The sequence below is a fragment of the Cygnus atratus genome, chromosome 23 (genome assembly GCF_013377495.2).
Source record: "Cygnus atratus isolate AKBS03 ecotype Queensland, Australia chromosome 23, CAtr_DNAZoo_HiC_assembly, whole genome shotgun sequence".
In the NCBI taxonomy this organism is placed as follows: domain Eukaryota; kingdom Metazoa; phylum Chordata; class Aves; order Anseriformes; family Anatidae; genus Cygnus; species Cygnus atratus.
In genome coordinates this window covers 718,021-965,951 of record NC_066384.1, presented here as the reverse complement: position 1 = coordinate 965,951, position 247,931 = coordinate 718,021, and the positions used below count along the sequence as shown (strand labels likewise).

The 247,931-nt window shown below is 58.4% G+C and overlaps 11 protein-coding genes and 3 non-coding genes across 16 annotated transcripts; 5 read left to right on the top strand and 9 right to left on the bottom strand.

Annotated features, from left to right (window-relative positions):
* Positions 1-5,983: 5,983 nt before the first annotated feature.
* Positions 5,984-7,405, top strand: HPCA (hippocalcin). Its single transcript, XM_035562249.1, has 3 exons — positions 5,984-6,361; positions 6,914-7,019; positions 7,308-7,405. Exons 1-3 carry the CDS (start codon positions 5,984-5,986, stop codon positions 7,403-7,405), a joined length of 582 nt encoding a protein of 193 aa, XP_035418142.1.
* Positions 7,406-8,110: 705 nt separating this feature from the next.
* Positions 8,111-9,913, bottom strand: TMEM54 (transmembrane protein 54). Its single transcript, XM_035562000.2, has 5 exons — positions 9,901-9,913; positions 9,165-9,358; positions 8,563-8,751; positions 8,337-8,471; positions 8,111-8,203 (listed from the first exon to the last, which is right to left on the bottom strand). Exons 1-5 carry the CDS (start codon positions 9,911-9,913, stop codon positions 8,111-8,113), a joined length of 624 nt encoding a protein of 207 aa, XP_035417893.2.
* A 927-nt stretch (positions 9,914-10,840) lies between these two features.
* RNF19B (ring finger protein 19B) lies at positions 10,841-22,573 on the bottom strand. The gene is made up of 9 exons (XM_035562200.2): positions 21,975-22,573; positions 16,925-17,130; positions 15,130-15,274; positions 14,539-14,701; positions 13,777-13,891; positions 13,492-13,632; positions 12,988-13,195; positions 12,078-12,209; positions 10,841-11,592 (listed from the first exon to the last, which is right to left on the bottom strand). Exons 1-9 carry the CDS (start codon positions 22,571-22,573, stop codon positions 11,124-11,126), a joined length of 2,178 nt encoding a protein of 725 aa, XP_035418093.1. The 3' UTR covers positions 10,841-11,123.
* Positions 22,574-37,386: 14,813 nt separating this feature from the next.
* Positions 37,387-44,567, bottom strand: AK2 (adenylate kinase 2). Of its 2 annotated transcripts, XM_035562262.2 has the most exons (7): positions 44,421-44,567; positions 43,944-44,069; positions 41,964-42,074; positions 41,767-41,861; positions 41,057-41,129; positions 40,263-40,458; positions 37,387-38,197 (listed from the first exon to the last, which is right to left on the bottom strand). In XM_035562262.2, exons 1-7 carry the CDS (start codon positions 44,538-44,540, stop codon positions 38,190-38,192), a joined length of 729 nt encoding a protein of 242 aa, XP_035418155.1. In that variant the 5' UTR covers positions 44,541-44,567; the 3' UTR covers positions 37,387-38,189. The 2 variants fall into 2 exon arrangements, with proteins under 2 accessions (XP_035418155.1, XP_035418154.1); XM_035562261.2 differs by lacking the exon at positions 37,387-38,197 and having other exon boundaries at positions 40,067-40,458.
* A 3,044-nt stretch (positions 44,568-47,611) lies between these two features.
* On the top strand, positions 47,612-51,188 carry AZIN2 (antizyme inhibitor 2). Its single transcript, XM_035562260.2, has 9 exons — positions 47,612-47,710; positions 47,790-47,963; positions 48,718-48,890; positions 49,014-49,145; positions 49,397-49,562; positions 49,681-49,843; positions 49,912-50,024; positions 50,437-50,648; positions 50,992-51,188. Exons 1-9 carry the CDS (start codon positions 47,612-47,614, stop codon positions 51,131-51,133), a joined length of 1,374 nt encoding a protein of 457 aa, XP_035418153.1. The 3' UTR covers positions 51,134-51,188.
* Positions 51,189-52,478: 1,290 nt separating this feature from the next.
* Positions 52,479-53,549, top strand: NDUFS5 (NADH:ubiquinone oxidoreductase subunit S5). The gene is made up of 2 exons (XM_035562196.2): positions 52,479-52,809; positions 53,243-53,549. The coding sequence occupies exons 1-2, from the start codon at positions 52,594-52,596 to the stop codon at positions 53,345-53,347; spliced, it is 321 nt and encodes a 106-aa protein (XP_035418089.1). The 5' UTR covers positions 52,479-52,593; the 3' UTR covers positions 53,348-53,549.
* Positions 53,550-86,825: 33,276 nt separating this feature from the next.
* On the top strand, positions 86,826-203,970 carry MACF1 (microtubule actin crosslinking factor 1). The gene is made up of 100 exons (XM_050715157.1): positions 86,826-89,358; positions 95,806-95,867; positions 96,935-97,024; positions 97,951-98,055; positions 99,584-99,661; positions 101,340-101,432; positions 107,633-107,799; positions 108,296-108,408; positions 108,500-108,606; positions 109,100-109,219; positions 109,326-109,421; positions 109,679-109,806; positions 109,915-110,008; positions 110,753-110,907; positions 111,057-111,333; positions 111,703-111,831; positions 112,102-112,179; positions 112,379-112,540; positions 113,166-113,270; positions 113,864-113,959; positions 114,369-114,494; positions 116,442-116,594; positions 117,038-117,192; positions 117,674-117,800; positions 118,193-118,376; positions 118,952-119,121; positions 119,388-119,566; positions 119,759-119,897; positions 120,385-120,578; positions 120,739-120,901; positions 121,211-121,294; positions 121,494-121,601; positions 122,236-122,334; positions 122,545-122,700; positions 122,930-123,018; positions 123,472-123,607; positions 126,609-131,888; positions 132,387-132,536; positions 132,945-133,160; positions 133,270-133,419; positions 134,195-134,428; positions 135,898-136,047; positions 136,144-136,377; positions 136,975-137,202; positions 137,639-138,160; positions 138,510-138,686; positions 139,137-139,260; positions 139,603-139,811; positions 140,204-140,521; positions 141,326-141,492; positions 142,498-142,654; positions 143,465-143,582; positions 145,286-145,348; positions 146,147-146,388; positions 146,841-146,970; positions 147,753-147,952; positions 148,640-149,135; positions 149,763-151,234; positions 169,711-169,872; positions 170,016-170,186; positions 171,032-171,198; positions 172,592-172,751; positions 173,229-173,555; positions 174,177-174,261; positions 175,156-175,397; positions 175,829-176,035; positions 176,777-176,896; positions 178,331-178,438; positions 178,796-179,014; positions 179,611-179,814; positions 181,843-182,074; positions 182,660-182,886; positions 183,893-184,015; positions 184,121-184,222; positions 184,663-184,764; positions 184,871-185,044; positions 185,151-185,306; positions 185,462-185,659; positions 186,278-186,406; positions 186,727-186,900; positions 187,737-187,892; positions 188,019-188,225; positions 188,357-188,476; positions 188,702-188,871; positions 189,061-189,220; positions 189,931-190,125; positions 190,875-191,003; positions 191,388-191,531; positions 191,718-191,906; positions 192,282-192,399; positions 192,954-193,117; positions 194,314-194,476; positions 194,636-194,790; positions 195,039-195,113; positions 195,902-195,919; positions 198,119-198,236; positions 199,396-199,607; positions 200,149-200,259; positions 202,029-202,152; positions 202,422-203,970. The coding sequence occupies exons 1-100, from the start codon at positions 89,256-89,258 to the stop codon at positions 202,676-202,678; spliced, it is 22,431 nt and encodes a 7,476-aa protein (XP_050571114.1). The 5' UTR covers positions 86,826-89,255; the 3' UTR covers positions 202,679-203,970.
* Positions 203,971-204,837: 867 nt separating this feature from the next.
* On the top strand, positions 204,838-215,909 carry LOC118255651 (bone morphogenetic protein 8B-like; the record flags this gene model as incomplete). The annotated part of the gene is made up of 7 exons (XM_035561999.2): positions 204,838-205,225; positions 210,650-210,842; positions 211,308-211,456; positions 211,989-212,183; positions 212,764-212,843; positions 213,115-213,225; positions 214,505-215,909. Coding segments are annotated over 7 exons (1,266 nt in total), but the record flags the coding sequence as incomplete, so codon positions are not given.
* A 131-nt stretch (positions 215,910-216,040) lies between these two features.
* Positions 216,041-219,847, bottom strand: PPIE (peptidylprolyl isomerase E). The gene is made up of 9 exons (XM_050715156.1): positions 219,720-219,847; positions 219,528-219,626; positions 219,407-219,450; positions 218,856-218,882; positions 218,431-218,512; positions 217,800-217,900; positions 217,334-217,457; positions 216,422-217,260; positions 216,041-216,337 (listed from the first exon to the last, which is right to left on the bottom strand). Exons 1-8 carry the CDS (start codon positions 219,748-219,750, stop codon positions 217,070-217,072), a joined length of 699 nt encoding a protein of 232 aa, XP_050571113.1. The 5' UTR covers positions 219,751-219,847; the 3' UTR covers positions 216,041-216,337; positions 216,422-217,069.
* Positions 219,848-220,262: 415 nt separating this feature from the next.
* On the bottom strand, positions 220,263-234,662 carry PABPC4 (poly(A) binding protein cytoplasmic 4). 2 transcript variants are annotated; one of them, XM_035561984.2, is made up of 16 exons: positions 234,569-234,662; positions 233,830-234,075; positions 227,521-227,714; positions 227,096-227,211; positions 226,468-226,607; positions 226,106-226,200; positions 225,395-225,532; positions 224,710-224,805; positions 223,947-224,219; positions 223,586-223,673; positions 223,293-223,412; positions 222,602-222,729; positions 221,885-221,978; positions 221,648-221,778; positions 221,463-221,562; positions 220,263-220,607 (listed from the first exon to the last, which is right to left on the bottom strand). In XM_035561984.2, the coding sequence occupies exons 2-15, from the start codon at positions 234,026-234,028 to the stop codon at positions 221,476-221,478; spliced, it is 1,899 nt and encodes a 632-aa protein (XP_035417877.1). In that variant the 5' UTR covers positions 234,029-234,075; positions 234,569-234,662; the 3' UTR covers positions 220,263-220,607; positions 221,463-221,475. The 2 variants fall into 2 exon arrangements, with proteins under 2 accessions (XP_035417877.1, XP_035417879.1); XM_035561986.2 differs by lacking the exon at positions 234,569-234,662 and adding an exon at positions 232,382-232,506 and having other exon boundaries at positions 233,830-233,930.
* LOC118255853 (small nucleolar RNA SNORA55) lies at positions 223,031-223,164 on the bottom strand. The gene has a single exon (XR_004781045.1). It is a non-coding gene; the product is annotated as a small nucleolar RNA SNORA55 (small nucleolar RNA).
* On the bottom strand, positions 224,317-224,445 carry LOC118255855 (small nucleolar RNA SNORA55). Its single transcript, XR_004781047.1, has one exon. It is a non-coding gene; the product is annotated as a small nucleolar RNA SNORA55 (small nucleolar RNA).
* Positions 224,957-225,089, bottom strand: LOC118255854 (small nucleolar RNA SNORA55). The gene has a single exon (XR_004781046.1). It is a non-coding gene; the product is annotated as a small nucleolar RNA SNORA55 (small nucleolar RNA).
* Positions 234,663-237,631: 2,969 nt separating the features above from the next.
* On the bottom strand, positions 237,632-245,952 carry HEYL (hes related family bHLH transcription factor with YRPW motif like). The gene is made up of 5 exons (XM_035561983.1): positions 245,754-245,952; positions 242,558-242,624; positions 242,068-242,151; positions 241,567-241,648; positions 237,632-240,085 (listed from the first exon to the last, which is right to left on the bottom strand). Exons 1-5 carry the CDS (start codon positions 245,831-245,833, stop codon positions 239,418-239,420), a joined length of 981 nt encoding a protein of 326 aa, XP_035417876.1. The 5' UTR covers positions 245,834-245,952; the 3' UTR covers positions 237,632-239,417.
* Between the last annotated feature and the right edge of the window lie 1,979 nt (positions 245,953-247,931).

Genomic DNA, 247,931 nt, shown 5'->3' with positions numbered 1-247,931 from the left:
CTCCCTTTCATCTCCGGGCTGGCAGCAGATTAAAAATTCATCACTTCAGAGGCAGAGAAGGTGCAAGGGAGGAGAAGGAGCGCGGGGCTGGCGGGACTGAGCTCGGCGCCCATTCCAAGCCCAGCCGCACGTGGCCGGGCGGTGTGAGCCCGGCTGATGGAGCCGGTGCTGGGCTCCAGCCTCCCCTGGACCTCCCCTCATTGGGGCATGAGGTTACACGGGCCGGGCAGGAGCAGGACCACAAGTGCTCAGCTCCATGGCAGCCGCAGCCGAGCCGGCTCCAGCTGCCTGCTGCGATGTGAAGCCGGCGCCGAGGCTGCGGCGTGACGCACCGCCACGCTCCGGCATTTCCCTGCCTCCGCACAGGGAGTCCCAAATCCCCCAGCAGCTGCGCCACGGAGGGCTTGTAGCACAAAACCTCCCGGTGGGGGCTGAGGCAGCCGGGGCCACGTTTGGAGGTGAAGGAGCGTGACACGGCCCGGGGAGGCAGGCGAAGGCTGGGCCTCGTGGCCTCACCGGGTTATTTTACTCCCTGGGCATGGCAGTGCCATGGGGACTGGACTCTCCCCGAGCTCAGCCCAACCCCATTTCATCCCCAAGCTCTGAACTCAAATTTGCTGCCTGGAAACACCGCCGGTGCCTCCCAGTCCGCCCCAGAGGAAGGGCCACTGGGGCTGGACCCCATCCAGAGCCCCCGGCCGGTGGCAGAGCCGAGGTTGTGCCCCAGTTGTGCCCCAGTTGTGCCCAGCATGTGCAGGAGGGCTCTTCCCCATCAGGCCGGTACCAGCCAGGCTCCCTCAAGAGCTCTGGTGTGTGCCCTGGTGTTTTCCAGAGGCTGAGACGGTTAAAACCATAATTCCCTGTTTTCTTACCCTTCTCCCCTTTGCCCACACAGGGGGAACGTTTCCTCGTTCCAGCCCTCCAACTTCTGCCGTCCCCGGGGGACTCCCTGGGATGTGGCCCCTGCACAGCCCGCACTGCTCCATCCCGTCCCTGCCCCTCTCCTCTCCCACCCCGGGGGGGCTTTGGGGTGCCCTGGCCCCGCCGCCCCCCAGCTGCTGTTGCCCCCCTGGCCCCGGCACATCGGTGTTCAGGTCACGTCGGGGGGGAGATGCACATCGGGGGTGGGGTGGGGCTGCACATCGGGGGTGTGTGGGGGGCTGCTCATGGGGGGCAGGAGGGGGCTGCACACCGCGGGGGGGGGCAGCAGGGGCTGTGCCGGGCGCCGCCGCGGGCCGCTGCTGCCACCTGCCGGCACCGGGCACGGCCGCACACGGGAGGGGGAACCGCAGCCGAGCCCCCCCCGACCCTCAGGAACCCCCCAGGGAGGGAAGCGCCCCCCCGGCCCCCCCGCCCAGACGCGGCCCCCGGGGTCCTGCCCAGGGCTCGGAGCTCCCGCGAGGGCGGCAGCGGGTGGGGGGCAGCGGGGCCCCTCCGTCTCCGAGCCCCCGGGCACGGCGCCCCCCCTCGAAGCACCCCCCCCGGGAGCTGCCCCGCGGTGTTGCTGCGGGACCGGGGCTCCCCGGACACCCCGCGGCACCGGGCGAGGCGCCGCGAGAGGGAGCCCGAGGCACGCGTGGCGGCGGCACTGGTGGCACTGGTGGCATGGGTGGCACGGGTGGCACTGCTGGCACGGGTAGCACGGGTGGCACTGCTGGCACTGGTGGCAGTGGCGGTGGTGTTTAACCCCTCCAGCCCCTGGAGAGCTGGGGGGAATGGGGCGAATCCAGGTCCGGACGCCTCTTGGTGCGCTCCCCTTGCCCCACAAACCCCGTCCCCCCCTGTGTCCCCTGCCCAGGACAGCGATGTCACCTCCGCAGCTCTCCAGTCCTGCCGTGGGACACAGTGGGGACAAGCTGCAGCCCCAAACCTGGCTCTGGGTGCATCCCAGTCACCTGCAGCGCTGAGCCCCGCGTCCCAGCAAGGAGGAACCGGGGCAGAACCAGGCCAGGGTCCCCTGGGGCACGGGGACAAGCTGCTGGGAAAGCCTTGGGGCTGCACTCCTGCAGGCCCTGCCAGGACAGATGGTGTGGAAAACCAGGCACCGAGCACCTGCAGCTCGCGCGTCCTTCCCCTGCACTTGCTGCAGCCAAATCCCAGGGCCACTGCTACAGCCAGGGGCCTGCGTGTGCCCAGACAGCCCCTAAACACGTCCCAGCCCCGTGTCCCTGCACACCTGAACACGTGTCCCGGTGCCAACACGCGTGTGCCCCATGGGGACTGGCTCAGCCCCGACCTCGGCTGCCCAGGCAAGGTGAGCTGTGCGCGCCTCAGGGCTGCAGCGTGCGGCACCAGGACATGGGGACACGGGGATGTGGGGACATGGGGACGTGGGATGGAGCCCGTTACGAAATGTTCCCGCATCCCCACAGCACTGTCAAGGTTTAGCAAGCAAGCGGCTCCTGATCCAGATGAGATTGGGCATCACAAAGGGCTTTGTATTCCAGGAAGCCTATTAGAGATTTGAATTATACAAATGGGCTTTTTACCAAAGATCCTCATTATCTGGGCATTTTCATTTAATCCTCGGCTATTCCTGCAGCCCCTGCCCTGCGCCCCCGCCACGCTCTGCTTACCTTCACCGCGTCCTCCACAGGCTGTGCAGGACCCAGGGACAAGGACAAGGACAAGCTCCGGGGTCAGCGTGGGCCCATGGGAAGGGGTCTGCGGGGCTTTGGGGAGCCCCTGGTGGGGTTTGCTGATGCTGCCCGGGGGCTGAGCCCCTCTCGCTTTTCCCTCTCCCCTCCCGGCTCATCCCAGCAAGGCTGAGCACCCCGGCAGGCTGAGGGGTGGCGGTGGGGACAGCGCCTGTTTGTGCAGCACTCCTAGGGCACGGTCCCACGTCAGGGAGTTGTGCACCCCTGGGACACGACTGCCCTGTGTCTGTGGGGACATGGGGATGCGCTTGGTGCCCCCAGAGCAGGGCATGCGGCTCCTGCCCGCAGCCCCCTCCCTTCCTGCCCTGCTTCAGCCTCAGGGGCTCCACGGCTGCTGAGGAGGAGGAGGAGGAAGGGGGCATCCCCTCAGCAGCACCCCACGTCTCTCCCCGCTAAGCGAGCACAGAAGTGGGGAATGGGGCTGTGCACCAAGCAAGTGGGAGTCTGGGGAAGGAGGCGTGGGGATGGAGGGGAGGGGATGGGGGTTGTTTGCCCCCCAGCCTGGGGACCCTATAAATAACTGGGGGGTTGGTGGCACAGCAAGGTCCTGCCCGCGCCCCGCATTATCCTCTCCTTCCTGCGATCCATTCCAGCGCGGCGGATTAGGTGGTTTTAGGGCCGGGTTTGAGTCAGAAATGGGACGCTTTCAAATCATCCTGCGTCAGTTGTGCCCTCTGTCACTCATGCAGAGGAGGATTAAAATAGATATGAAGATTATCGAGGGGAAGAGGCACCCCCACCTGTGGGCAGCTCAGCTCCTCCCACCTCACCACCAGCATCCTGCTCCTGGGGGGCACCAGCCCACAGGGCGCCTTCAGCCCCCGTGACACCAGTCTTCCCTACTTCCTCGCCTTTCTGCTCACACCACAGCCCCATTTCCAGTCCCCTTCCCTTAGCCCTTTCCAATCTCCTTTCCTACAGCACAGGGGAGAGGCGCAGCCGCTGTCCCGCTGCTCTCATCGCCATTTCCCTCAGTTTCCAGCCCAGACCCATCCCAAAGCACCCTTGGGCTCGATGCCGGTCCTGTGCCAGACCTGTGCCCAGACTGTGGTTTGGGCAAGTGCTGCTGATGGGCTTTGAAATGCACCCACAGCTTTCAGCTGCTCTATCAGCCAGGTCACCCCGAAGCAGTCCCTGTCTCCTGTCCTGTGTTGGGCTGGCATTTATGCCTGGTGGTGCCAGATCTCCCTTGGTGGAACCTGCATCCCCTCGGCCTCACTGAGCTCAGTACCCAGGAGGTTTTGGTGTGAATTTGCCCCATCCTGGGTCTCTCCAGCAGTCCTCCACCCCCCAGCTCCCTGCTCTGCAGCAACCACCTGCCCCTTCCCCATTCCCCGCAGAATGAGCCGGGGCCGGGGGTTTAATCACTTTATGCATGTTTATTTGTATAATTCAGAGGAGAGTGCCTCTTCCTCCCATCTGCCCCTGCCATCTGCTCCCCATGATATTTCCGAACAATCCCAGGCTTTGCAAATTGATCGAGTGGTGCAGGAACGCAGGGAAACCTGCTGGGGATGTCACCTCCGTATGGGCAGCATCTGGCACCACGGGTGCCTTTTCCCGGTGCAGGCGGCGGCTGCCGGAGGCAGTTTTGCTCCAGCCCCTGTGAGCAGGGAGCATTGAGCTCTGTGTGCCTCTGGGGGCTCGTTGGGGACCCCACCCAAAACATCCCCTTCTCACCCCAAAGCACCTGCCCTGGCACCCCTTGGGCCGGCAGGAAGATGAGGGATGAGCCCGTGCCTGGGATGCCCAACACGGGCTTCCCGTACCCCTCACTTCTTCCACCCTGGGGGGCCTTGGGGCAGCGGCTTCCTTCCGAGGGGACGGGATGGGGACAGGCAGACGTGCTGGCAGGGTGGCACCGGTGGCAAGGAGAGAGGTGCCCCAGGAATGGGCCCTAAAGGGCAGGGTGGGTGTGCATATATGTGTGTGCATGTGTATGAGTCTGCGTGTGTGTGCATGTTTGCGTGCACTTTTGCAGCCCCATCCTGGGCCAGGAACACACCCCACACAAATGATTTTTGTAACAGAGCCCTTGGGACCCTCCCCAGGGCCACTTCAGAGCCCAGAGCATCCTCCTGGGTCTGCAGGCACCTGAGCTGCCGGCCCCACGTGCCTGGTGCGGAGATCTCCCGGTGCTCCCAGTGCTCTGTCAGCTCCCAGCTCCAGCCCGGCTCTTGCAGGTGCACCGAGCCTTTTCTGCCCTCACCCGGGGGGGCGAGCAGGGGCTGCACCCCACTGCCTCGTGGGGCGGTGCCCCGGGCCGGGGAGGGGTGGGTGGGGCCCCCCCCGGGGCGGGCGGGGGCTGCTGCCGGTGCCCCCCCGCGCCGCCCCCCGGTGCCGGTGCCCCCCCGCCGCCCGGCGCTGCGGCGGGCGCTACCGGCGGGCGCTCCCGGGCTGCGCTGGCGCACGGCGGCGGCGGCGGTGGCAGCTCATCCCCGGGCAGGTAGGAGGCGGCGGGACCCGGGGGGACCGGGGAAAACCGGGGGGAAAACCGGGGGCGAGCGGGGGGCGGGGGGCCGGGAGAGCGGCACGGCCCCAGCCCCGCGGGTGCGTGTCCCCCCCCGCCGGCGGCTGCAGAGCCCCCCCCGGCCCGGGGCAGCCCCTGCGGGGGGGGCCGGCACCCCCCGCGCCGTGCTGCACCGTCCCGGGGGTGCCCGCTAAATGTGCCCCCTCACCCCCTCCCGGGGGCATCTTCCCTTGGGGGGGTCCCTGCAGCCCCCTCCTGCGGTGCCCAGTTTTGGGAGGACTCCCCTGTAGTTCCCCCTGCCCCGGGGGCATCTTCCCTGGGGGTGCCCCCCTCAACCTCCCCCCCCCCCCGGCTGCTGCGCCCTGATGCGGGGAGGGGGCTCTGGCTACAAGTGGAGACCCGCGGCCCCCGGCCCTCCCCGGGGCTCCGGAGCCAGGCGGAGGCATCAAATATTAACGGGGGAGGCGGAGGTGCCAAAAATAAGCCCCCGCCAGGGGAGCTGGCCCAGATCTGGACCCAGAGCCCCAGCCAGGGCTGAGTCCGGCCCCTTTCCCTCCTCCAGCCCGCTGCGCCCCCCCCCCCCCCCCCCCCCCGGGGCCGCCAACATCGCCCAATCTATTATGCAAATGACCCCTGAAGGTTTATTACGCAAATGCCAGGGGGCTGCCTCCCCGGGACTGGCCCCGGCGGCTCAGAGGGGACGGCGGCGATGGAGGGGGCCGCATCGGCCTCCGCCTCCGCCCGGGTGCCCGGGGGCTGCCAGGGAGCGCTGCCCCGTCCCTCTCCACTCCTGTAGGGCGCAGGGAGCGGAGCCGGGCCAGGAGCCCCCCACAGCGCAGCGCTCGTCCCCAGCGGCATGGGGAAGCAGAACAGCAAGCTGCGCCCCGAGATGCTCCAGGACCTGCGGGAAAACACCGAGTTCTCCGACCTGGAGCTGCAGGGCTGGTACAAGGGCTTCCTGAAGGACTGTCCCTCGGGCATCCTCAACGTGGAGGAGTTCAAGAAGATCTACGCCAACTTCTTCCCCTACGGCGACGCCTCCAAGTTCGCCGAGCACGTCTTCCGCACCTTCGACACCAACGGCGATGGCACCATCGACTTCCGAGAGTTCATCATCGCCCTGAGCGTCACCTCCCGCGGCAAGCTGGAGCAGAAGCTCATGTGGGCCTTCAGCATGTACGACCTGGACGGCAACGGCTACATCAGCCGGGAGGAGATGCTGGAGATCGTGCAGGTACGCACAGCCCCGCTGCGCCCCGGGATGCGGGCAGGTTTGGGGCAGGTGCCTCGTGTTGCTCCCTGCGCAGGGCTGGACGTCTGCAGGGAGCCGCTGGCTGAGCCCTGCGGCTGTAGGAAGGAGCAGCCCCCCGGGGCAGACCCTGCTTCTTCATGTCCCGGGGCCAGGGCTTCCCCTCAGCACCCTATTCTGGGGCTCTTCCCGCTGCCCATGCGTGTGGCAGCCACCCCGAGGACCTGGTGCAGGCACCCAGGAGCTGCTCCCCTTGCCCAGACCCTGGCCCAGCAGCAGCAGCATTGGGGGGTGACTTGTGAGGCTGTTTCATCAACATCTTGGTGGGCATCTCCCTGCAAGAGCAGCTCCCATCTGCCTTCTGCAATCCAGCTTGCTTCCTTGGGGCAGACACAAGCTGTGCTGGGAGCAAAATCCACCCCCCCAGCCTGGGTACACGGGCAGGGGCTGGTCCCAGTGCAGCGAACCCCAAGCCCTCTGTCCCCCACCCCGGGTTGGTGGCAGGCGCTCACCCTCCTCCCTGTCTCCCTCTCCCAGGCCATCCACAAAATGGTCTCTTCCGTGATGAATATGCCCGAAGATGAATCGACTCCGGAGAAAAGAACGGAAAAAATCTTCCGACAGATGGATACTAATAACGATGGTAAATGAGAGGAGATGGAGGGGATTAAGGGAAAGGTCTCATGGCTAAATCCGGGGGTCTTAGAGGGAGCCGCACGCATGCTGATTAAACGCCTCACGTCCGCTGGGGTGGCCGGGGGGAGCCCCAGCAGCCGAGGGGCTCGGCTGGCTGCAGACTTGGGGGGCTCGCCCCGTGAAAGGGGGTGGACGGGGGGGGGGGGGGGGGTCCCTGGTGCGTGTTGGTCCTGTGTGCCCCTGTGTGTCCGGGATGAGGTTGTGGCCCCCGGGCTGAGCCATGTACCCCCTGCAGGCAAGCTGTCACTGGAGGAGTTCATCAAAGGTGCCAAGAGTGACCCATCCATCGTGCGCCTGCTGCAGTGTGACCCCAGCGGCACCGGGCAGCTCTGAGCCCCCCACAGCCCCCGCAGCCCCCTGCCACCCCTGTCCTGCAGCCGGACACCACCTCCTACCCCTGCCCGTCCCTGCTGTCCCCATCTCCATGCCCTCATGGCAGAAGGAGCCCAGCCGAGGCTGGGGAAGGGAGATCCAGGAGGGACATCCCCACCACTGCAGCAGCTCCTGCACCCACCCGGTAGACAGGAGGGACCCCCCCCAAATGGGGACGGTCCCTCTGCACCAGAGGCATGGAGCAGGGGACAACCCAGCATGGTGGAGCCACCGCTGCTTCTCCAACAGGCACCAGGACCCGGCCTAGGGGACAAAGCCCCGGTTGCTCGCAGCTCCCCCAGCACCCCCAGCATGCACACACTGCACGCCTCGGGGCCGGGCCAGCCCCTTCCCCACGGCTGGCGCACAGGTGGGGGCCATTGGGAGGGGGGGTGCTTCTGGTCTTTTAATACCTGCAAAATAAAGTTTGTGTCAGTGCAGTCAGCAGTGGGGTGGGGGTCATCAATGCTGAGGGGAAAGATCCTCCCCGCAGGGCTCGGATCCAGCACAGAAGCCTCCCTTGCTGCAGCCCCAGGCAGCCCAACACGGCGGGGATGGACTCGTGTCCCAGCTAGCAATGAGCAGCATCCAAGGTCCTGTGTCTGCCCCAGAGCTGGGCTCTGCTGTGGGGTGGGTGCTGGGACAGGGCTGGTTCCCATACCCTGCTCACAGCTGGGCAGTTTCCACGCTGTCCAGGCTCAGCAAGCCCAGGCACAGTCCAGGGTCGGGGCTGTCCGCAGGGGCAGTCTGCAAGGAGACCTGCAAGGCAGAGGGGCTGCTCAGGGCAGGACCAGGGGCCGAGAGCTTCAGGTGGGCAAATCCTGCCTGCCCTGGGGCCCTGAGCCCAGCTGGCTCCATCCCAGCCCTGCACGGGTGCTTAGAGAGGATTCACCTTCTGCCGGCGCACCCTGCGGCAGCAGCAGCTGAGGCGGAGGAGCTCGATGGTGAGCAGGAGGCAGCGGATGCTGAAGACGATCTCCAGTGAGCCCAGCATGAGGGAGATGAACCAGAGGGACAGTGTGGAGCTCTGTGGGGATGAGGGCCGTGAGGTCCCTGTGTGTGCCCCCATCTGCAGTGCAGGCACAGCGCGGGGTGGCCACAGGATCAGCAGGACTCACGTAGACGCGGGTGGGATCGAAGGGGCACTGCCGGGCGAGCGGGGCGAGGGCAGCATCGGTGAGGGCGCAGGGTGCCAGCAGCACCCGGCCCCGGCTGCCCAGCGTGAGCCCGATGGCGACGGCCAGCCCTGGCAGGCAGGACAGCGAGCCCAGGCTGCTGCTGGCGCTCAGGGCCAGAACTGCCCATTTCTGTGGGAGGGGAGAGATGAGGGAGCGCGGTGAGATGGAGCCACATGCAGCCACCCACCTGGGGTGGTGCCCAAGCCGGGGGCTGTGGGATGGATCCTTGGGGGGCTGCAGGGCTGGGGCTGCTTACGAGGGCTGCAGGGGCGAAGTAGCGGGACAGCATGAGGGCAGCTAAGCCACAGCAGATCGTCTGCAAGGAAGCGTGGGGAGGTCATCGACACCAGGGACATTGACATTGTCCCTGAAAGCTCAGCCCCCTCCACCCAGTGACAAGTCCCTGTGGATCTAACCCCCCCCCAGTCCTATGTGAGGAAGGCCTCGTTAGAGCCAGGAAGGGGGGGACGGAGCAGTGTCCACCCTGCATCCCTCTGCATCCACCCTGCATCCATCCTGTGGCCCCCCACCCCCCGTGGTACCAGCAGAGCAGAGATGGCCGAGGCGGTGTTGGAGATGGCGTACTGCAGGGAGATGGCGTCCCGCAGGCTGACCACGAAGCGGAGCACGATGCCGTGGACGAGGGCTCCGGTGATGAAGTTGAGGTGCCCAACGATGAGGAGGATGAGGCCCGTTTTCATGAGGACCCTCTGGTGGCTGCTGGGATCGTGGTGGCCTGGGGAGGAGGAGAGGGGAGGCTGAGCACTGAGACTGCACAGCGCAGGGTGGCTGGCGCAGGGCATCTGGGGACAGCCCCAGAGGAGGTGACACGGCAGTGGGGACAAGGTGGTGGCAGGGTGGCAGTCGCTGGCAGCCCAGATATGCAAACCACTGCCCCAGCCAGCTCCCCTGGGGTCAGAGCCATGGTGCAGGGACAGCAGCTGTGGGAATGGGCGTCCCTGATGGGGACCGGCCGCTTGCCCCAGCACGTCCCGGGAAGGAGTGGGGCTCCCCGGGGCAATAAGGGAGCTGCAGGGAGCAGCCCCCCCATGGACGGCCATCCCAGCGCTGGGCTTGGGCACCGAGCGCTCTAATGAATAGAGGCAGCAGCACAGGGCTGTTCCCCCGTCGGGACTGGGGCTCACCCCAGCTCATGTTGGAGCCGCGCAGAGCTGCCCTCCCTCCGTGCCTCAGTTTCCCCTGCAGGAGGCATAGCTGGAGCCGCAGGCAGGGCTCAGACACCTCCCATCGCAATTACCACACCAGACCCAGACTCACCCACTTGACACATCTTCAGCCGGCCAGGATCAGGCCATCAGAGCCCCTCGGCACCCCCAGGACCTGCCCTGTGCTCAGCCCCTGCACTGGTGGCCAGAGCCATCGGGGTCCCCACACGACCGGGCAGGCCCAGAGCTGGGACGAGGCCACGGAGCCGCTCGCCTGCTGCACCCAGCTGTGGCTCCGCTTCCCGTCAGACCAGCTCCTGGACGAGCAAAGCAATAACTCCACCTTCGCCTGCCTCCGCAGAGGGGAGGCACGGCCCCATCCCCACCCCTGCGCTCCCTTTGCTGCTTTGCACCGCGCTGTGCTGCACCCTGCAGGCCTCCACCCCGTGCCTGGGAGGCTGCTGCCCCATGGGGAGACCCCTCTGGCCACATCCTGCCCAGCAAAGCACCAAGTCCGCCTCAAGTTGCCGTAAGGAAATGTCCAGGGACCTGCACAGCCCCCACGAGGCCCTTCGTGGGTCTCCGTAGGTGCTTGCTGAGCCACGCTCGCTGCACGGCTCATGGCAGACAGGAGGCACCAGCGCTTTAATTACAGGGACAGCAGCACAGCCCATGCCCCGGGAGCTGCCCTGGGGACAGGCAGGGCCTAGGGCAGCCTCCTGGCCTCTCCCTGATGTCCTGACAGAGCCACCAGGTCAGCCCTCGGCCTCCTCAAGCAGCCCTGGGAATTTGGCTCAGTGCATGGTTAGTCCCTGTCCTTCCCCTGTGTACACAGCCCCAGCACATGGCCAGCTGGCCTAGCAGCCGTGCCCTCAGCGCTGCAGGCAGAACAAGGCTGGCACCCCTGCTTTCTGGAGGCAGGAGAGGAGATGCACCCCTTTTCCCCAGGCCTGGGGCTAGGGCGGCATTCACAGACAGTCCAAAGGCAGCCACCAAGGAGAGGATTTCACTGTACACCCGTGGAAAGGATGAGCTGGATGCGAGTCGAATGACATCCAGAGTCTTTATTCAAATAGTCCTTTAGGATGGTTGCAGACATACAGACACATACATATTTACACTCTTACACACCTCACAGAGCCTGAACCAATAAATTAAAACGAAAAGAGGGTGGGGGATTGTTTTTTCCTTTTCTTTTTTGTCACGTAAGAAACGACGACTCCCTGAGGCGAGGCCAGGGAGCCAGCTGAAGAATTGCAAACAGAAGCCAACATGGACACAACCCTGCCCCAAAGATGCAATGACAACGAGTGTGCTTTTCAGCACGAGGCCGCTTCATACTCTGGCTTCGATGCACTCCAGTTTGACTATTTCGTCCAGCCTGCACCCCTCGGCTTGGGCACAGTGGCTCAGGTGGGCACTTGGGCTCTCGGCACCTCTAGCTTTGGGGGTCTGCGGGCAGGCTGCTGCAGTCTGAGAGTGGGGGGAGTCGCACTCGTCCGAGGTAATGTCTGGCACATCGTCCGACTGGCTGTCGGAGCTCTCCAGGTCGCTCCGTATGCTCTCAGGCTGGGCCAGGGTGATGTCCCAGGTTTTGCTGGCAACGCAGTCCTTTTGCTCACAGCTTTGGTGTTTGCACATCTGCTCCTGCTCACCGTCCTCTTCCTCCTCCTCCTCCTCTTCCTCATTCTCTGCCATTTGGGTGTGGACGTGCAGAGAGTCCTCCGTACTGCTGCCGCTGGCCAGCTGGTAGTGACTGGGCTTGGCTTCGATGTCCACCTGGATCTCCATGTTATTGCACTCCCTGCAGAAACAAGCACCCCCGTGTTACTGCACAGTTGCTGGTTTTGGCCGCAGCCTGGGTCACCACCTCACTGGGCCAGGAGGACCACGCTGCCCAGGCAGGAGCAAGATGCTGCTCATCACCCCACGGCATCTGGGACACAACAGCACCCACTGCTCTCCTCGAGTTCCTCCGAATGGCAGCCAAGGTCCCCCCAGGCTGAGAGCCAGGAAATGAAGCAGGGAAGCACTGGAGACCGAGGGCACCAGGAACAGGCCCTGAGAGTCCTGGGCTGCAGATCCCCTCCTCAGCCTCCACAGTGCACAGAGAGGCTGCTCCCAAACACCCCCGGTCCTCCTCCTGCCCGAATAAAAGATCAACCCTCCTGCCAGCTGCGAGAGCTGGAGCACCCACAGCCAGCCTGGCACCCGCAACACCTCGCAGAGCTTGGATTTTTCCAGGACACCCACAACCAACACTCTTCTCACCATCACACGTCCTCCTACCTGTCCTGGGGGTTATAGGAGCTGATGATGGAACCGGCCATGGCCCGAGTGCTGGCGTTGTCACTGATAGCCCCCAAACTGACTGAGTCCTTGGGGAAAATCTCCTTCTGGACATCTGCCTGCACTTCCAGCCTGCAGGAAAAAAAAAAAGAGGATTCCTCAGAAATGCCTCAGAGGGTCCCCGAGTGGCACCAAACAGCCTCTGCCATGAGAAAGCAAGAGGCCCTCTGTGCTGGCCTAGCTTGGCACAAGGGAGCTTAACCCCAAGGGTTCCTCTCAGTCTCATTTTTGGCTCGATTTAGGCAAACCCATTCTGTTTTCCATGACGAAGGTGAAGTTGTGTTTATGTCCATGACTCATGCAATTCCTGCGAAGAACAGATTTCCACAGATCTAGCACAGAGCCATGATTATATGCTGGCTGCCATATCAACACGTGTCTCTAATTACCCTGCAGACTGACTCACAGGCAAGTTTAAGAAGAAAACTGTGGTGTAACCTTCCGACTTGGAAAGCAGCAGCCCTGACTGGAACAGGAGGCTCCCAAACCTCTAGGCTGGGATCAGAGCACCGGAGGATCTTTAAGTGGGCCATGCAGGCACCTCTGCACTCTTCCCAATTAACCCAAAGCATCAGCTCTGCAGTTTCACGGAGCTCAGAAGGGACAGAAACTTGTTTCTCTAGCTTTTGTCCTCCTTGCAAGAACCAGCCTAACAGCAGCGGCAGAAGTAGCCTGGTCTGCTGGGACTGGTTATTCCACCACAGACCAAGAAGTAAAAATACCAGGACATGACTGCCAAGCACACAGAGGGCCACCCAGCCTCAGACGGAGCCCCAAGCTAAGCCTGCTCAGCCAGCACAGGCCCCGGGAGCCTTCACCCCTTTCTTGCCATGCCCACCAGCCCATTTACCTGCTGTACTTGCCCTTGCCTCCCGAGAGGACACCGCCGCTCAGGGTACCGCCTGAGAGGGCGGCGAAGCTGGCCGTCTCGCTGTAGTTGCCCTGCATCACGCTGAGCCCATCCGTGGGGCTCCCGCTGGTGCTGAGCACGCTGGTCAGCCCCTCGATGCTGCTTTCACCAATGCTGGGGTTCTTCAGGGCTCGCCATGCATCAGCCACTGAGGAGGAGAACAGCATGGGAACCGGTCAGCAAGGGCACCAGCCAGATATGATGGTGGTGGCAGGGCTGAAGGTCGGACACCAGGCAGCGTGCTTCTCGCCTCAGCCAGCCTCCGTGCCTCTACCAGGGCAAGGAAGCGCTGAGATTTGGCTTGGAGCTATGCAGCTGATCAGCAAGTAACTCCTAGCCAAACCCAAGATGCTCAGATTTGGGAAATACTAAGCCCCCCACCATTTCATTACAAGAGGCAGTGGCAGGGCCTTTCCTCATTCCCTTCCCCGCTTATCGCAGTACCTGTGATTGGTCCATCGTCTTCATCAAACTCTATTTTCACGCCCTTCCCGTTGGCGGTGCTAACTCCACAGCCACCACCTCGGCACAGCGAGATCGGCACCACCCCGTAGACGTAAGCCAGCATGATGGGGACTCCGATACCTGCACACGAGGATGTGCTGAGTTAAGAGGGGCTTAAGGCCGAGCTGGGCTAGGCAGACAGAAGGGACCTTTGGGGTAGGGACTCTCAGTTGTGTTTATTTACACAGCTTTGCACACCATGGGAAATGGACGGTGCCCACTTACCAACACTGACAGCAGCGATGACTGGAGAGGCAATGACAGACAGTGTGACCCCACCGGTAATGGCCAAATTCCTCTTGTGCTTAGACGTTTTCTTTCCCTCATACCTGCTGTGGATCTGAGGGAAGGAGAAGCACCAGGTGAGAACAGCACCAGGCCACAAGCAACAGCCAGAAGACATCCATAAGCTTGTGCTTTTACAGCTGCATTAGCCCTGAAAGAGCCCCATCGTGACCACAGATCTCGCAGATCAGATCTTGCAGGTGGGTCTGCGTTCAAGAAAAAGAAGAAGCTACAAATCCAGTGCTGACACCATTTCCTCCTTCTCAACGCCTCTTTACCGGCACAGAGGCACAAGAGCACAACATAACATAGGTTGGGGCAGCTGGAGACCCCCAACAGCATCAAAATGCACAGTGACCTATGCCCGCGTGCTGCTCAGAGCCTGTCACTGTCCCACAGAGGCCCCTGCCATAGGAAGTGACAAAAGAAGCCAGGTTTCCCTTCCCCGTTCAGGGTAGAGGCACAACAGCGACACAACACGCGTTGAGAGGACTTCAGCCCGAAGGGCTATCAGCCCCCATCCTCCTCTCGCCACACAAAGCCCAGAAGATAAGGCAGGGTTTAGAAGAGACAGCTGAATTCTGGTTCTACGGGGAGACCCGCCCTTCGTATCAGCTCTCAGTTGCTGGTCGGATGCCCCAAGTCAGAGACCGCCCTGAGCCGTGGATCCCTCAGCTCCAGCCTCACGCTCGCCACATTTACCTTTCTCCCGACGTACACGGGGATGCCAATGACCATAGCTGGAATGGCAATGCCAGCAATGAGGGAAATGCCTACAGGAGCGCCGATCAGCGTGCCCAGCTGCCAGAGAATCTTCTTTTTACGACTCCATGGCTTTTTGCCCCAGAACGTGCAGCCAGAGGGGCTTAATAGAAGGAAAAAAAAATGACGTTAAAACCTCAGCAATTCCTAAGCATCCCTGAGAACCCCAAATTCAACTTCCACATGAACAAAACCCAAAGCTTAGGAAGTAGGTAGACAACACAAAAAAGGATCCCGCGCCCCATCAACATTAATTTGCTCCTCAAGGTGACTATTGCACCACCAGGACTATGTTTAATGTCCACTATGCTAAGAGATCTCAAATGCAACATATCAGGAGCAGATTTATTTATTTATTTATTTTTGGTGAGGAAGAACCTCTCCCTGCTGTAGTGTGGGAAGAAAGCTCACATCTTTGGGTCAGAAAGAAGAGAATTTTGCTGACTGATTGTAGACACAAGAGGACGAGCAGCACGCAGCCAAACGTCTCCTGTCATTGAGAGGAGCCCTGCACCCTGCTCCGGCCCCCACCTGAGGTAATGCAGGTCCGAGATCTCCTTCATGCAGAGCCAGCAGAACTCACAGCCGCACACGGCACAGGTCATATGGTTGCAGCTCCCATCGTTCATCTTGATGATGTAGGCGCTGCAGCGCGGGCACGGCTTGATGTCGTCCGCTGCGGGGAGGAAGCAGGGCACTGAGTCGGGCTCCGCGCTGCCAAGAGCCAACGGGGGGCTCTCGCTGTGTGGGGGAGCCCTTGCTTTCTGCACGGACAGATCGCCCTCGTGCAGCATAAAGCGGGGACGGTACAACCAGCCGGCTGGGCTGTTAGCTTATCGTCAGGGTGAGAAGATAACGCTGATGAGACCAAGCCCACCAAAGTGATCTGCCTGGGCAGCAAGGACTGGGAGCAACAGGAGCTTTAAAAGCTTATTCTTGCCTGGCACAGGATGCACTCCAGGAGATGCTTAAGTGCTGGGAACAAGTCATACCTTTGCTGTGCTAGCCAGGACAACAGTGTAAGTCAGAACCATTATTAAATTGCTCCACTAAGGTGATTCACAGGCCAAGAACAACAGAGCAATCGAGAGAACGAGGCATCAGAAATTCTGAACCTGGCCTTCAACAGCAGGCAGTGCGGAATGGGGCCTGCAGCTGCACGCCAGAGCGGGGCAGATGCTGCGCAGCCCCACTCGGCTCCTGGCAGGGCAGGATGAGGGTCCTTCATCTCCTCCTCAAGTCATGCATCATCTGATCGCGGTTACGCAACGGCTGTCTGCGCAGCGGGTCAGGGCTTTGCTGGCAGCCTCTCTGACACTCAACAATATGAAATCCAGCTGCTGAGACCGGCCCGCACCTTATTAATCACGGCACTGAATCCAGCAAGAATGGGGTGGGGAAAAACCGCTGTCTCAGGAATCTCCCTTTCAGTGGCTAAACGCTAAGCTCTTCCTGGCAGGGATCTCCTTTAGGAGGGCGAAAAAAGCTCAGAAACCAGTTTTTGCTTGCTGGTTTGTACCACAGGCTGTGGTGGTATCTGGGCTGTGGATTGTCAGGGCCCTCTAACTGGGCACGCTGAGCCTTGAGATGCAGCTGAGCCACCTCGAACCGCTCATGGCAGCTCCAGTACGAGCATCAACATTTTAACTCCTGGCACGCAAGACACAGTAGTGTTTTGTCTGAGGGGAGGGAGGGACTTCAAGAAATGGCCTTACTGCCCACTTCCAGAGTCAACACGGTTATTTTTAATGAACACTAACTCAGCGGACGTAGCAGCTCCTACAAGGCAGAGTAGGAGTCTGTGGGCTGGCATTTTTCCCCTGTACGTGACATTATGAGCACCTAACAGTGCACACAGTCAGGCTCCCCACGCAGGGCTAGGCATTAATGCTACTTTTTACTATTGCAATAGGCAAATTTCAAGTTGCAACAGTAAAAAGCACCTATTTGTTCAACATCTAGATCAGCAAGAAGCCAGAACATCCGAGATCAAAACGGCCACAACGTGGCTGGGGCGGAAGAGGGGAGCTGCAGTGCCGAGGAAGGACCCGAGGCATGTCGTCACCTATCCCCGACCCGTTTCATGTTCTAATTTCTTGCAGGAGCCCACCGGGCTCGCTCTAACACCCGGGAGAAGGGGAAGTGGCTCTCGGGTTCACAGCTGTTCTCACCCATGGCTGCCAGGGACCCTCAGCTGCGGCACGCAGCAGCGCTCCCCGCGGGGCACTGCCACCGCCCCGGGGAGGAAGTTCTGCACAACCAGCGGCTTTCTCAGCTTCACAGGCACGACCGCAGCACCCAGTAACCTACAACGCGTGATCCATACCCGGCCCAGACTCCTGTCCGTAGCTGAGGCCCGACGTGTGCTTGGTCCGTACGCGGAGCGTCTGCGCCCTTTGCTGGCGGGCCATGTCGCAGGTCTGGTTGGGGTGCCATATCTGCTTGCAGTGATAGCAGAACTCCGTCTGGCAGCCGTCCCTCTCGCAGGTCAGCTTGGGGCAGCTGGCGCAGCCGTAGGCAATAACCGCGTAGCTGGGGAAGGAAGACACCCGGCGAGTTAGCAAGAGGCAAAGTTATCAAGCGATAGTCCCGTGATCCGGCCAAGTCATCGCGCCCGGGGGTGGCACGGGGGGCTCTCGGTGCCCTTCTCCAACAGGCTGCTGCCGGGCTATGCCGAGCAGCCCCTGCCTTGCCCGGGGGGCACAGCAGCCCCGCTCCAGAGGCAGCCCAGCCCGGGCAGACAGCCCACTGCTGCCAGGTCGGCGTTCCTGGTCGCTGCAGTGCAGCCGCGCTCCAAATTCCTGCTCTCACCAGTCCCGTGCCTTGCACTGCAGGGCCTGGAGTTAAGTAGTGCTAATTAGGTTACTTGGGGCAGATAGCTGGCAATACCGAGTTCTCTCAGTGAGCGGTGGCAGTCCTCACTGTCCACTCGTACGGATCAGAGGTGCCCTGCCCAGCCTGCCTCTTCTGCCACTGCAGGCTCCCAGCACAGGCTCCTGCTGCTCCGTACGCATGGCTGCACACAGGCTGCACACACACACAAACACACACACAAATACACACAACACACCCCCCAGCTCCTCAGGACAGCCAGGCACATGGGTGTATGCACATGGCCCAGAGGAGGCTAGGCAAGCTGAAGCCTCACCGGGCACTTTATCACCTAAAAAAAGTGGAACAAGCGGGGTTTCAACGTGCAGCTATTTCAAGAAGTAAGCCCCTGTAAAAAAGGAAATTCTGTGGAGATCAACAGAGGGCGAAGAACAATGCTCTGCTTCTGGAGTAAACCAAAACTGGAGTAAAACCAAGTGAATGTACACGAGAGGGAAGTCAGGGTACTCAACCAGCTCACTTTTTCTGACAGTAACGTGGTGTTTCCATGAGGAAGCGTGCACACAAAAGCTGAAGCAGCTCCACTACACAGGAGCTGACTTACAGTCAGCGAGGATGAGGCTGCTGCCACTGGAGGGGCTGCACCGAGTAATTCCAGAAGTGCCTTCCGGCTCTGCAACACCAGTATAAATACCAAAGGGTATTTTTGTTGATCATCCTCAGCGTTTTCGTTAGTGGCCGGAGGAGAATAGCTCCTATTTAGGATTATATATTTAGAGCTCACGTAGCTCGAGTCGTATTGCCTCTTCTCAGAGGCAGCAGCGTGAGAACCGCTGAATGTGTCATACCACAATGATTCATATCCCGTGGGAGTTCAAGCAGCTTCACCCTGCCAGGGTACGACACAATCGCCCAAGAAACAACATCTCCGCGTGGAGCGCCGGGCTGGGGGGCGTGACGGCAGGGTCCCCACACACATCAGCGGCCACGCGCCTGCACGTGAGGCCGGAGCGGGTGGAGGGGAGGGATGCAGGCAGCCGGGGGGGCAGCCAACCTGACCCACATCGACTCCTACGCATCTTGGCCAGGGAGAATCCCGCTAAGCATCCGTACCCTGCCACCACAAGGCAGCCACAGAACTACCCCTGGCAAAAAATAAAGCCTCATCAGGCCAGCTGCGTTGTGACACACTGCTATTTCAAACCATAACAGCAGGCTGGGAAAGCTCAGCGCAATATATTAAGCAGCCTCGTGCTCTAGATTAACCCCTCACTAGAGATTTAGGGTTTTTCTAGACACTCAAGCAACTCCCCTATGAGAAAAGAAAATCCTCGCCATTTACATTTCACTGCTAGAACTGAAATGACAAACGTCAAGAACAAGCCCACAGCTGCACGGAGAAAAACAGCTACACGGCTTTCTTCTGCGAGGGAAGGAAGTAACCCAGCTCCAAACCCAAGGACAACTAGAAAGGAGCCATTGAAGCGATGTGCCTGGGGGTGGCCGCTGCAGGATCCGGGCCGCTAACGCGTGCCTCCATCTCCACCTGACCGCTGACGCATCGCTTCGTTCAACGGCCGCTTCCTGGCTCGGCCCCGGCAGAGGTGAAAAGGGAAACTCTGACTTTCCCCCACGCAGCGGCGGCAACGACAGCGAGCGCCTGCCCGAGACCCCAGCGGGCCAAGGGAGGGCAGAGCCCCGCTCCCAGCCCCGGCCTCCAAGGAGCCGGAGCCTCGCCAGTTGCCTCCAGCCTCATTCAGGAGCTCAGCCCACGCAGCCCGGTTCGCTTAAAGCTCCTCTTGTTCTCTCCAGCTTCTAGGGGAGATGCAGCGTGACAAACACCAGAGAGCAACGCCAGCTGATTGCAGCGAGGGAGGGGGGTGGGGGGGGGGGACACCAAAAGCTGCAAATATAGAAAATTATTGGTATTGCGACTGATGGTGCATCAGTTGGCCAGCGTTCCCATGGCAACATGCTCCGGTGTTGTGCCGGTCCTCCTCCTCCTCCTCCCGCAGCAGCACAGCCGAGCTCTTTCCTTTACGAAAGCCTGCAGTAGGTGTGGAAGGCAGAGGATGCCGCGTGCACACGCCACGGCTTCGTCTGCCGCCGCCGCCTCGCAGCTCCCACACCCGGTGGTGGGCGACATCCCCCCAAAACGCCCAGCACCGCCGTGCCCCCAGCCCCACACACGCTGCTGCTGCCGCGGGAAAGCCCGCTGTAAATAATTCGTCTCCTGACTTTACATAAGCACAACGAAACGCACTTGCTAGGAAGAATGAATAGGGCGATTAATTCCTCCTGCCGCCGGAGGGCCGATTCCAACAGCCTTTGTTCGTGTGCTCCCGACACGCCGATGGATGGCACCGGTGGGCAGCGACCCACGAGAGCTGCCGGGTTCCCAGCAGCCGGGGTCACCTCTCGCTTCTGCCGGGCAGCTCACAGGAAGATGCCCGCGTCCCGTGTTCCCAGCGAGGATGTCCTTGTCCACCAGATGAGCTGTAGGTGACGTGGGTCTGCCCAGACCCCCGAAGCGATGGCTGGATGGGGATCAGGCCGGGCTCCTTTCGAAGAGGCAGCGCCCTGCAGGCCGTGCCAGGGCCGGCTCCTTCCAACGAAGCAGCCTCAGCTACGGATGGGGTGCTTACACCTATCCGCAGCCCAGAACGGCATCACAGCAGCCGAAAAGCTGAGGCTGGTGAGCAGGAACGGGGTTTTCTCTACCCAGCTGACGGCGCAGACAGCAGGGGCATTCCCTCTGCGGGCAACACAGCCTGCGCGACGTCCCTGGTCTCGTCCCCAGCGACACCGAAACATCAAGACCTAGCACCTGACTTTGCACCAGAACCCAGCACCGCTGCCTGCTGTTACCACTGCCCTCTGAAGAAACGAGCCTTTATGCAGCAGTGCTCAGGGGCCCCAAAACGGGTAACCTGAGACAGGTTAACTGCTTTGCACAGGAAGGTTATTACAACACTCTGATTAAATTTTCACGATCCTCCCACCACGCTTTCCACTCTGACTACTAGGTCAGACTTTCCTTTCATGTTCACGCTACCCAGAACTGCAACTCACGCTGCCTTCTAGCCAAACTTTGCAGCACTTCTCTAAGTTTCCTGAAAAAAGCCGTTTTCCAGGCAGCTTTGCCTTACACGTAAATAGAAACTAAACAGAGTTCATCCAAAGGAAAAGAGAAGAGAAAATGAAAGCAACACGCAGACGAGTACAGTCATCAAGCCTGGGTGGACCGACTTCTGGACAGACAGACGTTTCCTCACTTAGGCAATGGTAATGAGTCAACATCACTCCTCTGTGCCATGCATTCACATCCCCGCTGGAAAGAAGTGACCGTTCACAGTTCCTTCTTCCCCCCCCCGTGGAAACCGCAGGGTGCCCCGTGCAAGGACTGCTGCAGCTCGCGGTGATACACGCGGCTGGGAAACTCCAGGCTTCCCATTTGTGCAGAAAAAAGCCTTCTTTTAAATCAGGGAAACAATTGCTCAGCTAAAACCCCCTCCAAGTCCCATTACAAGGGCCGTGCTTGTCTGTATTTCCACGCTCCCCAAGGTCAAATCCTGGGATTTTAGTGTGGATGGATGGAGCATTGTTTTGGTACCTTTTGACTATCCCGAACAGGTTGCTGACTGGCAAGCGCAGCAAGCCTGCAATTAGGGATTTTCATTGAACTCCGTGTGAACAGAAGCACACGTTAGTGGCATCGCAGCACCGGGCAGGGGGGGGCTGCCCCTCCCTGGGCCGGGTGGGGACAGGCAGCACCACAGCGGGTCCCACCTCCCCAGGCTGTCCTGGGGTCCCCAGTCAGCACCCTATGGGGACGCAGGGACCCCCCCACCCTGAGCTGTCCCAGCAGAGAGGGGACAGAACCCAGCAGGGACAGCAGACCCCTCCCAGGCTGCCCCACACGGAAGGGGACAGACAGACCCCTATGAGGACAGCAGGCCCCCGGGCTGCCCCAGGGCCGACGGGCAGCCCCCTGTGGGGCAGAGGGACCCCCTCTCCAAGTCACTCACCAGAGAGGGGAGAGCGGGCCCCCCTCCAGGCCGGAAAGGGCAGACCCCTGTGGGAACAGGGACACCAACCCCCCCCCAAACACTCCATCAGCTCCCTGTGGGAACAGGGACCCCCTTGGATGCTTCAGCAGCCCCCTGCAGGGTCAGGACACCCCCCTGATGCCCCAGCACAGAGGGAGGCAACCCCTTGTGGGGTCTGGGACCCCGCTGGACACCCCAGCATGGAGGAGAGCAGCCCCCTGCGGGGTCAAGACCCCCCCCCAGACACCCCAGAAGCCCACTTTGGGGTCAGGGCTCCCCCCCCCCAGACCCCCCGGCAACCCACTTTGAGGTCAGCCCCCACCCCCCCCAGACCCCCCGGCAACCCACTTTGGGGTCAGCCCCCACCCCCCCCAGACCCCCCGGCAACCCACTTTGGGGTCAGCCCCCACCCCCCCCAGACCCCCCGGCAACCCACTTTGGGGTCAGCCCCCACCCCCCCCAGACCCCCCGGCAACCCACCCCCCGGGCACTCACCCGCAGTCGGGGGCCGGGCACCAGCGGCAGTCGGGGTCGGCGGCGAGGCAGCGGCGCAGCATGAACTCCTCGTACTTGGCGACGAGGTGCGGGGAGTCGCGGAGCAGGCGGCGGATGTCGGCGGGGTTGAGGCGCTCGCTGCACTCGGGGCAGCAGATGTTGACGCGGGACTCGGTGATCTCGATCCGCAGGTACTGCCGCAGGCAGGCGCCGCACGACCGGTGCGGGCACGAGAGCAGCCGCGGCGCGTTCTCCGCCGGCTGCCGCACCAGGCACAGCGGGCACTCCAGCTCCTCCTCGCCGCTCCCCTCCGCGCACGCCGGCGGCTCCTCGGGGGGCGGCGGGGGGGGAGGCGGCGGCGGGGGGGGCGGCGGCGGCGGCGGGGCCGGTGGAGCGGCGGGGGGCGGCGGCGGCGGGGCGGCGGCGGCGGGCGGCGGCTCGGCCTTGGCGCGGCGGCGGCCGCCCGCGGCGGAGGCGGCGGCGGCGGAGAAGACGCTCTGGAAGGAGAGGCGGCGGCGGCGGCCGGGCTTCGGGCACTTGGCGGCGGCCGAGTGGATGGAGGAGGAGCGCGGAGACTCGGAGTCCCGCTCGGAGCCCATGGCGGCGGCGGCGGCGGCGGCGGCGGCGGGGCTGCTCCCGGGGCGGCGGTGTCCGGGGGGTTCCGGGGGCTCCGAGGCTCCGCGGGTACCGGGGCCGCGTCCCGCCGGGCGCTGCCTCCGCCGCGCTGCAACGACAGCGGCCCCGCGGCGAGTGGGCGCCGCCCCGCCCCGCCCCGCGCCCGCCCCGCCCACCTCCCGCGTCGCCCCGCCCCGCGCCCCGCCCCTCTCGTGTCGCCGCCGCCGCCATTTCGGTTTTGGGCAGCGCCCCGGGCAGGCCCGAGGCGCGAGTTTCCCCCCCCACCCCGCCACGAGCGCCCCCAGCACCCATGGGTCCCCGGGGGTGCCCAGGCCGGTGGATGGACGGATGGGTGGGCGGGTGGGTGCGTGGAAGGATGGAGGTGCAGATGGAGTAAATCTCCCGCTTAAGAGTGCACAGATGAAGCTTCCTTCCCTCCTAATGCCCCTTCAGCTCTCCTGTTACTTTCCCAGTGCTTTTGTCCATGAGTTCTCTGCCTTCCGTACATCCTCACTGAGTGGTTTCACCAGGCTGCTTGCTGCAACCGAGTCCTTCTCTAGCGCTTACGTTCCCCAGAGATCCGTCAGCTCTCCCCCACCTCTGCTACGCGCTGGCGTTCCTGCCACAGTACGCGTGGCTTTGGCCCAGCTGCAAGCTTTGCACCGCACTTAGGATTGGCCTTGGAGTGTTAAATTCCTGCCTGGGATCAGGAGCCCTGTTATTAGCAAGCTAATTTAGCAGGAGAGCCAAGCAGTTCTGCTCGAAGAGAGGCCACGGTGCTACAGGGGTGTCTGCGGAGCGCTCTGCCCCAGAGCAGCACGAGTTACCGAGCTCCGTCCCTGCTACGCTGCCAGGTCGCATCAGCATGTTGTGTGTGAAAATGCTCAGTGTTTCTGTGACACTTCTGATGTGGAGCCCTGACGTGTGCAAGGATCCTCTCCCCACTTTGCTGGTGGGAAAGGAAGGCCAGAGAAAGAAAGGAGAGGTGTTACATCGGCGTAAATCTAGACAATATTGAAATCACCTACTTCTATCTGAGATAGGCTGGGTATGAGACGTCTTTAAATGGCTGTCGCTACCCATCTGTAGCAGAGACTGTCTTGGTTTGATGATTTCACTAGAAAAATCACACCCCTGACTGAAATAGAGAAACCTGGGCAGGACTTGTGTGTGGGACGGGTCTCCCAGACAGCGCTCTGACAGCTCAGCCCTGCGCCCTTTGCAGCACAAGAGCACAGACTGTAACTAATTGTGGGAAGGTTTCATCTCAAAAGCTAATGTCAGACAGGCCTGAATTACCAGTAGTGCAGACACAAACAGACAGAGAGCAAAACCATCTGGAGTCCCTGGGAAAGGCATCAGCTCGCAACGTGCTGACAGGGCAGAAACGGCTCCTCATTCCCTTATATGAGGAATCGTGACACAAACGGGGCTGGGAGAGGCCAGGGGAGATCTGGGGGGGCTCACACTGACTTCAGTGCCATCCTCTGCCTTCCCTGCTCCTGAGCTGTGCAGATCTTTTGCCAGTCCTTACACGGTTGAGGGAATTCAGTGCTTTTAGGGTGCTGGTGGATATAGGCTCCTGAACGCCCTGCCCCTGCTGTGGTCCTGCTCGAAAACAAGTTCTCTGTGGTTTGAGGTGTTTCTCCGTGGAGTTTCCATAGCCCTGGCCAGGAGCAGAGGCTCCCGCTCAGCGTGTTCGTGACTAAGGAGCAGTTTGAACCTGGTAGTTTGTTTTGATTCAAACCGAAAAAAAACAGGCGGAGCGGGGCTGGGAAGGAGGGCGCGCACGGAAGCAGGCTGCCAGGAAGGAGAAGAGCGGCTGATTGGAAAGGCACCGGGCTGGGAGTGAGATCAGATTAGCCGTTCCCTGGGGCTGCAGGGAAACTGTCACCAGCCTGACTGTTTGACTGAGGGACATTTTAAAAGACAAACAAACAAACAAAAAAAAAAAGTGGGGGGAGAGAATTCAAACGCTCCAGTGAACAAATCCCAGCTCTGATAGGCAAATTTGCTTGTGCTTACGCTGGCAGAAAGCTGGAACACTGCTGACTTCCGACCCTGCTGCTTCAATCAGAGCAGGATTTGGCACAGGCGACTTTTAAAGCTGCCTGAAAACGCCGTGTCTCCCAGGAAGGCTTCCAGCAGCAGTGCGGGGAATGCTTTGTCCAGGCACCGGCTGCAGCCAATGCTCACTGCCCGGTGCCGGTCACTGCCTGGACGGGAGCAGCGGGGAGGCTGAGCAGGGCTGGACCTGCTGTGGGAGGCACGGGGCCGCTTTCCAGAGAACTGCCTCGCCGCCCACAGCCCAAAAGCCCCTGCAAAGCAGAGTGACTGCTCTGCCGCCGGCTTCAGGGAGGAAGAACCCTTGGTGATGTAATGAAAACTCCCCTCTGTAATTCGGAGAGTGAAAGCAGAGGCTGGCTGCCGGGAAGGGATTGTGAAACTCCGCTCTCAGACTGGGAGCATTTGCATGGAGGCAGCGGGGTGCCCTGGCCGGGAAGGTTGCTGTGGTGGGGCCCGGCAGGCAGGCACGCCGGCTTTGGTTTGCAGCCGGTGTAATAGAAACGCCGGCTCCTGCCACGTCCCCTTCGCCAGGCAGCCCCTTTGCTGGTTACCCAGATCTCACAGGGCTGGTAAATACCTGCCCGCTGCTCCTGTCTGCAGGGCACAGAGGGGTCTGAAACAGCTGTTTGAAGGCACACAGAGATTCAAGGTGCCCGAAACCTCCAGGTCATTTTGGCACTGATGTGAGAACCCCTCCCTGCAGCTGACATTTCTCTAGAAGAACACCGGTCTCCTCAGGTTTTCTCCCTCTTTGCCCAAACAGGGACAGGCAGCTATTCACAGGTCGCAGGCCATGTTTCAGAGCAGATGGAGTTTAGAGAAAATCCAGCTCATGTTGCTGCTCTCTGAAATGGCCACATCCAAGATGAGATGGGGAAGGAGGGGAACGGCTTTACACCAGGAGCAGGAACAGAGGAATTCTTCCTTGTTGCTGGACAGGGAATCTCTGGAGTGACTCAGCTCTGGTCTCTGAGCAGGATGAGACCTTCGGCCCTGCTGGGGAGGCACAGCCAGGGCTCTTAAAGGGATCTGGATGCACTGAGGTTCCCCAATGCCAAACTGCAGGTGACGTGTCACGGGGCACAGCCAGGGACGTGCCATGGCACCCTGCAGACAAACCTGAGAGGCTGCCATCGTCTCAGCACTGAGATGAAGGTGAGAGGGACAGACGGACCCATGTCACACAAAAATAGCTTTAGACCTCTCAGCGGTGCAGCGAGGACCTCGTCCCAGCCCCCTGCCCCAAACTGTTTTGCCAGGAGAACAGCGTGGGCCTCCCTTGTCCCAGGTCTCCTGGCATCCCAGGTCTCCAGTGTGCAGAGCAGGGGTGGCAGCCTTGGTCCGTGAGGGGTTCAGTGAGGCTTAACCCAGGGCTTTGAGACCTGCGGGGACGGATGCTTTGCATACACGAGGTAGCAGCTGTGTCCTCGAGAGCTGAGGCTCGTTGGGGTCATTTTCTGCACAGCCCTGGGGAACCACTGGCTTGTAATGACAATGCACTCTGATCATTTCTCAGATGGAGATGTCATTAACGGACATTTATTTCTGTCCAGGGAAGACACCAGTGGCTGGGGAGGGCTCTCCCCAGAGTGCAACTCTGCACACACTTTCTGGATTGATCTAGTTAGTTCATGTTCTGTTTGCCTCTTGTGGTCCCATGGGATGTGTTCACAGAAGGAAGAGATGATTCTACTTGATTCCCTTTGTCCCTGCTGGACTTAACAAGGCCTGACATTCTTTTAAACGAAGAGCAAAAGGCAGGAGACGGGAGCCCTGGGTTCAGAAATTCAAGGTTTTTTCCAGAGGATTGCTCTGGTTTGCTCTGCGGTTGCACCTCATCTCCCCTCCACCTCCCCATCCCACTCTGCTCCCTCGTAACACCCACGTGCAGAGCACAGCCACGTTCTTCTCCCTGCTGTGGCTTTCCGTGGAAGATGCTGTCATGTGAAATCCCGGGAGAGAGTCGCCACATGGAGTGCTGTGAAAGCATCGCGCGTCTCTTGCAGACCAGGCTTGCAGACGGAGGAGCGGCGTGCTCCCCCTCCTCGAAATCCTGAACGCTCTTACGGGTGGAGGGGGGGAGTGGGGAATCATCCTGTGAGCTTGGGAGCCGCCTACGCACGTGGCAAGGCTTGTCAGCAGCTGATAAAAGCGGTGGGAGGTGGGGAGATTGTGAGGGGGAAGAGCTTGGAGGCTCGAGTGCCTGTGTAGCCCACCATCCTGTCCCCTCCAGGGCTCAGCCGGGCAGCTGGGCCATGGGCATGTCCCTGTTCTGGGTGCGCTGCCCTGAAAGGAGAGCCCGAGCAAGGGCACAGAGATAACTCCCGATTACTTCAGCAGTGACGTAAAGGTGGGAGCGTTAAGCAACTGCTTATAATAGTAATCTGACATGCTTTTCACCTCCACAAAAGAAGCATTTCCTTTTGTAATAAAAGCACAGGCTGTTCTGATTTGTTTATATACCTGCCGTCCTGCACACTCACTGCACAGATTCGGGGATGGAAGTGACAATGATCCCTGCTCTCAATTCACTCTTCCTGGTGACCTGCTATCCCTAATGATAAGGGATTTACAGCTGAGAAGGTTTAGCTCAGTAGGGTGCTGCCATCAGGAGAGCGCTGGTCTGATCCCTACAATACAAGGAAGCAGCCAGACTCCCTCCTCACCCGAGCTGTTAAACAGACAATTATGTGTTTGGTGTTGGCATAAACACAGGCAAATTAGTCACTGGAGAAAACCCCAGCGCCTGTGACAGCTGGTTGTGGTTAGGAGAAGGTGGGGGTGACAAGCGCCTCTGGCAGCGGGAGGCAGCTGCCCGTCGGGGCTCACGGTGCCGGTGGCAGTGGCCGGCACTCGGTGGGGACACCGAGGGACACGGCGGGGCAGGAGCCCGGTGCTGGCTCTAGGGGCTCTCCTCTCTCCCCGATGGCAGCTGGTTTTTGGGGTGCTCGGCATCTTGTGGGATGTGAGCAAATCTGGCCACATTAAAGGCAGTGAGAATCAAGGTGAAACCTTCAGGAGGACAATTTGTAGGGGACTGGGGGGGGTTGTTCTGCCCTCAGACAGCAGATGCAGAGAAGTTACAGCGCTGGCACGGGGCTTGACTTCTGCAGTGAGCACAGACTGAGGCATTGGCCTGATTTCCAGGAAAGGAGAACAGTGTGTCACAGAGAAGGCATTGAAAAGACCTGAGGCTTCTGCCTCAGCTTTCTGTCTCGCTCCTGCAGACACGTGGGTGCTCGGGAGTTCAAAAGGCTGAACTGGAGTCTGTCCCCAGCCGGTGCAGGGCAGGAAGCTGTGGGCTTCTCCTGCAGAGTTGTTACCAGTGCACAGACCGCAGATGCTGTCCCTGTCTCTGCTGGGGGTCCCTGCACAGCTCAGCATCTTTCCCCTTACAGCGCTGACCTTTGCAGTGGGAGTGTGGGAACTGGAGCTGGATGGGAAAGCTTGGTACAAGGTGCTGGCTCTAGTGCCCAGACCCCCAAAGAGATGCTGGCAGCCCTTCAGCGGCATCTCAAAACCCCACAGCATCTCTGACATCCTTTCCAGCTGGTGCACCCTACAAACACAGGTAGGGCTGGGCACACCATGTTTCCTCCACCCAACCCACCCATTTCCTATTTTCTGCGGGCACGACAACTAGTGAGTTAATCCTGCAGGCCATAAACTAAGCTGTATTAGCAGACACCATCTGTCCTTTTTCATTTGCTGATGCACGACCTATTTTGCAGCATAGTGGAGCACGCGCTGCAGTTTCAGGGCTCACATGTTACCCTGTCCGTGCTGCCTGGGCATAATCCAGAGCTCACCGTGACCTGCTAACGGGAGAAGGCCCCGGTGCACTGAGCACCAGGGACCTGCTGTCATGGCCGGGTGGTGGCAGAGGCCTGTCTCTAGGGCTGCTTGGCTTCAAAGGAGGTTTGAGCCCCACCAGCTGACATCTGGGAAGAGAAAAGCCTTAGGGGAACTTCCGAGGACGAGGACACGACTCCCATGGACGGGGCCTCTCCTTCCCTGGACCCCTCCAGCAATGCCATGGGAAGGTCGATGTGAAACAGCACTCTCAGAGAGCCCCCCCGCCACCATCACAGCCCTGTGCTGGGGCTTGGGACAGTAAAAGGGAAATAGGAAAAGTAAGGGGACTGTTTTTGTCTTGGCATGGGAAGAGACACATCCACACTCCCTGACTTGCCAGGAGGTTGCTGCCATCATGGGGAGAGACCTGAACCCCCCAGATCTCCTCACGACTGTCTGGGAGAACGAGGCTCAAACCCTGCGTCTGCTGCTGAGGACACAGGTTTGGCGCTTCTTTCCCCCAAATAACAAGAGGAGGCAAAGTTTAGGGTACCCCAAAGTGGGGTTCATGGGAACAGGCCACGCAGTATATTCAGCACTCCAGGACACGCTGCGATGGCCTGGGGTGATTCCTGTGCTTTACAGAAACTGAGCAATGGCAATCACAACAGGACAGGGAAAGACGGGAAGAGAATTCTTCCCTGGTTCCTAAGGGGATCTGATCATGTCTTGAAGCACTCTGGTGACCCTTGTCTGGGTACAGAAGTACAGACATTATTAAAGGTCATAAAATCATCAAGATTATTTTCAAGCCGGTTATACTTGACTCAACAAACTCAAAGCAATTCCAAAGGTTAGCATCTTGCCTAATGAAGCAGCATTTCCTCCTGAATTTACCAACTTTTCATTTAGCTCAACACCGGAGGCAGAAATTTTCCCTGAGCTGTGAAATAAAGAGCGAGGAAATTTTGTCTCTGTGTGCTGTCGGGAGTCAGGAAGGGAAGTGAGCGCAGCGGGGCCTGGTGCTAACCTGCATGCCTTACTCAGAACCAGGGCGTTCGCCTGCTCCGCTCCCAAAATCAGCCTGGGAGTTTTCAGCTTCCTGCCTCACGGCATAACAAAAGTGGAACAGAGAGTGGAAGGACTTACTCAGACTGACCTTGGCATTAGCCAGAAAACTTCTTTCTGAGTTAATGCAGTTGCACCATTTGGGCTTTCTGAGAAACTCTTAACCTGCTGGGTGGGATGGCCCCTTTGTGCAGCTTGCTAAGCATTGGATCTGCACAGCTCCCTTTAGCAGTGACTCCTGCTGTCTCCCTCCTGTCTTCACTAAGTTTTGCCCAGTGCTCCCTTATCCATACGGTGGATACTCACTTAGGCTGTGACAAGAAATACAGAATTACATTAAATAACAAATTTCCAGTCAGATGCTGTGGCAGCATCCCCACCGCTCTGCTGCCAGGTGCGATCTTCCTCACGTGCTGCGGGGAGAGGACAGTGCTAGGGTCAGGAGCAGGAGTCACTTGCAGACTGACGGCTTGTGGAGTAAATCCCTCCAGCAAGACAGATCCCGATGTCTCTGATTTCTTTCCCAGTGCTTTGGGGAGAGAATTGGCCAAGGAATAAACATGGCCCCTTCACAGGCTACAGCTGCGGGCCTCTCCTGTGAGCTTGTGAGGAGAGGGAGCCGGGAAGGGCAGCGCCTTGCTGGGTCCAGAATGTACCCAAATCTGTGACAGTGAAGAGTGGGGAAGAGGAAGAAACAGCCCATGCGGTCAGCCTTGGAAAGGGCAGTTCCTGCCGAGAACTGGCTGGGGAATGTTCCCATTTTCATAACCAGTAACAGCTGTGAGAAGGGGGAAAGGAGCGGTTCTGGTCCCTGCCAGCAGCACCTCCCGTCGGCAGCCAGGGCAGGGCACAGCCCTCTGGTCCCACAGCCAGGAAAACGTGTGTCATTTTCCAGAGGGCTGAGCCAGCACTAACCAGGTGGGAAATGTATGAGCTTCTCACCAAAAATGGCTCGGTCAGGGCCTGTAGCCTGGCTCAGTGCGGAGCTGCTCCCTGCAGCCCCGTGAGCCGTTCTCTGCTGTCGCCCTGCACAGCACGAGGCTGCAGGTTGGCACGTCCCGGTCCTGCCTTCCTGGCCGGCAGGGAAACATGGACGGGGTTTGTCCTGCTGAGGGTTGCCACCAACCCTCCCCTTCCTTCTCCCGGCCTGATGCCATGACCACAAGCCCGTTTTCTCCAACTTCTCTTCAAGCAGGGCCCACGTGGGCTTCACGCGGAGCGCAGCCAGGAAATTCCTCCTCTCCTGCCTCCGCTCCCAGCCCCATCCCTCCACCACCCCCATAAGCCCTCTGCCCTCCAAGGGCTGATCCCAAACATGGGGTGCCCTAGCCAGTGTTCAAGCAGACTGGTCCCCACTCTGCCTGAGGAGGCTGGGCTGTGCACAGCAGAGAAGTGAGCAGGGGGTTCGTGGGGTGGTCAGGGTGCGCCGAGACCTGAGGTGCTCCTCAGGAACAAGGCCCTGCTTTTTGTTGCTCCACAGCATCCTTCTCACAGGGAGGCAGCAGCTATGTCCGGGCCCGGCCTCTCTGATCCAGGCTGCCATCCCAGCTCCCCTGAGCGCTAGGAAAAGCCCAGCGCCTGCCACTGAAGCAGGGGGAGCTGCCAAGCGCCTCCCAGCTGCCTCTGAGTTACAGGATCCCTCTCCAGCACGAGCCCAGCAGTCTCTCGGCGGGCAACTGTTGGCAATAACAGCCCTCTTTAAACAAAGGGGAGGCAGTCTGGCTTTACACGGCCCCCCTTCGCCTTTCCCTGCCCCCCTGCAGTCATGCATACTTGGGGAAAAGCCTCTCAGGGCAGCGCTGACTCCTGCCCTTCCCACCGTGACATTCAGCTCAGCCGCAGCAGCGTGCTGGCGTTCACGTTGCACTGGCTCCTGCCCTGGCTCTTCCCTTCCACCCTCCTTGGGTTTCCTGCAGGGTTCACAGCCGGCACCCAGGGGTGCTGCCCATCCCCAGGCATGTAGGAACAGTGCTGTCAGCATGGGATGAGCACCAAAACTGCAGCTGGAGAACCTGGCAGTGGACGGGGAGCAGAGCCCTGTCTCTGGGCTGCGGACCAAGAACGCCTCTTTCCCATCCGAGAAGCCAAGGCTTTGAGCCCTGCCAAACCCCAGTGTTTGTTCCTGCATCTGGCATGCGAGGGATGGCAACAGAAGCATGTGTGAGGCAGAAAGAGGAGTTCCAGTGAAGAGGGGAAGTGGGTTTCTCTTGGGTCTCTGTGACCTTCTCTGGTTTGCAAATAGTGGAGATATGCAGAGGCACTAACAGTGCACAGCAGAGAAAATCCTGTGGCCTCCTTCAGGCAGAGGAAACTGGAGCCCAGAGCCATGGCCAGGCCTTCTGCCACCTGGGGTGGAACCAGTGGAAATCCAGCTCCAGGGAGCCGCAGCCTTCGCCTGTTTGCAGGGACGGTTTATTTGCAGCAGTGGAGTCTCACTATGGGCACCTTGTCTGCTTGGTCTTGCCCTGCTCTGGTCCTGCCGTGTGATGGGAAGTTTATACTCTGTTGGCAGCAGATGAAGCAAGTCCTCCTGGAGCCTGCGGATTGGGATTTTTTATATCAGCAGTGCTCTCGGCCATGGGAATACTATTGACTCTGTCCTCATCGCCCTCCTTGGAGAAGTAAGCACAGCGAACAGGGCAGAGCCAAAAGAGTGGCTGAGACTGATGGGAGTCAATTGGCTTTGACGATTTCTCTGTGTGCTGCTGGCCCTTCTCAGTCAGTTACACAGACAGAAAATGATGCTGGCAGTAGGAAAGAAAAGGAGAAGGGGAGTCCCGTGCAGGTAGGGTGAAAGTGCACCTAAATTTCCCCTAGAGCTGAGACTGAAGGCCGGCTTTATAACAGAGATAGAAGTGCCGGTCTGGCCAGAAGGATAATATCTCCATTAGGAAACAGGGAACTATCGATTACTCAAGTAACCTCAGCTATTGAACAAATGGCTACCCCAGCAGAGGGAAATTCCAGCCTGGGCTCAGGGAGATGAACACAGGGATGGCAGGGGAGCAGCGGGCACACAGCACCCCGTGCTCTCAGGTGCGGCGGCAGCGCGGCCTGCCCTGTCAGAGGCATCAGGGAAGGATGAAAGCAAACACAAGGCTGGTGCCTCTGAGTGCCTGCGTGTGCCCCTGGCAAAGGAAGTGGAAAACAGTCACTGCAGTGGAGTCCTGGCCAAGAGAGCCTGTGGGACAGGAAGGATTAAAACATCCGATGGGACCTGGCTCAGCTCCCAGGGCCCTCTCTGGACCCTGGCACAAGGGCAGCTCCTCCTGTTGCCCCAGGCCTCTGCGGGCCCACAGCCATCTTTAAACAGAGGGCACGTTGCTGGATGGCAGAGAACAAGCTCCCGGCACATCCATTTATCGTATTCTGGGGAGGTGAGGATACCTGCCCTTCTTCCTCCCAGCCAAAGGGCACAAGAAGCACCACAAAGAGGTCTGGGGCCCAGCAGCCATAGCCCGTGGCAGGGACCAAGCACCCGGGAATGCAGCACAGCTGCGGGAGAGGATCACAAAGGCTCTAGGAGCACGTTGCAGGCACTCGGCTGGTGTGCAGCTGTCAGGCTGTGATGTGCGCGGCCCCCCCCCGTGCAGTGGGGGCAGGTTATAGGGCGAGCAGGAAGGACAGCGGGAAGGCGAAGGGCCGGGAGGGCTGACCGGGACTTTCTGCTCGGAGGGGTTCTGGTGCTGTTCCCTCCACTGCGTTTTGAACATCCTTAACACATCGAGGTGAAGCGTGGCTTAGGAGCAGCCGTAGCGGTGCCCGTGGTTCTGCGTGGCCAGCAGCTACCTCGGGGACCACTGCAGAAAGGCAGGGCTAACCCTTCCCACACCACAACCGTGCCCAGCAGGGTCTCATTTGGGAGCGCTTGGGGCCATCCCGAGCTGGGTCCCCACCCCACAAGCCCTGAGCAGCACTGGAAGCTGCCGGCAGAGCCTCTCCTCCCCTGCCTGCCCACGTCAGAGGCGTGAAACGCAGCCACCGGGGGACAGCCCCGCAGCCTCCCCTCCACCAGCCTGCTGCAAAAGCCTCCAAGCCTCCAACGCCGCGCTGCCACGGACTTCCCACCCAGCAGCACAAGCTGTTGCTTTTTGCAGAGTTACCATAACACAAGCAGCAGCACGGCCACCCCGGGCCACTCCCAAGTGCTCCATACGGACCCCGCATCTGTGCCTTCACGGAGGAGGATCGTGCATCTCACAGCAACAGCCTCCACTAATCGAGGCGTATTTACGCTCCTTGTTACAGTTCTGCTCCCTCGTGTACATTCAGACATTCCCGACCGCATTTCTCCATGGCCCCACTGCTTTCCCCAGCCCTTTAAATGACGCCTTCTTGTGATTCCACAAACATGGGAAGTGAGAGAGTTATTTCCACGAAATGGCTGTGACAGGGGCATCGACTCCTCCCTGCTCCTTGATTTCAAACAAGGTTTCTTCAGCTCCCCCAAGGTGCTGCTCCGTGCCTCCTCCATCGCCGCCCCAGTACTGCTTTCTGACACCCGCAGGGGGTTGCTGGCTCCAGGCTTTTAACCCCAGGTGTACTTTGCTCAGTCAGAGGCACACTGTGGGTCCCGACGGGCAAAGGCCAGCCCAGCCCATCCAGCTTGCAAGGGGTAGAGTCCATACACCCCTCTGCCTCGGAACCAGAGCTGTAAAACCACCGGCTTTCCCAGGCATTAAAGAACAAACCCAGCTTTTGGATTAGAAAGAGATGAAATTCACCCCGGGCCGCGGGCCAGCCCAGCATGCAGGTGCCACTGGGATGCTGCAGGGCACAGAGGTGACTGTCACCCCTCGTTCCCTCTCCTAGCAGATTTCATCCCGTTATGCAACTGTTACGCTGAAAGGCGACACGCCATCCGGAGCGCTTCAAGGACTTTGTTACTTTGCCTTCCAGGTCTGCGGATCCCCGGGATCCACATCCAAAGAGCTCCCAGCAATAAACGCATACCTGGCCGCCTTCCCCAGATCTATTGCTTCCTGCAGAGGCAGGGTAAGCGTCGGGGCTGCTGGAGATGTGTAGTTCAGTGCACAGTACTGGGCTTGGTTCCAGTGCAGCAGCTCTGCTTGCAGCCTCCTGCTAGCTCAATGCAGCTCAAGGAGACTGGGTCTCCAAACTTCTGATTCATTTCATCAGAGATTTCTATTTCAGCCCCAAGAGGGAACGCTGGTCCCCTTCCCCAGAGAGACTAGGGCTGCTCCGCGGTCCCTTTAGCCCACGCTGGGGGTTCACGTACACCCATCTTTTCCCAGCACAGTCTGTAGCGCACACACTGCTGTCCTGGGGGGATGCACTCGCAGCTTCTGCACCAGGCAGCCGGGCTCTGACCGCGTCCCTAAGACCCGAGCCCTGCCGTGCCAGGTTTAGGGCATTGTATAACACCGCCGCTGCCCAAGGGCCACCCCGCACCAGCACAGAGCCAGCAGGATGCCGAGGCAGGCTCGCAGCCCGCAGCCACCCAAGGAGCCCAGCCTGCCCCGCTGCCGTGGGGGTCTCTTACCTCACCTGGAGCCCCCTCCCGCAGCAGCTCCCGTCCCTCCGCAGTCTCCCCGCTCTCCCTCCCGCGCCACCTCCCCGTGATGTCAGCGCAGCCGCCCCAGCACGCCGCCCATCGCACCGCACCGCTCCTGGCACCATGCTGCCCTTCGCAACGGTTGCCACAGCAACAGGAGGGGGAATCCCATCCTCTGGTCCTCCACCTCCCGGGGGGCCCGCTCCGTACCACCCGCTGCAGCCCCCCGGGAGAGCCGGGCACCGTGGAAGGATGGGGCGAGAGCATGAGGTGCGGTGGGCGAAGGGCAGCGGTGCCAGGAGAAGCCGGCTCTCTGCGCCGAGGGGAGGCAGAGCAGAGATGGTCACGGGTGGCAGGCTCAGAGAAACAGGGGGTCCCCTTCTCCCCAGCAGTCACCCTTGTTCCCCAGCGCCCTTCTCCCCAGCAGTTACCCGTATTCCCCTGTGCCATTCTCCCCGGCAGTCACCCTTGTTCTCCATGCAGAGCTGCACAGCTCCATCCCATCCCGCTCCCTTCCCACCTTCCCTGTTCACATTTTGCTCCCCAGCCCCACACTCTTGCTGTAACAGGGCCGTGCACAGGTCCGTGCTGTGCCACCCCCTATGCAGCCCCTGCCCCAGCAGGGATTTGGGCTACTTGCCCATAGCAGGCGCCCTTGCAGGGACTCGTCCTCCCCCCCCAGGTCGAGGCCAGGGACCAGATATCGACCACCGACCTAAGACTGGCTCCAGCCGAGGCCCTCGGGAGCCAAACTCCTTCTTACTAACCACAAACCCACAGCGAAAGGCTTTGCTGCAGTGTCTCTCACAGATAGTTTCATCGGGAAGGGAGAAGGGCAGATAATAGATTTTTAGGACTGCAGCACATCTTTAATGTAAAGAGATGGCCCAGGGCCTCTCCTCCCTTCCCCCACGCGAGATGCTGTTTCTTTTCAGCAGAAATATTGCTGCATTAGAGAACAGGTCACTTCCTCTACCAGCGAGAATTCAGTGTCCTATTTGATGCTGGTCCTTGTGCTATAAATAGGATTTTTCCCCTTTCATAGTTGCTGAATAATTGGCTGTATGAAATATGAACATAGTTTTCAAAAGAGTGCCTGATAAGCAGCTTGCTGGAGTGGAATCGTTGAACAGAAGGAATTTACAGCACCTGCAGCGCATCACACACTGTGGAAAACATTCAAGGTCAGCACGACGGAGCCGGGTCACGGAACAGATCCAGCTACCGAGGACACGGCTCGCGGGAGCTGAGCAGCCTCCCTCCAGCACCCCAACACCGCCTTTTGTGCCTCACATTTGGGTAAGCTGAGGATCAAACAGAAGCAGCCCAGCTCGGAGGAGCCAAGAATTTTCCACAGCACGTACTAGAAAGCCGGGAGGAGCAGGCAGAACAGGTTTCAGAACAGCAGTAGGCAAGCGGGGAGAGGACAGAATCCCAAACAAGGAGGAAGAGCATAGTTAAACATCCATCATCAAAAGCAGTAAGGGAACACCACCACAAATGCCAGAGTCACAAGCTTGCCTTCAAAAGAGGGAAAATGCTAATCAGAGGTAGAGATGTAATAAAACCGCCACGGCATGGGGAGACTGCATGGCGGAGGAGCGAGCACCCAATTACGCTGAAGGAGCCGGCCTCTTCTGGAGGAAGCAGGCGCACACAGCCTGCCTCTGTCTGGCCACAGGGCCTGAATCAAAGCCCCAGACACAAGCAGGGCTCCAGCTGGGGTACCAAGGGCACTGCAGAAATCAAGGACTCTCATCACATCAGAGCCTTCCTCTGGGATACCTCCGAGAACCCACAACAGGGTCAGGGTCTGTACGGAGGCAGGAGACTAGGAAAAGCTTTCAGTCCCCATGAGAGCAGATTTTGTCCTGTGTACCTAGACTGAGGCACTGGTGGAGGGTACGAAAGGCAGAACGCGAGTGAGCAGAAACAGGAGACAATATCTGGCTTGCAGTTACTGCTGAAGAAATAACTCGGCTCATCCCCACACCAGTGGTGAGAAGGGAGGCAGGGGAAAAAGCTAGGAATTACATCGGTTGTAAAAGTACCTGAAAGGAGTGCTGACCAGAAGGGGTCAGGATACACAGGGGCTGTGCTTTCAGCACCATACACGAAGAAACGGGAGACAACCAGCCAGAGACACCATTGCTATGGTGATACAAGGCATTGGAGCACACTCAGCAGGGAAAATAAAAGGAATTACAAGCCGCATTTTTAGCTGCGCAGAAAAACATCCTCAAGATAGGATCAGGCCAGAGGATCCACCCCATCCAATTGTTAGTCAGCTGTCATCTGCTTCCCTTCTTCCACTGTCTGCAGGTCAAAGAGGACGCAGCAACAGATACAAAATGTAAAGAGGTTATTTTATTATTGATTCAGAGGTTAGACAAGGCACCATTTGATCTAGAAAGAAATGCAAAAAAAAAAAAAAACCAATTAAGTGTTATTTATGCAGTCAATTAAGAAAGTCTCTTTTGCATTTCTTCAGCATTATGTGAATTCCAGCTTGGTCAAGATCACAGAAAAGCCACCCCAACGCCAAGTAAGGCAGGCTTGGACTAGAGCCGCAGCCCCTCAGTTCACCAGCAGAAAAACCTCGAGCAGCCTCTGTGCCCCGAGGGTTGAGGAATGCAGCAGAACAAGAAAAACTAAACTTCCAGGAAAAGACCATGGCCTTTTTTTTTTCCCCTTTCTACTTCAGAAATGAGTTGTTTTTTCATTTTGGTCCTCGCTGACAGGAAGCAGCTTTAGAATCACGGCAAACCTTGCGGTGGCTTCCAGCTAAGAGCCGTAAGACAAGCGCAAAAGGTCCCGGAGGAGCCTGGAACAGCATCTAGCCCTCCCCTCCGAACAGACCAAGGACCTGGGTATGGGCTTCAGCACGGATGTTTCTCTCTGTACAATTACTTTGCCTTCTAAACACTGATTTCTAAGGAGAAGGTAATCTCCTCTTCAAAATGATTCTGCTGAGTAAGAAATAGAAACAAATACCAACCAAATCAACCCCCAACCCCCCTGTCCTCCACCTCCTTTTCCCCTCCCATCAATCCCCCCCCCAGCTGCCCTCCCTGCCCCCCCTGCACCAGGGGAGGGCTGCAATGGGTGATGTAGCAGCGCGCAGCGTTTGGCGGTTTCTCATCTGGTTCACGAAGTCACTCAGCTGGAATAAATGGGAACAAAAAAATAGATTTAGGGGAAAAAAAAAACAAAATGAATCACGGTTTATGGCAGAAAAGGGCTGTTGAGCTGGACGCAAAGTAAACACGAAGGGGAAAAGGAGCAGAGTGGAAGCACACATTGTTCTTGCGGTGGGGCAAAACCTCGACCAAGCCCAGGAGCACCACCTGGCCAGGAACCCTTCCTGCCATCACGGCAGCGCGCAGGGTGCCGCAGCTTTCTTTGACTCTCCTGCGATGCCGAGATAAAAGCTGCTCCACTCAGTATCTTTACAGTCACCGAGACGCAGAGGCAGCTCTACCGCACATTTTCCACTACTGCGGAGCGCAGCAGCCCTGCGCTAAGTGCTGCCCCCCCCCTTCCCACACGCGGCCTCCACGCACCGGGGCTGCCCTTTCACAGGAAAGTGAGACAAGAGACAAGGTGACAGCCATCTGTGGAAACTCGGGCTGCTGACGAAACCAGCACCCTTAGCTACTTTCAAATCCCCTGTCCCCACACTCACATGCTTTCAAGAGCAACAAGTCAACTGCTTTCAGTTTCTGGCATCATTTCCAGTTTGCTGAAAGGGAAGAGGGCTGCTTCCCTGGAAAGGACGTACGAGGACAGAGTCATTTGCAGCCAGAAGAGAAGTTACCCAGAAAAACAGCAATGGTTTCCTGAGGGCTGGGCACCTGCTATAGACACACAGCGGCTCGGTGCAGAGGGAGACATGCCATCTCCTCGAAGGGAGCGTGCTCAGTGACACTACATCCTTCAACATACACGAAAGGCCAAAGGACAGTTTTATCTGGCCAGTCTGCATCTATAACAGGGCTGGAATCTCACGAGCAAGGGTTGTCACCAGCCTCGCAAGGCTGCTGTACAGCGGTGGTGTAACAGCCCTGAGAGAGCCCGGGCACTAAGCACAACGCACACGGTGTCCTCAGACGGACAGCCAGAGCGAGCCGCTTGATTTGCTCAAGAAACGAGTACATTTCCATGCTCTCACAACAAAGGGCACTGGCTCAAGGGCACGTGATGCTAGTAGTTAGTAACTGTGCCTCCCAGGCCTTGAAAAAAAAAAAAAAACATTCATTTTGCAATAAGTTTTTATTTAGACTTTGGGATCAGGGGAAGCTAAACGCACCTTCACCTCCTTGGCCAAAGTCAAGGGAAGAGGGCAGTGAGAAAACCAACACCCAAATCCATTTCTTGTCCTCAGGACATGACAAATTGCTACGTGGACTGCCTTAACTCGACCAGAGCCTTCATTAAAAAAAACCCTTCTCACTAATAATCACTATATTGGGGTCCATACCTCAACTGGAAAGGGTTTAGGGTCCACAATGAACCCAGCTCTCACCCGCCCATTTTTTGCCCTACAAACACCGTCAGAACGGGGGAAAAAGTGATCTGTGCTCTCACAGACTGCCGTGTCACACAGAGTAACGCACATTCAACAAGAACAAACCCTCACCCAGCTCTGCACACACTCACAGCCAAGCTCTGCCTCCCGCTGCTGCTCCCCCTGACGACACGCACAGCCCTTCACGCGCTCCCCACAAGCCCATTTCGTTTCCTGCAGCTGACAGAGCATCCCCTATCGGGTACCCTGTGAAAGTCTTTCCCCCCGCTGCTCAGGCCTGATCTCCAATCTCCTGCTCATCCTCCGTGGAGCAGCCGGGGACAGCTGGAGGTGCAGCTGCTTCCCCTGGGGAGCTGCAGCTCTAGGATGAAACAAAAGCCTTTCGACCCTAAGGGGTGCAAGCCCCGCTTCTGGCAGCGGGCAGCTGGTGCTCAGGCTCGCTGCGACCTCTAGGGGCCAAATCGCCCACACGTGCACACAAACTGACACTCGCATGTGCTGAGATAGAGACCGTTAACAGCTCGTTTAATAGAGAATTGGCAAAGCCCTGCCTTGGGCTTCATCATTCCGTCTTCTACTCTGCTTAGCTCTTCACCCTCCCTGGCCCCAAACAGACAGAGAGAGAGAGAGATGGAGAGAGACAGAGAAGGAGAGCTCCGTCCTGGGACAGAGCCCTAAATGAACATAACCAGGTCTTTACATGTTGCTTTCGAGAAGGCTGCCAGGATGCTAGCAAACACCACGTCGGGAGACTGGGAGGCATCGACCGCCGTGTGGATCCCTCGCTTGCTGTAGTAGGAGACCAGGGGGGAGGTCTGCGTGTGATAGGCCTTCAGGCGGGTTTTCAAGGCTGCTTCGTTGTCGTCCGAGCGGCGGATCAGGGGCTCTCCAGTGACCTGGGAGAAGCAAGGGGACAGTCTCCAGCTAGCTGCAGCCTGGCGCGCTCCCCCCTTCTCTGCGCAGCTCTGACAACCCCTGCTCCCCTCCTTCACGGCAGGCTACAAGGCAGAGCTGCAGAGGCGAGTCCCCAGGCGAGCACAGGAGAGCAGGGCGAACCCAGGGCATCGAACCAAGTCCCAGAGCCGTCACCGGAGAGAGGAGGATTCAGCATCAGTCTTTCCCCCACACACCGCTCTGCTTGCTAAAAGGAGCCCAAGGATCCTCAGGACCAAATGCCAGCTACAGTTGCTCCCAGGAGGGAAACCAGTCGCAACCCACTGCGACTTCAGCTATGGACAGAGTCCACCAAGTTGTGACGTGACAGAGCCTGGGCCAGCTCTGCAGAAGGGCCGTGCCCTTCACTCATCCCTCCACGCCTCGCTCCCTGCGGTGCTGTCGGCCGAGGCTGCCCAGGCAGCTCCCCGCGCTCCCCAGAAAGGCAGGGCACAAAGCACAAGAGAAGGAAAAAAAAAAAAAAAATGTTTTTCCAGGGATGCTGCAAAGCATCAGCTAAACCCAAAGCAAGGTAAGCTGCGGCCTCGGGAGCTCACATACATCATCCTTCATGTGCTCTTTGGGCGGTCTGAACTCCTCGTGATACGAGCGGCCACTCGCTGGGTGAATCAGCCTACGACAGAAAGCAAGCGTCAGCAAAGGAGCCCGGTGCCAGGACAGGTCTGATCGTGCCAGTCATCAGCACAAAAACACCCGCGATACGAACACAGTTAGCCTCTCTCTATCAGGAAAATATCTTCTAGTTATTTCTATACCAATGGCCTCTTCAGGTGCTTGGGAAAATAAAAGAGCAGCTGCTTTGTAGTGGGTGGAGAAGGAATGCTTTACCGGGGGAGGGGGGCTAGCTCCCAGGGACACAGGGGGATGGTGTAACAGCAGCAGACGTCTGTCTCCGCACAGCCATGCCTGACCCTGGACAGAACGTTCATCGGTGCCCGAACACGTCTGCAAGGGCTTGCATAAGGGAGAAGTAACAGCACCAGAGAAGCAGGAGCACAAAGACTTCAGCTGTCAGACACCAGGCCTAAAGGCTGAGCTGGCTCACCAGGACCTTGATTCCTATCAGCAACGGGCTCTGCTCAAGGCTGGCCCCGGCGAGGCAGGCTCAAACAGGGCACGAATCTGACACAGACCAGCACCGCAGCCAGCCCTAAGCACCGTGAGAATAACCAAAGCGAACCAAAACAAGGACACTCTCCCTCGGACTGGAAAACCCCACCCCACGCACAGAGCGTTCGGGAGAGAATTACCGTCCGGTGATTCTCCGGATAAGCAAGGAGTCGGGGATGCTGAACTCGACGACGGAGTCCAGCTTCTCCCTCCTCTTCTCCAGGAGCTCATCCAGCTACAAGGGAAAACACCAAGTCAGAGGGGCAGATGCCGAGGGACCCCTGAGGACCCTGAGGAAGGAGACGCCCCCGGTCAGGGACTGCGCTGGCTCACGCACCATCTCAGCCTGCTTCACCGTGCGCGGGAAGCCGTCCAGGAGGAAGCCGTTCTTGCAAGGAGGGGTGTCGAGGTTGTTCTCGATCAGCTCCACCACCATCTCGTCGCTCACCTGCGGAACGGAGATGGGCACGCCCTGATTTCACATACAGCTGCCCCCAGAGCCTCAGTACACATGCCAGTTTTTTTTATTATTATTATTTATTTTAATCGGCCATTCCCGATCCCGGAGGCAGCCGCAGCAGCACAGCGCACTGCCGCAGCAGGGCGAAAGCTGCACGCTCAAACATGCCCACGTCAGGGAAATGCTCCTCGGGATGGGTGTCAACATTGCGACGTGGCTAATGAGACACTTCACGTGGCTAATGAGACACTTCACGTGGCTAATGAGACACTTCACGTGGCTAATGAGACACTTCACGCCACTGTCACCCCAGTGTGAGTTACCCGGTGTGGTAGCTCCCTGCTGCCAAGGTCGCTGTGTTTCAGAAGCGGACGTCAACCTTACGACAAACTCCCTAATGTCTTTTTTTTTTTTTTTTTAAACAATTCACAGCACAGTGATATCAGCGTAACCTTTATTTCCTGTGACTTTGTACCTTCACACACACATCTGAGTAAGCAGGCCTGGCCAGGAAGGGTGAAACACACACACGAGTTCCTTATTGACTCTTGTGAGCTGTGTGTGAAGGTAAACGCCAGAAGAGCCGCTGACAAGCTCGGGCCCCGCTGGGCAGTCTCACCTACATCACGACCTCAGCACGCCCTGGGATTAGTGCCTTTCTGTTCTGCAGCCCCAACAATGGGTGTTTGTTCCTAAACCGTCTCTCCTCACCAGCAGCAGTGCTGCTTTCTCCAGCACACCCCACTGAGACCTAGCAGGATTTGGGACCAGACCGTCACAGCGCATAAACAAGAGCCCTGGCGCAGGAAGCTTGAGAGCGGGGAGGAGTTTGGGGCAAGCAACAAGTCCCTTCTGTCCTCCCCTGATTACCACGTTCAGAGAAGGAGTTCATGGCTCATAATCGAGCGTAAAAACCCACCCCAGGCTCCAGGCTTTGAGATAACTCGAAGCCAGAGCACACCACCAGGACGCACCGGTGGAGCGCCCAGTGCCCGCTGCCACAGACACGTGGCAGATACCAGCAGTCCTGCCAGATAACGTCCCTATCTTTCACAACCAGCTGGGATATTGCAGACTCAGTGTTGCAATGCACGCTTGAAGCAGAAGCTGGAGATAAGCCACATCGCTCCTGGGGCCTGCAGATTCTCCTCTGGGCATTATAAGCCTGTGACAGCCAGCTGTGATGCCCAAGATCTGCTCCACGCTGCTCAGCTTTGGGGCAAGTCACTGCAGTTTGCTGTCCCTCAGGTGTCCCCAAGAGATTTCAGTCATTTCAGAAAGATAATTAAATCCTTGGAAAACAAACTAGGGATCCTAACTCTTGGATCCAAAGTGTCCTTCACACAGCACAGCGACACTCTGAAGTCTATTTTCATCTCACAGTTACAGGCAAGCAGCAGTTACACAAGAGCTGGGACGCAGATGAAACCTCTGAACAGAGTTTTCAGCCCCACAGGGGTCCAGACATCACGGGAAGAGGCAGCAGCTGCAAAGAACGAGCGTAACGTTCTGCAGCTCCGAGGATAAACCCTGACATCAATCAGCGTTCGCAAGGCACAGCCCAGGCAGCGCTCTACAAACATAAAAACTCTGCGACAGAAAGAAACAACCCAGGGCACAGGGGCTGCTGGCAGGCGAGGAGTTTTGATGGGGAAGGATGCGCCTATAGAACACTGCTCCTGCAGGGGGACTGGAACCCCCAGCCCTGCCTGCGCCCTACAGCCTGCCCTTCCTCCACTGCTGCTTCTTCTGCTTACTCCCCTACTAAGGGACGGATTTGTGCTGCTGTGATTGCAGGAGCAGCCAGACCCCCCCCCCCCCCCACACACACACACACAACCCCCCCCCGTTACCCACCAGCTTCCCGGAATCCATCGTCTCCTTCAGCCGCTTGCCCAGCTCGGAGCCCGAGGCCACCATGGCCCGCAGCATGTCCCCGGTGGCCAGGTGGCAGACGCAGTACGCCTCGGCCAGCTTCGGAGCCTGCGGGACAGGAGCAGAGGAGGCGGCTCAGCGCCGCGGCATGGCCCAAGGGACCCCCGGGGGTTGCGACCAGGACCCCCCCGAGCCCCGGGACTCCCCGGGACCCCCGGGACCGAGCCCGGGACCCCCCCGTGGCCCCAGGAACCGCCCCCCCGAGCCCGGGACCCCCCTCCCCGAGCCCCGGGACCGCCCCTCCCCGAGCCCGTCCCCGGCCCCCATGGGGCACCGAGCCCCGCGGCCCGGCCTTTGTCCAGGCCCCGCCGCTAGGCCGCAGGCCCGGGGCCCTGCCGGGGGAAGCGGCCCGACCCGGCCGCACGGTGCCGGGGAGGGAAGGCCCCTTCGTGCCCGCACCTGGGTGCCCTTCCCGGCGCCGGGCGGGCCCAGCAGCACCGCGCGGATCCCGCGGCCCGGGCTCGGGGCCGGGCCCGGGGCCTGCCCGCGGCCTCCCCCCGCCTGCGCGCTCGGAGCCATGGCCGCGACTGCGCCGGGCCGGCCGCGTGCCGCGCGGCCAATGGGCGCCGGGGGCGGGGCCTGGGGGCGGGGGCGGGTCTTAGAGAGGTAGGGGCGTGTCTTAGAGGGTAGGGGCGGAGCTTAGAGGGCGGGGTCTAGAGGGTAGGGGCGGGGTCTAGAAGGTAGGGGGCGGGGTCTAGAGGGTAGGGGGCGGGGTTCCGCAGGCAGTGGGTGAGGGTTCCGCGGGTAGGGGGCGGTGCCAAGAGGGTGGGGGGGCGGGAGCTGTAAATAGAGGGCGTGGTTTAAGGGGCAGGGGCGGGGATTGGCGGGTGGGGGCGTGGCTTATAGCTAAGGGGGCGTGGCCTCCTCCTGGGGCAGCCCGCGGGGCCGATGCTGCGCCCCGGCAGGGTGCTGAGCTCCCCGTGCCCCGGATCCCTTTGCAGCGGGGCTGTGCGCCCTGCGCCCCGCGTGTCTCGTGCGGACGCGAGGGACCTCCGGCACGGGCAGGGACCCCGCTGCGTGCTGCAGGGAGCACGGTGCGAACACAGCCCGCGGGTGGCTTCCGGCCCCTCTGCGCTGGTGAAACGAGGCAGGATCCCACGGGAGGCAGAGCTCCCGCGGCCCTGGCTGCCAGCGGAGTCCACGGCAAAGCCAAGGGCACGGGGTTGGATACAGGGAGCCGGGAGTGGCCACGATAAGTTGGCCCCAGGTCCCCCTCGCCTGCTCCGTGGGGGCGGCTCCCCCCTCCCCCCTCCCCCCCCCCCCCCCGCTCCGTGCACAGAACGTCTCGGTGAGCGGAGAGGGGAAATGGGAAATCAATGAGAAAAAAAATAAAAAATAAAAAATTAATAAATCCCCTGCTCAGCCTGCGGTGTGTGGGATGGAGCAGCACAGCCGTCGCCAAGCGCACGAATGCAGGCGAAGGCAGGATGGATGGACCCCGCAGGGCACCTGCGTGTTTGGTGGAGCTGGGTTGTGCCGCGGGGACCCCGCCGAGGCCGGCAGCAGCAGGGCGAGGGCAGAGGCAGCCCCCGGCGGCTTCCCACCCACCTCCCCCAGCCGCCATCCAGGTGCTGCTCAGCCTTTGTCTGCCCGGAGCCCCGTTTCCCTGGAAGCAGTGTTTCGGAGGTATTTTTGGCACTCTTCCCCCCGAGGATCCCCGCGCACACGATGCACGCGCGGCCACGAGCAGCAGCACGGCAGCGCTGCGCACCGGCAGGCTGGGGACGAGCTGCCGGCTCGTCGGGGACTCGGTGAGGTCCTGGGGTGTCCGGGGGGGCTGCCCCGGTCCCGGGAGGGAGCAGGCGGGGGGCCAGGGGACGGATTCTGCTCTGCCCCGGGAGAGGGATGAAGGATGCTCGGAGGCAGCGCAGCACGGCTGGGCGCTGTTGCCACGGCCACGCTGTGAGGCAGAGCGGGCGGAGAGGAGGGGGCTGGGATTTAGGGGGTGCAGCCGCCCTACATCCCCCCCTCCCGCAGGCTTGGCAGGTCCAGGGTCTGGGTGCTGGCAGGGAGCCGGGGCAGGACAAGCAGCCGCCGCCGAGGCCAGTTCGTTCTGGTGGGGGGGCGTTCGTGGGCACAGCCTGTTAAATGCTGGCTGAGGTAACGGGCTGGGGGGGCTGCGTGGGGCTGCTGGCGTGCCTGGCACGGCGAGGAGGGGGACAGAGGGCAATGCCTGCAGCTGCTGAGTTTGGGGAGTGGTGGGTGGAAGGCATCCCGCCACCAGTGCCTCTCTGCCTTGCACTGCCTCTCGCCAGAGATCTTGGACCCCCGGCAGCAGCTACGCCCTGGGGTGCTGCAGGAGCTCGTCCCTGGGGTGCCGCAGGAGCTCAGCGCTCCTCGGAGGCCCCCCGGCAGCACGGCTTGTCATCCAGCAGGGAGGCCGTGGACCTCGGTAAGGAGGGGGGGTACAAGGGAGCAGGGAGCAGTTTTGTGCAGGGCTGGCAGGATCAGCCCCCTACATTGCTCGTTGTTTGTGTGCCCGAGCAGGGCTGGGGCCGGGGGCTGGTCAGCAATGCCTTTGGGGAGAGAAGGGTAAGGCCAGAGGATTACAAAGCTCTGAGAGCCTCAAAGCCCATTGCCCGTCTCTGGGGTTGCTGGTGGTGCTTGCTCGGTGCGTTGCGGCACACTGCCGCTCTGGGGTCACTGTGCTCCTTCTCCTAGTGCCTATCCGAAATGTAGGTAGGTCTCTGCAGAGGAGGCAGTGTGCAGCTCTGAGAAATGAAACCTCTGCTCACTTCTGATCAGGGGGACCATTTTCCTGAAAAGCCCTGTGGCTGGACCTGGATTACTGGAGAGGAAACGCTTCCTGTGAGCTCATGTTAAGTCTTCAGCTCCCTGGGTTATGGGAAGGGCTGGATCCAAGGGAAGAGATTATTAAAGCTGCTCCACTAAGCGTGCAAGCCAGGAAATGCCACAGAGCTGCCTAACTTGTACCCTTGTTCCATATACTGTGTCACGGGAGAGAAGTGAAACTGGAGCCACAGCGCAGGTCGGACTGTGACCAGTTGGCTGGTGCTAGGGGGTGCCCTGTGCTGCGCTCCTCAGGGGTGCCTCCCTTCTCACGGGGCTTGTGTGTCCAGGAACGTGGGTCAGTGAGCTTTCAGCAGTTTGAAAACCACAGGGAAACTTCTCCCCGTGCAACACAGAGCAGATCTGACGACACGCCAGAGCGTGAAGAAACACGTCCTGGCATATATAGGCCATCAGCTCTACAGCGAAGGTGGCTTTGTTGTGAACAGCATTGGTGCCTGAGCTGCTGCTGTGTACAAAACCAGAGCTCTGCACTGCAGAGAAATGTGCCTCCTCCCCCTGGAGAGTGCTTTAACCCGTGGTGGTGCTCCCAGCTGAGGTGCTGGTTTGGAGGAGAGCAGCAGAGAGCTCTTCCCAGGGACTGCTGCCCTGCACAACCCACGCACAGGGACGGGAGGCACCTCAGGGAGCAGGCAGGAGGAGCAGGCTGTGGGAGTCTCTGGAGCCTTGCCACTAGTATTCCTTTTTTATATTCTTTTTTTTTTTTTCCCAGTGAGTTTCATACTTAGGAACTATACCCTACTCGAGGAGCTTTACACGAGTGCCGTCACACTTTGGCCATGAATGGGTACTTGAACGAATCCAACTTCACGATGGTGGAGGAGGGTTTCACCACCAGGGACCTCCTGGAGAACCTCCTGGTGGGGCTGTGCCCGTTGGTAAGGGTAAGGGCCGGCGGCTCTGCTGCTCCCTGCGGCCGTGGGGCCGCGGCTGCTGCTCACCCCAGCCCTGTCCTAGAGCGCCCAGCAAGCCTTCTTCGTGGCAGACCTCGGGGACATCGTGAAGAAACACCTGCGCTTCCTGAAGGCCTTGCCCCGCGTGAAGCCCTACTTCCCTGTTAAGTGCAACAGCAGCGGAGGAGTGGTTCGGCTGCTGGCTGAGCTGGGGGCAGGCTTCGCCTGTGCCAACAAGGTAGGGCTGGGGGAGGATGGATGGGGATGTGCGTGAGTGAGTGGCAGAGCTCGCCCTCATCTCAAGGTTTCCTCTCTAGCCGACGCCTACAGCAGCAGAGGTCTCCCCCTGCTGTCAAACCCTGCCACACAACCCAGAGATACTTGTCCTGTCTGTCCGGTGACTCAGGCTTGTTCCCTTTGACCAACATTCCTGTGTGTGACCTGTGTCCTGGCTGGCAGGCTTGGCTGGTGGCAGGGTTCATCCCTGGGGTGCCGCTGCTGCAGGCACCCTCTGAGTGGCTGTAGGGCCCAGCACAAAGCTCCCCGGTCCATCCATTTGCTCATAGCCAGGTTCCCAACGAGGACCAAAGTTAAGCCACTTACTTGGATGTAATTAAGCAGGACATGTCACCAGGAGGAGAAAGTGCAAGGATTCATTACAAATCAGACCAGCTCTGCGGCCGTAACCCTCTGGCTGCAGCTCCCGGGGGAGACGTGCCCAAACCCCGTGCCTGCTCACTTGCCCCACTTGTTTTCTCTCCTCCTGGTCTTGTGCTGCTTGTAAACACCTCGCCGCAACCTGCCCCTGCCGAGACAAAGTTCACTGTGATCCCCTTGAGTTCTTGCAGCCATTCCCTGGAAAAGCCCAGGCTGCAGTGCTGGCGGTTTGCCCCTCGCAGTGCCACAGTGGCTGTGGCCCGGAGCCGGCCGTGTCCGAGCGTGGCAGCGCTGGCCCCGGGGACCGGCCCGATACGCGTGCCGTTTCCCTGCAGACAGAGATTGCAGCGGTCCAGAGCATCGGGGTCCCGGCTGACAAGATCTTCTACAGCAGCCCCTGCAAGCAGATTGCCCACATCAAATACGCAGCCAGCCACGGCGTGCGGCTGATGGCCTTTGACAACGAGGTGGAGCTGGGCAAGGTGGCCAGGAGCCACCCTCACGCCAGGTGGGTGCCGGTGCAGGATCCGCTGGCACCAGTGGAGGGGGGGCTGAAGGAGGAGCTGGGGAGGTGGCTGTGGGGTGGTGGAGGGCCCTAAGACCCCTTAACACGGTGCTTTTCGCTATGCAGGATGCTTTTGGGTATTGCTGCTGACTCCAGCCCCTCTGCCCATCCCAGCATGATGTTTGGTGCCACGCTCAAGTCCTGCCGGCGCCTGCTAGAGGCAGCGAAGGCGCAGGCTGTGGAGGTTGTTGGCATCAGGTACGGCACGTTGTCCTTCTTCAGTCGGGGTGCTCAGCCCCCGTTGGGCATCCCGGTGGGGAGCTCTTGTTGGGACCACTTTGGGGCAGGTCGGCCTGCAGAGAGGGGCTCTGCAGGGTGGGTTGGGCAGTCTCACCCTGGATGTTATGTGGGAGGTGCAGGGGTGCCCCGGTGAGGATCGGGGGATCTCCGTGTCCCCTCACTGCCACATAAGACAGGCCAGCCCTGCTCAGTGGGGACTGTGCCCTCAGCTTTCACCTCGGGAGCTGCAGCCTGGAGCCCCAGGGCTTTGCCCAGGCTGTCGCTGAGGCGCAGCTGGCGTTTGACATGGGCGCAGAGCTGGGCTATCAGATGCACCTCCTGGACATCGGAGGGGGATTTCCTGGCACCGAGGACGCCAGAGCTCAGTTCGAGGAGGTACATGGCTCCCAGGGCTGGCTCTGGGCGGGCAGAGAGAGAGGCCGGAGCTGGCTCCCTGCCCTGCGCTGGGTGGTGAGGCTGAACTCGCGGGGACAAACATCTTTTCCCCACCCAGATCGCTGCTGTGATAAACTCTGCCTTGGACACGTATTTCCCGGAGGGCTGCGGGGTGGAGATCGTTGCGAGACCCGGGCGATACTATGTCACCTCGGCCTTCACTCTCGCAGCCAGCATCACCGCCAAGGAAGAGGTTCCCGCGGAGCAGCCGGGCTCTGATGGTACGTGGGGCCGCGGGACCGGCCTGCCCGTGGGACTGTGGCCCCTGAGCCCCTCTCCGTTCCCCCAGGGGAAGAGTCTGGCAGCAAGAAGAGCCTCATCTACCACCTCAGCGACGGCATCTATGGAGCCTTCAGCTGTGTCCTGTTTGACAGCCCCTGCCCGAAGCCTCTGCTGCACAAGGTGAGGACCTGTTCTGGCTTGAGGGCAGCCCAGCAGGTCCCTCAGTGGTGTCAAACGTCCATGGCAAGTGTCTGGGTCTGCCTCCGGGCTTGGCAAGCCAGCGTGGGGTGGTAAGTTAGGCTGTACAGATGCTGTCTGGCCACCTGTGAGACAAAAAACCTTTGGGAAAGGTGAAAACCATCCTTTCAGGCTGGTCTTTAAAGCTGGTGAAAGAACACTGAGACAGACCTGGGTCTGTCACTGGGTGCTTTCCACGGGCATCAAGGCAGACTGGTCCAGGCTCTAGCCACCTGGGTTAATTTTAAGAGCGTGTCTCTTGGTTCGGGGCCAGATTCTCACCCTATATAAAACAGCTCAGCGCTGTGCTGCAGGTGCCCTCATTCCCTGTGGCTGCCCGATCTTTCCCCCGCAGAAGCCTTGCCCAGACCACCTCTTATGCAGCAGCCTCCGGGGTCCGCCGGGGCACTCAGAGGACCGGATTGCCGAAGGCATGGAGCTGCCCGATCTGCAGGACGGCGACTGGCTGATTTTCCAGGACATGGGTGCATACACCATCGCCGCGTCGCCCCTGCTGGGTGGGTGCTCCCAGCCACAGGTCACCTACGCCATGTCGCGCCTGGCCTGGTAAGAGACCGTCCTCGTGAGCAGGGCCGGGGGCTTCCAGAGGGAGGCTCCGAGCAGCGCCCAGACCGGGCTCTCTGCCCAGGGGAGAGGGTCAGATCTGAGGGGGGCAGACCCCGGGGGTTCAGGGTCAAAACCTGGCCACTGGGGTTATTAAATAACGAGCCAGGTTTTAAATCCTGAGCCACTTTTTCACTGGAGAAGCCACAGGCAGCTCAGCGCTGGCTGTGCAGACGGGGCTGGGGCTCTGGAGAAGCAATTCCCCTGAGTTCCCTTTCCCCGGGCCCACGCTGTGACATTTCATGAGTGGGTGCCCTCGCACCCCCCGGGTGTCTCGTGCTTGCAGGAAGGCCGTCCAGCTCTTCCAGGGGAAGCCGCTGCCGGCAGAAGACGACCACGAGAGCGCCTGCACCCCCTTGTCGTGCGGCTGGGAGATGGTGGAGTCGCTCTGCATCCCCCCGGTCTTTGCTCCGGCCGGCATCATCTGAGCAGCACGGGGATGGGGAAGGTGCTGTGCCAGCACCCCTGCGCCCGCACCCCGTCCTGGGACCCACGGGCAGCCCTCAGCGCCCTGCGTGGATCCTGCTCCTCCTGCTCGTGTGGTGCTGTGTGCCTGCTGCAGGGGCTGGGCGGGCGGGCCGACGGGTTTGGGTTCTTTTTTAAAGAGTTATGGAAATAAATGGTTGTTGAGCGTGGCTCAGGTTATGGCTGAGGAGCCCCCGGGCTCTTCCTCCCCTCCCTGTGCCCGAGGTGGCGGAGGAGCCGGCTCCGATAAGCAGGTAGCTGCATAACGAGGCTGCGCTCGTTAGGGAAGCTGGGGCTGCTCACCCAAGCCTTGGGGGCTGTGTTCAGGCACCCGGAGGGACCCCAGGGGCTTGGGGGGGCTTGGAGACAGGGGTGGGCTCTGGGATGCGGGTACAGCTGGGGGGGGAGGCTGGGTGGCACCCTAATGAGCCCCCGTGATGAGCCCTCCTGCCTGCTGTCACAGCACTGTGGTGGGGGGAGGCCACAAAAGCCAAAGAATGGGGACCCTGTGAGACCCTGAAAGCCAGAGATTGGGAGCACTGGGAGCACTGGGGGCACTGTGTGCTGAGAGCACTGGGCACCGGGGTCACTGGGAGCACTATGAGCGCTGGGAACTGGGAACACTGGGAGCACTGGGGACACTGGGGACACTGGGAGCACTGTGCACTGGGGACACTGGGAGTGCTGGGAGCACTGGGATCACTGGGAACACTGGGGATGCTGGGAGCAGTGGGAGCACTTGGAGCGCTGGGAACAGTGGGGGCACTGTGCACTGGGGTCACTGGGATCACTGGGGACACTGGGAGCACTGGGAGTGCTGGGAACACTGGGGGCACTGTGCACTGGGGTCACTAGGGGTGCTGGGAACTGGGAGCACTGGGAGCACTGGTGGCACTGGGATCACTGGGGTCACTGGGAGCACTGGAAGCGCTGGGGACAGTGCACTGGGGTCACTGGGGACACTGGGACCACTGGGATCACTGGGGACACTGGGAGCACGGGGAACACTGGGATCACTGGTGGCACTGGGATCACTGGTGGCACTGGTGGCACTGGTGGCATTGGGATCACTGGGGACACTGGGATCACTGGGATCACTGGGATCACTGGGATCACTGGGAGCACTGGGAGCACTGGGAGCACTGGGAGCACTGGGCCCACTGGCGGCACTGGGAGCACTGGGAGCACTGGGAGCACTGGGCCCACCCCCGGCAGGGGGCGCCGGGGCGCGGCGGGCGCTCCCCCCCTCCACGCCACCAGGGGGCGCTGCCGGGAGGTGCCGCCGTGCCCGTGCCGGTGCCGCCGCCTCGGCCGTAAAGCGCGGCGCGGAGGTCGCGGCAGCGGCCGCGCTTGACGGCGGCGGGCGTCGCGCAAGGGCCGGTGAAGGACGGCGGTGCCGGTGCCGGTGCCCGCGCCCGCCGCCATGCCGTTCCTGGACCTGCAGCGGCAGCTGGGCCTCGACATGGACCGCTGGCTGCTGCGGCAGAGCACGGCGCAGCCCTACGGCAACGTCGGGGCCTGCCACGCCTTCGAGCGGGAGTGGGTGGAGTGCGGGCACGGCCTGGGCCAGACGCGGGCCCGCCGCGAGTGCCAGCCCGAGTACGAGGACTTCATGGAGTGCATGCACCGCACCAAGCTGGTGAGCGGCGCCCGGCCCTGCGCTGCCTCTGGGCCCCTCTGTGCCCGCGGGGGGCCGGCAGAGGGGCTCTGGTAAATGGGGGGGGGGGCGGGGTGCCTGGGGGGAAAAGGGGGATTCGGGGGGAGAAGCGGGGTGCTGGGGGTCGGTCGGGGACTTGTGGGTGGCAGCTTAACTGGAGAGCCGAGGCGCGTGGAGGGTCAGCCCTCGGCTTTCTCAGGAAGCAGAGAGCGTCTCTGACTGAAAACTCGTAATATTTAGTAGTAAAATGTGCCTTAACCGCGTGAGAACGCCCAAGGGAAGGGTTAGTGAGGGTCCTGCGTGCACGCAGCTCCCTCGGGGCTGTGCCAGGGTTCCGCTAGAGGCCGTGTGAGCGCTCGTAAGCGCTGTGGTGCCCGTTACGCGTCCCCGTCAACTCTCCCATCTGCTTCGTCAGGCTGCGCGTCTGAAAAAGATCCTGGAGCAGAGGGACAAGATGATCAAGGAAGGGAAGTACGCCCCGCCTGACTACCACGGGAGCCAGCAAGAGCCCAAGCCTTGACGCGCTGGGACCCCACATCAGTCGTCTGCAGCCGAGGAAGTGAAGCCCCTGGAAGGAAAGCGCCCGGCACGGGTGGGCTCCGCTGCGGCTGGTCCACGCACCGCGGGGTCGGGGCTGCCTGACGGCCTTGCCCTGACTGAAGGGGAATGACACCCGTGTCAGGCATTAATGCTGTGCTAGTAAACGTTTCCTTTGGAACAGCGTTCACCTCTGTCGTGTCTTTCTGAATAAAATATATTTGAGTGTCTCCGTAGCCCTCCTGCCAGGTTAACGCCCTGAGGTGCTGCCCTGGTGCTGGGGACGACCAGGAGCTGTGCCCCTCTGATGAGCCATGGCGAGTTCCTTGGTGCTCGTGTTCCCTCCCTGCCTCACCTGCGGGCAGGGCAGTCAGCCCCAAAAGCGTGTGGGGGTAGACTAAAGGAGTAAAAACCCATCCAAACTTGTCCTGCAAAGCTCCCTGCTAAATGAATGTCCCCGCCTAGCAGAGTTTTACAGGCAGGTTATGTGGCTGGGGCTGCTCCCAGTCGCTTTTCATTTGGACGTGTTGGTGTGTGAGGTGAAAACCTGCTTAAAACACCTCTCTTTCACTAGGATGTAGGGCAGAAACAGCCAGATTTTGTTTCTCTACTGCGGTTTTGGTCTGTGTGTGTTCTTTTTCCCCTGCTCGGGGGCTGGGAGGCTTTGCTCTGAAACCCGGTGCGTCAGCGCGATCCGTTGGGCCTGGCAGCGAGCACCGGGCCCTGCTGATGGCAGCTGCAGCAGCCCTGGCCGCTGTCCCGTGGTCCTGGCCGCTGCAGCTGCCCGTGCCACCGTTCTCCCTTTAAAAGGGAGGATTTTCCACGTTCCTCCCCAAGCCACCGTTCTCCCTGTAAAAGGGAGGGTTTTCCATGTTCCTCCCCAATCCAGCACGGTTTTGTAACAGCGTTAAAGCAGGTGAGTACCTGGAAGTAGAGAGGGGAAGTATCTGTGCTTTAATCCAGGGTTTTAATGCTGGCGATTGTGGGCTTAATGCTTAATCTCTGATACAGGTGGAGCGTGTGAGGTTCCCGATCCTCCCAAAGGAGGATCATCGCCTGTCCTCGGATGAGAACAGGCTGCCTGCTCTTGGGGCTGAAGATGACCGCGACAGGCGCATTCTTCCCCAAAACGTGTTACAAATCATTAATGTAGTGGCAGAACGATTAACGTAGCCGGAGAGAGCGGCCGGTTTCATAACCAGCGTGTGTTCTGGTAGCCTGCTCCTGAAAACTGCGGGGTTGGCATCGCTGTAAGGGGCGAGCTGCACCTCTGCGAGGCACCGCACCGCTGGGTGATGACAAAAAGCTTCCCGTCCCCACCCCCCCCCGCTGCTTGGCTCTGTCTTACAGCTGGGGAGCCCGAACTGCCCCGTGCTTGGCGCCCGCACCCCAGTGGGCACCCGAGTCCCTCCCGGGGAGAGTAGAGGCCAGAACACAGCCCTGGCTCCGTGCTTGGATTTTGCCCTCTGATGCAACGCAGCTGCCTGCTGTGTTCTGGGGCTCTGCAGTCCCTGAGACGCCTGCCCCATCCATGTGACGTGCAGGGAGCTGGACGACGGCAGAGGTTCGTTACCGCGCATGGTCGAGCACACGGGGGAAGACCCTGGGGCGAGGCTGCCGCGTCCTCATCGCTGCTCTGGCCTTGTCAGGGGCCGTCCCGGGGGGGTTTGCCCTTCGCAGGGCTCGTGCTGCCCCTCGCCGCTCCCCCCGGCAGCTCCGTTGCGGCGGGAGGCTGCTCCCTTCCCCCAGCCCCAGATGGAGCCTCGCCGGGCCCAGATGGGTGCCCGCCGCTCGGGCTGATTCATCGCGCGCGGGGGACGGAGCCGCCTTCCTGGCGGAGGCTGGAGGGAGCGGGGGGCAGCCCCGGGAGCCCTGAGAGCCCCGGGACCTGGGTCTGGGTCCGGGAGCTCCGAGCCGGAGGCGCGGCGGAGGTTTGGGATCAACCTCGACGTGAGGAGGCTGCCCCTGCTCAGCCCTGCGCTCACACCGCTGCTCGTGAGTTACCTCTCCTAGGTTATGCCCAAACCAGCACGCTTTTATCAGCAGCTTCAATATTTTTCTCCCGTTTCCTGCCCGTGGCTGGATTGCGGAAAGGGCGACCCTGGTCCTGGATGTGTCCAGGTGTGATTTCTTCTGGAGAGGTGGGGAGGGAATCCGGGCATCGGCCGCCCGAGATCTGAATCGATCCGACGATGCAAATGGGCCGCCAGAGGTGGGGCGGCTGCCTCGCTTTACGTAACGGCCCGATAGTCCTCGGAGATCTCGTTTGGCGCTTTCAGATATGAAAACTGTTCGGTGGCGATTAATTTCAGCAGAGGAAAACTTACATAATGGCGCTGACATTCAGGTGGATTAAAGAGCTCCAGATACAAAGGCAGGCAGAGGGAAGCTCCCCGTGCAGAAGTGAAGGGAAAACATCAGAAAGATGAAAGAGCCGTGTGAAGAAGTGGGCAGAAATATTAATAGTTCCAGGTGCGAGCATCCCGTGAGCCTCCCAGCAGGAGGCTGCCAGCCACCCGCCAGCAGCAGTCGGAGCAGAGAAAACATTAACGGGGAGAAAATGACGGCTGGGGAAAGAAATCCAGGCAGCACCACACGCCCTGGCACTGCCGCGTGCTGTGCGAGGAGCCCGGCACCCGCTGCCCCGCCAGGCTGCGGCGCACCCCCCGTTTACCCAATGTCAGCCCCTGGGTTTCAATACCAAAACCAGGGGAGCGGGGCAGGCCGGCCAGCGGGAGGTTAAATCTGAGCAGCGCCTGCACCCGCTCCACGGCGATCGCTCGCTCAGGACAAGGAGGAATTATTCTCCCCGTGCCCGGAGAGGAGCCGTGCGCTGCGGAGCCACGCGGGGATGTGGGGATGCGTCGCGGGGAGGCAGCAGCTTTCCTGGCCCTGCAGGCGGCTGTTCTGTGGCAGCTCGACTGCGACAGTCGTTAAATTGGCTGCCTTAACGAACCCCTCGCAAGCAGGCTGCGCACGGTGACGGCATCTCGGAGCCGAGCCGCGGCGGCGCAGGCTGGCGTGCGCCTGATAATTGCTGCTCTGCAAAAAAGCGCAGGGCCGGGCTGGGAACGGGGAGAGTTCCATTTCCAGGGAGAGAAGAAAAGGGCTCAGCAAAAAGGCAGCAACTTGCTGGTGTCGAGCGTGACTCATCTAATCGAGTTGTCCAGATGTCGGAGGAAATATCGAAATCTATCTAAACGCTCCTGCCTCCCAAGTGGCTCTTTAGACCAATCCAAAATCTAATTGTTCTGGCAATAGATGTTAACACAGCCAAGGGCAAGTGGTGAAATAGCGGGGACTGAGAGGAGCTGATGAATTTGTCAGAGTTAAATGCCGTATTAGAAATTTCGGCTGATAAGGAAAATAACCAAAGACCTGATGAAAACTGTTGAGATCAAGCAGAGAGAGAGAGAAATCCACCTCCTGCCCGTGCCACCCGGTGAGAGGAGCCCATCGCTGCGTGTCCGGCCCAGGCAGCACCGTGAGGGCCTTACAGGGCAACGGGCCCGGTCCTCCTCGAGTTCCTGCAGCAAAAGGGACCTGCAGCACCCGCAGCTCAGCACCGAGCCCTGAGTGTGATTTATTTCCAGTGTGTACTGGGTACAGGTCTGTGTTTTGGTGCCTGCTTTCTTGTCACTTTGGTGTGGAAGCAAAGCTGCGTCCCAGCTGGGATGGAGGCAGCAAGGCTGGGATGGGGCTGGAGGTGGGAGCCCGGGGAGCCTCTTGGTGCCGGCCCAGCCACGGCTCCTGTCACTCACCGGCTGCTTTCCCAAAGCCTTCCTCCCCTGGGGTCCTGCTCCCTCTTCCCCAGAATCCGAAGCCTGCGGGAAGCAGGTGCTGGGGCTGGGTGAGCCATCGCCTCCCTGCAGCTCCCGCAGCCCCGTGTGTACCGGGAGCCTCCAGCAGCTTCTCCAGCTCATCTGTGCCTTGGAGAGGAAATAAACAACTCTCAGAATATGAATAATTTATAAAAACTCAAGGGAAAAGGCAGGTTTGATCTGCGGGCTTTGGCGAAGGTTTTAACGAGGGACTGGGGGACAGACCTGGGGCAGAGCTGCCCGCCAGCTGATTTTGCAGGGGCGCAGCCACGGCCGGGGGCTTGGCTGGGAGGGATCTGCCCATGTCCCTGCAGCACCGAGCGGGACCCTGCGGCTGTCAGGGAGGGGTCTCCATCCATGGACACATTTTATAGCACAGAAATGGGGGGATGAAGTGATTCAGGGAGGATGCGTGCAGTCAGCGCTGTGCTGGAGAGCAGGACCCCGCCCCAGCCCCTGCCTCCCCCCTGTCCTGAAGTAATGCCTCCCCTTCCCCATCTGGGCAAAACAACGCACGAACTTAACCCAGATTCACAGCACAACGAATCCAGATCAGCAACGTGCTGCAAGGGATTTTTGGAAATGCGTTTTGGGTGTGAAATGCATGCAGGTTGGAACAGGCAACGTTTCCTGGCTGCCTTCCCTCGTTTATTCGGGGTTTAATACGGCGCAAATTCGCCCGGTTTGCTCCGAGGGCTTCTCAAGGAAGGGGCCAGATGCCGCCGGCTGGTGGCACCACGCAGAGGTGATGAGGGGACGCGTCCCTTAGGGCCACGGCTGGGGCACGTGGTTCCCCGTGGTCGGCAGCTCGGCTCAGCCTCGCGTGTGCCCGCGCTTGGCCCCGGCTGCCCGCGGTCCCCGCTGATTCCTGCAGCTTCACCACCCAGGCACGGCGCCGTGCTGGCAGCAACAGTGACTCCTGCCCCAGCAGCAAACGGTGCCGGCCACAGCGGGCAGGAGCAGGAGCACGGCCAGGGCACGGGGATGTTCTGCGGGCTGGGAAAGTGCCAGCAATCTGGCCGGGTGCAGCGGGGGGCAGCCAGGCACCCCATGGCACTGGCAGGACGTGGCTGAGCCACCCAACCTGTCCAGGAGCCGCGTGTCTGACCCCGGGTGCTTTCCTCTTCCAAATGTGTTTGAGGCCACTGGCTCCAGCAGTGCCAGCCATCCTGCCCCGTGGTGCTCACCAGTTTCGCGGTCGCTGTCCCCAGCTGTGCCATCCACCCGTGCCTGGTATGGGCAGTGCCAGGACAGCAGGGCTGGGGCTGGCCCACGAGGATGCTGTTTGCAGCACCCCCTTTACTCTGCCCCCGGTGCCCGAGCACCGCTCCAGCCCGGCTGCAGCATGATGGGGCTCCCAGGGAGCTCAGCCCTTGTTTGCAGCCCACGTTTGTGTCCGAGAGGCCTCGGCTGCTGCCACAGCTCCAGCGCCGCATCTGTGGGCCCGGAGCCTCCCCGTGGTGCTCCAGCACCCGGGCGGGTTCCAGCCGAGCGCCTTCTGCGCTGCTCTCGACCAAGGCGGGTGCAGGGAACCGCGTGGTTCCCACAGCTGTTTCTGAGCACCCATCCCTCGTGGGGTGCTCAGCGTCACCGCGCCCTGTGCCACCGCGTCCCCCCTTGCCGGAGGTACTCAGGAAATAACCGCGGGGAAGGGGAGGAATGGATTCGGATGAGATCTGAAAGCTGGTGGGGGAGAAGCGCCCCGGGCTGCACTGAGATCCCGGGGCACCGAGGCGATGGGGCTGGCCCGGCCTCGTGCAGCACCACGGGAGCCCGGGGCCGTGGCACCGTGCTGCTTGCCGGTGCTGAGCGTCTGGATCTGCCGTCAGCCGGAGCGGTTTGTCCTGCTTCGCCGCTGCGGAGCGGCCGGGGCTGTCCTGCTCCAGCTCAGCCCCCGCTTCGGGCTGCCGCTGCTGTCCCTGCCTGTGCCACGGCTGCTCCCTGCATGGGCTCGGGGATGCCTCGAGGCCTCGCAGGGAGGCCCTGGGCAGCATGCGGCGTGGCTCCAGCCTGCTCTGAGCCTGTCCCCGCTCCCTGCACCCTGCCCCTGGCCCCCTGCTCCCTGCACCCTGCAGCACGCCCCCTGTACCCGGCGCCCTGCACCCCGCTCCCAGCCCCGCTGTGCTCCCACCACGGCTGCAATCGATGTGCTGCTGCAATTAGCCTGGGCCCGGGGGGAGGCAGAGGACGCGGCGGGGAGGCTGCTGGGGACGGGGGTGCCCGGGGAGGCCGTGCAGGCTGGGGGAGGGAGGCTGCTGGAGGCCCCGGGGAGCCTCCCGTGAGCACCGGGGTTGGTGCACAGGGTGGGGGCCGGGGGTAGGCACGGGCAGCTGCGTGCCCCGGGGGGGTCCCCGGGGGCTCGTACGGCTGGGGAGGGGAGAGCAGGGTGCAGGGGAGCCCCGGGGCGCTGCCCGTGGGGGTGCCCGGGCTGGCGCAGGGGCGGCACCGGGGCCGGTCCCCGGAGCCGCGCGGGGCGGGAGGCGGCCGGGACCCCCCCCGCCGCTCGGTGCCGCCCCGGTGGGCAGGACCGGGCCGGGCCGGGGGGAGGCGCCGCGGCGGCGGGAGCGGCGGGGAGCGCACGGCGGGGCCGGCGGCGGCCGGACCGGGAGCGCACGGCGGGGCCGGGAGCCGCGGGGCCGGGGGCGGCCGCACCGGGAGCGCAGCGGCAGCGCCGCGCCCTGCCCGCGCCGAGCCGGGCCGAGCCGAGCCGAGCCGAGCCGCCGGGGTCGGAGCCGGGGCGCGCCGGGGGTGAGCGGGGCCGCGGCTGCGGGCGGGGGGCGGCCACGGGCAGGGCGAGGTGGGGACGGAGCGGGCGGGGGGCGGCGGTGCCGCGGGATGGAGCGGGGATGGAGCGGGGAGGGAGCGGGGAGGGAGCGGGGAGGGAGGGCGGCGGATGCGGCCCCGCTGCCTCCGCACCTGCTGCCCCCCCCCTTCCCCAAACGGCGCTGCCCGAACGGCCCCGGGCCCCCCCTCGGCGCGGCCGCGCCCCCCCCCCCTGCGCGCCGAGCCCCAGCTGCCCCCGCACCGCCCCCCCGCGCCCCAAAAAGGGGCGAGCGCCGCGGCCCCCCCCCCGGGGGCAGGCGCGGGGGCTGCCCGCAGCCGCGGCTCGGGGGGGGGGCGTTCGGTTTTTTTCCGCAGCTTTTCGGTGGGGGGCGAATGACTCATGCGGGCCGCGCTCCCTCTGGCCGGTTTTGGGGGGGTCTCTTTGTTCGTGCCTCGCCGAGCACACGGGGGGGGGGCGAGGAAGGGCTCGGCTCCATGGAGGCGCCTCCTCTGCCGCCGCGCATCGGCTGCGGGGCTCGGGCGCTTCGCGTGCGTTTTTCCTGGTCGAGCTAGAGGATACAATGCGAATGGTTTCAAATATGTCTCACGCAAGGTGCTTATTTGCCCAGCGTGCGTACGCTGCACAGCTCACCCCCCCGGCTCGCCGCAGAAAGCCCTACCATTTTCTCCTAACGTGATTAATAGGATTTTTAAAGCTGCTCCCACTCAGAGGGGAAAAAACCCAGGTACAAAGGGCAGGGCAGCTCCCATGGCTTCTTCATGCGCCGAGCACAAAGAAACCGAACCCCAAAGGCTGGGCTCTGCTTTGTGGCAGTGAGACGGTGCCGGGGATGCCGGTGTGACCTTTGCTGGCAGAGGGGTGGCCGTGCTGCTGGCCCCGTTCCTAGGGTCCCGGCCACCAGACCGGCACTGGGGACACTGAGGCAGCGCTCAGGAGCTCGGGGGGGGGGACTGATATACCCAACAGGAGGGTGCCCGGGCATAGGTGCGAGGGCAGACAGCCGCGGTGGGATGGTCGCCCCTCCATCACCCCGTGGTGGGGAGGGAGCGGCGGCCGGGGGCCCGGCGTCACGCGCTGTTCGCTCCTTCTGCAGGCTGCTGCCCGCGGGGACGTCCTGCCCGCGCCGGGGCCATGTCGTCCTCCGACGAGGAGACCCTCAGCGAGAGGTCGTGCCGGAGCGAGCGGTCATGCCGGAGCGAGCGGTCGTACCGCAGCGAGCGCTCGGGCAGCCTCTCCCCCTGCCCCCCTGGGGACACCCTGCCCTGGAACTTGCCCCTCCACGAGCAGAAGAAGCGGAAGAGCCAGGACTCGGTGCTGGACCCGGCCGAGAGGGCTGTCGTCAGGGTCGCAGGTAAGGCGGCGCCCGCTGCTCGGCCGTGCTGCAGGGCCCCAGGTTGGGGGGCTCACCCTGCGGTGGCCGAGGTGGTGTCAGGGGCTGTCCCCATCCCCCCCCGAGCTGCGGTGCAGGACACCCACGTTCAGACCTCCATGGTGCCACGGGGAGCGTGGCCAGGGTGGCCCTGGCGTGGTGGCCCTTGGCTGCCGGCTGGGCATGGGTCGGGGTGGGTGGAAGCCCCTCGTCGGGTGTGTTTGTGCCCAGTGATTTTCCAGGGGCTGGGAACGGTGCTCACGAGCAAGGCAGGACGGAGGCTGGCGGGGGACGGCCTCGCGCTGGGGCAGGGAGGACACGGCCTTTAGTGGTGGTGTTTTGGCTCAGTGGCGGCTTTGGGCAGGGCTCGCTGTGGTTTGGTTCCTGCTCTCGGCACGCTGTGCTCAGACGATGACTGGGCACCTTGGAGGCTCCGCTGGGTGACATGAAGGTGCCTTATTACGGGCTAAATGGGCTAAATGGCTCCCCGGTGGAACAATGCCCCGGGCCAGACTGGGGCAGGAATTTGCCCCGGGAGGTTTTTGGTTTCCTCCCGGCTGCTGGCAGGGTTTGGCTGAGAGCTGCGCCTGCTCCTTCACCACGGTGCCCATCGGCAGCCCCGGCGCCGCGGCCACAGGGACACCCGATGTCGTGGGACCCCTGCACTGGGGATGAGGACACCGGGAGCCTCGCCTGGGACACTGGCAGCACCCGGCCCCCTCCAGGGAGCCCTGGCTGGGCCCTTCCCGGCTGTCGCCCCAAGGAAACCCCAGGGCCCAGCTTTGATCTGCCTGTGGAGGAGCACAAGAAGGGGCGAGCACCCCCCAACCCCCCCCAACGAGTGGCCCCAGCACTGGGCTCCCCGTCACGGGACGCTCGCTGCCTGCCCGGCGCGGACACGGCCGTGTGCGTGCACACGTGTGCGGGTGGCCCCGGCCGTGCCGCCGGTGCTGCTCAGGCTCCCGCCGCGCGGCTCCGGGCAGGAAGAACCAGTTGATTCAAATGAGGGCTCCCGAACGCGCCGTCTGGGGATGGGGGGAAGCAAATGCGCAGGGTGCGGCCAGGCCCTGCCCCAAACGCCAGCGCTGCCGGCACCGAGCACCCGCAGCACCCGCAGTGCCCGAACCGGCACCATTCCCGCACGGGCGCTGCCCACGCCGGGGTCCTGCTCCCCCAAAGGCCCCGTCCTGCCGGGGCTCAGCACCCTCAGGGTGCTGCGGGCGCAGCCGAGCTCGCCGCCGGGCTGCCCAGGATGCCGAGCGCTTGTCGTCACGCTGGGTCGATCCAGCCTGTGATTAAAAGCGAGGGGATGTCACAAAACCCGGTCTCACGCGGATTTCCCATTAAAAATAACTCGGGAGGTGCAGCCAGACAGCGCTGAGCCGGGGAAGAAAGAGTTGGAGACAGTTTTGTGTCACCGGGTTTGCAAACGAGCCGAAATATTGATTCGGATCCCTGCATTATTCAGTGGGACGCCCGCGGCGCAGCGCTGCGCTCGCCCCAGCACCTGTGCCCCCAGGGGGCTCTGGCCCCCCTTTGGGGACACGCGGGAGCAGGGCTGGGGACAGCGGCTGGCCCCGGCCGCTGGGTGACCTGCGGAGGGCACGTGGAAAGGACAGCGGGGACACAGCAGCAGGGACGGACCCCAGGCTGCCCCCTCTGTCCCGCTGGCTCCTCCCGTCCGTGTCCTCGGGGACCCCCGGGCAGTGCTGGGGACACGCTGTGACAATTCGCTTCTCGCGGGCTCCGGGCTGGCTGCGGTGACACCACCTGTGTGTGCCCTGGGGGACGTGTGGTGGCACCGCCGCTGCCCGTCCTGCTGGCCTCTTCGCCAACGGGGGGGCCGGGTGCTCACAGCGTCCCCTCTGGCAGCGGGGCCGAGGAATTGGGGACGCAGCCGTGCCCCGGGGAGGGGGCGGCCAGCGGGGGCTGCCAGGGGCTGGGGCGGGGCTGGGGGCGCCTGTCCGTGTGTCCTTCCTGGGGGGGGGACGTTGGGGAGGGGGCTGCGTGTCAAGGAAACGGCGCTGCCGTCCTAAATGTGTTTGCCCTTGGTCCTGCCGGGGGTCGTGTTCTGCTTGTGGGTTTGCTTGTGTGAGTCTGGAGTGGTGCTGGGTGATACTGGGTGATACTGGGTGCTACTGGGCTGTGCTGGGTGCTGCTGGGTGATACTGGGCCGTGCTGGGTGATACTGGGTGATACTGGGTGCTACTGGGCCGTGCTGGGTGCTGCTGGGTGCTACTGGGCCGTGCCGGGTGATACTGGGCGATGCCGGGTGCAGTTGGGTGCTGCTGGGCGATGCTGGGTGCTGCTGGGGGCGAGCAGTCAGACGAGCGGGCGATGGCAGCGGCACTGCGGGCGCTCGCTGCTCCGTCCAGGCCCAGGAGGGCGTTTGGAGAGGCTCCTCTGAGCCCTTGGTCGCTCGGGGGCGTCCCTGGAGCCCGACGGCGGCCGTGCCAGCACGTGCAGCGCCTCGGCTTCGCGAGGGGAAACGTCCGTGGGCGTTGGCACGGGGTGCTCGGGGGTGCGGGAACGTTCCCCGCCGGGGGGACCGGGAGGGACAGGAGCAGCGGTGCCCGCTGCCCCGCTGAGGCCGTGCCCGTCCCCGTCCCCGGTTCCAGGACAGGCGGATGCCACCCGCGGGGACGTTCCCATTCGGCCGGGGCCCGGCCGTGCGTCGCCCCGAGCCGCTGCCCCGCGTGCTGCCCACGGGCGTTTTGCACCACGGGGCGGGCCGAGGCAGCCCCGCCACCAGGGTTTGGGGCCCGCTCCCCACGGCGGCAGTGCCCGGTGCCGGGCGCACCGCTAATTGCCCCCGCTAACGAGAGCGCCGCGGCGACGGCCGCGTTTCGCCAGCGCTCGGAGCCGCCGCCGTGCCCGTTTGGGAGCGGGGCGGGGACGCCGCCATCCCCTGGGGACGGACGGGGAGGATGGCACGGGGGGGGTACAGCCCCAGGGGACCCCCCCCCCCGGACCTGGGGGCAGCTGGTGGGGTTTGGCCCCACTGGGGCTGAGGTTTTGGCAGCCAGGGCCGGGGGGGACGCTGGTGGCCGGCGCTGCGGTGCCGGCCCCATAGAGATGTGGGGTGCGGACCCTCGGCACCCAGGGGTGCCGCCGGGGGTCCTGGGGGTGCCTGGGCGGTGGCGGGGACCCGCGGTGATGTCAGGGCTGTGGGAAGGGGCTTTTCTCGTCGCCGTGGTTACCCAGCTGGCTGCTGCACCGGTTGCCATGGGAACAGCGCAGCCAGGGCGAAAAAGCAACATCTTGCGGCGGCCAAAAAAGGCCGGGATTTGCCCCAGCAGGCTGGGGGGGGGGGAGGTGGGGGGGCAGGGCTGCCGGGGGGCCGGATCCGGCCTCGTGGTGAGGGCGGTGGCGGTGCCTGGCGGCCTGAGCGGGGCTGGGGGCGCCGGGGGGGCTGGGGGTGCCCATGGAACGCCCCGAGCACGGGGCCTGGCTGCGGGGTGTGCCCTGGGGGCATGGGGGGCACTGGGGGGCACTGGGATGCAGTGCTGTTGGTGTACTGGGAGGCACTGGGAGACAGGGCTCCGGGAGGTACTGGAACACAGTGCCTTTGGTGCACGGGGATGCGTCACTCCTGGTTCACTGGGAGGCACTGGGACGCATTGCTCTGGGTGCACTGGGAGGCACTGGGAGACACCGGGTGCGGTGCACCCTTGGTGCACTGGGAGGCACTGGGAGGCACTGGGACGCATCACTCTGAGTGCACTGGGAGACGCTAAGACAGTGCCCTTGGTGCTCTGGGAGCACTGGGTGGTGCTGGGAGGCACTGGGATGCATTGCACTGGGAGGCACTGGGCGCGGTGCCCTTGGTGCACTGGGAGGCACTGGGACCCACTGCACGGGGAGCACTGGGAGGCACTGGGCGCGGTGCCCTTGGTGCACTGGGAGGCACTGGGAGGCGCTGGGACGCATTGCGCTGGGAGCACTGGGAGCACTGGGGGGAGGCGCCGGGCGCGGTGCCCCGTGGGGGGCGCTGCCGGATGCCCGGTGCGGCCGCCAGGGGGCGCGGCGGTGCCGGTACCGGCGCCGCCACCGGCGGGGCGGGACGGGAGGGGCGTGGCCACCCAGGCGATGGGCGTGGCCAGACGAGGGGCGTGGCCTGTCTGGCGGGGCGTGGCCGCGGCGCTGGGGGCGTGGCCTCGGCGGCGGGGCGGGGCGCGACGGCGGCGCGGGGCGGAAGCGGGGCCGGGCAGAGCGGCGGCGGCCGCGGCGCCGGGAGCTGCTCGGGGGGCGGCGGCACAAAGGCCGCCATGGCCGGGGCCGGCTACGTGCCGGGGCTGCTCCCGGCCAACCGCAGCCAGGAGAAGGAGTTCGAGCAGGCCTACGAGGACGTGCTGGAGCGCTACAAAGGTGCGGCCCCGGCGGGCGGCGGCGGCGGGCGGCCCGGACACGGGCCCGCGGCGGGGGCAGAACCGGACCGGGGCGGCCACGGTGCCCGGCCGGGCTGCGGGGGGATGCGGCGACGGGGTGCTCCGGGGGGGGGCCGAACCCCTGCGGACCCCCCCGTCCCACTCGGTGCCCCCGGTTCGTGCCCGGTGGGAGCAGCCCCGGGGCTCCGTGCTCCCGCGTGGGCTGCCCGTGGGTCCCGGGCCCCGCTCGTGGGGCTCCCCGCGTGGGGTGCGGTGCTGGGGGCCCCGTGCCCTGCGAGCGGAGCACGGGGTCCAACCCCCCTCCGGTCCCCCCGGGGGTACCGGGACCCCTCCCCCCGGGGCACAGGGACCCCCCCCCAGTGTCCCCGGGTCCCACTCGTGGGGGTGCGGGGGGCGCGGGGCCGGCCGGTGCGGGCGGTGAGTGTGCACTTTTGGCGGCTGCGGGGAGCTGCGGGCGCTCTCCTTGGCGGCAGCGCTGCTTCTGCCCTGGTCGTGCAGGGGGCTGCTCGGGGGGGGCCGGCTCCCAGCGCCCCGCTCGGCGCCGTTCTGCTCCAAGGGGAGTAGCCGGGGCTCCTAAAGCGCCATCCCCGAGGACCGGGTGCTCGCTGCGTGCCTTTCCTTTTCCTTCTTGCACGCAGAGAAAGGGGAGTGAGGGACTCCCCCGGTTTGGGGGGTGCCACTGAAACGTCCCTGGGTGGGCGCAGTGTGGGGTCTCCGCTTCCATGGGGAGCGGGGAATGAAAGAAAGCCCCTTGTGGTGTCTGGGATTGGGAAGGCGCTGGGTGACGTGACCTGGCCTGTCCAGGTGCGTTATGAACCTGTGTTCAGAAAAAAAACCCCTGTGGGGTGGCCAGGCACCGCGTGGAGCCGCTGAGGGCAGCGCAGAGAGCTGGGGCTCTGGTGGGAAGGGTGCGCTGACGCCCTGGGCTCTGCTCCACATCACTCCTCGCATCGCTTCTCCCGAGTTCCAAAAGAGAAAACGAAATCGCAGCACCGTGCGCCCTGGGCCAGCTGCAGCACCAGGGGCTGGCAGTGCTGTGTCCCTGCTCGCCGTCCCCCAGCGCCACACCTTGCTCCGGCCGTCGGTGGCCGCACTCAGCAGCGATGCTCCCGTGGCAAGGGGAGAACCTTCTCCAGGCTGCTGCGGTCGCTGTGCTGGCTGTAGGAAGCCGGTAGTCGCCTGGAAATGCCCTGCTGGTATTGCTTGTGGTCTTGTTTATGGAGCCCATTCAGCGCAGGGAAGTGAGTGTTTATGCTGGATGAAAGCTGTCCTCTGCCCCTTCCCAGCTCCCGGCTCTCCCGGGACATCCCGCGCTCGCTGTGGGGCTGGCCGGGAGCATTGGGGCTGTTGGCTCCGGGCTGCTGGAGGCGCTGCCTCTTCCCCGCTCCCCCACCGCAGTCCTGTGAGGGGTTCAGTTTTTCCTGCCCAGAACAAGCTTTCCACTGGCTCGTCCTCCCGTCCTGCTAATCCCGCAGGAACGGAGAGCAGGCGCTGAAACGGGCCGGGCATGGAGGGCCACCATGCACAGGACCCGGTGCTGCCAGCACTGACCCTTGGGGTGGGAGCACGGGGAAGATGTGTGGCCTTGCTCAAGCTGGGAGCTGCAGTGAGAGCCGCTGAAATGTGCAGGGGTCACCTCTGTGAGTGGAGCTGTTTGGTTAAAAACCAGCTTTAAAAATGAATCTGAGCAGTGGGGCCTCTGCTTAGAGCCAGACCGGGGAGGGTCCCAGAGCTGGTGCGGTGGGCGCTGGTTTCCTGGCTACAGAGCTCGTCTCGAGCTGAAGAGCAGGGGTTAACCAGATGGCAGATCCCCGCGATTTCTTTCTTTATCAGACTCCCACTGTAGGCAGACGAGATGCTGAGCGTGATTTGGGTGTCAGGTAGGTGTTCTGCTTCAGCGCCGCTGCTCGCAGCCGGACCGCTCCCGCGCAGGTTGGTGGAAGAGGCTGGCATCAGCAGCGTGGGCGCTGCGCGGGGGCACGGCTCCGTGCTGCTGCGGGGGGCTCTGCCCGCCCTGGTGGTGCCCCAGTCCCCGGCGGGGGCGGATGGAACGGGGCCGGGAAGCAGAGCAGGAGCCGGGGGCTGCGTGGGCTCGGGTGCCTCCTCGCAGTGCGCTGCGAAGCCTTGGCACCCTGGGGTGCGCCGCGTCCTCGGGGAGAGCACACCGCCTGAGCTGTGCTGTCCTGCACGGATCCAGGCACCTGTAGCTGAAAAAGCCGAGCTTCCTGGGGCTCACACGGGACACCTCTGGGACCTGGGGCTCTGCCGAGAGCCAGCGGTGAGCGTCCCAGCGCGGCGGGGCCGCACCCTGGAGGCTCGGCGTGGCGCGGCTCCCAGCCCCGCTTGCCTCATCGCCGGATGGTGATGCTGTGGCACATGCCAGGACGTGCAGCGGCGCTGCTGACGGTGCCCGTGAGAACGGTGCAGGCGGCGGCGGCTGCGGTGCAGCACTCCCAGCGTCGCGCCTCCCAGCTGAAGCAGGGAGTGGTGGCGGAGGTTTTGGGGACGGGTCAGTCCCTGGGATGCTGCCGCGGTGGCGGAGCAGGTCGAGGGCTCCGAGCAGGAGGGAAAGCCCTGGCCCGTCTCCCCGCAGGTGCCCGGCATGTCGTTTGGCTCGGTGTCCAGGCTTGGCCTCTGTTCCCAGCACACGCCACGTCCCCGTGTTTGGCAGGAGAGTGCAGGCACGCCGCGTCCCTGCAGGAAATCGTGAGGCCGAGCGCGGCCCCATGGGCAACAGCCCCAGAGCCTGCCAGCAGCACAGGCTGCGGGCGGTGCTGCCAGCCCCATGCAGGTATGGGTCGTGCTTTCAGTGCTCAGAGCACTTTAACCATTAACTAATCAACCCTGGTGAGATCCTTTCTTCCAAATAATTAACTGATTTGGGGGGTCGGAGGTAGAGGTTTGCAGTTAGCATCAGGGAATCCCCTTCCCACCCGTCTTTGCCTTCTCTTCCATCTCCACGGTGCCACACGTGTGGCCCGACGTGTTTGCACGGGGGCAGCAGTGGTGGCGTGTCAGCACGTCCGTGTGAGCTCACTTGGTGCGAGGGAGGGGACGTCTGCCCCGGGGCTGGAGGAGAGCAGGGGCAGGACCGTGGCGTGGATGAAGCAGAGCGCGTTGGAGCCCTCCTTGTGGCAGGCAGCCCGGCTGCTCCGGGCCATCTCCAAAGCAGCTTTTTTTTTCCCCAGTAGTCTTATCTTCTGCTACATGAAACGTAACTGAAGGTCGTATGTCCAGGTCTTGCCTACCCACCAGTGTGGGGGTCTCGGGCCGGAGGCAGTGCTCCTGGCAGCGGGGATCAGCACCACGACCACCTGCGTCGCTGTGCGGGGCTGCATCCTGCCGCGGGGCGGCTGCCGTTGCGATGCCGTTGTGCTAAGATAAACATCATTCCTTGGTGGTGATGAGCGGGTTGCACGAGGTCTCCGCAGCCTGCCAGCGCCCCGGCGGGACGGGTGGCGTGGCGGTGAGTCCTCGCTGCGGGAGGAAGCCCTTCTTCTTCCTCTCCATCGCCCGGGAGGGGGAGGTTGGGCGCTGCCGCCCGGCTGAGGGTGCTGCTGTGGGCAGCTCCGTTGTGTGCTGTCCGCGTGTCCTCCTGTGCTGCTTCCCTGGGCCCTTCCCGAAGTGCTCCGGCTGCCCTGGGCCCATTCGATTTCCACCACTGGACCCGATGACTCTGTTTTGGGAGGCACAGGGAGGTGCCGGCCCCCCTGGTGCTGAGGGGGGCCGGACACCCAGGGGGTCTCAGGGAGGTGGCGCGGTGCCTGGGCTGCTGCCGGGCTGGCTGGAGCCGCCTGCCCGCGCGGTTCGTGTCTGTGGCTGAGGTGGAACCCGGGCTCGTGGTGCAAGATGCTGTTTTGCTCGCGTTTGTTTTGGACAACAGGGAAATGAAGCTGGTGGTTTTTCTGGTGGCAGGACCCACCCTGCCTTGCCTGGCCAGGTTTCTGCTGCCTTTGCAGTGGAGTCACCGTCATCGCCGGCACGTGACGGCGCCTCCCGAGCTCCTCTCCCGTGCCTGGCGGAGGCTCGCTTGGCCGGGAGGCTCGTGGCCTCCCTCCTGCGGCCGGCCCCCGGCCCCAGAGCCTGTTCCACGCGGATGGCAGCGATTGAAATTGTGTCAATTCATGTCGCCCTGCTCAGAAGCCGCGGCCGTGGCTCTGCGAGCCGGGCTGAGCGCTGCCGTGGGGCATGGGGGGGGCTGCCGGCTGCTCCTCGCTGCTTCTCTGCCGTTTTCCAGGGGAACTGCTGCTGGTCCGGGGAGAAACACCCCGGGGAGCCCGGGGCCGTCACCGCCAGCATGGGGCGGCAGCGCTGCGGTCACCGCTGCGGTCACCTCCGGCACGGGCGCCGCTGGGGGCGAGGACGTGCCGCGCCGGTACCTGGCGCAGGGAGCCTTTGCTCTCATTTCAGCAGCAGGTTGGAGGGACTGCGGAGGCCGGGGCGCTCAGAGAGCAGCCCAAAGTGTTTTCTTGCTCCTTTTTTAGGTGTCGTGGCACCGTTTGTGTCAGTTTGCCTTGGAGCCTTTTCCTCCTCGGCTCGGCTTCGGTAAGGCTGAGATCTCCGACCTCCGTCTGCTGGTCTGCAGCCAAGCTCCTTCCCAGGCTGGTCTCGTTCGTGTCAACTAAGTTTAGACTGCAATGGACATACCAGGGCTGATGCCAGCAGGAAGAAACCGCTCCGGTCTCCCAGGGAGAAGCATAAAAAGAGGATTTTTTTTTCTCTGCTCATTCCTGGAAGTGTTCTAACAGCATTGTTTGAATACCGGGGTGATTGATCCCTTTGTACGCACCTAAAACAGATAAAATCCGCCCTGTGGAGATGCTGGGGGAGGTCGGTTCCCAGTCCCTCCTGGCTCTGCGGGAGCACTCCAGCTCCTCCTGAGCCGTGGGGCTCTGCTCAGTGCTGCGGTGGTGGTGGGGTGAGCTGAAGCCCCTGGTCTGAGCCCTGGGCAGGGGCTGTGACCGCCGGCACCGCGGTTCGGTGGGGATGACCGGGGCGCTGTCGGCTTGCACCCATCGCATCCCGAGGAAGGAGCAAAACGCATCCTCGTTAATATTCCCCGGGGGCTGTTTCTGCCAGCAGCCCCTGCCGCGTGCCCGTGGCGGGGAGCACGAGGGCAGGGCCGGCTGATGCCTGGTGCCGGCTCCGTGCCTCTCGGCGGGTCTTTAAAATGGTGCGGGGGTTGCGGGGCTCACGGCGCCCAGCGCCTCGTGGGGATCCGCGGCAGGGCCGGATCCTGGCAGCTCGGCTCTGTTTTGCAGGGCAGGTGAGGCAAGAGCTGCCCGCGGGGCGAGGAGGGGCGGCGGCGGTGGGTGTGATGGCTGGGGAGTGGTGGGAGCCGTAATTACGGGGCTGGGCGTCCCGTCCCCTGCGCTGCGTGTCCCTGCCCAGCGCGGCCGTGCACAGCGGGGCTCCGCGGGCAGGATGTGTGCACCGGCTCCCCTCCTTGCCGCGTGCTGCTGGGCGAGCAGGAGCGTGCTGCCCTTGCTCTGTGCGCTCGGCGGTCCTGATCCCTGCACCCCCGTCCCCGAGGGCACCTGGTCCCTGCCCGGTGCTGCCCTGGAGGTCCACGTCCCACGTCCCCAGCAGCTGGGCTTGCAGCGTGTGCAGAGTGCTGGCCTCCAGCTCCTCTTCCTTCCTTCCTTCCTTCCTTCCTTCCTCCAGCCTTGCTGGAAGCCCCAGATTTGATGTCTCAGCACTGCCCTGGCTTGTCTGGGGGGACCGGGCCTGCAGCCAGGGCTTGGGGATGTGCAAACGGCTCCAGGCTGGGGGGGGGAAGCCCTGTTGGGGAGCGCTCCCTCCAGAAGGCAGCGTGTGCAGAGGATGTTTGTGTTAACGAGCTGGGAAGTTTCACTTCCAAGCCCACGTCGTGGGGTTTTCTGCGTGCGGATGAATCCCATCCGGCTCGGGGGCCGGGGCGGGGGATCTCCAGCGCAGGCTTCCTGCGGGCGAGGCGGCGACCTGGGGTCTGGGCCCCCAGATTTGGTGTGTCCCCGGCCGGGACCGTGCCGAGGTGAGCCCTCGGATGTGGTCCGAGGTGTCCCCTGCCTCTGGGGCAGATAAGCCCCGCGGTTCCTGGAAGGGGCGGCGTGGGGAAGCTGCTGGGCAAGGTGGCCCCCGAGATCTCGGGCGAGGAGCGGGGTGCTGCTTGCGGAGTGGGGGGGGGCTGGTGCCCTCTCACCGTCAGGGAGAGGTGTGAGCAGGGAACCAGCCACGGCGATGGGGCAGCCTGCAGCTTCAGGGGATGTGTGTCTTGGGACGAGGAGCTTGTGCACGCTGGGTCCCTGCAGGCGCAGCGTTGCAGCGCCAGGAGTTCCCACCTGCCCCTTAATTTCCCCTGTTTTATCAGCAACCCAGATCAGTCGGTTCTGGGCTGCTGGCTGGGGCTCTGCGAGGGCACAATGACTGTTCCTTGTTGTTTCCCGGTGAATTAAACCTGGCTGCCTCTTTTTCTCATTTCCCGTTTGCTCCCGCTGCCCTGCGGTGCGCTCACAGTCCCCTGCCCGGGGCCACGGGGCCGCGTGCGCTGCCTGCCCCGCTCGTGGCACGGGCAGGAGCTGTCCCTTGTTGTGGTGGGGCCCTGGTCCTGCTTCCATCCCTGGGCACGTCTCCTCTCCTCCCTGTGCCTCGTTTTTCCCCAGCTCAGGCCTTGAGGACGGTGGCCGATGGAGCGTTTTTCAGGGTGGGAAGCTCTGCCGGCCTCCCACTGGCAGAGGATGCTGTTTCGCTCCGTGTCCCCTGCACCACCTCGTTCCCTCCTCTCCTGGCCGTTCTCTCGCTTGCCCAGGACACAGACCCTGAACCCGTTTGTTCGCGGGGGCAGAAGGGCAAAGTCCCCCTCTGCCACGTCCCTCCCCTGTGCCTCTCTCCAGCTCAGTTAGGGTACAACTCCTGCCTTTTCTTATCAATAGCGGTAAAACGTCCGCAGCAGGTTGCCGTTCTGGCCCTCCAGAAATGCCTTTGCCAGCAGCTTATTTTTCCCTGCGGGAAGCTGGATACGAGGGCTCCTGCGCCAGCGGAGCTTGCGCTGACCTTGGGCAGTTCTGCTACCAGAGGCGTCCGTGCAGCGACCCAGAGGGAGCTCCTCCCGTTCGTGCCGGCCAGGCCAGGCCCTGGCTGTCGGCTGCGCTGCCCCGGCCGGGCACAGCGGTGCTGCTCAGGTGGGCTGCGGGCAGGCGAGCGGTGCCGTAGCACCTTGACACACCTCCTCACCACGCTCGTGGCCACAGCCAGCCTGTGTTCCTGGTTTGGAGGCCGTCTGGTCGATGTGACGGTCGTGCAGTGATGGCCACGTTCCTGCTGCAGGAAAACAAACGTGCCCCGGGCTTGTTCCCATCACTGCAGCGGGTCGTGCGTCTGTGCCCTGGCTCTGGCGGCGTCCTTGGCCCGGTGTGAGCCGCTCTGCCCCGCAGCAGGTCCCTGTCCCGCGTGCAGGCGGCTCGTGAGCGCCTCGGGGAGAAACTGCGCCGGGCACTGCGGCGGGAGCACGGCTGGCAGTGACGGCCAGCACGCAAAGGTCTCAATGCGGGCGGCTCCAGACGCTGCACGTGGAGACATTTCATCCTCTCCGGCTGCTTGGGATGCTTGGGATTCTTGCTGCGAGGGGCAGTTGTTGGGCTGGAGAGGTTGGGATTCCGCGGCCAGGCAGGCAGCTGGGGCACGGCGGCCGTCCCGGGAGCTGCGGGCTCCCTCCGTGCTCCGTCCCCGCCGGCTCTCCTGTGCCGGCCGTGCAGCTCCGGGCCAGCTGGAGCGATCCGCCACGGGCCGGGGATTCCTGGCGTTCCCGGCAGGGAGAGGAGCCGGGATGCTGGAAACGGATCTGGCAGGCGTCAGATCTGCTCCTCCTTAACGCCATCGGGGCGGGAGGAGAGGGACTCGGCGTTCCTCCTCTTGCAAGCCCCATGGGGTCAGGATGCAGGCACTAGGGTTGGCTGCCACGGCTCACCCCTACTTTTATCTCCCCAGAAGGACAAAAAAAGGTGTCGGGGCTGGGGACGCAGCCACGGGTGCTGGCAGGAGCCAGGGCATCAACAGCAGTGGCCAAGCCCGCTGCGTCCCCTCCTGTGCCTGGGGTTTGTGTTCCCTTGGAGCGGCAGCCTGCCTGCTGGGCCTGGTGTCCGATCTCTCCCCTTTCCCAGGAAGGAATGAAAATAAATGAAAATAAATGAAACGGGGCCGCTCAGCAGCTGGTCTGGCAGCATCGCCTGCTGCCTCTCGCTGGGCTTTGTTCCCCGCTTCAGCGCTTGGCACGGGGGTGATGGAGGGAAGGTGGCTGAGCGCTGGCGCGGCTTTGTGCCGCTGCTGGGGGGCGTTCGCGCAGCCTGCAGGGGATGGGGTCCCCCTGTGGCAGCAGGGGCTCTGCGGGGTGGCTGGGGACAGCGGGGCCCTGGAGGAGGCTGCACCCCTGCTTTCTGCCCCGTGTTCCTGGTTCCCTTCTCGCAGCCCCTTTGTTAGCAAGAAGCAGCTTTTTTTTTGTTTGTTTTTCTTTTTTTTTTTTTTTCCCCCAGAGGAAAATTCCATTGTGCTATTTTTAGTGGTGACAGCTCGGCTTCTTGCAGCAACTTTACTCTGCTCCTTGCTCCGCCTGAAGGCAGCCGGGGGGTCCCTGGGTGTGGGGGTTGCAGAGGGCCGTGGTGTGCGTGCAGGTGGAGGCTGTGTCGAGGCACGGTGCCGATGAAGCGCTTCTGGCTCCAGCTGTGCGTGGAGATCCTTGGCAGAGCCCGGCACGGCCGTGCATGGGCTGTTCCCCGTGGCTGCACACCGGCGGTCAGGTCTGCTTCCTCTCGCCAGGATGAATGAGCTCCTGTCCCAACTGCAGGTCAATAAATCCCCTGGGCTCCCCCAAAATCGGCATCACCCCTGCCCTGGCTGTGCCGAGCTGGCGGTGGGGGGCCGTGGGTGCAGGTTGTGCCGAGGGGGAGAGGTGTAATCCAAGCCCTCCATCTTCCACGGCCGCCGTCCCCCTCGGAGAGCCGGGAGCAATTTTGGTTCTTGTGTTCCTGGACAAACAGCTGTCGGGAGCAAAAGTGGCAACTGGCCTTCGGAGCTTGCTTGGTTGGGAGGGGAAACCGATACGCCCGGGTGCGCGTCCGTCTGCGGCGCTGCGAGGAGCGGGGCCGCCGGCACAGCGGGTCCCCGCGTCCTGCTCGCGGTCGCCTGGCTGGGCAAACTGCTTCCATGGACGGGTGTGGGTGACGTGGGGATCGGCGCAGGGTGCTGCTCGCTCTGGGGATGGGCACCCGCGCTGTCCCCGACCATCGGGCTGTGGCTGGCGGGGAGCCGGGATTTGGCACAGGGGCGCCCGCGGTGGGTGTGGGCCCTGCCGGGAGGTGCCGGCCCTGGCAAACCTCAGCCGGGCAGATCCTACAAGGGCTGTGCGGTGGGTCTTGCTCAACCCGCTGAAATCTCTTTGGACAGGTGATAGCAGAACAACGCAATCCGCCACCGCGAGGGCTGCGTTTCACCACCACTCCCTCCCGTGTCGCGCACCCGCCGCTCGCTTTGCAGAGCCAGCACTGCTGCTGGTGGACGCCAAGATGTGGTGGTGTCAACTCCCCAAGCAAAGGCACATCCAAAAGCACTGCCCGTGCTTGGATGGGGCTCCCCAGCACGGCTTCTCGTCAAATTAGTGGTCCTTAATTTGCCAGAAGAGCAGTGCCGTTCCCGGTGGAGGCCCCTTCCGCCACGGGGCAGGCACCGTGTGCGGCCGCCTTGCTGTTGGATCACGCTGGGCTGGTTAGTGCTGCCAGCACAACTTTTAAAACAAGTAAATCTCCTCTGGGGTTTTGTAACCGCGTCGCGGGTGGCACGCGGCTCCTTGTGGCACGTGGAGAGCCGGGGCTGGGTGTGAGCAAAGCATCGAGGCCAAAGGCCTCGGGGAGCCCAGCGCCGTGGGGGCTTCGTGGGGCACCTGGTTTTGGGGCAGCCCAGGTGGCGTTTGTGGTTCGCTGGGTGTTTTCCTGTCTGCTGCTGTCCTGCCTGCAAGTCTTGCAGGGCTTTTTTGTTCCCCTCCCAGCGCTCTCGCCGCGCTGAGCTCCTTGCCCGAAATACCGGCAGGACACACAATCCCCGGGACCCCCAGCCCGGGGGGCAGGTGGTGGGAGCCGGCTGCGGGGTGCCCGCCGGGAGCTGCCGGCTCATTTGCAAAAAGGGGGGTGGCTTCGGCCGGGGGAGGTTTGAGCAGAGATCATCGAATAAGGAGAGGCAGGGCTGGGCCACGGGTGGCCAAAGGGCAGCGGCGGCGGGGCGAGCGCGGGTGGCTGCAGGGTGCCGTCGCCCCGATGCCTCCCAGCTGAGCAGCGGGGCAGCCCGGCAGGACGATGAACGTGGACAAGTACAAGAAGTTCCTGGATGGCCTCAGCACCCTGAAAGGTATGCCAGCACCCCTCGGACTGGGGGGCAGAGCTGCTACCGAGCTGCATCCGTGCTTCGTGGTGGGGTGGGGAGCTGCCTGTGGGGGTCCCGGCGCTGCCCGTGGGGGTCCCGGCTGCTCCCCTGCCCTTCCTCAGGCTCCGGCACAGCCCTGCTTGTTGCATCCTCCGGGGACTTTGAGCTGTACCCAGCTCCCGTGGAGACAGACGTGGCCTTTCTGCGGACAGGCGCCTGGGAGAGGCCGTGCTTTCCGTGGCTCAGCTTCACTTCCCTGTTTTGTCTTTGCTTTGGGCATTTAGCAGCGTATCTGGGCACAAAGCAAGCCGTGATGGCTAGCCTAGCACTGTACTGAGCACAGGAAGTGGAAGCTGATTTGCAAACAACAATAGAAAAAGAAATTGAGCTCAAAATCAGCCCTTTGAGGGGAGGGACCTGACTGCAGCTCTTGTGGCTTGGGTGCAGGTGCTCGTCTCCGCAGCGCCTGGCCGTGGGTGCGTGGTGGCACCGTGCTGCGGGTAGGGGCTGGCAGCACCGCGTGCAGACCTGTCTGTTTTTCCTTTTTCCCCCCCTTTTCTTCCATTCCCAAACCCTTTTCCCTGCCGCTCTGCTTTCCCCTGCCTCTCCCCGGGGAGCTGGTTGCAACACCTGATCGCGCGGCTGGCGGCTGGCAGGGCGGCCGGGCCGGCAGCGAGCCCTGGCTGCGGGCAGGCTGAGGGCAGGAGGGCGGCTCGGTGTCGCTGCGGGCTCTGCTGCGGCACGGCAGGAGCCTGAATCTGCCGGGGGTTTGGGGTGGATCCGGTGGCTTTCGTCTTGGTGCAGCTCCTCCACCCAGAGCACCTTGCTCTCTGCTGGCAATGTTACCTTCCCTGGTGCCTCTGCCTCCAGTGGTCTGCTCCTGGCGGCTCTTAAGAGCCTTTTTTTTTTTTTTTTTTTTTTTATTTCCCCCCTTTTCTCGGAGCAGCTTTTTGCTCAGGGACTCGCAGCTGGCCTCGTCCTGCTGCAGGCAGGTATTGGGAATCGCCTGCTGGAAGGGCGGCGCCGTGGGAGGGGAAAGGAGAAAGCAGCTGGGATGGCGTCACCTGTCATCTACCAACACTTAGTGACCTGCTGCTCCTTACAGCGCTGCCTCGGTGCAGCTGGGCTCTACCAGCTGATCCTGCCGCACGACAGAGGTGAATCGATTCGATGTTTAATTTAGCAGGGAGCCAAGGGAGTTGTCACCCGGCTGCCTGGCGGCCTCCCCACCCTCCTGCCGGCGACGCCGAGCGGGGCTGGTGCGGGGGGTTAATCCCGGTGCTCCCGGGCTGCTCCGTGCCTGACAGCTGCCCTGAGCTATCGTGTCCGGGAGTAATATAATTCACTTTCTTACGCTGGCGCAGCGTCCGTCATACATTTTTCGTGAGCCTTGCTGCAGCTGGCACGGGGAATCAATGTAAAAGGAGCTGGTGTCGCTGTGCGCCGTGCCGGGGAGGCGGCTGGCTCCGTCCCCTGGCCACGTTTGTCCCCGTGTCTTCAGTGCTGGAGCAGCCTCATCCTCAATCCCCTCGGCTGCTCCCTTTACCCACCGCCCGCGGTCTGCCCCTCGCTGCTGGCTTAATTCTGGGTTGGCTTTTGCTCGGGGTCTGGGCTTGGCTGCGATGGAGGGGAAGACATGGTTGGCCAGAATCTGCTCCGTGCTTTGGGTGCCCGCGGTGTCCCCAGGGTGTCCCCATGAGGCAGCCCCGGTGTCAGCGAGCTCCCGCCCTCGGTCTGGGGCTGTGGAGGTTTTGTGCCCGGTCTCCAGCTGCAGCTCTGCGACTTTCCCTCCTGTCTGCGAGCGTTGCGTGCCGAGCAGCCGAGATGACATTGTTAATAGTCATTGCGAGGCTGCTGGAGCTGATGTGGCAGCTCGTCCCTACCCAGGTGCTGCCCAAAGTCCTGCCTGCATCTCACCAGTGTCTGCTGGGCTCTCCGGGGCGATGCCGGCACGCTTTCTCTCACCAACCACACCTACCGCAGCCCTCTGCAGCTTTTAATTCAGGAGCTGGGAGAGGGGAGGGAGCCCCTTTGTGCGCAGGGGCGGGGGGGGCGTCAGGGTCCTCGGGGGGCGAGGAGGCTCCGAGTGGCACAGGCAGCCCCTGGCGCTGGCTGAGCGCTTCCCCAAGCGCCCGAGCGTGGACGAGGCTTTGTGCAGACGCCGGGTGCGGTTAGGGCTCGGCTCTGCTGGTGTGGAGATGGCTGCGGCGTGCCCGTCGCGGCGATGCTTTGGCGCTGGCTGCGGCTGAGCGCGCTCCTCAGCTCCGAAAGCGGCCGCAGGCGGGCTCCCCTCGAGCTGCGGGCTTGGACAAAGCTGGTGGAAAGCAAGGTTTTATTGCCGGAGAGGATTCTTAGCCCCTGCCTCCCCCCGTCTCTATTCAGCTCCCCAGGGAGGTGCAGGCAGCAGCGGATATTGGAGCTGGGGCCGTTTCATATGTAAATGCTGGGTGTGCAAGTGCAGTGCCCTGACCCCCGGCAGAGTGCCAGCAGCCGTGCCACGGCCCGGGGGGGCCTTGGAGGGCGTCCCGTCCCCCCCGTGCCCACGGGGACCGTGCGGTGCTGCCCCCCTTCCCCTGGGCCGGGGACAAAGGATGCTGCTGGGGGCTGCCCCCGGGGCTCGGCCCTGGGTGGAAGGGAAACGGGCTTCTCCTCGGCTGCGCTTCGTGCTCTCGAGCCGGGGTCATTTTGGGGAGTGGATGAGATAAAGTGGGTCACCCCGCCTGGCCTCAGAGCTTCCTGGCTCGGGTTTCCCTGGGCAGCAGGCGGTCACGGCCCCAAGGCGACGAGAGCCTTGGGCTCGGCTCAGGAAACCCATTTGATTACAAATTTATTGCTGGGTTAATTTTATCCGTGGCATGACGACGGCTGGTTTCGCTTTCTCAGAAGTTTGTTGTTTACTTGGCAGCCAGATAAAATCCAGCATCTTCTTGGCCTTCTCCGTGCGCTCGGGCTAATCTCCCTGCTTCATCTGACCTTGCCGTTGGCACGCGCTTTCCCCAGGGGAACCGAGCTCAGATTTTCCCCGTGGCAGGGCATCCTCGAGTGGACCTCTGCTCCTTCCCATACCGGCGTGTGTGTGAGCTGTGCCTGCAGGGCTGCTCCTGCCAGCAGCCAAGGGACCCGGAGATGGCAGTGCTGGGTCTGGGGGCTGCGGTCCAGCCGGAGCTGCTCTTGGTGCTTTCTCACCTGCCTGGAAGGGAGCAGCTCTCCGGCAGAAACCTTCTCGTGCCCTTCAGTGTCTGCAGCTGCTGCTGGAGCTGCCTGCAGGTGCCCGGCTGGAGCTGGAGGCCCTGCACCATGCGGGACTTGGCATGCTGGGAGCAGGGGCTGCGGGGGATGCTCCTGCTGTGTTTAACAGAGTACCCACAAAATAGCAGTGCTGCTTCTGCTGCTGAGCTCCTAAACCCCCGGACGCGTTCCCAGCTCCGCTGGCTGCCTTCGTAGTGGTGACACCCCTGGTTGTGTGCCACACGGCCGTGGCAGTGGCTCTGAGGGGTTCTGCCTGTCCCAGCTGCGTGCAAACACAGCAGTAGCATGGTGGGTGAGGCATGGGGTGTAGGAATGAGCCCCCTGCAAGCTTTTGGAGTGCAGGAGAGGGGGAATCCATCCCTCCTGCTGCTCCTGCACTGACTGGTGAGGGGTCGTCTGGGACCTTTCTGCTGGGGGACAGAGGCCCAGGCTGACCTGGTGGGTTTCTGCCATAAAAACCAGGGATTTGTAGATGTAAGGAGGTGGCCCTGCTGGCAGGAGGGAGGCACAGGGTATTGGAGCAGGCAGCACGAGCCGAGCCCTGCCCTGGTGCCGGCGTGGTGCCCGCGGCTGTCCCCGCGCGTTGCCGTTTGCCTTCGTCCCCTCACGTGATGGTTTCCCCGCGCTGGGGCCGCCCAAGGTGGCCGGGGGTGATAAGGGTGCTGGGGCCACCATCTGCTCTCGGCACCGCGGGCGGGGGCCTGAGCGGGTTTCAGTTCCCTGTGCTGGGGATGTCCCTGCCGAGCGGGGACAAGGGGTGAAGTGTCCGGGTGGCGATGGCATTCAGGGTGTTTGTCAGAGCAGGGATGAAATCCAGGGTGCGAGTGGCGTGGGCGCGCGGGGAGCGCTCGTGCGCGTCCCCTGCCGGGGCTGGCAGGCGGCCGCGGGCCCTGGTGGCAGCGGGGACAGTCCTGGGAGCTGGGCCCTGGGGCTCTGTAGTGCTCCCAGCACATCCAGCGGAGCCAGAGATGGCTTTTTGCTCCTGGAAGGTCCAGCTGAGCCCTCTTAAAAGCATCTTAAGGGCTTGGGCTGAGCTGGTGGGATCCAGCGGCCATCTCTGATGCCTGGTGCCGTGCTGGTGCTTTATCAAAGCAGGCAGAGAAATGCTAGGAACTGGATTATTTCACACGGTTTTTAGTGGGGATTAAATTTCTCCGTGGGAGAGAGCGGGTCTCTAGGGAACGGGGGTCCTGGGCCCCTGCCTGCCCCTGTTCTTCTAATCCCAAATTCCTCTCTGCGGCTGCACTTCAAGGCCTGGTTCGTTACGGGGCTGCCTGCATCAGCTGGAGCTGAAACCATTTCTGTGGCATGGCCGCGTCCAGCCCTGGCCGGGTGCTCAGGTGCCGCGCACGGCAGGAGCAGGGCTCCAGTGCCGGAGCACGGCCGTGGCCGGTCCTGCTGCTCTCTCCTGGGGCACTCAGGGGTTGTTGGCCTTCCTCTGGTTCCAACGTTCCTCCTTCCTCTGTCACAACGTCCTGTGACAGCCACGGGGTGGCCGGGCAGGATGCAGGGTGGGGCTGCCCTGGCTGCGGGGTGGGAGCTCTGCGTGTCCTGGTCCCATCCTCAGCACCCTGGGTGCTGGGACCCCCCGTGGCTCCGCCGGAGGTACGGGCACAGCACCACGCTCCCACCCGCCGCCTCCCTGCCGGCGCTAATCCTGTTCCACGCCGTGTAGTTGGGAGATCTGATGAGATCAAGGTTGTCTGCCTGCCCTCTATTTATAGACGAAAAGGAGCGAATCCGCCGCTTGGCTCTCTTTGACCTCAATTTTAAGACGGGGCTTTGCACACCTCGTGTCCCACGAGCTGCCGTAGTTCCTACTTGTGCCCCGGTGCCGGTCAAGCCCTGTGCATGGGGCGGCTTCGCGGTGCACGGTTGGTGCAGGTTCCCCCCGTTCCCCACCTTGCAGCACCGCTCGCGGGCAAACGGGGGTCGGTGTGGGGCTGGGGGCGGCCCCGCAGGGCCCGGCTGCTGCGTGGAGCCCTGTGTAAACGCGCCGCGGGCCCCCGCGCCCAGCACAAAGCGCGGATAGTTCCCGCTAGCCCAACGTTTTCGTATTTCCCCTGCTGCCAAGAAGCCTTCGGTTCGCGTTAGAATAACAAGCCTGTTTGCGGAGACACCAGGCCTTTTGTTAAGCCGGCAGAAAAGGGGTTTTGATTCAGGCGGCCTCTCCCCCCGCTGGCTTTCCTGCTTCCTAAGCTGCTGTGGGAAGCGCAGAGCTTGGCCTTGAGCGGCCCTGAGCCGGCGGCTGGGGCTCGCTGCGTCCTGCCGGGGTTTGTCTGTCCCGCCGGGGGCTGTCTGTCTGTCCTGGGCACCGCATCCAGCCCTGAGCCGTGCCTCGTGCGTCCCGCAGGGGTGACGAGCGGGGCTGGGGCTTCAACAGGGGGGTTCCTCCAGGAGCGGGTGCAGGATGCGGCCCCGGCCCAGGCTGCTCGCTGCCACCACGGCCTCGGCCCCGTGCTGTGGGTTCGGTCCCCGTGTCGCACCCCACGGATAGCGGGGCGTGCTGGGAAGCACCGAGCCGGTGTTTACCCAGCGCGCGGACGGCGGCTCTGCGGAGGTGTGCTGTCCCCGTGGCCGCAGGGCTGGGGAGGGACCCGGAGATGGCATCGGCTTCCTCGTCCTCCCCCGTCCCGGGAACAGAGCCACCTCGCCGTGTCAGCACAAGCCCCTGGGAAAGCGTGGAAGCGTGCGTCCCGTGGGCGTGCGGGCGAGCCACGGCTGCAGCTGAACGCGGGGCAGAGCAGTGGGGCCGTGGTGCTGGCGGGACCTTGGGGCTGCTTCGTGCCCCCCGCCCGGAGAAAGCCCCCGGCAGCGGTCTCCCCGTCCCCGTGCTTCGCCCAGCAGTAGACCTGGCTCCCTCCCACCCTGTGCCACTGCCGTGCTGCTGGTGCACCAGGCTTGGTGCTCCCCCGCTGCCCGCCTGAGTGAGCGGCCGCGAGGTTCCCGGCACTGTTTGATGAGCAAGCCCAGCGCGGCTCCCTGCCAGCGCCCTCGCAGGGGTGACAAACCCGGGGAGGCTTCTCAGAAGTGGGAAGCGATGAGACAGTGCCTGAACCGCTGCGTCAGCAGCAGGCCGACGGCCTCGGCGGTAATCTGGGAATGCTGGCAGGCGGTGAGTGGATGGAGGCTGTTAACACGGGGAGAGGAGCAGTGAGATCACCCTCAGCACCTATGCTGCGTGACGTTCCTGGTTTCCTGCCACGGGGAGGGTTGGGAAGCAGCATTTGAGGGGTTCCAGAGGTCCATCCTAGCACCATGGGATGCTGCATTGCATGCGTCCAGCTTGTGCAGCCGGTGGCTTTGCCAAAGGGGACCTCCTAAGGTCCATGTCAGGCACCCTGCTGCTGGAGAGGGGCTCTTGTGTCACGGGGGGCTGCTGGAGGGGAGGGTGCAGTGCTGGCAGCTAATGGCCCCCGTGGAAAGCTGCAGAATCTGGGTCACCAAAAAGTGAGTTTCACCAAGAAAAGGAGGCTGGGGTTCTGTGCCGGTGCCTCTGGGGACGCCGGCTGCTCTTGTTCCTGCTCTGGTTTAGGAGCTGCAGGAGGCCGGGAGCAGCTCTCCTGCCGGCCCCGCTGGGATGGGCTCGCTGCAGATGCAAAGGGAAACAAACGCTCTCCTCCCGAGGTGTTTCAGTCCCTTGAGGCCTCAGGCTGGAGGTGCCAGCCCAAGGGTTAACGGCGAGCCTTGCTCCTGGGGAATGATTAAGCCGTGAGCAGGTGGCAGCTCAGCTCCGCTGTTTGCTTTGCAGAATGAGAGCCAGCAGCCGTAATATTTGCTTCCAGCTTCTCTCTGCCCTCCCATCCACTGCTCGCAGGGGCAGTGTCGGGGCCGTCCCCCCTGCAGCCCGTGCCCACCTCTCCGCTGCTCCCGGTCCTGGCTCAGCACCCCCAGACCGGGGCAGTGGCAGTCACAGGGCCCATCAGCACAGGCAGGTCTGTGTTGGGAAGGGAAGTCTTTTTTGCGATGTAATTACTATTTTGGTGCCCAGACGTCTGCTGGAAAGGGGAACATCTCCGTTGTTATCACCGGCACTTCCTTTTCCGAGTTCCTCGGAGCTCAGATTTTGCTGCCGACAGTGTGGCGGGGCCGGAGGCTTCCCGGTGCGGCTCCCTTATCGCAGCCGTGCCGCGTCCAGCGGGGCCCCTCTGCAGAGGTGGTTGTGGTTAAACATTCACGTGGGATGTCCTCTCTGTGCAGCTGCAGGTTGGAGGCCTCAGTCTAGGGCTGGTGCTGAGCAGCCCTGGGCTGAGCCGGGCTTCCCGTTATCTGTGGGTCCAGCCCAGCTCGCAGCTCTCTGGCTCCCTTGGAGAGCCGTGCAGTGACAGGAGGTGACGGTGGGGCACCTGAAGCCTCGGTCCTTGCACGGGCAGCTTTCCCAGGACAAAACCCTTGCTTGATGCCCACCAGGACTTGTGGGGTTGGCTCTTACAGAAGCGTTGCTGCCAGGGAAGTTTTCCGGTCCCGTCCTCTGAGACCTTTTGCAGCCCCGAGTTCGGCTCAGGGGACGGCGCAGGCTCATCCCCGTCCCTCCCGGCTCAGCCCGGTGCCACGTGAGGGCTCCCGGGTGATGAAAGCACGAAGGAAACGCTTAGCACGGGGAATGCTCCCGCTGCCGCCCGGCACGTTTGGGGAACCGGAGGCTTTGCCCGCACAGGCCGGAGCCGGTGATTCACCTGCAGCGGGAGCAGCGTTCAAAGCGGAGGCAGTGCTGGGGAGGAGCCGGTCCTGCGAGGCCACGCTGGGCAGCGCCGGGAGCCACCACCTGCCCGTTCCGCCTTGTTTTTCACAGCCCAGATCAGAAGAAACGTCATCTTTGTTCTGGCTTCCCTCTCTCAGGGCTCCGGCGCCGAGGGCAGGGTGGAGCGAGCCCTGCGCCTGCCGGGGCCCTGCCTGTGCTTGCCGCCGCGGGTGCGCCCGGCCGGAGCTCGCCGCGAGCACGCGCCCTGCGCGCAGCGGCCAGCACCGCGTCTCGCTGGGCTGCCTGCCTGGTGCGCCCGTGTTCGCCGCACTTTCCAAGGACGGCTGCGCTGACGGCGTGATGCCGTGGGTCTGGCTGCCCCCCGGGAGAAGCTGCCCGTGGCGTGGGGAGACGTGGAGCCTGGCTGAGCCTGCTCTGAGCAGCATTTGCTCCCACCCGCTGCGCTGCTGGGAGCGGAGGGGTGCAGCCGTGCAGAGCATAGCAGATATATTTTGGAGTTTCTCGTGTGTGAGAGGAGATGTGATGCACTGGTGTGGTTTGGGCGCAGCGGCTCCTCCTGGGCTTTGCTCGGTTGGTGCCTCGGCAAGGCTGGAGCTGCGGCCCCGTGCTCCTCGCTGCTGCCTTGGAGCAGGCCGTGCCAGGAGGGCCCAGCTGTGATTCGCCTTGGGATCCCTGATCCAGAACTCCTGGATCTCAGAGGAGTTTTTTGCTCCTTTCCAATTTCAAGTTGCTGCTGTAAATGACCAGGATTTGTTCTTGGAACTCCCAGAAAACAGGAAAAAAACAACAGAAAGGAAAAAGCATCACAGAGGAAGCACAGCAGGAAGCGTGGGTCTTGTACCAGGGTCATGCGTTTGGGCGTGCTCAGCACCGCCATCAGCCGGCCCCTCCATCCTCTGCCTGCCGTGGGCTGACCCCGCACGCCGTGCACCCCTTCGCCTCCCTGTTCAGAGCACAGAAACCCCTTTGGAAAACCCACGCAGCATTGTCGCCACCTTCCTGGCAGGTTCCCAGAGCTCCCTGTTGAGCCTGCAGCCCCTGTCCTGTCCAGCGTTGCTTGCTGTAGGAGATGGAGGGGATTTTTGTGGGCTTGGCTGGTCGGGAGCACCACAAAGGGCTGATGGCTCCCTGGGGTGCGGACAAGCTGACGTGAAGCTTTGGGGCCCTGGGAGGGGCTCAGCGGGGTGCTGCCCCCCAGCCCTATGGGGCCCTGGGTGCTTCCCATGCCCAGTGCCAGCAGCTTTTGGGCCAGCTCTGGTCTCGTTGCTGTCGGAGCCGAGCACTTCGGCGTTTCCACAGTGCCACCTGGCTGCCACCTCCCCGAGGCTGGGACACGCCGCTGGACACGCACCCCTGGCCGGAGGCAGCCTGGCCTCCGCTGCCTCCCGGGAGGCTGCAGTGCCCGGGGGACGGAGGAGCATCCCCACGGCATCGCCTGCCCTGGTGCCGGGGTGCGGTGCCCCGAGCGGCGCGGGACGCGGAGGTGCCGCTGCCCGGCGACTTCCCCAGTCATATAAGGAGATGCCGGAGCCGGCAGCCGCCGCGGCGCAGCATTACTCACCGGGGAGGCGCTCGGCCCCCTGCGTGATGCCTCTGCCCTGAGCCAGCCGTGACTCAGCTCCGGGCCCTGCTGCGGCCAGGGCATGGCCGTGGGGATGGGGGACGGGGTGCGTGGGGTGGTTTCGCCCCTCTCTGGGCTCAGCATTTGGGCGGGTCTGTGCCCCCCCGGGAGGGCAGGATGGGACCCGCCTCGCAGCATCCCCATGAAGACGTTTTTATGTTCAAACAGGGCGGGGGGTGTCATCTTATTTTTAGACTTCTGGCGATGCTTTGCAGATGTCTGGGATGGGAGCGCGGGAGGAAAGCCAGTAGCTGTGGGATCCGGCGCGCCAGGCTGCGTGGTGCTCGGGGGAGTGAGAGGGGAATAACGCGTGGGGCTGTGGGATGAGGCACGGGCACCTCCCTGAAGCACGGGGGTGTCTTTGGGGCGGGGAGCGCAGGGCACGGCCCCCCCGGCCCAGATTCCTGGGGCCGGGAGATGCGCGCTCTCCCCACCCGTTTCCTTTTCGGGCCGAGGCGACAGTCGTAACTGGAAGAGCCGCCTTGCAAGGAACTAAAATTAGCCGCGGGTGTTTTGTGTGTGCAGGGCCGTTTCCATGGCTGGGGGTGGCCTTGTGCCGCTGCCCCTGGCCGAGCGCAGGGTGCGGTGCCTGCTGGGGGCTTCTGGGGCCCCCCGAGCCCCCCCGGTCTGCCCCAAAACCATCGCAGCAGCCGCCCGCTCCCCGCATCTCCCACCCCCTGCAGCCGGGTGAATTACAGCCGCTATCGGTTTCCTGCCGCAGCAAGAAATAGCTTCAAGGGATTGCTCATGCCAAGAGCAGGCCATTAAAAGGAGCATTAAAAGGAAAAGGGGGAAACCGGCATTAAATCGAGTGGAATGAAGCGCGATCCTGTCCTCAGCCGGCCGCGGGGCTGACGGTGCCCCCGGGTCCTGGTGCTGGGGGGGTCCCTGGGCACAGCTCCCCCCGGGCATGGCCGAGCTCTGGTGCTGGCTTCTCTTTGTGTGGCCTTGTCCCTGGCCGTGGGAGCTGCCACTTGCTGCACCCCTAAAGCGCTGCTCCCCCAGCAGCCACCCCCTCCCGCATCCCCTCCGCCTGCCCCTGCGCTCCCAGCAGGTCCCTGTGCTGGTGCTGTTATAGCTGCAGGTCTGCTGAAGCGCCCCCCCTAACCTCTGTCTTCCTAAAACAAAATACATAAATTTGAATAGCTTTATTTGCCAGAGGGCTCGTCCAGCTGCATCCCCTCCTTGAGGGGGGTGTGTGGGGCTGCCGCAGCTGGAAGCGCTCGGTGCGTGTTGTGGGGCGCTTGGAGAGGGGCAGGGTGCGACCCCGTGGATGGGGCGAGGAGGAAGGGGAAAACCAGCTCCTGCCTCAGGGCCTTTCCCCGCGAGCCTCGGACACGTCACGGCCCTGCCACCAGCAGCAGCAGCAGCAGACGCTGGCCTCGCAGGGCGCGAGCTGCCCCGTGCCTGCTGCTTGCTATTTATGGTGGCCTCGCGCCGTCGGGAACGGCCGCTGCAGGCGAGCGCTGCCGGGCAGCTCACGGCTCCTGCGGCGCTTCCCCAGCCTTAACAGAAAGCAGATTGCTTTAGATGAAAGCTATGCTGGAATGTTTTTAAGTCGGGCAGGGCCAGAGCTGTGGAAAACACGTTGCCACAGCGCTGAGCCCTGGGGTAATCCTCTTTATTCCCCCTTGCCCCTCTTATTAGCCCGCGTGGCCGCAGGGAGCTGCAGGTACCTGGTGCAGGACGTCCCCGCTCCACGGCCGCAGCTGAGATTTCCCCGGGGCAGCGGAGAGCTTGCGGTGGGCTTGGTTTTAGCAAAGCCGCATGTTTGGGTCTATCACAGTTTACTCGTGACATTTTTCTCCGTGGGCCTGGCCGTGCTTGTGGCTGTGCGGCTGGGGGAGCGGCTCTGGGTGTGTACATGCGCCAAAAATCTCTGCGGGTGTCTGGGCGGAGCGGGAGCCGTGGCCCTGCTGGGTGCTCGTAGGGTGCCCCCAACCTGCTGGGGTTTCGGGGTCTGGTGCAGCTGGGGCAGTGCTGGCCCTGCACAAACCCATCGCCGAGCTCCTGCCCCAGCTGATGCCTGAGCCAGGCTGCGGTTTCGCAGCTTTCCGGGGCGCGGCTGTCGTGCATCGGAAGCGGGGCTTTCCCCTCCACTGCAAGGAGCCTTCAGCGGGGCAAGGTGCTCTTAGCTCGGTGCTTCTTGGAAGCCGCGGCGAAGGCAGAAACCCAGCGTCAAATTCTGAGTAACTCTCCACCCACCCAAGAAGCGAGGCAAACCACTGGGGGCTGGTGGAGGGACTGGTGCACGAGGAGCTCCGAGAGCGAAACCGAGCCTTGGGCCAGGGCCCCCCCGCCTGCTCAGCACGGTCGCAGCGCCGAGGGGCCGGGCCATAACGGCTGTGTGGCAGCAGGGCGTGCGGCTCTGTGGGTGAAACCACCAGAACAACGCCTGTGCAGGCGGTGCGGCCCTACGGGGCCGTTAATTAGCCCCGTCAGACTGGAAAGTGTCGCCATGCAGCGCTGGTGGCCCCCCGGGACTCGCCCGAATGCTGGCTGCAAGAATAACGGGGTGCGGGGAGGGACGGGGAGCGGGGTGAGCCTGCGGGTGGGGGAGAGCCTGGGCAGGGGCCTCTCGGTCACCCCCAGTTAAAGCAGGAGCTGTGGCACCGCCGACACCAGCCCTGCAGCAGCTGGGGGCCTCAGCCTCAGGAGGCATGGGGGAAACCTTTGTCTTTAGAGAGCCTTCTGCTGGCGTTTCCCCATAGACATGCAAAAAGCCCTTCCTGCCCCTGGCCCATCGGCTGCAGAGGAGTCCCGGAAATTAATTTCTCCTAAAAAAGAAAAGGAAGCGTTGCCATGCTGTTGCAGTGCGTTTCCAGGCCTTTTGCCCTGCTCCCTCTGTAACGAGAAATGGCTCGAGGAGTGGGAAAAGCCAACGAGCTTTTGTTAAACTTCCAGTAACAGTGAAGAAACACACAAAGCCTAAATCTGGCTTCGTTCGCTTTCACCTTTGCTGCCGGGGAGAGGATCTCCTACGGCTGGACTGGTGCTCCCTGGGGACGTGCTGGCACTGTCGGCGTGCAGCTGGGTGCCCCGAGCTGTCGGCGCGCCGCCCGAACGCCACCCGCGAGCCCCGGGTCTCCCAGCCCCGTGTTTGGGGCCGGGTGTTTCGGTGTGGCCGTCCCACGGAGAGCCCCCTGCTCCGCGGAGCCGCAGCCGGCCTTCCAGCGGGGCTGGGAATGGAAATTCAGGAGATGACGTCTCTCCCCTTGGAAGGAGGAGGGGAGGGGGGGGCGAAGTTTGACCGCGTGAACACACAGGAAAGATGTTCGTGTCGGCCTGCCGCTCGCTTTCTCCTCTACCCCCACCCTGAGCTCCAAAATCTCCACGGGCCGGCGCTGGCCGTCCCCGCGCTCTGCCAGCTCCGGGGCCGCGGCCAGCTGGAGCGGAGGTGCCGGCGCGGCGCGGGCAGGAAGTTTTGCAGCGTGTGCCGGCAGCGGCTCTGCCTCCCCTCGTTCCCCGCCGGCAATGCCGAGCTCGCGCCGCAGCCGCCTCTGGAGCAAGAAGTTTGGGGACAGGCGTGCAGCGACAGGACGGAGGCCGGCGGGCAGGGAGTAGGGGACGATGCCGCTTTCAGAGAGCTCCTATCTGCCGCCCGCCGCTTTCATCCTCAGCCACGTCCTGGGCATCGCCGGCGTCCTGTACTGGAGGAGCCGGAGCGGGGCAGGTAGGGGACAGGCGCTAAGATGGCTGGCGTGGGGCAGGGTCGGGGCCCGGCGCGGGAGGGACGGACGGACGGACGTGGCTGCCGGGAGGAGGGAGGAGGCCCCGGGGAGGGCAGGGTTAGCGGTGCCTAAACTTGGTGTTTCCCCTCCCGGTGTAAGCGCTGCCGGGCCCCGGGGGGGGAGGATCTCGGTGCAGGGGCCTCGCTGGGGATGAGGCTGCTTTTTGTCTCGGCGCGAGCCCAGCGCACGTGGTGCTGGTTGTGTCGCCAGGCCGTCCTCTCCCCGGGCCAACGTCACCGCGACCGCTTGCAGCGACAACAGCATGTCGCTTACCCGCAGAAACCCACAGAAACCTGCAGTGGCAGCGAGGGCTGTGGCCGAGACGCCGCCTGGAGCTGCTCGGGCCTTGGCAGCGGCTCGCGGAGCAGCTGGAGTGACCCTGCCTCAGTTTCCCAAAATAGGGATTGTGTGTGACCGCATCACGAGGACCGCGAGGGTTCGTTACGGGGCAGGCCGTAGCTTCAGGGCTGGACAAGGACTAACCAGCGCCTTCTGCGTCCTGACGTCTCCCTCCTGGGATCCGTTTGTTTGCCTGGCTCCCCCTGTGCCCCTGTGCAGGGCTGGGTTCCCCCCTCCTTTCGCTTTTCCCGCGTGCAGGAGCGGGACGGATGAGCCTGGGCAGCTGGCAGGGATCTGCTGGGCCTTTTCCCCAGATAACACTGGTGGCAGGCGATCCTTCCTTCCTCCCCCAGCGCTGCCAGGACAGATCTGTTGAGGCCTCCCCAAGCGCAGCCGAATTGCACAAGCGGGCTGCGGGGCAGCAACGTGCCCTGCTACCCACCCAGCGCTGCCCCCGTCTGCTTCGTCTTGGTGCCAGGGCCACCTCGGGCAGTGAGGTGAGCGCTGTGCTCATCTCTGCTCTGTCTCAGGATCTTCTGGCCCCTTTGCAGAGCTGCCATCCCCTCCTGGCCCCTCGTCCCCCCGTACTGCGCTGACCCCGCTGCTTTGCAGGACAAAACCCCGTCCCTTTGGCAAGCAGGTGTCGGGAGCAGCGAAACCCCTCGATCCGCACTTTCCTTCCTCGCTCCTCTCTCGGCAGGGTGAGGTGGCACCCGCCCTGCAGGCACTGCCTCAACCTCTCCCGACATCCCAGAGGACGGGGCTCGTCCCGCGGCAGCTTTCGGCACACGTAACTGCTGCGTGCTCGGCCGGCTGCGCCGTGCAGCCGCGGGCAGCCTCGGCTCTCCGCTGCGTCACCGCTGCTCGGGTGTCGGCCTCGTTAAATATCCGGGTGCTGGATGGTGCCGGCTGGTTTTCCACCGCAGGTATCTGCTGCGTTCCTCCGGGCTGAGTCACGTGCTGTCTCCGCTCCCACTTTCGAAAGGCTCTGTAGATCCTGTCCAATTAGCTCTGCTGTCATGATGGATTATGTCAGCTCTCGAGTTGGCAGCAAGCACATTTTAAATACCTCATGTTCCCGAGCCAGCCAGGTTTTCTGCATATTCCCCATCTTGAAAGTACCATGTTAAAAGAGAAACAAAAAAAAAGTGCATTCCTTTTCTTTTTTCGCCTTGAAGGAGTTTGAAGCGAAAGCGATTTGCTTTGAAACTTTCAAGTTTGTTTCTAAACACTGGTATGGAACAAAAAGCTCCTTCACCCCACCCCTGGATGGGTGATTTAATGCTGTGATGTAGAGATGTCCCCAGGACCTCTGCGAGCTCATCCAGCACAGGACCCGGTCTGGTGCGTCCTGTGCTCCTTGGCTTTAGCAGGGAACAGCAAGCGGGGCAGAAAGCCGGGAGCTGAATAAATAAAGCATTCCCAGGCTTTATTTGAGCAGAATCTGAGGAGCCCGTGCAGGATGTGGAAGGCCCCGCAGGCCCTCACCTTCCTCCCGTGCTGGACCCCTCTGCCCTGCCCTGCCCGGGCTGGGACGGGGCTTTGCCACGGCCCGAGCGCGGAGGCAGCAGACGGTGATGGCACCCGACAGGCGCGCAGGGCCGCAGCGCTGGAGGCGAGGCGGGGGAGCGGCAGCGCCGGCCGGGCACGTCGGGAGCTGTGCGGACAGGCGGGCTGCCAGGACGGGGCTGCCAGGACGGGGCTGCCACGGGCAAACGGGGGGAAATGCCTGCACGGGGCGGCGGTGCCACGGTGAGGGGTCTGCCAAAGGGATGCCGAGTGGAAGTTTTCCTCCCCAAACTCAGCTGGTGCCCTGTTTTGGGCTGCCTGTGGCCAGGTGTGGGGCAGGGTGGCTTTGCGCATTGCCCAGCTCTCGCTGCTTTGTTCAGGGAACTGACAGAGATGTGAAAACCCCTTGGGTGCATGGCTCCATTCCTTGGCTGCCTCTACCCCCCGGCGAGGGCTCGCGCTGCCCTGGGTGCAGCAGCCAAGGTGCTCAGCCTCGCAGTGGGAGCAGCTGCTGGGAAGCACGGCGCTGAGGCTCGGCTGGGCCGTGGCCGGGCTCGCCACGTGGTTGTCTCTTTGCAAGCCTCGCCTGTCTCGGGAAGGCAGCAACATGAAAGCACATCGCAGCTGAACGCGTCTGTGCAGCTCCGAAGGCATCAGACGTGCTGAGAACCATCAAATGGAAGTGGCATGGGCACGTGTGATTACGGATTTCGGTTCTTGCCAGTGCCTGATGGCAGCTGCAGCAGCAGCAGGGGCACCGTTTGCTGGAGCTGTTCCCTGTACCACTGACACCCGGCCATGCTCCATGCGCTGCACGCAGGGGTGGGAGCCCCATGGTGCCAGGGTCAGCCTCGTCACCTGGGCACTGCCCGCGTCCCCTGCGTGGTCCCAGGCAGGGCTGGTGCTGGGGGGTCCTGGTGCTGGGGGTTCCTGGTGGCCAGGGCCAGGGCCACTGGGGCCAGCAGCCCCCTGCAAGATGGCACAGGACGGAGGGAAGCGGGGGGGGTTGCAACAGGTTGCTTATCAGGGTGACTCTGGAAAGATTAGCCGGCGAGAGATAAGCTCGCAGCGCCTTAATGCTGTTAGCGAGCAGTAGCTGTGCATTATTATTAGCTCGGACGACAGCGCGGTGTGGGGTGTGCGTAACCTAGTTAGAGCCCAGGAACCACCTGGAGGGGGGGAGACGGGGCAAAAAAAGGGAGAAAATGTCAGTTATGTGCCAGATGGGAAGGGCGAGCGTGCCGAGGTGCCGCAGGCCCACGGGCTCCTCCTGGCCTGCCCCAGACTTTCTGCACGGGGCTCGGTGACGCGTCCCCGTCCCCGTGTGCCCCCTGCCATGCACAGGGGTGCTGCGCGCCTGCCTTCCCCTGGCCGCGAGCTGGCTCCTCTCGCCTCCCCGGCCAGGGCGGTGGGGCTTGGACCAGGAGGTCTGCGGCGGGATTATATTTAGAAGAAAAGGAAGAGAGGTGGCGATAAAGGAGGCCCCCGTTATCTCCCTGCATGCCGAGCAGGACTGCAGCCTGCAGCCGGAGCATTTGGGACCCAGCTCCGGTACTTCGGACCCAGGGAATTATTTGTGGAGAAGCTTCTGGCTGGCAGGCGTGAGCGAGGAAAAAAGCCTGTCATTGTCCGTCCCGGCCCCGGCCCCGCGGCTGGTGCAATTAACTGGAAAACAAGAGGGAGAGAAACAAGCCCGGAGCCTGTCTGCGGGGCCGTGCCCAGCTCCGCGGGCGCGCCTGGCGTGGCTCCGACCCGTGCCCCAGCACTTCTGCTGCCCCGTGTCGCCGCCGGGAGCTGCGCCGCGCTCTGCAACGCCTCCTGCTCCTGGCTGGAGCCGCTGGTGGGGGAACTGCCCTTCCTTCCCCATCGCTTCGTGGGGAGCGGCTGAAATCTGCAGGGAGCCTTCAGCAAAGCTCTGCGAGCATCGGGCGGCTGTCAGGACTGCGGACCCTCGGGGACACGCAGTGCCACTGTGCCGGGCGAGCTCACCCCCTCCTCTGGAGGCAAACTCCTCTCCCTGGCGCCTGTGGCCGCTCGGCTGGCTACGTCCGGAGAGGCGCACGGCCCCGTGGGGCACGACGACCGGAGGAAGCACAAGGCGGCCGCTGGCATCGCAGGGGGTTCGCGGCGATGCCCTGGAGGAAGGGCGGCCGGGCCCCGAGCGGGGGGCAGAGGCTGTAGGAAGTGGTGCTGTGGGAGGAGCTGCGGCCGAGCCGTCACCCACCGCGCTGCCTCGGCCGGCGGGGCAGGAGGTGCCGCCAGAAGACCCTTCCCCACCCGTCCCTTGGAGCAGGGAGGTGGTCGCCATTCTGCCGGGACCCAGCGCCCCCCAGCCCGGGCACAGGAGATGGAAACGCAGCGCCTGTATGGGGAGGAGAGGTGGCTGAGCGCGCGCATGGTGTGCCGGATGTGCTGCATGGGTTAGTACCTGCCAGGCGCTTCCCAGCTCAGTGGCCGGCGTCGTGCCGCGGGCTCTGCGTCACGGTTAGAGCCGGCTCGAGCCTCATCTGCCCCGAATTAACAGCGGGGTCAGGAAGAGACCCAGCGCCATGGCTCTGGGGGACGGGTGGAGGAGAAGTCCCCGCAGACGCGTGGCGGTGACGTGGCTTCCCACTGCAGGCGAAGTGCAGCGGTGCCAGGCGGCAGCGCCGTGGCGTGGCCGCCCCTCGGGGGAACCCTGCCCAGGCGAGAGCCTGGTGGGGTGCGGAGCGAGGGGATGGGTTTTGGCACCTGGATCCTCGCCTTGGCCAGGGGATGGTGCATGGTGAAGGGGAGGTGTGGACGGCTTCGCCTGCGACGTGCCTGCGACGTGCCACGGGTTCTGCTGTGTGCTTTGGGTGGGGGAAGCCGCGGGGTGGTGGTTAGGTGGGAACACCGGGGTGTGCCTTCACCTGCGTGCGGGGTGAGACGTGGCCAGGTTTTCCCAGGGCTGTGAGAGGCCCCAGGAGCGGGGCCGTGGCTCCTCCCGGGGCGCAGGCACCGCCGGCGGGATGGGGACGTGGGGCGGTGCAGCAGCACGTGCAGCACGGCAAGGGAGCCTGGGCTGGTGCCCGGGGGATCTGAGCGAGCAAGGTGCTGGTTCTCTCCCCTCTCTTGAGTCTCTTCTTTGTTTTTAAAACAGAAGCAAGGGGTCCTTCTGTGTGGGGAACCATGCTGTCAGAGGGATGTCTTGCGTTGCGTCCTTTGCCACTTTCTCCGTGGTACAGCCTGCATCTGGACAGGGCAGGGCTCCAGGAGCTTGGGCTGGGCTCAGGAACGCCCCTTGGCTGGGGGAGAAAGGAATTTCACCGCCCTTGGCTTTGCTGTGCCGGGCTGGACCAGACTGGTGCAGAGCGATGGGAGCGGTGCGTTTCCCTGCCCGGAGCTCCAGCTGATGCCCAGCAGAGCGCAGAGCCCCTCAGCAGATGTGATCGCCTTCCCAGGGATCCGGGATGGGCTTTTGCCAAAATCCAGCACCCGGCTGCTGCCCGAGCGCATCCCTGTGCCCCGAGGGCTGCGGGGGGATGCTCCGGGGCAGCCCCCACATTCTGCACCACGGGATCCTGCTCCGGCACACCGCAGCGCCGGCTCAGCACCAGGGCGCCGTCTCTCCTCTGAGATTATGTTGTTAAAAGCAGGCAATCCCATTTGGTGCGGGGCTGGCTGTGGGATTACGCTGAGCCCCGCAGCTGCCTGGGCACAGGGAGGAGGCGGTGGGTGCTGCGCAGCCCCAGGGCAGCCCTGCCCCGTGCCCTCTCCTTTTGCCTCATTTGCTTTGTCTCTTGCGTTGTTTTTTTCACCGAGAACGGGCAGGACAAAGCCTGCTGGCAGCTCCCCAGAGCTGTTCGGTGTCAGCACAAATCTCCTGTCCCATCCCCTGCGGGAAGAGCCCTGGGGGTTTGGGGGCTGCATGGGACTTCCAGGGACGGTGCCCCCCTGTCCCCCTGTCCTGTGGGGCCGGGTGACCCGGACGGGCAGAGCTCGGCTGAGCTGTGGGACTGAAATAAACGTTAAATCCTGGCAATCCAATGAACCAAAAATACGGCGGAAGAATAAGCTGCTAATTGCACTTGTTGTCAGTGGCCTTTTAAGGGATATCTGTGGGTTTTATGTAATGTGTCAAAGCCTTCCAGGGGCACGTAGAGGAGGGGGACACCTACCCCAATGCGCAGGGGGTCGGCGAGCCTCCTCTTCCTCCTGGCGCTGCCCCCTCGGGGAAGAAAGGGAGGCACAGGGGTCCCCTCTGTAATGCTCTGTGCTGCTTTTATTTAAACAAACTGTTTTCCCCCGAATCTAAAGCATTAATTGTGGGGTGACCAGGCACAGGCGCAGCCCCGGGCCGTTTTCTGTTCCTCTGCTGGAGCCAGGCTGTGGTGCCAGGCGAGCGGCCCCATCCACGTACCCCACGAATAAGCAGCCTCTGTTCCCGGCACGGGGGCAGGATCCGTCCGGCAGTCCTGGCACCGGCAGCGATTGCTCTGTCTCTTCCCCTCATTTGAAAGTCATTTGAGTTTGTGCACGAAAAATACTGACCGAGAGCTGCCTTTGTGTTCTTTCAACAGATGAACGGGACAGAGTCCAAAAGAAAACCTTCACTAAATGGGTCAATAAACACTTGATGAAGGTAAGAGTCGCGTGTTTTATTGTCACACGGGTTAAATGTCTGTCTGTCTGTCCATCCATCCTGGCTCAGGACAGGCAGGTAAAAGCCTGGTTTTTAGTCTGGGAATTTTTGCGCTGGTGTTGAGCGTTCAAAACGTGTCTGTACTCGGAGCAGAGCGGGTTGCGATGGACGTGTGTAGGTGCCTTTGGAGGGCACTGTAACATCGTAGTGCAACCTTTTTGGTACGTTCGCCTCCTGTGCTCGCAGCCCTCGCTGTAACTCGAGGCTCGTGCGCTGCTCGTCCTGCTGCTCCCGGTCCTGTTCTGCTCGGCTCTGCTGCGCCTGTGTCCCAGCCTCCCCCTGGCAGCTGGGGCGGGAGGGAGATGCTCGCTGCTGAGCAGGTTTAACGTTGTGCTGCAAGGCACTTTGCTTGGCTAACCGCCAAATTTATTCTCTATTTGCAAAAAAAAATAATAAAAAAAAGTAGTTTGGGCATTAGAGGTGTCACAGGCTTACTTTTCAGCCAGCTTTGTGAACGTGTGTCAGCCTTTCAGCTGCTTTCTAAATCTCACAGATGAAGGGCGGGGGGAAAATTGGGGCCACCTGCTTTAGGCTGCGGTGTGGAAACATCTGGGACTTCTCAGCTGTGCAAAGCACCAGGGCGAGGTCTGGGTTTGCTGGGGGGCGAGCAGGTCCAGAGGCTTGGTGTTTCCAGCCTGGCCTGTGCCAGAAGCTGCTCGCGCTCCGCAGCCGTGCTCCCCCCGAAAACATCCGCAGTCCTTCACTGGAGCCGCGTGCCCTGGGAGACACCCCGGGACTCGTGCGATACTACGGGACTGCCTGGAGTGAGAATGGTTTAACAGGGATCTGTTCATGCATCTGAAATTGGCAGCAGCTCCTGCCAGGTCATTTTGGAAAGCGGAGGCTGGTTACCTTAGCGATTATTTTGGAATAACCGATTTAAACACATGCGTCTTGTTGAGAGATGTCTGCTTGCAAACTCCGCTGCCCTCCTCCTCCACTGCCGCAAGTCCAGCGGCCGGCGAGCGGAGCCCTGAGCGTGTCCCTTCCCTCCCTGCCTCTCGCAGGTGCGCAAGCACATCAACGACCTGTACGAAGACCTGCGGGACGGCCACAACCTCATCTCGCTGCTGGAGGTGCTGTCGGGCGTGAAGCTGGTAAGTCTGTGCCGTGGGGCGCCGGAGCTGCTGCCCAGCCCCGCTCCGCTCCCTCCATCCGCCCTCCTGCTCCAGCACAGCCGCAGCAGTCAGCAGTCATTTCTTCTGCCATAGTTTTGTTTTGAAATGTGTGTCATATTGTTATTTATTTCATTTATTTTCACTCGAACCCATGTTCCTCGTGCTGGTTTCCTGGATACCACCAAAGCGTGTGATTATTTAAAGCCGCTGGGTTGTGGTGCCTTGGGCAGAGCCCTCTTTTTGGGAGGGCTTGTACATGCCTTCCCTTTTCAGATTTCACTACGTCTTTAAATACTGGATAATAATGGATTTGACTAAAACTGCTTCTGTGACAGCGTGTCCAGCACTTTTGCCCAGAGTTGGTAGAAGCCACATTGCCCTCCCCTGCCCCACGATCTGGGTTTGCAGCTCCCAGGAGCTGTCTGATGTGCAGACCTCTTTTCTTGCATCTTGAGCATCGTAGAATCCCCCTTCCTTCTCCTCCTTCGCAGACTGTCACATTTACTGCGAGTTATTGGTGCAACAGCGTAGCACAGCAGGAACTGTTTTAGTCTTCCCCTAAAATAGGATCTGGGCAGAGATCTGTTAACTCACTCCGTTACCCTCCTGAGACGCCAAATTAGATGCTGTGGGGGCTGAAGAATTGGATGGAGCTGCCTGGGATCCAGACAGCCTCTTTCTCGTCATTTTGGCTTCAAAGCCACGGGGAAGTTTCCCTGCCTGAACCCCCTGGGCAGCACACGAGGCTGCGGCAGAGCCCGTGGTGTCCAGGAGAGCCAGCGAGGAGCCTCGCCAGGACACGTGTTTCTCTTTGGTTTTCCTTTACCTGGGTCTTGCATTTTGGTTTCCGTTCTGTCTCCCTGTGTGTCACCCTCCCATTGTGCCGTCCGTGCCGTGCTCGTTAGCAAATAGAGCCGCCAGCTCAGAGGAGCCTTCGCCTGGTGAAAGCGCCGGCCTGGTGCCGTGCAAGCAGTGAAGAGCGGGAGGAGGAGGAAGATGATGATGAAGAAGTAGGTCGGGTCCACCCAGGACGCAGCAAACCCCCGGCTGACACCGGCGTGCCGGCAGATAGTCCAGTGCAACCCAGCGGGGCTCCGACCTTCCCCTCACCTGGGCACTAGCGGGGTTTTTGATCAATCCCCGCTGCTCTTTGCCAATGCTCGGTCCGGGCGGTCGCCTGTCTGTGAGCTCGAGCAAGTAGAGCTGTGCCAGGCCTGCGGACCCGATGGGCCTCACGGAGCTGTGCTAGCGTTGCCTGGATTATCTGCGCGTGCATGGCGGTGCCGGCTCACAGTCAGGGCACACCACCCGCTCGGTGTGAGAGCATGAGTCCTACTGACAGCCAGGGGGATGGGTCCTGCACGCGCCTGTGGGCACCGCAGGCCCCAGCCGGGGCCCTGCCCGCTCGACCCGCAGCGTGCCGTGATGTCTGCTAACCCCTGCACTGCATGGAGACACGCTGGGCACTGGCACCGTCGCGCCTCGGCTGTGAGGAGCGGGCTGGGGCGATGGTGGGGTCCGGGTCGTGACCGGCGGCCCCGTGCATGCGAGTGGAGATGAGAACGAAGCCAAGGGTTTTGCCCTAAAGGGGCTCGACTGGGCCTGCAGTGGATGGGCAGGCCCCATCACCTCACCGAGGCGGAAGAGAAGACGGATTTTCTGCCCCCGTGCTCTGGGTGGTGGTTTCCTGGTGCAGTGTCCCCTGCTGCTCCTCGGGAGCTGGGCAGGAGCTGGGGGTGCAGCACCTTCCTGCCCAGCCCCTGGTCCTCCACAGCCCCCAAGGTGTTCCTCTCGCAGGGACAGTTCTTCCCCTGCCACTGGGGACGAAAGGACGCTTGTGGTGTCCTCGCTGCTCGGAGCAGCCTGGGGACACCTCTTGGTGAGGCCCAGCTCAGGGTTAGGGCATCGATCCCCCCTTCTGCTGCTTCGGGGCAGCCCCAGCGCCCATCCTAGCTGCCCAGGCTCACACAGGGAGGTCCGAGCCGCACACCCAGCCCTGCTCCGCTCCCTCCTGGGCCAGAACTCGGCAGCTGAGGGCACTGCATTTCTTCCCAGCAGTTCAAAGGCAGCATCTGGAGCAGCAGCGCCTGCTGGGCTGGGGTCTCTGCCCTCAGGTGGGGACCCGCAGCCAGTCCCTGCCATGAAGCCTCTGAGGCTGAGCTGGTCGTGCCTGGTGCTGGCAGCAGCCCAGAGCTTTGGCGCAGGGACTTGGGGTCTTGGGGGGACTCATTGTTCTCCCCAAGGACAGCAAGGGTTCAGGGCCTTCCCAGCTCCATGCCCCACCGTGGGCTTTTTCCCTCCTGCAGCAGGATCTTGTGTAGCGATGACTTTTTTTCTCCTGCAGAACAAGGAAAGGGAGCAGTGTGTTTGAGTGCACGGGGTCACAGGAGCACGCTGAGCGTGGGGTGGCCGCGGGCTCACGGGGTCGGGTCCGCAGCGCATGTGGGGTGTGCAGAGTGGGGCCGTGCCCGCGGGGTGCTGCGTCCCAGCCCCGCCGCCCGGCCAGCCCGCTCTGCAGCCGCTGCTTCTGTTTTGCAGCCACGAGAGAAGGGCCGGATGCGTTTCCACAGGCTGCAGAACGTGCAGATCGCCCTGGATTTCCTGAAGCAACGGCAGGTAAGGGCTGCGCGGGAGCACGATGGTTACCTGGTGATTTAAGCTGTTGCAGGAGCAGAGCGGGATGGTCGGGGACTCCCTCTCCTGGCTGTGGCTCAGGAAGGCTGTGGAAGCAGCATCTGCCAGTGCTGGGTGTGCACGTCCCGGAGGTGCTGGCTGATGACAGCTCCGTAGAGGGACTTTCCCTTGCAGGTGTTACAGAACTGTGTGTGCAGTGCAAAATAATGAGTTTCAAACTGAGAAATGGGGCTGCCCTTCTGGACAGGGTTTTGCAGATGCCCCAGCATCACCTCTGCACCCCCTGAGTCTCACCTGCAGCTCCCCAGCAGGTCCCTGCAGCGGGGATGTGCAGCTGGGGCATCTCCCACCGGTGTCAGGGGCACGTCTGTGGGCAGCTGCCTCCTGCTCAGACCCCGGTGCCGCCGTGTGGTGCTGCCCCTGCACGGCCACGCGGACGTGGTGTCCTGCCCTGGGGCAGCTCCATCGGCCAGGCTCCGGGAGGTGTTGGTCCCGGAGCGCCCGCGGGACACCGCAGAGCCTCCCGGGCAGGTCTCGCAGCGGGCACATCCCCAGACTTGTTCCTTCTGCATGCGAAGCCCCCGCAGCCCCCGGGGCCGGCTCTCTTGTTCTGCCTGTTCCGTCAGGTTCCTCGCACGATGTTCCCCAGCTACGTGGAGGCGATGATAAATTGTACCAATTCGTGCTGAAGCAGAGGTTTTTCCCTCTGCTGGCCCGAGGGCACCGAATAAATTTGCGCACAAGCCCTGCTCCAGGGAGGCTGAGGCGCTTCCAGCCCCCACCCTCCTCCCCAGCCCCTTGATAGAGACATTTTGCCGGGGGCTCCGGGGAGCTTGTTTCTCCACTTGGATTAAACACTTTTTCTTTGAAGCCCTATGGCCTGGCAGCCGAGGGCTTGCAGGGATGCCTCACCCTGGCCAGTGCTGCCAGCGGTCGTGGCCAGGGTGGGCAACGGGGGCACCGTGCCCTGGGGACGGACGAGGAGCCTGAGGCAGGCAGCAGCAGGACAGGGACAGCACTGCAGCTGGTCCCTGGGAGTGCCGGGGCTCGTGCACCCAGTGCCGCAGCGATCTCTGTGCTGCCTAGGGACTGCCCAATATAAAACACCCCGGGAGCAAAGCAGCCGGGAAGGAGCAGCTCCAGGGCCGTGCGGTCTGGAGCCTGCCAGGACGTGGACCTTCAGTGGATCCTGGTGAGGGCAGAGCCGGGTTATCTGCCTTTGTTAGGACGGGTTGATTAGCAGCTTGGTTTTGAACCCAAGAGGGAGTTAATAAAGCCTGGCTGTCCTCTTTTAACCATGCTTTGTGGTCTAGCTATTAAATTATGCACTAGTGCTCAGGGCTCTGGGGACGAGGCACTTCTCCACGTGAACTGAAATAAAGCGTTAAGTGCTGGTAAAGCACTTCTGGCTGCCCGACCAGAGCGAGCGAGGGCCGTGAAAAATCCTTCCTTCTGCTGCTGGTGGAGCAGAGGCACCGAGTGGCCTCGTTTTCTTGCTCCTCTGCCCCTTCGGCCAGCCTGGGGACAGAGCAGGGCCGGGGGGGCTGTGCCCCTCTGAGCGCCCGGGGTGGCGGGGCCTGGGGGTCTGGGGGCAGCCTGGTCGGGGAAGGTCCCACCGGGGTGGCTGACGGGGGGTTTGACCATTTTGCTTCTCTTTCAGGTGAAATTGGTGAACATCCGCAATGACGACATTACAGATGGCAACCCCAAGCTCACCCTGGGGCTCATATGGACGATTATCCTCCACTTCCAGGTAGGCCGTGAGTGCTTTCTGCTGGAGGACGTGGGGCTGAAGGGGGGGCATGCTGTGTCCCTGGGGCCCTGGTGTCTGTCTGTCCGGACACACGTGGTGTCTGTCCTTACATGCGTTTTCCGTGGCGACGCCTGCACACCGATCAGGGTGGGGGACTCGTGTACATGGCAGCGTCGCAGAGACCAGTGCTGGAGAACAGCAGCTCCCTTTTCTCATCATTTCCATAATTAAATCATTAATGATGGGCCGTGTGCTGCGGGCTCCTGCTTGGCACCGAGGGGGCTGGCAGGAGCTGTTTGCTCAGCTGAAGCCTCCGGAGAAGAGCAAGCTCGGGGGGGGGTTGGTGGGGACAGGACGAGCTCGTGGCCATGCAGGGGCTCTCACCCCGCATCAGTGCAGGGATGGGAGAAACTGCCTGACCCTTCCAGGGACCATCTCCAGCAACTGGCTGTTACGGATGGTCTCACAAAACAGTCTTTTGTGTCTTCAATAGCCTCAAATTCTCCAGGTGGAGCTGGCTAATTACCCACGTGTTGCAGGCACATCCCGGGACTCGCTGCGTGCGGTGGTGACTGAGGAGTGGGGCTGGGGCTGTGGGAGGAGGGTGACGGCCGCACGCTGGTGCCCAGTTGCCCCCTGTGGGCTCCTACCTGCGGAGCAGGGGCTGCTGGCGCCCTGCTCCCCCCGTGGGGCTCACTCGTGGTGTGCCGGGAGGCGGCGAGGCACGGGACCGGGACTGCACAAGCGGGCCTCAGGAGCCGCTGCGTCCCGGCTGCCTGACGTGTCCTCGCTGGCATCTCCCAGGCGAGACTAGTGCTGGCTTTGAGACCTCTTAAGGAAGCTTTTCATTTTCAGAGGATGAGTGTGCAGTCCGCCGGGGAGCTGCTGCCTTGGCTGGGCCGCCAGTACTGGTTGTTACTTCCAAAAACGCGGCGGCTTTTGGCTTTTTGGAGTGAGGGCACGTTTGGCTGTTGCGGAGGGTCAGGGCTGGTGCGCTCACAGGACGTGGCTGTCATCGGGTGCCTTTTCTGATGATGGAGCATTTCTGGTGGACGGCAGCGTCCCTGCTAGCAGGGAGGAGCTGGGGACAGCTGCCCGCATTGTGGCCCCCAGAAGGAGCAGGGTCGTGGTGCTGATGAGTCCCGGTCACGTCTGCTGGGGGTGTGGAGCCCTCCCTTCCCCACCACCTTCTGGGCAGCCGTGCCCTGGTCTGTGATGCCCTGAGGGTGTGTGGGAGAGCGGGACCAAAGCAGGAGCTGCCCAGGTCCCCGTGTGGGTCAGCCCCCGGGTCCCCTCCTTGCCCCACCGGGAGGGGACACTGCCACCAGGGTGACGGGGGAGCTGGCGGCAGCGAGCCTGCGCATCCGGGCACGTCCCCCCGCCTGCGCTAGCCGGATTTTTTCTAGGGCTGCAGCTCCATTGTGAACCTCTTAATCTCCCATATCCCAGTGCCGCAGCCGGCAGAGCGAGCAGAGCCCTGGGGGGCGGTTTGGGGTGGGACGGTGCCAGCGCGGAGCTGCCCCCGTGTCACGGGGCTCTCGGTGTCTGCGGGTCCCTCCTTGTTGAGGCTGACCCCGGAGGTGGCTGACGTCAGGTTTGGTCCCCACGTCTTTATCTCCTGCCTGTTTGCTGTCTCATCCCTGCTGCTGGCACGTGTTTCTCTGCTCCTAGGGTGCTGCCTGCTCCTTGCGCTGGAGCCCTGCCCTGGGGGGGCTCCAGTGCCCCGTTGGGGTGTGGGCTGCTCTCGTAGCCTGTTGGTACCAGAGCCCGCCGCTCCCCGAAGCGCAGCCGGGTCCCCAGGGCACCCTGACACGTGTCCTCCCGCGCTGCCCCTCGGTGCCTGGAGGGAGGGGAGCCTGGCCGGGGGGGTGGGCACGTGAGGCGGTCTCTTGGGGCTCTTGGGATTTAGGAATTAGGGAGCGATCGCAGCTGGTGCGAGCATGCCCTCGGAAACGCCCCACGGGAGCTGGCGGGGTTCGGTGCCGGTGGGCTCCGCATCCCCGTCCCCATCCGCGTGCACGCAGAGCTGCTCTGGCTCCTCCCTGCTTTTTTCCTATTTCTCTCCCACCCCTTCCTTTATGCTACCTTTGCCAACCTTCCCGTTTTCTTGTTGTTTTTTTCTTTTTTTTTCCCTTCTCTCCCCACCCCTCCCAGCCTCTCCCTCCCCTTTCCCCGTTTTTCCGTCTGGTTCCTGCTCTCTGTTTGTGTTGGCGAGGGCAGTGCTCCAATTACCTCATATTTGGAGAGAGAGAGCTGCAGCCAATCCGGTCCCCGTCTGCTTTTAGGTCAAGTGATTTCTGAACTGCAGTGAGATGCTTTGAATTTGTCTTGTTGCAGCTCCCAGGCTGTAAGATGGCTGTCTGGAGCGGCGGCGGGGCTGGCGGGCGGGCGCGGATGCGAGGGGCAGCGCGCAGCGCTGCGCGGTGCAAGACGTGCGGCTGAGCCGATGAAGCCGAGACCGGGATTTATGCGGGAGCAGCCGGCAGCCAGCCTCGCTGCGTTATTGCCGGCGCTTTCTGCACCGAGGAGATGGGGAATTCTCTGGGCTGCGTTAAAGAGCCGAAAGAAAAGGCTGCCGGAAAGGCTCCCCTGCCCCCCAAAAAACGGGTCCGCTTCAAACGGAGGCGGAGGGGGAAGAAGAGAGCGGTGCCAGCGGTGGCCCCGGAGGGGGAGCAGCCGGCCGTGGAGGTGGCCGCGGACGACGAGGCTCTGAAGTTGGAGGCAGCCCCGCGGCAGGAGGGCGGAGAGGACCCCGCCGGGAGCTGGCACCGAGGGGCTCTGCTGCCGGGGGGGGACCCCGGCCCCGGGCGCATCGTGCAGGTGAAGGAGAGGTTTCAGGGGGAAGTGCGGAAAGCTCACCTGGTGCTGGAGCCGCGGCGGCTGGGCGCGGAGGTGGAGGGGGATTCCCCGGAGGAGGGCACGACCGTCATCGCCCGGCTGCTGGAGAACCCCGCCGAGCAGGGCTGCGAGAAGGCGGTGAGCCGCCTGGTCCAGCTGCAGCGCAGCGGCACGGGCAGCAGCAGGGCCGTGCTCCTGCCTCTGCGACAGGGCACCGACGGCCTCTGGAGCCGCGCGGAGGGGCTGCTGTCCCCAGCAAGCTCCGTGTCCGGAGGGGAGCCAGCGGAGAGCCGGGAGCTGGGAGCCAGCGGCACCCCGGGGACCTGGGGGAGAGGAGACAGCGGCGAGCAAAGTTCAAGCGCTGCATGGACATGCACCTCCGCTGCGGAGCCAGGCACCATTTCGGAGCTGTCTACGCCGTCCCCCATGGTGGATCAGCTGGAAAACCCCAGCGCGGGGAAGGCACCGGGGCTGCTGTCGGACTGGGCCGGGCAGGGCGATGGGCGCGGGCTGCCGGCCTCCCGCAGCGAGTCCTCCTTCGGCGGCACGGCGCGCTGCTCCTCGGGGTACGGCAGCGACCCGGCCAAGAGCGCCGGAGCCGGTGGGACCCTGGCATCTCCTCCTGAAGGCAGACACGTGCCCGCGGCCCAGGGCCGGGCTCAGATGGGGAGCTCAAGGATGGACAGAGGAATGGTCAGTGTCTGCGGTTACCATTGCCTCCTTTTTTGGGGTGTGTGGGGGGGTCCGGCTCAGCAGACCCCAGGTCCTTGCGGTCCCTGGGGGTGGTGACCTCTGCAGGGGGCCCTGAGCCGTGCGCCACGAGGTGCAGCCTCATGCTGGGGTTGGGTGGGGTGAAGCTGCTGCAGGGAGCGCTCAGCAGAGCCTCTCCGTCTCCGAGCATCTCTGCTGGGTCTCGTTTGCACGGAGCCTGGAGATGCTGGGCAAGGGGAGCAGGGGGCACCCCGGGGACCAGCCCGTGCCATCCTCTGCTCCCACCATGGGCAGCCGGAGCCGGTGGGTGCGGGGCAGCGTGTGCTTGGGCTCTTGGTGCCTTTCCTTTTGCCGTGGGCGATCTGCTCGCTGGAGCTCGCTGCTCTCAGGGCTGCTCGCTCGGACGTGAGGCAGGGCTGTCACCTGCCCTTACCCCACGCTGGCTTTGGGTGGCAGCGGGTGACGAGAGGCTCCTGGAGAGCCTGCCTGCGGTCAGCGTGGCTGGGGAGGGACCGTGCCGGGGCTGGGGAACATGAGACGTGTCCCCCGGGTTCATACTTGCTCTGTGCCCTGGCAGAGGTGCAGCAGAAGCCGGCAGGAGTGGCTGGGAGCGGGTCGAGCTCTCCAGGTGGGACCCTGCTGGGTCCAGCACCATGCTGCTGGCAGGATGAGCCCCTTCTGTGCTCAGGGACAGGGTGCTGGGGGCTGCTTCGAAGATGCTTTTAGAGAGACAGGTGAAAGGTAGCAGAGTTGGCTTGGAAAGGAAGATGGATTATTTGCCTGTTCTGAGGAGGGTACCCAAGAGGAGGAGCTGGTGCTGTGCTTGTTTTTGGTCTGTTCTTGCTGTTGGAGGTTGCTCTTTAGGGGGTCACAGGGCTGGGTGAATCTGCGCTTGGGTTGGGCCAAGTTCGTCCCACCCCGGGGACAAGTGAGCGTTTGGGAGGGCCAGGAAGGGGCCGTGAGCCCCAGTACCTTGGCCGTGTTCAGACCGGTGTCGCAGCCACGCTTTGGACCTCAGCTGCCGGCCACCAGTTGCGGGATGAAGGAGGCTGAGGCTGGAAAGGTTGAGGAGGAGCTGGCCGCAGGTCCCAGGTGTTACCTGTCCCTCCTCGCTGCTGCCTCCCTAAATCTTTGTCCTGACACAGCCGTGATGGGAAGAAAGGAGGGTGGAGCTGGTGCCGCATCCTGCGCCTCCGTAAGCAGCTCCAGGAGGGTCTCCGGCAAGGACACCCTCGGGGGAAGGCAGGGCAGCCGGATAACCTTGCTGCTGAGGGACTGAGATAAGGAATTGCTTGAGCTGGTGCAGCCAGGAGCCTCCCTGGTGGACAGCAGAGCAGGCGAGCCCATGCGGAGCACGCGGATGGTCGGGTTCGCGGAGGGCCGGCGGGGAGCGGTGGGTGCCTGCCGCGGGCACGCGTGGGGGCCCCGGCACGTCGCCCACCTCCAGCCCCGCGGTGCTGTCCTCGGGGAGCCCCGCCTGGGTCTGGAAGAGTTAACGGCGGCGCTGGCGGCGCTGACAAAGAGCGGTTCTGTGTGTGACAGCGGAGCAGGCTCGGAGGGAGGTGAGCTGCAGCATACCAATTACAGCGGGCGGGCGGGAGGAGCGTTGGGCTGTGCTCCTGCGGGACGCGGCCGAGGTTTTCCCCAGCTCGTGTCTTGGGGGAACTGAGCAAAGGGATGTTTTGGGGATGGAGGGAGAGGGGCTCGGAGGGGCTTGGAGGGACCCGGTGAGGCTGCGGATGGGGCTGGGTCCTGCTGCTCGCGGCAGAGCTGGGAGAAGGAACCCAGCGAGCGAGCAGCCGGTCATGGTTCCACAGCACCCTGAAAGTATGTGCGGCTCACCCCCCCGCTTTGTCTGCCCCGCAATTAAGGCGAGGTAATTCTGCTAATTGGGCAGCTGGGGGGATGGGCAAGGAAAAAGCCGTGTCAATCAGAAATATTCCGGCATGCGGGGACACGTGCGTTTCGTCACGTGCGAGTCTGGGGTTCGCAGCCAGTGCTGTGCTTCTGGAAGGAGTCTGTGACGATCGGTCCCTTTTGTTGGGAAAGTGTGTCATGGTACCCCAAAAGTGGGCCCCGGTATCCCAAAAGTGGGTCCCAGTACCCCGGCACCTGTGACTCCAGCCATGGCGAGGCAGAGCAGGGACACGGCAGCCTTCGCCCTTCTTCCCTTTGCCCCCGGGCTCGAGCTGGTGGCCGTGCCCTGAGCAGCTCCGCTGGCTGCAGGAGGCGGCGGCAGACCTGTGCTGCCCGGTTCTCCTCCAGCACCCCGAGCGCTGGGTCCTGCTCCTTGGCAGTGGGCTCTGGGTGGAGGAGCAGCACCGGTGAGCTTGGTGGCACCGGTGGGCAGCCAGGGTTTGGTGCCAGGGACCAAATCTGCACCTTGTCCCCTGCCAAACCCGGCGGCTGTGCCTCCCTGGTGCCGGGGGCTCCGCTCTGCCCGAACCACGCAGCGCCCCGGCGTGTTCCTGTGGCTCTGGCAGTCCCTCGCCGAGTCCGCCAGCTCCAGGCCCCTCTCCCACGTGGCGACCAAGAGTTTTGTCCTGGTTTTCCTGGCAGCTGCCGGGTCTGGCTGCAGCCCCTAGGAGCTGGAGGCGCCTGGTGGAGCCTTCCCTCCTCCCACATCGCCCCACGGCTCTGCCTCCTTGCAGATCTCCGACATCTACATCAGCGGGGAGTCAGGGGACATGTCGGCCAAGGAGAAGCTGCTCCTGTGGACGCAGAAGGTGACCGCAGGGTACATTGGCGTGAAGTGCACCAACTTCTCCTCGTGCTGGAGCGACGGGAAGATGTTCAACGCGCTCATCCACAGATACAGGTGGGCAGAGAGGAGCGGTGGAGAGGAGGGTGGGAGGTGGGGGCCTCCCGAGGATCCCTGCCCACCGCTGCGTTTGGTGGTGGTCTGGGACACTTGAGATGTAGGTGAGACCTACCAGGGTCTCTTTTACCTTGAAATCGTCTCCTCTGCGAGGGAGCTGAGAGTTGGGCGCTCAGAAAACGCAACAAATACATCAGGTTGCAAGAAAAGCCATCTTCAACGTGGCTGGAGAAGGAGGCAAAAAAAGCTTTTAAACCAGAGTAGGGAGTGCGGCAGTGTTTTACATGAGAAAGCATCTTCTGGTAGCTGGAGGTAGCGCTGCCTTCCTGTGCCACTCTGCTCTGCTTCCCGTGGGGGTGGGCTGGGGGTGCTGCAGCCCAGCGCCCCTTGGGGAGCCACCGGCTGGGACAGGGACCTGGTGTCAGCCCCTTGGGGCTGCCGTGCCTGTCCGGGGTGCTCTGCCCTGGGCGTCAGGACCCCGCTGTGTGTTTTGCAGGCCAGATCTGGTGGACATGGAGCGGGTGCAGATCCAGAGTAACCGGGAGAACCTGGAGCAAGCCTTTGAGATCGCAGAGCGGCTGGGGGTGACGCGGCTGCTGGATGCTGAAGGTGAGCGGCTGGCGAGAGCGGCTGGGGTGGGGAGAGCAGAGCCCTCTGCCTGCTCCTGTCTCTCATAGCACTTCTGCTTCCCCTTTGCCAGACGTGGACGTCGAGTCTCCAGATGAGAAGTCTGTGATAACTTACGTGTCTTCAATCTACGATGCCTTTCCCAAAGTCCCCGAGGGAGGAGAAGGGATCAGCGCTGTCGTAAGTGATGCTGCTCTGCTCCTGGCCACGAGGCTGCCCTGCAGCCAGCTGGGATGCTGCGTCGCTGCGGGTTGGGAGGTTTCCCCTTCAGCCACAACAGGCTGGGAACAAGCTCAGGGGGAGGAAGGAGCTTCCCCATCAGCGTGTCTGCCCTCCTGAGCTGCTGGTGGGCCTCAGGGCCGTGCCACTCTCTATATCATGCAGATTATCCCCCAAGTTTTGAGCTCTTGAGGAAGCCGTGGGCAGCTTGGGGAAGCTGAGCTGGCTTCCAGGGAGCAGCTCGCCAGAAGAGGCCTCCTCCTCCCTCCTGTGCCCGGGTGGCCTCCCAGGAGGGAGGCACAGGCTGCTGGTCTGCGCTGCAACTGTGGTCACACCGCCTGGGTTCTCTCCTTGCTGCGGCCGGGGATGCGCTGGTCCAGAGGGGCTGGGCTCTGCCCCGCGGTGTCCTACCCGCTGGCAGTGCTTGAGCTGAGCAGGGTGCTCTACCTCGCAGGAGGTCGATTCGAGGTGGCTGGAGTACCAGACCCGCGTGGAGTCCCTCATCTCCTGGATCAAGCAGCACACGATACTTATGTCAGATAAATCCTTCCCCCAGAACCCCGTAGAGCTAAAGGTAGGTCCTGGGCAAGGTCCCTCTGCAGAACCCTGTGTCCTTGGCACCAAGAGCCAAGTGGTGGCATTCGCCGGGGTGGTTTCTGATGCAACCTTTCTCATCCCAGGCACTTTATAACCAATACATACACTTCAAAGAAACTGAAATCCCAGCGAGAGAGCAGGAAAAAGGAAGGATAGAGGAGCTCTACAAACTGTTAGAGGTAAGATTTGTCATAGCTACCCAGAGGTTTGTAGGTGGGAGTGTTGTGCTTTTAGCAAGACTAAAGTGTGCTCACTCCAGGTTTATTTTGGATTAGAGAAGTGGAAATAACCCTCAGGGCAAATTATTTAGCAAGTAGCACTCAGCAGGAGCGGAGGCAGAGCTGTTGCCTCGTAGCCCCACTTTCTTTGCTGGAGTCTGTCTCTGGCCAGCTCAAGAAGGAGGAATGAAATGCCATTCTGTTGGTGTTTTCTCCAGGTATGGATTGAATTTGGGCGCATCAAGTTGCCCCAGGGGTACCACCCCAACGATGTGGAGGAGGAGTGGGGCAAGCTGATCATAGAGATGCTGGAGCGCGAGAAGCTTCTGCGGCCAGCGGTGGAGAGGTCGGTGCTGCGCCTGCTGCGGGCAGAGCCCTGCGGGGACATCCCCCGCGCCCCTGCCTGGAGGGGTGTCCCAAAGCCGTTCTCATTCTCTTCCCTCTGTCGTCACAGGCTGGAGTTGCTGCTACAAATCGCGAACAAAATCCAGAATGGTGCTCTGAGCTGTGAAGAAAAACTCACTCTCGCGAAGAACACGCTGCAAGCTGTGAGTGGGGGGTGTTATTTTCCTCCCGGTGTTTTTTCTTTTGCCTCTTCTTTTATGCCCATCTCTGTTCCTCTCTTCTGCGTGGGGCTGAGGGTTCCTCGGGCAGCTTTCTTTGCCTGTGATGTTGAGCCCCTCGCAGCAGGACTGTAGGTGCACAGGTGGATACCCGGTGGTCTGTAGCACAAGGATCCTGGGGACAGACAGGCTGCTGCTGGTGGTGCAGCTAGCGAGGCTGGACCTCTGCAAAGCTGCTGGCTTGGAAGAGAACTACAGTTCTGGGAAAGCTTGTGGTAACATATGGCTTAAAAAAACCCACAGAAATATGCTTTTTTTTTTCTCTGAAAGAGTGGCAGAAAAGACTGGGTTGCAGACTGTAGCTACCTGGGTGTGGAGTACATTTCAGAAGAGTGTTTTGTTCTGGGACAAAGAGGTGCAGCGAGGAGCAAGGGATGGGTGCAGCTGGTTGAACCCAAGCAAGAAATGAAGTACCCATTTAACAGCAGTCACTAACTGCAGGGAGCCTCCATCACGAACAATTTTCAGTTCATCTGCAGAAGCTGTTCTAAAGGGGACGTCCTGGGTGCTGTGTGAGTTAGGAGTGGATGTTCCTCCACTCGGGTCAAGCTTGAGGATGAAAAGCTCCTTTCAGTCTTGAAGTCAGTGCTGGGTTTCCACCCCGTTCTCTCTGCCCGTGTGCCTGGGCTGGAGGGGACCCAGCCCTCAGGCTCCCCCGTCTCGGTGCAGGACGCCGCTCACCTGGAGTCCGGCCAGCCAGTGCAGTACGAGTCCGACGTGGTCGTGTACCTGCAGGAGTGCGAGGGGCTCATCCGCCAGCTGCAGGTGGATGTGCAGATCCTCCGGGATGAGAACTACTACCAGCTGGAGGAGCTGGTGTTCAGGTGAGAGGAGCTGTGGCTCACACAGCCTGCGCCTGGAGCAGCGTGCTCAGGCTCTTCTGCACCGCTGCGGGGAGGGAGGGCGCGTACGTGCCAGGAGGCAGCGCAGCACCAGCCCCGTCTGCTCACACGTGCCTTGTTTGCTCCACCAGGATCATGCGGCTGCAAGACGAGCTGGTGACACTGAGGCTCGAGTGCACCAACCTGTACAGGAAGGGCCACTTCTCCACCCTGGAGCTGGCGCCCGCTTCCACGCTGAGCACCACGCACGTGAAGGGCGAGCCCCTGACCAAAGGGCTGCACACCTCCTCTGCCTCCTGGTTCCGGAAGCCCATGACCAGGACAGAGCTCGTGGCCATCTCCTCTTCCGAAGATGAAGGCAGCCTCCGCTTCGTGTACGAGCTGCTGGCCTGGGTCGAGGAAATGCAGGTGAGAGCCGCCTCTGCCTCTCTGGACCAGACTGAAGATGGCCTGGTGTTGCTTTTTTTCCTGCCTTTATCTGCAAATAGTAATTGTTTTGATGGTTCAGAGTTTCTGGAGAGCACTGATGCTTTTGTCTTGAGTTTCGCCTCGTGTGATCCCATTCTTCAGCAGATATTGGAAAATTCTTTAAAGCTGCATGCAAATCTGTCATGATGCAGTCAGTCCTTTGGTCTTCCGTAGGCCTGAGACCTACAAGGACTGGTGGGATATTTGTTGCCTCTTCAGTGACCTAGGAGTTTTCTTTGCCCTCGTGTCTGTTTGAGATAGCACTCCTGGTCTGCAGGAGCTTGACTTGGACCTCTTGGCCTGTTTCAGATGAGGCTGGAGCGGGCAGAGTGGGGCAGCGACCTGCCGAGTGTGGAAGCCCAGCTGGAGACGCAGCGGCACATCCACGCCAGCGTGGAGGACTTGGGCTCCAGCGTCAAGGAGGCCCGCATGTATGAGGTATGGTGCTGTGCATGGGGTGGTGCTGGGCCTCGCGCTGCACTTGGAAAGAGGAGGGCATCAGGGTGTCACTTTTGTGGGTGAAGGTGGCTGGGGTGGATATTTTTTAAGGACAGAGCTTCTGAATGATGCTGGGCTGGTGTAAGAGGCTGCTGCCCTGAGCCATCCTCTCTTCCTCTTGCTCATACAGAGCTGGGGAGAAAGATTTGGAGGTGGGGTTTTAAAGGACGCTGTCCTGCACCAGGTAACGGGAACGCTTTCATCCTTCAGGGTAAAATGTCTCAGAATTTCCGTGCCAGCTACACAGAGACGCTCGGCAAGCTGGAGACACAGTACTGCAAACTGATGGTGAGTGCGCTTCGTGTGCGCTTCGAGCAACGTCTCCCACTGCAGGTCTGTCCTGGCCATGCAGGTCGAGCATCCCTGGTCTGCTGGGGAGGTTGGGGAAACCGCTCGTCTTCCAAGCAGGAAAGAGGAGCTGTGAGTCTCTGCCGAGGCTCAGCACCTGCTCCCAGAGCTCATGCATGGGTCGCTTCGTTCTGCTCAGGAAACCTCGAGCTTCCGACTGAGACACCTGCAGAGCTTGCATGGGTTTGTGTCTCGGGCCACTGCTGAGCTGATTTGGCTGAACGAGAAGGAGGAAGAGGAGCTGGCATATGACTGGAGCGACAGCAATCCAAACATTGCAGCCAAGAGAAACTACTTCTCGGTGAGTGAGTGGCCCGGCGCTGGGCTGGCAGGATGGGTGCTCTGTGGATTGCTCTGCTCTGCTCTTGAGCTACTGAGGCACCTTCAGCTACTTGCACAAGTCCCCAGAGGTAGCACGCTCCTTCCCAAGTCACTGAGCTTGTAGCTCCTGAGTGCAGCTGATAAAAGATCTCTCCCTAGAGCCGAAGGTACAAAAAAGTGTCTGTTTTAATTGAGCATCAGTTGAAAAGGCATCAAAAGATTTCTTTTAGCACCGCTTGAAACTAAAGACATGCTTATGTAGCAAAAAAAAAGTCTGGGCTAAAGAGGAAAATTGATTCCTCTTTAAAGCAGTATAAATAAATTGCTGTCTTTCCACAATTGTAATGTTTGGCACTGGAGAGGTCCCTGGGCAGGTTTCCAGCATCTGTGTTAGGTCTGCCCCGTGTGTTTGGTGCAGGAGGCATCCTGATGGGAAACGGCTGTGCTACTCTGACAAGCCTTGCTGGTTTCCTATCGGCAGCTGAGATCTGCTGATGTTTACTGCAGTGCTCTGTTACTGCTTGTTTTATTAGCTGGCCACGTGCTCTGAGTGCAGGCAGCTTTTGATAGCCAAGATTTGGCCTTTGCTCGTGTCCTTCACACAGGAGCTGACGATGGAGCTGGAAGAGAAGCAGGACATCTTGCGGTCCCTGCAGGACACAGCCGAGCTGCTGTCCCTGGAGAACCACCCCGCCAAGCAAACCGTAGAGGTGAGCGGGCAGGGGGAGAGTTGGGGGGGGGGAAGCCAACTTGGCATGGCCTTGGGGACGCGCGGAGCTGCTGCCCTGCCCCGCGGTGCCCTCACAGGTGCTCAGAGCTGGTGGTGCTTTGTGGTGGCAGAAGCACATCAGAGCCACGATAGAGCTGTTTTAATCTGGGGACACAGTGAGGAAATATAAAGCCGTTCCCAAACACGCCCGGCCTGGTGATGAGGCACCGATAAGCTTGTGCAGAGCGCGAGCCCCCTCCAGCAGCATGGGGCTGCAGGGAATGGCCACGGCTCCTGGGGGTCCCCCCATTTCCCATTTTGTGGTGCTGAAGCAGAGGGCTGCAGGGGCACGCTGTGGCCGGCGTGTGGTTTGCTGGCAGGCAGGCAGGCAGAAGGCAAACCTGTGTCTGCAGCAGCCCCCGACGTGTGCCGGTTCCTGTTCTGCCTTCCCGTGCTCTGTGTCTGCATCCAAACAATCCTGGCTGCAGCCAGATCTTGCCCATCTACGTCCATCCACCGGCAGCAGCGCTGTCCTTCCTGTGACCCTCCTGCTGGGAAGTGCTCATCACTCACTGCTGTTTGCGTGTTTCCCAGGCCTACAGCGCTGCTGTGCAGACTCAGTGGCAGTGGATTAAGCAGCTCTGCCTGTGTGTGGAGCAGCACGTGAAGGAGAACGCTGCCTATTTTCAGGTATGCAGGAGGGGAGCCCCAAATTCCCCTGGTTTCAGCGGGAGAGCAAACCCTGCAGCACGAGCTGGCTGCGATGGAGCGGCTGCTGGGTCCCGGCGCATGAGCTTCGTGCTCTGCGTGTCCCTTTGTGGGAGAGGGAAGCAGGGGGTTGCAGTGCTCATCAGGGTGCTTTCTTCTGAACCATCTCTTTCTTTTAAGCTGCTCTCAGGGAATATCTCACTTGGGCCAGAGGGCTCGGCTTCCGTGCGGTTCTGGCCGTCTGTGCAGGATGCTCACTGCTCCTGCAGTGCTACCAAACAGCAGCAGGATGCTGCTCGCTGAGGTTTTGGGGTGGTCTCCTGTAGAGCTGGGGGTTGCTGACAGCTGGGCCGAGTTGTGCAGGTTTCTGTGACGCTCTTTGGCTTTTCAGTTCTTCAGCGATGCCCGGGAGTCGGAGACGTACCTGCGTAACCTGCAGGACTCCATCAAAAGGAAGTATTCTTGCGACCACAACACGAGCCTGACGCGGCTGGAGGACCTGCTGCAGGACTCCATGGTGGGTTTGCTGAAGTCCCCGTCGCCCCGGGTGGGCAGCGCCTGCCCTGCTCCACTGCAGCAGCGCTGCTCGGGGCCCTGTGTGCCTGCTGTACACGGCCGTGGGGCACAGGCTGTGCGTGACCCCCCCTGCACCGCCGTGTGCGCTTAATGCTGCTGCTGAGAGCTGGGCCTCGGTGGCTGCAGCAGGGTACAGGTCCTTGTTTAGGGACACTTGCCACCATCTTCCTGTGCCCCTTGGTAAAGAGAGGTGGCAAGTGCTGTCTGTGCGAGGCCGTAGGTAGAGACGTGGAGAACAAAACAACTGAGCTAGTTCTCCCATCGGTGCCTGCCCGCAGCTGCGTGGCGGTGGCCATGTTCTGCTGGTGGAGGCATCGAGTGGACCTGAAACCTGCTCTCGTTATGCTGCTGCTTGTTAGCAGCTTGCTAGCTCCCTCAGAGCATGGTGGTAGGAGGAGAAGCTCTGCTCTTTGCACAGACCGAATCTGCCATGAATCCTTTGCACCATGGCAGTGGGCGGTGGGTGGCAAAGCCTCAGATGGGGTTTGAAGGCATGGACAGGGAGGATTTGGGCTGTGGGTTAACCTCAGCCCTGATGGAAGGGCAGGGAGGTTAAATCTGCTTGTGAAGGCTGGTGGCTGCTTTGGCTTTACTTTTGGTGGACTCCACTGCTGTGCAGCATGTCCGCAGGGAGGCTGCGATGCCGCTGCTGGCTCACGATGGGTGCGTCAGCTGGGCCAGGGCTCGCTGGCCCCTATCCTGCAGGCTCGGGGGCCCGTCCTCTCTGTCACGGTCCCGGGGCTGTCCTGCTCTGTCCTGCAGGGTTTCCAGGACGTGGAGCAGCCCGCAGGGCTCTCTGAGCCGTGTTTGGCAGCCCTGGGATGCGGCCGGCGGGCGGGAGAGGCTGGTGCTGGAGAGCGTCCACAGGGTCAGGACAGGGGCAGCTGCCCCAGCTCAGATTTATTTCTCTTTCTTACCTAATGAGTTAAAGTTCTATTTCTTCCAATCATGCTCCCGGGGACAGGCACAGGTAGTTTATTTAATCATTTCTTCTTTTTTTTGTTTGTTTTTTTACCATTAAATTATCCTCCACTGTTCTTAGCACACTAACCAACCCTGAGAGTACAAAGCATGAGGGAGAGCTTCTTTTCTGGGATCCTTTTTAACCTTTGCAGCCAGATCAGGCTAGCTGCGACTAATCACACGAGCTTCCAGTGTCGTGATCCGCACACGTCTCCATCAGTGGCCAGAGGTTGTTCTGTGGGAGCTTTGCCACCAGCCCCCTGGGTCGTCCCATCTCCGAACCCAGCAGGGACTCGTGGGAGTCACTCACACAACGTGTCCCTCCAGCCAGCAGATTTCTGCCCAAATCCAGAGACCTGTGCCATCACTCCACCACTAGCCACTTCTCCTGAGATGTTTTACCCACATAATTCATCGTATCCCCATTCCAGCCGTTGATTTAAACACGCCTTCATCCTTTGCTTTAGAAAAGGGAGCATGCTTCTGTGGTGTCTCCTCCAGGCAACTCAGTGTCCCTGGCTTCGGGCTGGGGCTTGTCCTGCTCTTTGCCATTTAAACCTCCTGGGACTTTCATTTTGGTGTATGCTGTGTTCTCTTTTTTTTTTTTTTTTCCCCTTTTGAAAGACAGTGTCTTCTTGTCCTAGCAGCAAAAGAGCCAGAGGCGTGCATGCAGCTTGGCAGGGCAGTGGGAGGAGTAGTGGAGAGGTCCCAGCCCAAGCTGAACTCGTCTCCCTCCCACCTTTCCTCCCACCCCATCTCTCCTGACCCCTTCTTCCCACCCTGGTCAGGGCAGCCGGCTCCTCCCGACATGGTTGTTCAGCCTCATGAAGGCTGGCGTTGGGGCAGGGGGTGCCGAGGTGCTTGAGAGAAACCTCCTCTCCTCCTCGTCCTCGAGCAACCCGTGCTTGGTCCTTCTTCCTGCCAGGACGAGAAGGAGCAGCTCATCCAGTCGAAGAGCTCCGTCGCCAGCCTGGTGGGCCGCTCCAAAACCATCGTGCAGCTCAGGCCCAGGAACCCGGAGCACCTCGTGAAGAGCACGATCCCCATCAAGGCTGTCTGTGACTATCGGCAGATCGAGGTGAGGCTCCGAGCGGGCTGCAAGAACGAGGCAGGGGAGCGCTGCCTGTGATGGTTTAGGACCAGTTTAGTTTGTCTGTCAATGACAAGCAGGAACGGAGTGGGAAGTGGGGAGGAGGGAAGTAGCTGGCTGGTTCTCCCGGAGGAGACTTCCACGTCTCAGATTTATTCTGGGCAGGAGTTAGTCCTTCTCCTCGAGGAGGGTGAGCTTCACCCACCTCAGCCAAACCAGCACGTGGGTGGCAGCCAGCTTTGACTTCCTAGCGCCTTCCTCTCCAGACAGTGCATGCAGAACTGCTGGGCAGTGTAATCTGCTTTTGCTTGATGAAATGGAGCCGTATTCGTGGGGGCTGGCCGTCCTCCGCGGGACAGGGCTGGCAGCAAGGGTGGGCGCGAGCGGCCCCGCTGCTGGCTCTGACGGGCTGGGTGTTGGTGCCGCCGCAGATCACCATCTGCAGGAACGACGAGTGCGTGCTGGAAGACAACTCCCAGAGAACCAAGTGGAAGGTGATCAGCCCCACGGGGAACGAGGCCATGGTGCCCTCGGTGTGCTTCTTGATCCCCCCTCCCAACAAAGAGGCCATCGAGGTGGCCAACAGGTAACTGGCTGGTCTCTGCTGTGGGGGAATCCCAGGGGTGCAGAGACTCCTTGCGCGGTGGGTTATTTACTTTTCAGAGGTCTGCTGTGGTGGGGGCAGGAAAACATCCCTGCCTGGCGTTTGGTCTGCATGAATTGCAAGAGGCAGGGTGATGGCATGGGAGGAGCAGCTCCTTGTGGGAAGGAGCCGGGGTGGAGGAACAGGGGTGAGCGAAGGAAGGAATCCCTTGTGGATGTAGGGCTGCAAACTCTGTCACAGCAACTGCTCTGGTAGCTTGTAAAAGAGCAAATATCAGTTTGGGAGGAGGGATTCCTGGAGGGACCTCCTGCACTGAGCAGCAGGAGGGCAGGAGTGTTGCTGTAGGCTGGGATTGCTGGCGTGGCAGGCTGCTGCTTGGCAGTGGTGGCCGGCAGATGAACAGGGTCAGGGCTGCTGTGCTGGGGAGGTCTGGGGCTGACAGATCTGCTCCTTCCCTTCATAGGGTTGAGCAGTTGTACCAGAAAGTGATGGCTCTGTGGCACCAGCTCCACATGAACACAAAGAGCCTCATCTCCTGGAACTACCTGCGGAAGGACATCGCCTTGGTGCAAAGCTTCAGCATGGAAAAGGTACGGTAGAAATTTCTGTGTGCCTGGCTCCTGAGCTGCACTGCTGCACTGCCGGCTTTCCTCGCGTGGATGGGGATGAAAGGAAGTGTTAAAGGGAAGAGCAGAGACCACAAGGACCGGGAAGCCAAGGGTCTTTGACCAGGTTTCAGTGCATTTTTTCCCAGTAAAAAAAAGCATCAGCAGTTTGCACTGAACTGAAATAACAGATTGTGGACTTAGCATTTCATTGGGGAGTGAGCAAGGCTGGAGGGAGACTTGAGGCTGATACGGAGGAGCTTTGCCGTTTCTCCTCGGAAGAGAAAATACTTGGCAAATGGAGGTGCTGCACTTGGGAGGCTGGCTTCAGGTGATCTGCAGGAGGCTGGAAATGGACGTTGCTTTTCCGCTTGCAGCTCAGATCCCTGGCTCAAGGGGAGTGCCAGCAAGCCGTGAGGAGCCTCCAGGCGCACTATGAGGACTTCCTGCAGGACAGCCGGGACTCGGAGCTCTTCTCAGTGTCAGACCGGCTGCGCTTGGAGGAAGAAGTGGAGTCTTCCAAGGAACACATCCGACAGCTGCTGGAGTCCATGGAGAATGGTAAGCTTCACAGGGCTGATGGATTAACCAGGAGCTGTGGGGACTAATAAACAAAGGATTTATGGGATGGCTTCATTTTCTCATTTTTTTCTGAGCTGGCTGGATGATGGTGTGTGCAGCTGCTCTACTTATTCCTCCATCCATTCAAATGTTCAGCCTTTGTCCAGTGATGTTCCTGCAGAGCAGGCTTGGGCTTTGCATATTCAGGTTAACTGCCAAGTCCTCTTATCCTAACATTGTTGGAGACGAGTTTAGTCAGTAGTCGGGACACATTCTGAGCACAGAGTCCTCTCCGTGTTCAGTCTTTTAACAAAATGTTTTTGGCAGCCGCAGTCCCACTGTTCAGAGCTGGGGGCATGGCAGGACCGAGTCCCACTGGGGCTGGTGGCCTTGGCTTTGCCACGTGAGGTGTCCTGTGGCTGGACTCGTTCTTGGCAGTGTTTGAATGAGTTGAACTTGATTTTCCACCTGAGCTGAGACCCCCCAGCACCTCGGTGCTGTGCGTGGCTCCGAGGCTCCAGGAAGGAACTGAGCAGGGCTGAGAGCTGCTCTTTTGCTTTGTCTGTGATGTGCAGAAGACAAGGATGAGACTGTTGCCAGGACGTATCTCTCTGAGCTCAAGAACATCCGTCTGCGCCTGGAGGAGTGTGAGCAGCGACTTGTGAGCCGCATCCAGTCCCCCAGCAGCACCCGAGCAGACGGTGACAGCATCCAGGAGAACACCCTCCGCATCGCCGAGCAGGAGGTCAGTGCTGCTGAGAGCCATGGAGGAGAGGAAGCTGCCGGCCACTGCTTGTGGCTTGTGCCTGGACTGGCTTTAACTTCTCCGTGGTGAATGTGTGGGCAGTGGGTGCCTGCCTCTGTGTGTTTGAGGGGATCTTGCACAGAAAGCACGCAGGAAATCAAGCGAGCTTCCTGCTTGATTTCATCCCTGTCCCCTTCACCTTGACAATCCTGCTTTTCTCTGCCTGCTTGGGCGCCCCTTTCATGTTTGTTCCCTTCCTTCCACAGCGTGTGCAGGAGGATCTGCAGAGGCTCAAATCCGACCTGCGGTACGTTTCTGAGAGGTGTTACAGCTTCCTCGACAAAGCTCCTGCTGGGTCCAGCACGCCGCATTTGCGTTCTGAACTCGACTTGGTGGTGAACAAGATGGACCAGATGTACGGGCTGTCTTCCATCTACCTGGACAAGTGAGTTGGGACCTGCCTCTCTTTGTGGGTACCTTTTTGTATCCGTCTGCTACAAACCCTTCTTCTGTTCCTCTAACTCAACAATTTGTGTTGAGCGCCATCAGTCTGTGACGTGGTGCAAACAGCCTCACAGTCAAGAGGATCTCTGCCAAATTTTGGGTGTCAATGTGCTGTCTCTCTCTGATTTGCCAGGTTGAAGACGGTTGATGTCATTATTCGTAGCACCCAAGGAGCAGAGTCTCTGGTCAAAGGATATGAGGTCAAGCTGAGCCAGGAGGAGGCCGTCCCAGCTGACCTGACAGCTATTCAGTCGCACAGAACTGCCCTACAGGTTGGTGTTGTTCACTTCAAAGTGTGCAGGGAGAAACCAGCCAGCGCTTTGGTGTTTGTCAAGTAGGGTCCTTCCCTTTCTGTGCTGAATTTACGTTGCATGCTGTTTTTCTTGCCCAAAATAGCTGCCAGGAAGGTTTTGTCCTCCTTATGTGATCCCCTATTGCTCTGTAAAGGTAAAGGAGCTGCTATGGCCTTGTGCTTTCACTTGTAGAGCACAAGCTAATACATATGAACATCTTGGCAGCTACGTGTCCGCTGCTCTAAGACAGGGGCTGATGATCCAATCTGACTTGCTCCAAGCTGGCGACATGCTCCCCTCCATTTGGCATCTCCTAAGTCTGTAATCGGCTTGTTCTTTGCAGCTTTCTCAGGCTTTTCAGCTACAGGAAGCAGAGAATCTCTGATTTAATGGCAGTCTTAGGGGAAGCCGTGTGTTCTGTTTTCCTTGAAGTTAAACTCAAGCTGTCTCTTGCTGTTTTTTGAAGCAATGGCTTGGGGAAGTGAAGGACAAGAGCTCCGTGTTCTCCGTGCTAAAGGAGGAGATGGCAAAGGCGAAGGCAGTGGGAGAGCAGCTGTACCAGCTGAGGCAGGAGCGCAGCATCGACCTCGAGCGCTTTCAGGAGAAGGAAAGCCAGCTGTGGGATCGCTGGCAGAGAGTCTGCACCCAGATTGAGACCCGGTGAGAAACCTGCCCCCATTTGCTTTCATGATTCAACTGAGAGCTTCGGCCGGCTGCTTTACAGTGATACTTTTCCAGCTGGGAGTCCCACTGGGGACTGGGATATCCCTAAAGCCTACAGCAGGTCTTCACCCTCCTCTTGTCCCGATTCTCCTTTCAGCCACACGGAGCTGGAAAGCATCCAGGAGGTGCTGAGCGATTACCGGCAGTGCCACAGCACCCTAATCCAGTGGATCGAGGAGATCACCATCCAGCAGGAGCTGATGAAACCTGGGCAGGCGGAGGACAGCCGGGTGCTGTCGGAGCAGCTGAGCCAGCAAACGGTGAGACAGGAGCTTGAGATGTCTTGACAGCATGGTCACTGCAGTGACCGTGTCTTTTTTTTTCCATCTGTAAGCTTGAAAATATGAATGCTTTAAGGCATGTGAAATGTGGTGGGGAAGACACTGCAGGCCTGAGCTGTCTGAGAAGCAGAGAAGCTGCTTAACTTGAGGTGGAAATGGGCCTTGCATTAAAAAAAAAGGAGACTATAAGGCTTCACCAAAAAGGCAAAGGACAGGGACTGAAATTCAGCACATTTTCACCTGTGGCAGTCATCTTGACAACCATTTTTGCTTTGAATTTTGTTGAAGGCTTTGGCTGCAGAAATCGAGAAAAATCAAGCCAAACTGGACCAGTGTCAGAAATTCTCCCAGCAATACTCGGCTGCTGTCAAGGTATGGGCCCCTTCCTAAATCTAGGGCACAGTTGGCTGGGCAGAAACAGCCCCAGGACAGTTTGCATCTTGCATGCTCTTAACTTTGGGCATGAGCAGAGATCCAGCTGCAGGCAAACTAGCAGGAATTAGAGATCTGAGGGTGCAGTATGAAAGAAATGACTGCAACATCTTTCTCTCCATCCTGGTTTCCTTTGCAGGACTATGAGTTGCAGCTCATGACATACCGGGCGTTTGTGGAGTCGCAGCAGAAGTCCCCCATGAAACGTCGACGCATGCTCTCGTCCTCAGATGCCATCACACAGGAGGTGGGAACGCGTCTGCGCCCCTTGCGAGGGGGCAGTGGTGTGGGGGGCTCCTCTACTCTGAGCAAATCGCCAAGCAGCCTCTGTGAAATGAGCTCCTTTCTGCTGAACTCTCTGTATAAATAAAGTTTCCACCCTCGCTGTTTTTTCCAATAGCCAGAGAGGATGGCTTAGTGCTCTAAGCACCAGGTATGAAATACCTAGACTCCTGGGAACCCCTGGGTCAAATCCAGCAGGGTCAGCTCAGCCCTTCGGCCCAGCGAGGTAAATAACCGGAGCGCCATGCAGCATTACTGTGTGTGCATCTTTGGGATGAGCCCTTTAGAGACTGAGCTCTTGTTTGCTCCATGTGGATTTTAAAGATCCCAGTGGCCCTCTTTGTAAGAGTTGAGCACCTGCCCCAGTGTCCGTGACCGGAGTCTTCCCTTCGCTCCAGTGTTGTGCAGCATGCCGTGTGTGGCCACATCCCTCCCCTCCAGAGTTGCTGCATTTCAGTGGTGCTATACTGGGTCTGCGAGGTGCCTGGGGATCCTCCCAAGGGAGAGGTGGTGCATCCATGTCGTGTACTGTACGGTACGTTGCACTGATTCACTGGTTGTGACTGATGCGTCCTGTTTCTCCGTCTGTCCCTTTGCAGTTCATGGATTTGCGGACTCGCTATACAGCTCTGGTGACACTAACCACGCAGCACGTGAAGTACATCAGCGATGCTCTGCGGCGCCTGGAGGAAGAGGAGGTAAGGGAACTGTACGGAACTGAACTCCGTTACAATCATCCAGGCTCATTTCCTGGCACCACAAGGATGCCGCTTCACTTCTCTGACGTCCACCCTCAGCTTTTCAGTTCCACGTTTAGGTTGTGTCTCAGGTGCTGCTCCTGAGAGCCTCTCTGCCTCTGGGCAGCTGGGACCCCCTTGACATGGTTGTCTTTCTCCTCTGTTTTGCAGAAAGTAGTGGAGGAAGAGAAGCAGGAGCATGTGGACAAGGTGAAGGAGCTCCTGGGCTGGGCCTCGGGCTTGAGGCAGAGCGTGCAAGGCAGGACGGCTGCTGCCAGGAGCAGCAGAGAGCTGGGCGACATCGAGAAGTCCATCTCAGAGCAGCAGGTAAACACAGGGCCTTCTCTGTCCATCTCTGACCAATGCATGTTACATGTGCCTGTCCTTGTTGTATCACGGCGTTATTCTGCTTCCAGGAGAGGTTTCCTACATCTCTAATGACCAAAAGCCCCGAGGCTTTCTATGGCATGCTTTGTGAGGGCAACTGTGAGGCTGTTTGTATAACTTCAACTCTTTTTCCACAGCTGAATTAAGCTTCCTTCTGCTTTTTCAACAGGCCCTCAATGAGGAGCTGGCTGCGAAGAAGGAGCAGGTCTCTGAGGCCATCAAAACTTCACAAATCTTCCTGGCAAAGCACAGCCACAAGTGAGTGCAGCCTGAGGAGGGAGGGAGGCAGGGGGAGCAGAGGGGGGGGAGCTGAGTTACCTTGAGGTGGGTGCTGGTGGGCTGGTGTCCTCAGAGCCCACTGCCTGATTGCCATTGAAAACAGTGCCTAGCTACATAGGAAAGCGGCCATTTTTCTCATCTGCAACAACTATGAACTATGAAACCTGTTTATTCTGTTGGGACAATACTAATCCACTTTAGTAGTGAACTAACCCCGAATATTTGGGGATTTGGTCATTATAATGCAGGTCAGTCTTTGCCGAGCACAATTACTGTCCCTCATTTTCACTGTGCCAGGCAAAAAGTAGGGCAGTGTGAAGAGGAGACTCATTGTGGGTTTGGCGTTTTCCTTCATGAGAAAACTTTTTTCATTCTCAGGAGCTGGGAGATGGTTTGTGTAACTTCCCTGAGAGTTTTTCCTTTCCCTTGCAGGCTTTCCCATCAGGAGAAGGAACAGATTTCCGCTCAGATCGCTGCCCTGAAGGACACCTACCAGGCGCTCTGCAGCGACTCCTCGGAGCAGCTCCAGCAGCTCCAGAGCCAGCTGGCTCAGGAGACAGAGCACAAGGTACTGGTCCCCGCTCAGCCCAGTGGCCGCACGGCACAGGGCCCTCCTCAGGGTGTGAACACGGTTGTGCTCGGTTCTGTGTCTCATGGCCACCAGCCACTCCTGCCCGTCAGCTTTCTTACTTGTATGTGGTTGCCTCCCATCTCTTCTGTCCATGACCTGAAGTGTCTGGGCTGGGGTGGCCACTGGTGGCCGAACAGGAGCCATTGACCTGCTGTTGCAGGTCACTGAGAGGGAGCTGTCCTTTGCAATGCTTTCAGTCAGAGCTGAAAAAAGGTTGGCTTGCTCACATGGTGGGCAGAGGAAAATGGAGTTCTGTCCTGAAAGTGGTGCCCTTGGCAAGCCTGTCTCCTCAAGTAATGCCCGTTCAGTGTTTAACCAGGGAGGGCTGGGGCTCGGAGGCAGTCCGCATGCAGGAGGCACATGAAGGTGGGTTTCTGCAGAAGCATGTTCGCCTCTGCAGCCTCGTGCATCTCAGGGCCTGGCGAGGGATTTGTTTGGGTTGTGCCTCGATGAAGTTGCCCTCCAAGTGGAAGGGGACTGCGTTGTCCCACCAGGGCCCCCACAAACACGGGTTCTGCACTGCCCCCAGCTGGGCCCGCTGGGCCCCAGTGCTCCTGCCAGTCCCGTGGGGTAGGGGGGCTCCAGGCGCATCCTTACTGCCTCTGTACTGGTGTGAGCTGTCCTCAGTCATTCACAGATATACATGTACGTGTTATATAAGTGTATATACATGTGTCGATGGATATATTTGTGTGTTTGCTTGCTGGCTCCCTGTACTCTGAAGCAACGGCCTACTCAGATCTGGACATGGTGTGGGTTTGGGCTGCTGGGTCTGTGAGTGAAGCCCTGCTCTAGCAGATCACGGGAAGACGGGGTAGGGCTGCTTATCTGAGATCTGTATCTCCAGCCTTCACTTACAAATACAGCATCTCCCTTTTGAATTGGGCTTTCCAACACATTTTGGCTGTCACCATGCAAGTCCCATTAGTCCCCGTCTGGCAGAGCGAGCCCGCAGTGCCGCTGCTCCGCACAGCAAACCCGCTCCAGGCGGTGGTCACGGCTCAGCCATCACAGCTTCAACACTTCTGCCACCGCTGCAGCTGAGAGAAGCCTGCCAGTGGAAAGGATGCTGTTCCCTTTCCCTTTTCCTCCCTCCTGGGCAGGAAAATGACCTTGGTGTGCAAGCTTTCTCCTGGGCTCGCTGGGCCATTTCCGTGCAGCAGGAGCGTGCTGTGGGGCTCAGGTCAGAACAGTTTTCACTCACTCTCTTGACGAAGCCCAGGAAAAGAAGCAAAACGGCACTATGGCTCCGCCGTAGATCCTTGGCCCACATATGAGATTATCACGTGGCTGTTGTGTGGTACAGTTGCTTCATTGTACAGGGAGCATGAAGGACTCTTAACATTTGCTTGCTGGAAACATCCAATTGTCAAGACAGAGGTTATAAAATTAAAAAGAAAAAAAAAAAAAAGCAAAGCAGAACGCGCTAAATTGAGCATGATGTGTCCCTGTACAGTTTGTGTTTCACGTCAACTGTTTTTAAGATTAACTGACATCCTTGCTTACAAGTTTAACTAACCCTCCGGGACTTAAACAAAACACACAAAGTGAAAGAGGACGACCTGTGTGTGGGGTTCTTTTTGCAAACAAAACAGTCGCATGCTGGACGCTAACACCAAGCTTTACACTGTGTGTGATACGGCTGAACTGCTCCATAAGGCTCTGTCTTTAACTGCTCAAGGCACACCCTGCAACTCTGGTAAGTAAAAGCCTTTTACTCCCCTCCCTCCCATCTCCTCTTTTATCATTCTCTTTCCCCTCTTCTTCTCTGTCTTTCAATGGCTTGTTCATTTCCAAACATGCATGTCAGAGTCTGGTGATGCTGGTGGGAGCTTGGTGTTTCCCAGCAGACCCACCCAGCCTCCGTGGCAGGGGGTGCTGGGGGAGCTACACGCAGCGTGGTGGAGGCGGCATCCTCTGCTGTGCCACTGCTCCAAGGCACCTGCCTGCCTGGGCTGTCAGAGTCACCATTACCAACATCTGAGGTCCTGGGAATCCAGATTTGCTCCTCCCTGTCCCGACAGAAAAATTTTAGTGCTTGGGCCAACCTTACACCTAAACAGTGCAACTAGGAGAAATCCAAAGGTCCGGAGTGCTCTTACTCAGTGTCATTATCTGAATTCTTCCCCTCCCTGTGGGGGTGCCAGAAAGAAAAGGCCAGAAATACCAAAGTTAGATGGTCTGTTCCCAGTCTGTCGCTGTCTCCATGCTGGGAGCTACAACTTCTTGTATTTCTTCCCTTGCCCTAAAGAACACAGCTGCTTCCAGGTGCCGGAGCAGTTGGGTGTGCTTGGGGAGCTGCTGTGCATGCCAGGGGCAGCGCCTGTGCTCTCGTGCTTGGCTGGTTGTGGTGCTGGGGAGCTGCTCCGTGGCATGAGACCCACGGTGTTCCCTGGGCATCCTGGCATTAAAGAGCAGGATTTAAGCATGGCAGGAATCAGGGTGGAAACTGCACTGGGAGAGCTTCCTAGGTACCCTGAAGTGACGTCTTTGTTTTTTTTTTCTCTTCTGTTAGTACAAAGTGGGATTCATGTTGTCTTTTTTTTTTTTTAAATGGAGTTGTTGGACAGTTTTGGTGTGTTTGTTGGTTTCCTTCCCTGTTTCTCTGTGGAGCATTAGGACCACATCTGGGTGTTACTGCTTGCTGTTTTGCTGCATTACTGGTGGTGGATGTTGGAAGCATTTCGGTGCTGCCCTTGGTGATGGACTAGCTGTGCATCAAAACTCACTGGCAACCTGAAAGCTAGCAAATGCACCAATTTGTGTGCTGCAATGCCTTTGGAGTTGCACTTTGAACACTTTGGGACTCACTTTCTAGCCTGTTTGGGGTTTTGAAACTTTTTTTTTTTTAAACTGGTACCTCCCTAGATCTCATGCAATCCAAGTGCTGGAAATGTTTGATTTTGGTTTGATTCTTTTCCTTCTCTTTCCGTTCTAGGGCAACGGAGCAGTGGCGGGAGTGATCGATCTTGGCACAGTAGAAATATTCCCTGTCTTTGGTGCCATGCAGAGAGGTCTTATAGATCAGGATACTGGCCTCATCCTCTTAGAGGCCCAGGTTATCACATCCGACTTAGATGTTCCAGAGACCAGTGAAAAACTCTCCTTGGAGGAAGGTCTGGCAAGAAACATCATTGATCTCAGGACATTCCAGGTGCTGCAGGAATTGAAGGATGCTCTCCAGCGGGTGGACAAAGTCCAATGTGAAGGGAGGCAGCTCCTACCTGTCGCTGCTGCGATAGAAGAGGGGAGGATTAGTGAGAGCATTGGGCTGAAGATTCTTGAGGTTGAACTTGTAACGGGGGGCTTTAAAACCCCTCAGGGCAGAATCAGCATGGAGGCAGCTCTACAAGAAAGGCTCCTTACCCCCCAGCTTCATTCCAGACTGCTGTCTCACCTGGAATGCGGCAAGGATTTGATTGACCCCAACACTGCAGAGAAAATCAGTCTGCCAGAGCTCATGCACCGATGCATCATCCACCAAGAGACTGGACTGAGGCTGCTCCCAGTCAAGCAGCTGGCAGGTGGGATGGTGAGCTTGAAATCAGGCAGAAAAGTCAGCATCTTCCGTGCCGTCCAGGAAGGACTAATAGACAGACAGTTAACAGTGAGGTTGCTGGAAGCCCAGCTCTTTGCTGGTGGCATTGTTGACCCCAGGACAGGGCACAGGCTGACTGTGGACGAGGCTGTGAGACATAATTTAATTGACCAGGATTTGGCATGCACACTTTTAATCCGGCAGCTTCAGACAGGTGGCATCATTGATACAGTCACAGGAGAGAGACTTACAATTGACGAAGCTGTAAGGAAAGAGTTGGTAGCACCAAGGATTGCATTGGTGGTCCTGGAATCCCTCTGGTCCTTCATGGGGCTCCTGTGGCCAGAGACGGGAGAGATCATCCCAGTTGCAGATGCTTTAGAGCAAGGAATTCTGTCCACAGAGCTGGTTTACAAGATTCTCAGCAAGAGGCAACTCATTAAGGCTGTCTTTATACCAGAAACCACAGAGGTGTTGTCCTGGAGGAAAGCAGTTGACCATGGCATCCTAGAGAGAGATGTGGCGAAGAAGCTGAAATCAACAGTCATACCTGATGTCATGGCCAGCGTGCAGCTCGCTGGCTCTCCAAGCAGAAGCAGGAATGGCCAGAGCTCCTCTGGAAAGAGTCCCACAGGTCACAAAGAGCAAAGTGACCCTCTGCTAAGGAGTGACGACGAAAGGCTGATGTTCCACTTGATGACCCACAGCTACATCAACATCCACGATGGCCAGAAGCTGCTCTTGGTAGATGGAGAGTTGAACAATCTCACTAAAGTCCTCATCCAAACCCAAGAAAATGGATCCTGCGAACATGTGTTGGAAGGGAGTGAAGGCTTTGAGGAGACAAAGGCAAATGCAGCTCTTGAAAGAGAGCCTTGCAACGGTTTGGCTTTGCAGCAGCTTGAGTTTCAATTTGCTCCTTCAAAAGAGCAAAGCGAAAAGGTCCTGCCACCCAGAACTGCTTTGGAGAATGGAGAGGTGGTGATGGGACCTGGAAGCCGCCCGTTGGAGGATGCAGAAGATATCCTGCTTGTGGAGGAGCAAGGGCTGATTTACACTGAACAGGCTACCTTCAAAAGTGAGACTGAATCCAAACTTGGTAGAGAGCAAATTGCTTCTACAAGCAAACACAAACATCAGGTAAAATTGTCTGTGCCAGAACATCCCAGTGATTCTGGTAGTGGATTCAGAGAAACAGAAGAAATTGTGATTGAGACAGAAGAGTCCAAGCCTATTATAGTAGGTGGAGTGGAAAATATCAAAGATCAGAAGAGGACATTGGAAACTGGGGCAGGTGATGTGAAAAGCAAAAGCCATATGTTGGTGGGTATTTCCGAAAGTACGGAGAGACTGGAAATAATGGCAGAGAGGTCTCAGGATGTGGAGGAACCTGAATTAGAGGTGGAGGACATTAGAGAGATTTATTTGCTAAAAGAGGAAACAATACAGAATGGCACGGTGGGAGGAGAGGAGATTGTGCTCCCTAGAACTGGAGAGGCTGAGCAAACGGAGAGGCACACTGAAAGCGTTGAAGGTGTATTGAAAGTGGAGGAAGGAGAGAGGAAAGAAGCGGCGGGTGATGAGTGTATTGATGACACATCCCTGCCAGCCCCTACAGAGCAGGATGAGGAGGACACTTTGGAAATGTTGTTAACGCAGCTCCAAAGTGGTGGCATAATCCATGAACAGACAGGGAAGACTCTTCTTCTAAACGAAGCAGTAGCCTGTGGAGTGGTGCCTGGCCACACGGCTGTGAAACTGATGGAGAAGATGAAGATGTTCAGTGGCTTCTTCGACTCACAAACATGTGAATCATTAACCACCGAGGATGTCATTGAAGAAGGTTTAATGGATGAGAAGCTTCTCCAGAAAGTTCTCGCATCCGACAAAGCCATAAGTGGTGTTCTTGACCCAGGCAATAACTTTGTCTACTCTATCAAGGATGCTGCTGCAGTTGGCCTTCTGGACAAGGAGACGGCAATGAGGATCTTGGAAGGGCAGGTGGTTACTGGAGGGATTGTTGACTTGAAACGTGGCAAAAAAATATCAGTCACGTTGGCTTCAAATCTTGGCCTCATAGAGCCAACTAGTCAGAAAGAGCTGGTCAAGCTGGAGAAGGCTTCCAAAGGGAAAAGCACCGATGAGGCAACCAGGCAGAAGCTCATTAGCTTGCAGGCTGAAACCAGTGGAATTGTGGATCCCAAAACCAAGCATCCTTTGACTGTTGCGCAGTCTGTTGAAAAAGGGCTCCTTGAAAAGGAAAAAGCATTTGAGCTCTTGACCAAGCAGATTGCAGATGGAGGAATAATTCATCACGTGTCTGGAATGAGGCTTTCGGTAAATGACGCCATGAAGCACGATTTGATCAATCAAGATTTATGTAATGAACTCACGAAGGCTGAAAGCGTGTGCCTGCATGAATACATTCATCCAGTAACGAAGGAGAAGGTGCCCTTGCCCCAGGCAGTATCAGTAGGGCTTGTTAGTCCGGACTTCCAGAGGAAAGTGCAAGAAATCCAGGCCGGGGGTGGAAGCATTATCAATCCTGCTTCTGGCCAGAGACTGGCGCTCTGCCAGGCAGTGAAGGAGGGCTTGCTGCCCAGGCAGGTTGTGGAGAAAGTCCTGTCGTCTCCAGAAGTGAAACGAGGCATTGTAGATCCTGAGAACTGCATGCTCGTGCCCTACTCGGAGTTCATAAAGAAGTGTAAAATTGACATTGAATCCGGTCAGAGGTATTTGGAGGTCCATCCCTTCAGAGCCATCAAGGATGAGGTGACGGGGAGCAAGCTGACGTGTGCCCAGGCGGTGAAGCTGGGGAGGGTGGACCCTCTGCCCACGCTGCGGCTGCTGCAGGCTCAGGCGGACAGCGGGGGGTTTGTGGAGGGCACCGTCAGCGAGAGGCTCTCCCTGAAGGCTGCTTTGGAGGAGGGGCTGCTGGATGAGGAAATGGCCAAAGTCATCGCGACCAGCCAGATGAGGAGCGGAGGAATTGTTGATGCTAGCAGTGGAAAAAGATTGACTTTAAAGGAAGCTGTTGAAAAAGGCCTGATTAGCCAAAAATTAGCTGCCACTCTTCAAGACGCACAAATATCTGAAGGCAAATACGGTTCTGAGGTCCTCAAAGCAGATAAACCCCACCTTTCCCAGGAAAAAATGGAAAAAACACCTCCAGAAGAGGAAGGTGTGGTCCTCCCTATTAGTGCTGCAATGAAGCCCGGTGGTGCTGAGCACAAGGCCAGATCTGAAGCTGCGAGCTGCGGCCTGACTGGGGACGCAGCCGCTGCTCCTGCCACATCCCTGGTGATGCCAAGGAAAGGGAAACCAGAACTGCTTCCTCAAGAAACTCCAGGGGATGGTGTCACACGTCAGCGACAAGGAGAGGTTGAAGTGGCTCCAGAACACCCCTTAGTATTAGGCACAGCACCTCTCTCTAAAGGGACAGTAGTGATAAAGGCTGCGGAGAAGGGGGTTGCAAAAAGCAGCTCCCATGTGAGAGTGGCCTGGGGGCAGGAATCGAGAGGGAAAGCAGCAGATCAGGGGACGGGGAAAGTGGAAGGGCTGGGGTTCGAGGAAGAGTGGCCGTTCCTTGACACAGAGGTGCCTCATGGTGCTGAGAGCGGTACGGAGAGGAGCAGGGAGGGGGTTCTTAGTGCAGGGGAGGTTGTGGCAGAGGAAGAAGGTGCAGTGAGGGGACAGCAGGCAGCAAGCCTGGATCAGGCAGTACAGGCAGCCCCAAGGGAAGCTGTTTCTGTGGGTCGCAGGAAGGAAGAGCTGGGCCCTATAATGTCCAGAGAACCCCCCAAGGCTGGTGTCCCTCTGAGGCCGGCAGGAGATGAGCTTGCAGACGGAAGAGCTGTCAGACACCCTGTAGGAGAAACCCTGAGACTGGATGCAGAAGCTGATCGAGAAGAAGTAGGTGAAACTGAGCGAAAACCTACCCAAAAACAGAAAAGCAAGAAAAAGAAAACAAAGCAGATTGGTGTCCCAGGGGACAGTGCTCAGCCAGAGAAATCTTCTGTGGAAAAGCAGTCCCTTCCTACTCCAGTATCCAAAGAAATTCCAGGGAAGGAGGGAGACTTTGTCTCAAGTGCTCCAGAACCAAAACTTGACACAGCCACCAAGAAGATTACTGCGGGGTTGGCAAAAGATGGAGCCAAGCAAAAGCAGCTGGAGAGCAGCAGGGGTGAAAAAGAGAAGAAACCAATTTCTGAGAAGGATGAAGCATTCCTCCCAGGGGTTCAGGTGCTCCCTGTTCTCCCAGAACAAGGGGAAGCTCTGGTGGTGACAAAAGGTCAGAGCAGAAAGGGGCACGATCTCTCTGTGGCACTTGAACTGGAGGAGAGGAAGACCCAGAAAAACGCTGAGGTGGGAACCAGCAGCGAGGTGCTCACCACAGCCCCGGCATCAGGAGAAAAGCTGGATGAGTTAATTATCAGAGAGGAACCCAGAGAAGTTCAGGAAACCTCTGCAACCCTGGAGTTTGGAGAAGGCACCCCACAGGAGCAACCAGCGGAGCCCAGCGCAGGCCGAGCCGGTGCCCCTCTGCCCCCCACAGCCCCCAGAGAAGCGCCCCAGGAGAAGCCCCGGCAGCCAGGTCCTGGCGACCGGGGCCTGCTCTTACCCGTGATAGTGGAGGGGGAGCTGCTGGAGACCTCGACGGAGTCTGCGAGACCAGCCCAGGTGGGTGACTGCTTTCTGCTATTTCAGCATTTTTACGTGCTATTTGTGTATGTTTGATGTTAAATTTGTCCCAGGTCCTCGGTGCAGAGGAGAGCCAGAACGTGAGTCGTGGATGTTTGGGGCTTGATGTTACAGCATCAGCTGCAATGGATTTGGCAAAGGACCCAGTGATGTAGGACTGAAAACACTCAAGGCTTAGTTGTGGCTTCTTTTTGCTAGAGCATTACTTACAAATGACTAATAAGTAGGACCATTTTTTGGCACTTTTACTGTAACACAATGGATCTCTTGCCATTTATAAGCTTATGTTGGAAAAAGAGCCATGTATTCTGTTTTTCCTGTAGTAAATCTTGTAGATAAGGCTACCAAGTGGAAAGTCCCTGAAATGGAATGCTATTAAGAGATTGCTTCTTTTAAAAAAATATGTATGCATATGTACGTTTAATTGTCTGTTTTCTCTCTAAACTTGAGGTTTTGTTTTACCATTTGATTCTGTAGATCAAGTTCAGCAAGAAGATGTGCCTGGAGCATGATGAGAAGCTGATCTCCTATCTCTCCATGCTCCGAGATATTGAGATGAGAATTAAACGTGTGCAGCCAGCAGAGCAGAATCTGGCCGCCCTGCAGGACCTGCTGCAGCAGGCTGAGGTGAGCGCTGCTGGCACCAGGCAGGACGGAGCTCTCCCCCCTCTCCCCAGCACTTCTCAGGCTCCCCCTTGTTCCTCCTCCCTGCTCTGGGAGCAAGCGGGGCGTTAGCCTCAGGCTGAACTGGCATTTATATGCAAACCCCATCTCTCTGGCACTCCCTCTGGCTTACCTTCCTCTCGTGCTTAGACAGTAACCTAAGTGTGGCTGAAATGAATTTTACAGCCTGGAGAAAGACAGTCGAGTGCTGGCAGCTGAGCAGGGCTGCATGAACGGGTCGATTGCAATGAATCTTTCCATCAGATACACGCAGTGTTTGGAGCTGGTTCTCCAAAACCTCTGCAGTGCTGTCACTTTTGGCAGTGGGAAGATGAACTATACCATAGACTTAACAATGCTGTCTTGCCTCAGGCCCTGGGCGCTGAGCTGCAGGAGCTCAGCTTTCCAGTGAATCAGGAGTTGGACGCTGTGAAGTGGATTGTGGCCAACCCGCCTGAAGAAGTCCCTGAGCAACTACTGAAGGCTTTGGAGAAGGATGCCAAGAACCTCCAGAAGTCTCTGAGCTCTGCGAGTGATATCCTGGAGTCCCGGCTGCTAAACCTGCGTGGTGCAGCGGAAACCCAAAAGGTAGAGCTGGCAGCTGTCCCTGCTGCCTGCTGTCCCCCCACCCTGCGCATCCTGGTGCTTCCCTGGAGTGCCCTGCTCCTTGTTTGAATGGTGCACTTCTGTGTTTAAGGCTAAAATCATGACGCATCACGAGACTCTCCAGGGTAAACTGCAGGAGCTGCTGAGCTGGGTCTCTGGCACTGCGCAGTCGCTGGACGGCAGCGATTACCACCATGGGATGGATGCAAACAGCTTGAGTCGCTGCCTCCAACACTACAAGGTAACCATGGCGATGCCCCTAATCCTTCCTGATGGATGGAGTTGCTGTGCTCTGTGCAGAGGAGAAGCTTTTAATCCTGCTCCCCTCCTGGAGCCTTGGTGGGTTTGCCATTATCCTTGGTTGCAGGAGGAGCAGCAATATTGTATTTGCTCCAAAGTAATTTGTTTCCACAATGCATGAACCATCTGCTTTGGCCTTTATGGGCACATGCTCAAATGCAGATGTGTGTGGTGGAGGCTGAGTGACCAGCAGGGAATCCTGTGAGGCTGAGAGCCGCTGCCTCCAGGGGGCTCCAAGAGCCCCCTCCAGCACACCTGCCCCAGTCTCCATCACCTGTATGAGGAGCCCAGGCCCCCCTCCACAGCTACTCATCTTGTAGCGATAGCTCTCAAGATTTGGACAGCTCAGCACCTCCTGTTTGCGGGCAGTTGAAGTCAGGGGACTGAAGGCGGAGAGCCGCTGGTACCGTGCGTGGTCATCACAGACTGCAGGGCTCTGGACCTGGATTGTCCTTGGGCAGCCTCACGCAGGGCGCAAGCGGTCTCTTGGCAAGGTGCTGGAGGCCTTGTTTAGCAGAGCCTTGGAGAATTGGTGTGACGAGGCTCTGTCACTTCAGTGCTGTGTGCTTCGGGTCTCTTGGGATTATGGAGTACAGCATTCCAGTGACACAGTGCTTTTTTTGGGCACACACTGCGGCCCGTGTTGCTTGTGTGCCCCATCTGAAGCTGGCAGCGCAGAGCAGTTCAGCCTGACAGGTCTTTTCTCTTCCCTTCAGGAGCTGAAAGAGCCCCTCGCTGACACCAAGGCTCAGCTCGATGCCACCGCCTTCGACATCCAGTTCCTTATCTCGGAGCACGCCCAGGACCTGACCCCTCAGCAGAGCAGGCAACTGCTGCGGCTGCTCAACGAGCTGCAGAAGGCGTTCCGGGACCTGTCGGAGCGCGTGGCGGCGCAGGTCGAGGTCCTGCAGGTCTGTCTCCAGCAAGCGGAGCAGACAGATCAGGTGAAGGTTGTGGCACAGCTGCTTCCTGGCTGCAGTTTGCTCACTCAAACACTTTCCAGCCATAAGAGCGTGCGCTGAGATACCTCGTTATCTGGGATTTCACGTGCATGCCACTCACGGTTTATGACTTCCCACTGCACATCATGAGCTTCCTCTAAAGTCTTTCTTCTTCCTACCACGTAACTCCCAAGGGGAAAGTTGCTTTCCTCCCTCAAGGTTGAGCCCTGTCAGAGGTCTCGGTAGCACAGCTGGGAGTCCTCTGCTAGGCATCGAGTTGTTTTGGGCCAGGTAGAAAAAGCCCTGGTCTCTGTAACCTCACCAGAAAATCCCTGTGCAGAGCTGGCACCACAGGCAGCCGGCAGTTTTAATGTCTTACTTTCACCACACAAGACAGGTTTTGCTGACCTAAAGAAACAGCTGATGATGTATCAAGGCAGCTGGTAGCTGCAAAAGCAGGTCCCCAGGTCTCTGCTGCTTTCGTGCAGCACTCATCACTGCATGAATCCTCTTATTCAAGACAGTATTAATGTTTTTTTTTTATTAACAGTTGCTCTCTATAACTCTTGCCTGTCCCATCTGGAGTGTGTGTGTATATTAACCAGTTTGCTTTGCTTTTTCAGATTGAGTGTGCGCCCATCCTAACCCAGGAAGAACTCGCTTTGCAGCTGAAGAGCTCTTAAGAAGGCTCTTTCAATTTGCTTCTGTTGTTTATCTTATGACTGTGAGAACCAAGCACAGTGTTTTGCACAAGTTTGTACATCACCTTGCTGAAATGCCCAGTGAAACTCAAAAACTTTTCTCTGCCCTGGGGAAGGGAACAGAAACGTTGCAGGGACTCTCAGGTCACATCATGCTCAATTGCTCAAACAGGCGCTTCTGTGTTGTGCTCTGGCAGCAAAATGTAGGAGCTGGATCGGCTACAGAAACGCTTTTCTCTCTCCTGGGCTCCCTCTCCAACCCCAGTGTCTAAAAGCCAACCTGCCTTAGGTTGTATGGGGCTCCACAGTGGTGCTGCCTGGTGCCAGGTTCTCACCTCTCATTAGATGAGTTTCTGATGCAGTTTTAATGTTCATAAGGTTGAATGGAAAAGGCACAGAAATTTCTGGTTGAGCTCTCCCAAGAGAGGACCACGTAAACTGGAGCGTAGCTCCACGTGGAGCTGGACGGGGTTCTTAAAAAAGTAAAACAGAGAAACCTGCTTGAATGGTGGCAAACGTGCACTGCACAGCTCCAGTCCCCCAGCACTGCCGCTGGAAAGGGGCTTGGACCTCAGCCACGTTCCTGCAGCGTGTAAACGTGAGAGGGGGAGAGAGCCTAGGGAGAGCTGCAAAAGCTGGTTTCTGTGCTGCATCCTCACCTCCAGGAAGGTGCTCCAGCTGTAACCTCTTGCCTTGCTTTTCAGCAACGTGCGTGGTGGAAGCGCAGCCCCGGTACTAACTGCCCCCTCTCCCCCTTCCCTCTGCTCTCGACCGCAGACGCTGCAGGAGCAGCAGGCAGCCCGCGCCCAGAACCTGGCCGAGCTGAGCACCTGGCTGGAGGCAGCGGAGGACACGCTGGCCGAGCAGCAGCGGGCGGCCAGCGAAGGAGACCTGTCCACGTTGCAGCAGAGGCAAAGTGACGTGAAGGTCAGTGCTTCAGAAAGGGAGGCTGGGAGGTGGGGGGCCTTGGCACTGCCTTGGGAGCACACGGCGCCTCACGGCATCGTGCTGTTGTCTGCCCAGGAGCTGCAGAGAAACATGCACACCCGAGCCGCCTCCTTTGCCAGCGTCCTGAAAACCACAGAGGAGTTCTTGGAGGAGAACAAGACAAAGATGGAGCCTGGGGAGCTGGCAGCACTGCAAGAGAAGCTTCGGCGTGCCAAGGAGCAGTACCAGTCCCTGCAGGAGAGGACAGAGATGGCCCAGAAGGAGCTGGAGAGCGCCGTCACTGCTGCAGTGCAGCAGGAGACTGAAAAGGTAACGTGATGGGCTGCAGCCCCTGGGCCTGGCTGAGGTGCCCGGTGAGGTCTGGTCAGTAGAATCAGATTCATTCAAAGCTCTGCCATTCTTCTGGGCGATGCAACATAAAGCAGCTTACTGTTCTGTCTGTCCTCTGGGTGGGGCGAGGCAGTGACACTGCTCCCTGGTGAAATGCCTTGAGAGCATCAGGCACAGATGAGCTGGTTGTGGAGGAGCTGGGGCAGTACAAGGCATCTTGCTCTGCCTTTAGGCTGGCCCTTGGTGTGAGCGCTGGGCATCTCCACGTGCTCGTGAAACGTGTCTCCACACCTGTACGCGTGGAGTCGCAGCCCATCGGTGCTGGGGCTGCCTGTGACCCTGGATTGTAGCAGGGTGAGAAGTGCAGCATAACAGAGGCTGAGTTTGTTCACAGCCTCTTTGTACCCTCCCCTTATCAGAGTCACAAAGTGTTTTGAGGGTCTGTGAAGTGTTTGATGCAGTTGGAAAACAGTTCAGGGTTTTTCTTCTGTTCGTTTTTGTGTCCGTCCCCCATGCAGCAGTTTGCTGAATATGATTGAAATGGATCATTCTTACCGAGAGCCTTTGTGCTTTCAGGTGAAAGCAGCCAAAGAGCTGGAGGAGAACAGCAATAAGATCGATTCCCTTCTGAGCTGGGTGGCATCGCTGGAGCAGAAGGGCGAGCTCCTGGAGTACAGACCGCACCCCACTGAGCCAGCGGCAGGGGTGCGAGCAGGGCAGGATGCTCAGGATGTCCCTGATGGCCGTGTCGTGGGAGCAGACAGGACTGCTGAGAACCTGGACGAGCAGTACGAGAGGCTGAAGGTAGGGCTGCCACCTCGTCCCTCTCCAAGCTTTCTGCCTGCCTGTCAGCGTGACAGCAGGCTTCAGTGCTGCCACACACTGCCTCTGGCTGCCTGGCCTCCAGAGCACTTGCTCGGGGCGGTTTTCCCTATGGGAGGCTCGGGAACTCCTGGGAAGACCATGCCCAGCCTGGAGGACACGTGTTCAGGGCGTTGGTGGGGCTGGCGGGGCGGATGTGTCCCATGGCACGGTGCAACCGGGGTAACGAGAGCACGGTGCCCCTAATGAAAGGGGGTTATGTCTGCTGGCCCGCGGGTGTTTCCCCACCTTGTTGGCAGCACCGGAGCGCGGGGGCACTGCAGATCCTTGCTGCGTCCACCCGCGAGCCTGCTGCTGGTGGTGTGGGTGCGCATCCCCTCGGTCACAGGAGTCACCTCTGCCTGTTGGCGTGTTTCAGGCCCAGCACCAAGAGCTGCTGTCCCAGCAGCAGGACGTCATCCTGGCAACGCAGTCGGCGCAGGCTTTCCTGGACAAGCACGGCCACAGCCTGCCTGGGGAGGAGAGGGCCGGGCTGCAGGGCCGGCTGGCGGAGCTGAAGGACCGGTACGCAGCTTCCCTCGCCCAGTCGGAGACGCGGCTGAAGCAAGTGCAGGTGCTGCGGGACGAGCTGCAGAAGTTCTTGCGGGACCACGGGGAGTTCGAGGCTTGGCTGAAGCAAGCGGAGCAGGACCTGGAGGGGATGTACAAAGGGGACAGCGACCCCGCGTCCCTCCGGCAGCTGCTGCTGCGGCAGGGCAGCTTCTCGGAAGATGTGATCTCTCACAAAGGGGACCTGCGGTTTGTCACCATGTCAGGGCAGAAGGTGCTGGATGCGGAGGGAGCTGCCAGGGACGCAGGGTCCCAGCCGCTGGCCTCGGGAAGCGTGGTGAAGAGCAAGCTGGAGGATGCGACCCAGCGATACACCACGCTGCACTCCAAGGTATGGGAAGGGCTTTGCAAGGCTGGGAGTCAAACCTCGGGCACTGTTTTCCTCGTGTGTGTGTAGAATAAGCAGTGATGGCAGGGGGAGGCTTCCCTCAAGAGTGGCTGCGGTTTTAGCATGCATGTAGCTTGGAGGACAAGGATCGTCATCTTCTGGGGTTTGTGCAGGAGTAGCTCTCTCTTGGTGTTGGTCTGCGTGGTGCTTCCTGTAATTGCTTTAACACACATGACAAGAATGTTTCTTTTGTTGTGTTTTCTCTCTGCTGATGCCTGTGCATTTTCCAGAGGTGCCAGGTTGCTCTGTTCCTGTGAGCATCCTGCCATTATGTCTCGTTGCTCCTTTGCAGTGCACCAAGCTTGGCTCCCACCTGAGCACCTTGCTGGAGCACTACCAGCAGTTCCAGGAGGTGGCAGAGTCTCTCAGGACGTGGCTGCAGGACAGCGAAGCTGCGGTTGGGAAACTGCTCTCAGAGACGGTTTCTTCAGATCCCGCCGCTCTGCAGCAGCAGCTCGCCAGTGCCGGGGTGCGTGGTCTGTGGGCGATCTCCTGGGGGAGCGTTGGAGTTTGTCCGGGAATTTGGCCTCTGCTCTGGGCAGCCTCAGGGCTAGAAGAGATTCCATCTGTTAGCCTTTTTTGCTGGTTGAGTGCAACGGTACACCTGCGGGCTCGGGAAGTCCCCACACTGCAGATGAGATGGAGCCAGGCTGTTCTGAGAGGTGCTGAGCACAAGGACAAGGGGCTGCTGCCCCTGGATGTCCCAGCGGGATGTGGGGGGAAGGTTTTCCTGCTGCGAGAGTGGCAGGGCCCAACAATGGTTGGGCTGTCCAACCTGCGTTATTTATTTGTGGGATTTTTTAATTAACTGAACAGGGACCCTCAGGGTCTGAATGGAGCACTGAGCTCCCCACGGGTGAAGGTCTCTTGTCTGTGACTGACTGCTGATGTTGCCTTGTCTTGCCTTGTGTCAAAGCAGCAGCTGCAAGGAAACCTCGCTGAGCATCAGGTGCCAGTGGAGAAGCTCCAGAAAGCAGCTCGTTCCCTCCTGGAGATACAAGGAGAACCAGCCCCTGACCACGGGCACGTTCAGGAAACAACAGGTACAGCTGAAAGCAGCCAGAGGTATCAGCAGGGGTGGCTGGGAGAGACTGAAAGCAAACCAGGAGGGAGGACGCGTGAAGTCTCGCACATATGGGGGAAGATGGGACAAAGGTGGAGACACAGTGATGTGCCTTCAGAGCATACGTTTGCATGGGGTGAGGGCTGTGGTCCAGTTTGGCCATTTGTGTTAGGCCCACTGTCTCAGTGCTGAGCTTGGGGTCAGTGAGAGCCTGGCAGGAGTTCCTGCAGCTCTGCACCCAGCGGCTGCGTTGGTACTCGCTGCCCTCTGAACACCAGGTGAGCTCTGTGCCATTTACTTCTCTTCGTGCTGATCTCTCCAGATGCCATCGTGAGCCGCTTCCAGAGCCTCTCCCAGCAGATGGCCGAGCGCTCAGACCTGCTGCAGAAATCCATCGCCCAGTCCCAGAGCGTCCAGGAGAGCCTGGAGAGCCTCCTGCAGTCGGTGGCTGAGATCGAGAAGAGCCTGGGGGGAGAGCAGCCGGCCGCGCTCTCCTCCGCCTCCATCCAGGACTCGCTGGCCACCAACGCGGTAAGGCTGGCCCCTGGTCTCCCTCGCCTCAAATACATGGGGCTGTCTGTGGCGTCTGAACTGCGCGGGACTTGGCTAAGGGATTCCGAAAGCACACAAAAAAATAAATAAAAAGGGATACGAGCACAACCTTTACACAATTTCTTTAGGCTCGAACACTGGCCTGTTGAAAGCCTCTCTTCTTTGCTAACAAGCAGGGTTTGGATGTCAGGCACTGGGAGAAGGCAGACTGGGTTGGGGAGAGCAGAAAGGAAAAGAAAATCAGGACAGAAAACCTTTCTTGCACAAATGTGTGCTGTTGTTGCAAAGGGCAGCCCCCAGCCTCTTTGTACCAGTTCAGTTTTGCTCAAGTCTTCCTAAAACGGCATCCTGTCTGTGTATGCTCACAACAGAAGCTGAAGCAGGACATCGCCAGGCAGAAGAGCTGCCTGGAAGCCACCCGCGAGATGGTGACACGGTTCACGGAGGCGGCGGACAGTGCCATGGCCTCTGCCCTGCAGGGCAAGCTGGCCGAGGTGACGGAGCATTTCGGCAGGCTGTGCCAGCAGCAGCAGGAGAAGGAGGAGGCGCTGAAGGGTCTCCTGCCGAAGGTTGAGCAGTACGAGCAGCTCTCAGAGAAGCTGCAGCAGTTCACGGAGAGCAGAGCGCGGATGTTGGCATCTGGAAACCAGCCAGACCGTGACATCGCTCGCTTCTCCCAGCACATCCAGGTGAGATGTGGCTCCCCTGCCTGAGGGAGGGAGAAAATTCCACCTGCGCAGGGTTCCTAGGGCAGTGCCATTCTGCAGTGATTTCTTCCTGGTTCTCCCAGGCCACCAGGGTCTGCAGGACCCACGGATGCTGCTCACTTGAGGAAGGGAGCGAGGCTGGGGCAGCTGAGGCTGTTTCCAGCAGGGAGAGCTGGGAATGGCATTTCCCTGGAGCCAGCCTGATTTTCTGAAGGGATCAGTCTCTTAGGGGCCAGTCCAAATATAGCAAGGCTTTACCAGTTAAAGGCTCCATGGGTTAATAAGCAAAACCACCCAAGTGTTGGCAGCAAGTGCAGTGCAGGATGTGACAAAGCCCTTGGCAATGCAGTGGGTCCTGGTGGCCGGTAATGGCTGCACAGATTCTTCCCTCAGGTTCCCTACAAGTGCTTTGCTATGGGGCATGGTTTGGCCACAGCCTCAGCAATGGTCTAAGCTGGCATAAAACTGGATGCTTGTGCTGTGAGCGGGTTTGATTTGGCCTGGTCTGGGTTTCCCCATCACACTCACTGCGTGGCCTCAGACCAGCACCAGGGAAGGGGCAGGGGAAGGTGGGACCTGCTCCCGCAGCTGGTTGAGGAATTTGCTGAGCCAGAGCTTCAGAAGTGAGCGGGCCTGAGCCCTGCCCCCCCGCCTGGCACTGGTGCAATTCGTGGCGCTGTCCACAGAGGGTCTCCAGCTCACCAAGGCACAGGGCTGTCCCCTTCGTCCCCCCTGCCCAGATCTGCTGGTGGGGGCACGGTTGGCATCACCCTTTGCTCTTGGCAGGAGCTGAATCTGGAGCTGAGGCAGCACCAGGAGGACCTGGCGGCCCTGGAGCACCTGGCTGCGGAGCTGGGCTCCTGCGGTTTCACGCCCAGCGCCTCCCTACAGCAGGAGAAGCTGCAGAGCCTGAAGAAGGAGTTCCTGCAGCTGCAGAAGGTGGCAGAGGAGAGGTGAGTCCTAGAGCCCCATCTGCCCCCGGGAGGCTTTGCAGGCAGAGCAAGCCCCTGCGAGATCTCCTTTCCGCGGGGGGGCACGAGCGAACTCTTCCTGCCTCCCTCCTCCCACACCAGGAGACATAACGCAGCTCGCTCCAGCTGACACTTTAAAAAAAGCCTGGCTGGGGGCGTTGTGAAAAATTCCTGGTGCCACAGGAGCCGGCATTCGTGCGTCTCGGAGCGTGTGGGCTGCCACAGCTCGGTGCTGCGGCCGGGAGCATCTCGCTCAGGGGGAGCGGGTGCTGGTGGAGGGTCAGGGCTGGCCCCAGACACATTCTGCAGGAGGTGACACAGCAGGGCTGTGTCCTCAGAGCCCCTCGCAGTGGGGATGAGGAGGACCTTTTAGCAGCATCCTGAACTTGAGGCAGCCATGGCAGCATGAGCGGGGTTGGAGCAACAGCTCGCCTGTGTCCCCAGGGAGGGCACACCTCGCAGGCTGCATCTCCAGACTCCCTGGTGAATGCAAGAGAGGCGATGGGAAGAAGCAGATTGAATTTCCTGATAATCCCCAGTAACTCAGCACCACACAGCGTGCTGCCTCTGGCCAGCTGCATGCAGGCTGCCCGCAGCTGTGCTCAGTGGGGGAGCCAGGCGGAGGGGCTGCCTTGTTCCCCCCCAGGGGCTGAATGGATGAGAGCCGATGGCAGGGCCTGGGGCGGTGGGAAGGAGCCCTGCCTTCCCCGAAGCTCCGCTCCCCAAAGAGCCCCGTGCAGAGTGGGTGCAGGCTGGCAGGGGAGCTCCACGTGAGCCAGCAGTGCCGGAGCAGCTGCCAGCAGCCCAGAGGGGCAGGCTGCAGCTTGCACCCCGTTTTGGCTGGCAGTGCATGCGCTGTTTCTAAGCAACATCGAATGATAATAATAAAAAGACGGGCTCCTGGAGACTCAACTGTGCTACATTCACGCGGTGGTAATTGCAAGGCAAAGCACGAGCTCTGACTCTCTGAAACCTTTTCACTCTTAGAGAAAGGGATGCATCGTCCTGCCAGGAGCAACTGGACGAATTCCGAAAGCTGGTTGGAGCCATGAGGAAGTGGCTGAAGGAGAGCGAGGGCAAAATTCCGCCTGCAGAGACCTCTCTGGGCACCCAGGAGCTACACAAATGCAGGCAGCAGGTCCAGGTGGGCAGAGGGAGCTGGAAACAGATTGGGAAAGTTGGCAGCTGGTGCGAAAACCCTGGAATATGGAATAAATCCCAGGAAACAATGTTCTGGGAGGTTTTTTATGCTCTCAGTAATCGTGGGCTTCCCTGTACTTGCTGCTGGGCTGCAGCCCCCTGTGTGTGGGCATCTCATGGTCCCTGGTGTGCAGGCAAGGGAACAGAGCGAAGGTCCTCCCGCGCACAGCCTCATTTCCCTTCCCTCCTTCCCACCTGCTTTGTCGGGGATTTGCGAGTTTTTGCTGTGTGCTTCTCCCTGCTAGACATCAAAGGCAGCCTCCTCCGCTCATCTCCGGCACAGCGATGCCTTAAATGAGGACAATTCGAGGGCCGAGCTGGGGGGCCTGGCAGTGTCCTTGTGAGCCACCATAGCCTCGGGGCTCCGAGCCGCAGGTTCACACAGGGGCTCTGCAGAAAGCCGTGGGACTGCACTCACACACGGCTGGGTAGTGTGGGGTGGGAGGGAGCCCCCAGAAACAGCAGCGGGGAGAACAAGGTGTGACAGACCCACTGCTCAGGGAAGAGCTTGTTACTCTTTGATTCCCGCTGGCAAAAATACACGTCAAGACACCCACTCCGTGCACGCAGTCTGCTTGCAACGTGCTGGGTGCCCCCAGCGATACGCAGCCGGTTCGCTGGGAGCTGTTCTGTCAGCGCTGTCCCGGTGCCACCAGCTCATAGTGGAGGGGACCGGGCTCGCCGTTTCCATTGGGGACAGCACGCTGCAGTGTGGCGAGCACAGCTGCCAACCCCAGCCTTTGCCTCCGAACAGGATCTCCTGGAGGAGTGGACGGGGAAGGGGCCGCAGGTGGAGGAGATCAACCACAAGGGGACCCTCCTGGAGAACCTGATTGTGGAGATCACGGCCCCCGACAGCCAGGGCAAGGCAGGTGAGTCGCAGCCCTGCTCGCCAGCCATTGCAGGGAGCTGGCACCGTGCCTCCTTCCTCTGCTTGCTCTCACTGCACCACAAGCATCATTCCAGAGCCTGCATCAAGCAAAAAATGGGGTTACCTCCCCTTTTTACAAACTTTAGAGGGCCGGAGGTGGTCCAGGTATCACGGGGCTCAAGACCAGTGATCAGGTTGTTGCATTTATGCATCGGCCATGTGCTCTGAGCCCACCAGTGCCAGGTGAGGCAGTGTGGCTTCCTTTGCTGTAGTGTAACGAGCACTGAAGGAGCCCATGCTTGCCACGGGCCCAGCTCATGGCCATGCATTGATGCTCGGCCAAAGCACAGGAGGTCCGGGTCCTGCAGGGTGGTCGCTGGGGTGGTTCAGTCGCAGCAGCCTCCTGGTTTCTGCCAGTGGTGTGCTTCAGCCTCCTGGGGCCTGAGATGTGTTAATCAAACTCCAGTATATGGGTTTCATATCTGCATGAAATTGAAGACTGTGATATTCAGACATGATTTACTAGTCTCCTTTTTGGCTTTAAGTCTATGAAGCAATGAGATTATGTCTGGTTTGTTTGGAACCCAACTAAAAGATGTCTTCCAGCTCATGAGAACAAGTCTCTGGACTCCCCTCACTGATGGGCCTCTATGGGAATTTATAGTCTATGTTTGTTTGTTGGGGTTAACTTGATTTGCAGTTCAATGGGAAGCCTCCAAGAAAACTAGGGAGAGAGCCTGCAGACGGGTGTGTGAAGGATGCAGGAGCTGGCACACAGTGTGAGCTGAACCCCAGCTCCTCTTTCACTGATGTTATCCAGTATCTTGTGTCTTAGTGCTCACTGAAGGTTCTGACATTTGGGGTAGTTGACCTGATGTCTGTGCTAAACCTGTTCACAAGATGTGCTTGCTGCCAACCTGAAATTTTCCTGGGAGTTTTAATTTGGAGTTTGCTCATTCCCTGCTCTTGAGCCTTGTTGGATGATGTCGCCAGCACAGGGGGCCGCCACGCAGGTTACCATTCCCCTTTACAAACCTGGGGTAGCATTTGGAAGCTGCAGTCCCTTACATCCATGAAACTGTTAAAATATGTGGTTAGAAAGAGAGAAGCTTACTCGATGACGTTTCTGAAGAATCCCCTTTTGACTGTGGATGTAACTGATGTCTGCAGTGCATCCCAGAGAGGGTCACTGATGCATCATGCGTGGTGCCTCTTTGCAGAGAGAGCGTGTCTGTGCACCAAGGCAGCTTTAAATAGTTTCATTCCATAAGAAAAGGAGAATATGGGAGAGTTAATTTCTTTAGGGGAGTTAGTCTCTTTAAATGAAGACATTATAAAGCCTCAGCGGTCTCGGTAATTCACAAAGTCATGGTGAGGGCAGCAGCTTTTCTGGGGTGTCTGGAGAGACGTGGGGGGATGGCCGTGGCCCCAGTGCTGCGGGCTGTGCAGGAGCCTCATCCCACGGACTTGATGAGCACGAGGCAGCGGCCCCCCAGCGCCGTCCGTGTGCTTGGTGCCGCCGTGCTCTGTCGGGGGGGCTGTGTTGTCCCACGCTGTGTTTGCAGGCTCGCGCGCCGGGCTGCATCCGCCTCGCGCGGCGCTCCCGGGCGGTGGAGGCAGCCCTCCCCGGTGTTCGTCGCTTGCTGTCCGCATTCCTAACACGTCTGTCTTGTCCCTCTGTCTGTCCCCGTCCCCTCTGCTCAGGTTCTGTGCTGCCCGCTCTGGGAGGGCCGGTAGGCAGCGTGAACGGATACCACACTTGCAAAGGTGAGAGCGCTGTGCCGGCACGCGCATGCTGGGGCCGTGTCCTGTCCGTTGTGTCTGTGCCTGCTGGCAGCGCTGTGCATTTCCATCCGTGAGATACAAACCACAATGTGACACCATCAGCATCCCGTAGCAAGTGAAATGAGCCTGCAAATGGGCTTCCTAATTCCGAGCAGCGCTGCGCCACGGGACGGGCAGGTGGCTGTGACCGAGGACATCGGTCAGGCTGAAGGACAGAGCCGGGAGGGCGGCAGGCAGCTCTGGGCGGTGGCAACCCCCCGGCACCCCGTCAGGTGGTGTTACGGGCTGATAAACGGGCGATCGTTTTAAGGCCTGCAATTAAATTTATTGGTTCTAAGGGATTATAATGCCATCCAGCCCTTCAGTTTGAAGAGCAATTTTAATTACTGACCGTTATCTGCTGTTAGTTCACCAGTTCAACGAGATAATAGCTGCATAAAAATGGCTTTATACCTTGGTGTCATGTTACTTACCGCTGTATTGGCAGTGACATTGCAGAAGTGGGGCTCAGCTTGCATCAGCCTCTCGAACACGAAGACGATTGCTTTGTTTGCAAACTGTCAGCACACGAACGTTGTGCGAGGGGAAGAGCCCCTCGGCGTGACGGGCGCTGGTAGCCTGACATTGCCGGCGCTCTGCAGGCAGCAGGACGGCCACGCGGCCGCTTGCTGCTCGTGCTTGGCTGAGGCTGCCCGGGGCTAGATTAGTGCCTGATAGTCCAGGTGAAGTGCAGCAAGGCAGGCAGCGTTCCTCATCCCAGGCTGCTGTTTTTGGCAACAGATCTGACCGAGATCCAGTGCGATGTGTCGGATGTCACCCAGCAGTACGAGGGCCTTGGCGTGGCGCTGCGGGAACGCCAGCAGCAGCTCTCAGCCATGCTGGAGAAGATGCAAGAAGTGCAGGAGGAGGCGAATGCCATGCTCAAGTGGCTGGAGTCAAAGGAGCGCACTCTGTCAGAGCTGGAAGCCTCCTCCTCGCCCACCAAGACGGAGACTATGAGAGCCCAGGCTGAGCACAACAAGGTAACTCCTCTTCCAGAGCACAACTGGGATTGGGCATCTTCTCCCCAGGCTTCCTGGAGATGTGCATAATTGCAGCAAGGTTAGACGTGTGAGCAGCACAGATCTGCCCTGGGCTGCAGAGGGGCCTTCCCAAGAAGGGAGCGCGGGTGGGTCCGTGGAGCAGGAGCCGGCACGCTGAGCTCAACCCTCTTGGTTTCAGACCTGTTGCTCTCAGGCATTTGGCTCAGAGGAGAGGCGCTTATCTGTAACCCTTGTTGTTGGGCCACCCCAGCTTCTCTGGGAAGCAATCCCCCTCTGTTCTGCTCTTGGAGCCAAGCTAGCTCATGATACTGCTAATGAAGAGCAAAGAACAGAAACTGTTCAACTCCAGCTTGTAGCTCCTGCTTTGTTCCTCCTCGGTGATGTTATTCTTTTGCACTGTATCTAAAGAAGTTCAAATGATTGTATTCCAGGCATTTCTGGCTGAATTGGAACAGAAATCAGAAAAGATCCAGAAGGTAAAGGAAGCACTTTCTGGCTTGCTGGAGAAATATCCAGATTCTCCGGAAGCATCAAACTGGAAGAAGATGCAGGAAGATCTGAGTAAGTGCCTGAAGCACTCTAGTGAGGCTTCTGTCTTGAAACATCACGTTAGAAGTGATTCAGGACTGCAGGACGATTCCAAAGTCACTGCAGAGCAGAGTCGCTTCTAATTAAAATTCAGTAAATAGCGAACTTATCTCCAAGCTGTCTGGTGTACAAGGTGTTCCAGAGATGAGCACTGTCATGATTAATGAAATCTCTATGATGGATGTATATTTTAAAGACTTGCCTCCTTAAATTACCTCTCAAAAAAAAAAAAAAAGATTAGCAGCATGAGTTGATTACTTTGATTAAAAGCTTCACTGCTTGATATAAAATTCTAGTCATTAGTAAGGATATCCTAGGTAATGCAATGTTGACTAAACAAGACTGTGTCTTTAAAAAGAAGCCCAGAGATTCTCTTCTTTGAAATAGCAGGAACGCGTTTACGGAGTTCTCCGTCCAGGAGATCTGAATGTGCTGTTTGAGGACTGATACACATGAGAGTATCCTCATTTATCGGAGCTGGTTTCTGAGCCAGAGCTGTGAGATGGCTCACCCAAGGTCAGACGAGCTCGTGGCAGTAGTGACTAGATTGCAGAAATCCTGCTTGCGAGGTTTTTTCTATGAGCTTCAAGACCACGTAGCCACTAGAAATGGGTAACGGCTTATTAGATGGAGAGTGAATAGAGCCACGCTAGAAACGCTGAGGAGGTTTCCCGTGTCGGGTGAACCACAGGGAGGGTGAAAAACCTTCTCAGTGGAGGGGAGCACGACCAGCGCCAACGCAGCCGCTGCTTCAGATTGCAGGTGGGAGCGAGCCAGCCAGGCAACGGCCGAGCGGCAGCAGAAGCTGGAGGAGTCGGCGAACCAGCTGGCCAGCTTCCAGGCTGCCGAGGCGCAGCTGCGGCCCTGGCTGATGGAGAAGGAGCTCATGATGAGCGTGCTGGGACCCCTCTCCATCGACCCGAACATGCTGAATGCACAGAAGCAGCAGGTCCAGGTGAGCTGGGGGCTGTGTGCACGTCCCCACGGTGGGTTAGGGACAAGGAAGGAGGGTGTCGCTTCCACTGTGTGAGGTGGAAGATCTCAGGGCTCTTCTTCCAAGTCCTCCAAACCCCGCTGACTGCAAACTGCTGTGAATAACTTGACATGGGTGCAGTGCTTGAACTCAGTTCCCTGCGCTGGATTGACTCATTGGTGAATCACTTGGTCCCTCCTGGAGAGCAAAATTGCTTTAAACAAGACCTGTGCTGATGCTCTGCAGGACTTGCTAATGCTGCCCCTCCACCTGGGGCACTGCCTGGCAGCGAGTTCCCCACCTACTGCTTCCAAATACTAACACGTCTGTAACCAGCCACATCATAAAATAAAATGCCCCAGTTAATGTAATTAGATTTCCTTCTCATCTAACCGGTTTGTGTTACATTACACAGCAGTAGGACAAATAAGAGAGAGAGCAGAATACTCTGTCGCTGGAGCCTCAGACCCCTCCCAGCTTTCTAAGTTACAAGGTCACGATAAATCACGGTATCCCTTGCCCAACTGCTGTCCCGCCCCAGGAGCATCTCGCTTTGCTCCTAGTGATTCTGTGGGCTGGATAAAACCCTTGGAGGTCTGGTTTGTTTTGACTGTGTGTACTCAGAGCTGTCAGTTTTACGCAAACATTTTCATGTTATTTCTGTTGCAGTTTATGCTGAAGGAATTTGAAGCTCGCAGACAACAGCATGAGCAGCTCAACCAGGCAGCTCAGAGCATCCTAACTGGCCCTGGAGATGTTTCTCCATCCACTAACCAGGTGCAGGAAGAGCTCCAAGGGGTTAATCAGAAATGGTCCGAGCTAACAGAACGCCTCAACTCCCGCTCCAGCCAAATTGATCAAGCCATAGTGAAGAGTACCCAGTACCAGGAGCTCCTGCAGGGCCTCTCCGAGAAGGTGAAGGCGGTTGGGCAGCGCCTGAGCAGCCAGTCTGCCGTCAGCACGCAGCCCGATGCCGTGAAACAGCAGCTGGAGGAAACCAGTGAGATCCGCTCAGACCTGGAGCAGCTGGAAGAGGAGATCGCAGAGGCTCAGACCCTCTGTGATGACCTGTCTGTACTGATTGGGGAGCAGTATCTGAAAGATGAGCTAAGGAAACGTCTGGAGACCGTGGCTCTTCCTCTCAAAGGGCTGGAAGACCTGGCAGGTGAGACAGCATGAAGTTGGTTAAGAGGTGTTGAACTTTGCCCCATGCTTTTTGCCACAGGGTTCACCCATCACTGGGTTTTTAAGAATAATAAGGGACGGACTATTTATCATTTTTGGTGAGGTGTTTTGTGGGTGTTTTATGTGGCACTAAGCAGAGGAGACTTCTCACTCTGGACATATCCAAACCTGGAGGGTGAGCAGAGATGTTTAGTCCCACTGGTGAAAGTACAGAAAGTGGCTCTCCTGCAAGCCAGGCAGGCTTGTTGAAGTGTGGCATGTACAGTGCCTGGGAAAAAAAAAAAAAGAAAAAAAAAAATGGTCCCTAACTTCAGAATGGGGAGTAGAGAAGGCACAGTGGCTACCTTCTAATCTTGGGATTCCCCTTCTGGTTTCTAAGAGGTTGTGTTTAGAAGCTGCTTAGGAGAACTGAGATTACTGCATTATCATTACCTATTACTTCCGAAGAAATTCATGAACTCGTGAGCAAAAATGATAGTGATGCAATGGAAAACTCCTTCCTGTTAATCAAAACACAGTTGGTGCATCTGAGATGATTTTAAATAATTGCACTTTGCTTATTTGATTCCATCTTAATTGTTGCGTTCTAATCTTATTTCCATTCCAGCCGACCGGATGAACCGACTGCAGACTGTGCTTGCAAGTTCCCAGCAGTTCCAGCATATGTTTGATGAACTCAGGACCTGGCTAGATGACAAACTGTGCCAGCAAGCTCAGAGCCAACCTATTTCTGCTAAACTGGAGAGGCTACAGAGCCAAATTCAGGAGCAAGAGGAGTTCCAGAAGAGTCTCAACCAACACAGTGGCACCTATGAGATGATCGTAGCTGAGGGAGAATCTCTGCTGCTTTCTGTCCAGCCTGGGGAGGAGAAGACCACTCTCCAAAACCAGTTGGTCAGCCTCAAAACACACTGGGAAGAGCTCAGCAAACAGGCTGCTGACAGACACTCTAAGCTCAAGGACTGCTTGCAGAAAGCTCAGAAGTACCAACGGCACACAGAGGACCTCCTGCCTTGGGTGGAGGACTGCAAGGCAAAGATGTCAGAGCTGGAAGTGACTCTGGATCCGGTGCAGCTGGAGGCAACTCTTCTGAGATCAAAGGCCATGCTGAGCGACGTGGAGAAGCGCCGCTCTTTGCTGGAGATGCTGAACAGTGCTGCTGACATCCTGATCGATGCTTCTCAGACCGATGAGGATGACATTCGGGATGAGAAGGCTGGGATCAATCAGAAGATGGATGCCATCACAGAAGAGCTGCAAGCCAAGACGGGCTCCCTTGACGAAATGTCCCAGAGGCTCAAGGAGTTTCAAGAGAGCTTCAAGAACATCGAGAAGAAGCTGGAGGGGGCAAAGCACCAGCTGGAGATCTTTGATGCACTAGGGCCACAAGCCTGCAGCAACAAAAACCTGGAGAAACTCAGGGCCCAGCAAGAGGTGCTGCATGCCCTGGAACCACAAGTGGATTATCTGAAAAACTTCACCCAAGGTCTAGTAGAAGATGCCCCAGATGGGTCTGACTGTTCTCAGCTGTTAAACCAAGCTGAGGTGGCTCAGGAGGACTTTAAAGCTGTGAAGCAGAAAGTAAATGACTGCTGCGTGCTCATGGAAAACAAACTTGAAGGGATTGGCCAGTTCAATAGTCGGGTCAGGGAGATGTTCTCTCAACTGGCAGATCTCGATGATGAGCTAGACAGCATGGGCCCCATCGGGAGAGACTCTGACAGCCTTCAGTCCCAAGCAGAGGACGTTCGTACGTTCCTGGGCAAGCTCCACAGGCTGAAGTCTGACATTGAGGCTTCTGAAAGTGAATGCAAGAAAATGCTTGAGGATGAAGGGAGCCCTGATTTATTAGGACTGAAACGTGAATTGGAGACGCTGAACAAACAGTGCAGCAAACTGACTGAGAGAGGCAAGAACCGTCAGGAGCAGGTAGAAACGACCCTGTCGCGTGTCGAGGACTTTTACAGCAGGCTGAAGGAGCTGACCCACATGACAACAGCGGCAGAGGAGAACGAGGCCTTGCAATGGGTGGTGGGAACAGAGGTTGAAACTATCAACCAGCAGTTGGCAGACTTCAAGGTAAGTCTTTATGCTAAAGCACTTCTTAAATGGCACTTGGTGTTTGAAGGTCTGTCTAGTGTTGTGGTCTTTTGTGTAGGACCTCTGTTGGTCAAGCTGTTGTGACTGTTGTTCATTGCTAGGTCGGCGTTTTGGATGCAGTAGATTACTGTTGCTCTGGAGAATACAAAATCAACTGCTGGACTTGATAGTCTGCAATGAAAGGAAGAGACAAGGTTTTGTGGCTGGCAGAAAAAATTCTTTTCCCTGTTCTTGCGGTGTGTAATGTTGGTATGCCAGTACCTCCTGGGCTTTTGGAGGCGGTTGGTATTTACGTTTTGCGGGAAGGAGGAATGTTTTTGAGTCCGTTTGAGCTGTTGGCATCGTCTGAGAGCCTCGTCCAGATCAGATCATCCTGTAGGCCTTTCTACCGGGCCCACCCTTCCCACTTGTTGTTCACATGTACATCCATTTGGGGGTCCTTGGGTGCAAATAAAGCCAGAGATGAGCTGTGGGAGAAGGGGGACACACGGGGAAAGAAACCAAGCAGAGATGATTTTTGTTGTGGGCTTTTCATGTTTCCAGCAAAGGACCAGTTCAGGACCATCAAGGCTTGCAGGAAATGTTGAGGAAAGAGTTGGATTGTGTTTGATTTTTTTAAATACAGTACTATGGTATTGGGTCATGCTGTTACACTACATTAATTACATTAATACTACTTAGGAACTCTCTCGCTGTGAAACTTCTATTACCGATGTGCTCAGGAGCTGATGATTGGGCTGATTTACATCTGGCTGCCCGTTTCCTGGTGATCATGGAGGGCGGGAGGGGGAGGCATTTTTACAGCCATTTACTTTTCATCTCATGGCTAATTGATCCCGTTCCATCACTTGGCAGCTCTGCGAACCCCTCACCAGGATGGGGTAGTTCTGCTTTGAGGGCTGCCTGTCCAAAAAAACTCGGCAGCATTACTAACAGGGCGAACTCCAGCTTACGTGATTGCATTGCTGTTATCTCTTGTGTTGGGTGTTAAACTTGCATTGCTTAGGAAGGACTTAATTTCAATGTTGAACACTCCACAGCTGCTTTGCAGCAAATATATCCGAAAAGGAGTTTCTGGTCTGTGTAACTGACGCAGTGTCCGTGCAGCATGCAAGGCCTAGCGGTGCTGGGGCCACGCGTGCGAGGGCCAGGAGGGAGACCTGCAGCCCACAGCGGGGTCTTGATTCGTGGAAAGCTCGGTGGGAAAAGTGGAAGTGGCGACAGTGAGCGTAGGGTTGTGGTGTGTAATGCCTGAGGACGAAGTGGGGGAGAGGCGATGGCGGATGGAGCAGTCGCCGGTACGTGGCAGCGTTCCTCCCATGCGCAGTTCATCCGGAGAGCAGGCACTGTTGTGCGAGGTGCACGCGTTGCAGAGCAGATATTTGTAAAGCCTCGTCTTAGGGCTCTGCCTAGGGGCAGATGTGATGGAAGGGGTTCAGGCAGCACTGGCCAGGGGCCCCGCTTCTGCCCCGCTGCTCGGGGGGGGCTCTGGTTCCTCAGCACCTGAGCCCGCTGCTCGTGGGCGACGCAGGCCTGGCTCCCCCTGGACAAGAGCAGGAAGCCCCAGGGGCTCACTCTGCCTGCCCAGGGGGTGTGAGCGGGCAGATAGCATGTCTTAAGGCATCAATTTTAATGAACATCTGTGTAAATGAGATGCAAATTAGGCGTGGCCCCAGGGCTCCCGGCACTCTGCCAATGCAGCCCTGACAAAGGTGGGCACTTCTGGGCTCATTGTGTCTGCCTTTTAATCAAAGGAGAGGTATTGAAGGCTGGCTGAGGTCACGGGCAGATGACTTGTGAAGCAGCTTATACTCGACACTTCCCACGTATTTTTCTTTTCCTGCCTACAAACGCCCCATGAGACGCCCCACGGGGGAAGAGCCTTCTCCAGGCCCCGATGGCCACGGCGAGTTGCTGGGGCTGGGAGAGGGCTGGGAGAATCCAGGCTGGAAGAGTCCTGAAGGTGTCATCTCGTTCACCCCCTCGTTTTATGCTGAGATAAGTGCACCTGAGAGGCATCTCTGAAGGCTGGAGTCTGTGCTTATGTGGACATCCTGATGGGTATTGCTTTACCCCGTGAGATGCTTCAGCTCCATCGGAGGGCACGGCGCTGCCGGAGCTCGCGGGCACGGGAGCAGACGGTGCAGGAGCGCGGGCCGTGGTTTCACTTCAGCGAAGAGCAGGCTGGCTTGGCATCGCGTGCGAGAGCAATAAACACACGCAAGCTCTCTGGGGAGCCCTTTTTTGTACAAAAGGGTACTAAAAACAGGGAAGTCCTTTCCGTGCCATCTCCACGAGCGTCACACAGCGCGTTGCGCTCTTTGGCACGAGGCAGCCACCAGCGAGAGCTGCTGCTGGGAGCACGTGGGCTGGGGCACTTCTTCCCCCTCCGCCCTCTCTGCTGTCGGCTTGGTTTTCTCAAAGCTCACAGTAATATTAAATTTTAATGACTGAAATTAAATGAGCCACAGTCAAAATGTTACTAAACATAACAGCTACGTTGATTCAGTTTAGCAAACAGCAGAATTCCCCAGGGGAATAACTCCCTGGGTGCGGAGGAGAGACGCGGGGTCACGCGGAGACATTGGGGTTTTCTCCGAAGCCCGCTCTCACGCAGCGGCAACCCCTGACCCAGAAGAGCCAGAATTGCAGTCCTTCTTCCCAAAGATTGGGAAGCCAAAGTTGTGCTGAGGATAAAGGAGAGTTGCAGTTTGCTCTTTCGCCATGGCGGTGCCAGAAAGCCCCAGGCGTGGGCTCGTCTCACCTGCCCAAAGAGCATCTGTCAGCCTGGGCCTCGGCAAGCAGATGGAATCGCGTTCTCCGGTGGTTTTGGGAAGACATCTGGGCTGGGGTTTTGGGAAGACGTCTGCCTGGTTTTGTTTACTTGCTGCTTACCTTTTACATGCTGGATTTTGAACTCGTCTTTCAAAGCCTGTCTGGTACTTAGCACTGACGATCTTGAACAGTGAGCCGGGACCCTCTTTGGATTCACCGCGTTAATTTTGGACAAGGTCTCATTTTTCTGTTTCACCTACAGAGCAGAGAGTAACACACAGCTGTGCAATGCTCCCTGGGTCAGAGGTGCGAGCAGTTTTTTTGGCTCACTACAGTATAGAAAAAGGCTTGGGAGTGAAAAGCAGCCTTTTCCCCTCCTGCAGTAGCGTGCCAGAGCGGCTCTGTACTTCTAGGGAACGCTTTCCTTCCCATGCAGGGGATGAGTGCAGAAGCTGGGCAGAGTGCCTTCGTTCCCCCTTGGCCTTGCAGTCCAGAAATGATTTCTGCATGTGTCTGAGGAACTTTACCCCAGCTGAAACCCAGGAAAAAGGCATCAAACCTGTCACCACAACCAAATGATTGCTTTCACATTTGCTCCGGTGCAGATGCTGAAGGGGAGGATGCCTTTGTGCCTCTGAACGCGGCTGGACCGTGGGTGAGGGGGGACGAGGAAGGCAACGGCCGAGCCCCTTCCCAGCCAGCACCCCCCTGCCGCAGCTGCTCCGGGTGTGGGGGCACGGCGCAGGAATGCCGGCGAGCCGGGACCTGCCGCAGCTGGCACAGGCGGCGCTCCCCGGGATCTCGCCCCAAGCCCCAGCCAGGCAGGGAGCAGCGCCGAGCCGCACGAAGGCATCACCGCTGCGGCCGATCCCGGCTGGGGGCCCCTGCAGCGGGAGGGCTGGCAGGAGGCCGGGGGTGGTTCCGAGCCACAAGAGCCCCCCAGGAGCGAGGGCCGAGCACCCCGAGGCGTGCCGGGGTACCCCGCAGCCCAGCTCCCCGCTGCTCCTCCGGCAGCCGCTCTTTCGGGGAGGCGATTTGAAACGAGAGTTGCTCAACGTGCTGTGCTTAGGCAAGGCTGCTTCGTGCCAATAAAGCTTTTGTGCTCGAGGACAGGGGGAGGGAGGACCCTTGGACAGCAATAACTTATGGCACGCTCCCATTTCATTTTAGAGCAGGTCAGGTCGTCCGGGGCCCGCACAGCCCTCAGCCCTCATGCCTGCAGAACCCCTTTGTCTGCTTAAAAAAAAAAAAAGTCAGGGAAAGAAATCCCAGGAGTGGTGATGCAGCTAGCGAGTAAAGTCCTGAGCAGCATTAGTCATCTTCCCATTCAGATGCTGCTCTTTCTAATTCTGCTCCAGGCCCTCCCCACGTCACCCTAAGTAAAAGGAGCAATGAGCTCGTTGCAGCCCCGTGCTGCAGCCCCGCGCTGAGGCAGGACAGTGTCCGCTTTCTTCGGAGCTCCGATTCCCCAGCCCTCAGGTGGGAGCTGACCAGAAATGGTCCGCTCTGTGGCTCTCACCCGCCAGCATTTGCCTTGCGCTCGCCGCCCTGGGCATCATGTACTTGCCCATCCCCGCGGCGTCCCCTCCAGCAAAGCCATGGGAGCAACTGCAAAGCAGGAGCCAGGCACACAGTGGGGTGGGTGGTTTCCTCCCTGTGCAGCGGAGGCGCACAGAAATCCGAGGCAGAATTTGCCTTTATTTCTCTCTGTGTTTGCTCTGCATTCGTGCTGGTGCAGGAGCAGCACCTGCCTGGTCATGGGCTCGGGCAAGAGGTAGCCTCGTGGCTGAGAGCAGTGAGGCTGGAGCGTGAAAACAGCAGATAAAAGCGCTCTGCCCCTGAACGTGGCTCGGTGCGACCACGGGGGATACCAAGGCAGCCCCGAACATGGCAGCGCTGTGCTTTTGCTAAACTGAACATTTGCTTGGAAAAAGAAACTTGTCGCTGCAAGGGGCACCGGTGGCAAGGAGAGACACGGGCAGGGGCACGTGGCTGCCCGGGTCTGTGCTTCGTGGGTTAGTTTGCAGGATGACTGAAACGGGTGGCTCCTCTCCCGGAGCTGATGCCATTTGCATTTGCAGAGCACGCTGCTCTGCCGGCCGGGGGAGAGAGCAGTCATGAGCGACGTTTTGTGCTCCCCTCTTGTACAAGACTGGGTGCACACGCCTCCTGGTCTCGGGGACCGTCGGTCAGGCTCTGTCCCTTGCACTGGGGTGTGCTCCGCCGCTGCCGAGCTGCTCCCAAAGATGTGCAAAGGAAAATCGGCCGCCGTGCCAGGGCTGCGGGTCCAAGCCGGAGAGCAGCTATGAGGTGGCGAGCTCTTCCTCGCCGCGCGCGGTACCCTTGCTGCTGGCCCTGGCCCTGGGCTCCAGGGATGCTTTTCCTGGTGACCCGGCTGGGGTGGTGGCGGAGGGGACGATTCGCAGCCCCCAGTGGTATTTTTAACCCTTATGTGCCCCCAGAGGAATGCGCGTGGCTCCTTGCAGTCGTCCCGTCCCGAGCAGCTGGGTGGGATGGGGCTGGGAGCGGGGACAGGCTGCACGGTGGTGTCTTCTTGTTGAACGCTTTCCAGGCCTACTTAAAGTATCTCTGGCTTGTATTTTGAGCATCAGCAACACACGCAAAAATGCCTCCTCTCTGACAGCTGTTAAGCTGCCTTAAAGGCACCATCTCCCCTGTTGGAAAATGGGTGATAAACGTGGGAGCGGGGAGCAGGCGGCCACGCCTGCCCCGTGCCGAGCTCGGCGCCGGGTGGCGGTGCCAGGGTGAGGTCCCCGACGGAGCTGCAGCACCTTGGTGGCACTTGGCGCTGCTCGCCCGTGCTTCTGATCCGCTGATCTGGAGCGCTGTAAACAAACGTGTTCGCAGAAGAGACACTTGAGCGTGAGTGGCCCCTGCAGCACGCAGCCTTCTCATTCCTTGGAAGTGAATTCATCTCAAATAAGGGAAGAGCAAATTGTACCTGGAGCTTGTCCTCCCCAGCGGGAGCCTCGCCGGTGCGCGCCCGTTCATCAGAAAGCGGTGGCTGAGTTTTGACCTTGAGTTGTCACTGGGAAGGTGGCAACGCACAGGCAGCTTCGGGAGCAGATCTCGCGTGTCCGTGCGAGCTGGGAACAAGTGAGGGAAGCTGAGAGCTGCTGAGACTGAACAAATCATAGCAAGGCTTTTACAAGGCTTTTTTTTTTTTTTCTTTTTTTTTTTTAACCATAAAACAATTATGCTGTGATCAAACAGACCCTTTCAGGAGTCAGCTTGGGTCACTGTTCCAAAGCCACCCACTTGTGCATGCCTTGGGTCTTCTGCCAGCTCCCTGCCAGCCCGCGCCAGGGGAGATGGGCATGGGACTGTCCTCTTCCAGAGGAGGGTTCGTTAACTGGTGGTGGTGACACTTCGCAGGGTTTCCAGGAGATACTAAAAATACCGGCTTTGTATGAGCCCCGGAGAGCCAGGAGGGTGGAAGCGCTTGTCTGCGAGGGCCGAGCAGAGGAGAGCGAGGAACCGGGCCGTGGCTGCAGGGAGCCCCGCTGGCAGCACGCGGTGGAGCAAACCCCACGGCTGCCCCCTGGCACCCGGCTGTCCCGGTCCTCTGCTGGGGACAGGGACGGGGAGAGGCTGGAGCAGATGCAGACTTGGCGTGGGGAACGGCTCGGACTTGGATTAGTCACCGCAGCGCGCACAGAACAATTGCCAATTCTTCTGCCGAAGGAGTGATTTAAAATGTCTCCCATCCAGAGGATTCTCGGGATGATAACGCACTTACCTCACTTCCTACAGAGCCTGCGGAGCTGTTGATTCACCGCCCTGTCCCGTCGCCCTCCCTGCTGCCCCCTGCTCAGGGGCAGCCACGGGGGGGATTTGCAGGGAAAAAGGGGGGCCAAGGACAGGAGCGGGCGCTACAGTGCGGGCACAGGGCTCTGCCTTCCCCTCTCGGTCCCTGCAGGATGCCTCGGGGCACTCGGCGCTGCGCAGATGGGCGTCGTGGGAGCACCAGGCTCCGCAGCGACCGCGTGCAGAATGGCAAGTTGTAGGGCTGAGTCTGATCGCTGCTGTAACATGTGGGCTCCAGGCTCCGCTCAGGAGTTATTTATACCAATATCTATGCTGGCTGCTTTGCAGGAAAAGCGCTTCAGTGAAGCTCTTGCACCCTTGTTAAAGAAACAACTAGGAATGCAGTGCTTCCTGCATCTGCACGTCCAACCTGCAGAAGGTTACTCCAGGAGTTTGGTTTCCAACCCGGCCCTAACCGCTTTCCTGCGGCCGTGCAGACCCCACGGAGGTGGGTTGCCTCCCCCAGCCCTGCGAGGTGTCCGCGGGTGCCAAAGAACTGATGGGTTGCAGGATGCAAATCGCTGCTTGAAAGGCGCACTCGCAGCCGGCATCACGAAACCCTTTTGGCTTTGAAGAGGGGAATTGCGTGGTGGCTGAGGCCTGACATGAAATCGGTTTGAAGTCGGCTGTGAGCGCAGTGGATGGAGGAGCCGCAGCACGGCACGGTCGGATGGGATTAGCCAGGCGCGGGTGCCTGGAACATGCTGCAGGCTCCGGGCTTGCCCACGCAGCGCCGCGTACCTCGCAACGCACAGAAACGCCAATTTCAGAGATTTGGCAAAAGAAGCGAGTTTAGGAGGAGAGCAACAGCGCTGAAAGGGAGATAAAGAAATCTCTCAGAACTCAACGACAAATGCAGCAAAGACTAAAAAGCACAAACTCCCCGCCTCCCCCAGTAGATATCTCAGCGAAACCTAAAGAGCTGCTTGTAAGGCCGATGTCGGGTGCGTGCGCTGCGGCACTGCGCTCTCATCGTGATGTCTGATGGAGTCTGAAACCCCCCCAGGTCCCCTCAAAGCAGCTTCAGGTGGCAGCGTGGGGCTCGTCCCCCCCGGACAGGACCCCGTGCACCCAGCCCCAGGGCTGCTCAGCAAACCCCACCGGGCCAGAGCGCACTGGGCCAAGCCAGGAGCTCTCTGCCCTCCACCTCTTGCCATCGGAGAGGCTCGGTGAGGACGGCCAGGGCAGAGGGAGCTGGTGCCTGGCAGCAGGGTGAGGATTAAAGGAGCCCCAAGGATAAGGAAGGCGCTCGGTGGTATGCCGGGCTCATTAGCAACATGTCCGTCAGCGATTTTGAGCTGTCTCTGGGCTCTTGATCATCTTCCAACACAGGTCCCTCATTTCCAGCTGCTGAGACGCATTAAAAGAAAGCTAAAAATATGTTGGTTTCCAAATACCGCTTCCCCGTGTAAACAGCCGCCGTAGCGGCGGGCAGGATGCGATGCAGGCGTAAACAGGCGACATCACTCCGCCACGGGAGGCTCGCCGTCCCCGTGCCTCGGAGACGGTGCCCATATGAGGAAGGCTTGAAAAGTGGGGGTGTGGGGGACAAACGGGGACGCTTCCCCTTCGAGCAGGTCTCTCTGGGGGCCTCTCTAACTCGAGCAAGTCTGCGACAGCTTCTGGGGGGGGTTCGACAGAGGTTTCTCACCCTCAGGCCAGCGGGTGGGCCGGGGGGAGGCAGTGGCTCTGGGTGCCCACGTCCTGCTCGGTGACACCCTCACAGCCCCCGTTGGTCCCCTCTCGGCAGGGAGCAGCCTGCTGCCAGCTCCGGTGTCCCCACAGGGACCGAGAGTGGTGGCAGCATCCCCAGCCTCGGACCCAGAGTTGTGCCTGGCTCAATGAGGCTGCTCAGAGAGGATTTGTGAACTAAACCACAGCCACGTACGGGGTCCCGGTGGCCCTTCCACTCCTTTGCCCCCGAACCATGGGTCCAGCTAGCTGTGAAACGAGCAGCCGCGCTCCCCTGAGCCCCCGGGGCTGCGAATCTGGAAGCTCTATCAGCCGTTTATTTCAGTAACAGGGATCGCTGCTGGCAGGGCTCCACATACCAGAGCCGTTCAGACAGCAGAAAGGGCAGAAATTCAAACAGGACCTCCGCGCCCTGCCCTGTCCCTCCTTCGCACCAGTGCGCAGCGTGAGCAAAGCCCTGGAGCAAGGGTTGTGCTCCCCGGCCCCCTTCAGCCCCGTGACTTCTGTCCCCAGCGCTGGCGGTACTTGGTGGCTTAACACCGACTGGCCGGTGACTTGGGGAACCTGCAAGAGCTCCACCTCAGGTCTTCAGGCTAGGCGCGGCAGGTTTTTAATTGGCTTTAGTACTTGCTGAATATTTCCCTAATGGTTTTAGAGACGGGGGCAAGGGGGGATGTGTTAGGGGAAGAGTTGGCTTGCTTTTGGCACGTGACTTTATGAGGAAATAGGAAAAGAATTTCTGGCTGTGAAGCCGGCAGCTCCACGTCGAGCTCGTTCCTAGGAGTGGAACAAAAAAGCCTCCGCGCCCCCGGCCTGGATGCCTGGGATTCCTGGCGGAGGGGCCCTGGAGCGGTAACGGTCCCGCTCCAGCCGAGGGGCAGCGGGAGCCGTGCGGCTGCGCTGGCATGGCACGGCCGCCCCTCCCGTGTTGTTTCAGCTGTGCCGCGTTAAAAACCTGCACCGGGGCCCGGTCCCCCCGAAGTATAAGGAGCTGGGCACCGAGCTGAGCCCCGTGCATCTGTACGAGAGGGCCCAGGGACAGCCTGGGATGCACGAGGCGCTCCCCCACCAGCAGGACGGGAGGTTCGCGGAGCTGCTGCACCCCGCTCCCAGCTCGTCCATCCCTCCTCACCTCCCGACTCTTTTCCTTGGTCGTGTTTTATCACGGTTATAGGAAAGGGGTTTCCAAAGGTTGTTTGCAGCCAGCTCAGCTGGATGCTTCAGGCAATTAAACAGGCGTTTTATAACCCTGGAAGCCTCCTCCTTTGCAAAACAATCGTTTCCATCTTTTGGGGGAAAACCAGCACTGGGAGAGTGGTGCTGGAGCAGTTGCTCGCTGCCGTTTGCCCCCCCCTCAAAGCGAGGGGCTGCTGCTGCCTCCAAACGAAGGGCTGGGGGGGCTCGGGTCCTGGCACAGCTGCGCCCTGAGCTGCTGCTTCGGCCCTGGACGAGTCCCCGCAGTTTTGGAGGCAGCAGGCACCTGCAGCGTGCCCGAAAAATCAGGCCTTTCATCTCTTCTTGGCTTCAGCTCCTCAGCCGTAAAAGGGACGGGGCTCAGCGGTGGCTTTCGGCAGAGCCACAGCACCCTTGGGTCCCCAGCACCCAGCACCGCACCCCCTGCGTGCAGAGACCCGCCGGCCGCCCTGGTTTTTGGCAGCTGCTGGGGTTCAGCCGCGGGGCTGGGGGGCTCTGGGGGTCCTGGAGCCCGGGGGTGTGCGGGGCTGGTTCACCCCCTGTGCTTTTCTCTCCCAAGTCCGCGACTTCCCCCGGCACCCCCCCGAAGCGCAGGTTCCCCCCCGCGCCGCCGGCCCCCCCCTTCCCGGCCGCTCGCAGCCTGCCCGGGGGCCCCGGCGAGCCGGGGGGGAGAGGGCGGCGGGGCCGGGGGCTGCCGGGGGGCGACAAGAGCGGCGGCGGCTCTTTGTGCCCGGGGCAGGGGCAGCCCGGTGCCCGGGATGGGAAGGGGGGGGGGGGGGGGGGCGCCGGTGCCCGGCCGCGCTGCTCCGCCCGGCCCGGGGGTCCCGAGGGAGCCCCTCCGGGACCGACCGACCCGCCCGCGGTGCTGTGGGGTCCGGGGGCGGCTGGGCCGGGCCGGGCCCCTCCGCGGACAAAAGCGGCCGGGGCCCGGGGGGGGTGGGGGCCGCCGCCGAGGCAGGGCGTTGCTGCTCTTTGTCGGGGGATTTGCGCTGCCGCCTCCCCCCGGAGGAGGAGCCACCCCGGCGGGGCGGGGACCGGGGGCTGCCGGCGGCCGGCGGAGCGCCCCCTGTGCCCCCCCCCCCAAAAAAAAAAAAAAAAAACCATCGGGCCCGGCTCCGGCTCCCCCCTGCCCGGGCCGGGGAGGGGGGGGGGGGGCTGCGGCTCCCGGGGAGGGGGCGGCGGCGCTGCCTCCCCCCGCCCCGCCCCTCCCCGCCCCGCCGAGCGCCGCCCCCCGCCCGCCCCCCGCCGGAGTTGGCGGCGCGGCGGGAGCCCGGCGCTGGCAGCGAGCGGCGGCGGCGGCGGCGGGGCCGCGGCGTGGGGCGGCCTGGGCGGCTCGGCTCGGCTCGGCCTTTTGTTCCGCCGGCGGCGCGGCGGGGAGCGGAGCGGCACCGGCAGCAGCAGCAGCAGCAGCAGGAGGAGGAGGAGGAGGAGGAGGAGGAGCAGCACCGGCAGCAGCAGCAGCAGCGGCGGCGGCGGCCCCGCCGCGCCATGCAGCCCGCCGTACCGGCCCGGGGCTACCCGCGGGGGCGGCAGCGCGCCCGGCCCGGCCGCTGAAGCCGCGCACAAAAGGCGAGAGCGAGCGGCGGGGAAGGGGAGCGCGGCCCCGGCCCCCGGCCCCGGCCCCCGCGCTGGCCCCGCCGCCCCCGGGCTGGCCCGAGCCCTCCCCGCCGCTCCCCCGCCATGGCCGGGCCGCCCGGCGGTGCGGAGCCGCCGCTGCCCGCCGCCGGCCGCCGCGAAAGTTAGTGCGGGCCGGGCCGGGAGGAGGAGGAGGAGGTGGGAGGAGGAGGAGGAGGAGGAAGCCGCCGCCGCCGGCCGCAGCTGCTCCCCGTCCCCCCCGCCGGCTCCCGGGAACTTGGGGGAATTCGTGCCGATCCGGCCCCTTTCCATTTTTGGATGCGTTTTATAGCCGATTTTTTTTTTTCCTGGGGAGGAAAAAAAAAAGGAAAAGAGAAGCCCCAGCAGCCCTCCTCCTCCGCCGCACGCCGCCGGAGCAGCCCGCCGGGGGAGCAGCGCCGGGGCTCGGTGGCCCCGGGCGCGAAGGCGCGGTGGGGCGAAGGGAACAACAATGCCATCATGTTTTTGAGGCAGGAAGCCTCCGAGTTTGCCCTGAATGAAGAACTTCCTGTGTTTAAACTTGCACGAATATCCGCTGACAAGCTCAGTTCAAATGAAAACACGAGAGTCGGGGGGAGAGGCTAATTCGGACCAGCTGGACTTCCACGGGACTAGAGCTGGGCAGAGAATGAGAGGAGCCGCGCAGCGCCCGGGCTGCGATACGTGAGCGGCCCGGACCAGCAGTGCCTTTGTTGTTAAAGAAGGACACACGGGATAAATTAACAGCCTCAAACTCTGTGGCTCCTATCGCAAACGGTCATTGGGAATATTTGTCGAAGCTGCCGTGCTCGGATGGTTTTTGCTGACGGATGGCTTTTTGGGGGGGCCGGGGATGAGATGTGCCGTTCCGCTGCTCGGGCCCCGCGGTCGGGCTGCTGAGCCGAAGCAGCGCTGCCGGCAGAGCCTCCCGACCCCGTAGCACCGCTCTGTCGGGACCGCGGCCGCCCACCGTGGGTTTGGGACCTGCCGGAGATGTGATGCTTCCTGCGGTGCCGCGCGCAAGGTTGACGGAGCGGTTTCGTCATCTGTAAGGGCGAGAGCATGGGCAAACCACTGAGCAGGCCAGACTGTTTACGGCAGAACCGCACTTGCCTGGGGAAGGGCGAGGAGGAGGATGGATACATAGAGGATTGCTACGTGCCCCAGCGGTCGATATACGACACAATGAGAATCAACGAGCAAATCGATCAGGGATCAAAGCTCAACCAGCTTTCAAAGAGCACCCTTGGCAAGGGGGACAGCAGCACCATTTCCAGCAACGGGACCCTGGGAGCTGCCAACGTGTTCGAGTCGAGGGCGCCGGAGGCGAAGAAGCTGGACGAGCGGGTCATCTTCGACGCGCTGAAGCTCAGCAGCGACGTCTCCAAGCCGGCGCCAGCTCCACCCCGGAGGCGGCCGAATCCCGAGAGGAAGGAGAACGTGAACCGGCGGTCGTGGAAGTCGTTCATGCCGCCGAACTTCACCGAGTTCGCAGAGAGGATGGGGGCCTCGCTAAGCGAGGTGTCGGAAGCGGGCGCCTCCAACCCTTCCCTACGGGATAAGAGGGAGTCGAGCGCTATGCTGGCCGAGCGCTCCGGCCAGGCTGACCACAGCGAGCCCATGTCCGAGTCTCTCACTTTGGAGCACGTCTCCAAATCATCCGGCACGGCAGAGGCTCTGACAGCCATGCAGTTTGCAGCAGACGGCTACGGTGGTGCCGTGGATGAGAGCCAGCCCCTGCTGACCGCGGGCGATGGCCACGCTCGTGCCGGGGACCTGGCCAGGGCTTGCCGGCTCCCCAGTGCCACCTGGCCACGGGCCAGGAAGAACTTCATCAAGGGTAACCTCAGCGATGGGCGCCAGGAGACTCTGGAGGCCTCCGAGTCAGACTGCACGGTGGAAAATGTCAACCTCTCCCCCTGCCTGAGCGAGGAGCTGCTGGATGCGGGACTGAACATTCTCATCACCTCCAATCTCAGAGAGAAAACTGAGTCTGAACTGAGATTTGAGGAGGACGAGCGCTGGGTAATGATGGAGGAGTGGGAGGAGGCGACGCTGTCAGAGAGAGGAAAGGCTGTGCTGGTGGCAGAGGAGAAGAGCTGTTGCTTGGCAGATATTTCTGAAGAAAGGGAACAATTTGCTGCTCCCGGGGACAGTTCTGCCCCCAGCCCCGGGACTGCGCAGTCCTGCAGCACCCCAGGGGGTGCCTGTGGCCCCCTCGCTGGCAGCACGCGCTGCACCGAGGATGTGGCGGTGCAGTGCGAGGCTGAGGACTTTGCTGTGGCTTTGGAGCACTCGGCCAGCCCCGCTGTGCCCGAGCTGTCTGACACGGACTCGGTGCAGATGTTCCTGGAGCTGGAAGAGCAGTGTCAGGATGAGGACGAGGGCGATGGGGCCGTCCCCGTCCTGGTGGAGGTTCAGGTCTCCCCACTGGACTCAGGGGGACTGGACCCAGATTCGGAAAAACTCACTGGGGCAGCAGTGGAAGCATGTGAACCTACAGCCCCTTTGGAAGTCAGCGCCTCAGACTCTGCCGTCGTGTCGGACCTGGAGGACTTTGATGTCACCTGCAGCTCGCAGGTGCTGAGCACCATGGAGCCAGCGACAGAGCCCTTCTCAGAAAGGGACATCTCAGCCATCACCCCGACGGACTCAGATGGAGGGGCCTCTCCCAGCCCCCTTGCTGCAGCAGGGCCGGGCTCCAGCCAGCAGCACTTACCAGCACTGGTGGAGGACGTACCTGACCCGCTGCTGGACCTGGAGCCCATGGACGGCTGTGCGGTGGCAGCACTGGTGGCTGGTGGGGTGGCATCTCCCGAGATGGACACGTGTCCAGCCCCCGGCTTTGAAGGAGCAGGTCACCCCAGCGCTCCGGTGGGGTGGGGTGAAGATAACCAAGACTTGCTGGTACCCCCCTGTGAAGTATCGCAGCTCCCCGAGGAGACCTGTCCTGGCCGAGTGTCCCCGGCTCGGCTGTCCCCCTGCCAGCCCCTGGCTCCTGACACGGTGGCAGAGGAGCCAGGGTCCCCCCTGCAGCACGACGAGGTCGGTGTTGAGGGCGCGGATCCATCCGGGAGCTATCACCTTCTGCCTGGAAGGACAGAGCTCGCCAACCAGGATGTCCCAGAAATGGTTTCTGAGGACGAAACCACAGATTTGGGAAAAGAGAGTGATGGATCTGAGGGCCAAACTTGTCTGGCAGAAAGCGGGGATGCTTGTCACGGTTCTCTGCCGCCTTTCCACACCGGCTCTGTATCAGAGCCAGAATCTGAGACTCCGATGCTGGTCCCAGTGCCTTCAGAGGGCCTCCTGTGGGATGCGGTTCCCCTGGGGCAGGCCGTGGCTCTTGAGGGGGCTGCCTGCACCGAGGGGTCCCCCTGGGAGGGGGCTGTCACACACGGGGAGGCACCGGCTGCCGTGCTGCAGCCGGGAGACCTGGACTTGCTGTTCGGCTGCGGCTGGGAGGAGCGGCCGGCGGCGCGGGGCTGGGCTGTGGTGTGGGGCACCCCCAGCCCAACCGCCCCGGAGTGGCTTCCCAGCGCGCCGCCCGCTGCCGGGCAGCCTGCTCTCGATGCTGGCCTGTGGGACATCGAGGGGCTTTCTGCTCTGGCTGACCCACCGGCACTGGGGGATGTGGCTGTCCCCGAGCCCCAGGCTCTGGAGACGCCACCAGATGCTGGGGATCCTACTGTGGATGCTGAGGAATTGTGCTTTGAGCACCCACCTCTGGGCGCCACCACCGACACTGTGCCCGTGGTGGTGGAAGAGCTTCTGGAAGCCCCGCCGCCATTTGCTGATGTCCCCACTGCCCCCCTGCCACCACAAGCGGCCGACTCGGTCCTCTCTGGAGTCGGGGCTCTCGCCGGTGGCCCCGCACCAGCAGGAAGGCCGGTGGTGGCCTTGCAGGATGCAGATGACTTTCCTAGCCCGGCCGTGCTGCCCAGCCCGGAGCAGCTCTCCGATGAACCGGCTTTGGAGGACGACCCCACCACCAGGGCGCCCACCGCAGAGGTGGCAGCTCAGGATGCTGCCTCCACACTGCCGGGGATGGAGGCCAGAGCCCTCCCAGCACCTCCCGGCACCACGGAGCCACTGGTGCTGGCGACTGGGCCTTGGCTGGGCCTGGAGGACGCCCACTGCCGCCCGACCCCCGGAGCTGCCCCGGGGCACAGCGAGGGCATGGTGCCCGTGGGCACGCCGGGACCCCCTGCCACCGCTCTGCTCGCAGAAGGGCCTCCTGCTCCACCAGATGGATTTGTTCCAGATAATGAGGTATTTGTTACTCAGGCACTCGCAGACGGTGTTTCAGGCATAAAAATCGCTTTATTTTGTGATTGAGGGGTGGGTGTGAAATCACAGCATGCTTGATAACTTGCTGACACGATTTGCGGGGTGCAGGCTTTGGTAATTGTCTCCTCAGCTCTTCGTCTCAAGCACGGGCTTGGAAACAACCTTCTCCCTCCTGATTATGGCTTAAAATTGGCAGAGAAAAAGTTTGGGGGGGACTGTATGTTCTTATAGGCAGGGGAGGCAAAAGACTTTAACTGCTTGATTATCTAAACTATTGTCTTAAACTTCCTTGGCTTTTTAAAGCATATTATCCTCAGACATAAATTACAGACTTCTTCAGAAAAATTTTCTTGCCAGAGTGCAGCGGGGTGGTTACCATCTTCGAAGCAGAAAGCGTGTTGGAAGACAGAATCCTGTGAAACAAATTGGGTGGAAATAACGGGTCCTATGCAGCAACTGCGTTCTGTAGCTCTCTGATAGGGACGGTACGGTGCGGGGCTCTGAACCCACATGGAAGGGCAGCCGAGTTCCTTCGGCATGCTGGGGTTTGCTTTACCCTGTGTGGAGGGACCCCGAGGGGTGCGGGTCGGTGGTGGAGTTCCCGTAAGCGAGTGCTGATTTAATACTGGATTAGCAGAAATATCACTGAGGAGACATCAGAAGTTAGTCAGCGCTGAAAATCCCGGTTCAGTAGCAATTACTCATCTCTTGTGCTGTGCCACCCATTTAAAAAATGCACACGGCTGAGCTGGAGAGGCTGTGTGTGGGCGCACCGGGCTGGGCACCCGGGGGCACCTTTGGAAGGGAAAGGAGACGTTGGGTTATGGCACATCTGCTGTCCCAGACTCACTGCTCTGCTTTCACTGCCCCCTGCGCGGTGTCCCTGGTTGTTAACCCCTTCCAAATCCCCCGCTCGGTGCCGTGTGGGCTGTTGGCAGCTTTGGGATGAATGCTGCTGGTCCTTGCCCCCACCAAGGCGTTTCCAGCCCCGCAGGGCTTCAGTGGGGGGTGAGGAGCACAGTGAGCTGGGATGCAGTCGCCGCGGAGATGGGCGAAGCAGAAAGCAGAGGGATGCTCTGGGAAGCGTTCAAAAGCGAGGAGGAGGAGGAGGAGGAGGTGTAGCGGAGCAGCTGCGCTTCTGCTCGCCAAGATGTCTGTCCAGCCCCTTCGCTCAGTGCGAGCTTCCTCGCGATTTTCCGCACAGCGAAGGGTGCACGTTAAATATTTGCTTCATAGCTGAGTCACACTGAGGTTAATGAACTAAATCGCTGGAATCTTTCATGAGCGAAGGAAAACAAGCGTGTTCGACATACTTGCTCTTTGGGCCGTTAGCGTATGTGATTATCTTCTTAATGGTCCTTGTGCAACCTCAGCGCTCCTGGGCTGTACTTATTCACGTGTTGCAGGTTTCTGTCACCTGATGCCAGGGCTTTCTGCTGGCCTCCCTCCCTCCCTGCCTGCCTCTGAAGTCCTGGGGTTTGTTTTCACAGTCGATGCTCGTTCGGAGGGCTCGGACCACGCTCAGCCGGGGCTCGCGCTGTGCTGTAGTCAAATGTTTGCATGCCAGACTTATCAGCCTGGTCCTTTTGGGGGTTTGGCTGCTCTAACAGCCAGCTCCATATATAAACAGTAACAGGAGAAGTAGCTGGGGAATTGGTGATTTCATGTCACCATTTACTTCTTATAACCGTAGCATAATTCTCCCTGAGCAAACAGCTCTGGACAATGTCTTCCAGCACACCCTTTAGTTCATGCCCTGCAGTGATACCTCCCTGCTCTCGAGCTGCTGAGCTCCGACAGGAGGAAGTATCCTTCTCTCTGAAAATGGGGAAAGAAAATCAAGGCAACCCCTATTTTTCAGGCAGATTCATTTTTTGGTGCTTTGGCTTTTTTGCCTGCTCTGTATTCCTTCAGAGATAAAGCGATTACCTGGTATGGAGAACCGTGCCGTCTGCAATCCACTGCTGTGCTGGGAGGGGTTTTGCATTTTAGGCTCTGTATCCGAGGGCATTTTTAGATGCCGTCCATGTCCATATATTCTTGGGCACGAAAGGAGGAGGCACGCTTGAGAAAGCAGGCACGCGGCTGTCTGACTTCAGTTCCCAACGCTTTCCAAAAGAGAAAATGTTGCAATGGGGCCGAGCGCTCTAATCCTTTCCAGTGTGTGCTGCAGGGTGACCTGTGCTCTGTATGAGCTCGTAGTCCAAGGGCCCAGAATAAACAATGAGCGACTCCGCTCCCTTTTTTGGGGATTGTATTGCAGGCTGTGGGGACGCAGAAGGCTGCTCGGGACGGGGCCGCGCGGAGCCCGGCGGTGCCGGTGCGCTGGAGGGGGCGCGTGCAGCGAGCGCTGCCTGCTCGGCGGCTGCTTGCAGCAGATCTGGAGCTGCGATAAAGAGCACTTATCTCCTCCACGGAAACAGGATTTTCCCTGCTGCCTCTCGTTATGATGGGGAGCTTCGTTCGCTCTCCTCCTTCCCTATCAAATCTTTTTGTTTTTCAAAGCTTTTCCCCACAGGATTCCCAGGCAGGACCGTGCCAAATATGTGGTGCGGTAAATGACTAGCACATTAATTGCCTATTGCCTTTGTCTTTCGAAATACGGCTAGCTTCTCAGTGTCTGTAATTTCGTGGTTAACAAAACTTGCATGGTGTCAGGTCTCTGTTCTCAACAGCATCGCTGTGAGAATTGCTTTGTTTTTTCCCCAGAAGCGTTATTTCCCAATCGGATGACTGACCATAGCTGATGCTCCAATTTATTCCCCAATTTACATTTTCCACCTTGTTCTGGTGCTTTGAAAAAGGAGTTTTCCCGTTTAAAAGCAGGGGTGGCTGTGTACGGACCCCAAGCTGCAGACTCCAAGCCAGCGAGTGCCTGGGACATTCACGTCACTGGGTCAAGGTGCCGGAGGCATTCAGGCAAACCTGCGCAGCTCTAATAAAATCAATGCACCACGACAAGCAGTAGCTACTGCGTCTTTTCTAGAGAAGGGAGCCTGTTGTATCCATGGAATGATGGAGGGGCTGGGCGAGCAGCGTGCGGGTTATAAATAGTTTTTCTCTCCCACCCTTCCCTTGCCCAGCTGTTCCAGAAGGAGCAAGTGGATCCTCTCCAGCTAAAACTGCAGCAAGTGAATGGAGTTGGTCAAGGACTCATCCAAAGCGCCGGGAAAAACTGTGATGTCCAAGGGCTGGAGCATGACATGGAAGAAATCAACACCCGCTGGAACACCCTCAACAAGAAGGTGAGGGCGCGGACAGGGGCTGGGCCCGGTCCTGCTGGGCCCGCTGGCAGAAGTGGTGCTGGGCAGGGGGCTGAGCCCCGAGCCGCCGGTGCTGGGGGCTGCAGGATCACCCTGACACTGCTGTGGGCGCGGGTGTCATGCAGGTGGCCCAGAGGATCGCCCAGCTGCAGGAGGCCCTGCTGCGCTGCGGGAAGTTCCAGGACGCCCTGGAGCCCTTGCTGAGCTGGCTGACCGACACCGAGGAGCTCATCTCCAACCAGAAACCTCCCTCTGCCGAGTACAAGGTGGTGAAAGCCCAGATCCAGGAGCAGAAGGTGAGCGAGCACGGCGTGGTGGTCAGGCTGGCGTGCAGGGAGGGGGAGCTCTGGAGAGCCAGGTGTTCTTGGGGTCTGAAACCAGCTTAGGTGTACCTGGGACCTACACAGGTCTGCTGCTTTCTCAGCGGCTCTCCTGGTGGTTCCCCACACGTCGATGTGGGAAGCAGGCAGCTCGTTTGTCCACACTTGCTATCTGCATGGTCTAAGTCTCCAGCGTGACTTTATTGTCGTACTGCCTCTTGAGGTTTGCTGCTGGTTTTGCTGGTTGGCCATGTTTTTCTAGCCCTAGATTCGGTTTTGTTTGTGCTGATAATTCTGCTGTGTCAGGAGCAAGCTGGTGTTATAGTTACTGGTTTGGCTATTTGAACAAAACGAACGTACAAACTAAGAGCCAACCCAAGGCGCAGCAGTGTTTGCAGAGATAACAAGCCTGGGTCACAGCCTGCCTTTGTGAGCCTGCAGATGAAAGTTCAAGTGCGGTCATGGCAAAATGTCTTAAAAGTGAATTCTTACTGAGGCTTGGTCCGTTGTGTTGAGATTTTGAAGAGGAAATTTAAGGGAAAGTTAAAAACTTGATCTCGATAGATTTGGGGGAAGGATGGGGAAGCCTCTGAGAAGTTCTCTGGCTCTGAAACCAGTTCAAAAGTGAAATCAGTCTCTTTTGAATTGGTTTTGATGGTGGAGGCAGAAGACAGTGGTTATCCCACTTGGCTGGCCTTGGTCTCAGCCCAGTGCTTATCAATGGTTTTCAGACACAGAAATCTGATCTCTGAGGAATGCAAGAGGTTCTGCTGACCCATCTGGTAACTTCTATCCCCTTTCTCTCGTTGCTGATGCTAAAGCTGCTCCAGCGACTTCTGGACGATCGCAAAGCCACTGTTGAGATGATCCAAGCCGAGGGCGGGAGGATCGCGCAATCGGCCGAGCCAGCAGACAGGGAGAAGATCGTCTGCCAGCTGGAGAGCCTGGAGAGCAGATGGGCAGGGCTGCTCCGCAGGGCGGCCGCCAGGTGAGAGCCGCGGGGAGTGACCACGCTGCCCCTTGGCTCGGAGCCGGGAGGTTTCTCTGAGCCTCTTTCTCTCTGTGCTCTGCCCCTTGCTCCGTCTGCATGCCGGGTGATCTCCCTCGGGCCTCACCGCCCCTTCCTGAAGCCAGGGGGGCATGCCGGAGGCAAGAGAGCTGCTCTGCTGCCGTTCTGCATTCCTGGCTTGATCCCTCGTGGGCAGCTCTGGTAGCCCAGAGAAGCGAAGAGTTTTGTTTGCTTTACAGCCCTCAGAGGGTCTGTTACACTGGCCAAGAACATGGGATGGGCTTATCTTGTAATTCATGGCGCCCCAGAGCTTTACAGAGTTTGGCCACTTGCATGTCCCCTCTGCGACAACGGTACTGCTTTCATTGTTCTCGGGCTTGTTTTGCTCGATGGCTGGGCTGGCCTCTGGCTGGCTGGAGCTGGAGCTTTTGTTCCTCGCACGCACTGGTCAGCGAGGCGAGAGGCTGTGCAGGCAGCCGCAGGTGGTGGTTCGCTGGTCAGCCCTGGTGGCCGCTCCGCCTGCATGGGCAACAGCATGTGGAGAGCTGGCGGAGAGCTCTGTGCAGATACATCCTGGAAACCACAGCTGGAAAACATGAGAAATCAAAGCCTCTTTGGGAGCTGAAGTAGATAGCAGTGGTTTACAATGGCAGGGAAGAGCTCAGATTAAACAAATTCCCTGCAGGGGATGGATGTTATTTTTATTCCTTTAAGCTTTAACATCTAGCTTTAGCAGCAACATCCTGTTGACACCTTTCTGCTGCCTGAATCTCATTTACAAGCTTCTTGTTGCTACATAAGCTAATATGTCAGGTTACAAAGTCACTTCTGAGGGCCGAATTTGACCTCCCGGTGTTTGAAATGGCTGCAGCCTGGATGGAGTGTCCGTCCAGCGCTGTGCCGCTGCCAGGCTCTCTTTGAACAGCAGCTCAGCAGCTCGGAAAGACCAAGAGCTCGGCTACGAGCTGGCCCACATTGAAGGCTCTCTGAGGTGGGGATATTAACAGAAGAAAAGTAGCACAAAGGGAGCCTTTCTGCCGCCTTCACTGGAGAATGAACTGGATCCTAAAGGAACAGCTGCAGAAAAAAAAGCTTATTTTGCAGATTCTCTGCGTTGCTTTTTGTGTTTGCGTTGCAGCTTGCCTGACAAGGTGTCTCACCTTGCACTGCACAGAGCTGCTTCTGTTCCTCCTTCCTGTCACGGTGCTTTCTGAAGTATTTCCACTTTGGCTTCTGATTCTGTTGAAGCCCGTTACGGCTTCCTGGTGCAGAGCCCTGTTGGCAACAGGGCAGTGCCTGTGCTCAGAGCTGCTTCCCGTTCTCTGTTCCAAGGGGAGCTGCTCCTTAGTGTTTTGTTTCATCCCTGATACAGGCAGAAGCAGCTGGAGGACATCCTGGTTCTGGCAAAGCAGTTCCACGAAACCACAGAGCCCGTTTCAGACTGGCTGTCGGTGACAGAGAAGAAGCTGGCCAACTCTGAGCCCATTGGTACCCAGACTGCCAAAATCCAGCAGCAGATCAGCCGGCACAAGGTAGGGACCCGTGCGTGGATGAGAGCCGCCAGTGGAGGCGGTTGGCATCAGGTCTCTCTCTGGTTGATGTTTCTGCTGTGGCAAGGTGGGTTTTGGCACCAGCGAGCCTTGGTGGTGATCAGAGAGGATCCTCTCCATAGGGTCAGCAGCCTATGCAGGCCGCTCTATGTGCAGAGAAGGCTGCAAACCCTAGCCCACCGATGTGGGTAATATTTAATTGATGTCAGTGTACCTCACGAGGAATGTATCTGCTTCTGGATAGAAAAAACACTCCCGTTTTCATGTTTCTGTTAAACTTTTTTTTTTTAGTATACTTTGCCCGTTCACGGGTGGGTTTTGCATCTCCGTCATTCCTTCAGTTGCATTCATCATTTCTGTTTCCCCTTTGTTTGACTGTGTTTTTTGTTTTGTTTTGTTTTTATCTCATCTTTTCACTCATGTTTGTTTCGTTGTCCATTTTGTCCTCCCGGCTTTCAGGCTCTAGAGGAAGAGATAGAGAGCCAGGCGGCCGACGTGGCTCAGGCGGTCAGAGTCGGGCAGAGCCTCTCCGCCCTGAGCTGTGCCGCCGAGCAGAGGCTGCTGGCAGAGAAGCTGGACTCTCTGCAGGGCCGCTACGGCGAGGTCCGCGAGCGGTGCTGCCGGAAGGCAGCGCTGCTGGAGCAGGCCCTGTGTAACGCGAGGCTCTTTGGGGAGGAGGAGGTGGAAGTGCTCAACTGGCTGGCTGAGGTCGAGGACAAGCTCGGCTCGGTATCCGTAAAGGATTACAAACGGGACGTCCTGCAGAAGCAGCATGCTGACCAGCTGGTATTTTCCATTTTCTTCCACGTTTATGTTATTTATTTTGTTGCATTTATTTGCTTTTTTTCATTTGTTTCTGGTCTGACTTTAATTTTAACCAGCAGCAGAACAAGCTTTGACTTTTCTAGGCTTGGAGAAGTGTAAAGAGATTTCATGTGCTAAAAACAATAATTGAAGCCCAAAAAACGGGTTTCCCAGGGGAAACTTCAAATGATTCATTTGCTTTGTGAACAATGTCTGAGCAAGCTTGGCCACCCTGTGCCTTTAGAAAGCTGTTTGCTGTTTCCAAGAATGTGAATTTGAAAAGCCCGGTGGGTTTTCCAAACTAGGTTGGCCACCAAGGAAGCAGTCTGCTTCCGCTCCGTGGGGGCTGTGAAAGCTCTTTTCAAGAGTAAGTTCTTCAGTAATACATACCCTAGGGTTTGGGGTGGGTTTTGCTTTTGAGATTGGTCCCAGAAGTTCCAATAAGTCCCACAGCAGGAGAATGTTGACTGGACTGGAGTCAGATCTGTTGTCCACCCCTGCTGTGCCAGCAGGTCCTGCTCTCTTAGCATCTGTCTGATGCTGGCCGGCAGGACACAGAGATGACCATGCGAAAGGTTAACTCCAGTTTGCCTTTCTGTCCAGGCTTTGAACGAGGAAATTGTGAACAGGAAGAAGAATGTGGACCAGGCCATTAGAAATGGGCAGGCTCTTCTGAAGCAAACCACAGGTAAGGCCAGGAGCTGGGCGTGCTCTGGCTGACGGGCAGGGGTCTGGGAAGCGCCCGTCCCCTGCACTGTGCTTGCTGGGAGGTCTGTGCAGAGGAGGCTGCCGTCCCTCAGAGCTGACAGAAAATTCCCAAAGTAGCTGTTGTACAGCCAGACCTGGATGCCGAGCCACACGTGCTCCGGCTTAGTAAATCCCAAATACCAACCCCCAGCTCTGAGAGTGGCAATTCCAACTGGCTGCTCGGCAGTTCTCAGCACGGAGCAGCCCTCTAACACTAGGCAGGGTTTTCTCCTTGCATCCAGCTGCTAAATCACATGGAAAGAGGTTAAAAATACACCAAACCCTTTCCTAATATTGCTTTCCCATACTAAGCAGTTGTTGCTGTTGCCACGTGGGTGTGAGTTTGTGTTTATGAGTGGGAAGAGAGGTCGGGGCAATGCATTTCCTTCAGATGTGGTCTGCTCTGAGCAGATGTGCAGACCTCTGTCCTTGTGGGAGCCCTGGAGCAGGAAGAGGAATTACAAAGAATTTGGCTTGCAATCTCCTGTCCCCTCGGAAATAACAGTAGAGAGTGAATTGGACCTTTTCTTGTGGAGCTGTGACATATTAGCTGAGAGCTGAGTTCTGGTGGCTCTGGGGCTTGTGGCAAAGAGAGGCTTCACAGCACATTTCCTTCCTATTATAGGCAGGAGGTGGCCGTTACACTGGCTGGCAGAAAGTGTCAGCTCTGAGAGTAGCTTCCTGGCTGTAAAAATAGGCTGCTAAGCTTCACTGACGTGCAGAAAAGTGAGACTGAAAGTAGCTATTTACAATGGGGGACAGGGCAGCTGGCTGCTCAAACCCCCCTGCAGCTCCCTCTGCCTGGCGTCACTCAGCCCCTCTTGGTGTCCCGCAGGGGAGGAGGTGTTGCTCATCCAAGAGAAGCTGGACGGAATTAAGACCCGCTACTCGGACATCACCGCCACCAGCTCCAAGGCGCTGCGCACGCTGGAGCAGGCTCGCCAGCTGGCCACCAAGTTCCAGTCCACGCACGAGGAGCTCAACTCCTGGATGAGCAAAGTGGAGGAAGAGCTGGCATCCAGCGGGGGACAGTCCCCGGCCGGCGAGCAGATACCACAGTTCCAGCAGAGGCAGAAGGTGGGGAGCAGCGACGCAGCAAGCAGGGGGCAGGGACACGAGGGCTGTGTGGGAGGAGAGCTGACGAGGTTTGCTCGGTGCCTGGGCAGGGAGCGTGGGATAGGCGGTCTGGGACCGTGTTAGGTGGGGATGGGAACAAAGGAGCCCATTGCTCCTTAGTGCAGAGCTGGTGACTGCTGCGTGTCGCTGTGTTCGTGGGGAAGCCGCCCTCCTCCTCCGCCTCCTCGGCACTCACACATCTGCTAGTGAGCAGCCCAACCCGCCAGGCCATGCACGTGCTGGCTCTGAGAACAGCTGGGCTGGAGAGCTCGTGCCAGCAGGGAGAAGGGGAGGAACCCGGTCACAAAACCGCTGCAAACCCAGCAGCCAGGTCTGCCCGGGTAGCTGGCACTGCCACCAGAAGGACATGTGTCCGTGTGTGCCTTCCCCAGGAGCTGAAGAAGGAGGTGATGGAGCAGCGGCTCGTTCTGGACACAGTGAATGAGGTGAGCCGAGCACTGCTGGAGCTGGTGCCCTGGCGAGCCCGCGAGGGGCTGGATAAACTCGTCTCGGACACCAACGAGCGCTACAAGCTGGTCAGCGACACCATCAAGCAGCGGGTGGAGGAGATAGATGCTGCTATTCAGAGGTCTCAGCAGGTAATTTGATGAACTCCAGGGCCTCCAGGAGGGTTTCTGGGATGAGTGGGAGCGGGAGGGCCTGCACACCGCCGGGCAGGACGGCTGCCATCCTGTTGTGACAGCATGAGGTTGTTCCAGGGTAGCAGCCTGCTCGGAAAGGTTCGTTCTGTATGGAGTGGAGGCTGTGGAGTGCCACGAATAACTGCCTGTTTGGCTTTGAGCGCTGCCTCCACAGAACTGAATGTGCAAGCAAAATTATCGTGTAAAGTAGAGCTGTCCCTTGCCCCGCAAATGGAGAGGGTGTGGAGGAAGGTGGCAGCATCCCTGTGCTTGCTGTGTCACCATGATGCCCCGAGCCCAAAACTGCCGCAGGAGCATCCCCATGGCCCTGGCTGCCCTCAGCAGAGGGGAGCTCTCTGTCAGAAAGCCATGGCCTGTGCTGGCAGGCATTCCTGCAATAGAGGATGTGTGTGTTAGTGCACGTGGCTGTGTTAATGCGGCCTCTGTGCAGGTGTTCAGCTGTTGGCCTTCCAGGCACAGGGTCAGGGTGTGTGGGGTCACCACTTACATCTTTCAGAAGGGCCCTTGTTTTTTAAACCCTTGCAACAAGGATGTAGATGTCACTAGTGCCCTGGGTCCATGCTGGTAGGGACAGCAAGCTCCCTGCCCCGCTCTGCTCAAACCAGAGCAGAGATGGGCCCAGAGGCCGCTCTGCCCCGCGGCCTCGGCTGACAGCAGCCTCCCTTCTCCCTCCACCAGTATGAGCAGGCGGCCGATGCGGAGCTGGCCTGGGTCGCTGAGACCAAGCGGAAACTGATGGCTCTCGGTCCCATTCGGCTGGAGCAGGACCAGACGACGGCCCAGCTGCAGGTGCAGAAGGTAGGAGCGGCGTGCATGCGGCTGCCAGGAGGAGCGGGTAGGCGCGGAGGTGGTGGTCTGTGGGCAGTGGGAGGGAGGGCTGGGGCTGGGGCTAGGGCTGTCTGTCAGGGCAGCGGAGCTCTGGAGGGGCTTCTGGTCTTTGTACAGCTGAGCCCAGAGCTCCAAGAGAGGTGCAACATGTGCCCTGGGTATGTAAAAGGAAAAAGGAGGGAGAAGAAGGCTTTAGACAAATGAAGTGTTGGACATCTGAAGAGCCTTGAGCAGCTCGGGGTGCCAGAAAGCTGTTCGTACGAGCTGAAGACGGAGCGAGCTGGGGTCGCCGGGGCCGCACCTCGGTGCTGTGCCCGACTTGCCCGGTTGTTCGGGGCCAGGCCACTGCTCCTGCCCGGGCTGCCCTCGAGGGAGGTGTTCCTTCCTTCCAGGGCTCTGCCCCGGCCACGGCAGCGAGCTCTACCTGTGTCTTGCAGGCACTGCTGGCAGGAGCAGCTTGGAGAGCTGTACCTATTGATTAATGAGGGTACTTTTACATTTGCTTTCTGCTCATTGTTCCTTCCAGTGGGGGACTCCTAGTTTCACTTGCGGCAGCCAGCTATGGAACAAAGAGAAGCTTTTTTTTTTTGCCTTTTTTTTTTATATATCTTCGAGATGAGCTCATGCCTGAAAGAACATGCACTTTAAATAAACGGCCCTTTTCTTCCCACACCAGCCTCAGCAATCAGAGCAGCGTACATGCTTATTGGATTTTGTGCATTTAAAACAAAAAAAAAACACACAACACATTGTTATAATGGACGGGGACTGAAGCATTGAGCATTAAGTTAAATTGAGCTCAGCCTGGCTCCCCGCTGCTTGTGGATGTTGTTAATCATGTCGACCTGGGGAATGGCGAAGTTATGGGTAGACACAGTACTGGAGAGCATGGTTTGGGGGGCTTGAAGTATTCGCTGAACTGATCACAAATGGGTGGTGGAGCTTGTCCTGTGCAGGCAGGGAGCCCTTGGGCCAGGGACCTGCACACAAACGTGTGCCCTCGCGTTCTTCCCCGAGGCACAGCAGTGTTAGACTGACTGACTGCTACCTGGCGTTTTGGGGGGGGGCTGCATGCAGGGCAGCCGTGGGTTTCTGATCTGTGGGATGATGACCTGGGTGTGGAAGTTGCTTGGAGTCTGACCTGACACCTAATATCGAGTGCCATTTTCAGGCCTTTGAAAGAGAGAGGTTAGAATAGATGAGCAGTGAGAAAGCAATGCAGTTATCTGCCTTTTCAGCCAGATGCTCGGTGTGCCACGGGATGCTGGTGCTGAGTTTCGTGCCATCTCCATGGTGCTGGGGCTGGGCAGCCTGGCGGGGCGGGAGGGCCCCTCACGGGGCTGGGGAGGGGTGGTCAGGCTCCCTTCTCATTCTTTCCCTTTCTTTGGACATTCCTTTCTGCAGGCTTTTTCCATCGACATTATTCGGCACAAAGACTCTATGGATGAACTGTTCAGCCAGCGCAACGAGATCTTTGGGACGTGTGGGGAAGAACAAAAAGCTGTTCTCCAGGTGAGCCTCACTGATATTTAGTGCTGGGGGGGAGACGAGGCGGGGAGAAGGCGAGCGCTCGGCTCTTGCACAGTCTGAAGCAGTTTAAAATTACTCCATCTTCAGGAATTCCCACCAGTGACACTTAGCAGAGATCTCTTTATATTTATTAGTCTCTTTTATTGCAGTATTTTTATTGCAGTGTTTGGGGAAGGAGGGTAGTGAGATTTCTGAGGCTGCTTTAATTGGAATTACAGTTTGTGCACGTGGATCGACGCCACCGAGCGCACCTCCTGCTCTTCCAGCTCACAGCGTGCGTCTGGCAGTGTTCCTGTGCCCTTTTGCATCCATCGCTAACTCTCCTCCCGTTCCTTTTAGGAGAAAACAGAGTCCCTGGTGCAGCAGTATGAAGCCGTGAGCCAGCTCAACTCAGAGCGCTACGCTCGTCTGGAGCGTGCGCAGGTCCTGGTGAACCAGTTTTGGGAGACTTACGAGGAGCTGAACCCTTGGATTGAGGAAACGCAGGCCCTGATCTCGCAGCTGCCCCCTCCAGCCATCGACCACGAGCAGCTCAAGCAGCAGCAGGAGGACATGAGGGTAAGGCGATGGCTGAGCCCGCAGCTCCTGCGCCAGCTATTGCTGGGTCAGCACTTCTGGCTTGAATGGAGGTGCAGCACTCACAGGGCCAGCGTGGGCCATTTTTCTGTTTTGTTTTGTTTTTTTTCCCTGTTCTTTTCTTTCTGGGGATCATACCTATGTAACACAAGGGTGCCTTGGTCATACCACTTGGGAATCACTAGATAGGTTGGATCATTTCTTACTAAAATACAGATGAAACCCAGGGGAGCCTGGTTGTCTCTGGATCTCTTGCCTGACTGCAGTATGGAGAAGAGCATTGTACTTTTAGGGTAGAGAGATGCAAAGGAAGTTTTTGTTGTCATCCCCTTGGGGACCACAGGGAGGGTCAACAGACAGAGCTGCGTGGGGCAGCTCGAGTGGGGCGGCGTGCCTGTGTACACCATGGGAAGAGCCGAGCACCACGTGTTCGGCACATGCTGGGTCAAGAAATCCGTGGTGTGCGTGCACTACCAAATGCAATCGTGGCTCTTTTGAGTGTTGTGTGAAATAAATAGGCAGCAGCTCTCAGTAGACTTCTAAACAATTGTCTTTCCCCCCCCCATCTTATTCCCTAGCAACTGAGAGAGTCTATTGCTGAACATAAGCCTCACATTGACAAGCTGCTGAAAATCGGACCACAGCTCAAGGACCTCAACCCTGAGGAAGGGGAGATGGTGCAGAAAAAGTACTCAACAGCAGAGGCCATGTACGCCAAAATCAAGGAGGAGGTGTGTCAGCGGGCTCTTGCGCTCGATGAAGCTGTCTCGCAGTCCACTCAGGTACGCTTCTGGGGTGCCAAGCAGCCAAGTCTGCTAAGCGTTTATTGCAGTCCCCTGGGGAAGCCACGTGCTTTGAAATGCAGTTTTATTCCTACGCTAGGATTGTAAAACCCTTTATAGGGCACAACATAGGCAGACACCTTCAGGGTAGTTTTCAGCTGACTGCTGGGCAGGGCCCCTGCTCAGTACTGACCGCAGAAGGAGGGGAGAAGGAGTTTGAATCTAGACATGGTAAATAGAGCAATAAATTTTTACAACCCTCATAATGATGCTCATTCAAAGGGGCTATTTTGGCATCCACCCAAGGTTGGGAGGGCCCAGAGAGCCTCCTTAAGAAGCTCAGAGTGATAAGTTTAATTTCTGATAAGCAAAGCACTGCTGTGTGTGAACAGCCGCAGGATCGTTTGTATGGGAGAGCTAATTGCCATCTCCAGGGTCTGGGCATCTCTAGAGGAGACCTACAGATTGGTGGCTGCAGGATCAGAGATACGAAAGGAAGGGCAGAGATTGTAGGTGCTAAAGGTCATAAGGGGGTAACGAGTTTCTGCCACACAGGTTCAGGGTTTATGGTTCTTAGTTATGTTTCATTTCACCCAGTGTTACTGTAGTGCAGTTGGTTTTTGTCATGTCTGGGTGTCTTTTTTTTTTTTTAATTTTATTTTATTCCTGTATTGTTTAGTCACTTCTCTTGGTTTGCACTTGTATTAACTCCAAGTTTTTCCCCCCCACACATCCCTCCCGTCTCATCTCTCACTCACATTGTGGAATGTGTTATCTGTGTGTGTTGCTGCCTGTTCCTGTCTTCCCCACATGGTCCCATTTCATTGTTGTGTTGACTACGCCCCACCATTGCAGATTACAGAGGTAAGCCCCACCATGGTAGACATTCATTTACACTCTTTCCTTGGGCTGAAACGATTCTGTTTTACACCCAGGCTTTTATTTCTGGTTCATGCACAGCTCAGCTGAACTTGCTTAAGAACTAACTGAGGGGGAAAAAAAGTCACGTTTCTGAGATGGCTTTTGTTGCATTGCTGCCTGGTTTCAGCCGTGGCCAGCTTCCACTGGGAATGCTTCATGCAAAGCAGAGGTTTCGCTTTTGAAGCGGTTTGCACTGGTGCACAGAGCTTTCTGCTCTAGCTGAACTTCCCATTTGCTTCTGCTTGTTGGCTAAGCCAGCGTGCCCATGATCAACTTTGCACAAGATCCCATCTCGTCTCTGCTGTTAGCTGGGACTGGGCAAAAGCCAATGCTGGCATCCTGCAGGGGGAGACATGAGGAGCACCGGGGCTGGCAGCCCGGTGCAGCAGGGCTGCCCTCCTTCTCACCAGCAGAGATGACTTGGTGTCTTTCAGGCCAAAGTTGACTTTTCTTCATTAAAAAAAACATAAAGCCATATGTATATTTAAAAAAAAAAAAAAAAAGCAAACTGTGCTAGACCCTCTTCCTTGGCTTTCTGATTTTGCTTTTGTTGAAGCCCCCGTTCCTTGGCAGCTCACTCTGCTCCTCCCTGTGTGCATGCAGCCTTCCCCCGTTTCCCCCTGACCGTGCCGGGGTGGTTTTCTTGCTCTCGTTGCACCAAGCTGAGGTTTCCTTCAGCCCCAAACACAGGCGCTCTTCCAGCAGCATCTCTGCACAGATGATAAAACAAATGGGATTTGGTTTTCGTGTCACACTGCCCATCTTCCAGCAGCGGGACAGCAGTCAAAACGTTAATGTTACGGGTTGAACATCATCACAAAGCGCTGCCGTGTTTGGTTTCACAGTTGCCTGTGCCGGTGCTGTGAGTGTGTTTGGCTGACTTAGGGTTGGATTCCTTTGAGTTGGTGCAGCCCAGGGCTGTGTGCAGCAAATAAGAGCCGAGGCAGGCATGAACAGGAGGCTGCAGGTGTAATTGCTGTTGCTGGCAATCTTTGTCCTCTCCGAGAGGCCGCTGGGCGCAGCGCTAAGGGCTGTTGCACAGGCAGGGAGTGATGCAGTGCTGTTTAATCTCATCTCACCTGCCCTAATGGACTTGCTCCTCCCCAGTTCCATGACAAGATCGAGCCGATGCTGGAGACGCTGGAGACCCTCTCCTCCCGCCTGCGCATGCCGCCCCTCATTCCCGCTGAGGTCGACAAGATCCGGGAGTGCATCAGCGAGAACAAAAACGCCACGGTGGAGCTGGAGAAGCTGCAACCCTCCTTCGAGGCTCTGAAACGCCGCGGGGAAGAGCTGATCGGCAGATCGCAGGGAACAGACAAGGACCTGGCAGCGAAAGGTATCTCGGGGTGGTATCAGCCAGAGGAGAATTGTTTCTCCTCTGTATATGTGACTGCTCAGGCTGAGGTTTCAGCTCAGCTGGGCTGAGCCATCGCCATGAGTTGGTCTCTTGTGGCGACTGTTGGTGGTCCCCAATGAAACAATTTGTTGGTGTTGATTCAGCTCCTAATGGAGGGAAGGAACATCCCCAGCACAAAAAGACCTGTCAACACAATTGGCACTAATTGGCACCTTGGCTGGCAGCTCAACAGCCACCTCATGAACTGAGTGAGCATAGACTTCACGCTAGAGGTGGCCTGAACAGAGGTTCATTGGAGGAGAGTATGTGGACAAATTTGTCCTGAGCTTGCCTGCACATAAATAAAGGCTTAATTTCTGCAAGCCAGGGTTTCTCCTGTCTCTGAGTATCCCTCATAGTTAATGCTCTGATAGCCCCATCCGCCATTAGTTCCCATTTGAATATTCTGTTGGCTATTTCTAAGTGGAAAGTTTTTGTAAAATGCTTTTGAGTTGTAAAAATGTTACCTTGGGGCAAGATAAGACAGTCTTCTCCTTGACTGACTGTTTTCTTTCCTACTTTCAGTAATCCAGGATAAGCTGGATCAGATGGTCTTCTTCTGGGAAGACATCAAAGCCCGGGCGGAGGAACGTGAGATGAAGTTCCTTGATGTCCTGGAGCTTGCGGAGAAGTTCTGGTATGACATGGCAGCCCTCCTGACTACCATCAAAGACACACAGGACATCGTTCATGACCTGGAGAGCCCAGGCATTGACCCGTCCATCATCAAGCAGCAGGTGGAAGCAGCAGAGGTGAGGACCATGGGACTGTTCCTCTGTCTGGAGCTTGTTTGCACCCACCTTGTAAGATAGATTGGGATAGGTCTTAAATATGAGCATGGCCAAACGTGTCTGTAGAACACATTTGTAGGCAGTCAGATTATGAAACGTTTCTGTTGTAATTTGGAACTGCAGGGAAAAAACAGAAGTGTATTTTACATTTACCTCCCCACCTCCACCACCCCCTGTTCCAGACAAGGAAATAATGCTTAAATCACTTTTTTTACTACCGTTTTGGAAAGTTTATCAAGCATGCGGTCAGAGTTGTGTGCCCACATGTTTGAGTGATGTGGAAGTTTGCACAGTTCTGCTCCCAGTCTGTGTAGAAGGCATCTGAGTGCTGTCTAGCGTGGGAAGTGTATATTTAGATTTTGGTTAGAGTGGAGATAAGTGTAAAGCTGGATGGGCTTGGATTTGTATGTTGTCGTGTGGTTGTTTCAAGTAAATGGTGAAATCCACTTCAGGTGTTTGCATATTGACTGGGCTTGGACCTTGGGGAGATGGCGTGTTACGTTATGTTGCTCTTTGCTAAGTTTGTCCTTTCTATTTTTGTTTTATAACCACTCTGACTTTGGTTTGCAACTTTTGAGTCTCAAAAACTAATTCCTGTATTGACAAAGTATTCCTGTAAACAGTACATCTCTTGTAAACAGCATCTTCAGTGAGGCAGTTCAGGCTCACATCAAGCTAAATACAGAATTCCTTCTTTTAGTTCCCCCAAACCCTGCAAACAGCTGCCTTGCCACTCTGGCCAGAGGTGGGAGCAGAAAAGGTTGGCGGTAGCAGTGCTGGTGAGCAGGGCACCCATCTGCTTGCTTTGTAATGTAGCCCTGGGGTCTGGCCTTGAGCTGCTGGCCAGGATGCAGGACATATCCAGCGCAGAAAGGACTTTCCACGCTTTAGCCCTCCTATTTGTGGGGAATTTTTGGAAGAGCATTTAATAATAAACATTTTCCTTTCGCCATTATGTTGTATGCAGACTATTAAGGAGGAAACGGATGGCTTGCATGAAGAGCTGGAGTTCATCCGACTCCTTGGAACTGATTTAATTTTTGCCTGTGGCGAAACTGAGAAACCAGAAGTGAAAAAGAGCATTGATGAGGTAGGAAGAACAGCAGTCCCTCATTCAGATAAAATCAGGTAGGAGCAAGTGAGAGCTCAAGTGGAAAAGCCTAACAAATTTTGTGGGCAATCTTGTGTTCTGCAGATGAACAATGCGTGGGAAAATCTAAACAAAACTTGGAAGGAAAGGCTTGAAAAGCTCGAAGAAGCCATGCAGTCGGCTGTGCAGTACCAAGACACTCTTCAAGTAAGAGATAGGGCTGTTTATGTGTGGTGGGTAGATGTGGGAACATCACCGTGAATCCCCTCCCTGAAGCTGTACTAGGATTTGCAGTACTGCAAGGCAGGAAAATGTCTCCTGTGAGACTGTTTACAGCCTCTGTTAGACCCTGATCTTACCAGCCAGCTCCAAAGAATAGCAAATGTTTGACTGCATTTGTTTTTCCAAGTCTGTCTTTGCTTCTGCACAGCAGAGCAGGATGAGCCTGGCTGCCATCGCTTTCTTATAGAGGAAGCAGGGAGGTGAAAGACCTCGCAGAAGTGTGTGCTGGAGGCAGGCATCTCTGCCCCCCAGGGGAAAGTTAGGTGGCTGTGTGGTGATGGGGGCACCTGCCCCATTTTTCCAACTGGCTGTGGGAGAGCGTTGTTTGCCTTTCCTTTTGCTAACGGTGTCTGCACTCATTTCAGGCCATGTTTGACTGGCTGGATAATGCTGTGATTAAACTCTGCAACATGTCTCCTGTCGGCACTGACCTCAACACAGTTAAGGAGCAAATGAACGAGATGAAGGTACGCGGGTGGAGTCGGGCCGCTTCTCTGGTGCTTGCTTTACATCGCAGAGCTCTCGCTCGAATGATTCATTTCGTTCTGGTTTTTGTCCTGCTTGTTTTGGCAGGAGTTTAAAATGGAGGTTTACCAGCAGCAGATTGAGATGGAAAAGCTTAATCACCAAGGTGAACTGATGCTAAAAAAAGCTACAGATGAGACAGACAGAGACATCATAAAGGAGCCACTAACAGAGCTGAAACATCTCTGGGAGAATTTGGGCGAGAAAATTGCTCACAGACAGGTACAGAGGAGATCTGAGCTCTTACCAGTGCGGGGTTGAAATTCACTCAGATGCTCCCCCTCCTTCCTGACTTAAACTTTCCTTTTCCTTCCCTGTCATTGCCCAGCACAAGCTAGAAGCTGCTCTTCTGGCACTTGGGCAGTTCCAGCACGCATTAGCAGAGCTGATGGCGTGGCTGACCCACACGGAGGAGTTGCTCGATGCACAGAAGCCCATCAATGGAGACCCAAAAGTCATCGAGGTTGAACTTGCAAAGCACCATGTGAGTAGTCTCTCTCTGTGTCACTTTTTGATCCATTCCTGTTGCACAATTTTCTCTCATAAAGGGTTTGAGTTGGTTCAAGTCCGCAAGAGCACGCTGGAAGTAACAGGGTGTTTACGGAGATGTCCAACATTTGCCCAACGTGTCTCATGTAGGTGCTGAAGAACGATGTCTTGGCCCACCAAGCAACCGTGGAGACGGTGAACAAAGCAGGCAACGAGCTCCTGGAGTCAAGCGCAGGGGACGATGCCAGCAGCCTGCGGAACCGCCTGGAGAAGCTGAACGCGTGCTGGGAGTCGGTGCTGCAGAAGACGGAGGAGAGGGAGCAGCAGCTGCAGTCCACCCTCCAGCAGGTCAGGGCACATGGCAGGTACTGGCCTGCGCAGAGGGGAGCTGCTTCTGGAGCGAAGGGGAGAGGAGCTGGAGACCCTGGGCTTTCAATGCCATGCTTTGCATCTAACTGTCCTGGAGCAGTGCAGTGCCTGCCCGGGGATGCAGCAGCATCAGGCACTGCTGCGGGTGCAAGCTCGGCTGGCCCCACGCAGCGCTGACCTCCCCTCCTCTGCCCTGGGGCAGATCAGCAGCGTGCTGCATCTTCCCTGGTTTTGCCTCAAAATAGTCCACAGGTGTTTGTTACCTGAGCTGGAAAATTAATTATTTCTCTCTTGCAAGAAGATGGGGCTTTATGGTGGAAGCGCAGAGGGACTTTTACCTTCTCAAGCTAGAGATGCGCTAGCTTCACAGTGAGATTTAGAAGCAGGCGGTTTTTTTGTTTGCAAAACCAACTGTGTTTTGTTTATTTGCCAGACTGATATGGTTAAGGGGGTACCTTGTGCATCCCCTCTTAACGCGCTGTTCAATCCAGCTCTGCCTCTTTATCTGGTTTTGAAGCAAGCACAGCGTTAACCCTGGCGCATGATCAATGGTGGCTGATGTCATCTGATGGTGGCCGATTATATGTTCCCGAACAGGCCCAGGGTTTCCATGGTGAGATTGAAGACTTCCTCCTGTGGCTAACGAGAATGGAGAGCCAATTGTCTGCATCGAAGCCCACGGGAGGTCTGCCAGAAACTGCCCGGGAACAGCTCAATGCCCACATGGTAATTTCTTGGGGCAGATTTTTAGTACTTTCAATTCCACAAGCTTTTGTCTGTCAAATATCAGCATCAAAACTTCTCCTTTATGTGTTTAATGGGAAGGGAGATGAGAGCTTCTCTGCTCTCTTACAGATAAATTTGCACTTGATGCCTGGACAAGCATCACAATGCTTTAAGCACCATCCTCTGCTCAAAGTGGCACGCTGCTGTCACTGTTCTGCCTGCCCAGAACTTAATTTTCTCATCACCTTGAGTTGCAGCGAGCTGCAGCCCCTTTCTGAGCTCCTGCTTTGTCTAATGCTTCGGTGCTGCCTCGCTTGCAGGAGCTGTACAGCCAGCTGAAAGCCCAGGAGGATGTGTACAGCCAGCTGCTGGCCAAGGGGCGACTGATGCTGCTGAACCGCGATGACTCTGGCTCCGGCTCCAAGACGGAGCAGAGCGTAGCACTGCTGGAGCAGAAGTGGTGTCTGGTCAGCACCAAGATGGAGGAGAGAAAGGTAGTGTTTGCAGAGACACCGTCCATCCTTACCCCACGAGCTGGTCCAACAGCAGGTGCCCCCTGCCTGCTGCTCTGTTCTACCCTGACAGTGCATGGAGCCAGACAGGGCTGGAGAGGAGGGTTGTTTTTTTTTTTAATAACCTCTCTTGGGTCGCACAGGTTGAATTTGTCATCTAAATGTCAGGTTGAATTTGTCATCTAAGCTGTCTGAGAGCTGAGCTGTTATTTATTTCTACATAGTTGTAAAATTTGGTTAAATCACATAGAAAATGAGAGTAAAATTGCATTTGGATTAATTTTGAGAAGCGGTGGTAAGAAACCTCCTGCAGCTCTGAAAGACACACTTTGTTGGTCCTCTGTGTGAGACAGCAGGCCAAATCCTCCTCTGAGCTGACTCCATTCTAGTGTTTTGGCCAGTGATGAGATAAAACAAGGGACGCGGTGGCCTCAGCCCAGAATAAATTTGTGGTGCTGCAGCTGTTGCCATCGAAATGTCATCCACCTCCCATTTACTGAGAGCTCTTCCTATGGTGATCCCTTTCTCGGGAAGCTGAGGGTGACGCAGCTGCTTGTGTGTCGATAATGGAGTTGTCTCCCCTTTCACGTGCGACTCTCCCCCATGGGTTTTGAAAGAAACCAATTCTGAAGCGGCGGCTTTCATTGAAACCTCCTCGCCTTGGTAAACAAGTCGTGTTTCCTGGCCGAGCTGACAAGGTTCCCATTAGAGGCGCGTTTCAGCAGGGACACAAAGCCTGCCCTTGTCTGTGAAACCGCAGATTGGGAGCTCTCGCCCTCAGTGTTGGTTTTTTCCCCCCTCCCTCCCCACTGCTGTAGGCGAAGCTGGAGGAGGCGCTTGCCCTGGCTACGGACTTCCAGAACTCCCTCCAGGACTTCATCAACTGGCTGACGCTGGCCGAGCAGAGCCTAAACATCGTGCCCCCGCCCAGCCTCATCCTCAGCGCCGTGCTGGCCCAGATCGACGAGCACAAGGTGCGCAGGACGGCTTCACGGGGTGGTGGGAGCAAGTGTGGGACCTGAACCCCAACTCACGCACAAGGTGCTTGTGGGCACGTCCAGGGCTCCTTACAGATAGGAGCACTTCTTTGCTGTTTGCAGGTGTTCGCCAACGAAGTGAATGCTCATCGGGATCGCATCATTGAGCTGGACCAAACTGGGAACCAGCTGAAGTTTCTCAGTCAAAAGCAGGACGTGGTGTTGATCAAGAATCTGCTGGTGAGCGTCCAGTCCCGCTGGGAGAAGGTCGTGCAGCGCTCAGTGGAGCGGGGCCGGGCTCTCGATGACGCCAGGAAGCGAGCCAAGCAGGTGAGGAACACGGGGAGGGTGCGACAGACCCCGAGGCACGGCCAGCCTTGGGGGTAGGAGGTCCTGAGATCAGAACGGGACTGGAGGCAGCTTCAGTGTGAAGTTTCAAACTTGCTTCTGTTTCTTTGCAGTTCCACGAAGCTTGGAAGAAACTGATTGATTGGCTGGAGGATGCAGAGAATCACCTGGATTCCGAGCTGGAGATTTCCAATGATCCTGACAAAATCAAGCTCCAGCTCTCCAAACACAAGGTAGAGCTCTGATGATGCAAGACTGGCACTGGCCGTGGGGTGGGAGGGCAATTTGTCAGGAGGGATCGGGGCAATATCTCCTCTGCTCTCAGAACAGGGGAAAGGCATGGCCGTGCTTACTGCTGCAGTGGAAAACGTACAGACAGGGATCCACACAAGAGCAATGTATCTTCTTTGGGAGGTCAGGCTTTCTGAAGCAGTTTTGTTTTCTCTCCCTGTTCCCAGGAGTTCCAGAAGACGCTGGGTGGAAAGCAGCCTGTCTATGACACCACCATCAGGACGGGCAGAGCCCTCAAAGAAAAAGCCTTGCTTCCAGATGACACTCAAAAGCTGGACAATTTACTGGGAGAAGTCCGGGATAAATGGGACACAGTGTGCGGCAAATCTGTGGAAAGGTAAATCCACCCCTGGTATTGTACCAGCAGTGCTTGTTTGCCAGGGGCTGGCAAAGCGGGGAGCAGTGGAAGGGAGGTTGGACTGAGAGCACATGGTGATTTTGTGGGGTGGTTGGAGGGTGGAGAAGTTTACTGGGCAATGACAAAAGGAGATGTTCATGAAAGTTCATGGGGACATCTGTTTTTCAGGCAGCACAAGCTGGAAGAAGCCCTCTTGTTCTCTGGCCAGTTCATGGATGCGCTGCAGGCCTTGGTAGACTGGCTGTACAAGGTGGAGCCCCAGTTAGCTGAAGACCAGCCTGTCCACGGTGACCTGGACCTGGTCATGAACCTGATGGATGCTCACAAGGTGAGAGCTCTTTCTGCAGGTCTTCTTGGGGATGTGAGCAGAGCTCGTCTCTTCCCTGAGTGCCAAACAATAGAGGAGCCAAAGCTGGTAGCTCGCCATGGAGCTGCATGTCTCACTGCGTTGAGGTGGACAAGGAGGGCAAAAACAGGGTGAACAAGAGGGAAGAAACTTTTCTGTTCCTGGAATGGTTTCAGGGCCTGGAGCTGTGTTCTTCCAAGACACTACCAGATAGATCTGTTGAGGATTTAATTTTGAAGAGGTGGCTGAGTTTATAGTCCTCTATAAACTTTGGTCTTGGCAGTTCTCTCCAGCGTGTCTCAGAAGCTGACGCTCCCAGTTTTGGATTAGGTCACACATGAGATCTCCAGACAGGGCTTGGGCTTCTCCTCAAAGCAGCTGCTTGTGCTGCAGCCTGAGCTTTCTGCTCTGGGTCACGGCCACTCTGCAGGGTGCTATGGTGGCAAGTCTGGGCTCCTGCCCTTCTCAGAGCCTTGACCGTGCTGAGTTCTCTGCCCATGTGCACTTAGGTTGAAACATGCTCAGGTGTTGCATGTGCTGGGCAGCTCCCAGCCTGCCTGCCATCCCACCTAGCTGAGCAGTGGGTGCACAACCCATGCTACAAACTATTCTAGATGTGGCCCCCAGTCTTACCCCCCTTGAAACAGCTCTCTGGGATTGACCCATTTGGCTTTTGCCCGCTCTTCCTTCAGGTCTTCCAGAAGGAGCTGGGGAAGCGCACGGGGACTGTCCAGGTGCTCAAGCGCTCCGGCCGGGAGCTCATCGAGAACAGCCGGGATGACACCACCTGGGTGAAAGTGCAGCTGCAAGAGCTGAGCAACCGCTGGGACACGGTGTGCAAGCTGTCTGTGTCGAAACAAACACGCCTGGAACAGGCCTTGAAGCAGGTGAGCAAAAGGCTACCAGGGGAAATGGGTTTGGAGAGCTTTGCCCGTGCCGCAGGGCTGTGCCCTGGGGTGTGACACGAACGCCTCCCTTGGAGAAGATGCGCCAGGCGCTTCCCCTGTGCCCAGGCAGAGGCAACCAATTTCCTGGCTAAGCAAGACACCCCAGTCCTGTAGCAGTTACCAGTGAGAACTGCAAAGCAGCACCAGTTCTTTACCTTTTCCTCAATGAAGAGCCAATAAAGGCTTGTTTGAAAAGGGAGGATGGAAAGATCTTGCTGATGTGCGCAGCAGGCAGGTGGGAATAGGCTGCTGATCAGAGGCTGTTCAGGCTTCGTTTTGCTAAAGTCCAGTGCAAGAAAAAGACATTGAGCTGAACTTGAGCTGAAAGAAAGGTCAGAAGGCTCTTACGTAGATTTTATGTCAACTAGGCAATTTGCAGAATAAACTACCCAGGTGCCAAATTGGCCAGAGCACAGGTAGCTGGGCTGTTTTTAAAAACCACCAAGTTCTGCAGCGCAGCTGGTGCCAAGGAGAGGGCCAGGAGCATGACCGCTGCCTGTGGGTTCAGGGCAGAGCTGCAGAGCCCCGTGCTGGTGCTGGGCAAGCCCAGGCCAACAGACAGGTCTTTCTTCTCTTTTCTTTTTCTTGTTTTAAAGTCCCCTTCAGCCCCTTGTCTGTCCAGCTCCCAACTGTGACTTGCCTGGCACGTGTCCCAGGGAGGGCTGATGCATGTGCTTCTGTGTCCGCAGGCAGAGGAGTTCAGGACGGCTGTGCACATGCTGCTGGAGTGGCTCTCGGAAGCAGAGCAGTCCCTGCGCTTTCGGGGAGCACTTCCCGACGATGCTGAGGCACTGCAGTCCCTCATCGACGTTCACAAGGTGACAGGGAGCTCTGGATCGCAGCATGGAGCTGCCCTCGGGGTCACGGGCAGGTGCCAGGAGCATGGGGCAGCTCTCTGCCTTCTCTTTTTAGAGCAACCTGAGCAAAATTTGTGGGCAACAATACTGCAAAATAATCCGTTTGGGCCTTGTTTAAGTTCCCGTGTTCTGTGTTTCAAGGGATGAAGGGAAATTAAATTGGCTTTATTAAAAAAAAAAAAAAAAAGACACCAGTTGGCTGGAAAATAATATGGGCATTAATTTTGATGAGAAGTGTTCCCATGCAGAGCTCGCAGGTGGGTGCAGGGTGGGGGCTGGCAGGGCTGGGTGGTCCCTGCTGTGTGCCAGCCCTTCACACCTGGCCCACGTGTGCCCCTCTCCCAGGAGTTCATGAAGAAAGTGGAGGAGAAGAGGGTGGACGTGAACGCAGCAGTGGGGATGGGAGAGGTCATCCTGGCCGCCTGCCACCCTGACTGCATCACCACCATCAAGCACTGGATCACCATCATCCGGGCCAGGTTCGAGGAGGTGAGTCCCCAGGGCCGCACTGTGCAGGGAACACCAAGAGCACAGGCTCACGTCCAGCCAGCATGGTCAGCTCTGGGACAGCGTGTCCCTGAGCTGCTGCCCGGTCCCAGAGCGTGCCCGTGTTGTTGCTTTTCATCCCCCTGGTTTCCCCTGCTGGGCTGATGGTCCTCTCGGCTCCTCCAACAGGTTCTTACATGGGCCAAGCAGCACCAGCAGAGGCTGGAGTCCGCGCTTTCAGAGCTGGTGGCGAACGCAGAGCTTCTGGAAGAGCTCCTGGCCTGGATCCAGTGGGCTGAGACCACCCTGATTCAGCGGGATCAGGAGGCAATGCCACAAAACATCGATCAGGTCAAAGCCCTCATCACTGAACACCAGGTACACCCTGTGCTGAAGCAAGCTTGCTTTTCTGTGCCATGGGGAGCATCGCAGGCCCTTGGAGAGGGCAAATAGGGTTTTATTCCTGCCGTGCTGTGGGGGAGGCACTGAATTCTGTTTAAGTCACTGTTAAAATAGCATCTTGCACATCCCAAGCTGCCACTTAGGAGCAAAGCCAGCCCAGGGGATGAAATCAGGTGTTTGCAGATTCAAGTCAGAGCTGTGCAATTGCCTGACTGCGAGCCCACATCCCTCAACGCACCTGTGTTCTCCGTGGGCTCGGCACGTCCAGGGAGAATCCAAAGCAACAGTGGCTGGAGGCCAAAACCGTCTCGAAACTGCTCACATTCTCTTGTTGCTTCTGTGTTTTGACAGTCCTTCATGGAGGAGATGACACGGAAACAGCCGGATGTGGACCGGGTCACCAAGACGTACAAGAGGAAAGCCACTGAGCCCCCCCACGGGCCGTTCATCGACAAGTCCCGTAGCAACAGTACGTTCCCCTTCAGGGAAACATGTGCTATGGTGGGAGGAAGTGGAATACATATAATTAGCTCTGATTATCAATTACCGAGGCATCCTGCACTGACAGCCACCAGGAAGGCAGTTGAAGCTTGTCAGGAGGGGAGAATCCAGGTGGCGATTACAAAACCACCTCTGCCAGTGGTGCTGAGCCTGCCCTCGTCTCGGTTGTCTCAGCGGTGCTGGGAGGCGCACACTGTCACTTCTCTTTGGGTTCTTTCTGCACTTCTTTTGTGATTTATTATTTAATTAATTTGTTTTTCATACATTGCTTCTTGAAGGCACAGTTCTCTGAATCCCCTGATGCCAGGGAGCTCTGGCAGGGCTTGGGGTGCAAACTCCTGCCCCGTCCTCCTGCCTGGGGACACGGCTCCAGCCTGCGCTGCCGTTCAGAGAGCAGCAGGGCTGTGGGAGCCTTTCTGCTTGAAATGCACAGTGCATTTCTTTGCTGCTTGTCCTTGACCACTCAGACTGACTGAACCCATCGATGCAACCTCAAACAATGCATTTTCTCCCTTTTTCCAGGAAAATCTTTGAGCCAGGCTGCCCCCCCTGCAATGCCCATTATCTCCCAGTCAGAAACGAAGAACCCCCGGATTAACCAGCTCTCGGCCCGCTGGCAGCAGGTCTGGCTGCTGGCACTGGAGCGGCAGCGGAAGCTCAACGATGCCCTGGACCGGCTGGAGGAGGTAACGGCTGCGCTGCCCGGCCGGGTGGGGAGCAGTGCCCGGGGGCTGCGCGCCGCCCTGGCACCAGAGGTGCTTGAAATCAGTGCTGCTGCTTAAGTTGCCTGGGCCTCGCAGACTGTTCTGCTGCCTTTCTGAAAATGCCGAAAGAAAAAGGAAAAAAAAAAAACAAAAACTTCTAAAACATTACGGCTGGAAACTGCCTTCTTTAATTAACTGCACATTAATGAACTGCTTTGTGCTCCTGCAGTTGGTATCTATCGAGGTAATGACAGCCAGGCCTGCTTTATTCCTAGTAATTAGTTTAACTGATTAGTGCTACTGTATATATCTTTTCCAAACATCTAATGTAATTTTTGTTTTTATTTACGCTTAACAAAGCAGCTATGCCCAGAAGTGAGTGTTTTTGTTTTTCGTTGCTTTTTCTGTAGGTCAGTTCAGTTTATGCGTATTAATGTTTTTCCTTTGTTGCTTTTAACTCCAGGAATGTTTGTTTTGTTGTTTTTTTTTTTTTTAAAATGTTCAGAATTGTTGCATTACCTCGCTGTAAGCTCTTTCAGCTGGTGGGGTTGTGGGAGCCCTTTTGGGGGGGGGTGGTCAAAAGGGGTGTTAGTTTAAAAGGAGGATGAGGGGCTTGTCCCAGCCTGGTGGCGTGGGCGTTGCTGCCAGGGTTCGCAGTGCTGGGATGTGCCCCAGCTGCTGCCTTTCCTGGGAGATGAGCAAGAAAGCTTTCTGTGCTGCTTACGGGGAAAGGGAGAGGGGAGACGAGCACCCACAAGGCTGGCAGCCGTGGGTGTTTCCCCCTGGCAGAGCACGGGGCGTTGACAGGTGAGGTGCGGGCGAGGAGACGCCCCAGAGGTGTGCGGCGAGGCGGGTGTGTGTGCGTCTGTGTGCACGTAGCTAGCTCTGCGTCTGTGTCCGTACACGGCCGTGGGGGACGCTTCATCCCGTGTCAGTGCTGACGTGACGCCCGGTCCGCGTGGTGCTGTGGGCTGCGCTGTGTGTCGTGCTGTTCGGGGAAGTCCGTCCGAGCAGCCCCTTGTGAGCGGGGCTCACCGGGGTCAGCCCTCCCGGAGCTCGGGCACTGGGTGTTAGCGGGGGCCCGGGCACGGTCCCCGGGAGGCTGGTGCAGAGGGTGCTGTGGAGCTGGGTGCCTTTCCTCCAGGGATTTCCCACACTGACTCTCGATCTCCTTCCAGTTGAAGGAGTTCGCAAACTTCGACTTCGATGTCTGGCGGAAGAAGTACATGCGCTGGATGAACCACAAGAAGTCCCGCGTCATGGACTTCTTCCGGCGCATTGACAAAGACCAGGATGGGAAGATCACCCGGCAGGAGTTCATCGATGGCATCCTGGCCTCTAGTAAGTCCCCGTCTGCCTGAAACGGGCTCAGAAAACGGCCACCTCGTTGTGAAGAGAGGCTGCTGCTGCTCGAGGACCGGGCTGCAGACCGTGCCCTGACGTCCCCAGCTCTGAGGGATGAGGTCTGCGCACCGGTTGCTCATTTCTTCCTCCTTCCAGAATTCCCCACAACAAAGCTGGAGATGACCGCGGTGGCCGACATCTTTGACCGTGACGGCGACGGCTACATCGATTACTACGAGTTTGTGGCTGCTCTCCATCCGAACAAGGATGCCTACCGCCCAACCACTGACGCGGACAAAATCGAAGACGAGGTGAAGCACCTGGCGGGGCGGGCGCTGTGGTTTGGGGTGGTTCAGGCTGCACGCTGGCGGTGGGGGGGAAACAAAGAGGGAAGAAAGAGCTGTGCTGGTGCTGAGCCAAAACAATTCATCCACGTATCACCGGTACCTACTGTGCATTTGAAAGAAAGGCTGCTTAGGTTTGTATTTTATCCAAGCAATGCCTTGTGTCAGGGAGACTCAGACCCTGGCCCCTTACCTTTCTTTTTTATCGGCGGCAGGTCACCAGGCAAGTGGCCCAGTGCAAGTGTGCCAAGAGGTTTCAAGTGGAGCAGATCGGCGAGAACAAATACCGGGTAAGGCAGAGGGCTCTGAACGCTGTCCCAGCAGCACGAATGTCCCCAGGGAGGTTACCCATGGGCTGTCTGCAGCCCCCCGTGGTGCCCAGCCTGGTGGGAGCCCTGGCCCCAGCCCCAGGGACCCCTGGGGACCTCGCCCCGTGTCACACCGCGTCCCAGGGAGGCGGCGGTGCCTCAGCCGCGTTTGCCCAGCGCTGTGCCCGGCCCCAGGGCGTGCCCCATGCCGGGAGCTGCAGGAGAGCATAAAAGCGACACTGTTCTGGGGAGGGCAGCATGAAGTGCTGCATTCACTGCCGCCGCCGGCTGCCCTTGAAGTTCTTCTCGTGGATGAGTGTACCTTACGCCCGTGTTTTTCTTAGCTCGCTCCTGAAGAAGGAGAATAATTTCCTTAAAGAATCTCTTTGTAACGGGCTCGGTGTTTATGTTTCAAGTTATTCACCGAGGTAAACTTCTGAAGCAAGCTGGCAGCAAACCCGCCTGGTTTCCTGCGCGTTGTTTTCAGGACTCACGGCTCGGCACGGAGGGGCTGAGCTGCAGCGCTCCAGCTGCGCCGAGTCCCAGGCTCGCCGGGCACATTGCCGTGGGCCGAGCTGCGGCTGCTGCCCGAGAACCAAGTAGCAGAACCCCCAGATTTCTAACTCCCTGCAGTTAACGGTTTTCGTGATTATTGCACTGTTAATCCCATAAAATGTTTTTCTTGTTTTTTTTCTTTTCTTCCCTCTTGCTCTTGACTTCCCCGCCCCCCTCCCCAACCCTTATCCCTCCACAACTTCTCTCCTCCGTAGTTCTTCCTCGGCAATCAGGTACAGTTTGCCTTGCAATGCTCTCACCTCTTCATAACAATCGTAGCTTGTGTGTCGTAACGCGCTCTGTCCTTTGTTGCTGTGGGAGGATGTGACCTGTAACGTGCTGCCTTAGAGAGCTTGTTAGCTGCTCGCAGAGCCTGGTACAGGGGCGTGCGTAAGCTGGGATCGCCATCCAAAAAAAATTAAGGATTGCATCGTGCAGGAAAAAAGGGAAAAGTTCAATGGGAAAAATCAGGATTTGACAGGAAGGGAGAGATTTCTCTCTCCTTGGCTTCTTTCTTGGCTACCCTGGGGATGTCGGTGGCAACCTCTGATGGCATTGAGCCAAGGCAGCGCTGCTGGGCAGGTTTCTGCTGCCCTCGGAGCACGGCTGGCCCAGACAAAAACACGGGGGTAAAACACGCACGAGGGCTGTACCAGGCTCTGGATGGGTTTGGATCACAATCACCACGGAATGAAAACGCCAGGTCCACATGTTTAATCCTGTAGGTAATGATAACTAAACCTCCATCCCTGCTGCACCCGCTGAGTAACTCCTAACGGGAGCAAGGCTCACACAAACCGCGCGTGTCCCCTTGGTGTGACCGCGGTTAGCGGGGCCGTGTGTCGAAGTGCCGGCTGCTGCGGCGCTCAGAGTTCTTGTAACAGGACTGGAGCAGCACCTGTCCTTATGATGTGCCCACTGGCCCCTCACACAGGTTTATTTTTCACGTGGACTGATGGTGCCCTACCAAAAACATGCCCCAGAAGAAATAAGCTTGGATCTCTGTAGTGAACGGATCCAAGAGAGCTCTGGCTTTGTTTTAGACAGTGATTTTAGAAAAATTCTCAGTGGCAACTGAAAAATAATCTAAATGTGGCAATGGAAATGAGAATTGACACACCCCTGGCTTTCCCTGGCACAGAGGAGCTGTGCTCCTCGGCTGTCTAGAGATCCGTCTGCCCTGGAACATCACTGCCCGGCGGGCTGGTGTCCGCCTCACTGACCGAGCTCTGAATGCGGTGCCCGAAGCATGCTGAGCCCTCAGAGTGAGGCAGCTCCATCCCAGCACAGCTGCAGCACCTCTCACAGCTGTGCTGGGGCGAGCGGGTTTTGGGAGGACCCCAAGCTGGGGACAGACCCCGCTCCAGCACCCCCCGGTGGCCGGGAACCTGCTCCCTCCTTTCCCCCCACCTGCAGTACCCCGTCTCGATGTGGCTTGCACTCTGTTTTCATTTTGTCTCTCGTTTTTTGTATTGCTGTCTGCCCAGGGAAAATGTTACTGCTATTTTTTTTCCTTTTTTTTTTTTTTTTTTAATCATTCTGAAGGTGGTCTTGCTTCCTAAGAGTGGTTCCCCGACCTCCTCGTTGGAGCAGGGGCTTTGTAGGGATGGGTGTAGGGTGGCTGCACCCCCGCAGTGCAGGAGGCAACCAGGAGCCTGGGCTTGGCTCTCCAGGAGGCTCAGGGAGCTTTGGGAAACAGCCGCGTGCTTCTGATCCGGGGTGCACTTGTTTGAAATTGCAGGTGTTTCAAATCACTAATGTACATTGCAATCACTAATCAACATTTCTGCGGGATTCCTGCCTGGATTCCCATCACTGCACTCACTGAAACATCCTCACGGGGCGATCTCCGCAGCGGGAGCTTTGTGGCTGGTGGGGTCAAGTCTGAGGCTCAGCGAAATCCCTGGGCTTCAGACTTGATTCGAGGTTTCCCGCTCAGCGGTGACACAGCACTGCCTGCCTTGCTGTTTCACCAGCCTTCAGTGATCTGTATCGGCCGTCTCTTTTCCAAGCAGACTGCACCAGGAGTGTCAGTGCATTGACAGCCTCTCTTTCTTTGATAACAAGAAGAAAACCTACAATTCTGGCTGCAAAAATCCATCCAACGGCCAAATTCCCAATTCTCATTTGCTGCTCTAAAAATTCTGTCCTTTGTTTTAAAACTAAAGGATTTTGATAGCTGCATTATCTTAATACCAAGCAGCAGAAAAACTCCTGTAAATTGGTGCCAGCAAGGTATTTGATCCATAACAGCATATCTGGGGAAACCGTAGAAGTATTCAATAGACCAATAACAGCATTTGGGACCACAGGATTTACAACAGCTTAGTGGCAGGCGTGGTCCACGCGTTGCCCTGGTGCAGCCTGCGGTGGGAAGGAGCTGTGCTTCCCGACTCGTGGCCCTGTCTGAGTTCTGTTTCTTGGCTCCACAGTTCGGCGATTCCCAGCAGCTGCGGCTGGTCCGCATCCTGCGGAGCACGGTCATGGTCCGCGTTGGTGGAGGATGGATGGCCCTGGATGAGTTCTTGGTGAAGAATGATCCTTGCAGAGGTAAGGCAGTTCCTGGGTTTTAGCAGCTGGTTGCCTTCTCTCCCAGTGACAGGAGTTTGAGAACTTTCCCTCTGTGGCTGTCGGTGGCCAGGCAGCACCAGGCACTCAGGGGAGCGGGTCTGGGCTATCCGAGAACGGGCAGGAACCGGAGAAAATGGATCCGAAGCAAACCACGAAACTGCAACCGCGAGGCACGTTGGGTGGGGGGGAAAGTACTGGAGAGAAAAATTAGCAAGGGTTGTGGCCAGGAACGAAGTGCATCAAGGTGCAAGATGGCAGGAATCTGAAATTCTCTCCCGTCAGCAGTGCTGACTTCGGTGCCTCGTAGGATGAGAGGCTTTGCAAGAGGATCCCCAGCACGTTTCGTGGGAGGGGAGGCGGGATGAGCAGAAGTGCTCTGGCAAAGCAGAGAGCAGCCATCTGTGAAAGGGGGCCAGAGACCCTCCTTTCTGCCCTGCTTTTCCAGCAGGAAAGGAGCATTGAGCAGTTCTTACTGCAGCTCACTGCACGTGGTGGAGGTCGGGTCTGCTCTCCATATGCTCCTATCTCACTGGGGTCTCTGAGATGTTAATTGCTTCAGATGTGTCTTCTTCAGGCTGATGCTTATCCATTGCTTGCTTCTGTTATCAAATGGCTGTTGCTGAAAGCAGCATGATTTAAAGTGTGCCGCTTGCTTGGTGTAACCTTTAGGATTTCACTTGTGCAGCTCTGCTCCTTTGGCCTCCCCCGTTAACACTTTGCAGCAGATGTTTTAGAGCGCTGACATCAAGGTTATTTCCATCCCTGGGTTATCTCAGCGTGGTGCTTCTGTTCTGCAGTTGCTTCTTTGGCTTTCTGGTCCGTAAGGCATTGACTCTGAAATTGCTACCGCCTCCTACAAGGGCTGCTGCGTGGCCTCGCTCTCTGCTGGGGCGCTGTCAGCTGGCCCAGGAGCTGAAGTCCACAGACCTTCTCCTGCTTGGTTGCCCCTTGCTTGTCAGAGGGAGACCCTCCAGCTCTTTGGGGCATTTGCTTGAAAATGTTATAGTTGGCCTTTTGTGGGTGGTGGTCCCTTCTCTCTCTCACCTATCACCCAAAATAGATGAAGAGCCTCCTGAGCCTCAGTAACGATGTCGGGTCCGTGCAAACCTCAGCTCTCCTCTCCTGTGTCCCCTTCCAGCGCGAGGACGGACCAACCTTGAGCTTCGAGAGAAATTCATCTTGCCAGAGGGGGCCTCCCAGGGAATGACACCATTCCGGTCGCGGGGCCGGAGATCAAAGCCATCCTCCCGGGCTGCCTCCCCAACTCGGTCCAGTTCCAGTGCCAGCCAGAGCAACCATAGCTGCGCCTCCATGCCATCGTCTCCTGCAACCCCAGCCAGCGGAGCCAAGGTAGGGTTTGGGTGTGAAGCCTTTCCTTTGCTGGTCCTTTAGAAGCCGGTGGCCTCCACACCCGTCCCGGTGAGATGAGATGCTGCAGGAGGTGCGAGGAGGAGGAAGACTGGGGCCTCATCAGTGGTCGTGGTCTCTGTTGGAAGATGTTCATGGTGGGGTCTGCAGGAACAGTCCCGCTGGCTGTGTGGGTCGGGCAGGGTGGGATGGCTCAGGACGGATTTCCACCTTGTTCCCCTGCACCACGTCCGAGCAGAGCTCCCACGGGCGGGCGATCGCAGCGTGCTGCAGCCACAAGTCGGGCCAGTGCGCAGGGAGCAGTGACTGCCCAGCCTCTGCTGTCCCATCACACCGTTTGCCATGCATGTTTTAATTTCATCATTTGTTCGTTTGTTTTTCATTTTTGAATTTATGTATTTCCCGTTTGGTTCTCTCGTTTCATTTTAGTGCTGTTCTCCCCTCATTCCAGATACTTTTCTGTTTCATTTTTTTTTTCACTCACTCCCACCTCTCCCCCCTCTCTGGATTTTCCATTTCACAGACTCCACATCACTTCTCTCGATGTTATGACAAACCCTGGTTGATAAACAGTAAAGCGGGCACCCCCCTGAGGGGATTCGATTATTCCGACTTCCAGCTCTCGAGCTCCGAGGTAGAGTATGGTCTCGTAGCCCCGAGGACCTGTCGGCAGGCTGGAGTGCGGCTCACAGAGAAGTCCTGCTTCCTTGCCTGTTTAACGCTTTCCTTTTGGTAGAGCAGCGCTTTTAGCACCGCTGACGCGAGGCCTGTTAGCGTTTTTCATGGGTTTCTAACTCGGATTAAGCAAAGTGCCAACCTTACAGTAAAGCACAACGTGCAGACTGCTTGCAATGCACGTTTACCTGTTTTCAAACCAAAAGAGTAACATTTATCACGTTGTGCTTTTAAAAAAGAGAATATTTCCAAGCTTTAACAGCCTTTAAGCATTCAAAATAGGCCACGATTGGCATTCAAAAACTGAAATTCAGCAGCCGAGTTGAGACTTGAAAATCAGCTACAGCGCATGCACAGTAACCACTGCCTTCATTTCATGAAGCGATTGTGTTATCACCGTGTTGGTCACGCGTGGTGTGTCCGGCAGTAACGCAGGCTGGCTGCTCTTTGACGCTCCGAGGAGGATGAATTCAGGCCGACACTTCAATCTGCCGAACGTCCCAGCCTCCTTGCCAACTTTTCTGACCTTGTGAATATGAAATACTTGGGTAGATTTTAGTGATTCGCTGATGGCAATGGCAAAATAACTTGATCTTGCTTGAAAGTGCTTTCAAATGGAAAAGGCGTTCTTCTAGATCAGCAGAAGGGCAGGAGTACTTTCTGAATTGCCCTAAAGCGCCTGCTTGCTGCTGTAATGTGTTTCTGAAGTAGGATCAAGGATGAGAATCGAAATCTCTGATGATGGGAACGGTACCTTCCAATCATGTGTTAATGGATTTTAATTCCCACTGAGACCGAAGGAGAGCCCACTGCTTGGCTCCCCTTCTGCTTCCCTCTCCCCCATTGTGGCTCCAGTTTCATGAGATGTAAAGATTTTTAAGCTTCCCCAAAATCACAGTGTCATGGGGAGCAGAGGGGAACCTCTCCAGCTGCTGCTGTAAGGCTCCTCGAGAGCCGCCCTGCAGCACCGCAGCACGCCAGCGGGGAGGTTGGGGTCACAGGAGTGAGGTTTGGGGCACGCCGTGGGCTGGCGCTTCCCTGCAGCACCCTCACACTGCCCCAAAACCGATCTTTGGTTCATGATAGAAACTGGAGCCTCTTGTTCTGGACAGATGCAGGCACCTCTCCCTCCCTGTCCCCCCCCCCAGCCCTCCTGCCCCCGCTTTGTTCTGCAGCAGGGGAGCAAAGCTGCGCTGTGCTGCTCCCCCCTCTCTGTCTGCAACATCTTAAAGGTCACGGAAAGCCTGTTTCACCCGTGTGGCACAGGACACGACCGAAGCCTCATGACCGAAGCTGATCCACAGCCTTCCGTGTGTCCGTTTGTCGCTGGTGCCTTGCTGTCCAGCTGTGCCCATCCCCTGGGAGCCAGCGCAGCGTGCTGTGCGCGCAGAGCTGCCCACATATTTGGCAAGATGTCCCTCTCTCTTTGGAGAGCTCCTGATCCCAGGTGACCGCCCCTGTTGTCCTCCGGCTGGACAGCAGCTTTGCTTTTGTTCAGCCTGCAGTGCACAAACTGCCGCTGCCGTCCTTGTTTTCAGGATCCGGCTGCTTTTTGTTTTCCTTTTTCCAAGCGCTGCTGAAACGCCAGCTCGAGTTCTCCGTGACCATTAAGATGGGTGTTTCTTAAATGTCCAAGTCCTTTTACTGACCTGTGAGGTGATCTCGGCCCGTTACGGCAGGTCGCCGCGGTGCCGCCTCAGCGATGCTCTCCGTGTGCTTCCTCCGCAGGTGACCCCGGCCGCGGGCAGCAAGCTGAAGCGCCCCACCTTCCACTCCAGCCGGACCTCGCTGGCGGGGGACACCAGCAACAGCTCCTCGCCGGCCTCCACGGGTGCCAAAGCCAGCCGGGCAGGTAAGCTGGGTGCAGGGGCTGAAAGCTCCCGCCGCGGCTGTTCCTTCTTGGATGCTTAATTTGGGAGAGCAAATACCAACTGCCCAGGGAGCTGGCAGAGCCTGCAGCAAGCGGGGGACACTGATGCGTGCCGGGGGGGTGCTGCAGCAGGCGGGCTGTGTGATGAACCCCCGTTGTTGGAGGGGCGATGTGCAGGCTAACGAGAGCGGCCGCAGCGGTGCTGCCGTTCTGTGTGCCGGTGCTCACGGGGCTCTGGGCTCTCCTCGCAGATCCCAAAAAGACAGCCAGTCGTCCCACCAGCCGTGCCGGGAGCCGCGCGGGCAGTCGGGCCAGCAGCCGGCGGGGAAGCGACGCCTCCGATTTCGACCTGCTGGAAACGCAGTCGGCGTGCTCGGACACTTCGGAGAGCAGCGTAGCCGGCGGGCAAGGCAGCTCGCGCCGGGGCATGGCGAAACCCTCCAAAATCCCAACCATGTCCAAGAAAACAACCACTGCCACCCCAAAAACTCCAGGCCCCAAGAGATAATACTGTACCCACGCCCTCCTGAAAGAAAGAAAACCCAACCTGTGTCCAATTTTTAACCCTACTACGTACATTGGATGTATATTTATTCTAAATGGGAGAAACTATATTGTTAAAAGTGTAAAAGAAAGTTGTGTTATGGAAGCTGCCTTATTTGTTTTTTTCCTTTTTTGTAAGTTACTATTTTCATGTGAATATTTATGTAGATAAAAATTGCCTCTTGGCGACCCCTGTTCAGAGAGGGGCCTGGAAAACTGAGATGTGGGAAGGAAAGAAAAAAAAAAAAAAAAAAGGAAGCAAAAAAGGTCAAGATGTGAAAGTGTAAAGAAAAACTAAACTATAAATAGGATTTCTGCGCGGTGCAGGGTGTGAACCTGCTTTATCTTTTAGGATTGTTTCCTAAATGCATCTTTATAAACTTAACTTGCTGTCTCAGCAAGGTAAATTATATTTAAAAACAAAGACCTGAATCCTACAGTGTTCAAGGAACTCTCTTTTGTAAATCACAGATACCTCAAGCAGAGAAACATGAGGTGAGGGGATTTGGGGCTTATGTTTCCATTTTTTTAAAGCTATGTGATTTTACCTGAAGAAAGCGGAGTTTGACAATAAAATTTGCACACACTACAGCTAAGGTCATTATAACTGCTGTCTTTAAAATACTGTCCCGGCAACTTCATTTTTAAAGAACAAAAAATGCTGATGGGTTTGGGGAGGGGGTTCACGATAACGCTGTCCAGAAGAGAGCACGCTGGTAAGATTGCAGGTTTGGATCACAGACACATCCCTTAGCGGTGGTGGGTCCCGCGGGTTAGAGGATTCTTCTGGATTTAAGGCCTAAGAGACGACCCACCTTGTTCCTTACAGGATTGCTATTTATCTGCATCTCTTTTCCTATTTATTATTTAACTGGTCATTCCACTTCCAACCAGGCTGAGATTGATGTGACCTCTGCTCCTAGAAGAAATCTGGACTTACACGCACAGTTGCTTGTCCTTGAAATGAGTCTCACCAGCACACTCGCTACAAGTCCTGTCTGGCTTTTGTACGCTACTTTTTCTTTGTAATAAAATCGAACTGACCAAGTGACCAGGAGATGGGCGGAGGTAGAGGGCTCAGCGGAGCCCCTGTGTTTATTAAATATTGTTCCTCCGGCTCTGACCGTGTTGCTGTGTGATTCTCTCAATTGGTTTAAATTGAGGCAAAACTGAAGCTCTACCAATGAATTGTTTAAAAACCAGACACATTTTTGTATTAAAATTGCTTGCGGTAATAAACAATCTTGCCTCCTACTTTATTCCAGAGTGTTAGTGTTTGAGTCTGGGCGAGGGAGCTGTCCCGCACGCAGAGGCGATGCCTGCGTGCCGCTGTGCCTCCAACTCGCAGCAGCCGCAGGGCGTCTGCACGCAGCTTTCCTTGCAGAGTGGCGCAGGGACCTGCTTCGCTGCCGGCCCCCAGACTGAGGGGGCTCTGGGGTGTGAGGTGTCCCTGCTCCAGGCATGTGGGTGCCTGCGGGTGAGGTGGGTGGATGCCCACCGCCTGCTGGAGTGGGCGTTTGCCAGCGGGATCGCCTGGTGGGGTGTGCGCTGGTGGGGATGGGTGCTGGGGAGGTGGGTGCCCAGCGAGGTCAGCACCCAGGAGAGTGTGTGGGGTGGGTGCTGGGCACGGCGGAAAGAGAGGTCGGTCCCTCAGGGGTGAGAGCACAGGGTGAGGGGTGCAGTGTCCGTGGGGTTGGGTGCATGAGTTGGGTGCCCGTGGGCTTGGGTGTCTGGGGGTGGGTGCCTGAGGGGGTGGGTGCCCGTGGTTTTGGGTTTCTGGGGGTAGCTGCCCATGGGTTTGGGTGTCTGGGGGTGGGTGTCCGTGGCTTTGGGCACCCGCAGCGGCGAGCATCCCAGGGCCGGGTGCCCGTGGGGGCGGCTGCCCAGCGGCGCGCCCTTTGCCCCGGGGGCGGCCGGGCGGGGAGCACCGGGGCCGGGGCGGTGCCGCCGGCGGGCCCGTCCCTTTCCCTCGCCCCGCCGGGGCGGACCGGGGCCGGGACCGGGGCCGGGGCCGCGCGGGGGCCGCTCCGCACCGCACCGGGCGGCGGCGGCGGCGGCGGCGGGGGGGGCGGCCCGGGCGGCGGCGGTGCCATGGGGCCGGGGCGCGGGGCGGCGGCGGGCCGGGGGCCGCTGGGCGCCCTGGCGCTGCTCTGGGCGGCGGCGGTGCTGTGCCAGCTGGGCAGCGGCAGCGTCCTCCGCCGCCGCCTCCACGCCGCCGGCTTCCTCCAGCGGCGGCTGAGCGGCGGCGAGCGGCGGGACGTGCAGCGGGAGATCCTGGCCGTGCTCGGGCTGCCCGGGCGGCCGCGCCCGCGGGCCCCCGCCGCCGCCCGCGCCCCCGCCGCCGCCGCGCCGCTCTTCATGCTCGACCTGTACCACGCCGTGGCCGGCGAGGAGGAGGCGGAGGAGGAGGAGGCGGTGTCGCGGCCGGTGCTCACCGGGCTCAGCACCCAGAGCCCCCCGCCCGGCAGCGTCGTCAGCCGCGCCGACACCGTGGTCAGCCTCGTCAACATGGGTGAGCGCGGCCCCGGGGCGCGCCGAGGGACCGGGGCGCACGGGCAGGACGGCGGAGGAGCGGAGCGCACGGGCGGGAGCCGAGACGGGAGGAGCGGGGCGCACCGGGGAGCACGGAGGGACCGGGGAGTACTGAGGGACCGGGGAGCGCCGGGGCGCACGGGAGCGGACACACCGTTGCCGGCCGCAGCGCCGGGGTCCCGGGGAGCGGCGCGCTGCGGGACGCGCGGCACCCGCTGGGCGCACCGGGGCGGACCGGGCAGAGCCCCCCCGCCCCGGGCAGAGCCCCCCGCCCGGCCCGGAGCGGGGCTGCGGCGGCCGCGTTACCGGGAGCGGAGCCGGGAGAGGCGCCCAGCGCCGCGGACCGGGTGTCCGGCTCGGCCGTCGGGGCGGGCGGCGGCACCGCGCCGTTTGCACCGACGGCCGCCAGCATCCGTCGCTCCCGGGGCGCTCTCCCGGTGTCTCCCTGCTCACAAAGCCCCTTTCGCACGGAGCTCGGCCCCGTAGCGGCGGGAGGGGGCTGCGAGGGACCCGGTGGCCGCGGGCTGGGGGCGTGCGGGGCTCGCTCGGTCCCTGCTGCGGATGCCTCGGGATGGGGGGGGCGCTCCGAGATTTCTCCAAGCGGCAGCCACCTGGGCCTCCCCCGGCCCCCCGCGCGCGCTCCCCACCATAACGAAGCTGCGAACCGACGGGGCGGGCTCGAGGGAGCGGCGTCGCCCACCCCATTGAGTGGGTGCACGCGGAGCACCCGAGAGGTGAGCGAGACGTGCGGGGGGCAGCAGCTCTCCCGGGCCAGCAGCAAGGGGGACGAATTACCTGCGGTGGGACCCTGAATCCCAGCTCAGAATAAAATCCTCAAGGTTGCTAATTACTGCTGGAATCCCGTCGGGCTGGTTACGGAGCAGTGCCGGGCTCCAGCACCGTCCCATTTCCAGACAGCTGCGAGTGGCAGCCAGAGAAGAGCCGTTTCCAGCCGGCACCCCCGGGCCATGAGCACTGGGACCACTGGGGTCCCGCTGGGACAGGCTGAACCGGCAGGATGCCCAGACCAGGCTTTCAGATACGCAGCTCTTCCCTGCCTCTTCTCTTTGCTTCAAGGGGTGTTCATGTGGGCACATGCCCCTCTCTAGGCATCCCTGGCCAAGCACGAGGCTTTTTGGGGGGGCATCTGTGCCAAGGCTGGGGGCGGGGGATGTCTGCAGGCACAGAGCTCTGGCCTGACCTGGGAGCTGCGGACGTGGCCAGGTCTCGGCCCCACCTTTCTGGAGCACGACCGGATTCGGCTGCTGAACCGTGGTTTGCAAGTGGCAGCAATGGGAAGGAGAGCACTGCCTTGCAGCACCACCAAGGACCAGACAGGACCTGTCCTCCCCTGAACCCCTCCAGGCCCCTCGGGAGAAGGTATGGGCGAGCAAGCAAGGACCACAGAGGCATCTCCCATGTCCTCTTCATCCTTTCCAGCATCCCCTGTACCGTGTTTGGCTATGAAAAAGCCAGAGAGCGCCACAGTACAGCCCCAGTGCTTTGGGTAGCGGTTGGGCACGCAGCCCCCCAGCTGCCTCTGCAGCACTCCGGGACAGGGGGCTCAGCACATCAGGGGCAGCCAGGCCCAAGGAGGTGGGGCATCAGACCCCAGCTCCCCTCAACATGAACACCAAAAAAATGCTTTAAAATGAACAGGTTTGGCTACAGGCACAGCCAGTGGGTGCCTGGGAGGAGCGGTGCTGGCTCAGGGGTGCCCACGCCGCTCCCCTTCCTGGTGCTCCTGGAGCAGCAGGGAGAGCTGGGGAGCAGAGTTTCAGCCTTCAATTTGAATGGCTTTGAATTCTGCGGCTTCATGAGTCCCTTCATGTTAATTAATTTTTTTTTTGTGGGAGAAGGCTAACTTTAATTTGCATGCATAATTTTTTGCACAATTATCCTGATGGGACATGCAAATGGGGTAAGTCAGCGCTCCATTAGGCACCTGGACCGCTCCGCTCCCGCCCGCGGAGCGCTGTGTGAGCCGGGCATGTGCGCGGCTCCCAATGGCACGCCTTTGTGAAGGGGACGCGCCGAAGCTCCCTGGCACACAAGCGTGTCCCATTTCGGCCGGGCAGTGCCTGTGCCTGCCGGCCAGGGCAGGACACAGAGCCAGGGGCTCAAGCCCCTCCAGGCCGCGCTGCGTGGGGCAATGGGCAGCGGCGGCTCTTTGGCCACCTTCGGTTGGGTTTGGTGGCGATGGCTCCGCTCGTCCCAGCCCAGCTTTGAGAGTTGTCCCGGCCCTGGGCAGGGCCATCAGCTGTGCAGCACGGCTGCACACAGGCTGAGATCGTGGAGCAGAGGTTCACGCTGGCAAGCCCAAGGAGGAGGCTCACGGTGTGCAGTGCCCGAGCCCCGTGGTGCCAAATGGGTGCTGGTGCTCTGTATGCACCCACGGTGTGTGTTTTAAAGGGGGAAATCTTAGCAAGTAAAACCCTTCGGGTCCACCTGTGACACTGCACTCTCCTCTGACTGCTTACAGCTGCGGGAGGTGGTGGGGGTGTAGGCAGGGGCCAAGGCAGACTCCCAGGCACACGCAGCAGGGCGTGGGGTGCCCTTTGCAGAGCCCCCGTCCCACAGCTCCCAGCATTCATCTTCGGAAGATGGAGGTGCTCATGGGCTGGAGCAGGAGTCCAGCTGCATTTGCAGCGCTTGGGAGAGCTCCTAAATGTCTCCCTGCTTAGGAAAGCCTCTGGAGGTTATTTTTTCCTGCTTCCAAGCAAAGGACAGCATCTTCCTTGCATCTCCTTTAAAATTATTTTAAGATTCAGCATACTTGATGTGGTTGAATATCCTGGCATTTCCTTTTAATTTAGTGTCTGAAATGATCATGGGGACCGTTCAGAGCAGCCAGGACTAGTAATTACGACTGATGCGCAGTTTATAGAAACACCGCGCACACAGAAGGTTTACAACGAAGAAGTGCAGCTAAAAATAAGGTGGGGAGCGAGGAAAAGGCGTCCCCATCGCCCCGCGCCTGCCAGCCAGGAGGGGTGCGGGGGCACAGGGCTGGTCACACAGCAGGGCTCAGCATGGCAGGAGCTGGACAGCCCTGCTGCCATTTTATATGGGTTTATATGCTTTTCCTATTATTTAATTGGGGGGAGGGTGCACAAGACATGGCTGTGGCGTTCATGTCTGGGGAAAGACGCAGCAGCCCCAAGGGGTGAGACGGTGACTGCAGAAGGAGGGGGCAAGGAGAGCAGGAGCTTGGGCTGGGTTTTTTTAAGCGTCCCATCCGCAATCCGGATAATCCGCCCACAGGTAATTGTGGGTTGGCGGTGCGGCTGAGCCAACCTCGAATCAATAGCTGGGTACCCAGGCTGAGGGGGGGCCCCCGTGCCTGCCCCCCCCCGCCAGCAGCAGGGTTCGAGCAGCAGCCTTCCCGCCTGGGCAAAGGGCGCCGGGTGCTTTCGGGACACAGCGCCTGCTCCCCCACAGCTGGTTCATCATTTTGCACACATTTATAACTTTGCCAGAAAAGACAGCAATATTAACCCTCGCTGAACACAACGATCATAAAGCCGTGCTGCTGTTTGCTAATTGTCCCGTCCCCGCTGCCTTCACCCTGCTGCTCTACGCCCCTGTCAGCACAAGGGAGGACACATTTCGGCCCTGCCCTTCCGAGGCTGTGCTCCAGCAGGCAGCGAAGGGGGCACAAAGCAGGGCTTTTCCTGCCCCATCCCCATTGCAGAGCAGATGCCTCGCGTGGAGCTGCATCCTTGTGGCACGGCCGCAGAGATCACCTTGGTCCTGCCACGAGAACTGCCGCTGCCCTTCCCTGGGTGTGTGGTCATAAATCAGGTGGGGCGAATTTAAATGATTCTGGTAAAGCCTCTAATTGCAGCTGCTCAGGGTGTTTGAAGACCTCAGTGTGCGCTTTATGAGCCCCTGCTGCATCCATCGCTTACTGCTCCCCGTGGGAAGGGAGCTGGGTTTGCGAGGGCTCTGCCCGTACCTGGCTGCAGACGTTGCTGCCGCGCGTTGTGATGGCCTGGGAGAAGTTCAACGCACAAGGGGAATGCGGTTCAGTTCTCCGGGTTCCCTGAGGATGTCACCAGCCGGTAGCACGGAGAAACCTGGCCCCGGTGCTTTGCTGTGGCTGTGGGCAGCCAGTGAGATACCTGGGTGACCATAAATACCTGAGGGGCACCGACTTGGGGCTGGTGTCCCCGCGGGGCCTCCCTTGGGGTGCTCATCAGCTGCAGGAGGGCAGACGACGGGGACCACTTGGTTATTTTGCGGGGCTCAGAGGGTTTTGCAGGCGCAACGAGGCAGCAAAGGCTCTGGCAGGACCTCTCACTGCTGGGGCACGCTCAGCTGCCCTCAGTGGCTCGGTGCAAGGAACGGAACTGCACAAAAGGCACCAGCTCGCGGGGCCTCGGCCGGCTGGGGGCCGGCAGCCTCGGCCCCGGGGCAGCCTCCAGAGCCCACCCAGGGCAGCGGGGAGACCCCAGGCACGGCGGTGTGCTCGGGGGTCCCGGTGTCCCCGGGGGTGCGTGGGCCAAATCCGGCTCCCGGTGCATCCCTGCAGCACCTCCCGCGCAGCTGGCAGCCGGCCGGCGGCCTCGCCGCGGCAGCAGGAAGCGCTCTCCGCATCCGCCCCGGGCCGCCTGGCCCCATGCTTTTTTTAAAACATAGCTTGTGGTGAGCCCAGTAGCTGGAGGGAATGTGGTGTTTTGTTTTCAAAGAAAAAACTGAGAAAAAAATAAATAATAATTAAAAAAAAAAAAAGACGGAAAGATCCGTGGATGCATAGTTAAAATCTGGGCATTCAGTTTGAAGAGAGGCACTGAGCTGCACTGAGCTGCCCCCACGTATTGGGGGGGGGGGGGGGGGGTCGGCTTTGTAGTGTAGTACATTTGGAATGTTCCCCCCCCCCCCCAGAACTGGTTAAAATTTGCATTTAAACATGTCCGTTTAATTATTTGTTTGTCTGGTTTAAGTGAGCACCAGCTCAGATTTGTTATATTTCTTTTACGCCTGAAGCAGGAGGAGCTTTAATCACTTTAATTATGTTCAGTCATGGCAGTCTGGAATATTTTTAAAGAACAACTTGAAGAAAATAATTACATAGTGAAACCGTGTGGGGATGCCTTACCGTAAAGGAACACAGTGTGTTTGTTCTTTACGGATGTGAAAAAAAATTACCAGAAGTTTTTTTTCCGCAAAAGCACCAGATTTCTGCAGAAAGGAGACACTTGGTAGAAAGTGAGGGTTTATTTTTACAGAGCAGTTGTCTGGTCAGTCAGAGAGGTGGGAACCTGCAGCAGAGCTCATTGGGGCAGGGCACGGAGTCAGCAGGATTTGTCCCTGAACTTGGGGGACGTGGGGCTGCTGGGACCCAGGGGTGCTGTGGGTTCTGGTCAGCCCCTGGGGGCTCCCTGACCCCTCTGCTCTGCAGTCGAGCAGGACCGGGACACCTCCTCCCCGAAGCCGTACTGGAAGGAGTTCAGGTTCGACCTGACGCAGGTGCCCACGGGCGAGTCGGTGACGGCCGCTGAGTTTCGCATCTACAAGGCACGGGGTGCCACCCGCCACGCCAACAGCACCCTGCACGTCAGCATCTACGAGATCGCAGTGGAGCACTCCAACAGGTGGCGGGGATGGGATGGGGATGGGGATGGGATGGGATGGGATGGGATGGGATGGGATGGGATGGGATGGGATGGGATGGGATGGGATGGGATGGGATGGGATGGGATGGGACGGGACGGGGACGGGGATGGGGCCCCCAGCCAGTGCCGGCTCTGGCACTCACCTTTCCCAGCGCCGTGCCAGTGCCAAGGGCATCAGCACGCCGCAGCCGTCTGTTCCCACGGTGTCCCCGGGCAGTGACACACCCGGCGTTTCGGCCGGGCGGGGAGGGCGCTTCGCTTTTCCCAGGGCAGCTGCCAGGGTGCCACCGTCACACACGGCACGGCCGCAGGCGCCGTCCTGACCCTGCAGCGCCGGGATCTGTACGGGCACGGACACCGGGGAGTCATTTCTGTGACTGGCCGTGGGCTGCCGTTGCCTTCGGGTGCTATTACTCACAGGCGTCTTTTTTTCCCATTTCCCAGGGAGTCCGACTTGTTTCTGCTGGACGCCCAGGACCTGCGCGCGGGGACCGAGGGCTGGCTGGTCTTCGATGTCACGGCCGCCAGCAACCACTGGTTAGTGGATCGGAAATACAACCTGGGCCTGCGGCTCTACGTGGAGACGGATGACGGTAAGCCCAGCTGCAGCATTTGGGGCCAGATCCCCAGGAATGGCAGGCCTCTCACCCCATTAGCGCGTGTGGGGTGGCAGCAGGGCTCAGCTCTGCAGTTCCAATCCCAGCTGCGATGGAGAGCCTGGGGCGTGGAGGTGGGCAGCCCTGAAGTTCCTGGTGTGGGCTGGGGGGACTCCGGGGGCTCCCTCCCTGGAGAGGTTCTCATGTGCAGCTGCAGGTTAACCCTCCTGGCACTGCTCCTACAGCAGGGTGTGGGCACAATGCTGAGGGTGCAAGGCAGTGCAGGATCAGTGCCACGGCCCCATCCTGATGTGGTGGTGACAGGGAAAACCGCTTGCTTGGCTCTCACTTGGCTTTTCTCCCAAGAGCCTGAATCACTGTTCATGACCTTAGCGTGGCAGTGGCCGTGCAGGATGAGGCCCTGCCGCCTCCATGCCATGCACCTGGGCTGCAGAAACCACAGCGCCCCGCTGCAGAGCTCCCCCTGCATTTTGCCTCCCTGCAACCTGCTCCTGCTCCGTCCCTGCAGGGCTCAGCGTTGACCCGGGCTCGGCCGGGCTGCTGGGGCGCCGGGGGCCCCGCTCCAAGCAGCCCTTCATGGTCACGTTTTTCCGGGCGAGCGCCAGCCCCATGCGAGTCACAAGGGCAGCCAGAGCACCCAGGAGGAGGCAGCCCAAGAAGACGAACGACCTCCCGCACCCCAACAAGCTGCCGGGGATCTTTGGTAAGAGCACGGGAGCAGCCCCCAGCACAGGATAGGAGCGGGCCTTGCCAAAAAGCATGAGGCTCTGCGGTTGCCACCATGAAGGGCCCTTCTCTTAGCACCTTGCCCTTTCCGAAATCCCTCTGCCAGCCCAGAGGTGCAGCCCTGGGGGGGAGCACAGCGACCAGTTGTGCCACTGACAGATAGAGGGCCACAGCAGGTCCGGGAGCGTGCCCTCAGCGCAGCCTGCTTTTGTGGGGCTTTCTGGATGATGCTTTTTTTGCAACATTGCCCTCATTTTGGAGCTGCCCCAGGAAGGCATCACGGCCCTGGGGAGCCGCTGGGGTAGGAGGGGAGCCCCAGTGCTTGGGGCACTTGGGAACGCCCCAGAGCTGTGAGCACCACCGATTTACGCCTCCCCAGGCTGCATCCCCTTGTCCCAGTGGTGGAGCAAAAACTTCAGCCTGCTCTGAAGCTGCTTTGCAACGAAGAGGCTCCCTTGGAGTAACCCCAGCCATCCGGGCTATGCAGCCCCACGGTTTGGTGGGGCTGGGGGGCACTGAGCGCACGTGGCTGACGCTGCCTGCCCTCTTCCCTGCAGATGACGTCCACGCCACGGACGGGCGCCAGGTCTGCCGGCGGCACGAGCTCTACGTCAGCTTCCAGGACCTGGGCTGGCTGGTACGGACCCACTCCCCCCCGGGAAGAACCACGGCCCCCATGGTGATGGGCAGTGGTGGGAGCAGCGCAGCCGTGTGCCGGGACCTTATGGCAAATGAGCTGGCACAGCCTGAACCCCACAGTGACCCTGAACTCTTCATGCGGTCTGAAAGTCAAAATAAGCCCTCGCCGCTGGCACAGCCGCCCGGGGAGGAGGCACGGGGGTGCAGGTGGTGGAGGAAGGGGCTCAGCAAGCACCCGGCTGCCCCAGCACAAACCCTTTTCCTTGCAGGACTGGGTGATCGCCCCGCAGGGGTACTCAGCCTACTACTGCGAGGGGGAGTGCGCCTTCCCGCTGGACTCCTGCATGAACGCCACCAACCACGCCATCCTGCAGTCCCTGGTCAGTGCGCAGCCGGCCGGGGCTGGGTGTTGGGGTGGGCAGAGCCCAGCAAAGCGTCTGGGGGTGCACACAGAGCTCAGAGCACGAGGGCTCTGCAAGGTCAGCTTGGCCACAAGGGCAGGACAGGGAGGGTTGGGCAGTGCTGGCGAGTCTCCACTGCCCGGTTTTCTGCCTGGCACCCCCTGGCACCTGGGGGAGATGCCCCAGGTGGGTACCCAGTCCCAGACCCCAGGAAGGGGCAGCATCGTGCCCGGGCACCCTCCTTGCCCGCTGTGCACGGAGGCTGCAGCCGAGGCCCCGTGGCGTGAGGCTGCGGCACAGAGCCCAAGCGCTGGGCTCAGCATATTCTGAACAGGAAAGCTTTAATGCCCCATTTTCCCAAATCCACCCCGCATCGCAACCCATGCTTTAATTTCTGGAATTTCCTGACCTGTGAGTGTTTGATTTCCCAATGGCAGAGTCACGCCGACTCTGGTGCTCGCGGTTAATTACAGGGAGCGCCGAGTCCTCGGCCGAGCCTTTGAAGGTGTCGCCTGGCAGGGTTTATTTTTTGCATTAACGAAGCTGCCAGAGCCCCCCCGCCAGCTGCGGGCACCCACCCCTCACCTCCCAGCCCGGGGTTCTTCCCGAAACGGAGCCGCTCGGGCGGACGTGAATCACCTGCCACCCGGGGCTGGCCCTTCTGGGAAGCACTGGGGACCAGGACGAGCGCGCCGGGAGCCGTGCCAGCCCAGCCAGTGCTGCAAATAGCAGGGTTTGACAGCAAAACACCGGACTTCCGAGCTGGGAGAGCTCAGCTGGCCCCGCAGTAAATGACTCGCACATGTGGGGCGAGGCCGGGGGGGCTGCGAGCGCTCGGCAGCCCGCGAACCTCCCGGCCTGCGCCGGCACAACGCGCACCTCGAGCAGGGCCCAGGGTACCCCAGGCTCCTGAGGGGGTCCCAGGCTTTGTGCCTCGGTGCCGTGCAGAAGTCAGGGGTGGTGCTGAGCCCCGGGCGCGGGGCAGCCCTATTGCAAACCCCCGTGCTGCCCCAAGGGGCTGCTTGCTTAGCTGAGTGTGAAAAGAGGCCAGGAATCCCAAATTAATGAAGGGGCTGCCCAGCCCGCACGGTGCCATGAGCCCCGATCCAATATAAACTGCAGCAAGGACTGCCAAGGGCTTAGAATAAATATTTTTACGAAGCGCTAGAAATAATCCCCCCATTCACCCAGGCTTTTCACAGGTAAGAGCCAGGGCTCTTTGAAGCTTCGCCCGTGCTCACAGCTCCTCTCCCCCCAGGTCCACCTGATGAAGCCCGAGGCCGTGCCCAAGGCGTGCTGTGCGCCCACCAAGCTCAGCGCCACCTCCGTCCTCTACTACGACAGCAACAACAACGTGATCCTCAAGAAGCACCGCAATATGGTGGTGAAGTCCTGCGGCTGCCACTGACCCGGCCCCGCTGCCTCCTGCGTGTGCGGGGCTTGCTCCGGGTGCAGGGCTTGCTCTGCGGGCTGGATCGTAGCAGAGACCATCGGTAATAATACTGATACCCCTCCACATCCCTCCCGACCCTTCCCCTTCCCAGACGTGGATGTAAATAATATAAAACTTTTATTCTCTTACCACACTTAATGAGACCCATCCGTGCTATACATGCATATATATATATACATATACATATACATATATATATATATATATATATATATATATAGGAGAGAAAGAGAGGATTTGTGGCTGGTGACGTGTCTGGCCCTGGCGGATGTGTTTTGCTTGGGCGCTGCTGGCTCAGAGGCTGCTGCAGCCTCCGGTGCTGGTGGGGGCAGACTGGGCTGGGGGGGGTGAGGGCAGGGGAGGCAGCGGCTGCGCTGCTCTGGGCCCATGCACATTTAGCTAACCCAGCTCTAACCAGCGCCTCCAAGTCCCTAAATGAAAACAGTGTCAGCCAATCCAGCAGCTGGCTGACTAACCCGCTCCTGTTTACTTAAAGTTCACAAAACTCAGCCAATGGGAAAAAAAAAAAAATCCATATTGAGCTACGACACTGTTATAAAATAAACACCTAGTCTGGAAAATAAACATGTAGTTTCTCTTGCTGTTTGTTTTTTAATAAATGTCACGGCACAGCAGTGCTCTGTTCTGCAGACAGGATTTCGCAATGAAAAAATACTCACGATCAGCTAAAATTGTATCTATTTGCTTGAAACGAAGCCCCGTGGAGGTGCTGAGATGCGGTCTGGGGCCAGGCTGTGTCTCCCTGCCTGGGTTGGCGGCTGCTTCCCGCGGGCTCACAAGGGGAGCACGGTCACACGCCACTATTTTCATGGTTATTTATTTGTTGTCTTCCAAAGGAAATGGCCTGGCCTATTTCTCAGCTCAGGTACCTGAGGGACCTTGCATCAGAAAAAACAAATAACATACCTGGTTTAGCCACATGCAAAGAAAAAAAAAAAAAGAGAGAAAGCCCAATATACCTAATGAAAAACCCTCTGAGGATGGTGCACCAAAATAAGAACAAATCGCCCCCTTCCTGGTGCTTCTTTTCCAGTCCTTGCTCTCCCACTCTAAGAAATGTCCTCAGGATGGGACGGTGCTGGCCGTGGGGCTGGGCTGCAGCAGGGACTCGTCTCCCCCTGCCGATGTGGGGGCAGGCTGCCAGGTTCTGATCCTGGCTCCGAACGCAGCAGCAATGGGATCAGCTCCGCTCTTCTCGCCCCGGCAGCCTACCCTGCAGCTTGGATTTAGGAACCAGATTCGAGAAGATTAGGGCAAATATTTCAAAAGCAAAGCACATCCTCACACAGTGAGAATTCAACAGCTGGGGCAGGTCCTCAGTATGTTTAAAACTAGCTTTTATTTTTGTCAAATAGAAAGTCTTCACAAAGCCGATAGCAGGCTGACCTTGCCCCCTGGGGAGCGCCGAGAGGCGCAGGCACAATTCACCCGGGGCGGGCGCGTTGCTCTCGGCAGCTCCCCGCAGCGCCGTCCGCAGGCACTTGGCGCCGAGCCTCGCAGGGGAAGTTGGGCAGAAGCACAGGAGCAGCACTCCCCCCAGTGCCGGGGTCACACGCACTCCCCACAGTCGGAGATGATCACCTTCTGCTTCGGCTTCCCGTCCTTGGTGCCCTGAGCCTTCAGGAGGAGGAGAACAGGAATTAACGGGAATTCAGGCGCGAGGCTGCGGGCAGGGAGTGGGCAGCACCCCGCTGCACCAACCTCGATCTGCCGCACCACATCCATGCCCTCCGTCACCTCGCCGAACACCACGTGCTTCCCATCCAGCCAGTCGGTTTTATCGCACGTGATGAAGAACTGGGAGCCGTTGGTGTTTGGGCCAGAGTTTGCCATCGACAGCAGCCCTGTGATCAGAAAGCACAACATTACAGCCAGGGTGGGAGCAACACGCTCTGCATGTGAGCCAATACTTAACCAAAACCCATTCCCAGGCCCTGCAAAACCCTGTCAGTTTTAAGAGGGTCTCTGAATACTAATCTCCACAAACTGGTGGAAACAGATCATGCCAAGAAAGAAACACCTGCAAGCATCAAAGGAGGAAAGTGATAGAGAGCATTAATCTCTTTTCAGTTGCGGCAGTAGGAAAGCTGTTTGTACGGAGATAAGCCTGCTTGCTTTTACTACTTGTCTAATGCTTGTAGTTGCACTGCGACATCCCTCCTCTAAAATCCAACAGGAAAGCAGCTTTGAAACTCTCCACGATACCACAGTGGAAATTAACGGTGCATGGACAGAAAGAGAGCGCTGCACTTCTGCCTGCTGAACGCCAGAGGCAGACAACAGCCTGGCCGCGGCAGAGGCGCGTTTGGCCAACGCAGACCTTCACTGCACAGCCAGGATGAGCTGCCCTTACCCGGTCCCCGTGTGCTTGAGAATGAAGTTTTCATCATCAAACTTCTTCCCGTAGATGGATTTGCCTCCGGTGCCGTTGTGGTTGGTGAAGTCCCCGGCCTGGCACATGAACTGGGGGATGATGCGGTGGAAGCTGCTCCCCTTGAAGCCGAAGCCTTTCTCATGGGTGCAGAGGCAGCGGAAGTTTTCTGTTTGGGACAAGAGGCAGAGGTGAGCACAGCACCATAGCCCCTGCACCCGAGAGGCTGACCCGCTCCTCACCTACGGTCATGGGCACCACGTCGGAGCGCAGGAGGATCTGGAGTCGCCCGGCAGGTTTGTTCCCGATCTTGATGTCCATGTAAACCTGGGGGTTGGCCCGGGCCTTCTTTGCAGGAGGCTCACCCTGGGTAGGGGAAGAAAAGACAAGTGGTGGTGCTCTGCTCTGCCACCCGACGGCCAGCCCAGCCCTGCATCCCCAGCCGGCAGCAATGGTGCAGGCAGCACTAGCTCCAAAACTCCCCAGAAGCAACACAGGCAGCAGGCATTGGCCCCAGGCCCCTAGGGGCCGCTGCAGGGCCGGTCAGAAACCTGTGTAAGGCTTCTGGGAACACAGGGGCTGCCTGGGGCCGCCACTTGCTCCTGGCTCCCACTTCCGGCAGCTGGCAGGACCTGGAGGTCCCTGTGTGGCGATTCCCCAGACCCGTGGCACACAGAGGGCACAGACGGCTCCAGCCGTTCCTCCTACCTCCTGCGCCTCTTGTTTGGGTGCCTCCGCTCCTCCTTCCTCTGTGTTCTCCTCCAGAGTCTTCCCCGAGAACTTCTTCAGCCATTCGTCATCTGACCAGACTGTGACAGACGAGGAAATAGTTGGTGCAGGGTGACAAAGCCCACAGCCACGCACGACGTACAGGTCAGGGCTTGGTGTGGCTCTGGCAGCAGTGGGATTGCAGCCAGGGCACAGGAGCACACGGCTGGCACGGCCGACCCCAGGACAGCGTGCGGGTACCCCGCCACATAGGGAAATAAGGGACAGAGCCAGCAATTCCTCCAGGCATGGCAAGCCGACCAGCCCACGCAGGCATTGCTGGGCACAGCCTGGGCCCCCTGCACGTTTCAGATGTGACCAGACGTGCCAGTAATCCTGCCCGGCATGTGTGCATGCATTTCGTGTGCTCTGTTAGAGAGCGTGAGGGCAGCCGGAAGCACAGCCAAGAGCGCATCTGCCCGAGGGACCAGGGGATATTTTCGGTTATCAGGATGCTGCTCAGCCTGCTGCAATGCCTGGATGGGAGGCAGAGCGCTGGGAGAGCAGAAAGGCTGATACACCAGAGTCTGAATGTCCCTGGGGATTTCTCCTTTCCAGGGCACCAACTCACCCGGCCTGGATGATCCTTCTTTAATTCGCATTGGCTTGGCCAAGTTCACACGAATTGTCCTGCCAAAGAGCTCAGACTCATTCTGCAGAGGACAAAAGCAGAACAAAGCCCACCACAAGGTAAAAACTCACCAGGGCCCCCAAATCCCTGCAGAAGCCAGAAGAAAACCGCTTGCTTTCTATCCCTGCTTCTAAGCATTGGAGCGAGGGCCCCACAGCTTGGGATCTACACCGAGACTGCAGGCAGTGGTGGAGCAGGGAAGGGCACCATGGCGCTGGGCCTGATCCAGAGCAGCAGGGAGCCCGGCCCGCAGCGAGCAGGGCCCACGCCTGGAGCATCACCAGCTCACGTCTGCAGAGAGCTGCCCCGGGCTCTGCCAGCCACGGGGAGAGCAGCGCCGGGCGGTGCAGGAGCAGGCTCCGTACCATGTTGTCGATGGCTGCTGCAGCATCCTGTGGGAAGAACAGAAGGGAATCGTTACAGCCACTTCTCTCCCTCTAAAGGAAAGCCTCAGCACACACGTGCCCCTGCAGAACATCGCCAAAGGGCTGTTTTCCTAAGCCCCGTATGCCCCATGCTGTGAGAACTGATGGACCTTGCAGGGGCCGTATCTGAGGCAGGGCTTGGAAATACTTGAGGGAGTCTTCTCTCTGACCAACCCATCGCAACCGCTTTGTGTAAGACCCTTGCCCAGTTACACCAGTATTCGGGAGAGGAGGAAAGACCTTGTGGAGGAGGCCTTGGGCAGATTACGAGACCGCAAAGGAGCGGCACTGCATAGCACCCACCAAGAAGAAACCCACAGGGTGCGGCCAGGCCCTGGGGATGGCACAGCCGAGAGCGGCCATGCCTTGGCCCAAGGGAAACCCAGGAGCCACGGGGGGCAGACAGGGACCCCTGGGCCTGCCATGGCAGCACCCAGCCCCGGACACCGCGGGAGGAGGACGTGGCCCCAGGCTCAGCCGCCCCCTCTCACCTCCGCCAGCTCGAACTCCACGAAGGCGAACCCCCGGTGCTTCTCTGCGGACACAAAGCGGTCAGGGGGCGGCCGCGCAGCCGGCGGGACACCCCCGGGAGCCCCGGGGCCCGGCACGCACCGGTCTCGTAGTCCAGCGGGATCTGGATGTCGGTGATGTCGCCGAAGGGGATGAAGGCGGCGTGCAGCACCTTCTCGTCCACCTCCTCCGCCAGCCCGCCTGCGGCCGACACCGCGTTAGCGCCGAGACGCCCCCACGACCCCACACAGAGCCCCCACGGCCCCAAACAGCCCCGCACACGGCCCCACGCACCCACGTACAGCACCCGCTTGGTGGCCGCCATTTTCCCCGCACCGCCCCGGAACCTTGCGGCAGCTCCGCCCTCAGCGAGGGGCGGCCGCGGCCATTTCCCGGTACCGGGGCCCGAGCGGAACCGCCCCGGGGCCGGCAGCGGGCGCTCGGAGCGGCCCCCGCCCGGGTACGAGAGAATGGGAGGAGACGTGCGCTGAGCATATCCAGCCAAAAGTGTAAAACACCCAGAGCAGCAAAGCGCTGCCTCGCCTGCGTGCACGGAGCAGGCACCCAACCGCTTCGGCTCCACTTGGAGAACACCCGAGGCCTCGCATTAAGTCCCCACTGGGTTACTTTCGCGTCCCAGACACCAATCAAACCCAACATAATAACCCACGGCATGATTTTAACAGCTGCTTGAAAACAGCACTTGCCCCATTAACAAGCCAAGTAACTCAGATCATAATTTTAATGCATCCATTACATGACAACTGTCTTCTCATTTAATTTTATTAGTCTACATTATATTTATTAACCAAATCTAGGGAAAATATGACAACACGGTGAAAGTTTTTATTCCTTTATTGATAAGTGCTTTCCAGACTTTCCAAACTGGATTGTTCAGTTAAAACCAAAACCACAAAATACTTTCGATCAGAAATCTTCAGTGCCCGGGCTTAGAAAAGGCAAAGGATAACTGTTCTGACCACAAAGGAAAAGCTTGCAACTCCATTTCTGGTTTTGGAAATCTAGAGCTTTGGGGAACTGGCTTTTTAAATAAGATTTTAAAGATTAATTTACAAAACGCAATGTAACTATGATATGATGCATTGAGATCTGCAGGACGGTGAAGAATCTTCAAACATCTTGAGCTGATGTCTAGGAAGGGGCTATTTGGCTTCTTGCATCCTACAGGCCAAAGAAGACATTGTCTACACAAAGCACAGCTCATTCCAGACAAGCCATAAGGACTAATATAAATTTGCAAGGTCCAGAAGCTGGTAAGTCATAGATAATATCCATTTCTGATCATCCATTCATTAAGAAACTCACATTCTCTGGTAGAGAAGCCAGTCACCAGACCCACTGAGAAATTTACAGGTAAAAATATAAAAACCATCAACCATCACCATTTTGAGTTGTGACAGCTGACCACAACAGCTTCACAGAAAGTGCTTAAGATGTTCATAGCAACTCCAGACAAACCCACTGAGAAACACATCAGCAAAAGTAAGAGGTATTTTGAATAAAAACCTTATTCAAAAGTTAAACGAGCCAGCTCCAAACACAGGAGACAGCATTTGCTTGGACAGACCTGTGCAAGGAAGTGACATTCCTTACACTAGCACTTTATATACAGTATGCAGGTGATTGTCAGGATAAGGAATGGGCATTAACAGTCTACTTAGCCTTGAAGTCACTAGAAAATCTTGTCTCATTTCCTGGATTAGCAATTCACAAGCCTCATTTCAATACATTATCCTTCCATGACATGTCAACTGCTAGGAACGTTTCAGGGGCTTACGCAACATCTTTCTGATGCTTAATTAAAATGAGATTTCTGCAGAATACTCCTAAAGCTTCTACAGTAAGGATTCTGTTGCAAGAAGCTACATTAGTCTTTTTGAAGAATGGACTAAGATCAGACCAGTTCTGCACCCAGACCTACACAGGCCTCCCAGACCAGATGCATTTACTAACAATCATGCTTTATTTACCCTGATTCTGGAAGCTTTCAATTTAAGTGAGGACTGAGACACTCACCAGCCTTCCCGGTTTAAGAGGTAGCAGCAACCACACCCACCTTCTGGGCAGCTTCTTTCTTGGCTTGGTGAGCCTGCAACACTGCAACAGCCTCCTCCACCTGAGGGAGACAAGTTACCTTGTGAAACTTGTTTTGACCAAAGGGTCCCACCATCTGCCCCATCAAAGGCAACAGGCCAGCTTACCTTTGACCGGAGGGACTCTGGAGACTCTAGCATGTGCAGCAGCTCTGAGTTGTCAATCTCTAGCAGCATTCCTGTGATCTTCCCGGCAAGACTGGGGTGCATAGCCTGAATCAGAGGGAACAAACGTTCTCCTAGAAAAAAGGAGTTCAGACAGCAATTCAATTAAAAAGTTGCTGGTGAAACCCAAGGAGATTTCCCAAGTACAATGCAATCTGTAAGAACCAGAGTTTTACTTACCCAGCATCTGTTTCTGCTCCTGAGGAGGGGCAGCAGCCAGCATGGAGGCTGTTAGTGGTTCCTGTCCCTGAACGTGGACTGCGGGCTGAGGTGCCTGTAGAAGAGCAGACGCAAGGATTCAAAAATAGATGCTATGCTGATTGTTTTTTAGAAGGAGGGGCTGTATTATTTTGTCTCTAAATGTGAAACAATCTGTCAAGCTGACAGCAGACTTCATTTCACAAACAGAAAAGTTGCCCTTAGGTCTTAAACATGCTTCAAATTCTGATCTCAAGAATTCATATCACACATGAGCACTGTAAATATATTACAAAAACTTTACCAAACACGGAGAGACATCACAGTCAAGAAAAAAAACATCCGTGCCCACTTTCTGTACAATGCAGTGGAGTATGGGAAAGGCTAACTACCTTCAAAGCCAAATTCTCATTAAGGTATCAAAGTTAATAAAATGAAGGAGCAAAGCTGAGAAGCACAGAACCAAGAAAAATACCTTATAGCATATCTGAGTAAAAAGTGGTTTACTAGTATGAGACAGATAAATCAACTAAGTTGTCCCTGGCAAAGGTACAACTGCCAGGTTTTAAATTCCAACTTCTGTTGCCTGTCTGGGTTATACAAGTAGCTTGACATTTCTGTAAAAACACTTCAGTCGCATGTAAAATCTGTTGGCCTGCAGTTACTTCAGGGACTTCACGACATAGATCCTTGTGTTACCTGCAAAGGCTGTACGGCTGGGTGCGGGCTGCGGACACTTGAGGCGTATTTATAAGGAGGAACCGCTCTGGGAGCAGGGGCAGCTACAGGTGGACGAGGGGCTAAGTTCTGTGCTGCAGTGGCAACACCTGCAAAAAAAGAGAACAGGATTAGAAACACCCAGAGCAATATGCATCAAGCAAGTTGGGGTGCCTGCTATTAACTGCTGAATTCAAGCTCTGAACTGTACAGTCTAATTACACCACTTTAGAAACTGGCCTCCAAAATGCACTTGGATACTTCAGGAAAGGGCAATTCTCCCTAAAACTAGACCACAGATTCCACATCCTGCATTCAAGATATTTTCTAGTTATTCCTTAGAATAAGTGAATTTGGATGCTCTACTCTGAAAACAATATTCATAACCTGTGGAGCCTTATTTTAAGTGGCAAATGTTGCAGAGTTGTAGAGATGAACTCCAAGCAAGTGGAAAAGCAACCCATCTGGATTTCCTCTGCTGTGCTGTAGCACCAACTGTCCCCAGACCTGCACCGCACAGCAAGGAATAGGAAAGATTCAGGTGCTGTCTCTGCCCCTTGCTCCAGGTGGCCTTTGGTTATCCGTATCTGACAACCATTTCTGGAAGTAAAAGTCGAGTCTCAACAGCATCCCCCACAGCTGAGGGGACGAGCCGGGGAGGCAGACACCTTACCAACTCGCTGGGCAGCGGCAGGGAGGCCACGAGAGGCTGGGGCATTGCCGGCAGGGGCCAGATGGCGCAGTGCTGGCCGTGGTCCAGACTGGCGCATGGCATTTGGCATTCCCTGGAAGCCTAATGGAAGAAATATGGGGAAATCCTCAAAACAGAACTGACTTGCGAGTCAGGACAGTCAGCTACAGGAAGCAGGTGGGGGTTGTGCACAGAAAGGAAAGCATGCATTGTTCTTGTTGTGAAGTACAACCAAGAGGGTCATACAACCAAAGCACTGCTTCCAGCATGCTCACCTTGAGGTCGTCCTCCTTGCTGCCAGCGTGGGTTAGGTCTCATCTGCGTCATTTGGTTGGGTGCATAGTAAGTGGGTCTGCTCTGGGCCTGGAGGGAGACCACACAAGCTTAGAGTGCATAAGTGAACAACACACATTGTTTACAACGCGTTTCGGCAGTTGTTCCCAGGACTCACTCAATTCACATTAAGACGGCAGGCAGCTGGGAAGTCACCGAATTGACTCCACCGACTACACTCCTCATTAGGAGTTGCTTGCTTATATGCGTAAGAAAGGCTCAATGGGATGACTGCAGCTGAACCATCAAAGGTCCAAGTCAGGTTAAAGATTCTTAACACTGTACTAACTTAACTCAGCTTACCTGGGGCACAGCAGGCATGAAATACCCCCCAGCAGCAGGCTGGAACTGATTAATGATTGTGTTGGCAGGCAAGGCCCTCATCCCAGCAATGCGCTGCATGTACTGATTAGTTAGATGGGCCTTTCGCTCTTCTTTCCTTTGTGCAAGTGCAACATACAATGGCTTTGAACCCACAATTCGTCCATTCATCTCTGTCACAGCTTTTGTAGCTTCCTCTGGAGAGGAAAAGCAGACAAAGCCAAACCCTTTGCTCCGTCCATCTTCCAGCATCACCTGCAGTAAAGATCAATTGCTAGTGGAGTAACATTACCAAGAACAGCATAAGAATCTGTTTTTTCCATCCTAGAGAAACATCATATCTCAGGAAGGTAGGTGTTGCAGAGGTGTAGAGACAAGTACTCAATGAAAGATCACCTGTCTGGATTTACTCAGCTTTTCTGTAAGCACCAAGTGTCCCCAGGCCCACACTGAGCAGCAAGGAATGGGAAAGATCAGGTGCAGCCTCTAAACACAGGTAGGGAAATGCCATCTGATGCTTATCGGGGGTCACCTCAAATGAGCATGCTTGCCATCTCCCACCCCTTTCTTTTCAGGAGGGAATACAAGTTATCAGTAAAATCCCACTGTGACAAGGAAATCTGTGGATTTACTATTCCATATACTCTTCTGACTGCAGTGACCCAGGGATAAACAAACGGCCCTTCAATCCCACATCAGATAACAGTTCCTTCTTCAGCCTTAAAAATCCAAGAACTCCAAATACCTTGGCACTTGTTATTGATCCAAAAGGTGAGAACTCCTTCCTCAGTTTTTCATCATCTATAGTGTCGTCTAGGTTTTTAATGTACAGGTTAACTCCCTAGAAGGTAGAGAACAATAAGACACCTATAGTAATGAAGAGAATTTTGAGCACACTGACTGTTGGCATTCATCTGTTAAAGGCATCATTTGTTTAAAAACCTCTTAATTTAGTATAATGTTCCTTTCGCACCACCAAACCCAAGGGCAAAAAATGTTGCAAAGGTGTAGAGACAAGTCCCACTGCGGTGAAAGGGAGCCCGTCTGGATTTCCTCTGCTTTCCTGTTGCATCATGTGTCCCCAGTCCAGCACTATATTGCAAGGAGCAGGAAAGATTCAGATGCAACCTCTGACATGACAATATTGCCATAAATTAGAGACAACAGCACAGTCAGGCTGTCTCTTTCCATCCTTTGAGGTATCCCCACTGGAAAATGGGGGAGGCTGTGTGACTTCTCACATCCACCTGAACACTTCTACTGACAGGACTATGCACAGATGTCTCCTTCACCCCCCAAATACCAGAGTCACCTTTAAACTTTAACTCCCAGGATATTTTACAGGACAATGACTACTCTGTCAGTTCCTTTTCAGTCTGCCAGTAAATTGCAAACAGTGCTTAAATTCAGAAAAGAGACAGATTATTCACCTGGTACCGGCTGATTCTCTCTTGTTTTAGCTGTTCAAACTTCCGTTTCAGCTCTGCCTGGCGCTCAACCTTCTTCTGTGCTCGCCCTACAAACACCATTTTCCCATTGATATCCTTCCCATTCATTTCTTCTACTGCCTGGACAGAGGGTTCAAAGAAAACTGTCAACTGCTAAAACAAGACAGCAGCTGATCCTGTTAAGAACCTAGCTGCCCAAAGCTCACTTTGTATCTCCCTGCTTGTTAGCCAATAAACCGATCTTGCCATAGCACCTTTACATTGTTCCTGTGTAACACAGACTAATTAAAGATAAACTGAAGTTATCGGGAGAGACCATGCTGACAACCCCACCGTAAGTACTAGACTAACAACAGCAACTTGAGAATTTATCCCCACCCTTCTTGCAGTTAGGGCCAAATTTTAACAAGCATACTGCTTGGATAAGAACTCTCCAAGAACACCCACTCTTTAAACCCTCTATTGTAATATTTCTTCAACAATTACTGTTATACCACTGTATTCTGCATGCACCTAGTAAACCGAGAAATGCCACCTTATTCCTGAGTATCAAGGTATTAAGGTGCAGTTTCTAGTCTCCACATCCAGAAGATTACACCCAGGACAGAATTTTCTTTCAACAGGTTTCTGTGGTGAGGCAATTAAGCTCTTCTCTAAAGATACCCAAGCAGCATTAACAACAGTTGGTCATACCTTGTTAGCATCCTCATGCTTTTCAAAGCTTACAAAGCCAAAGCCTTTGGATTTTCCAGTGGGGTCTGTCATCACTTTAACACTCAGAGTCTTACCTGTTACCAAGGGACAGGGTTAGTAAAATATCACATAAGACTCTGTCTAGACTATTAAATTCCACATAATAGCCCTACCCTTCTTCTCTTATCTGCTAGCTAGCCTCTGCCTCCCATCCAGCATTTGACCCAACTACCACCCACATCTTAATTCTTATTCATCAGCCTCAAAGTGACCCAGGCAGAGCTATACAGACCGTAGCAGCACTGTTAAATGAGCATTGGTCATGAAATTCACAGCTTCATTAAAAGTGCTTCTGTATTTACCATATTTGCTGAAGAGCTCCTTTAGTCTTTCATCATCCATGTCATCCCCAAAGTTTTTAATATAAACATTGGTGAACTCCTTTGCCTTGGCTCCCAGCTCAGCCTCCCGCTCTTTGCGAGACTTGAATCTCCCAACAAATCTGTAGGAAATAATGAAAGTTACAATAAGCGACTTGTTTTCAGGAATGGAAAAGCAATCTGTGATTTGCAGTGAGGAAAAAAAAAAAATGAGTTTGTGGTAGGAGTTGGAAATGGGGAGAAGAAAGGGTGCCAGGAGAACAGAAGGACAACAGGCCACAGACCAACCAGAAAAATCACCTGTCCTATGGCAGAGAGAAGCAGCCTGTGATGCCCACCCAGCTCTGCAGTGGAGAGAGCACTGGCCACAGAAACCCACCCAGCCCACTAGCAGAGAGGTAGCAAGTCAAGGCTTGGTTAGGAGAACCCACCAGCCCTGTAATGGAGGGGGAGCAGGCCATGGCTTGGGCAGGGTCACTCACCAGCCCTGTAGTGGAGAGGTAGCAGGCCAAGGCTTGGGCCAGGAGAACCAGTGCCTTGTGTGTCCCTGTTAATACCGAGATGCATCACGGTTCATGCGATCGCTGCTGCTGCTGGCTGTGACACTCACACTTTGCGGTCGTTTAGCAGCATGCCGTTCATCTTCTCGATGGCTCTATCTGCAGCATCCTGGGTCTCAAAGTGCACAAATGCGTAGCCCTTAGAGCCATTCTCATCACACACCACCTAGACACGTGGAGGGAAACCAAACTCAGATCTGAGCACATACTTTCTCCTTTGTCATAGGACGTGATGCCAGCATGTGAAAACAGGTTACTGCCAAGGGTCAAAGCAAGCAAAACATCTGTGTTTCAGACTGGTGCATCTCATGACCGAGCCTGACATAACTTGAGCTATCCCTGATCCTTTGGTCAGCTCTGCCTTCCAGAGGCATCACTCCTCGCTTGGCTAAAGGTGTCCCTTCCGCTTCCTACACTGGATGTGTCTGAACATGTCACCAATACAGCAGAATTGGACAAAGTAACCACATCTCACCTTGCAGGACAAAATATTCCCAAACGCTGAGAATGTGTCATAAAGTGCCTTGTTATCAATGGATTTGTCCAGGTTCTTAATGAAGACATTCCCAACCCCTGACTTCCTCAAGGAGGGGTCCCTCTGAGACCACATGATGCGAATGGGTTTTCCTTTGATCACATCAAAATTCATGGTGTCTAGAGCACGCTCAGCTGCAAGAGAAGTCAAGAACAGGTTTCTCTGGATTGTTAAAGAATAAAGGTTTCCATCCTGTGGGAGATGGTTTTCTCTGAATTATAGTCAGCTCATGGAGACGTTTGGGGCCACCAATTCCAATGACTAGGGTTTGTTTCGTTTGTTTTTAACTTGATGTTTCAAGGGAGGGCTTTGCAACATGTACATAAAAATGTACAGTGACTATAACAGGCTTAATAAACTGTTCTGAACTGACATGACAGTAGTCTTTTAAGTCATGTAGAAATGAATGCCAAAATGCCTGGGCTTCATTCATTAGTTATATTCTTCATTATTATAAAGGTAAATGTATGCACCCAAAATAAGGAAAGGAAATACAGAAAACCCTGGGAAAAAAAGAAGCAGCAAAAATGACCAACTGGCTTGTTTGCTTTTCATGAGCTCATCTACCCATGCTTGTTTCTATTAAGAGAAAAGGATCATCTCTCTATCAGGTCAGGGACAGAAAATGCGCATGAACACATGGCTGGCTGGGAACAACATGAGTCAGCCCCTACAGTCTACATGGCCAAAAAATGATTCCCCATTTGCTCAATCTGAAAGTAAGAATGGACAAAACACTGTAAAAGAAGCCCACATAGCCTACATGATGAGTATGGAAGTGTACAGATAAATTCTAAAACCCCATTGCTGCCATTCTAACCCACACTGAACTGGCCCCCCTCCACAATTCTATTTCTGCTACCTACTGATATATTAAAAGGATCATTACGTACACTCATTAGGATCTTGTTCATAAAATTCAAATGCTTGGGACTCTTCTGTGCAAGGAAACACTCCCAGCATGGAGTGAGCAGAGAATGAAAGACTGTCAGTTCCCAGCATGAGGCAGGGAAAGAGAAGAATATGCATTAAAAATCCAGGAATATTAACAGGGCAGAACCCATTTTCCAAATTTGCTCGGCTCAGTTCTTCCATGCCACCTTCACCCTATGATACTTGCCAATTAGATTTCAGGAGCAACAAATTCCAGGAAAACACCAACTTCAACACCTGCTTTTGTGTGACAGTTTGCTAGTGCAAGCAGAGCAACTGTGCAGCGTTTCACAGAGCCACCAGCAGGAATCCCAATGGGTCACCGCCTGCAGGAGTCTCCTGCGCTCCCTACCCCAAGATCGGTTTGAACTACTGCGTGGAAGTTTTAGGAGTTTTTCACATGCTTCAAAAATATCTTTTTGGTGTTGCTTTTTAAGCTGAAGTGGTGCCACTGCTGTTTTCCCCAGCCCTTCACACACAACCCCAACTGGGAAACAAATTCTGCTGGGCCTCACTCCTGAAGTAGTCAGGCTTGCAAAAAAAAAAAAAAAGACAAATCATTTTAGGAATAAAACTATACTTGCTAGGACTCTACTAGCTCTATTAGCTAGTCAAAGGTATTCAATTCAATTAACTGCCATGCTGAAATGATTCCTCAGCTGCTACTCTGAATCAATGCGACCCTCCGGTTCTTTCCGCAGCCCACTCCCAGTAGGCACTTCAGCAGGCGACTTGGTCCGGCTTGTCAAATTTGGCAGTGTTTATTTATAGCACAGAGGTCCTCCAGAAGCATGCGTTGGCAAGGGCACAAACTAGTCGTAAATACCATTTGCAGCAGAAAGAGAGCTCCTGCTGAAAGGTGACAGGCAGATGAAGCAGTGGCAAGCAACCAGAGGGAACCGTTCTGCAGCAGGTACTGAGATATAGGCCAGTTATGAACTATACAGACTAGTTATGAACTATATAGACTAATTATGGACTTACTTCCACTTCTCTCAAGCTTCCTAAGCGCACACCAGCAGGCACTACTACGCCACTCTTTCAGTAGCTTGCAAGTACTCCATGGTATTATTACACTCTGCTTGAAACACACACATGCTTCTTGTGAGCAGTGCTGCAAGAAAGCCCTGGAGAGATTTCCTGATCTGAAGGAGGCCTGCCATACCCCCAGGTCGAAATGCAATCACATCACACCAGTACCTGAGAAAAGCCATGAAGGATCAGCAGAATGATGCAAGTGACTCAGACTAAACACACCCAGTTCACTTCCTTCATCTGAACAAACACCTTCTCATTTTCCTCTACTTAAGCAGCAAATCTTCACCCACTTCAGTTCCTGTATCTATTTCTCTCCCACAGGTTCCTGTCATCCTTCCAGCAGGCTCAACTGCAACTCACACAACATTGCACACACTTTTAACCCCTTTCAGACTCTTTCCATTCTTTCTTCAAGCACCTTTTGGACATGGAAAACAAACATACTATCACCCCTTGCAGTTTGCAGTTTGCCTTAGGCCTCAAAGCAATCATTCTCGCTTACAGGCTCCTCAAGAGCCAAGGCTGCTGTGGCTGAGCAGCGTAAAGCATAACCACACGCACACCAGGATTCACCCATCAGAAACTCTGCACAGGGAGTTTTATCCTGCAATGGCTCTTGCTTCTGTCACTAACTAAGAAAGACCTGACAACAAAAACAGGGCAACTTTAGCCACTTAAAACTAGCGAGGTTTTGCACAGAACAGACTTGATCCCCATTTCTTTTAACCCCTTGACCGCAGAGTTAGAACAAAATGCTGTCGGCAATGAAGCATGTACATAACCACTCTTCCCTTTTAACTGCACACCTGTATTCGTATTATCCAGGTCTTCCTTACGCTGTTCTCTCCTTGAAGGAAGAAGGGAGGCAACAAGTTTATCTACACTCTTCTACACCTTTCGTTTTTAGAGACAATACTCTAATCCCAGCTCTGGGTTCGTTCTTGACTTGGGAAACACGCTGTTTTCTCTGTACTTGCAGAACAGCTTATCTCTACAGCCACACTGAAGTTTCTCTGCTTCATTATCGGAGTTGTCATGTCGTAACTGTCAATGTTATGAAACCCTGGAATGCAATTAAATTGCACGAGGAACACACGAGAAAGGAATTTCAGCTTTTCTTGCAAATAAAACGAGTTTCTTTCCCTTTACAGTCAAAAAAATAAATATTAACAACCATGGCTGAGCCTGAACTACCCAGAACTTTGAAGCATTTCCTTCATCTGCCTATTGGAGTATGACAGAATCAGTACTCAGCATTCACTGGCTACTACACCACAGAACTGCAATCAAAGGCAGCAGAGCTCATTTTCACTAAAAATAACCTCTCTGCAGCAGACTACACCAGTTAGACAATGCATGTCCAAAGAGTAACCCCTTCCAGGGTAAAGTATCACTCCATTAGCCAAGAAAAACAAAGAAAAATGTCAGCTCTTAGCCAATTTGGATACAGGAGTTCTGGAAACACAGGATGTTCAGGATGTGACAGTGGTCCCACTTTACGGGGGAGTTCTGGCTGCTACCTGACTTTATGGCCACAGTTTGGTTTCTCTAGTCAGTAAAGGCAGTCCTATTTCCCACAAAAAGATTAAGATGTGGTAAATCCTCAGATTTACAAAACGCTTAAAAAACGCCAGTGAAATGCAAGCTACCATATCAACTCCTTTAATATCTACTACCATTTCAAACATACTAACAGCACGCCCACGAGAACTTCCCTAGAAGTTTCCAGTGCACAAATCTTCCTGATTACTTTTATATTTTATAGCAGGATATTTTACAGTAGCTTAACAATCACCCATAAATCAGAAGAGTTCCCTGCAGCGCTACAGAACACCGCCTATCTTTTTGTAGGCTGAGTAAAATGACATCCAAATGCATTTTTGCTCATGCATCCCTAGAAGAAAAATACAGATTCCTCCTATTCTCCGAGAGCCTTCACACAGACAGTACTGGATACTGCCACCGTGAAAACAAAAGCCAAAATTCCTGCATTTGACAATAAAGATTCATAAAATGCCTTGGGTTGGAAGGGACCTTAAAGATCATCTAGTTCCAACCCCCCTGCCATAGGCAGGGATGAGGTTGTAAAGATTATATTTTTCACAGCCAAGTCTTGGTTTCAGATAGACCTCAACACACCACCACCATGCTCACCTTCCCAACATGATCTGTTTATGTTCTGCTGCATTACGTTTAGTACAGCAACTGCCTTTTACTCATAACATGCTGTAGTTTGCCAGGCAAGTTCGGAGTTTTTCAGAAAAGATCACTTCACAAAGGCAGGAAAGTTTGTCTATTTCTCCTTCGCAATATTAACTCAAAGATTAGGTTTAAGTCACTTGACCTTGTAAGACCCACCAGTAACAGGACACCAGCTACTCTGTCAAAGTATCACTTGAAGTACTGGGACTTCCTAAAATGTCTGCTGCCTTACCAGGAGTCCAGAATGACACAACGTCCCTCCAAATTCCTGCCTATCTATTACCATTAAAGATTACTTTGAAATACACGGGAAGGCCAGCTGTCTTCATGTTTGTACGAGAACTTCTTCCTACTAAAGCAAGCATTTCTAACTAGCCACTCTTCCCTTTTAACATCGTACCTACACCTACATTATACAGGTCTTCTCTGCTTTAAGGAAGAGAAGAGAACTCTATACTCTTTCACACACACACAGCCTGATATTTCTGAGTTCCTTCATGGATCTCTTTTTGCCTCCTGTTAGTTTCTCCTCTTATCCTGGAAAAAAAAAAAAAAAGAGACATCATAGCCTAGACAAAGGCAGGTAAGCCTGGGTTACTGTACCCTTGCTTGCACAGCACAAACGTACCAAGCTTGTTTTATAAGAGGGAGCCGGAGCAGACAGGTTCACCTGAACAGGACAGAGGCATATGTACAGGCTCTCAGGTTCTTTCCTTCCTGCTGGGAAGTTTCAAGACAAATACAGAGCTTAACCTGCATAAAAGCAATTTAGAGAGTTCTATGAATGAGTTCTTATGCACTGGGTTGCAGACAGTTGTTTTTTGTTTTTAATCAGCCTGGCAAGAGAAAAGATCAGAAAAGCTCAGTCAAATCAGTCAGTATCCCAAAGAATGTGCAGAAGGCACTCTGAATCAGGGAAGAGGATGGAAGCGAGGATGGCACACAGTCACAACCAGATTACATAAAATCATACTCCATATTCCAGCCAAGAGCTCAATCCCACAGGCTCTACTTGCTTGCAGCAGCACAATTTTGTGACAAACCTGGTTTTCTACACATTATGAAGACTTTGATCCAAAGTCTATGTATTACCCTGCGTAACAGACTGCTAGCTGCTCTTTGCAGAACTGTAGAACAGGACGACCAGCTGGAACCTACAGGAGAGTTCACCTGCTGTTGAAGTCTGTGCTTTTATGAATTGATTCTGAATTAAAGGGAAGAGTGCACCTTATCTATCCGGTAGATGCCTATATATAGACACTGCTAAATCACAGCACGGAGCAGTAAACCTGCACCAGTCAACAAGCAAAGGCTCTAAAAATGAGGGCAGAAAATGCTGACCCACTTTTCTTCCAGAAAAGACGTGCTCCAAAATGACCTTTTCTGTCCCTTCTTTCACATTTCTGCTGCTATAGTGCTGGAATACCTACTTGAGCAGGTCCCAAATTAAAGTATTAAGAAAGAATCTGACCAGAGCAAACCAACATGGATTCTGTAGATGAGACAGAGGTTTTCACACACACTGCACAATGCATCTTCTTTCCCATTAATACAGGAATATCACTTCAGACTGGAAGACCCATCAGGGTGCTTGCACAAATACAGCAACACAGAGTCCATCAGATCTCTCCAGTATTAAGTCATAGTGGGTGGACAGCCAGAGGCTCAGTCAAACTGAACATCTGACCAGGGCTGATTACTTTCACGTTTTATTGCCAGGACTGACTGCATGAAGTCCCACGTAAATAGCCTAAACCTATACCAGAACACACAGGCACATGGTAGAGATTATCCTCTTATATGCACTGCAATAAACCCAAGTCTCAAAAGTTTAATTTCAGTAACAGAGAAACAGTTCTACTAACCAGAGATGTCACCGAGATGTGCATTTGCAAAGTATTTTGGAGACACCAAGCAATAAAAAATATTCGAACTCCCCAAGCACTAACTTATCCCATAACTGCAACACTGGTGAGAGCTACACGGCAGAACACACGAACAGCAGGGTGCGTTAATGGGGAAGAGTGAGGAAAAGTGAAGAAGGCGGCCGTGGCTGTGGCCCTACGTGTCACTTACCGTCGGCGGGCTGCTGGAAGTTGACGTAGGCGTACCCGAGGGAGCGGCGGGTGATCATGTCCCTGCAGACCCGGATGGAGAGCACGGGCCCGGCGGGGCTGAACTTCTCGTAGAGCATGGCCTCGGTGACATCGGGGTGCAGGTCGCCCACGTAAAGCGACGCCATCGGGTAGCTGCTGGCCGCCGCCGCTGCGTTCATCGTCCCCGCACGTGCTCCCGGCAGCCGTGGGGGTTATTCTGGGGTTTCTTTAAGTAAAGCTTTCGGTAAATATTTAAACGGGGTGGGGGGACAAATACAGAACCCAACTTAAAAGCCTCACTAAAGGGGTCCTGGAGGGGGGGGGGGAGCCAGGCCCCACACCGAGTCCCATCGGAGACGGGGCAGCCTCACGGAATGAGCCCCCGCTCCCCAGCCTGGAGAGCTGGTTCTATTGGGTTTGCTGGGGTTTTAAAATATATGTATATATATATATATTATACACATATTTTATATATATATATATAAACACCAACTGTTTCCCTAAGATATCTTTATAGGAACCAACCTCCTGCACTCGAACCGTCCCCGCTAGGCTCACGGACGTTGCACCACAGCGCAGGCCGGCTCCGCGTGGGGCAGCAGCCCCGGGGGGCACCGAGCCGGGACCGCGACCGGTCCCGGTCCCGGGCCGCAGCCGCGCTCGCCCCGCGCCCCCCCCCCGCACCCTCCCCGGTTGGCGCCGGGCCCGACCCCACTCACGCGCTGCGGCCCCGGCGAGCGAAAAGGCGGCGGCGGGCGGCGGGCGGCCCTTTATAGCCGCCGCCGCGGCGAGACGGGGCCCCGAGCGGCCGCCAGGGGGAGGCGGCGGCGGGCCCGGCCCGGAGGGAGCGACCCCCGCCGCCCGCTGCAGCGACGCCAGCGGGGGGGAGGACCGGGGCCTGCTCCGCCATTTTGGGGCATCCGCGTCTCACCGGCCCCATCCCCATCCCCGTTCCCATCCCCTCAGGGCGGCTCCATCCCACACGAGCCCCGCAGAGCAGGGCTGGCACCCTTTGAGGAGGAGGGAGAGCACAGGGGGCACCGGCAGAGCGAGGCGCCCCTCCTGAACAGTTTTCGGTCGCTGCTCCCAGCTGCGTTTTTTGAGGTGTCACCGGCAGCTGGAGTTGTTCCCACAGTGATCTGCCTCCTCCCGTTCGGAGCACAATTTTTCCTCGAATAAACGCGAGTTCCCCCGGCAGCCCCGGCACCGCGCCAGCTCTTGTCATGTGCTGGCCTGGAGCGGGACCAAGGGTCCTCAGCATCTCCCCTGGGAGCGAGCGGCCGGGCCCCCTTCCAGCTGGGACGAGAGGGGGATTCACCCCCCTCCACCGTCCCACAGCGCCCGGAGAGCCGCAGTTATCTGCTCCCAGCATCTTCAGCAGAGCGTGAGCACAGGGCAGCACAGGACCCAGTGATTCATCGGTGACCTTCGGGCACCAGCGCCATGCTGTTAGGAAGGGGCCTAAGGCAGTTTGCAGAGCCTGGTAGCTGATCTGCTGTGACTTCAGTTCTACATCACGTTGCCTTTAATTTGCTTTAAAAGCGGGATACGATTTTATCATAAAAGTGGGCTATGATATCTATCCCTTCATTACAGTGGAATAATTGAGAGTAGTACAATAAAAGGTAACAACAGCAAAGCAGCAGAAATAATCCCCATTTTGCAATATTTTCAGCCCAGATTATTTCTTCCTCCTGAGCTCATTGTCTCCCTCCCGACAGCTGCTGGCGTTGGGAGGCCACAGTGGCGCTGCAGCTCCTGGGCTGTGAGGCCACGGGCTGAGCCGGGCGTCCCACGGCTCCTGCCTTGACACATCAAGTCAAAACTCGACAGAGCTCAAAGAACGATTCCACAGAAATGCTCCCTTTGGCTGGAAGCAGCCGCTGTGGCTGTGCTGGGAGCTGTGTTTGTCAGAGCCGTGGTTACTGACATTCGTGACCCCTCGCGGGGCTCGGTGCAGACAGCCGCAGCCCCGCGTGCTCCTCGGCCCTTCTCAGGTCCTTCCCTCGGGCACTGCCCCAAACCACCTCGGGGACCCCTCGGTGCACGCCAGGGCTGCCGGAGATCCCCCAGGTTTGCCCTCTCAAGGCCTCCAGCGGTTCCTGGAGCAAAAGTTACAACTTTTAAAGCCTTCATCCCTCCAGCCTGCTCCCATCGACCACGCTGGTGTGATCCCACGGCCGTGCCGAGCCACCCTGCGGCCGTGTGGCTGAGCGGTGCCTCCGTCACCGGTGGTCATCACAGAAGACATTAAAAGACATCTTTTTTTTTTTTTTTTTTTTTTTTTTTTTCCAACAAGGATGGCGAGTTTTGAACCAGTCGCTGCCCCTGGCTTGGGATTTCTCCCAGCTTCGGGAAATTACCAGCAGAGGGCAGGCCGGGACCGCTCCGCAAGCCGAAAAACGCAGCCGCGCCGGGCGGGGAGCGCCTTTCCCCCGGCGGAGAACGAGAGCGGGGGCCGTGCTCGGGCAGGGCAGCCCCGGGAGCAGCCCACAAGGAGGCACCTGCCGCCGAGCCCCGGCCCCAGCACCAGCACCAGCCCCGGGAGCAGCGAGGGGCGCTCAGCACCCGCAGCCCCGGTGCTGAGCCCCGGTGCTGAGCGCCGAGCGCAGCCCACGCGTTCCCATAGGCCTCTTCACCGTGGTTTTTGCCTGAAGAATGAGGATGGAGAGAGCGCTCGGAGAGTTCGGGGATTTCCCCTACAGGGTAGATCAAAAGTTGCCCGGCTGTGTTACAGGAGACGTTCAGGCTAAGGAAAACCCTGGGAAAAAAGGCAAAGATGCGGTCCCGGGCTGCTGCTGTAATCACCACGTCGCTGTGGGGAGAAAACCCCACGGGCCTGAACCGATGCCCTCCCACCAGCTCCGGCTCCCGTTTGATCAGCAGAGATCAGGAAGTGGTTTTCTCACTGTCTCTGTTTTGTTTTACCACTGCAGCCCGCGGGGCTGGTTTGTATGCCTGCCTCCCACAGAGGGCAATTTGGTTCCTCTCCGGCTGAGGCCACACCAAAGCCCCGAGCTCCTGCCACCGCCTCCAGCCGGGTCGGGGCAGCCGGTGTCAATAGCCCCATTATTGCTCGGGAAGCCTCTGTCCGCTTCCAGACGGATGCTGCGTTACTCCATCGCAGCTGCAGTTGCTCCCTTCCAGCAATTCCCAGCGCAGCACTTAAGGCAGGGATTTATGGGCGGTTTTGAAAGGCATTTTGGAGCGAGAAGGAGTTATGGGAAAGGAAGTTGAATTCCCACCATTCCCCAGAAAATTCTCCCAGCATCTTTCTCGACCAGGATCGTTTACTGGGCCTTTCCTCAGAACAGAGGCGAGCTCTCAGCTGTGGCTTTGTCCAAAGCGCTTCCCAACAGCCAGAAGCAGCGGGGGTTATTCTGGTCCTGCCTGCAAAGGGTCAGGAGACAGAGGCCAGCCCTCGGAGTCTGGCTGCAAGGCTCTGCTGGACCCGTCTGGTTCCCTGGCATTTTTGTGGATGCTGGGAGCTAAATGAACTGATCTGCTCCCAGGCCACAGGTTGTTGCCAATCTCAGGGCAAGTGCTGCTGAGTACCCTGCTGATTTCAACTCGTGTAGTGGTTTGCAAAGTAAAAAGTCATGGGACCAGTCACAGTGAGTGGCAGCTATGAAGCAACCAGTGGGGCTGTTACTGTAAAGCTAAATCTTACCCTTTTTCAACCTTCTAGGGGAACAAAAGCTTACCTGCTGCAAGCTAGCGCTCATCCAGGCAGGCCCGCTTGGCAGGACAGCTGCACACCAACACTTTTCACAACGAGGATACGGGTTTGAAAGACTTTATTTGACACCTTTGCTGGGTGCCACAGCGTGTGAATCTAACAGCTCTGCACAGTGTGGAGCGAGGCCGGGCTACTTGCTGTGAGCTCTAGCGCGCCGGCCAGCCGCAGGAACAGCCGGGGCCCACGGGACCTCCACCGGCTCTGCTGAAGGGGAATGCTTGTTCCTGGCCGCGCTGGCACTTCGGGACAGGGTGAGGAGAAGTAGCGGAGGCATTTCTGTGTGTTAAGTGCGATGACATTTATCAAAACACCTGGGAGGGACTGACTTTCACAATAGCAGGTACACACATCGACATGCACGCGGCAGATACCATCTGCAGGAACGTAACCACCAGCTCGCCCGCGCGGTCTGACCAGCTGCGCCTTCGACCTGAGGCACGGGGAGTCTCTGCCATTCGAGAGAGTGCTTCTCCCTCCTTTTGTACCTCTTTGCGCTGACCTCCCCAGGCTTTTCCCTCTTCTTGTCACAGCGCTGCAGAGGCGGGTGAGACTCCTCGGGGTGGGCACTGTTCTGCATGCCTGTCCCAGCGAGCGAAGGCACAGAGCCAGGGCACGGGGCCGCTCAGGTCGGACAAGGAGGACAAGCATGGAGGTACCCCCCGACCACCATCGGGACCAGGGAGGCGGCACAGGAGCAGGGCAGCTCAAGAGCTTCATGTCTCTGTTCCTTCCTGCCCGAAGGAGAGGGGATGGGAGGACAGCCCGAGGAGCCGCGGCATTTGCTGCATCAGATGTCTTGGGGCACGAGACAAGGCGGAACAAAGCTCTCGGGAGCCAGACAAGTGCAGACCCAGGGCTTGCCGAGGTCTGCGCCGCAGCATCCAAGGGTTTTGGTCCTGGCCCGGGGAAAGGGGTGCGCAACGCGAGACCAAAACACAGTGCTGAAGAAAGAAAACAGACATTGTGGGAGGAGAGGGCGAGGATGTGGGGCTAAGAGAAAACGGGGGGGGAGGCACTTCAAAGGCAGGCAGGGTCGACCCGCTCCCCCCGCTGCAGTCTCATGCTCAGCAGGGGATGGAGGCAAGGCAGCTCCGGCAGGGAGAGCGGCAGAGGGAAGTGCTTTTCTTCTCACTTTGGCGTCAGAGCCTTACCCTGGATCGCAGGCGTCCCTTTGAAACCCTGCACCTTGCCTCTTCGCACCTGGGTGCGGAGTGAGGGATCCTGGAGCCCCATGCTGGCGGCACTCGGCCAGGCCCTGGGAACCAGCACTGCCTGGCCCCTGCCCCACACCGAGGGCACGCGAGCAGGAGCAGCTGGGAGGGCAGCGAGGAAACGGGGAGCTCAGCCGGCCCCGCGGGGTGCCAGCAGCGCCCGTCCCCCCGCACCAAAACCGGGTGCTGTGGCCGGGGACACGTCGTGGGGCAGCGGCACGAGCAGGGCTCCGTGGGAGCTCCCAGTTCCCGAGGAAGCGAGGCCGTGCTTCGAGGCTGGCTCTCTTCCAAAGGAGGGCAGTGCCCGGCTCCACAGAGGGGTTTGTGGGAGAAGGGATGGGGCCAGGGTCTGCGGTGCCCCCTCCATCGCAGCCGGGAGCACAGCCACATGCAGACAAGTGCGTGGGAGCAGATGGGATTTACGTTTGTGTGCGCTGTGAGTGAGAGGACGAGCAGTGGCGAGGAAGGCGGTGCGAGGAGGGAGGCAGGGGAGAGTAAAGAGAATTTTCTTTATGGGTCCTTGGCTTCTGCAAAGCAGGAGATGCCTTGTCAGCTGGGTTTGTTCTCAGGTCTGCGGGCAGTGAGTGCCGAAGAATTCCCGTCTCCGAAGCAGGGGGGTCAGAAAGCCCCGATCTCCGTCGCCCAGGAGCGGCAGATCCTGGATGCCCCCACCCTGATCCCGGGTCCCTGCACGGTGGCGCCCAAGGCCCCAGGCGCTGCAAAAGCCGGCGGAACGGGGACGCCGGCGGAGGCTGGTGAGAAGAGGAAGGTGGCGATCTGGCTGCCCTTGGACGAGCCCTCTCTCAGCACACCCGTCGGCGACGGCATCCTGGGCACGGCCGCTACGGCTGCGGAGGAGCCAGTGCCGCGGCCCCTGCGGCTGGAAGAGGCCATCCTGCCGGCCAGGAAGCTCCGGCGGGACGGCAGCATGTCGCCGGGGACGCGGCGAAGGGGAGCCGGCCTGACGGCAGGGCTCGGGTAAGCCAGGGAGGACGCAGTCACTACAAGCGGAGCGGGAGCGGCCTCCCGCCGGGGGACCTGCACGGGGCCGGCGGCGCCGTGGAGGAAGGACCAGGGCCACGTCTGGATGGGCAGCAGGGAGGTGGCCACCGGCGACGGCTCCATTTCAGCCACGTAATTATTCAGGTGGGAGAGGAGTCGCAGCCGGATGGGGTCGGCAGTGTTTTGTCCCTCGAGGATGCCCAGGTACCTGACGACTTCAGTGAGGCACTCGCGGAAGCCGATGCTCCTGTAATCGACAGCCAGAGCTCGAGCGTCTAAGAAGCCTGCAGGGAGAGGACACGGGTGACAGTAAGTCCAAGCAGTGTGCAGGAATGTGCCTTGGTTTCACTACCCTCTCTAATGCACTGTGTATTTCACTTGAGGCACTTTGCTGCCGGGTGATATTACTGAAGCAGATAGCCAAGTGGGTGTCCAAAAGGACTGGACGTTTGCATGCGTGAGAACAGCATCCGTGGTTATCTCGTCGGGGTAAAACTGCCAGGGTCATGAAGCCTCTTACTCCAGCACGTGAGATGAGTAAGAGGTTTCATTAGCCATGCTCAGGAAGGAAGAATTTTTTTCTTTTGGGCTCTGTCAGTTATTGCTGCTGGAAACATGCCCGCGGGCTGGATGTGTGCTGGGTGCCTCTGTCAGAGGGCCCCCCTGGGCCTGGCACAGCCGTGGACGTGTGCCTCCTCGCGCACAACTCAGCACCACTTTCCTCTACCTGGGTCCCAGTCTTGGACTCAGTTCTTTGCGCTTCATTTAAACTGATGTCCAGCTGCAGGACACAGGACAGCAACAGGACCAGGACTACCGAGATAAAGCTCCAAGCCACAAAAATAAAAAAAAAATTAAAAAGATAAAATGCAAACAACAGCCGATTTTTAGGCTTCTGCTCCCTACTTGTAGCTTCATGAGGCGGTAAGCAATAAAGCAGAGAATGTCACAGCACAGCGAAGCGCTGGACCACTTTGCTTGACGGGGTCTCTCGGGACAATACGGCCCTTTGTTGCAGTGCAGTCAAACTGAATATCTAAACAAATGTTCCAGACCAAGTTACTGCTCTGAACCAAAGCCTGGATGCCAGCAATGTCTCTGGCAAGCCAAAAGTGGGTGGTAAGCAAGCCAGAGGCTTCTTTACTGGAGCTGTGATCTCCATCCTGTTAACTGGAACAGGACAGAGGGGCTGCACAGAGGTCTCGGTACAAATGAGACCTTTGTTGAATTTTGCACAGGCTCCCTCTCTCTTCTTGTAACAACCAAGAGACAAAAAAAAAAAAAAAAAGAACCGAAAGGGACAGAAAGGGAAAAAAGCCTTGTTTATTTGCAGAGTCCCCACGCAGAATTCAGCCCCTGCAGGAAATGTATCCCAAGGAGGAGGCACAGACTTTAATACAGTTTTTTTGGAAGCAGGCTCTGTTTCTGGGGAGGACTTAAACGTGTCTCTGTCCGGGCAACTCTTAGTGGGGTGAGCAACAACGGCAGCAGCACCGTCCCCGGGAGTCTGTGGGGTGCACCATCTGCCAAAGCGTGCCTGTGGGATGCTGACCCACATCTTCCAGACAAGAAAAACAGCAGGGCGGGAAGCGTTCATCTGCCCCCCAGGAGAAATATCTCCCTCGGGAAGGAGGCAAGGCTGCATTTGTTCTGGTGCTGGCTGGTGCCAGCAAGACACAGCAGCACCAAGACATTCCTTGCTGTTGGGGAATTTCCCGGGATGTCACCTTCACCTCCCCTACACACTTGTAGGAGCAGTTCTTACCCGTTCCTCCAGTGGCATGAAGCATTTTTAAGTGATCTACTGTCATTTGTAGAATTTCTGCCTTCTCCAGCTTGGAAGAGCCCTGTGTGTTGGGGAAAAAGAAACGAGCAGTTCTTCATTTTGTGGTCAGGGCTCCATGCCTCTCACAAGCTGGGTTTTGCCCAGCGTCTTCCTCCCCAGCACCTTCCTGAAGCCCCGGAGCGCTCAGACGCCCAGATCTGGGCAGTGGCTCAGGTTTTTTAATCAAGTGAGGAGAAAATGGAGTTCCTTCCCATGATCACCCAATGCAAATCAAAAATCCCCATTTCTGTGCCTCTTCATAGCTGTGAAACGCTGCCTGGATTGAGTTTATCCTCCCTAGAGCTCCTGAATATCATTACTACATTTGTTAATACTGCTCTACCACCCAGTTCCACCACCTGCTCACTCCCTGAAGGGAGGATGACAAGGGAAACGCAGCAGTGCTCCGAGGGCCCTGCCCTCGCACGGCTCGGCACACACCTGCTTCTCGAAGGCGGTGGGCACCAGGCGCCGCAGCTCCGACAGGCTGCTGTTGATGCGGTCGCGGCGCCGCTTCTCGATGATCTGCGGGAGATTTCCAAGCAGGGAGAGGAAACCGCGGTCACTCAGGGCACATCGCACAGGTCTAAGCGCGCGCTAGGAGCTACAGCGGGTTGAGGGAGGCACCTTGTGGAGGGCCACGTAAGTAAATGTGCCGGGTGGAAAAGCCGGGCAAAGCCTTGGCTGGCTGGTGCGGTAGCACCGGGTGAAACCTCCCTCCTTCCTCAGCGCCTGCGGGTTCCCTGCGGAGGTCTGGCCTCAAAGCTGAGGGGGAGCGTCCCGCAGGGGTCGGCGCAGAGCTCTGCAGCCTCGCCACGTCCCCAGGGCGAGGACGAGGACACGAGGACGTGCCAGCAGCGCCGCGCACCGAGCCGAGCCCGCGCCGGGGAGGCGCAGTGCAGCCACCCCGGCCCTGGTGAACGGGACTCACCCCTCTGCGCTTCTTCCTGGCCTGTATCTGAGACGTCGTAGTGGGAGACACGGACCTGGACACATGGCTGCGAAGGAAGAAGAGGGAAGAGTTCCTTGCGCTAGCTGGAGAGAAACCTTGGTTGCACATATGCTTTACACACTTTTGCCATCTGCAGTTTTCCCCCCGGAATAATGTTTTCTGTGGTTCCCATCTCATTTTTACCCACAACACAGAGCTCAGGAATTAAGGACAGGGAGCCAAGCACAGTTCGAATCCCACTCTCCCCCCTGGGAGTCTCCCCCCAGCCCGGGACCGATTTCTGCACCAGACTGCCCATCTGCTACCAGGCACACATCTCCTTCAACCTCAGCCCGTGCCGGTGTCTCTGAGAGGCTGGAAAAGCAGCGATCCCAGCCCCGGAGTCACGGCCTCTTGTCTCCACGCGCAAACCTCCCGGCCTCGTGTCTGAGCCTGCCCTGTCTGCAGGGCTCCGCGTCTCAGAGCCACGATAGCGTGAGCAGGCACCTGAGCTCCCACCCAGGCAGCAGCCGGGGGCTGCTCGGGGCGAGGCTCGCGGCGGCGCTGATGTGGTTTCTGAGGGCTTCCCGGGGAGCAGGTTCACACTGCCCCGGTCCTGGGGTGGGCTGCGGCGTCCCAACGGCACGGACGCCCCAAGGCAGAGGGAAAGGAGCCCGGCGGCAGCGGGGGGAAGCCAGCAGGAGGTGACGGGACAGAGACCTGGCCCGTGGCCACGGGGACTGGCTCTGGCTCAGGGGCAGGCTACAAAGGGCCCCACAAACCGTCCCGCGCCTGCTGGGTGCTGGTGAGGCTGAAGCCACCAAGGGTCACCAAGAGAGCCCCGTGCAGGGACGCCAAGGGACGGCCAGGCGACAGCCCACAGCCCCGACCCGACGTACAGGGCTGGGAAGGGACGCTCGGGTTCACCCCGCCAAGTCCGAGTAGCTTTCGGTTTGTGAAGCATTTTAACCGCAGTCTGCTAAGGATGTTTCTGCAGAGACAGTGCTGCTTGCACAGCAAGCCAAGAACTAGACCGAACTCAGCCCATTAAAAATACATTTTGTTGGGCCCAAGCGAGGTGCTTTCAGAAGTGGTTTTGCACCATCAGACCAAGCAACACGCTCTGCACCCTGCTCCGCTCATCTCCGTGCATCTCCCCGTTCCAACGTCTGCTGGGTGGGCTTTCTCTGGGCAGAGGTGCTGGCTGGCTTCGCAAGCACCAACACGCGCTGCCCGTGCACATAAAGGCACACACGATGAGCACGTACGAGGCGGGAATGGGCCCTGCACAGACGCTGCAACACGTGCAGGGGGTACTGAATTTGCCCGGCAGCGCAGGAATGCAGAGCGTGCACTCAAGGAGTCCGCAGCAGTGAATTTTGAAACCCCCTTTGCAGAGCTGTCCGAACGTGTTGCTCATTGTGAACTGCAGTTCCAGATGTGGAATTAGCAGACCTCACTTACTGTGAAATATATTTTTAAAATATGTTTGACTGACAGATGTGAACCAGAGAAGATACCGTAACTAAGCTCTCTGATGGTTAAAACTTCTGCCTTGCTCCTTGTTTGGTTTTGTAATTTACAGCACTGTTCTTTTGACTGCTTATAAGAAACGAAAAGAAAAGAAAAGAAAAGAAAAGAAAAGAAAAGAAAAGAAAAGAAAAGAAAAGAAAAGAAAAGAAAAGAAAAGAAAAGAAAAGAAAAGAAAAGAAAAGAAAAGAAAAGAAAAGAAAAGAAAAGAAAAGAAAAGAAAAGAAAAGAAAAGAAAAGAAAAGAAAAGAAAAGAAAAGAAAAGAAAAGAAAAGAAAAGAAAAGAAAAGAAAAGAAAAGAAAAGAAAAGAAAAGAAAAGAAAAGAAAAGAAAAGAAAAGAAAAAGAAAAAGAAAAAGAAAAAGAAAAAGAAAAAGAAAAGAAAAAGAAAAGAAAAAGAAAAAGAAAAGACACAACCCAAGCAGTATCTTGCACTTCTGCAGTGACCCCGGAGCCTAAACTCGCTGCACGCACAGTGAACCATGGCTCACACCCGCAGTGACTCATCCCCGTTTTACGGGGAACTGGTTTGCCCAAACCACACAAGCGATCGGAGATGGAGCTGGGAGCCCCATCCAGACGCCGACTCCCTCCCTCGGCCCTAATCGCCAGACCTCCCTCCCCACCTGGAAGTGTTTCATTTTGCCTGATCCTCGCGTCCCACGCAGGGCTGCATCGCTTTGCGCGCAGCCCCAGCAGGGCAGGAGTGGTTCTTTCTGCCATGTGTTTGCGTGACATGAGCCACAATGCAAACGTATACAAATACCACCACATTGCAGCACTGCCTGCTTCTAAGGCTGACTTGAGAAGATGAACAGATGAGCAGCAACAGAGAGAGATCAAAAATTCACTGTTACTGCTCACTGAAATAAAACATTACAACAATTCCTCTGTTTTGCCCATCGGGGTACTACAGACTCAGGGTGCCGCAGCGATGCGAAGCGATGCGATGTATTTCATGCGCACCAGGAAGGCAGGTTAAATATTGATGCACTTGGAAACCGTGCGAGGGGTCGGTGAACTCGCGCAGGGTACGGGTGTCAGGCGCGCCCGGCTCTGCCTGGGATCGTATCGGTACGAATGAGTTCGGTCCCTTGAGAACCTAGGCTTGGCACCGGGCAGGGCGACTCCTCTGCCAGGGACAGCGGGCAGCAAAGGGGAATTAATTTATCCGGAGCCTTGCTGGACACGGCAGGGGGCACTTGGCTACTGAAACAAGAGTTCAGAAGCAACTGAATTTTGGACGGGGACAAGTGACCGAGCCCTTCCTTCGTCCCGGCCAGGGATGGGGGGCGGCAGCGCCGGTGCCCGCGGGGAGCCCCGCTCAAGGGGCGAGGGGAACCGGGCACCCCCGGCGAAGGGGCGCCAGGAACCGGGCACCCCCCCCGGCCCCGTCCAGCGGCCCCGAGCCGCAGCCGGCGCGTTAGGACGGCACCAGCCGGGGAAGGGCACCCAGCGCGAAGCCGCCCCCGCTGCCTCCACGTCCCCCGGGCGCCTTCGGGTCCCCGGGCGGCGCTGGGGGCCCGGCCCAGCCGGGGGCTCCCCCCGCCGGGCGGCAGCGGCGTCTCTGCGGGCGCCCCCCGGCCGAGCCCGAGCCCCAGCCCCGGTGGCTCGACGCCCCCCGGTCCCCCCGGCCGAGCCCCGCCGCCCCCCGGGGCAGCCCCCACCTGTACTCCTCCTCCTTGCCCACGTCGATGGTGCCGTCCGACTCCGTGTCCGAGGAGCTCTCCTCGCACAGCCGCTTCATCCTGGCCCGGCGGCCCCGAGGGGCTGGGGGTGGCGGCGGGGGCTCGGCTCGGCTCTGCCCGGCCCGGCTCTGCTCCGCTCGGCGGCCCCACGCGTGTCCCGGAGCCCGCGTGGCAGCGCCGTCCCGGTGCGGGCTGCGCCGAGCGGCTCCCCCGGTGCGTGCCGGGCTCGGGGCGGCTCCTCCCCTGCGCTCTGCCTCTCACACCCCCGGCTCTGCCTCGCTCTGCTGCCGGCACGTCCCCAGCCTCCCGGTTAATGGGTTAATGAGACATCTCCCAGGAGTGACGGATTACGCGGCCGCGCCGGCGCTCCCAGGTTCCCAGGCCCCCCCGCCCCCCCGCTCGCTGCTCGCCCTCCGGAGCCTTCCTGTAAAAGGCCCGGGCTGTGTGAACCGCCCCGTGGCCCCCTCTGCCCGCCGCCCCCCTCCCCACGGCCCCCCTTCCACCCGCCGCACATTGGCCTCAGCCCCAGTTTAAAGGGACCAGTGACCTCACTGGCAACAGAAAACCGTGGGAAAGAGATGGGACTGATAAAGCCCGGAGTTGTTTCAGGGAAAAATCAACATCCAGCCCCACACGCACACACATGTCTGCCCGGCTCTGCGCGGCGCAGCCGCTCCGGGAGCCTCATGATTCAGATGGAAACCAGCTCACTGGGAGCGCGGAGCTGTCTGAGGACGCCGCTCAAAGGGCCCTCGCCTGGGATTAATCACGGGCAGCGGCCGAGGCCCGGGAGGGCAGCGGTGGCACCGCGCTCGGAGGCGTCGGGACGAGCCGGGCGCCCCGGCACTGCTCCATGGTGGCCCCCGGAGAGGTCCTGCCGGGAGCTCGGCCCCCTGCCACGCTCCCGCAGCCTTGGAGCATCTTCAAGTGCTCGTGGCACTGCCAGGGCATCTGAGACCTACCCTGTAAGACAAACCGACCAAAGCCCAACTTTAGGTTTTATGATGCTAGGATGGTTTCTGTCTCGTTCCACAATGCGGGAAACTTTGACCCGCAGCCCGGCACCTAGAGAGCATCCCGCTTTCCCTGAGCTTGCGGGGAGGAGGTAGGAGGAGGCTGCTTTTCAGACCCTGCGCAGCTAAAATCCCCAAAGGCACCGAAAACGTGTGCATGTGGGAGAGAGAGGGGCGGAGGGGGAGAGCCGAGGTGGAGGTTCACAGTACAAAAATAACGCCTTTTATTTTGAAAAAAAATAATCGGCGCTGAGATCTGGCAGCACGTGGGTTTCCCAAAGCCTTTTGCAAAGACCGTGGCGGCGATAACAGCGCGTCGCCGCTCGGGCCAGCCAAGCCGCCCGCCGCCTGTCTCCCGTGCGCGGAGGCGCCTCGCCGCACGCTCCCTGTCTGCCGCAGCCATCTCTGCCGGCTCACCCGCACCGCCCGCCAGCCCCCAGACGCCCGCGGTCCCCAGCACCTCTCCACCTCTCCAGCAGCTCCCGCGGAAGGCGAATGCCCTCGCCTGCCCCAGCGCAGCGCCCCGGCGGGAGGGCAGAGCGAGGCACGGTCCCGCCACCGTTTTTTTCAGACGGAACCAGGGCGTCCTCCCTCCCAACCCGAAACTGAGCCGAACCAGCCGGCTGGTGTTGGAGCGAGAGGCTGACATCTCTGAAGTGTTTGTAAACCGAAAGAATTAAAAGAAAACATTTGCTTTAAGTTATAACACATTGTTTCTACAATTTTGATGCTTTGTTGTAATTTTCACCATTGAAATTGATCAAGAAACTGAGCTGTTAGGAGCTTAGATTTCAAAATTAGAAGTGACTTCAAACCAGAAGAATTAGAACCGTATTATTTTGGCAATTTTGAGACCCACTCCCCCTCCCTTTCCAAATTGATTTCAGTTAAAAATACATACGTCTCCAAACTAAACTTCCCATAAACATGTGTTTTTGAGAGATTAATACTCTTTCCACTGATAAAACCATTTAAATGGGATCCAGAGATTGGTTATTTCAGGCTCTTGCTCATATCACACTGAGCCTGAACCGAGCGGAGCCCAGACCTGCCACGGAGGAACACTTTTCTTCTCCATTAGAAAGGAATTCACTGTCCAGACTCCGTCTTTTCTGGGCCTTGTCTAAGCATCATTATCTGGGTT

Bases quoted from the DNA above. Each gene is read 5' to 3' on its own strand.
- TMEM54 (XM_035562000.2), bottom strand. The intron at 8,752-9,164 runs GTACCACGGGGG...CCCCTCCCACAG, and splicing joins CGGCCATCTCTGCTCTGCTG to AAATGGGCAGTTCTGGCCCT. The intron at 8,472-8,562 runs GTGAGTCCTGCT...TCATCCCCACAG, and splicing joins TCGATCCCACCCGCGTCTAC to AGCTCCACACTGTCCCTCTG.
- NDUFS5 (XM_035562196.2), top strand. From the start codon at position 52,594: ATGCCGTTCCTGGACCTGCAGCGGCAGCTGGGCCTCGACATGGACCGC. The intron at 52,810-53,242 runs GTGAGCGGCGCC...CTGCTTCGTCAG, and splicing joins GCATGCACCGCACCAAGCTG to GCTGCGCGTCTGAAAAAGAT.
- MACF1 (XM_050715157.1), top strand. From the start codon at position 89,256: ATGCCGCTTTCAGAGAGCTCCTATCTGCCGCCCGCCGCTTTCATCCTC. The intron at 113,271-113,863 runs GTGAGCGGGCAG...CGTGTTTCCCAG, and splicing joins CCGCCAAGCAAACCGTAGAG to GCCTACAGCGCTGCTGTGCA. The intron at 186,901-187,736 runs GTAGTGTTTGCA...CCACTGCTGTAG, and splicing joins CCAAGATGGAGGAGAGAAAG to GCGAAGCTGGAGGAGGCGCT.
- HPCA (XM_035562249.1), top strand. From the start codon at position 5,984: ATGGGGAAGCAGAACAGCAAGCTGCGCCCCGAGATGCTCCAGGACCTG. The intron at 6,362-6,913 runs GTACGCACAGCC...TCCCTCTCCCAG, and splicing joins AGATGCTGGAGATCGTGCAG to GCCATCCACAAAATGGTCTC. The intron at 7,020-7,307 runs GTAAATGAGAGG...TACCCCCTGCAG, and splicing joins GATGGATACTAATAACGATG to GCAAGCTGTCACTGGAGGAG.
- RNF19B (XM_035562200.2), bottom strand. From the start codon at position 22,573: ATGGGCTCCGAGCGGGACTCCGAGTCTCCGCGCTCCTCCTCCATCCAC. The intron at 17,131-21,974 runs GTGAGTGCCCGG...TTCCTTCCCCAG, and splicing joins TGCCCGGCCCCCGACTGCGG to CTACGCGGTTATTGCCTACG. The intron at 13,196-13,491 runs GTACTGCGATAA...TCTCCTCCTCAG, and splicing joins AGACGATGGACCAATCACAG to TGGCTGATGCATGGCGAGCC.
- AZIN2 (XM_035562260.2), top strand. From the start codon at position 47,612: ATGAATGGGTACTTGAACGAATCCAACTTCACGATGGTGGAGGAGGGT. The intron at 47,964-48,717 runs GTAGGGCTGGGG...GTTTCCCTGCAG, and splicing joins GCTTCGCCTGTGCCAACAAG to ACAGAGATTGCAGCGGTCCA. The intron at 49,844-49,911 runs GTACGTGGGGCC...CCGTTCCCCCAG, and splicing joins GGAGCAGCCGGGCTCTGATG to GGGAAGAGTCTGGCAGCAAG.
- HEYL (XM_035561983.1), bottom strand. From the start codon at position 245,833: ATGAAGCGGCTGTGCGAGGAGAGCTCCTCGGACACGGAGTCGGACGGC. The intron at 242,625-245,753 runs GTGGGGGCTGCC...CTTCCTTCGCAG, and splicing joins GGCAAGGAGGAGGAGTACAG to CCATGTGTCCAGGTCCGTGT. The intron at 240,086-241,566 runs GTAAGAACTGCT...CTCTCCCTGCAG, and splicing joins TCATGCCACTGGAGGAACGG to GCTTCTTAGACGCTCGAGCT.
- PPIE (XM_050715156.1), bottom strand. From the start codon at position 219,750: ATGGCGGCCACCAAGCGGGTGCTGTACGTGG. The intron at 218,883-219,406 runs GTGAGAGGGGGC...TTCTTCCCACAG, and splicing joins TGGAGTTCGAGCTGGCGGAG to GATGCTGCAGCAGCCATCGA. The intron at 217,458-217,799 runs GTAGGAGGAACG...TCCCCTACCCAG, and splicing joins CCAAACAAGAGGCGCAGGAG to GGTGAGCCTCCTGCAAAGAA.
- PABPC4 (XM_035561984.2), bottom strand. From the start codon at position 234,028: ATGAACGCAGCGGCGGCGGCCAGCAGCTACCCGATGGCGTCGCTTTAC. The intron at 227,715-233,829 runs GTAAGTGACACG...CTTCTCTTGCAG, and splicing joins CTTCCAGCAGCCCGCCGACG to CTGAGCGTGCTCTAGACACC. The intron at 224,806-225,394 runs GTGAATAATCTG...TCTACCTTCTAG, and splicing joins AGAGAATCAGCCGGTACCAG to GGAGTTAACCTGTACATTAA.
- AK2 (XM_035562261.2), bottom strand. From the start codon at position 44,540: ATGGCTCCGAGCGCGCAGGCGGGGGGAGGCCGCGGGCAGGCCCCGGGC. The intron at 44,070-44,420 runs GTGCGGGCACGA...CCTGTCCCGCAG, and splicing joins GCGCCGGGAAGGGCACCCAG to GCTCCGAAGCTGGCCGAGGC. The intron at 40,459-41,056 runs GTATGTGAGCTC...TGCTTCTCCCAG, and splicing joins AAGAGCACATGAAGGATGAT to GTCACTGGAGAGCCCCTGAT.